Raw genomic sequence first — 282,003 nt, 5'->3', positions numbered from 1 at the left:
GCAATTCAACCTTGGTCTCCCAACCCAGGGACCTAGTCCTTGAGCCATCCCTGCTGCCTTCCGGGTTTGTATAGGCAGGAAGGCTGCATTCAGGAACCAGCGCCAGAGAGTGAACCAGGTGCCATGATGTGGCACAAAGACATCTCAGTTGCTATGTCAAACACTTGATTACTTTGAATCAAGGGACCTCCCAGAGCAGCAGGTGCTGGAAGAGGCTTTCCTCTGCGATTCCCCTTATCCCCTTCAAGTCCAATCCCCCAGGGAGGAAGACAGTGACCTCTAGAGCTTTCCCTGACCTTCTGTGAACTGGGGGGATTTTCTCCGCCATTGTCTTCATCTTCAGCACCATAGAGCATTATTTACAAATCCTTCTCTGGGCATTCTGCAAGCTAAACAGATTCTGCCCCAGGCCACTGCAGGTTCTCCACATCCGCATAAGTGCCCCTACAGGTGGTTCACTGTGCCCCTCAAAACTGTCTGTTTTCCTCATTCTCCTTTTGCACCTTAATAAATTTATGTGGCTTTTTCCAAATTTCATTTCCATCAGTTTCATCTGGGGAGTCTTCAGAGGGTGTGAGGGAAAGTCCCTTTGTCCTCCATCTACTGGCTTCTCTCATGCTTGCTTTATTCATTTATTAAATATTTATTTATTTTCAAGACAGAGTTACAGAAAGAAACACAAGGTTGGGGTCTCAGGACAGGGAGTCTCATGCCTGGATCCCAGACAACAGCCACCATGTGCATGTAGTGAGCTGTCCCTGGGTGGCCAGTGCACAATTTGGTGCCAGGCTCTGCCTGCTGGCCGCTCGGCTGGGGAGCTCTAGGGATTTGGTTCTTTGAATTGCTGCTTAGGTAGCTCCAGGTTGAACCTACTGTGCTTCTAGGATGTGAACCATTCATAAAGATTCCCAATGACAGTAACTCTTCCTTTGTTAAACTTGTAATCACTGAACAATGCTGACCACCAAATAGCAAAAGCTATGGCTTGGGACTTATCCAGCAGAATCATATCCTGTTACCTAACATGATGATGGATCAGGAGAAGGGTCACATCAAGCAGGCCATTACATTAACTAGCACTCGAGAACCATAACCGGGGGTAAATTCTGTGAGGGATGTGTGGGCCACATCCTGTGAAAATTCTAGCCCCACTGGTTATCTCAAGAGTTGGGGTGGTGATGGACGATTGTGCATCCTGATTAGGGTGTGGGGTGGGCCGGGCTGCAACATTCACCAGCTCATACAAGGCCAAATGGAAGGCCAGACTTCGCCAGAACCTGGCCTAAACCCAATGGCATATATGAAAACTGGGTCTGGGAGTGGATTAAGTGGAGGAACTTGGGAAACTCCCCTGGCGAGTCATAGCTCCTGCTGATGAACATGTGGTCCAGACCTGGGGGTCGGACAAGCTGGTCAAAGTAGCTCCAACAGCTGTTAAATGTGTCAATTGGTAATGGAACAGGGTAGATTAGGCAGGACTGAGCAATCCTTAGCCCACAAGCAAAACTAGAGACCAGGAGGGAGCACAGGTCATGCCAAGCTAGGCTCTTGCACCTACTGGTCTGCATGAGCCAGGAACGCTAAGCCACAATGTCAAAGGCAGAGGTCAGGACTGAGCTAAGCTGAGTCAGAGCAACCACTGGCATGCATGTGATCTATGGTTGGGAACAGGCCTGGTTAGGGAGCTAAGGAAACAACCCTAGTTGGGTTGAGGTTCCCACCAAGGGGCATGTAACCTGGAATGGGGTCTGCGTTCTGATCTGGAAACGGTTGTAGTCTCCCTTGGCACAAGTGTGGACTGGGATTGGATGCACCGAGCCAGGCCAGACCCCAACACACTCTGGTGTCCTGGAGGACCGGGATAGATGTGCGATGGACTAGGCAAGGTCTCAACCCCTACTGAGCCATGTGTGAGCCATATGTGGGTATGAACACGCCATGGCTGGGCTGAAACATCCAACAGCAAGAACCAATTTGGGTTGAAGGCCAGTCAGGAAAAGCCACAGTTCCTGCTAGGACAGGAGGTAAACTGAGTAGGGCTGGCTCATGGACCCACTGGTAAGCGTGAAACCTGGCACTGGGAGAGGTTCTGATGGAGGAGCCTGGGCAAATCCTCTGGCAGGACACAGACCCGGCAGGTAAGCGCAAGAAACATGATAGGAAACAGCCCAGAACAGGCCATGGAAAGTTACCCACTGGCATACAATTGGCAGGGGTTGGGGGAAGACCAGGTTGAATTTGTCCACGTCATCCGCTGGCAAATCCAAGCACCAGAACAGTGTGGGTCGAGCCAGGTTCGGTCGCAACAAAGTCTAGTGCACAATATGGAGTGCCAAGGTGAGGTTGCCTGTACTGGAAGTGACCGCAGCACCCAACCAGCACACATGAGAACCAGGAAGGGAGGGGGGCAGAGCCAGCAGGGGAATAAGGGGTGGTTCCTTTGCTGGACAGCTACTCCCACAGGAGAGCGTGGGCTGGGATGGGGACAGAATAGACTAAGCAGGGCTACAACACCTGTGCGCCTCTTGTGGACTAGATCAGGGAAAAGCCAGGCTGGGCTGATTATTCCTACTCCTACAGGTGCAAACAAAATTAGAGTGGGTGAGGGTTGTTTGGGCTTAGCCACAGCATCAGCTGGCAGAAGCTGGCACTGGGAGCTAATTTTGTCAAGTTAAACTGCAGAACCACCTGGAAAGTGCACAATCCGGGAGTGAGAGACCTGGGAGGGAAATAGTAGGCTCATCCCTCTTGGGTTACCACTCCCAAGGGAGGGCACGAAAACTAAGGCAGGGGCTGGGGTGGAATGGGGTGTGGGACAGATTGGACTACTGCTACACATACTGGCAAACTAGGGTAGGGGGCGGGCCTGGTAGGGGTTGTTGCGGGTCACTCCAACTAGGCTGCAGCTCCCACTGGTTTATGTGTGGGCCGAGTATGTGCTGGGCAGAACCAGGCTGGACTGCAACACCCATTGGTTCCAGTGGAAGTTGGGGCTGAAAACAGAACCAACCCAGGAATCGCACCCACCAGCTGATCAGGGCGATGGACTGTGCCGGGCCCTGTGCTTGCTAGTACATTCAAGAATCTGGTTTGAGAACACCTCAGACAAAGTTTCTTTGGAGATCTCCACAATTGAAATGCTGGACTCAGAACCCTAACCAAGAAAAGACAGAAGACAGAACAGGTCAACCAACCAACTCAGCTATATGTTGGCAGCGAAATACAGGGCAAATGGAGACTCTATGATGGACTGTGTCAATCAGTGGATTCTTCAAAGACCTCATAGTGCTTGGAGTGGCAAGACTGGCAGCGATTCATAACTGTTGAAATATCAAAACAACTGGAGGAAGAACCTCGGTGCATACCCTATATTTGGGACCTGGGGAGGGTGGGAAATTGGGTGAGCCTTCTCCCTTAATACCTGCCTTTAAACATGAAGGAAACAATATGGAAATAAAAAAAAAGAAACACAGAGTTTCCAAGTGATGGTTCCCTCCCCAAGTAGCCACACAACATTTGGCGGCTGGGCCAGGATGAAGCCAGAAAACCAAGAGCTCATCCAGGTCTCCTACATGGATGACAGTAGCCCAGATACTTAGGCCCTCTTCTGTTGCTTCTCACATGCACATTAGTAGTAAGCTGGGTGGAAATTTGCAATTGAGACTTGAACTGGCACCCATAAGGCAATGCTGGTGTTGCAGGCAATGGCTTAACTTGCTATGCCACAGTATCAGCCCCTCTCCTCTGCTTTAATCACCAGTGTTCTGAAGTCAAAGCGCACACTCTGTGCTCCTAGCCCTTTCATTAGGTGGGAAATAGAACACAGCCCATTAGTAAGTTTAACTTCTATTAGGCTCCCATTGCCAAGCCAGTCACCTTCACCAGACGGCCAGAATTCTCTCAGTGTTTCTTCACAAATGGGCAATATATTGGGATGGCCCAAGTGCAATCTTTGGGAAAAGAAAACTGGCTCAAATCTGGACCTTTCACTTACTCCTTAAAAGCAGAAATGGGAGGGCCCAGAGTGGAAGCCTGGCAGATTAAGTCTTCACCTTACACACGCCAGGATCCCATATGGGAGCTGGTTTGTGTCCCAGCACCCCCTCTTCCCAGCCAGTCTGTGGCCTGGGAGAGCAGTAGAGGATGGCCCAAAGCCTTGGGACCCTGCACCCGTGTGGGAGACCCGGAAGAGCTTCTGAGCTCCTGACTTTGGGTCAGCACAGCTCTGGCCGTTGTAGCCACCTGGGGAGTGAATCAGCAGACGGAAGATCTATCTTCCTCTCTGCCTCTCCTCCTCTCTGTATTTCTGACTTTGCAATAAATAAATAAATAAATCTTTTTTTTAAAGAAAAAAATTTTTAAAGAAGTGGGAATTCTCAAATATATCTCTAGGTGGCACTGTAAGTCTATTTGAGTTCAACTGTAGGACCCATGTACTTTTTAAATATAGCTGTAATTATCTATATGATTTTTTTGTGACTTTATTCCCCATTTCCTTTGTGTTATGCTGAGATTTATTTAGCATCAATATAAAACACTACATTCATATGTTATATTTCTCTTATCATATTGTTATTGTTAACACACTGCATGAATCTGAGTTTGCCAGCAATCTCACAGTTCCAGAAAATAGACTTGAGTGGTAGCTGCTTGGCCTGGCATGTAAGAGGCTCCCTGGGATGTCTGCCCCACACCCAGGTGCCTGGCTGGAGTCCTGGCTGAGCTCCTGATACCAGCTTCCACCTAAGGCACATAGTTAGCAGTGGGGTGGGGTGGTGGGCAGGGGCAGGCTCAATGGGTGGGTTCCATAGGAGACCTGGATTGAGTTCTTGGCTTCTGGGTTCAGGCTGACCCAGACCTGGATAAATTAGCAGATAGACACACCTTCTGTCACTGTATTTCTCAAATAAATAAATAAATATTTATTTTAAAAAAATAAAGAAAATGGGCTTGAACGTGAAGGAAAGGGGAAAAAAAAAGGTTTCAGAGGAATCCTAGAAATTATTTCCACTTAAACCAGGGTCCTTTGAGATGCATATATAAAACACTATTTAACTTAACTAATTAACCTATGTGAGGGAATGGAATTTTCTATGCATATGGAGGTTAGGTATACCTGCATAAAACAGACTGAAAATAACAATGCTATAACAAACTCCAGTTTATTTTACTCCAAGGTGAGCAGCCAAGAGCTTACCGGCATTTTTTTTTTTTCAGAGGCCCAAGTGCTTCCTTTTCTGGTCATTTGACAGCCCAGTGCTCATCCTCCAGGGTTCCTGACAGGAGAGTAATAGCTTGCCCAACTTTTCTCCCAGGAAGTAAAAGAAGGCATGAGACTACTGTCCCTGAAATCCTGTGCTACAGCAGCTGCAGATGTCAGAAAATGTAGGTTTTAGCTGAGAACATTACAATTCCAAATAAAATTGAATTTTTTATTGTCAAAGAAAGAGAAGGAAGGCAGGGGGAAATATTAGTGGCAATGGGCACTCACTCCACATCTTCCCAGCCAGCAATTTAAGAAAGTGTTTGGGGCCTGGTACAGTAATCTAGCGGCTAAAGTCCTCCCCTGTGGGCTCCGGTTCTAATCCCAGTGGCATCACTTCCCATCCAGCTCCCTGTTTGTGGTCCAGGAAAGCAGTCGAGGACAGCTCAAAACTTTGGAACCCTGCACCCACGTGGGAGACCCAGAAGAAGCTCCTGGCTCCTGGCTTCAGATTGGCACAGCTCCAGCCATTGTGGTCTCTTGAGAGGGAATGAATCAGTGGACGGAAGATCTTCTCTATGTCTCCTCCTCTCTGTATATCTGACTTTGCAATAAAAATAAATAAGTCTTCAAAAAAAAAGAAAAGGTGTTTGGTCTAAATACATGTGACAGGAAGGGTTAGCTCCATAGGAGTGCGGCCTGGTCAGCTGGGAGCATGGCACCCTTGTTCCAGCGCCCTTACCCATTTCCTGCTTGATTTAATGCTCCACTATGGCTGTGTTGAAAGTATTACTAATTTTATCCTTGAACCTGTCTTGTAAATGGTGTCTGACAGAACACTAGTACATGCATGTGAGCAGAGGAGACATGGTTTATCTGCTGGGAGAAGCTTGTTGGCAAGGCAGACTCTGGGATACAAGGAGTGATGGCTCAGCAACTGGATTTCAGCTACCCAGGTGGGAGACTCTGACTGAGTTCCCAGCATTAAGTTTTGGCCCAGTCCTGCTTGACCACTGTAGGCATTTGGGGAGTGAACCTTCTCCCTCTATGCTGTCCTACTCTCTCTTCTCTCTGTTTCTTAAAGTAAAGAAAGAAAAGACAGGGTAACCATAACTCTTTTGTTTTAGTTTACTATTAAACTGAAAGCAGAGAGTCTTGGTAGAATCAGGCTATCAAAAAGTGAAATAGGGACTGGGGGCAGCATGTGGCATAATGGGTAAAGCCACTGCCTGATACCAGCATCCCATATGTGCCCTGGGGTTTGGGTCCTTATGGCTCCACTTCTGTTCCAGCTCCCAGTGTATTGCCTGAAAGAGCAGCTGAGGATGGCTCTGATTGTTGGCAATCTGCATCCAAGTGGGAAATCTGGATGAAGTTCCTGGATCCTGGCAACAGCCTGGGCCAGTCCCAGCTCTTCTAACCATTTGGGGAGGGAACTAAAAGATAGAAGATCTGTGTGTGTGTGTGTGTGTGTGTGTGTGTGTGTGTGTCCATCTCTCTGACTGTAACTCTGCCTTTGAAATAAATAAATAAATAAATAAACAAATATTTTGAAAAATTGAAATAGGGACAGGTGCTTGGCCTAGTAGTCAAATGCTAACTAGTAAATGCATGTACTGTATGAAAGTGTCTGGATTTGATTTTCCGCTCCAGTTCCAACTTTAGTTTCCTGCTAGTGTAGATCAGAGAGGCAATTGTGATGGGTCGAATAATCGGGCTTCTGCTACCCACTCAAGAGACGTGACTTAAGTTCTCAGCTTCTGTATTTGGCCCAGCTCAGACCACTGTAGGCATTTTGAGAGTTAATCAATGAATGGGTACCATCTGTTGCTCTCTCTCTCTCTCCCCATACCTCTAAATTGAATAAATACATCTTTTAAAAAGGCTGGACATTTGATCTAGTGGCGGCAAAGACATCCACTAAGGTGCCTGTGCCATTCATCAGGGTACCTGGGTTGTACTCCCAGCTCTGATCCCGGCTAAGGCAGATCCTGAGAGGCCACAGTGACGCTCTCACCTTGGTTGCCACCCAAGTGGAAGACCTGGTTTCAGATTCCAACTCTTGGCTTCAGCCTGTTCCATCTTCAGCCATTCTGGCATTTAAGATAAAAAGCAGAGGGTAGAGTTTTCTCTGTGTCTTTGCCTCTTAAATTGGGGGCTGGGGTGGATGGAGGAGGTGGGGGAGGAACAAAGTGCTACATATTTAAGAGATGAAACAGTTGAGTGAGCTTTGTGGGCTGTTTCTTCCCACTGTTTTGATAACGAACTAGGAATGCACATAGGAGCTATTGAGTATGAGATGCATTTCAATGACACCATACATGAATGAAATACTGTTATACTTGCACTTAAAACACATGGAAAGGCTAATGTGCTGGTGCATAGGGATAAACTGCCAGAGTGCCAGTTCAAGTCCCAGCTGCTACACCTCCAATCCAGTTTCCTGCTAATGAACACGGGAAGGCAATCAAAGAAAGCTCAAGTACTTGGATCCCTGCCACCCTTGTAGGAGTAAAGTTCCTGACTCCTGGCTTTAGCTTGGCCAACATCTGGCTGTTGTGCTGTTATCGTTATAATCTCTGTGTGTGTGTGTGTGTTTCCTTGTCTCTCTGTCATTGCCATTCAAATAAATGCCCCTTTAAAAACAACAATAGCAACTGGTGGAGAGGAGGGAAATTAGCTTTCTACCCTTCATGACTTGGCTAGGATTTCCTGCAAAAAGAGGTTAATGAGAGACCAACAGAAGTCTAATAACTTATGCTTCCTGAAAACATGGGAAGTAGCCCATCAAACTGAGTAGATCTGAAACAGTTGTCTTAGACTGCAGGCTTCAATACTAGGCTTTCTGATTAAAAAAAAGTGAGGAACAGGGAAAGGCTTCCTTATGAAGGAAGATTTGCAATACAGAGTTAAGTAGATGGAGAGTCCCTGATGACGTAGTTGTCCCTCACATCTCGGTGCACAGGTAGTTCCACTCACAAATACACTCTTCCTTTCTAAGCTTCCTTTTTAAGCTTCCCTTACAAAAGGGCAACCCCTGGCCTTGATTTCACAGATATTCTGTGACTACAGTTTAGTTAGATAACCAATTCAAAATACTCCTTTTGTCAGAGAGCCCTATCTGGAACCATGGATTCAGTCCTCTGCTGTCCTGTGTTGGAGTGGTGCGCCTGAGCCCTATCAATGGCATTGCACAATGTAAAGATGGTGAAAGTTGTTGCAATCAAAATGTCAACCTTATCACGAAGTAAATAAATATGTAAAGTTGGGAGGTCACAAAGGAAGGGTTCTTACACATGGTTGCCTCATTGTACCTGCATTAAGAATCTGCTGAAATAGCAGAGAGGCTATCACAAACACATCCAGACAGAATTGCCTGGAATCATGGTGCCCTGCCTAATGTAGCCAAGAACTGTTGTTTTCAAATACCTGATGTACTCCTCCATTTTGTCTTCAAAAACTTCTCTTGCCTTTGAACATGTCCACAGTTGACTCGGACATATATTCCCATTGAAGTACTCTGCCATTCCTAAAGGAATATCAGTATTTGTGAGAGATTCTCTCTGATTGTTTTTGACAAGAGGAATAGTAAAATTCATAATAATTTTAAATTTAATTAGAGCAACATCAAGCAGCAAATAGAACACTATGACAAATTGATAAATTGCAGAAGAAAAGTAAAAACACTTTTGATTTCAGTATCTTTAAGTATACTTTCCCTCTGCTTTTGGAACTAGATACAAACATACTACTTTTCACAAAAAAGCCCAAGAATTTATAACTAAGTTAAACACATGGATTGCCTTGACTGCAATGAAACCTGGAAGACTGGCAGAGTCATTTGATGGATAGAAGCTCTTGTCATTGCCAGAGCCATGTGCTTGGAGGATCAGTTACGGTGCCAGTTTATGGAAACTCACAAGAGTTTAAACTTTAGGATTCACTTAAATTTACTCAAATGATCAACTGTCTGGACTTTAGGATGCTGTGAAAGGGACACTGGACCCCAGAAGTTATTGCAAAGCCTGAAGTTGAAACAAGACCTTACTGTCCCAATTTTATTAAAGTGAATTTTTTCTTGAAACTTATTTTTTTAGAGATTTATTTTTTATTTTTTTAAAAGATTTATTTATTTATTGGAAAGTCAGATATACAGAGAGGAGGAAAGAGAAGAAGATCTTCCGTCTGATGATTCACTCCCCAAGGGAGCACAACGGCCGATGCTATGCCGATCCGAAGCCAGGATCCAGGAACTTCTTCTGGGTATCCCACACGGGTGCAGGGTCCCAAGACTTTGGGCCATCCTCAACTGCTTTCCCAGGCCACAAGCAGGGAGCTGGATGGGAAGTGGACCTGCCAGGATTAGAACCGGCGCCCATATTGGATCCCAGCATGTTCAAGGCGAGGACTTTAGCTGCTAGACCATGCCACCAGGCCCCTATTTTTAATTTTTATTGGAAAGTCAGATATAAAGAGAGGAGGAGAGACAGAGAGGAAGGTCTTCTGTCTGCTGATTCATTCCCCAAATGACTGCAATGGCTGGAGCTGAGTTGATCCAAAGCCAGGAGCTAGGAGCCTCCATTGGGTCTCCCACACAGGTGCAGGGTCCCAAGGGTGTCCTCGACTGCTTTCCTAGGCCACAAGCAGGGAGCTGCATGGGAAGTGGTGCCACTGGGGTTAGAACTAACGCCCATATGGAATCCTGGTGCATGCAAGGTGAGGACCTTAGCTGTTAGGCCACTGTGCCAGGCCCTCTTGAAATTTATTTTAAAAAATAAAACACTGGGATGGTGTAAGATCTGGTCATAACATGGAGTCACTTTGGTTCAGGCTTGCATAAGTTTGCTAACCAGCGCTTTATGATTCTATACTGGATGCTTTGTCAGTTTCCTGCTTTTTGGGCCAGATCACACGGAGTAACATGTTCTCCCAGCAATCCTCTGTTCCAGGAATGTTGTACAATTTATTCGCTCACTGTTCCTATGGCTGCCTCCTGTGGCTGGTGGAGCCCACCCATTGTCCACTCATTGTTCCCACAGCAGCCTCCTGTGGCTGTCTATTTCACCTGGTTCCCATACCTGTGTAACTCACTCTTTCTATAAAAACCCATCTAACTCTCACCTCAGGGTCACTGTCTGAAGAAAAGGAGAGTTGACTCCAGCCAGTTGGGGTCAATAAACTGTTTAGCAGAGCTGTCTGGGCTGCACTATTTGGGGAGAAGCTCAAGATGGATGCAACAATGGGTATTTGGAATAGTGGTTAAGACACTGCTTGGGATCTCACACCCCATACTGGATGGCTTCAAGTGCCATCTCTGCTTTCTGCTAATGCACATTCTGGGACGCCACAGGGATGGCTCAAGTGTTTGGATCTCTACTACTTGTGTGAGATACCCAGACAGAGTTCCTGGCTATGCCCCAGGCCTAGCTATTGGTGGTATTTAGGGACTGAACCAGCAGATGGGAGATCTCTCTCCCTTCTCCTCTTTCCCTCCCTCCTTTCCTCTTTCTCTCTGCCTTTTAACCAAATGAAACAAACAACAAAAAACAACATGGGGTCAGAATGGATGTGTATCCCCATGGTTTAAGAACAAAACAGTCTTTCAAGCTTATTGCCTGTGTTGAATTTATGGGACACACACAGGAACCAGAGTTAGTATAAAGATCGATGACTCAGCAGACTCAGAGAGGCCTCAATGTTTTTTCCATTGTCTGACTAAAAGCAGATGATTCTCAGACTTGAGGACCACCATTGATTCCATCTACTGGGCAAGATCCCTCCTCTTAGAGACACCTGGGTTAAATCCACCAGGGACCTCCTCCCCAGGGGAGCTTTATCTCTGGGTATCAAGTAAACCTGACAATGATCAAAGACCGCTTACACTTGTAAAACAAACATCTCTTTGTTATCTGCGGTTTGTTCTGGAAATCATCCCATTTGTCTTTCCTAAAGAAATTCATTTGTTTTTCCCATCTGAACCTTTTCTCTTTTTCTCTCTTCCACTAGATTAGATAGTCTAATCTCTCTCCTCCACTAAAATAGACAGGTCTTTAAGTGAACCAGCTACTTGTGTTGAGTGCATACAATCACCCTATCACTCTTTTTTCTCCTGTTGAACTAACTTCCTTTTGCCAATTAAATTTTTAAGCCTTCTGGCACTGAGTCTGAGAAGGTACAAGAAAAATTGTTTTCTTCTTTTCAACTATAACCAAGTACAAAGTTATAGATACAAAATTGAGCTTACAACTATATTATTCTGTATAAAATAATATATTTCTAATGAAATATTTAACTAAAAAATTAGAAGCTGGTAATGGACACAAAGTAGGACAGATGTTTACATACCATAATTACCACTAACGGCATATTTAAATGACTCCCTCTGCCTTCATGTCTTCTGCTTCCTCCTTGTTACTGGCATTTCAACTGGATAAGTTATGTCGGAATTTGGTGGGTATTAGAAAACTGGGCACAAAATCCTAGTCAGAATTGTTTTTCTTGGATTTTTAAAATTTTATTTGTTGAGAGGCAGACAAATTAATTGCCTAAAATTGGGATAAACCCCCTAAATTGCCTGAAACAGCTTGGGCTGAGCTAAACTGAAGTGAGGATACTGGAACCCAATCCAGATCTCCCACGTAGCAGGGAGAGATCCAACTGCGTGAAGCATGACCTGCTATACTCCAGAGTGCACACTAGCAGGAAGCTGGGATCGGAGCTGAGGCTGGACTTCATCCCTGGTATTCTCCTGAGGAGTGGTTCAAATACCAGTCATGGGGACTGAGACCATCCCATCTTGGACCCAGCACTGCCTCCTGCTTCCCCTTTCCCACAGCTTGCGAAATTCATGCAAGTCCAGTTATCCACCCATCAGATGCAACCTGGCGCCTCACCTGAGAATTCCATTTTCCAATCTCTCCTGCTCCTCTCCCTAGTCTCCACCCACCTACCTGTGGCTCAGATAATCTCAGTCACCAGTCCCTGGGGCCAGCACACAGCCCACACAGCCCCTCCCTTTTCCTTCCCTCTCTTTTCCTTCCCTTCTTACTTGGCTCTTCCCTGTCCTCCTCCATCTTGTCCCCTCTCCTGCCCTGGCAGCCCTCATACTGCCACCATGGCAGGAGATGTGTCCCCGTGCACCTCTGCTCCCATTTCTACCTTGCTGGAATAAAGGATCTACTAAGCACCTTGCTGCATCTGGGATTTTGGCTTGCGGTAAACTAATCGTGAAAAGAGGACTTGGCGCAGTGGCCTAGTGGCTAAAGTCCTCACCTTGAATTTGTCGGGACCCCATATGGGGGTGCCAGTTCTAATCCCAGCAGCCCTGCTTCCCATCCAGCTCCCTGACTGGGGCCTGGGATAGCAGTCGAGGACAGCCCAAAGCCTTGGGACCCTGTACCCACGTGAGAGACCTGGAGGAAGTTCCTGGCTCCTGATGCAGATCAGCACAGCACCAGCCGTTGCAGTCACTTGGGGAGTGAATCATCAGATGGAAGATCTTCCTCTCCATCTCTCCTCCTCTCTGTATATCTGACTTTGCAATAAAAATAAATAACTCTTAAAAAAATACACAGACTTTTTTTAAAAAGAGGACTTGGCCGTGGAAATTAGCTGTGCACAACAAAGTAAGCACTTTAAGAGCTTTAAGTGCATTTAAAATCTAACAATTTTGATATGGAACATGGGCATCCTGCACAGTGTCTTAACTATGATGATTATTACCTGCCCCAGACAGCAATCTTTCCATGGTCAATGCACTTTTGTTTTATATTTTTCCTTTTTAAATCCTTCTCTGTCTACAAAACCAATGTCCTCAACTCATTGGAAGACTTACCCAATTCCATGGAATGATATATTATTTAATTCTAGAATAAAAACTTTAGTCAATTAAGAGCTTTAAATTCTTGTTATTTTTTTGTTTAACAGTTGTAAATGCAAAATACATACCAATTGCAGAGAAATTGAGGATTTGGAGAAGGACTGTTGATGAAATAAGCTTAGGCAGAGAAAAACAGGGACACAGCAGAACTCAGCAGTCAACAGAGTGTCACTGTCAAAGGCAGTAGAAGAGCATTGTCTGTGGAGTCAGAAAAAGGAGTATGAGCTTGCAGGGACGCTGCACTTTGGGTAAGTGGAGAAAAAGGGAGGAAGTTTCTAGAAGGATGAGTGACAAGATCTAAAGCAGGTGGTCAACAATGAGCCTGGTTTGTTAAGAGAACACTTGGGGAATCTCTCTGCTTCCACACATGGAGTGTGTGTCTGCTGGGGAAAGGGGAGAACAAGCTTCACTAGAGGCATGGGGCCTAAACATAAACAGGCTGCAAACTTGTCCTGGAAGTGACTCACTGGAGTCCTCACAACAGCCGGAGCAGCCACAGGTGGGATCTGGAAGTTCCCAGCCTACAGGCCTCCTGATTTTGTATAATCCTTGAGTAGCAGAATGGTTTTATGTCAATAAATGATGAGAGGGGAAAGGTCTTAAAGAAGTGTGTTATCTTCTGGCACCAGAAATGATATGAAAGTCATATTTCAGTTTATACAAAGTGTTGTTTTTTTTTTTTTTAAGCACAGCCACCCTTGCTTGTTTTCTATGGCAGCTCCCATGCCATGCAGGCAGAGTTGTGACAAAAGTTGTCTAAGACATTCACTCTCTGCTCTTTACCCAAACTGTTTATAGCACCCTGGTTTTGAACAATGAGACAGAAACAGGGAGGAGGCAGTGATAGAAGCTAGAAGAAGGTGATTGCGGGACATACCTTGTGTGTCAAGTTTAAAAAAAGAGAATAGCAACCCCTGAAACTAGTAATCAAATAATATTTTTCATATGGTATTTTTTAAAATCAAAATGAATGTAATAAAACAATATCCATGAACAAAGTGAGAACATTTAAACAGAAGCTCATGAGCAGCACTGCTCCACATCCTACGGGAGAACACAACAAAAGGAACATCCACGATTCTGGAAATCTCTTTGCTTCCTGCAATTCTGGTGAGAGGGAGAGTGTATCCCTTGCCTGACCGCACGTAGTGCCAGGCTGATCTGTCTGTGAGTTTCCACAAAGGTACACAGGAGGAATAGCAATCGTGGGGTGACAAGACTCGGCGGCAGAAGGAATGCAGACTTCGGAGTGGGTGTTACTTAGGTCTTAGATTGCAGCTATCTAAGGAAAAAATTCCACTCTCCTATCTTTTTTTTTTTAAGATTTTATTTATTTTTATTGGAAAGTCAGATATACAGAGAGGAGGAGAGATGGAGAGGAAGATCTTCCCTCTGATGATTCACTCTCCAAGCGGCTGCAACAGCTGGAGTTAAGCCAATCCAAAGCCAGGAACCAGGAGCTTCTTCCTGGTCTCCCACTTCCCAAGCCTTTGGGGCATCCTCGACTGCTTTCCCAGGCCAAAACAGGGAGCTGGATGAAAAGCAGGGCTGCTGGGATTAGAACTGGCACCCAAATGGGATCCGGGCGTGCAAGGAGAGGACCTTAACCACTAAGCTATCACACCAGGCCTCTACTCTCCTCTCATAGCTACTTTGGCCTCCAGCCACTAAACTCTGCGGCCCCATTCCCGAGTTTTATCTTCTTTCTTTTGTGTTTCCTGAGCAGCCTGGGCTCCTAAGATCCCTTCACAATGCCAGCCAGGCCTGCTTTGCCAGAACCCACTATCTTGCTGGGTTCCAGCAGTCCCAGTTGCGGCCTGCACCTGCTTGGACCTGGCCCACAAGTCTGCTTCTAGAGAGTCTGTTCGGCTCATCCCGTTTTAGACTATGCTCACCCTTATACCACCAGCACTTCCACCCATTGTTTCTCCTAGCTTTTGAACACTAGCATATTTATCATGGATGTAGTTTCTCTTTCCAAGTTTTGTCTCTTTTGCTACTGTGGGATGTGGCAGGCTTGGTGCATCCCAGGGCTCCATCAACACCTGACAGCAGACTGACTAGAAGTCACAAACCTTGTAGTGACAAAGCTACTAGGAGGGACTGTCTCAAGCCAAGGCCCTGTGAGGCTCAAAGTCTCTGTCTTGGTTAATTTCTGTTTTCTCCAACTAATTTTTCAGGTCTGTAGTTCAAGATGCAATTACAGCCCCTCTGGAGTGATCAAGACCCTGCTGTAAGGGTGGCACCCATGCAGATGGGCGTATTTGAAGGCACTCTTTGTTTCATTTCACTAAGTTCTTTTCCTTGGGAAGAGCTTAGGCCTTTCTGCCACAGCATAAAATGTAAGTTGCCACATATTCCTGAACTGCACATACATGAACCTGTACCCAGCCCTCCTTGCAACAAGAACCTCCCCCTCTTGCATGTTTAATTCTTGCTCTAATAAAAGATACTTCCTGGGTCCAGCACGGTAGCCTAGTGGCTAAGGTCCTTGCCTTGCACACACCGGGATCCCATATGGGTGTCAAGTCAAGTCCCAGTGGCCCTGCTTTCTGTCCAGCACCCTGCTTGTGGCCAGGGAAAGCAGCTGAGCATGGTCCAAGATCTTGGGACTCTGCACCTGCATGAGAGTCCTGGAGGAGGCTCCTGGCTCCTGGCTTTGAACTGGCTCAGTTCTGGCTGTTGCTATCACTTGGGGGGACTGAACCAACCAACACAAGAGCTTCCTCTGTATCTCTCTTCTTCTTGCATATCTGCCTTTCCAATAAAAATAAACCTTTAAAGATACTTCCCTTCTTTACAGAGTTGCAACTTTGGAAATGACTCCTCCTCATGCTCGCCTTGTCAGCTGCAAATAAGGGCCTCTGTGGAACAAGTTCTCAGAACTCAACAGGGCACATGCCTGCACTTCAGGGTGGGTGGCAAGATTCCTTCTGCTGACTGTGAGCAGATTAACCGTTCCCTGGAACAAAAAGTACAGAGAACAGAATGTTACGTCTCCCAGCTGCACCCTCAGACCCTTTGATGGATCTTCCTGTGCGCTCATTCTTTCTGCCTCGGAATTTCTACCTTCTAGTCCAACCCTATGTTAGCTTTCTTTCACTGTGCAAGGACAGCCTGAATCACAACATCAGCCCTATACACCTATCTACAGACGAGAAAAGTCAGTTGTGTTCAGCTTTAACATATATGGCATGCGGTTTTCCCCCACCCTGGTTTTTCCCTCCACTCCTTTATTATGAATGTATTTCTGATCAGGGCTGAGGTCATCCATCTGCAATTCTAATTCTTCTTGCTGGATTCTGCCAAGTATTAGTCATAAGCTCACTCGTGCTTTTTAACAGCTTCTTCTCACACTAAGCCTCCCAATTGTCCTGCTTATTTTAGCCTGGTGTTCGAAATAGCAGCTTGTTGCCTGGCTGTCTTGAGGCAGCAACTAGCACTGAGCGCAGGATGGAAGGAACCTAGGCTGAGTTAGATGCTGAGGTCCCTATCTCAGGCTTATCCTGTGGGAAACCAATGTCTTTTTTTCTGACCTCAACCTGTCCAAAGAACATACCTTTCCATCGCCCCACATATTATATCTATGCTGATGATAACTGAATCTGAATATCAAGGTTGTTTTTATGAGGTGGGAATAAACGTTGAATAAATGTGATTTTCTCAAACAGCCTTAAATATTTCCTAAATTTTTCAACTGTTGGTTTTATTTGTTTTAATTTCCACAACAACCTGACCTAGTGATTGCTCATCTGAAATGACAGTCTTATGAGACGGGGCTCTTCAACTGTAGGATTGGATGCCCTCATCAGGTAAATAGTGTCAGAACTGATTTGGTGTCCACCAGGGTGAGAAGAATCCCCCAACACATTCTGTCACAGAAATGTGCTGTGTTGAAAAATATTTTGTTTTCTTACCAGACATACACTAAAATTTGAGTTTCATGTACTTTTCTTGTGTTCCACCACCAATTTTTTCCTTTTTTGATTATTTTCAACCATTAAAAGAAAAGTAAAAATTCATTCTTAGCTCACAGGGCATGGAAACAAGAAGGGACCAGGCCAGCTTTGGCTAATGGACCATTGTCTCCCAACTGTGTAAGCAAGGAAGTTTGTTCTACAGAATCAAGGGCACCATGGTTAAGGGTGCTGGTATTAGAATGGAAACTATAGGGCTGGCATTGTGGCATAGCATGTAAAGGTTCTGTCTGCAATGGCAGCATCACATATGGTCAGTGGTTTGTGTCCCAAGTGCTTCATTTCACATTTAGCTCCCTGCCAATGGCCTGGAAAAAAGCAGCAGAACTTAGCCCAAGTGTTTGAGTCCCTGCCATTCATATGGGAGAAAGCTTCCAGTTCTTGCCTTCAGTCTGGCCCATCTGGGAAGTGAATCAGCAGGTAAAGATATCTCTCTCTCTCTCATTGTCTCTCTCTCCCAAGCTGACTTTTAAGTAAATAAATAAATCTTTTCAAAAAATGAAGGAAGAATGAATTAAATGGACACTGATAGTCTTGGAGAAATTTTCATGATCTGTTTAAATTCAAATTTATTTATCTGAAAGACAGAGAAGCACAATGAGAGAAAGAAGGAGAGGTAGACAGGGAGAGACTCTGTGTACTGGTTCACTCCTCCAAAAGCTTGAAACCACTGGGACCTGACCAGGTGGGAGTCAGAAGCTCAGGATTCAGGCTGGATTTCTCATACGGCTAAGCATCACTGGCTCGTCCCCAGGAACACACAAGCAGTAAGCTGGAGTTGGGCAGGAGTGGGGCTGGAGCTGGGACCCAGATTCTCTGGTATGGGATGTGGGCATCTCAAGGGCATTTTAATCACTACACCAAATGCCTGAGCCACCCATAATTTCTTTTTAAGTGAGAGGAGAGAATTAGGAATATGTATTATGCAATCTAATTATTGTAAGATAAGCAGTAAGTGTCTTATATATTTCCCTATGTCATAATCTTGGGGTGTTAGAGAGAGTAGAAAAGAGGAAAAGATAGAACATTTCATGTAGGTAAAATTATTGATGCCATCATACATGTGTGGTTGGATACAAAAGACATAAAATGGTGGCAATGAAAACATATATAGTGATCCTTCCTTGTTGATAGAATTTGGGATGATATATATTTCCTCTATTATAACACATAGTCCTTGATTTGTTTTTAATGCAAAGGTGCTATGGTTGAATATTTCTGTTCGCGTCCCACCAGATTCACCTATTTGAACCTGATAATGCATGGAACAATAATAAGAAAGAGGCCTTTATGCAATGATTAATTCATCAGAGCACAACCCTGAGGGAGACCAGCGCCCTCACAGGAGGTGCAGAGGAGCGTGTCCATCCCTGCCGCTTGTGAGCACAAGGCAGAAGTCACCATCCACGAGGAGCAAGCTCTCACTAAAGTGCTTGTGTTGACCTTGCTTTTCCCAGCCCTCAGAACTGTGATCAATAAATTTCTACTGCTTACAAATGACCCAGCCTAATGCATTTTGTTAAAGCAGCCCAATCAGACTGAGACGATAAGCATGTATTACATATGTGCTCCAAAAGAAACAATAAGGCTATTTTTATTTCAAAGTAAAGATTTAATTAAAAACAATTGGGAGCCCGCTGTGATAGCCTAGCAGCTAAAAGTCCTCACCTCGCATGCACCAGGATCCCATATGTGAGCCAGTTCTAATCTAGCTTCTTGCTTCTGGCCTGGGAAAGCTATCAAGGACAGCCCAAAGCACTGGGACCCTTGATTCATGTGGGAGACCTGGAAGAAGCTCCAGGCTCCTGGCTTCGGATTGGCTCAGCTCCAGTTATTGCGGCCACTTGGGGAGTGAATCAGTGAACTTAAAATCTTTCTGCCTCTCTCTCTCTGTATATCTGACTGTCCAATAAAAATAAATCTTTATGTTGGGGCTTTTGATTGATTGGGATGACACTCTGCCGGCTCTACCTTCAAACCAGAGATGGTCTCCACAAGAAGCCGTTGAACGTATCTGTACAATAAGATGCTGGATTCTATGCTTGGTATACGATTGCAATGAAAGAACCTCAACTTGAACTTGAACTGTGGCAATGCAGCAAGGTGGAGGAATCCACCATGAGGGGGGTTTAGGGAAGGGGTAGGGGGAATCCAGTGCCTAAAAAATGGTGTCACATAATGCAATGTAATAAAAAAAAATCTTAAAAAAAGATGTGTTTATTTTCAATTGAACGGCAGATTTACAGAGAAAAGAAGAGTCAGAGAGGGAGAGATCTCCCATCCACCGGTTCACTCTCCAAGTAACCCACATTGGCTGGAGCTGAGTTGACCTGAAGCCAGGAGACTCTTCCGGATCTCTAGTGCAGATGTAAGGTCCCAATGCCTTGAGCCATCCTTCACTGCTTTTCTAGGCCACAAGCAGTAAGCTGGTTCAGAAATGGAGCAGCTGAGACATAAACCAGTGCCCATATGGAAAAAACAGTGCTTGAAGATGGAGGATTAGCCTGCTGAGCAACAGCACTTCACTGAAGTGCTGTTTTCGATCATTAAAAAAAGAAAAAAAGGAAGCAATCTAAATAGCTAATCATAGAGACAACACTTTACCTATTTTGGTGCATTTATACAACAGAATACCAGTTGGCCTACAAAATCAGCATAATATTATTTATGTGGGAAGATCTTTTTTTCCATTAAGAATAAGTATACCAGTAGGCACGTGGCACAGTGGATTAAGCTGCTGCTTGAGATGCCCACATCCCATATTGGAATGACAAAACAAGTACCAGATATTCCACACTTCTGACCTAACAATCTGCTAACATACTTAGGAGGCAACACATAATGGTCCAGGTACTTGGGTGCTGGCCATTCATGTGGGACAATTGGATGGAGTTCCTGGCTCCTCGCTTTGGCCTTGTGCAGCTCTGGTTTTTGCAGGTATTTGGAGAGTAATCTAGCAAGTGGGAAGAGCTCTCTCTCTGTCTCTCTCTCTTCTCCCCTCTCTCTGTCACTCTTTGAATTAGCAAATAAATCTTTACAAAATAAATACGAAAACACATAAGGAATATCTTGCATTGACAATGGCAAAGACCAACATTGAATACATTTTAGCTGTTATTATCATCACCATCATTATTATTATTTTACACTTGTGTAGCACCATGAAGAAAGAGTCGATTAAAAGCCAGTAAACTAGATGTCTGGTGTCTCCTGATCAAGAAAGAAATTCCATGACTAAACTCTCCTGAGAAGATTCTTCAAATGTCTTGCATATTTAGGCATGATCTTATTTAAGGCTATGCCTTTAGAATCACATGTCCACTAGAAAATGGTCCTCCTAGGGATGATGTACACTTGGAGAGGAGGATGATCATTCACATCCAGGAGAAAACTTCAGGGGAGGTCACTGTCAGGTAGAGTGTGTTTAGGAAACCCCCATTCTCAGGTAAGCACTGCTGGGAGGCAGAGGAGAGGGACTGCTGCAGACAGCATGCAAAGGTGCCCCACTGCCTCCCAACAACTCTAAGCACACAATAAGATGCATTTCTTTCACACACCTCGTCATTGCCCAGCAAGATGGGATGAACCAAGGGTACAACTGTAGAGCAGAAAATCTGATGCAAACTGTTCTACCCCACTCCCTTGGACTTGAAGTCAAGTAGGAGAGGCAATAATATGATCACCCAAATAAACAAAAGCATGTAACTGTAATAAGTGCCAAAGAAAGGAATGTGGTGCTATGAAACAGAGCAATAGAAGGACTGGATCTGGACAGGAAGATCACAGGAGGCTTCCTGGAGGCAGAGATGTCAGTTTGTGATAAAATGAACTGATGTTCAACAGAGTAAACAGGATGCACGAAGGTCTTACAGTTGAAGGAAGAAAGACACCTTCAAGGAAGAAGAAAGACTGGAGAATGCTAAGCTAGTATTTGATGAGTACCTACCAAGGAAATTCTAAGCACTTGACATTGATCCTCATGACAATTAACTGGAGGATACTATCAAAACTCCCATTTTACAGATGAAGAAAGTAAAGTATAGAGAGCTTAAGTAACATACTCATGTAGCTAGTAAGTGCTAGGACTTAAATAAATATTAACTTGAAGAAATGTTAAAGGATCAGAACATTCAGGGATTCATAGGCTAGCTTAAACTATTTTTATGATAAAAGAAATAGACAATCACTGAAAAGTGATGAAAAAAAAAGAGGTGTGTGTCTGTGTGTGAACAAGAACACAGTTGCTCTTTAAAAGGATCCCTCCAGAAGTGGCAGGGAGGACCACTGGGACAGTTGGGAAGAGTGGACCCTGAGCAACAGGAGATGTGGGTGTGGTCTGGGAAAAGGTGCTAGTCATATGGGCCTGGGCATCTTGAGCATTAGTCCAGATTCTTTCCCCACAGAGAGAAGAATGCAAAGCAGAGTTACCTATCCACAGTGCACAAGTGAGCAGGATTTATCTAATTGAGAAACAGAGCACACATACATGTGTGAGTGTGGGCCACCCCACTCACAGAGATTCTCATCATGAGTGAACCTGAAGGCTGTCTGCGGTCAGAGAAAAGAAGTCCCAAACACTGTGAGAAACAAAAGGGACCGTCTCCTCCACTGTCACCCTCCTTTGTGAGGTAAGGTGATGTTTTCATTGAATAAACAAGTGGAGTAGAGTCTTAGCATGTGTGAAGTGTCCTGGGATTTTTATGGTGTTACCATGTGAAGTTGAACTTCCACATGGCCATCATGACTTCTCTTTCTGGTCCCAGTGAGACACTGGTGCATCCTAGCAAGGCAGGCATATCAGATTAGTAGGTGAAGGAATATAAGGTTATAATGCAGGATTCACAAAAGCTCCATTCCACTTAACTGCCCTTCTATTTTCTCCATACCGGTGGTAGCAAGACCAGCAAGTTAACCTTAGAGATGGACAGAGTAGTTGTGCCTCAGATATAGTTTGCAGGTAAAAATGGGTGTGGATAGAAGATAAGGAGCAGGCTATCTCCCCTAACATGTAGCAAGCCTACTGTTAACATCAGGATGGAGAAGAAAGCAGTTTATTTGCAGAACCAGGAGTTGAGCAGATATCAGTCAATTCTCAGGCTTCCCAAGGTATTAGAGAGCTGGGGATGAGGAATCTGTGATAAGCTCCTGGTCAGTGTTAGGAACCAGTATGCTTCTAAGTTAAGGCAACGTGGACTCTTTTCTGGATTCTAAGGGTAGACTGAGTATTATGCTATTTGATCAAGACCTGCCGGTTTCTGGGGAACTCTCAGAATACAGTTGTGCACTGAGATGCTAATTCTGGGGCGATCTGAGTCTCTGTGATTCAGGAGCTCATGGCTCTGGCCCCACCCATTTGCCACTCCCTTAATTCAGTGAGTTCTCAGAAGAATGAAGAACCGAAAATTATGGGTGAGATCTGAGTCTGCATCAAAGGCCTCAGGGATAGGCACTCAGTTTCAGGATGTGTTGGGATGGTCCTTGGGCTTCTTGCTTGTGACAGCACATGAATGGTGAATGTCAGTGATGTCACTCCTTATGCACAAAGGAATGGGGAACAAAACCAGGAACAAGAAGGAAGGTCATAAATCTAAAGTGTTTGGAGACATCTCCATTGGGAGACATCAAGAACACAGCTGTCTGCATCTGGAGCTCAGACAGGTCTGTGCTAGAGATTTAGATTTGGGAGTCATGTATGGTAAGTAGTAATTAGAGAAGTGGAAACTGATGAGATTGCTTAATGAAAACGAAGAGTGAGAAGATTGCCCAACATACAAAAGAAAGCACAAGCCTTCATGAGTCTTGATTCAGCCCTTCCATGGACAGTGGCCCTAGGGTATTTGATAGAGTCCCCAAGATAAAAGGAATATAAACTCCACCCAGAAATGGAAAGCTACTTGGGAAAACCTCTGGGAGCACAGACAACACTCAGAAAATTACACTTACAGGTATGCTTCTGGGAATGGAGCCCCTATTGCAATTGCTCCCTTGCAAGCGTTTGGCCACAATCACCCTGTTATAGATGTAACCCTCAGATCCCAGTCTGTGTTGTAGAAAGAGTCAGCACCTATTGAACTGCCTGCTTCATTGCAGTGCATTCAATAAATCTAGCTCTACACCATGTGCTCTGGTGAATTCCTTCATAACCTGTGATGCCAGCCTCAACTGGTGGCTTTCCATGCTTTTAAAAACAAACTAACTTACTGTTCCAGACTGGACTACTGCTATACATACTGGCAAACTAGGGTAGGGGGCGGGCCTGGTGGGGGTTATTGTGGGTCGCTCCAACTAGGCTGCAGCTCCCACTGGTTTATGTGTGGGCCGAGTATGTGCTGGGCAGAACCAGGCTGGACTGCAACACCCATTCGTTCCAGTGGAAGTTGGGAAGTGGGAAGAAAGAAGGAAGGGAAGAAAGGAAAACACAGAAAGAAAATGGGAGAAACCATTGCCTCAGGGAAAGACTATTCCAGCCCATCCTCTAAATATACTCACTCAAATAGCTTGACATTAAAAAAAAAATAAAATCTTACTGTTCCATACCACATCCTTTGCAAAAGCAAACCAAATTAAAGTAGAAGTTACAAGAAAAAAATATGTAAAAAACAACACAATGTGTTAACTCTGAGTGTTATGGGTAAATGTATCTGTCTTTATTCCAAGTTCCTGCTTCCACAGACATAAGAATTCAAAGCAGAAGCATACATATAGTACACAAGAGACAGCAGGATTTATTTGAGAGAAAGAAGAACATATTCACAGAAGAGTACATACAGCCCTACCTGGAGAGATCCCACCATGGGTGGACCAGAGAGTTACTTATGAGTAGAGAGCAGAGCAGAAGGCCAAAGAAGGTCACGCAGGCAAGGCTCAGAAACCAAGAATAAAAGAATGCTCCCACGTTTGCAGTCTCTTTTATGAGATGGTGGGTGGTGCAACATTGAACTCGTAAATGGGATTGAGCTTAGAGTAGGTGAGGCTTTCTGAGAATTTCATGGTGTCTCCATGTGCAGCTTAACTTCCACAAGCCCATCATGGTATCTCTCCTTCCTATCTCTCCTCCATCCATGATGAAACACAAGTACATCATGGGAAAGCAGGTACACTGGTTGACAGGTAAAGGGGTAGAGTTGGATGCAGTGCTACCAATATTATGAAAAAAATCATCCAGCTGAACTACTTCTACCTGATCTTCCATTCCATGAGGACTCCTTTAGTTTCCTTTTATCAAGTTTAAAGCACTCCTTATAAAATCATGCAATGAACATAGCAATTATGTTCTTTCTTAATATCTCCTTTGTACCCAAAAATTTCCCTAGAAAAGGACAACTTATACACCCTTAGAAAGTAACTTGCCAGGTAATGTTAACAAAGACTTGAAAGGATGACTTGGGAGTGTTTAAAAGTGATTATTTTCACATGAGATAACTGGAGCAATCAGGTTCATTATTTTTCCTAGTTTTAAAAATTAATCAATTAATTTGCAGGGCAGGGTGAAGATGGTGGAGGGGGGCACTTCCATCCTCTAGTTAACTCCCCAAACTGTATGCAGTGCAGTGGCTGGGGCGGGGCCAATGTGAAACCAGCAGCCCAGGACTTAGTCATGTCTCACATGTGTGCGGCTGGATCACAATCACTTGACTAGCCAGCGCTGCTTCCCAAGGTCTGCACTAGCAGGAAGCTGGAATCAGGAGCCCGAGCTGGTTTCAAACCCAGGAACTCTCATATGAGATGTGGAATCTTCACTGTCAAGGCTAAATGCCCTTCTCTATTATTTCTAAAGTTGTGACCACCAAAATTTTTAGTTCATGCTAGTTTGCTAAATGCTGAAGATCCATCAAGAAATAACATACATCTAGCTTCTGTGATATGTATTCTTGCTGCTACTTAAAAGGACATTTAGCTTAGTGGGTGCCCATTATGCTGGCTGCGTCTCACACAGAAGTGGCTGGGTTTGAACGTGGTTCCAACTCCTGCTGACACAGATCCCATGGGCAGCGCTGACTGAGCTCCTGCCATGCACATGGGAGCCCTGGACTGCATTTCCAGCTTCCAGTCTGGACCTTGGCCCAGCCACTGGTTGTTGTGGGTCTTTGAGGAATGAACTAGCACATAAGGGGTCTCACGCTCTTGTTTTTTCTGCCTCTGAAAAAAATTTTTTTCAATTTAAATTTATCCATCATAACAAAGAGCAAGATGCTAAAAGAAGCTTCATTTCTGTTTTGAAGAACAGTTAAGAAAATGATACCACCTTTTTCAGGGGCAAGACTAACAAGTAATTATGAAGCAGCAGGAAAATACATAGGATATTATGTTATATAAGAAGTAAGATTTGGGACCCAGTGTTGTAGCCTAGCGGCTAAAGTCTTTGCCTTGCACGCACCGGGGATCCCATATAGGCGCCATTTCTAATCCCTGTGGCCCCATTTCCAAACCAGCTCCCCGTTTGTGACTTGGGAAAGCAGTTGAAGACAGCCCAAAGCCTGGGACTCTGTTCCCACGTGGGAGACCAGGAAGAAGCTCCTGGCTCCTGGCTTCAGATTGGCTCAGCTCCAGCTGTTATGGCCACTTAGAGAGTGAATCAGTGAGTGGAAGATCTTCCTTTCTGTCTCTTCTCTCTGTATATCTGACTTTCCAACTTAAAAAATAAGTAAGAATAAATTTTAAAAATTTTAAAAAGATTTGAAATTTAAATATGCTTGCTTATGATTTTTAAAAATCACTTGGGAAAAGATGAATAATTCTTCCAAAAAAGTAATAAAATTTCCCTTGAATTTTCAAGATTTCTATAATGTAAAGGCAAATTCTATTTGAAGATTTTAATATACTAATTAAAATTTTCATTTATTTTAATTATACTTTGTCTATTAATAATGTTATATCATTTTAAAGTGCAATACAATCTTCCATCACATGGAAGACTGAAAATTTTCTAGACCTTAATATGAAGACTGCTGGATATATACATAATTAAAATTCATTAAACCATATACTTACAATTAATACAACTGTGTACTTATGTGCGTGTGTGTATGCACTCTTTCTATGCTTCTTTCAGACAGTGGTTTCAAGAATGGACCTTGTCTGCGTTCAAATTTCCAGGTTTTTGTGTTGCTTTTGAATTTGGGGTCATTACTGGAGAAAGCATGTCTTATTTCAGATTATGGGTAGCAGCAACATCCTCCAAAGTCCACAGGACTGGGGGTATTTCTTGTTGAACAAGTATGCCCTAATTAAAACCCAAGTACAACTGAGGTTTTATGACCTGGAACGGAGTACATAATGTGTTGAAGCTCGAGTGTCCCTCGATCAGAATCTCCTTGACATTCCTGAAACTCAGAAGCCTCCTACCCTGTTTGCCCAGCATTCTCCACTCTAGGCCTCCATAACAGGCTCCAGTCATAAAGGTCTGATGACACATTTTGAAACTCCTGTTTTCTTGAAAGGGCAGTTGTATGCTTAGTCACCCAGGTGCAGAGGAATCTGAGCACCTACAGAAGAAATCCTAATCTGCAAAACCAAAGACAATGAACAGAACTGAAGCCTAGAGGCCCCAGAGCCCTGTCAGCAGCTTGTTCAGGGGCAGCGGTGACGGCTTAAGCAGTTGGGTCCCTGTCTGCCATGGTGGAGGCCTGGAGGCATTCCAGGCTCCTGGCTTCAGCTTGACCCAGCCCTAATCATTTTGGACTTTCTGGGAGTGAGTCAGCGGATACCAAATCTCTCTGCTTCTGTTTCTTCTGAAATAAGGTAATACTTTTGAAAAATCAGTTGAACCAGGGCCTGGTGTGATAGCCTAGCAGCTAAAGTCCTTACTTTCATGCATCAGAATCCCATATGGCTGCCAGCTCATGTCCCAGCAACCCCGCTTCCCATTCAGCTCCCTGCTTGTGGCCTAGAAAAGCAGCTGAGCATGGCCCAAAGCCTTGGGATCCTGTACATGTGTGGGAGACCCGGAAGATGCTCTGGGCTCCTGGCTTTGGACTGGCTCAGCTCCAGCTGTTGTGGCCCCTTGGAGAGTGAATCAGCAGATGAAAGATATTCCTTTCTGTCTCTCCTCCTCTCTGTATATCTGACTGTCTAACAAAAAAAAAATTTTTTTTTCTTTTCTTTTTTTTGCTGTCAAAATGAACAAATGTAAAAGTTTATTCTCTCAAGTTTTTTTTTTATTGATTACATTGCATTATGTGACACAGTTTTATAGGCACTGGGATTCCCCCCACCCCTCCCTCCCAAACCCCTGCTCCAGTGGTGGATTCCTCCACCTTGTTGCATTACCACAGTTCAGATTCAGTTGAGATTCTTTCGTTGTAAGCATTTACCAAGCATAAAGTTCAGCATCTTATTAAAAAGTCCAGATAAGTTCAACGGTTTCTTGGAGAGACCATCTCTGGTCTGAAGGTAGAGTCGGCAGAGTATATTTTTAAAAAAGTCAGTTGAACCATTTTCTGACTAGTCTTTTTTTTTTTTTAATTATTACATTTTATTTATTTAAGAGGCACAGAGACAGAAGCAGAAATTCCGTCTACTAGTTGGCTCCTCAAATGCCCACACCACTTAGAGCCAGGAATGGGATTACAATCCAGATCCTGCACATGCATGGCAGGAACTCAAATACTGCTGCCTTACAGGGTCTGTATTGGCAGGAGGCTGGAGTCAGTAGCCAGTGCTGGGAATTGAATCTTAGTTTGTGGGTAGGTGGGGTCTAAAACTCCCTATTTGAAGATCTTACTCACTATTCCAAACTCCCAATTTCAACAAATTGAACAAGAGCACTCTAAGGTGAGACATGGGCATCTTAACTGGCATCAAGATAAACTCCTACCACTAAGGCCTTTGGAGCCTTGAAACCCGTACCCATGTGGGAGACCTGGAAGAAACTCATGGCTCCTGGCTTAGGATCTGCTCAGTTGTGACCATTTGGGGAATGAACCAGTGAATGGAAGATCTTTCTTTCTGTCTCTTCTCTTTACAGATCTGCCTTTCCAGGGGGAGAGGGATTTTTTTTTTTAAAGAAGCAGATTCCTGAGTATGATTCAAGAGTCAGATATAATAAATGCTGGTGGCACCAGGAAAATGTATTGTTAAAACATCCCAGGAGAGTCTGATGCTTGCTGTTTTTGAGCTATCTTTTTCCAAACTCAAAACTATTTGGCTTCATGTGAAAGTCCTCCATCATTAATTAACCAGCCATCACCTGCAGACAGCAAGTAATCATTATACACACACACATACACTCACTGAGCAAAGGTCACACTGATAAAATCCTAAGCATTGGTTTGAGTAGAAATCAGAACATAGGTCAGATAATTCAGGCTGCTGAGCTGTTTGAGGCAAACATAGGGCACTTTTTTGGGCTCCATAATGCTCCATCAGCAAAGCTCTGGACAGAGGTGGGTGGGACTCTTTATTTGCAGACATTTTATTAAACAAAGAGCAGAGGTATGGCAGGATAAAAATCATCTTAAAATAATCATTGATTTTAGAATGTCTTAAAGATTCTAGAAGCCTAAAGGTGTAAATTACAGCAAAGCTTACTCAAGCTCTCAAATCAGGACATTGTTTTCTAGCTCTGGGTTTCACCTTGGTCTTTGGGGGTTTCATTGTAAGACATACATATGCAGTGGCTTCAAGCTACAGAATTCCAGTTTAGCAACCCCAATGATGGATCCTGGGGCTTGAAGCAGGCCGAGACTACCTCCTTCCTTGCCAGCATGTTCACACTGTACAAAAATGGATGTAAGCTTGGTTGTAATAGTATTTGCCAACACACGTGGTTCAGGCTTTGAAAAAAAGCAAATTAGAAGAAATTCCAAAAACAACCACCTGTGATTTCACAATAGATAATGTATAACCACCACATTGGTCTTTGGAGATGATGTGTCAGACAAACACCCCTAGACTGAAAGACCTCTGTGGCTTGGTTTCTTTTTCACCGGTCCCTCCCTTTAAGAGGGGTCTTTTTGTTTCCTATAACAACAACAAAGCTTTATGTTTTCTCTTCTCATTATCCTGTCTCATCTCACATATTTTCCTCATCTCCAGGACACCAACCAACACCCATCTCCCCAGCTTTCCTGCAACACCAACTGTGCCAGGATTTCTTCCTCTGCCGCAGTGTGAATTGTGTGCACACGATGAATCAATTACCCTGGCCGCAAGTATTTGCTATTCTAGAGCAAGCCTGGATGGTATTCCTGCTCCACAAACCAAGGAGTAGATTTAACTCCACCTGAACTATATAGTAAAGGTCTGGAGGAGAGACTAGTACTAGAGCAAAGTAGGTTAAGCCCGCCACCTTGATACCAGTCTGCTATGAGCATGCCAGTTGGAGTCCTGGCTATTCCATAAAATCTAGCCCAGGTAACACAACTAGGAAAATAGCAGAAGATACCCTGAGTACTTGTTAGTCACCAGGAGGAAGTTCCTGTGCCCTCGTTTCAGTTGGGCCATTTGGGGAATGAACCAGAGATAGAATCTCTGTCTCTGTTTCTCTCTTTCTCTGAACACTTTTCATTTTAAATAAATAAATACATCTTAAAGGAAATGTTCACATAAATATGTACAAAAAAGATAAGAATGCAAGGCAGATGAAATCTGAGATTTACAGCAAGAATTTATAGCAAGTGGAGCTTAGTTTCAGCTGGAAAGTATTAAGGAAGATTTGGCCAACACTAAAAGGTAAATCAGTCTCTTAAGAACCATATGAAAGAGCAATGCATTCTAAGTTAAGGTACAGTGTCAAAGGATGCACAGACCCTGGGAGCTCTGGGAATACTCTGAGTAGGGTATGACTTGAATTCTTAGCAGAAGAAAAATAAATAAATAAATAAAAAGCAGCAGCTTTAAATTTAAATGCAAACTAACTCAACACCACTAAATCGTACTCTTCAAATGATGAAAGTGGCAAATCTCATGACATACATTTTACCACAATTTAAAAAAAAAAAACAGTAAATTAAGGCCAGTTTGGGAGGGATTCTGTTCTATTTTTAATACCTGGTTTATGGGAAGGGCACAATGTTTAGAACAATACTCTGGATGCCCGCATCCCATGGCAGACTGCTTTAGTCAAAGTCCTGGCTCTGCTCCCATTACCTCTTGCTGTATGTTAGCAGGGAGCTGGAGTGAAAGGATGGGGATGCTGGAATACAGGCATTGTGAGACAGGATGCAGATGTCCCAAGTGATACCTTAACCACTGCCCAGATGTCCACCCCTAGCAGCTAATTTTTTAAAAAATTATTTGAAAGAGAGGATATAGAGTCTTCTAAGGCTTTAAAAAATTTCTATTATTATTATCATTTTATGATATAGTTCCATAAACCTCGTGATTTCCCTTGCCCTCATCCCAAGTCCCTTCCCTTCTCTGCTGAGTACCCTTATGTTATTACTACAGTATAGTTCTTCATGGACAGTCATATCATTGCAGGCAATGTCAGGGAGTCCAACATCCTATTACCAAGATAGAGCTAACAGTTTCATTGGTAGTCCATCTTTGATCTGGAAGTAAAGATGCTAAGGCTTTATTCTTAAGGAAAGAGAAGAAAGAAGAGTCTAAGCCAATTAGTCTTTAGTTATTCAAGGAATGACTGCATTCCACTGGAACCGATGTCACCCTGGGTGTGAAATACTCCTCCAGCCGTGCTTCAACAACAATTCACAAGACATGACTATTGAAAACATTGCATAAAGAGAACTGAGTTCCTGTTTCTAATCCCTGTCTCTTTCCTAGTTTGCAGTTCTAGCTTCACTTTGATGATTCCAAGTTTGTGCTAACATTAACTCATTAAATTAAGGAAACCACACTAGGACCAGCCCCCTCCCTAAGAGCCCCCATCACAAATTTGGAATTCAGTTATTTCCTCTATAGTTAAGATCCCAATGTGAAACTCTATTTTGAGATGCCTCAGAGAAACACCAGACTTTGACCAAGCAAAGTTGACAGTCAACTTGTCCATACACCTCAGCTGAGCCAAAATCCACTCTACCCTCAAAGCAACTTCAGGAGAACTCGCCAGCCTCTAATTGTTGATTAATCAAAGGAGAGTCATGAATATGGTAGACCAACAAGAGACCCACACACAAGCTGATCATGCACTGTTCAACCCCCACTTTGATCTGTAAGAGTCTTTAGTCCTGTAAGGAGTTTGGAAATTGAAAGGTAGCTCTGACTCCTTACCCACACTGTTTAAACACTTATATTCTTTCATCATCCCAGCTACTCATGGTAAAAATAAATGCTGACTTTATTCCATGCTCCCAGCAATGACTGGCTTGCTGCATATTGGGCAGGTGGATCCAGGTTTTGTGGTTCTGTTTCTTGCTAACTATGGAGGAATTCTAGCCCCAGATAGATTTCTTGCCTGTGGCATAGTCACACTTAGGAGCTGCCTGAGCACTTGTTAGCTTCAGGAACAGCCTTGTAGTGGTAAACTGCTGACCAGGTATGATTGGTTTAAGGTGCTTTTCAGGTGGAAAAAACCAGGCTGGTGAGATGTCTTTACCAAGCAGTGAGCTTGCATGTGATTTGGTTCAAGTGCAGCTACATATTGGATCTTAAAGGGACTTTCCTATGTGAGAGCTGTAAGAAGCACTACCTTGAGAGGTTGCTCTATAACTTGAGAAACCTGTTTTGAAGCTGGATTTCTTTCCAGTTGGTCCTGCTGAGATTATCGTGCAACCAGAGCTCTATTTCTATGGCAGCCTTTTGGGCCAGAACTCAACATTTTTAGTTATGCATCAGTACAGAAAAGAAATGACGGCATTTTACTATAGAAAGGTCTGGTTTCAGTATTCCCTGAGATGTGGATGATGGTGACCAGTTAATGGATCCTTGGATTATGTTACTATTTTCCAGCTGTTCTATGAGAAAAAGAGAGGAAATTCCATATGTGTGGGTTTTTATGCTACTAAATCAGAGTAATGTGATACAGAGGGAATGAAATATGTCTAGAATAATGGTCCAGAAAGAAACATCCCCAATGAAAAATGAAAAGAGAACATGACCTGACTCATAGGAACCAAAAGATAAGATGTTACTACAACAGAGCAATTTCCCCCCACCCCTCTCCCACCACTACATTGGGGTCTGGGGAAAGAGGGGGCCAGGGAATTTGGCTAGCTGATGGTGAAACTGTAGCAGGCCTTACTTCAGTTGGCCTATCCTAAGATGGGAATGAGGTATCAGGGTAATGTCTTTCCTCACATCAGGCCCTACACTCTCTGTTTCACTTCCTAATTTGTACAACTGGAAGAAAAACATGTCCTCATATCTGGTCATTTCCAAATGATGGAGAGTTACTTTGCCATTTCTGCTGCTCACTATTATAATTGGGCAGATATCCAGAACTTGTGCAATCTACTGCCTGCCAAGAAGAGGTAGATGGCTACTGAAAAAGTCTAGGCAGAAACTCACCATGCATGTGAACAAACTCTACACAGTATAATTACAATATGAGGTAACACCAAGGTGCCTATTTCCCAGCTCAACTTCTCTGAGAAGGGTATGAATAGCCAAACATTCTGTACTTAGCATTCTAGAAATTGTGTTTTGGTAGGCTGAAGAAATGGGATGCCAAAAGCACAATTTTAACAAAGCATATAAGTTATAGCAAAAGTAAAAAAAAAAAAAAATTCCTCTGCGTTTTTGGAAAGAATATCCAAAGCTTATCAGCAAGACACAGATGTGGAACCAGATGACACACCCTGGAAATTTTAAACAGGTTAATCAGGCTTTTGCTGCCTAAAGCCCTTCTGATAGCCAGAGAGTTACATAAAATAGAAGCCCTCAGTCTCTCTATATCACATCTGTTGAAAGCCACTTTTAAGATTTCCAGTACTAGGGGAAATTTTTTGGAACAAAGAGGTAACAGGAAATTAGGGGATTAGGTCATTCTGCTTGTGGTAGCACTAACTGGACAAATTAGAAGGCAGATGGTAACAATTGGGTTTAGGGGGACGGTTGCCTAGGAATAAAATACAGGCTCTTGGAGAAGAATCCCAAGAACTAATGTGCAATGCTAGGCTTTAGGCATTGTGCCTGCTGTAAGCAGGAGGACCCTTGGAAGAAGCGATGGGGAAGGAAGTAGAGGAAGGAAATGTAATAATTATCCTTGGAATGACTGGAAGTGAGGATAGTACTCCATCACTATCTCCTAGCACAGTCCATTAGTGGGAAACAGAATGCTTTCTAGTCTGACACTGGAGCCACCTTTCCAGTTTTGAATGCTACAGTGACCAAAGACAACAGGACAATTACTGGAATTTCAGGGAAGCCACTGCAGAAGGACTTTCTGCAACCCTTGGACCGTCCACTGGGAGCCAACAACTTAAAGCACAGTTATTTGTACATGTCAGACTGTTCCATCCTCTTGTTGAAACATGTCCAACTTCTTAGCCAAATTAAAACCTAAAGTATTTTTTTTTTACTGGAAAATTGGACCTTGAAACATCATCCAAGTAAGCCTGTGTTCTCCATATTGCAATTATTGTAAGGACTTATTCCAATGTCCCACCCTGGACCCTGCGCCATTTCTTCTTCCTCACAGCTCACGTAATTCGCGCTGGTCCAGCCATCCACTAATCAGATGTAACCTGGCATTCCACCTGAGAATCCCACCCCCAATTTCCCAGCCCCTTCCCCAAACCCGCCTACTCACCAATCATCCCCAGGCATTCACCTGCAGGCACCAATCCCCTGGGGCCTTGACCTCAATCCCTCGAATCCCTGCCCCCCACACCTGGCAGACAAAAAGGCCCCCAGGTGCAGTTCTCTCTCTCTCCTCTTCTTGGTTCCTCTCTTCCTTGCTTTTCCCCTCTCTCTCCTTCTGGCCTCCCTTCCCCCCCACCCCCTTTCCCCTTCCCCTTCCCCTTCCCCTGTTCCTGCCCCACTAAGGCCTCCAGGTGTGGTTCTCTCTCTCTCCCTCTCTTCTTGGCCTCCTCTTCCTTGCTCTTCCCCTCCCTCTCTCCTTCTGGCCTTCCTCCCTCCCCCCCCTTCCCTTTCCCCTCCCCTTTTCCTGCCCCACTAAGGCCTCCAGGTTTGGCTCTCTTTTTGGCCTCCTCTTCCTTGCTCTTCCCCTCTCTCCTCCTTCTGGCCTCCCTTCCCCCCTACCCTTCCCCTTTCCCTTCCCCTGTTTCTGCCCCGCTGGAATAAACTTCCCAAGATATGTCGTTGCGTCTGGTATTTTCAGCTCACGGTAAAGAACCAGGTTGCGGGGATTAGCTGCGCGTAAAGTATCGTAATGTCCTATGACCTAGAACTAGAACTCTAACTCTTTTAAAATAACTAACAATTATAAACCATCACACCAAAGAAGGCATCTTGACATAGGTAAATCTGGGAGTACAAGTTAATGGGAGGGGAAGAAGATTAAAATTGCTGTTCTACTAGTGGTGAGACTAAGGCCTGAAGGAATATTCATCAAGGAAAAAAGTGAGGACGAGAATACAGTCCCTTACAGGTGTTTTCAGGAATCTTGACAGTAACTTTGCAACAGTTCCATCTTGCCTCTTACAGGGTTAAGGTGTGCTTGGGATCAAGTGTAGTGTTTCCTTCTGATTTCAATTTTCTGCCTATATATATCCTGGAAAGCAGTAAATGCTAGCTCATGTGTACTTGAGTCCCTGCCACTTACATGGGATATCTGGATAAAGTTCTTGGTTCCTGGCCGTAGCCTAGCCTAGCTCCAGCTGTTTCAGGAATTTGAGGAGTAAATCAGCAGATGGGAGAGCTCTTGCTCTATTTTCCAAATAATTTTTTAAAAATTAATATCCAACACATTTGAAATTACTATTTTATTCAAGAGTGCAAAGTTATAAGTCAAATATTCTGGACAATTTTACCCCTATTGTTTCAAACTCACCCACTCTATTAATGCCCATTTTGGGGGACATTCATTGCTTTATTGTGTGAGACCTAGAGAACACATTCTTTTGTGTGCCTCTAAGCTTTGAGTCACCATAGATATTTGTGTTTAAATGGGAGGACTGAGGTATTAAAACAAATAGCAATGTTGTTGGACAGTTTTGCCAAAGGGGTTAAACAATTCTCCCACTCTGTTTGGGGAGGTACTTGCTATAAACACAGAGAACTCCAGCCTCTAGAAGGGTTGTTGCAATATCTTGATGATATCTTCATAGCCCACATTCCCAAGATGATTCAGACAAAAATATAATGATCACTGTGAGTTTTGTAGTAGAAGGATATAAACAGTAGAGAAAAAAAGCTCAAATTTCCCATCCCTTGATAAAGTATCTGGGTTTTGTTTTGGATTTAGCCAAGATTAAAAGGAAAAAATCTGCTCCACAACAGATGGGAAGGAGTTGCCCCAGGAATCCTCCCTGCCACCAAAAGACAGCTACAGCATTCCTGGGGGAGGCTGCCTTTTGTTAGACTGGAAGTTCAGATTGATTGCAAAAAGTCTTTTACAGAGCCTTGAAAGAAGCCAATAGTGAAACTTTAGTGTGGAATATCACAGAGAGTCTTGAAAACATTGAGGCAAAGCTCTGATACACTTGCATTGGGGTTTCCAGACCTGAAGAAATTCTTTGACCTTTTCCGACATAAGAAGATAAAGGTTGGGACTAGGAATATTGACTCAAAATTTGGGGAAAATGAAACACCTGATGTTTCAAAAAGTGTACCTTTTGCAAACCTGGGCGTTGCCACTCAAGGGTGGCTGACATCTCTAAGAGCAGCAGCAGTTACCTGCAACCCTGCAGGAGGTAGGGACTTTCCCATGCAACAGCCCCCCCCCCCCGGTACCCCCCCACACACTCGCCCCACCATCACGGTAAACACAGCTCACTGTGCAATACATTAGTTGGAACTGGCTCACTTCCAATTCCAGCCCCTTGGGGAAATACCAAACCATAGCATTTGAACAACTCCTGTTACTCTAGAATTGGTATGTTTAAATTCAGCTACTTTTTTCTCAGACCTCTCTGGGGCATCATGACTGTTCTGCTTGCAGGTTATTGAGCAAGTGTATTGCATTACACCTGACCTGACTCAAGTCTCTTGAGAGGCTTTAGATCTGGCACTCTCCATGGATCAGGGAGATGGAAAGGCTGGATATGGAGTAGCAACTCTAGGAGATGTTGGATTCAGAAACATTGCTGTCAGACACCTTGGTCCAAAAGGTTCAATTCACCACAGCAAATCTTTACACCAGTTCAAAGGATATTGTGTTTATATTACAAACCCACAGGACTGTTTGCAAGGAAAGGGGAATGTGAAATTTAGGGACAAGAAAAGAGACAGAGAGAGAGAAACTCACAAGATTTGAAAATGGCTAGTGACAGTGCAGGAGTCAAATAGCAGTTGCATACGGTCCTAGACATGGAAAAAAAAAATCAGACAGGCTCCTTCCTTCCTTGAGGAAATTACTTGAGCTGACCACATAGTAAAGATAGCTGCAAAAAGTCTGACCTGCGTAGCAATGGTTCTTTTTCTCCAAATGCAGACTTGGCAAGTGTCTTAGAATAGTCCCAGCAATGGAGTTTTGATTCTAGGAACCTGAAACATGGTATCTGGCTAGAAAGCTGCTGAGGAATACTTTTGGCACTTCAGGTGGCAGTGGTGGGGTATCACTAGGTTTATACATCAGATCACTCACAGTGGATAGGGTGTAACCTTCAGTGGATTCAAAAGTACGTGACGGACCCAAACATGCCAAGGAGTGTACAGGGAGTAATATAAAACTACACGATTTATGCTTACAGCAATCCTAAGGAACTTCTGCTCCTTCCGCAGCTGGGAATAAAAGCCAGAGAGGGTCCCAGAAACAGAGAGAGCTGGCAAAGAAATGAAACCACGCATTATGCCAAAGACAAACAGAAAATTGAACTACATGTTGGTGATGGTGAATACTTCTACTGGAAGCATGGAGGCTCACCTTTGTCACTCAGAAAATATCTCAGCACAGATAAAATTCTGTTAAACATTAAATAGATCATGTAATCAATGTGCTTTAAAGGACAGTGCCAGGGATTGTCCTTATTAAGTATCAAAGTTTTTCTACTGAGGCAGTTGTTCCTCAATATCAAATGGCATTGGATGTTTTCACTGCATCCTAGGGGAGCGTATGCCCTCATCAAAACAAAATGTTGCATATCCATGGTTGTTCACTCTGGGAATATTTCCCTAGCTCTCCAGGATATGCAGGACCAGACTGAAGTTACATCTGATGCCACACTGAGCCTTAATTAATGGTTTTAGTCCTAGTGTAGGACTGGAAGTCTCTGGTGGCAGAAACTGCTAATCATTCTGGTTTGCATTATAAACATAGGAACATTCATATGTCGATATTTTTGTAGTTATTGTTTTGATATGACAATGCCACTTGCAAGGTAAGTTTAGGCAGAAGCCAGCTGGGCCAAACCTCATCATAATGCAAAAGATTTCCAAAGCTAACCTGGGTTTTGAGATTAAAAAAAAATTTTTTTAAAGAAATGCCTATAGCTTTCTTTATTTCAATCCTGAAAAATCCTACTCTATCCTTTACCAGCAACAAGTAGCAAGAACAGTTGCCACTTTGCCCCTCAGGACTGAGGACTTAGAAGATATGGGGAGGATGGAAAGGACTGAAACTGAGCTTTGGATTTACTTTCTCAGGTCTTTCTCCCTTTGCTTGTGGTTCCTTTGCCTTTGCTTTGATGCCTGTCAACTTAGCAGCTTGTTAGAGGTTACTTTACTAAATCAAGGGAACAGTGCCAGGGTCAGTCTGATCTAGAGAACTCATTGCAAGTGTCAGGACTCAGTGACCCAGCTGTAGCATTGCAATCCTGGTGCTGGATTTTGTTCTGAAATGCCTTACAGGAACTCCAGCCTGTAATCAAACAAAACAATAACCCATCTGTGTGTAGACCCCAGAAGGGCTGGGGTCTACTTTGCCATCATAGCATTTTTAGAAGCATGTGCTAGCCTCCTGTTGCTGAGCAATCAAAAGAGGGCTATGAACAGAAGCCTGCGTAGAAACTGGTCATTTACTGTTCAATACCCACTTTCATCTATAAAGCCTACACTCCAGTTCCTCAGGCATGAAGGATCAACCCAACTCTTGGTGAACTGGGAAAGTTCCTAGCTAAGAGTAGAAAAAACATCTTGGCTCTGCCCAGATCTGTTAGATCACAAGAAAACTCACCCTAGCTGCAAGGAGGCTACAGTTACTGAGTTCAGATTATTGTCTGTGATACATCAGTCACCCTCTGGCCGTCCTGCTTGCCCTGCTGCTGCCCTGTAGTATGTTCAAGAAATCAAACTCTGCTCATGCTGGTGAATTTTTTCACCACCTGCTAAGCCAGTCTCAAGCAGCCACTCCCTGTGACACTGAGGTGTTCAGGAATTCAGCGGTAACTGCCTGATTCCTTGTTCGGAGGCTGTAAAATAAATACGTACTTTCTTCCACCACCCAGTGTCAATAGTGGACTTGCTTTGCAGAGAGTGGGTGGCCTCAGGATTTAGAGTTCAACAAAGAGGCCAGACCTGGCACAATGGCTCAATGGCTCAATGGCTCAATCCATAAGCCTTACAAGAGCTGGGATCCCTTATGGATACTGGTGTGTGTCCTGATTGCTCCACTTTCAATCTATCTTCCTTCTTGTGGCCTGGGAAAGCAGCCTATGCACCCTGCACTCACATAGGAGACCTGGAGGAAGCTCCTGATTCCTGGCTTTGGATCAGCTCAGCTCTGGTTGTTGCAGCCAATTGGGGAGTGAATCAGCAGATGGGCGATCTCTCTCTCTGACTCTCCTCTCCATAAATCTGATCTGCCTTTCCAATAAAAGCAAATAAATCCTTTTTTGGGGGGGAGTGGGAAAAAGTCTGAAAAATCATTTAAAAAAAATACAAATTCACTTTAGAGGAAATATATTTAGATTGATACAGAATATGGACATGAAGAAAAGAAAGTTATCTCCCAAACTGATTCATTTTTGGAAAAACTTGTGGATTTATCTAAACTACTGAGGTCTTGGGGAATGGGACCAAAGAAATCTATGCTTTTAACAATATATATTAACTATATATTCTTTCAAGTTATGGATTTTATAAATATATTTGTTGAAAGGCAGAGTCACATGAAGAGAGGGAGAGACAGAGCCCTCTCGCTGCTTCACTGCCTAATTGGCTACCCATGACCTGGGGAGCTTCTTCTGGGTCTTCCATGTGATTGTAGGGGTCAAAGCATGTATTCACTGCTTTTCCCAGGCTGTCCGTAGGGAGCTGGATAGGCAGTGTGGGCAGATGGTACCTGAATCTACCCATATGGGATGTTAGTGTTGCACACAGTGGCTAAATCTATCATGCAGTGCACTACACCAGCTCTTTCCATGCAGTTTTTTTTTTTTTTACTGCAAGTTTTATTTTTAAAGTGAAAATGTATTATTTCATTAACTTTTTAAGCAATGATATTTTTAAAATATTAGCTTGTATATTATATGGAAGAAATAACTGAAATAGAGCACTGCCAATAACTGTAATTGTAAAATAAATGTAACCCAAAAGAAAGAGAACCAGAAAACAGAATCTGGAAGGGAATCCAGCTAAAAGCTTAATGGAGCATCTAAATGGTTGTAAAAAGACATTTTAAATTATTGGGATGTTTTGCTTTGTTCTCTATGGTCAAAATAGCAAAAAAAAAAAAAACAAAGAAATTTACATACACAGGCTCATGACATTTTTTGTATGCATGTTATGATACATGTTCAAAAATAAGTCTCTACACTTAGGTAAATCACAACTTTCACAAAGAATCCTATTTAAATCAAAGTTTCCCCACCTTGGTCAGTGGTGTCTGATTAGTATAGTTTCCTTTCCAAAGTTATTTAGAAAAAAAGAAATTTATCTGTTTACAAAGGCTGTTTTCCAAAGTGCTAGAATAACCAGGGAGACGCTGTTCAAGTGTTCCTTGGAGGTGTTTGAAACCAAACATTTGTCAAGTCATTTCAACAGAATTTCAAGCCTCCTCTGGCTTCCTCCCTGAGATTTCTCCTTTCATCTCCACTGGAACAACCCTGAGAAACCACAAACAAGACAACACCAAAACAAATCATATCCATGTGCCTTCATGTTCCCACACACCTGCTCTTTCTCACAGTTTCTCCATATGGAAAGCAAGGCGTGGTTTTCTCCAGAAAAAATAAATAAACAAAACAAAACCAAAAAACAACCAAAAAACAAACCTGGCTGCCCTGGAGGGGACCTCGTTTCTCCTAGTCGGATGCTAGGTTGGGAGAGTCATATTTATAGAGCTAAGTGGTACCCCTGAGACTGCCAGAGAGAAGGAAGAAGCTCTCCTTACAAGCAGTGTGGCAGCACAAGCACCATGATGGAGGGAGACACAGGTTAGCAGCCAGGGTGTGTTCACCCCGGGAAGCAAGGCAGGTTGAAAGGGGATTTCTAGGAAAGTTTTCCTGGAATGTGCTTCAAGCTCTAGCACTGGCCTCCATCTTTCCCGTCCAGGCTCCTAACAAGCAGTGCTGTGCCCATCCCTTACCCTCGTAGTCCCTCTCTGCAGTTGGTTTTCAGAGGTCAAACACGGACCAAAACCAGTACATGAGAAATTTCAGGAAGGACAATTCAGATATTTTATTTATTTGTTTGTGTTTTTAAAGATTTTTAAGATTTATTTTTTTAATTTTTTATTGGAAAGGTGGATACACAGAGAGGAGAGACAGAGAGGAAGATCTTCCGTCCGATGATTCACTCCCCAAGTGAGCGCAACGGCCCATGCTATGCTGATCCGAAGCCAGGAGCCTCTTCTGGGTCTCCCACGGGGGTGCAGGGTCCCAAAGCTTTGGGCTGTCCTCGACTGCTCTCCCGGGCCACAGGCAGGGAGCTGGAAGGGAAGTGGGGCCAGTGGGATAGAACCGGCGCCCATATGGGATCCTGGGCATGCAAGGCGAGGACCTTAATCACTGCACCATTGCGCCAGGCCCCTAAAGATTTTTTATTTTTATTGCAAAGGCAGATATACAGAGAAGAGGAGTGACAGAGAGGAAGATCATTTGTCTGCTGATTCTCTAACTGACTGCAACAGCTGGAGCTGATCCAATCTGAAGCCAGGAGCCAGAAGCTACTACTGGGTTTCCCACATGGATGCAGGGTCCCAAAGCTCTGTGCTGTCCTTGACTGATTTCCCAAGCCACAAGCAGAGAGCTGGATGAGAAGTGGGTTGCCAGGATTAGAACCAGTGCCCATATGGGATCCCAGCCCATTGAAGGCAGGGACTTTAACCGCTACGCTATCACGCTTGGCCCAATTCAGATATTTTAAACTGCAGCCTTTCTGAACAGGGCAGTGATATCCCTCCCACATGTGATGGAAATCAACACTTTGTGCAGTACCTACCAACTGTTCTAGAAGCCAAGCAAAAATTCCATGCTCCACCCTTTCAAGATTCCCCAGAATAAACTAAGGAAGAATAAATAGGAGAAAAGGCATGCAAATGAACAACGTGCAAAAAGGGAAAACCACAGCACAGCATCACAGGCATACTTCACCTTACTTAGAAACACAAGAGGACCCGAGTCTCCTCTAGCATCAGGAAGGAGAAGGCATCATGGTAAGCTGAGCTACACCTGGAGATGACATTAAACTTTCCCAGAAGACCTCACCTGTACTACAAACTGCTCCAACCTCTCCCCATGTGTATATCCAATTAGGATACCACTCTACCCCATACAGAGGGCCACTGGATGGGGGAGCCTCTCTGTTTTGGCTCTCCCACATCATCTCCTTACGAGCAGCTCTCTCTAGCTTCATCATATAGTTGTGGAGTTATTTGCACTCATGCCTGGATGCATACCCACACTCTCAATTTAAATAAATTCCGCTCTGATCATTTCACTTCACTTACATGTTGGTTTTGAATTATTTTAGGCAGGGAAAAACCTGGAATAAAATCTGGGAAAGCCATTCCTGTGACAGTATGAAGGTATTTGTTTGCAAGTACCTTTTACTTCACGATAGTCTCCCAGGACAAAGTGTCATGATGCTGGTAACTGTATTACAGTACATGCTTATAATTGTTCTGTTATCGTTAGTTATTGCTAATGCATTAGTTATCATTAAACTCTTATAAATCAAGCCTTATCATAGATATGTTTAAGAGGGAAAATTGAAAAAAATTTATGGAAAGATAAATTCAAAAGATTACTTTGGTACAAAAATTTTGAAAGCCATTCTCATGAAGGGGTCTTTAAAAGGTACATGGAAAATGTATATTTTGTAAAGATTTATTTTGAAAGGCACAATTACAGAGAATGGTCTTCCATTCACTGGCTCACTCCCTAAATGGCCACAACTGCGGGGGCTGGGCAAGGCCAAGCCCAGGGTCAGGAGCTTCATGTAGGTATCCCACATGGATACAGGACTAGAGGACATGGGTCATCTTACACTGCTTTCCCAGGCACATTACAGGGAGCTAGATCAGAAGTGGAGCAGCAACTAGGCTGCAGCTCCCATGGATTTGTGTGAGGACTGAGAATGAAGTGGGCAGGATCGGGCTGGATTGCAACAACCATCAGTTTGTGTGGAAGACAGGCAATTGCAACCACCAGTATATGCATAAGCTGATTGGGGTCAGGCCCGGTGCAATGGTGCAGTGGTTAAGGTCCTCACCTTGCACGCCCGGGACCCCTATGGGCGCCGGTTCTAATCCCACTGGCCCCGCTTCCCATCCAGCTCCCTGCCTGTGGCCCAGGAAAGCAGTTAAGGACAGCCCAAAGCTTTGGGACCCTGCACTCACTTGGGAGACCTGGAAGAGGCTCCTGACTTCGGATCAGCATAGCATGGGCCGTTGCGCTCACTTGGGGAGTGAATCATCGGATGGAAAATCTTCCTCTCTGTCTCTCCTGTCTGTATATTCGCCTTTTCAATAAAAATAAAACAAATCTTTAAAAGAAAAATAAGCTGATTGGGGTGACAGACGGTGCCGGACCCTCTTCTGGCAAGCACACACATGAATCAGGTCTGGGATCACCTCAGATAGTTTCTTTGGAGATTACCTTCAACTGAACTGCTGATCTCAGAACCCCAACCATTAAGAGACTATGTCAGCCAGTGGGTTCTAAATAGATTTCATTGCAATTGGAATGGTGATTTTTGCAGCAATTCAGAACTGTTGAACTATCAAAACCGCTTTGAGCAGAACCCTCAGAGCATGCCCCACATCCAGGACCTGGGATGGGTGGGAGGCTGGGTGGGACTTTTCCCTTTGTCTCTCCCCTCATCCCAGATACAGGGGAAAAAATATTAGTGTGGAAACAATGGTCTTACCCACTTTCCTGTAGCCCTTGACCCTTTGTACCCTAATCAACTAAGATTGTTAAATAAATAAATAAATAAATAAATGAAATGAAAAAGGAGCAGCTGGTACTTGAACCTGTGACTATATGGGATGCCATCACTGTAGGTGACAGCTTTACCCACTATACAACAATGGCCCTTGGAAAATGTGTATTATACAAAATCATATTTTTGCACCAAAAATGAATTTACCTGTGAATTTCATTTTCTACAACCTTTTTAAAAGTCCCTTTATAACTGGGATTCAGTGCTATTTATCATTTCTGGCATCACTAAGGTCTTGAAATTACTTGAAATATTAAGATAGACTGCTTGCAATTTGAAATCTGACTCTACCAGTTACTGACTATATAACCTTGGACAAGTCAACTTGCCTGTTTGAATGGATTTCCTCATCTGTAAAAATGGGAGTGTAGTCCCTCCTACTTTGTGGAAGTGTGAAGATCAGCTAAGCCAAAAGGTTCCATAGATGACACAGTGGCTGACTCTGCTGAAAGAGCTATGGAGTAATGCATGACTCAACTAGCATTTTTCTGGGACTTCAGAGTACAAATCAATATAATCTTGAAAGTACTTCGAGTAGATTCTGATTCAAAAGTTATCTTGAGATCATATTTCAGTAGTTGCCACTACTTTCCCCACAAACTCAAGTGGTCAGCTAGTTCTGAGGATTCATTCTCCTGAGTTTTCCTCTCCTCTCCAGTGCCCTGGACTCATTGCCTCTTGCTTAGATCTCTGCAGTAGCTAAGAACTTGTTCTTCCCTCAGATTCTGCTAGCCTTGGTGTCCTTTAAAACAGCACCACAGAGTCTCAAACAGTCAGAGCCATGTGTGTTACACCTCAACTGACAACCTGCACAATGTCCAACTTTCACTTCTCATCCTCAAGCCCTGCTATGTCCCACTCCTATATCAACACTGCCCAAACACACCTTGCACTGGCATGATCTGAGGTACTTAAATGTCTCCTACCCTTTCTCAGGGTAGACTTTATTATGACTCTTGGATTAATGAGTTGCTACCCAGCCTTTAAGATCCCAATAAAAAATGTTCTCTTCCCTGAAGTCTTTCTCAGCAACCCCAGGCAAAGTTAGTCATTCCCTCCTCTTTGTCTCCACTTCACCTGGTACATAGCCTTGCCTTTGAATACAGCAGGTTGTGCTACAATTACGTGTTTATGGGTCTGCCTTCTTCAATAGACATTCATCTCCTCAAGAACAGGGACTATGCCAATTTTTCTTATCTGCCCAAAGTCATGCCCACATGCTCAGTACATCAAAGATGTTTACCAACTACATGGCAAATGGGTGAATTAACAAATGAATGGATTGGTTTAATACCACAGGTGAAACCTACATTGGTAGGAGAGTAAATATGAGTATACTTAACACAGAGTCAAATAGTATGTAGGTACTACCACCATAACCAAGCAACTCTGGGACAATTCTCTGTGCCTCAGTGCTGAGGAATATACCTAGCACGGAGTAAACATACTATGTGTGTTAGTCTCTGTTGCTGTTTGTGAGGAGAGAATTACTGTAAATTCCATGAGAACTAAGGACTGTGTTCTGAATCAGCATTTAATTCCTAACATCTGTTACAGCATTTCATATACAATAGGCATTCAGTAAAGATTTGCTTAATATGAAAAGAACAAAGGAAAAGAAAACAAAAAAAATTAAATAAGCTGAAAAACCCTAAAAAGGATAAAAGGGGATCCATTTGACACAAAGAACAAAGATGCTGCTAAGATAGCACAATCAGGGCTTCACCCTGCAGTGGGCCAGATGCCCCCAGAATTTCTGGACATTTCATTTTTGCTGCTTAGAACTGACTCTACTGGCTTCAGTGTTCTCTCTCAGGGCAGCAAGGGGGAAAGAGACATTCACATAGAGTGATTTAATATGATGACATTAAGACCCAGGAAGACCTGGCTTCTCTTCCACAGTCCGAGAACTTATGACCCTGCATAAAACATCTTTGCTGGTCCTCAGCTTTATATGTTAAAAACAACCTTTAATGTGAGTATCTGCCAGGTGGCTAGAAGCTGTGCGGATGCCCCTGTCTCCTATTGAACTGCTTGGGTTTGTGTCCCAGCTTGCTTCTGATTCTAGCTCCTTGTTACTGGACACCCCGAGAGACAGCAGGTCATGGCTCAGGTTCTGGGCTTCCTCCATCTACATGGGAGACCTAGATTGAGTGCCTGTCTCCCAGCTTTATCAGCCTGACTGTATCAGCAGGAATTTGGAAAGTGAACCAGAGGGTGTGAATGTTGTCTTTTTTTCCTCCTCTTTCTGTACTTCTCCTTCTCCTCCTCTCTGTCTCTCAAATAAACAAATTAATAAATTTTTAAAAAACATAAACAATGATTAAGTACCTGCTTGTTTTCTTACTCCCAAGACACTAGGGATCATGACTTCAACAATCTTCTTAGCCACACATGGGGAAGACAGCTATGTAAGACAGGTAGGAAGATCTGTTTTTTTACTATCCAAAAGACCTGAGAAAGTAACAAAGAGGAAGGATTATTCTATTTTAACTCAAGGAGGAACCACAAACTCTAAAAATAAAGCAAAAAAGGTAAGTTGAACTTAAACATGGACACTTGGGAATGTATAGAAAATACTTTAAAAGCACAATGGACACATTTTGTTATTCCATTTAAAAAAACATTTATTTATTTTTATTGGAAAGGCAGATATACAGAGAGGAAAATCTTCCATCCATTGGCCTACTCCCCAAGTGGCCGCAATGGTCGGCACTGAACCAATCCGAAGCCAGGAGCCAGAAGCTTCTTTCAGGTCTCCCATGTGGGTGCAGAATCCCAAGGCCTTGGGCCATCCTCGATTGCTTTCCCAGGCCATAAGCAGGGAGTTGAATGGGAAGCAGGTTTGCTGGGACATGAACCGGTGCCTATATGGAATCCTGGCATGTGCAAGGCAAGGACTTTAGCTGCTAGACGACTGCACCAGACCCTATCATTCCATTTTAACATAAGCAAACAGAAACTCTGAGGATCAAAGTTAAATGAATTCACCAAGAACATTCAGCTGTAAGTGGTGAAGCTAAGACATGGGATCTGGCTTTGTCCCTATGAGCACAAGCAACAAGGACTATGAGGAGATTCCAGGTGCCACAAACAGAACAATGCAAACCCATGAGCTGTGGTGCTCAAGGGGCCATATTTGTCTGAAGAAAATCAGGTTATGGTACACAGCTGGACTAAAAGCAAAGTTTGAGGTGCATCTCAAGTGTCAGTCCCTCAGTCTCAGGTAAGCAAAAAGTCCATTATTTTCAAGGTTCAGGGAATCAAGATTCAAATTCTGATTTGTAGAAATCACCTCCATAAGAGTAAGGAAATGGTGGATCATCTCATGATATAATAATAAGCTTGTAACAGTTGTTACTTTATTGAGTTATTTTGTTTATCTAACTACAGGACATTTTGTGATCCTTTTTCTAGCTCTAAACATCCTGTGTTTCTATGACTTATAAGAAAGGCGTAACCGATTATCACTTTTATTTTAGCAGGCTATCTTTATATTTGAATATGTTATTGCAAAAATATTGTTTATGAGTTTATTTTGGTGGGAAAACTCCTTAAAGCCCATGTATAAGATTATATAAAAGTCATCCATGCCACTTTGGCCTACATCTGAACCAGTGCTGCTTACCAAGACATTAGACTTTGAGGTATGTGCCCTCCTCATTTTACTTGTCCACTCTCCAACCATGAGCAACTAAATAGCCTCTAGTTCTCTGTCCTCCCTTTAAGGTAATGCAGGGAACATCTTTGCACATGTTCCTACATAGACCCTTGGAAATTTTTCTTTGCAAAATATACCAGAAGAATGGCTCATAGAATATGTTTTCTTTGTTAACTTTACTTATTAGGCAGAGAATGAGTAAGTGAGAGATGGAGAAGGACCATCCATCAGTTGTCTACCCTAAGGCTTACAATGGCCAGGGCTGGCCCAGGGTCAGTGACAGGAACTCAATCCTGGTTTCCTCACATCAGTGGCAGGAGTCCAAGTACTTTCACCATAATCTTCTAACTCCCAGGGTCTGCATTAGCAGAAACCTAAAACCAGAGTTGGACCTGGGAGTGGATTCAGACAATCTGATGTGGGTTACACATCTCCTAACTAGTGTCTTAGCCACTATGCCAGAAATCTGTCCTGTGTATTTTTCATGAGATTAAGTCATGCTGATTTCTCTCTAGCTGCATTTGCTCATACACCCAGGAGCAGTCTTAACCCTTGGAATTATCCAAATTTCTGAAATTTGTTTGCTAGATGTAACATGATATCCTTATGGATATTTTAGTTTGCATTTTCCTGATTGCTAATAATTCACACATTAAATGACTAACCCATAGAAACACTGATGCATTAACAAAGGGCAGGTTGAGCCTGTTGTTTCAGGTTCCTCTTGCACACTTTGTTCTGCTCCCCGGGTTAGACCTATATCATTTTTTGACAACCTTTTGTTAAATATGATTCATATACCGTGTGGTTGACCCACTTAAAGTGGACAATTCAGTTATGAATCTGTTCACAGAGCTGTGCAACTATCATCATCAATTTTTGATTATTATTGTCACCATCCAAAAAATGCTATGCACATTAGCATTTACTTCCCTCCTCAAAGTCCCACACCTTCTAGCCCTAGATACCCAGAAATCAACTTTCTGTCCCTAGATTATCCAGTTGTGAGTATTTCATGTGAATGGAATCACACCCTTTGTGGCCTTTCTGGATTGGCTTCTTTGGCTTATTTAGAATGCTTTATTTCACTAATTTAAAATGTTTTCTTTCTTTTTCTCATTCTTTCATTCTTTACATTCATTTATTTATTTGAAAGTCAGACTTACAGGGAGAGGGGGAGAAAGATGGCAAGGGCACGAGAGGAGAGAGATCCTCCATGAAGTGGTTCACTTTCCAAATGGCTGGAAGAGTTATGGCTGGGCCCGGCCAAGGCCAGGAGCCAGGAATCTCTCCCATGTAGGTAGCAGCGACCCAAACACTGGGCTATTTTCTAATGCTCTTCTCAGGCCATTATCAGGGAGTTGGATCAGAAGTAGAGCAGCCAGGATGTGAACTAGTGTGCAAATAGGATGCTGCTGTTATAGGCAGCAGCTTTACTTATTACACCACAATGTCCACCCTGAGTTGAATGTTTTCAAAGTTCATTTATACCACCACACGTATCTGTGCCTTATTACTCTTACTTGCTAAGCAATAGTCCATTGTCTGGATGGGCCACCTTCCCAGTAACATGTGTTCAGTGTCCCGGAAGTTCTTTGAACCCCACTGTCATGGGTTTCAAGGTAATTCCATAGATAGGCATGGTTGATTACACCTATGGCCATTGATTATTGAACTCAATATTCAGTCTCTCTCCTCTTCAGCTGTTGGGGGTAGAGTGGGCAGGTAAAGCTGAAAGGTTTTTTGTTTTTCTTTTTATCTTCTCTTTGGGCTTAACATTTTAATTTTTAACTGCACAATTAGATCCTTTGGCAACCATCTCCCAACCTGAAGCTAACCATGATCACCAACAATTAGTCATGTCATCAACACACAGAAATACACTCATCACTCTTGAGCTTTCCAGGGTCTTGGAAGCTCTTCTGTCAGAGAGCAGGTACTGAGACCAAAAGTAACACAAGTTGGTCCCATTAACTTTATCACTCAAAAATTACAAGGTTTTTAGGTGCCTTGTGTTAGGAACTGGGGAAAAGACTAAATGTATCATTCTTATTTTATCACATAAGCCAATGAATGTTTGCGTGATTTGTTACACTGCAATAACTAACCAATTATATGTCAAGAAAAAAACAACATGGGGACCTGCATGGTGTCACAGTGGGTTCAGTTGTCCCCTTTGATGCCAGCATCTCATGTTAGAGAACTGGTTCAAGTCCTGACTGCTCCACCTCTGATTAAAAAAAAGAGTGGGGAAAAAAATAATGGTGTATGTTTAAGAATATAATTAGCACTTCTACAGAAAGTATTACTTCCAGGATCAAAATTATCATCACCACTGATGGCATTTATTCCTCAAATATTTATTGAGTGGCTAGTGGATATAAACACTTTTCTAGGAATTTGCCATCTACAATGATTTTTTTAAAAGTACATTGGCTATTATTTTCTCTAGCAACAGGTAACAGAAAAACCCAAACTTTTAGTGGGGTTTTCTTACGAAGATAGGCGATTACTTTCTGGTATTAAAAGATGTGCACACACAAAGGTGAATATCTCAGATCTTTGGTTGTTGCCTCACATTTACCTTCTACCTCATTGCTATGCCATCTTTACCATTTCACCTAATGATCCAAGTTGATATTTGAGTTCCAACTGGCATGTCTACATTTTAAGCAATGGCAAACAACAGAATTGTTTGCCTCCTTCCCTATTTCAGTGGTTCGTCAAGACAAAATGTTTATTATTTTTAAAAAAACTGTGCATGGATTTCAAAAGATTTTTATATCAAAGTAAGTTTTTTAGTTCCATTTCTCCACAAAATTGTGGAAGTATTCTTCTATTGTGACTTTCTGGATGTCTATATACTTCTACTTGCATTTTATTGGCTTATGTTCAGCAGCAAGTCCTACATTATAAAGTTATGAAATTAGCTTATATTTTGGTCAACAATGAGCTTGAGCTCATACAAAAATCAGTTTCTGTTACTAAGTATGAGGCGTAGAAAGGATATGCAGTTGGGCATTTAGCTGCCTCTGTCACCATACATAATGGATCTCACCTCGTGGAAGTATCTCTATGTTAAACTATGTGCTATGATGTGTTAAATAATAATTAAAGTCAGCTCTTGAGAGAGTCACCTTTCCTCATCTTCTTTCTTTTGGAAAATATATTATCAAAGAAATTCTAAATGCAAGTTCCAGTGCATTCTTTTCTCTCCTTTTTGAAGACTTATTTTATTATTATTATTTTTAATTGGAAAGTCAGATATACAGAGAGGGGGAGAGACAGAGAGCAACATCATCCATCTGCTGATTCACTCTGCAAGTGGCCACAATGGTTGGAGCTGAGCCAATCCGAAGCCAGGAGCCCGGAGCAGGAGCCAGGTGCCTCCTCTAGGTCTCCCCCATGGGTGCAGGGTCCCAAGGCTTTGGGCCATCCTCGACTGCCTTCCCAGACCACAAGCAGGGAACTGGATGGGGAGCAGGGCTGCCAGGAGATGATGGGTACCTATGTGGGATCCTGGTGCGTTCAAGGTGAGGACTTTAGCCGCTAGGCTACCACACCAGGCCCAAGTTCCAGTCTTTTCATTAACAGTCAGAGGATGGTAGGCCCAATATCTATCATATTGCTTGGCATAGAAACTATAACTAAAAATGGATGGATGGATCATTAACAATTTTTATTCTCATGTGTGAATTTACTTATGTATTTCTTATAAAGGTATATAGCTATTGTTGACATTTCAATTGACATCAGGCATTAAATATATCAACTTATATGATTCTAACTAAACTCTGTCTCTTGGGAATTGCCTCCATTGGAAATTGGGACTGCTCCAGCAAACATGTGGCTTGTAATATCCAGTACTGGATCTTCATATCCTTATCTCATTGGTCATCCTGTTGATGACCTGTCCACTGCTGAGAATGTAATAAATCGCCACTTTTTCTGAGCCTCTGGAGAGCACCCAGCCATACACTTAAGCCAAGAATGGATGCCACTATATAGTAGCTCTTTCTCTCAATTTTCCCCCATTATTTCATCAGATAGTTCCAAAATTCTTCCATTAGAACTTCATCCCTTTATGTGACAAAAACATGTCTTGTCTCCTATGAAACAGAGGAACCATTGGTGGTCCATTTGTTCCAGTTGGACTCTGAATCCTATCTCTTCCCATCTACTCAGGAACTTTGCTCCTATAATCAACTCTGTCTCTTACAAACCTGTGTTTCATTTTCTCCAGAACTCTCTGTGTCAGCTACACTCTTTACTAATGGTGAAATATCCCTTCACTGCTGCCTCATTCCTATCTGCCACCTGAAGTTGAAACCCCTAGGCTGTTTTCAGAGTTTTCCTTACTTCTCAGTGTGCCTCCATTGCACGCAAACTGCTCATCATTGACCACCATATGGGCAAACCCACTCCTCAATCCATAGACCTCACATTACTTACTTTCTATTTGATACAAATGCACAGTCTCCTTGAAATTTCTTAAAATTGTTTTTACCTCCCTTTTTATTGGTTTTCCTCCTGCATTAATGCTACTTCTCCTTTGTTTAAAGTTCTTCCTCTTTCCAAATGTTTAATTCTTTAAGATTTCATGGTTCTGACCTTTAGCCTCCTCTTTCCAACTATCCTCAGCCCACTGGTCACCTCACCCTGTGGCTTTATGACCACCTAGACACTGATGACTCCTGGGTTTGCGTTCCACACTTAGACTTCTCCTTGGAACAACAGAGGAATACACACAATCATCAGTGTCTAAATTGCATGCCTACTTGGTATCACCAACTTAACAACCCTAAGGTAAAACTCTTGATTCTCTGCCAACTCCACCAAGAGGCCTTTTTTTTAAAGATTTATTTCTTTTTATTGGAAAATCAGATACACAGAGAGGGGTAGAGACAGAGAGGAAGATCTTCTACCTGCTAATTCACTCCCCAAGTGGCTGCAATGGCCAGAGATGATCTGATCTGAAGCTAGGAGCCAGGAGGCTCCTCTAGGTCTCCCAAGCAGGTGCAGGGTCCCAAAGCCTTAGGCCGTCCTTGACTGTTTCCCCAGTTCACAAGCAGGGAGCTGGATGGGAAGTGGGGCCATTGGGACACAAACTGGCACCTATATGGGATCTGGGTCATGCAAGGCAAGGAGTTTAGCCACTAGGCTACTGAGCCAGGCCCTGACTAAGAGGATTTTTTTTAAAGATTTATTTTTATTATTTTTTTATTGGAAAGGCGGATATACAGAGAGGAGAGACAGAGAGGAAGATCTTCCATCCGATGATTCACTCCCCAAGTGAGCGCAACGGCTGATACTATGCCAATCCGAAGCCAGGAGCCTCTTCCGGGTCTCCCACGGGGGTGCAGGGTCCCAAAGCTTTGGGCTGTCCTCGACTGCTTTCCCAGGCCACAGGCAGGGAGCTGGAAGGGAAGTGGGGCTGCCGGGATAGAACTGGTGCCCATATTGGATCCCGGGCGTGCAAGGCAAGGACCTTAGCCACTTGTGCCACAGCGCCGGGCCCCTAAGAGGATTTTAAACCCTCTGCCTCTGGTTGTTACTCCTATTCCCTGCAGCTTATTTTCTGCTCAGCAACTTGAGGGACCACTTTAACTCACAATTATTTTTAAATGATTTATTTGAAAGTAGAGATACACAGAGAAAAGGAAAGACACACACACACATACAGAGAGAGAGAGAGGGAGAGAGAGAGAGTGCTTCAGTTTACTGGTTCACTCCCTAAATGGCCACAATGACTGGAGATGGGCAGGTCGGAAGCCATGAGTCAGGATCCTGTTCCAGGTCTCCCAAGTGGGTACAACAGCCTTAGGATTTTGGACCACCTTTGCTGCCTTTCAAGGAAGCTGGATTGGAAATGGAGATGCTGAGACTCGAACCAGCACCCATATGGGATGCTGGTGCTACAGGTGGTGGCTTAGCCTGTTATGCCACAGTGCTAGCCCCAGCACAAGTCAATTCTCAACTTTGTTTAGCTTTCACTTTCTCTCCCTTAAGATCTTAACAGAATAGAATTCAAATTGCTTTTCTTGGCCTGTAAGATCCTATCGGACCTGTCTTCTATCCAACATCTTTCCTACTTAATTTCAGTCATTCATACTGGCTTCCTTGTCCTACTCCTGCCAAGGCCTTTGAACTTGCCCTTTTCTCTGCCCGAAATACTTGGCCTGCTTTCATGTTGGCCTTAGTCTCTGAAAGCCCCAAACTCAGAGGGACTTTCCTACCTTCTTCCCTAACTCAGCCCACATTCCCTTCCTTAACCCATTGTCACTGTGACTGTTCCACACGCTCTTAATGGTTTTAGAGACCAAAGAATACATTTATCTGTGTATTTTTTTTATTCTTACAGTGTATAATCTATGAAATCAATGATTTTATCTGTTTTATTTATTATTGTATCTTTATCCCCTAGAATAGTTCCTGGCACCTAGGAAGATGCATTTCATAAACATGATTTCAGTGGATAAGTAGTTACTGAATAAATGAGGTGGTATATTTTAACAAGAGACATTCTGTAAGAAGACAACATCAGAGACAAGCTTAGCCTAGAGTAAGTAGGGTGTCCTGAACAATACAGAAACAAACAAACAAACAAAGCAGTTATACACAGTTTAGCATAGCTGGCAAAGCTGCTGTTTACAACATGGGCATCTCATCTTGGCACTAGCTTGAATTTTGGCTACTCTACTTCTGATCCAGGTCCCTTATAATACACCTGGGAATGCAACAGAAGATGGTTCCCATAGCTCAAGTTCTTGGGGTCCTATACCCATGAGGCAAACTCAGAAGAAGCTCCTGGCTCCTGCCTGGCACAGCTCTGGCTATTGTAGCCATTTGGGGATTCAATCAGTGGATGGAAGCTATCTCTCTCTCTCTCTGCTTCTCCCTCTCTCCATCCCTGCCTTTTAATTCAATAAAATAAATCTTTTTAAAAATAAAAACAAAACCTTAAATTTACCAGATTCCCTAGAGCCAAGGATGATGGCAGATCCTTTAAATAGATCAGCTCTTAGAAAGCATGACTTGGGAATTACTATCTTCTCCATTTTATCTGAGGACACTGAGCATGGCCTCAATCACACTGTTGTAAATGGTGGAGTTAAGATTTAGCAGGCTGGTGCCCTCAAGGTCACTTCCTCAATCACTACACTACACAGCCTTTGGGAAAAGGCAAGTGTGAGGCCATCCAAACTTTTCATAACCCTCAAATATTGCCCACAGTTAGTCCTTTTCACATGTTTTATAGGAGAAATAGATCCAATTTTGCAAAAATGTTTCTACTAAGTGGGGCATTTCTTAAATAGATTCCTTATCTTGTTCCCTGTTCTGCTTATACAAGTTATACTTGCCTGCAGATGAAAAGGTGGAAGCAGCATGTGCCTGGAATACCAGATGTTTGCTCTACAATCCCCTTGACAGCAGTGTCTTGGGCAAACCTCCTCACCTCTCAGCGTTTGCACTGAATTTTCTACAGAAGAGAAGTAGAGGAAATGAGTCTCAAGTTACCTCCCAGGTCTCAAATTCTTTGATCATATTGTTTTCTGGATAAGCCAAAGGATTTATCTGTGGCACCTGTCCTGAGCTGTGAGGTCTCATCAGAGTTCAGAAGCAAGAAGTGAAAGTGATCATGAGTACAAGCACAGCTTTATCATGATCCTTATCCACAGCCTGATAGTGTGTTCTACCTTCTAACAGCCTCATCAGGAAACCAGCATCCTTGCAGAATAAAGCTTTCTACTGCAGGCTCCTAAAAACAGACGGAGAATAAATCCCCTGAACTGAAATACAATGAGCCCACTTCATAAAAGGAGTGACTTTCCTGTTTTCAGTTTCCTTTCACGTGGAAAGCTCTTGCCAGAGGCAAGCCCAAATCAAAATCACCCTTTAGGCTCAATTTATATGGTGGAATGAACCTACCTGCCCATCTCCCCTATGTCAGCACTTCAGGGGAGCAATGTTCTCTCCCTCCGTCTAAACAGCAATCTCCAACACACAACATGATCGAACGTCTACTTGGCAAGGCGGGAAATACTTTTCTTCATTTCTTCCTTCTTCTGTTTCTCTTCCTTTCATAGACACAAAAGGATTTCAAGAAGTCAATGGAAAGTGGAATTTAAAAAATAGGTTTGTTTTTCATGTGATAAATTTGAAATCATGCATTAATTTTCACAAAATACATTTTTAAAAATATTTATTTACTTATTTATTTGAAAGACAGAGAGGTCTTTTATTTGCTGGTTCACTCCCTGAATGACCACAAGCTCAGGGCTGAGTCAAGCTGAAGCCATGAGCCTACGACTGTGGGCGGGCCTCTCCTGGTGACAGGGCCAAAACACCTGGGCCATCTTTCTCTGCTTTTCCTGGGTATTAGCAGGGACTTAGATCAAAAGCAGAGTAGCTGGGATTTGAACCAGTGCCCATAGTGTATGCTGGCATCATAGCAGCAGCTTAATTCTGTGTCATAATGCTGCCTCAACCCCCTCCCAGTCCTGTAAATTAATTTTCCAAAGACTTTTTGAAGATTTCGCTCTGTATATGTTTCTCTCAAGGATCCTGACAAGGTTATCAGTTATTATCTCTGCTTGCAGCATGAATTGATACCTTTTATCCTAGTGTTTTGATTCAACCACAGGCAACTGCTAATCATATCATGACCTTTCACTTTGATCCTGACAAGATAAGAGAAAGCTAAGAAGAGAAAATGGAAATTTGCCTTTGAAAGACCCAAAGAGGCAAGAATGTTCATGGTAGGCTTAGGAAATGAAAAACCTGAGTAGAGTAAGTGCCCCTTTACAGAAGTAGTGGGACCTCAGTTTGGTGACGAATAGGAGTGACCGATGGAAAGGTTGAAATCCGGCTTCCGATGTGAGAGATTTTAAATCTCCTATTAGGGAGGGGGACCTAGTGAAGCTTTGTGAAACGATGTTATGAGATGACAAAATATCAGCAGGGGATAGGGCTGGTCAGCAGGAGGAAAAGGCCAGGGAAAGAGATATCAGGTGGGAAGCAATATACCAGCTGGCATTGCACAGCTAGGCATGAGCACAATTCATGGCCAGCAGGGCAGGGCAGGATCTCACAAAGTCTATAAGAGGTCACATTTGAGGCAACAGAGCTGTCCCTCACATGGGCAGGTTGACGTCTCTCTCAATCACTTTTCCTTTTGTTCTCTACTGTGACTTTGCCCTCTTCCCAGGATCTAGCTTTCTATGGCTTGTGCAAAGGTGGAAAGGGGGTCAGGGAACATAATTTATATTGTCCTTTTGGACCTGAGTAAAATCTCCAGGTTTTACCATAAGAGGATGACTTTTTTTTAAATAAAAGTATTTTTTCTTATTTTTAATATGTTTTATCTCTTGAGTACTTATATCATGAATACTATGTGCTATTAGTTTATTTGAATTTAAAATATTTTCTAGATAAGTTTTTCATACAAAAATCTAAATAATCCAAAGTCAAAATAGCTTACAAAGTCATCTCTGAAAAAAAACAAAGCTAACTCTGATTTTAAAGTCTATATTTAACACTGCCAGGGAAAGAAACACAGTTGGTTACTTTCCCAGAATATGCTAATTACCTAGAAAAATAATACTTTCTTATCTACCATTGGAGGAGAAGCTGACCAATAGAAAAGCAGCTCAGAACCTACACCCACTCCTTGTACAAAATAAGGTATGTTTGTACGCTCCAGTTAAGGCAAGCATTTGGTTGCTTGACAACCAGTAACAAATGTGCCTTTCATCATCTCTCACAATGTTACCTTGAGATTTCCAACTCTAATCTGAATGAGATTCTTAAGACAGAAGCCAGTTTAGAAAACTAGATGTCAACTCCAACAGGTTATAAGTATTTGTATACACTTCCAGCACAGGAGATATCAGAAACCATGGCAGTTTTCTTAATACCTCATACATTTTTTTCTGCTGTTTTCTACTTGCAAACAAACAAGACAAAACAAAACAAAAATCTCAAACTAGCTATTCATGTGTTTGATTCCACTGACAAAAAAAAAGTATACATGGCATATTCTTCATGAGGATGATAAGGGGATTCCAGGCCTGTTTCAGCCACATTTGAACAGCAGTGCATTTATAGGCATTTCTTGGTAATAAATGTTAAAGAACCTTGAAGGTACCATTTTCACTAAGTCATTTGGCACCATTTCCCACAGCTATAAGGGTACAATCTTAGTTTAAATGTGTCTGTAGTGTTTTATAACATTTCCAGTGATGTCATTTTTTAAATTTCATATTCATAATATCCTCCAATGCATTGTAAAATCTTCAAAGAATAACAACACTGCCTATTTTTATGGAACATTTGTGTTCTCTGCCTAATTGAATCCTTGTAGTAGTTCTATAAGTCAGGTAGAACAAGTTATCTTTAGAGCTGTTTATAGCTCATTAAAGAGGCATAGTTGCTTGCCTGAGGCCCTACATTGGTCAAAAGCAATGTTGGAGCCCTGGAAGGCTCTGAATTCAAATTCTGTAAAAAGATACATTTTCTTAGCAAGAGATAGAAGTGGGGTAGGCATTGTGGTGCAGTAGTTTAAGCTGCTGATAGGGACACTCACATTTCATATCAAGTCTTACTTATGCCTCCAATTCCAAATCCTGCCACCATGTGAGGGACTCAAATGCAGTTTCAGGGTCCTGTCCCATCCTTGGCTATTGTGGGCATCCTGGGAGGGAATCAGCAAATGGCAGAGCTCAGCATTAATTTAAACGTATCTATAGTAATTTATACTATTTCCTGTACTGTCATTATTTTTCAAGTTCATATTCATGAGCTCCTCCAATGAATTGTAAAATCTTCAAATAATAACACTGCCTCTCTTGTTCTATCAATCTTTCAAATACACAAATACATCTCTCTTAAAAGATACAGAGATGTAAGAAAATAGCAAGAATAAAGTATATGAAGAGGGGAAAAGCTTGCTTTTTCTTTCTCCATTCGTTTTTGATAGCCTTGCATACGATTCAACAGCTGGATAACAACACTACACTTTTTGAATTGTACTATTCACCTCTCTTAGGCACATGTCTACTGTCTCCTTGTGTTCCCTCAGTTTTCATAACAGCAGAAAGCATGCTCATATCATTCATTCATAGTTACAAACCCAGAGACTAACATAGCACCTGAGAGATGGCAGAAATTTCATAGCTATTTCTTGAAGTAACTTATGACAATGTCTCCTAGGTTAAAATTGCCTCAAAGGAAATTCAAACAGAAGATTTTAAGTTAGAACTAACATGTTTCAATTGAGACCAAGAATGTGATATGAGGTTAAAAGTTTTGAGGCAACAAAGTTTGTTTCGTCCTTAGGCTCCAAAGCCAGTATGGATTGTCAATGGGACTCTTTCCATAAGGGAGTGGCCTTATCTGGAACACAATTGGCTGAAACAGCAGAACAAAATGAGACTTGGAGGGTCTTGCAAGGGAACATTAGATACAGCAACTCAGAAATGACTCTGCCACTTCCACTCAAAATTTATTGACCAGAGCTGCTCATAGGCACCCTGTCACCTTCTGGCACAACCCACAAAGATCCTGGCACTGCCTTGGTGGGAGACAGAAGGAAATAATTGGTCAAGTGCTAGCAATGCCTATCATATCACCTTTTTTGATTTTGAGCTTTTGTGATTTAAATTAAAAAGACAATTTTGTTCCTAACCTTGCAGCTATTGTTCAGGCATGGTGTGTGTCCCCCAAAGGGTCATGTGCATAAAGCTTGGCCCTTAGTATGGTAGCCTGGAGGTGACACAAACCTTCAAGGAAGTGGGGCCTAGTGGAAAGCCCTTAGGTCAAGAACTGCAGAGCCCAGCATCTCTCTGGATTTCTGTTTCAAGAGGAGATCTGTTCCTCCCATATGTACTTCTGCCTTGATATGGCACAGCCCATAATGCCTTCACTGTAGTTGAGCCAAGGCCATTGCTATAACCTTGAACTTCCAAAACTGTGACCTAAATAGGCCTCTGGATAAAGTTAGCAGGCTTCAGATGCTTCATTATGGTATCAAAATCAGACTGATAAACTTAAAAAAATATACTGCCTGCACAGTGGCTCTAATGAGAAAGTGATGTTTAGTAAAATAAAATACTTGAGTAAGATCAGATTGACTAATAAATAAAAGTAGAAATGAATAGATTATCTAAATGTACATATCACTAGCACTGGATAAAATTTATTTAGTTTACATTTGTGAAAGTAAATTACTAGGGGATACAAAATAATAATATTCTAGAATAAAAATATTGCCATAAATATAATTGAATTTCTATGGACAAGATTTAGCAATCCTGGCTTTTGGCAATTATTTTGGTGCCACAGAGAAGGGACAGCTGGGCTAGTAATTCAGGACAGAACAGCCTGAAGAGTAGACAAATATATCCTAGAGTCCCAGGCCCATGTTTTAGGCATGAGGCCAAGATTAGCAAATGATACTTACCTGGAAAATTGTGGATTCTGAGTATAAAAAAATTCCCAATTTAAAGCAATAAATAAACTGTTCACTAATGAACACTAATAAAATTATCAGTTCATTGTTGCACAACCATATACATAGGTGGAATTCCAGTGGCTCATTCACCTACATCCCTCACAGAACTACTCCAGACTCATAGATCTTTACTTTTGATATGTCCCCACATTCAAATATGTCCCCTATTCAAAGCCCTGTGACATACTTTGGGCATAATTTCCCAATAGTTGTTAGTTTTCTATAAAACATTAGCTAAAAGTAGAATGTATACAATGAAGGCATGTAGTGCTGAATTCACTTGATTCTTTTGGGACATGAAGCAGTGACTGCTGAGTCAGCTCTTGTGAATTTTTTTTTGGAGTATATTTGGTTGTGCTTCTGAGATTCAAAAGCCAGAGCATCTAATTCAAAAGAAGTAAACTGCTGTCTTAGTTGTGATAGGATATTGAATGGTTTGATTTTAAAATGTAATTTCAAAGACTGTATTACTATCAAATATATTCTTCAGGACAGCCTAACTGCTTTTGCTTCCCACATGATTGTGGGCTACTGTCTATTAAAATAAAGTGATACAGCAAAGTCACTATGTCCTCCAATGTTGGGCATGCGGTTTATAAGTGCTTAAAAATGAGGTCAAAGCTCCAAGGAGAATTTAAAACACTTTCTATTTCCAAGCTCAAAAATTTCCCACGTTAGCAATTCCTTGTTGCCAAAAAATGTTCACATTTCTGAGAATAAAGTCCTTTCCTATTTGCTTCAAACTGTAGTCTAAATAGTTATTTCAATATATGTTACTTATTGATGAGGACATAAAAATACTTATAACTCAGCTACTAAAATGCTCCATCAAAAGAAAAAGCCATTGGCCAAAGACAGGTACTATGTTCATCATAGCACTGTCTATAATAGCTCCAACTGGAAACCACTTTAATCTCCACCATAATTAATTTAATTTCCACTTTAATTTCCATAGTATTTTCATATATACATATATATTATATAATATGTTCATGGTGTGGAATTAATCAGCCTACAACTGCACATGGAAAAATCTCAAAATAATGCTGAACTAAAGAAGTCAAATATAGAAGACTGAATACTTTATGATTTTATATCAAATAGCAAGTCAGGTACAACTAATCTACATTGTGAAAGTCAACATAGAATCTGCCCTTGGGATGAGCCAATGACAGGAAGAAGGCCTTCTGATGGGGTTCTCAGGTGTTAGAAACATTGACTTCTGATTTGGTGCTGGATAAAGCTGTATTCAGACTGCGAAGATTGGACAGTATTTACCAGGATATATATATATATATATATATATATATATATATATATGCTTTTTCTGCATGTGTACCATAAACAAAAAGCTAAACAGAAACCCAAGAAGTCCATGAAAATTAAATGCCAATCCAACACAGTAATCCTGAAGGTCATTCCCTGAATTTGTGTGTTGAATGTGAGAATCACCTCCCAGGCAGCTAATTAAGTGCTCTGTTTTCACTAATATGTCAAAATAAACTAACCTTTTAGTTTCAAAATCTCTCATCTCTGCTTTGCCCTACTCCCACGGATAGCTGTACACTTTAAGCCGTGTCATTTCTCACCTTCAGTCTCCTCAGCCATCCTGTCCTACCCAGCCTCCCTGCAGCCGGTTCCCTCTGTTCTCCACACATTAACTTAAGGGATTCGAGGTCCATCGGAGAGCCTTCCACGCCCTCGCTGCCGCCCCTCTGCTGCCTCACCGAGCCGGGGCCACACTGACCTCCTATCTGTCTTCCCCAAGGACGAGTCGTCCCACCTCGCGACCATCTCTCCGCCGCCCCTGCCGCCCCCAACAACCCCACCAGTTCCGCGGCTCCACTGACGACCCGCCCCCTCTGAGAAGCAGCCTACACGCCTTCTTACAAAGCTGCCCCATAAGCTACCCTACCCCAAGTCAACCCCTCCATCCTCTCCATCCACGCCGCCTTGTCTGTCACTTCTTGACCCGGTTCGATTTTGTTTGTTTTTTTCCCACACGTGCCACCTTTTTGTCCTCCTCACTAGACCGCGGACTCCGAGGAGACGGCTAAGCGACTCGGAGCCCCCTCGGGTGCTGGTTCAGCTGCCGCGAATATTACCCTGCGAATTTTCTCAAAGAAGCGAAAGCAAAATCCTATGCCTTTCCAGCTGCGTAACCATTGAAGAATTGGCATTCAGGGCTCGGTGTCCTAGCGGGCACAACCACGGCTCCCGGGCCCCCCAAGAGGCACGTCTCGTTCCTCCACCCGCGGGCCCCTCACCCACCGCCCGGGTGCGCCTCTGCTCCGGGCCGAGCGCCCACCGCGGGGGGGCGGGACACCGCCGCGAGCCGCTATTGGCTGGAGCGGACGTCACTCCGCCGCGCGCGCCCGCACGTAGGCGGAGTCCGAGCACGGCGGCGGGAGGCTCGCTCTCAGCGGGGTTTGTGATTGGCTGCGCTCCAGGCCAGGCTCTCCTCTTCGCCGAGCGCGATTGGCCGTAGATGCCCGTCCGTCAGCGGGCAAAGACTTTCCCCTTCCCTGGCTTGGCCCACAGCTGGCGAATATTTTTCGAGAATTTCTATGAGACGAAGCAGTGGCGCTTTCGGCTGCTCGCTCTGGAGATCGGAAGACAACGGAGAGGGCAGTGACACTAGCCCACTACGGCAGCCCTGACGCCCTGCCCTGTCTTTGCTAATTAAAGCGCTTCAGGTGACATAGCCAAACGCGAGGTGAGAACCTGGCGGGTGCAATTCATTTATTTCTACCCACCGTTCGCATAGATAATTATATTTATTGGCGGCCCCGGGCGTGGAGAGTCAATGGAGGACGGCTTCCCTGCGGGGAAAGAGGGGAAGAAGATGGAGCTGAGGATGGTGGAGGAGGTTTCCCGTTTCCCAGCCGCCGAGCCCCTATGGTCGGTATCTGGGCGCTCCGGGCGCGGTTTGCTTCTCTTTCGAGGTCAAGAGCAGTTTCTCAGGGCGGGGCACACCCTGGCAAGTGCCGCTGGCAGCCGGCAGCCGGCAAACGTTTCCTTTTCCTGACCACACTCGGCCTTGAACTTGGCCGCGAGCGAGGGGGCCAGGTGAGGAGGGCCTCCGGGCCTCTGTCCGAGCCTGGCCCCGGGGGATGCCTGCTGAGGGGGTTCGCAGCCACGGGCGAGGGAGACGTGGCGACCCCGAGGCTGTGCGTCCTGCTGGCGGTCCCACGGGGATCCAGTCCAGAATCTCGAACCTCTGGAGCCGGGGCGGGCATGGTTGGAGGAGGAAGTCGGTGCAGAGAGGAAGATGCCGAGCGGTGCTTGGTTTTGATGACAAGACTTGGGGTTGTAGCTTTTGCTAAGGCGCTGTTGCCGTCCTGAGGCCTTGCAGCTGGTGATGCCCCTCTCCCCCCTTTTTAAGTTGTAAATTACAGCATTCTTAGGAGGCTGCAGGTGGAACTGAAAGGGCATTCGGGGATTGCCAAGAGGTCTTTGTGGCCACGCTAGGCTTGGGGAACTTCGGGCCGGAAATGTGCAGCGGGGTCTCTAAGGTGCTCCACATCCTTCGCCCACGAGTGTGCAGAAAAGAGGCAGGTTTTCGGGTGGCCTCAGGCTAAAGCGTGAAAGGATGCCTCGGCCTTGGAAAACCTGCGGAGGATTTTTGGTGGCTGCTGTGGCCAAAGAACCAGGCGCTGGGGTGCCTTTTGCTGGCTGTGGAATTTGGACACGGATGGCCATTGTGATAAGAAAATGCTTGTGCTCTTGTCCTAGAGCTGTGGGTTTTCGCCCCTGTTGCTGTCTCGCAGCCAGACAGTTGCTTTCTCTTGACCGCGGCCAGAATATACACACAGAGGCACTAGCCTTGCCTGGAATCTTGGAGGAGAGCCGGGCAGGTGGTGATGCAGATCGGAGTGAATGTAGGGGACAGTTCTTCTGAAACGAGCCTGAAATTACAGGCTTGAAACACGATCTGTGGCTTGGGTCCACATGAACTCGGATGTTTCCAAAGAGAGCTGTGGAATTAGGATGGGTTTTGTGGTTCTGTGTACTTTTCACCCTATTTGCAATTGGAAACATGAACGCCTGGCGCTTCTTAGGGGAGGCTTAGTGGCCTTTGTGCCTATCACTAGCCCTTCAGTCGCCTGATACATCATCTTTCCCTTCCTCCTAGCATTCTGAGGAGGTTGCTTTTTAAGAGATGTTAAGAGAGACATTGGTTAAAGAATACTAACAATTACCTTGGGTGATTTTTCTATTGTGGAAGTCACTGATAAAGAACCACTCTGTAATAATGGATGGGTGTGAATGGTTTTTGAAATTTCTTTTCTAGAAGGATACCATCTACGCAGGTTTTAGTAGCGCCAATCCTTGGAATTCTTGCTTCGTTTTGTCACGTTCTTGGGGTGATAGAAATGAGCTGTCCTTTTGACCTGCTTCTGGCATTCAAGAATAGTTAAAACAGATTCTAATCCCTGTACATCCTCCTGCCTGAGAGACATGCTCATGTTTCCAGAAATACATTTGGACAGCTCTAGATGTTTTAACCATCAAGGGAGTATAAAGCAGGAACAAGATGAAAACGTAAAACTGGCCTAGCAAACTTGGGAGCTCTAGATAGATTTTTTCTTCCCTGTTTCCTCTTTTAAATCAGGAGCAGAATTCAAACGTTTGCCACAAACTAAGTGCTTTTTTGTTTTCTTCTTCCTACTCTGGAGATGAGGTCCGTTGCTGGGGCTCTCATCTAAAATCTCTGTGCAAGCCCTCACAGTCTCACAGTGAACGTCCAGCTAACTTCTCTGCTGATATCCCTGTCTGTCCAAACTGTGTCCCCTAGTCACAGTTCTGGGTCAGAGTGTCAACGAATGGAGGAGGAAGGAGGAAGACAGGAAAGGTGTGGTTACATTAGTCAGTATGGACGGGTGAAAAGAGAAACTAGTTTCTTTTCCCAAAGATTTATATATTTATTTATTTGGAGGGCAGAGCAATGTGCGTACACACACAGAGAAAGAGAGAGAGAGAATGCCTGTATTCACTGGTTCATTCCCTGAATGGTCACAGTAGCTGAGGTTGGGCCAGGCTGTAATCAGGAACACCATTTGGGTGGTGCATTTGGGTGACAAGGTCCCAAGTGCTTGGGTTATCCTCTGCTTTCACAGATGCACAAGTGGGAGTTCATTGGAAGTGGAACAGCCGGGAATTGCCTTGTGCCCACTTTGCATGACTCAACTTGCTGAACTACCACATTGGCCCCAGAGAAAGTATTATGAGATTATTTATCAACAGTATCTAGAATGCATAGGTATTTTTGTGCATGCATGTACATGGATGTGTATATCCATGATTCCTGTAAACTCATGTGGACAAATTATGACACCAAAATTTAAAAAAATGTATTATATGTATTTTTTTTTGAGAGGCAGAGGAAAAGAGAGACGAAGATTTTCCCTGTATTGGTTTGTTCTCCACATGCCTAAAATTCCATCTGAGTATCTCAGGTGGTTTGCAGAGACCCAAATACTTGGCCATCATTGCTACCTCCCAGGATGTACATGAGCAGGAAGCTGGAATGCTAAGAGGAACAAGGACTTATATCAAAAGTGCTATAGATAGAAATGTTGAATTTAAAAAAAGTCTTAGCTGTGCACCAAACACACATATCCACATTTTAATTTTGATTAGGAACTAGAAAGATCTGATGGACAGTTTTTAGGTTGAAGCTTGTTCATATACTATTCGCTTTTGTTGTGTATCTCTCAGTATATTTCAGATTGATTACGTCATCAGTGGTGAATCTCTGGACAAAACTTTCTGAATGTTTAGGGTTAATTCCAAGTTGTTCCATAACTTGGAAACATAGATACATAGATTCTCTTTTAATGTTTTTTTCTTGAACACAGAGTAGATCTGTATATATCCGTTATACTGAACATGGAAAAGGAGATGAAACCACTTTTTTTTTTGTGGTTGTTGTTTTGCTTCCTCCCTCTTCAGGCTCCCTGCCTAACACCCCAATCCTGCCCCATCTTCCTCCAAACTGCTTCTTAAACAAAGTCTCCTTTGTGCCTAAGTGACTGACCTTGTCATGTGGTATTGATAAACTACCAGTGTATCTGGCTCACCCTTCATCTCTGCCAGTCCTATTCCTTAGAGTCGATGTTTGTCTCTATTCTATTGCTGACTTTATGAGATGACTATAAATTGCAGGATCGAAGCCAAGCCGATGATGCATTCCAGGCAATGCAAGTCTAAAGAAAATGCTCAACTTGCATTTTCTCTCATTCTTAAAAAATGTTTCCAGCAGATAACTTATCTCCACTGAGAATACATTTTATTTTATTGCTTTCAAAATGATCAAGGAGGAGAGAAAGAAAAAAGGGGGGACAATGTATTCTAGAAGAGATATAGAGCATTTGTAATTTGTATTTGTAATTCTAAAACTCTTATTTAAAGAAGGTACACAACTGCAGATTGGCCCAAGCCTGGCTATGGCATGCACTTTTTGGGCCAAAACCAAGATAATAGTGTTTTACTGTAATCTCTGGTACATTCCTTAAATATGATTATGCTTTATAACAAACACTTACTTAAAAGCTTTGGTTCTTTCTTTATGGTATAAAACTGCTTTGTAGTTGTCTCCATCAAGAATTAGTACCTCTCTGGTAGCTTTTATGGCACAGCCGGTGAAGCTGCCACTTGGGACACCCAAATGCTCTATCTGTAGGAAACGAACAAATGTCTCTTTTTTGGTCATTCAGTGTGTTACTTCTCTAACTCCTTCACTTCTTCACACGTGTTACTTGTCTCCTTCACTCCAATATTGTCATATGAAGAAGTTAATATCAGTATTTTATGCATGATGATACCCAAACAGCCATGACAAGATGGCTTACATAATTCATTGTTTTGGTGGCCATCTTTTTTCTAACCTCTGTGATGCCAGTTTGTTATTGCTTAAATATCTAAGGATGTTCTTTGGAACCTCTTTTCTCTTTAATGTTTTCTCCCACTGAAAGCAGTTATGACCTTCCTATACCTGTCTAGACTTATTTCCAAAAATTCACTTACAAGCAACTGTTTGAAATCTGTAACGCATTTTTGCACAGATGCGCTCAAGCTGGACTGTGTATATGTGTGTTTGTACCTCTTCAGGAAATAACCCTCTTATTTTTAAGTTTCTTTATGATTTTGAAAAACCCAAACCTAATATTGAAAATAATACATCACCTGCATTTCCTCTACCAGCATTATCAAATCTTAATGTTATGCCATTTTGTCAGGTTGCTTCTTAATTCATAAATGATGAAACAAAGTGCGATAGAGATCACTTTCTGCTTAGAAGCTAATTTGTATGGAATTGCTAGAAAGATAGCTCAGAAATTGTCCCTAATAACACCCTGTAATGGCAAGAGAGGCCTTAGGATTGAGTTTAGGAGTAGAGAGCAAAAACAGACGTGCCAGGTAATAGTTTTAAAGAAATGTAGTTTCTGGTGTGGCTGTGCTGCTGGGATCTGGGAAGAGGGATTGCAGGTACAGTGAATTGCATAGTTCACTTATTCATACATCAAGGCTGCTTGCTTGTCCCAAACGCAGTGAAACCTATTTCCACCCATCCTCTCCATGAGTTTCTTCCATAAGGGGCAGCATCAGAACCAGCTTATCCTTGTGCCTATGGGGAGGTTAGGGTTGGGGGCAGGGGGTGTTTGCACAAACCATTTTACGTTAGCCATGGGCATAGAGTAGGAAGTATGTTGAGAAATCGTCAAACAAAACTCTGATTCTAGATTGTGCCTTTGTGAAAACTTGGCGGCCAGTCTTTTGGTACAAACCATTGTAAATAATCTATGAACCAGTTACTTTTTCTTTTCTTTCTAGCACTCATAAAGGACTTTGTTGCTATTTGTTTTTGTCGCTACCTTTTTTCAGCTCAGTGAAGTTAATGAAAGGAAGAATGTTTATTTCTTCTGTACTGCATATTCTGAAAGTGGGGCCTGCAGATCAGCAGTTTCTAACACCGGAATCTCAGGCCTGAAACAGCATTTGCATTTTCAAAAGCTCATCTAGTGATGGCAGGTTGAAGTTTGACAAACAGGTTCTATCTGAAGTGCTCTGTGCAGGGTTTTCATTATATTTAAATACTGTGAGTGAGGAAGATAAAAGCAACCATTTTTCATCTACGATTAAGAGAAGTAAGTTGGTGGGGACCTACCCAAATATAACTGATAGGTGTTTCCTGGCAGACCTTGTTGACTCTTGTTTTTCAGTGATATCAGATAATGTGTCTTATGTTTGCAGTTGCTAACTGAGACCCTTCTTCTATCTCTACCTCCCACCTTCTGCCCAGGTATCATTTTCCTGAAGCCGTCCCATCATTGATCCACAGACCATTGCATCCTCACTGGGTCCTTTGCAGCCGAGTTATGTCAACAGCTGCCTTAATCACTTTGGTTCGCAGTGGCGGGAACCAAGTGAGAAGGAGAGCACTGCTGACCTCCCGCCTGCTTCAGGACGAGCGCCGCCTAACGGCCACCTGTCACAGCTCCACTTCACAGCCCCGGTGTTCTCGGTTCGACCCAGATGGCAGTGGGCGGCCGGCCACCTGGGACAGTTTTGGGATCTGGGACAACCGCATCGACGAACCAATTCTCCTGCCCCCCAGCATTAAGTATGGCAAGCCGATTCCCAAAATCAGCTTGGACAATGTGGGTTGTGCCTCACATATTGGCAAACGGAAAGAGAATGAAGATCGATTGGACTTTGCCCAGCTGACGGAGGAGGTCCTCTACTTTGCGGTGTATGATGGACATGGCGGACCTGCAGCTGCTGATTTCTGCCACACCCACATGGAGAAATGTATTCTGTAGGTACCGTGACTGTCACTCTTGGCTGTGCTGTGCAATAGGCTTCACGTTTAAACTTTGACCTTTTGGCTGAGACTTCCTCTTAACACAGCCACAATAGTGGTTTCCTACTGCATTTCATGAAGAAGCAGTAATTTCAGCATGCTACTCATAACTGATGAGCTTTACTACCTTAAAATGTGTGCCTGGGGCGGGTGGTGGAGCCCAGTGGGTTAAGCCCCATTGTGGCTACTCTGCTTCAGATCCAGCTTCCTACTTATGAGCCTGGGAAGGCAGCAGGATGACAACCTCCTGGGCCCCTGTGACCTACATGAAATGGAATTCTGGGCTCCTAGCTTTGGCCTGGCCCAACCTTGCCAATTACAGGGACTGAACCACCAGAAGTACACACTCTCTCTTCCTGTGTGCTTTTTAAGTAGGTGAAATTAGACATATACATACACACACTGAGATGTCTTTAAAATACATAGCTTAACTCCTCTGGTGAAGGTGGTATCTGGTGTCTAGCATTTCAAGTGAATGGATCTGAATTCCAGGAGTCTCCAAAATGTTTACAGAAAATGCCTGTTATGACAATGTGCATAGATTTCCAGCATTTTTTTTTTGCACTGAAATAAACTTATCTTTTACTTCCATTTATCCATGAGTGTGCTGAAATGCTCTGGTTATGAACTTAACCCACAAGAAGCAGTTATTCCTATTCATGACAAGCTCATAATAAGTGCTTCACAACTGCTCCTGGCTCGTTTAAGTTCCTGGACAAGCTCTGGGTCCAGGACTTTGCTGAAAGTAACTTTGGATGGTTGGTGGGAATGAGGAAATGCATTCAATGCTGACACTTTAAATCATTTGTTTTCCCCAATTAGTATTGTTGAGGTTCACACAATTGTTGGAGTTCAAAAATGGAGGGACATGTGACAGAACAGAATTTTGACCATGTGTAATTTTTCATCTTCCTGTATACTGGAAGGCACTGGGGTCCAATGAGGGAAAAATGGTGGTAGACACAGCGACTGTGACCAGAGAAACCTGTTGTAAAATGATTGTTTTGGGGCTCTCTTTTCCTCCCCACAAAGGGATTTGCTTCCTAAGGAGAAGAACTTGGAAACTGTGTTGACCTTGGCTTTTCTAGAAATAGATAAAGCCTTTGCCAGTCATGCCCACCTGTCTGCTGATGGTATGTAAAACAATCACATTCCTCCAGGTTTCGGGGAGTGGGGGAGGCCACAGAGGAGTTCACTGAAGCCCTTTGGGGGTGGGAATTGTAATGTGTACTTATTTGTCAGGAAGCTTATGTAGAAATTATCTTATGTAAACATTGGAAATGCTGTGTGGACTCCAAACTAATGTCAGTACTGCACTATGAGTTTTACGGAAAGAGAGGCAAGCATACAGCTCAGTTCTTGAATTTTAATCTTATAAAGATTTTAAAATGTTTTCATGTGTCTAATTACTGATTTTATGCACAAGAAGTCACTCTAGGAGGATCAGGGCTGTGTCTTTGGATGCATCTCTCGAGCAGATGCCGTAATACTCTGCAGGATGATCATATCTAGCTGGGACGGTAATTGTAAAGGCAAGAAGAAAAGTGCTGCAAGATCTTGAATAAGCACGAGTGTGTATAATTAGAAAGAAGCTATTTTGTCCCCACTTCTTAAAAAAGTCCTATCTTAAGAGCGTTTCTGTGGTGACTAGTGATATTTTGGTTAATCACAAGACGTGCCAGTTGAACTTTAAAATGTATGCACTGTATCCTCTTAGATTTGGAATGCAAAATGTTTCTGCTTTTGACTAAACTCACCAAGACCATTTGAGGTAATATGGTAGCTAATATTTTCTACTTAGCTTGCCCTCATATCTTTGCCCTCAAAGTTAACTTTGAAAACTTCTGCATTGAATGTATGCACCTGGGCCTGAAATTGATTTGAAAATGAACCAGGATTCATCTTATCTTTATTGAGCTTATCATTAAAAAATGAAATACGTTTTCACAGTTTGGCATTGGACTGTGCAAGAAAAGAAATTCTCCCCATTTCACAGATAAGAAATATAAGCTCAAGGAGAGTCAAAAGTCAGTTTAGACCTCAGGCTGGCATTTTCCTGATACCCAGTGTGGTTTCTGTCATGTGGTGGTTTAATGATGAGGAGAAGGGAGGATAATTATATTTACTAAATTTTTAAATGAAACTATTTTAAAGGTCTTAATTTCATTTTTCCATGATTTCTTTTTTGAGAGACAGCAGTGAGAACTGTCACACTGCCCCAGTGCCCACAGCAGTCCCATCTGAACTAGGGCTAAAGTGGGATGCTGGGAACTGAATTCAGGTTTCCAGTGTGGATAGCAGGAGCCCAATTATTTGAGCCATCACAGTTGCCTTCTAGGATCTGCACTGAAGGACACTGCAATGCAAGAACGCAAGTTTGCAGCTTATGCCAGCCAGATAATAAATACAGAATCACCCGCCAGGGACTTTTACATTACATTTCATAAGATCAATATATCCTGCCAGCACCCTAGTCTCTGAATTTCCTTGCCTCCAGGGAGCAAGACTTACCAAGGTTTAAATGCCCAGGAAAAGCTGGTCCAGTCCCCACCCACTCCTCCTTTTTCTTGGAATTCCCCCACCCCTAGAAGCACCCCCAAGATCCCTACAAAAAGCATAGCTTACTGGAGGTCTGCTTCTCTGCCAGGCAAACTGCCACCTCTTTGGATTTTTCTCCAATAAATTCAATTTGACTGTGAGTCCACTCTGGTTTCTTGTCTGTTTCTGTACCTCTTTCCTTACTTTGGGAGTCCCTGCTTTCTGTGCCACTTTGCTAACATGCAGTATCAGGAAGCTGCAGTCAGGGGCTGGGAATGCATTCCCAGGACTCTGTTCTAGGCTGTGGCATCTTAATGTCTAGGCCGAGCGTCTGCCTCTGTTTACTGTTTGAGAAGTTTGCCTGCTCTTTTTTTCTCCGAAAACATTATACTCCACTCTCCCTTTGTCCAGGGATTCATTCTCTAGTTTGGAGGTGAGTTAAGCCCAAGTTTCTTTTCTTCATTCTGTTGGATTACTCCCCACCCCTTCTTCTCTGGTCCCTCACCTTTAAGAAGATAGAAGTTAAACAAAAATGAATTGCATGCACAAGATTTAGCTTTTGTTTTTAATGAGTAAAAACCAGGAAAGAGCAAACCAAAAAGCTTCTGATAATTTATTTTTTGTGAATTTGAATTCTGATGTGTTCTTGTCTCCTCCCTAACCACATTAGCTATGAGTGGTGCTGTAGCTCCCACCTGTTTGCTGTGGTGCAGGTGCTATGCCCCAGCTGTTCTGTAAACAGCTGAAGCTGAGTGCAGAGCTTTTCAGAAGAGAATGTTCAGAAATATCAGGATGTGGCCAGCAGTCAAACATTAACCCTTCATGGGTTCAGCCAAAAGATACTTAAAACAATTGGTGGAAAACTTGGTGTAGGATATGAGAGGGAATTTTGAACTACAGGATTTATTTAACTTCCGTATCTTAAAACTTTCTAAATGTGGCTTTGTCACATAAATAATCAAGCAGTTGTGTAAATAACATAAAAATGTCATTTCTAATCATGAAATTAAAGCATTTTTTCCTCTGTTATATGTTTACAGGTAATGACCCCACAACTTTTATAAGATACTTTACATTTTATTTCTCATTTAATGACCATTGTGTAAAAGTATAGTGAAGCAAGACAGACTATTTAGTATGTTAGCAAAAACCTATTATTATAATAGTGTCATTAGATAGTATTTTGTATTTGTTTTAATAAGTCACTTAGTCTGCATTTTTAAGTTAATTGTTCTGAGAATATTTAAAAATTTATTAAGTTATCAAAGTTTTCAATGATGCCAAAAAATTGCCTTTATCTACCTGGGGTCTATTTTGTGAAATATATTTTAAAAATTATTGAAGATAGAATGTTGTATGCTGTTTAACTCTTCAACTGTGGATTTCCAAAATTGTACATTTCAGAATTATTTTAAAAAGTGTTTTTAAATGTAAAGATTTTAGTAAGAACTGAAGCAGTATCAGTATTATAAGTGACAGTAGAACCAGTGCTAGCTAATATAAGTGTGTGGCTCCAACATTAGCCTCTCCACTCCTTTTTACCTTTTCATTTGGCATTACTTCCTTTTCTCCTCTTGAACCCTTCTGTGAGATCAGGCTCTATGGCTTTTTTGTTTTTGAATTTCCAGACTTGAGCACTCTGTATAACATCTGGAAGCTTCTCAGTCACTCATTATTTGGACTGACATCATCTCTACAACCTGTTCTTTCTCACTGGTTATTATTATTATTCTGCAGCTCGCATAACCAGGTTGATAATAAAGTGTGTTCTAATGAGCTGTCACTCATGGGCAAATTTGAAAAATAAGAAGCAGAAATCTGAATGGGGATGCTTACACCATAGCAGAGTCTCTGATGCTGAAATTTTAGGCATAAGTGGTTAGGATGCCCCCTCATCATTTCATGTTAGCTTTCTTTAAAAAAAGAAAAAAAGTGATAATAAAGCATCTCTTTTAGACTTCAGTGCCACAGCTGTCACCTGTAACTACACAGTTTCAAGCTGTCTTATTAGCATTTAATATGTTTACTGTTCCAGTTTTAACTGGGGGTGAAGAGAACAAAACCAGAATACCATTGATCACGAAACAGCTAGAATAAAACGCCTTCGCCCTTAAGAAATTGCTAGCTGCTTTTATGGATCTGTTGTCAATGCATGTTGAAGTTGCCTTTTTTCCCCCCAGATAGTTAATGTTAGCAACCTCTTTGAGTTGTTCATATTCAATGTGTACCAGCAATGTGTAATTTTCCGATTAAAGAAACTTGTCAGTGAATTCGAGTGATACCTCTTCAGGTCTATGGTTTGTAGTTAGTTTAATAGATCAGGTGGTAAGAGATTTAGATTATAATCCTATATATCCTGTAAACTCTTCAAAGTATTTCTAGATTGCTTAAGCTTTGAAAGCAGCAAAGCTGCCCAGGGGACAAACGGATCAAAAAGAGAAGACTCGTTGCTCTGACGTTCAGAGTGGAGGCATTGATGGACAGCATTGTGAGTCTCATGGGAAACTCTCACATTCTTTCCCTTATGTGACTTCTTTATGGAAAAAATTACAGCACAAAATAACCCCTGGGGGTCTCAGTGCAGCCTCTTTAAGTTCCCCTTTCATACTGGCTGGGAGTAGCAGCCAGAAGCACCCTGGGGACAGCTTGGAGGAGACAGTCTTATTGTGCTGTTACTGCTTCAGCTCCTTACTCTGATGTTGGCATTGATGAGTCACCTGAGTTGGATACCCGTTTTGAATAAGCATTGAAACTGGATTGACTGATGCGTATCATTTACACAGTCGAATAATTACCGGGGGAGGAGGGGTTGTAACACTGAACAGAACTGCTTGTACTGTTTATGTTGGCATTCAGTTTTGATCAATTTTCTTTAATTGTGTCGACCTGCAACACTGGGGAAAAGAGAGAGCTGCAGAAAAATACCTGTTGTGTGAATTCCATAAAATGACAAGCACACCTGAGAGTGTAGGAGCAATGGGTTTAAAGTAATCATTCTACACTAAAAAAAAAAAAATGCCTCCTTGATCCTGAATTCCTGTGTACAGCACCATAAACATTCCTGTGTTACTCCTTGCATCTGCTCTTGAGGTGCTTTGATTGTTTACTATTCTATATTTAAGTTCTAATAATTTGGTGGTATGTTGTAGTTAGTATCCTTCCCCAACTGGGTAGTGCTTTCCAGATACAAATTACTCAGCGCTACAACCAATGAATTGACCTACTCTGATAATGCAGCAAAGTTACAGTGCATGTTTTTTGCAATGAAGTTCCAGTATTGATTGGTTGTGTTTAAGTGTACATGAGAGGATGAGAACATGGGGGTCTGTGTGGGAGTGTGACAATGTATCTGTGTCACCACTGGTGTATTTTGGTCCACATGCATTTGCATCTCATTTCTTTTCCTCCCTTGAACACCACACAGAGTGGGTAAGCAGTGTTACTCTGCATTGATAAAATAAATTCAACTACAAAATACCATCAACTTGAGCACATGGAGTTTTGAGATGGTCAATTTGGCATCTCCTGGAATATTTATGTAAATTTGCTAGTGACATCTTCACCGAAGTAAAAAGCCTTCCCCTTATTTTGCAGCTCTCTCTGTGTCCTCCCCTGTGTTGCAGGTTTGTAATGTTTGAGCACAATTCCTGGGTGAATTTCCTATTTGCCTCTGTACGTGTTATTTGTGGCAGAGAACTGTGCCTGGTCAGCAGCTCTAGACCTGGAGCCCGTGGACACTTATGCTGGGCTTCAGTGGAAAGAGAGATCTGCTTAATTTTGTCCCAGGTGAAGGAGTCCAGCGGTTCCTAGCCTGGACTACTGGAAGGCTGCCACATCCTCTTTGTCCCATTAGTTGAACTGACTTGCAGTAGAAATTGTCCAGTGAGTGTTAAGAACTTATTGAAAGATGTCTTAGTTTTATACTTTTGTTGTTAGGACAAACAGTGAAAACTTTTACTTCCATGTTAAATGTTAAATGAAATTAAATGCTGATTTAATATTTAAACTCTTAGATGCTTAGCAAAGCAGAATCAATCATTAGTTTTAAAACCTTCCCCATAAATCCTGGGATTTTGGAACTGTCACATTGGGGTTGGTAAGGACTGAAACTCTCCTGAAATGGCAGAGCCATGAATTACAAGCCTGAACAATGCAACTTTCATTTATGGAATTTTACCTCTTTGTGTGTGTGGTGGATTAAAATCCACTTTAAAAAAAGCTGTTGCTAACAGTGAAAGGAAGGGGCAAGGATTTGAAATTCCCTTGGTGGAAAGCCCCCCCAGAAAAACGCCTGTATTCTCTTGTCTGGCTCTCTGAAGCGTTTGAAAAGATTATGGTAGGTTAAACTGCAAAGCCTCCTTTGCTGCAATGTTTTCTTTGTTGTTATGTCATCCGGATACTGGAAAGATCTGATAATCACTGATGTTTGGCTAAAACATTTATGTGATCCAATCACAAACTTATAATCTATTTTACCATGGTAGAGATTACTACTTTGGTAAAACAGTTCCAAAATCAAGAGATAAGTGGGAGGGTAGTGCAGTATAAATGATAATTCTCAATCGTGTAAATTCAGCATGACTATAAAAGATTAAATAGAATTTATACATGCTTTATTTTATTTTTCTGATTAAAGCAGGCATTTTAATATACTGATTGGCAAATCTATTTGTATATAAATTATCTTCCAAAATACATCATTGATGAAGTTTTTGAAATTTTCTTAAAAAAAAGAAAACAAATTATGAAAAATTGAGTTTAATCAATCAAATCAATAGCATTTCAGTTTCTCTACATCAACTTTTAAAGCCAAAATCATCTTTGGATAATTGCCTACATATTTCATTTAGATATTCGAAAGAATTAACAATGTACTGACATCATACCTGCTTTAAAAAGGTCATCTTTTGTAATTTCTTCCACTTTGCCTTTAGCCCATACATTCACTGTAGTCCTAACTTTCAGCAAGGCTCAATGCACCTTAAAAGTTTCTAAAATGGGGTAAAGAACTTAAACCGTCAGAGTGAGTCAAAGACAAGTGCAAAAAACTGTAGTCTGACTTTGGTTGAAGAAAGAGTGAAAGCTTGATCCCAGCAACCTTGAATTCTCTTTGTTATTAGAGGTAACTAATTTTCTTGGAATGCTCTGGGGCCAGGCTGAACTACAGGAAGTGACATTGGCAGTGGCTATCTTACACTTGGAGACAAACTGTTTGTATTAGATCCTACTGGAACTAGGGGAGGTAAAACTAGAGTGAATTTCATTCTACAACCCATATATTTTCTGCCAATATGACAATGGCTGTAACTTTGTTTCATGTTGTGGGTGGACAAACAGAAAAGAATATGAGCTTTTTGGATATAATAGGGCTTTTTGATGAGCATTTGAAGATTTAAAAAAACAACTTTTTTTTTAAACACTACAACTTCTAGCATGTGAGGAACAAATGGTATGCCCATGGCATATCTCTCTTAGCTTTTTAACTGCTAATGCTGTCATAGGACAGGAATCTGAAATGAAAGAGAAACCTTTCCAGACCCATAGATCATACAAAGGTTAGCTTGCTTGGATGGGTTCAGTAGATCATAGCCATCCTCTCATCGTAACCGATCTCATTAAATTAAATCTTTTACATGCAGAATTGTCATTCAATTGTAAGCTTAAGTCAGGTCTACTTTCTATGAATAAAGACCATTTGGAAGCAGGGATGCATTGCTGACCAATTAGAGTAAAAGCCTTTTCTGTTTGCATGGAGCCTTGTTTCTGAATCAGATACTTATTTCTCTGCATGCTGGTAGTTACTTAGTTCATTTGCATTTTATTTGCATAGCTGTACTTCATTAAATTAAAATGGTACATCTCAGCACTAGTTGATCATGCTTGCATTTTGTTTTGTAATAAAAGTTCTATATCCAGTCCTTGGACTATCACTAACTTTATTCTTTTTCATAATATTTGTAGCAAGCCTTCTGACCTCTGGGACTACTGCCACAGTAGCCCTATTGCGAGATGGTATCGAACTGGTTGTAGCCAGTGTTGGGGACAGCCGGGCTATTTTGTGTAGAAAAGGAAAACCCATGAAGCTGACCATTGATCATACTCCAGAAAGAAAAGATGAAAAAGAAAGGTACCACTACCCATGTTTGCTCATTACGTGGGGATGATGTTTCTAGTTCAAGAGGTGGACATTTGCATCTCTAAATTAATGTCTTGATTAAGTGACAGTGATATGACTTCCTGCAAATCACATCTCTAGTCTTTGTTTCTCCTTGTCCAGGATCAAGAAATGTGGTGGTTTTGTAGCTTGGAATAGCTTGGGACAACCTCATGTAAATGGCAGACTGGCCATGACCCGAAGCATTGGAGACTTAGATCTCAAAGCCAGTGGTGTAACAGCGGAACCAGAAACAAAGAGGATCAAGGTAAGGATGGAGTTGCAAGCACTTGTTGAACAGGCAAAGGATGGATACAGGATTGTCTCCATCTGCAGACGCTCTTACCAGCTTAACTGCAGCCAAAATGATTTTTCCAGAGTACTAATTTATGGGAGGATATGCACTTTACAGATAAAGTACAACTTGCCTGGCCTAAGAAAATAGTCTTCAGCTGTTGTTTCTTCTTGTGTGGAATTCTGACAGAATGGTTCTGCTACCCTTTGCCACTTGCATCCCATTGTTATTGTCATTCAACCTGGAAACTGACCTTGACTTCCTCTTCCTCCAGCTAAATCACAGCCTTCCTCTGTTTCCATGGTATCTTTGCATGTTGCAAAAGGGTACTCCATTATCCTAAACAGCTCCCCAACACATTCTCAATCCAAGAGCTAGCATGTCCTTGTTTAAACCTCCCAGAAAGAAAGCTACAGATCCGGAGATGGCACAGCACAGGCTTCCAAGGATTGCAGCCACAGTCTGTCCATTAATGGCAGAAAGGGTTTCATATCTTACAGATATCCCACTTCCAATCATTTTATTGTATAAATACCTATGTGTGGGTCATGGTATGATGGGCTCTGTTCAAAACAGGTACTGTAGCCCCCCACTAGGCAAACCTAAAGTATAAGAGATCAACTTGCCTCTTCCAACCAGGCATTCTCTAATACAGAGGTCAAACCAGGCAGTCCTGCTAGGGAGATGACATCTAACCACCTCCCAGCATTCGGCTATCTGGCTACCTTCACTGTGGCACTACTAAACAGGTTTATTTTTGATGTTTGCTGCTGTTATTACTTTGCTGTCCTTACCAGCTGACCTTCCATTTTCCCCATTTACCTACAGCAAATCAGATAAAACTTCGTGAATGACCCAGATTATCCTAAGGTAGAGCCTGTTTTCTAATCGTATGCATTTGGCCTTGACTGCAGCTCCACCATGCTGATGACAGCTTTCTTGTCCTCACCACGGATGGCATCAACTTTATGGTGAACAGCCAAGAGATCTGTGACTTTGTCAATCAGTGCCATGATCCCAACGAAGCTGCCCATGCAGTGATTGAACAGGTGATGTGACAGAGCCTCTGCTAGCAAAGGGCAAGAAGGGGTAGGCACAGGAAGGACAACCTCAGCTGCATGGTCCCCGTGCAGCCAGGAGTGGCCACCATGAGCTCAAGGTTTCTTTGTTTTAGCTTAAGTGTGACACAGTGAATAATATGATTCCATATGTCCTAAATCATGTAAGATTTCCACAAATAAAATTGATGTGAAGGAAATGTGCCAGACACTCTCCTATCATAGAGATTAATTTATGTCATGACAAAATCTTAAAGAGACGGGAGCTGTTGTCCTTTGTCACTGATGAGGAAAACTGAGATACAGAAGCCCATGGCAGAACTGGGCTTCAAATTTAGTCAGGTTCTTAAGTCCCAGCACTTAGCCAGTAAACTGGTTGGAGCCAAGTCAATACCCATTTTAAGGAAAATATTAGTATAGGCAACTTCTGATTATTAACATTAGGAGTGTGTGTTTGGTGTGGCACTCAAGATGCTAAGTCCATGGTGCTCCCTGTCCCAGTGCCAGGGTTTGATGCCTATCTCTGGCTCCTGACTCCAGCTTCCTGCCACTGCAGACCCTGAGAGGCAGCAGGTGATGCTCAATTCATTGAGTTCCTGCCACCCACGTGGGAGACCTGGATTGAGTTCCCAGTTCCCAGCTTCCGCCTTGGCCCAGTGCTGGTCATTGCAGGCATTTGGGTAGTAAACTAGCAGATGGGAATTCTTCTCTTCCTCTCTCTCTCTCTCTCAATGTTCTGCCTCTCAAATAATAATAATAATAATAATAATAATTAATGGGTGTGTGTAAAAGACTGTTATGCTAATTACTTTACTCATATCTTCTTCTGGAGCTGTATGTCATTGTATCTTAGTCCACAGAAGTCCCTGTTGCCATAGTGGCTACAGTGCAATGGAGTTAATAGTGGTTTTTGAGGCCACTGGTTATTCCAAGTGCAGATCCATAAACCTTGTGGGCATTGATCCAGCTGGAGAGAATCCCCAGGTGCTGTGACATAGTTGGACTGTAACTGCAGGAACGCCACTATGGCTTTCCGGAGGAACTGCTGATGCTTTCTCTTCACAGTCTCTGATTTCCAATGTTTTTCTCTCCTCCCTGCCAAACCTTGCAGGCAATCCAGTATGGCACCGAGGATAACAGTACTGCTGTCGTAGTGCCTTTCGGGGCCTGGGGGAAGTACAAGAACTCAGAAGTCAACTTCTCCTTCAGCAGAAGCTTTGCCTCCAGTGGCCGCTGGGCCTGAATGCTGGCCAGGACCCCGAGTTTCTGAGCCACACTTTTCACTGAGCATGTCAACAGCCCGATCAAGTCACAAATGTCATCTGTACTAGTGACCCGACCCACTAGATGAGTACACAGCATAAATGTAATGACTATTTGCATGGTGATCTTTTTCATGAATAATCATATTTATGTTCAGCTGTACATACCTAGTCTACATATATGTATAATTAAGCTGGCAAAGTTTCTAAGCAAGCAAATGAAAAGTGGTCTCAATACTCATGGTGAGTGTTGGGTTCCTAATTATTAAGACTCTTAGGCAGCTATTGGTTTCTTTTCAATATTTTTGCTCTTTAGTTATTTGAACAGGTTCTTCAAATTCTTCAGCACTAATCAGTTTGAATTTTGATACTATTCAATATATTATCTGTAGGCGTTTACTTTTCATAACTTTGCCAATGGGTAAATGTGAAAACTGAGTTCTCTACTACCATATTTTGTATTCTAGACCACTTTCAGTAAATCTAATTGTGCAGGAGAAATGAATTCAGACAATATGATATTGCTAAATTATATGCATATTTATAAACAGCATACTTGTATATTTCAGCTGTGCCACCTGTGTCTTCCCTCTCATTCAGCCCTGTTTTCTGTACTTGTAGATGTTACATAGATGGGACTCTACCTTTCTATCAGAAAAGAAGGCACCAGCTAAGGGTCTTATGGCCCAAACAATACAGAATTAAATACTAAGGTATCAGGTATTTTGTACAGCTTCCAATTGTCTCTACATTTTGTGTTTTATATATATAGTATGTATGTATCACCCTTTTATAGAGTAAGTAAGTTGGCTAATTTGTTAGTAAAAATAATACCACATTGATTTGCAGTACTATAGACAGAGCTTGAGGTTTAGGTCTCATCTTTGTTCATTTCTAAGACTTGCAAGGAATGATACATCTAAAACAAACATGAAAACATTCTGTATTTCAGCTTGTGAATAGTTTAGATGTGTGAAATTGTAATTTCTACTTGCATATAGATTTGCTATTAAAATGTGAATCTGTACATGTATGATTGGAATGGTTATCTATGGCTTATTTCTATAGACTGTAAATTTGTCCCATATGTGGATGTGTGTACATATGTATATTTTGGAGTAATATAAAATTAAAGGGAACAATCTTGTGTAGCTCCTTCACCATTTAACCAGCTTTAAATTATTGTGTATTTAACCCTATAGACTCTTGATAAACTGAAGTGGTTCTTGTATAGTGGAGAGCCAATGGTTAGCAGCCAATGAGGAAGTAGATGTAAAATGATTGTAGAAGGTATTTCATGGCAGGTAATTTATCTGGAAAATGTAGGAATAGGGCCAGGATGTTGATGTGGTTATTTGCATGCAAAATAATGCATGAAGAAAATACTGAGTCCTCATGGAATTTTGTGGTAGAACAAAAGGAAAAGAAAACTAAAGGACAACATTAACAGATAGAGGGTATACTTTCAGCTCTTCCAGGGCTGACTTTTCCTTTCCTTAAGCTTTATTCAAAGGTTTATTGGAAGAAAGAGAACCCAATATAAATGCTCACATCTTCTTGCCTTTGTGAGAACAGGAGAAAATAAATCTTCAGCTTTCCTGCCATGTTAGAAGGGAAATGTTTGAAAAATACTAAATAAATCTTCCAAATTTTTTTTCAAGAAAGTGAAAGGAGAAAAAACAATAGGGGCATGAAGATGTTCATGGTCTGCAAGAAGAATTCAGGTACAGCTGGGAGTCCTTCTTGCTTTTTGCAAGGCAGGTCTTAGGACTTTGGAGGGTTTCCAATTTAACAGGCAATGGAAAATGCTATTGCCCAAACAGGACATTCTAAAGGCACAGGTTTTGTTTTTGCTTGGATTCTTTACATTACACCTCCCCACCATACACACATTAAAAACTAGTCACAAGTGTCATCACATTCAAAGGCCTGAGGGCCATGGGTGACTGAGACAATGGCCAGCTTTGACAGAAGGGAGTTTGAAGGTTGATGGCCTGCGGTGGATCTGACTGCACCTGGAGTAGTGAGTTGAGCTGGACTGAGCAGAAAGCAAGCTGTGCTTACAGCTCTGCAAGCCATCTTGTTAAAGAGTCCAATTTAAGATGTAGGTGATTATAGTCCATAGAGGTAAGCATGTGTGTCTTAGGCTTTCAAGGCTCTTTCTGGAAATCATGTAAATCATAATAAAAAGAAAGGACTGTTCTACATATAGCTTTTTGTAACTGTGAATACTGTGAATTTGCTATGTAGATGTGAGCACGGTATACATTATATTAATGTAATAAAAACATTGATTGTATTTCTGTTTGCTTTCCATGTATACATATTGTATAAATCATCTTTCAGGATGTGTTGCCAACATTTTTCGAAATACTCTTAAGCTTGCTGTCATATTTTACAAGTGTAAATTAAGTAGCTTGTACATATAAAAGTAAATGGAGTTCTGCTCTCATCAACTATTTATCTGTTGGGTATCTTTGTTTCTTAAGTGGTTCAAGGTCATGCATTTTTCTATGAAAGAATTTATTTTGGAGAGATCAGTTTTTAATCTTTCTATCTTATGATGTGAGTCTTCCTAATGTTCCTATTAGTTTTTAAAAATTACTTCAAAGAGCTATCTCCATGTAATCTAAATTACAGAAATTATTTTTTAGGTCAAACTTAATTTGGAAAAGGGATTTAGGCAGAAAATGTGTATGCCTATACTAATTATTTATTACCAGACAGGACATTTGTCTCCTTTCTAAGAATGGGCATAGATTTAACTTCATGATGATATGATAGTAAGGAAATCTTTCAGACAGGGGAAGTGAAGGCCTAAGTTATATACAGTTAAATGCAAGCATGTGTTTATACTTTCTGTACTGAGGTGGTAGTTGGATTATGTTTTATGTGTTCCTTAGGTTCCCTTATACAGATTATCTAAGTGGAAATCAAAAGTCACATCTTTACAAATGAACAAACACAACTTCAGTGCCCTACCTGTTGCCTTTGGCATCCAGATGGAGACCAGTTGACTCTCTGGCAGCTCCCTTGGCTATTAGATGGTCCATTTATGGTCATGCTGAGTGTTCACGGATGGGATATCATGGAGCTTTCCATTTCCAAGAATGACTCATCTGCCTTGGATTCCAGCATGGAATTTAGCAGCTCAGTGCATCCCAGTTTTCTTCCTGAAGTGCTTTTGTGTGTATTTGTGTATTCCTTGGGTGTCCTGTGCCTTCTATTGTGAGCTGATGTAATTGCTTTTGTGATCATCGTTTTGTATGAATGTATTAGAGTAATTGTGAACAAACTAAGATCATATTTCTCAGTGTTCAAAATACCCTTCTACTAAAATGCATAATAAAATACAGAGTACAACTGTGTTTATTTGGCATCCAAACTGTCCAGCATTTATTATTGATGTGATCCTTGTGAACAATACAAAAGAATGAGATCAAAGAATGATAAATAGTTGAGCATTTCTTCCAGTAGCCAAATTCTGCCCATTTACAAAATGAATGTGAAGAACCTTTGGGGTAAAAAAGAAGAAGAGATATATTCTTACCAATTAAAATATTTTTGCTTCCTCTAAAGCAAATCTCATATTTTCTTCTTCTGAAATATCTACTGGCACATCAAAGGAAAACAGGTCATGATGATCTCTACATTGATTTGCCTGTGGTTTCAGAAATTTTGCAGTATATTTCACTGATACATCTGCAATAGTAAAAATTAGAAACAGGTGTTTGGCAGTGATACTGTAGAACTCCCATTATGTGTCTTTTATGCGAGCAATTTTTCACATCTTGCTGGTTGAGTAAGATGGTTCCTATTCCATAGGCACTGGGACCCCTTGTAAGAGTGTATCCCTGCAGCAGAGTCCTGCTCTGGGTTATTCAGACGCCTTTTCTAGCACCTTCCATGAATTTTTCAATAAGGCACAATCAGGAATGTTTATTAAGTGAGTAGCTTAATGCATTGAATGTATTCTCATTAAATCTCTCTTACTGGGGAAATAGGTGCTAGGTGCTTTTAATAACTAAGTCAAGAGAAGTAGTTAATGCTGTGAAGGAGGCCATCTCATCTCTTTTGGTAGCTCCTTATATGATAATTAGTTATGCCTTTGTAAAATACAAGTTGGGACAAAGATGACTCACAATCTGGTTCCGAGACTTATTTGAAGAAAACCAAAACCTAAAAGCAGTGAGGTGTGAACGGGTCTAACTTGTTGCCTGAGAAGGCAGAGAGGGTAGATGAATGGATCTCTCACCAGCAATGCTCCTCTGCATGTTTTGTCTCACTACCCACAGCAAAGATGGGCAGCCTTTGTAAATCTTTTTATAGAGGAGCCAGAGCCTTGGAGGAGCTAACAGTGGCAAAGATAGAATCCAACCCAGACCTCTTTCATTAGCGGAAGCTAAATCATTACAGTGCTAACATTATCTAGTAGTATCCACCTGCAAAATGCTCTCTGAGGGATGTGAAAAACAAGGTGTGACCCAGAGGTTCTTGTTCAGTGGTTGTATCAGCAAGTTAGAGGAGGTGACTGAGTGTAAGGTACGCATGGTAAGGGTAATTTATGCCCATGCCAAGTGAATAAAATGGGGACATATGTGAATGAATGGGCAGAGTTGTTGTTAATTTTCTTATTTTTATTTGAAAGGTAGAGTTAGAGAGAGACCTTCCATCCACTGGTTCACTCCCCAAATAACTACATCAGCCAGAGTTGAGCTCATTCAAATCCAGGAGCCAGGAGCTTCCTCCAGGTATTCCACATGTGCACAAGGGCCCAAGAACTTGAGCCATCCTCTGCTGCTTTTCCAAGTCATAAGCAAGGAACTGGTTTGTAAGTGGAGCAGCTGGGACATGAACCTAGACCCATATGGAACACTGGCACCACAGGTGAAGGCTTGGTCTGATATACCACATTGTTAGTCCAAGAATTATTACCTTAAACATCACAGTATTTATTTGAAAGGCAGAGCGACAGAGAAACAGAGACATACATATGAAGATCCCCCATCCAATCTACACCTGCAAATGCCAGGTCTCCCTGGTGGGTAGCAGGAACCCAGGTCCTTGGGGCATTGTCCTCTGCCTCCAAGGGGCATTTGTGGGTTGCTGGCTTGGCAGCATTGAAGGCACTAGATTCCAGGCACTCAGCTAATGGACGCAGGTGGCCCAAGGGGCAGCTTAGCCCAGCTGTGCACAAGGGACACCCCAGCAGAATAGGATTCAAAGGTGACTGTATACTGGCATTCAGTGGGTCAGTCTATCAACAATAATCATTGGGAACCCATTGTCCATTCCTGTAAAACACCACGGTGGATGCAGTAGAGTTTGGAAGAAATGTTTGTGTGTGTGTGTCTTTAGAGAAGCTTCATCAAGAAAATAAAAGATGAAACCAATTTCTACCTGAAAGAGGCATGTTCGGCTGTGTAAGTGACTTGACTGTTTTCAGGGAAGCTGGAGAGATCAGCCCAGCAACAAAGCCTCTGGTGTCACCAGCAGGACAAATCCAAGAGACTCCGTCATCTCTTAGGAGACAGGCAACCAGAGGCAAGACCAGTGACATTTGCTTCAGACAGCCTACTGCAAAGGTGACAAATCAGGATCCTCATAACAAAATGATTCGGAACTTCAAGAGTGCAAGTGCCGAGTACTAACCCAAGCATGGGCTCTCTGCTGTTTATGCCAGGACTTGCACAGCTACACCTGTCATATTTGACGAAGCTGACCCTAGTCACACAGAGCATATCCTCTGAGGGCACATCCTGCAAGTTAATGCAGAGCGCGGGAGGGGGGGGAGCAAAATAGAAACAAGCTAAGGACAGTGTTCTAGAGAAGTGTGAAGATGCTGAGAGAGTGCACACCCCATAGAAGTAACACTAAGGGCAGTAAGCCTCAATAAAGAGTGTAAAGAGTATAATGCAATAGTCCCTGGGCATCTTTACTTGTGATCTCATTTATCCCTTTCTAAAATATTGTAAGCTGAGAATTAGCACTCCCAGGTTAGGATATTGTTTCAGGTTAGGGTTTCCGGGAAGCAGAATTTGAGGTAGAGATGACAGCGCCAGGGTGGAAGATAGCTCAAGGCCTCGGGACCCTGCACTTACATGTGAAACCTAGAGGAAGCTTGGATCAACCCAGCTCTGGCCATTGCAGCCACCTGGGGAATAAACCCAGGGATGGAAGAGCTCTTTCTCCATCTCTGCTATTCTCTGTAACTCTGCCTTTCAAATAAAAATAAGTCGTTGAAAAGAAAGCAAAACATAAACCAAGAGTTGACAGGCTCTTTAGCTGCATAATAGGAACAACCGGGAGTGAAATGTTGCACTAAACTGGCCTGGCTGTCTCTGAAAGGCATGTGCAACAGCAAGTAGAAATGAGAGAAGAGACTTCCGAGAGAGGGCCAAGAGAAGTGCATGTGAGAGCCACCTCGGTCCCAGCAGAGCCTGAGTAAAAGGGCCAGTATGGTAGCATAGCACGCCAATCCTTCATGTGGAGCACCAACATCCCATATGGGCACCAGTTCATGTCCCGGCTGCTCCGCTTCCCACCCAGCTCCCTGGTTTATAGCCTGGGAAATAGCCAGTATATGAACTTGTGCCCATATGGAATCCCAGAGCTTGCGAGCAGAGGATTAGCCAATTGAGCCATCACACCAGCTCCTCAACGTCTTCACATGAAAAATGGGATTTCTACCCAAGTTTCTTTCCCCTCATTTTGTCTAATAAAGGGCAATGCCTCCCGTTCAGACCACCAAAGCAAAACCCTGTGAATCAACTTTCTTCTGCCTCTTCTGTTGTATCCTCATGACAACACTGTGATTTCCCAAACGATGGTCCCACCATCAGCTTCCTCCCTCTGCATTCTTCACTCGCTAATCAAAGCAAGCTTATGGATACATTCTGGTTGCATCTTTTAGATAAAACTCAAAAATCCAGAGCATTGCCCCTGCAGGGCCTGTCCCTGCCACCTCTCACGGTGTATCTCCTTCCACATCCAACCTCCTCAAGCCTGCCACAGTCAGTGAGCCATTTTTCTGTAACAGCCGCCCCCTACATTGAAGTTCAAAGTTCTTTCACTGTTCAGATGCTCTTTCCTCTGAGATGTTTGCTCTGAGACTCACAATCTAAGTCTCCCTTCTCAGGGGGGCAATTCCCCCAAATTCCTGGGAAGTAGAAGTCAAAATTTATTTGGGTACAAAACATTTTGACATCTAGGGATAGGAGAAATCTAAAAAATGTTCATGGAAATTGATATCGTGAAAACCTGTGTGGCTTTCAATTTTTTTTTTTTTTGCAAGAAAACACCTTTCCATTCCATCTTCGTGAACTTTGCAAAGGAATCTCATGGTTATTCCTGCCGTTCCTGATGCTTCCATCCCAACTCATTGGCCTACGTTTCCTTCTCTACCTTGACCTTTGGGCTTGGAATTTCAGGAATGGATTTTTTTTTTTTTTAAATAGAATCCTAACAGTGAGCACAGGATGGAGCACATAGTGGACATTCTTAAAAATGCATGGATGGACTGAAGAAGCCACATTGTTTAAAGTGGACAGGAACTCTATCTCATTCCTGGGCCTTCAAATAAAACCTTGAGAATTCACTCTTTCATAAAAGTTAATAATAAAAATATTAAAATCTTTATGTTACTTAAAGGATGATGCACCCAGATTTCTCCAGTTACAACCAAATCACGTGCATGGGCCAAATATCATTCTTTGGGATTTTACTCAGTTGTTTTTAGCAGGTTATGCTAGCATAGCTGAGAACACAGGACAACAGTGCTTGAAATAAGAAATAATGATAATATTGTGGGATGATTAAAATTTGACAGTCTTCTCAGGCCCTGCCAAATCTTCATACAGTGATATATCCGTGATAACAAACCTGTTCTTAAACTGAAGCATTCCCTTTTCAAACAAGTAGAAGGTTAAGCTATCTGTACTGTCAGCATCCTATATGAGCACTGGTTTGTGTCCCAGTTGCTCCATTTCTGATCCAGCTCCCTGCTAATGGCTTGGGAAGAGCAGCAGAAAATGGTTCAAATCACATGGGCCCACCTCCCACGTGGGAGATCCAGACGAAGCTCCTTTCTCCTGGTTTTTGCAAAGCCTAGCTCTGGACATTGTCACCATTTGGGAAGTGAACCCTCTCTCTCTTTCTCTCCCTCTAACTCTGCCTTTCAAACAAATAACTAAATCTTTGAAAAAAAAAGTCTTGATGATAGATATATAGAATAGAGAATGTAACTCTTAGTAAACAACTGTTAAAACTTTCAATTTTATTCTAGGATCTAGGCCTTGAAAAAAATTTGGAACCATTATTCCATATAATGAATTTGTAAAAATAGATGATCACAAATTTGTATGGGTTAATTCTAGAAACTTCCTAAGACTCCTTTAAAATTGATACTGAGTAGATAACAGATCAAATTGAGACACTATGGAAGACCCTCCAATAAATTTCAAGGGAATAATTTTTTTTAAATTGCCTGTTATTGATTCTTAGAGCATTGAAGAACAATCCAGACAGGAGTTTAGAGGTGTTCTGCCCTACCTTCCAGGTTGTTCAGCTGGAACTGGCTTCATTCCCACTCCTTTTCGCTTCTCCCCTTTTTCCCCCTTGTCACGGATTCTGACCAAAGCTTTGAAGGAGTCAAGGAAGCTGGCTAGCATTTTCCTTCTTCCTTGTCCCCAGGTTACACATTTACTCAAATAGGACTCAGGATGAAATTCCATCTACACTCTTGGGTTCACACATTTTCTTTGGATTAGGAAAAAGGAAGCATCCAGGAGTTCTTAAGCATGATTTTTCTTTTTGCCACGAAACTTCACTTTACACTGTGTCTCTTGTGAGAGACAAGGGTTCTTCATTGGCCTAGATGAAGAAATAGCTGGGGATTTGACCCAGGTTTCTAGGAATGATCAATCTCCTTTTAACTGTAAAAGAAATGTTCCAAAGTGAGCTGGATGCACAGGTGGTGAGTGGGCCTACGTGTATGTGAGCTCTGTCTAATTTAGCTTTGGGTAGGAGCGTTCCCACAGAAGCCTGCAAGAGTTTCTCAGTACTTGTTTGCAACATTTTGTTTGTGTGATGGGTGGTGATGTTTGATTTACAGACATTGACTTTTGGGAATATGCAAACAATACTAGAATATACTTTGGTGAAGACTTATGACTAGACTATGAAGTTCATCAAGAACTAGTTTACCTGGCACAATTCTAGGAACAGAGGATAAATCAAGGAACAAAGTCAATAAAGTTTCATGACCTTAAGAACATACACTCTAGGGGAAGAAGAAAAGTAGACAAAGCAAATACCAAAATTATGTGAGAAGGTAAGTAATACTGCTACCAAGCACACGGGGAGGTAGATCAGGAGTGCTAGTGAATAGAATTGCAACTGTAAGCTGCGGAGGAAGGAAGAATGGAGAAGTTTCTATTTGAAGCTTGAAAGAAAGAGAAAAAGAACAGAAAAAATGAGTAAAGGGAAAAAGAAAGAAAGAAAGAGGTGGAGAAATAAGTGGCATTGATGTATGAGGGAAGAGCACCCAAGCTGGGGAACAGCCAGTGTGGAGGTGTCATATGGGTTAATGTGCATGTGTTTCAGGCACAGCAAGACAGATCTCACTGGACTGCAATTCGGTGAGGGAGAAATAGCAGAGAAGTGCTTGACTTGTACTCTAAGAGAAACAGAGAAACTCCTGAATGTGTGCTCAGAAGTCTAAGCCAGGGCTGGCCAGTGGCACAGCGGTGGAGATGGGATAGGGCTAAGTCATCTCTTCTAATGCTGGCTTCTCACATGTGCTGCTCTGTTTCCAACCCAACTCCCTGTTAGTGCACCTGGGAAAGCTGTGGAAGACAACCCAAGTGCTTGAGCCCTACCACTCACGTGGTAGATGAAATTTCAAGCTACTGTCTTCAGCTTGGCCCAGGCCCAGCTGTTACAGCCGTCCGAGAGTGACCAGTAGATGGAAACTCTGTTTCTCTGTCTTTCCCACTTTCTCTCTTGCCATGTGTAATTTTGCCTTCTAAACAAATAAAATAAATCTTAAGAAAGAACATCTTCTGGCATAGGAGATGTTTATTTGCATTCCTAGTTCTGAAAGGCATATTATTTCCCATTAGTTGCTGCCATTTGGGGATGTGTCTTTGCCAAGATTTTTCCTGGTGACTGTGTACTTAAACAAATACAAGCAGAAACACAATTTTGTGTCGTGATGGTGTATGTATGTCTTTTGGCATGCCTACCTTGACATAAATGAGTTTTATATGCTGTATTAATGAGCAACTTGCTTTTTATAATAACTCTGTCCAGAGATTTTTTTTCCTGGTCAATACAGCACAGATATTTCTATCTCATTCTCCTTAACTGTTGCATAATATTTATTGGGTACATTCTTTCTACTTTACTTAACCACATGTGGTATCACCATATGTGTGTTTTGGTTTCCATCCACAGCTCCTGACTCATATCTCCCACTGACCTTATTATTTCCTGAGAACAATGAAGTACAGGTGTTTGGCCTTTTGTCCTGGGTCCCTCAAGCAGTTTTGGAACAGATTTAGAGTGATAAAGGTATAAGATGGCCTTTTACTATAATACCAGGACATCTGAGGTGCCAAAAACAGATCTCAGAAAGCTCTCATTTTCCTTGTTCCTTTCCCCCTCCATCCAGCACCACCCCAAGACAGGCCATGGAAACTATTACTCTTCCATAAGGTAGGTTATGGAAACTTAAAATATCTCCTACTGTTTAGCCAGCTCTCCTGTCTTGGAGTTGGCCTGTAAAGCAATTCCCTGACCTATTCTGTTTTAGCATGGCATTGCTCCCTGCCCTACCCCACACCTGGGAGAAAGGAATGATGTCCAGAGTGGCCAAGAAGTTTCTGAACAGAGAGTGACAGAGTGGCTGCTCCACTCAGTCTATCAATCAGTGCTAGATGATGCTCTTTCAAAAAAAAAAGGTAATTGGTGACACAGTGGCTTAAACCACTGCCTTCAATGTCAGTATTCCATGTGGGCACCAGTTAGAATTCCAGCTGCTTTACTTCTCCTCCAGCTTCCTGCTGTTGCCCCTGGGAAAGCAGCAGCAGATGATTCAAGTGCTTGGACCCCTAGCACTAACTTGGGGAACCCTGGTGGAGGAGCAGATTCCTGGCTTTGATCTGGCCCAGCTCTGGGCGTTGCATTTGGGGTGTGAAGTAGTGATGGAAGGTTTCTCTCTCTCTCTCTCTCTCTCTCTCTGTAACTCTGATTTTAAAATAAGTAAATATTAAAATTTTAATTAATTTATTTGAAGGGTAAAGCAACAGGGAGAGATGGGGAGTGGGAAGACAGAGAGAATGATCTTCCATCCCACCTATTCACCCAGGCCTAAGCTCAGAACTCTATCCACATGTGGCAGTGACTGACATGCTTGGATTGTTGCCTGCTGCCTCCCAGTGTGTACAGTAACAGGAAGCTGGATCATCAGCAGAGCAGGGATTTGAACCCAGGCACTCTGAGATGGAATGCAAGCTTCCTAACTGTTGAGCCAAACTTCTGCCCTAGATTTTGTCCTTCTAATTCAAGCACATTCCTATTCAGTTGTCCAAGCTTCAATCATAACTATGAAGTGCAGTGTCTATAAAACCCCAAAAACAAAGGGTGCAGAGGGCTTCCCTATGTCAGACACATGGGGATCCCCAGGAAATGGCTCCCAGGCAGCTCCACAGCCCTTCCTCAAATCTCACCCCACACACTGCTTCATTTGTATTCATGCCAAAGTTTTCGAAACCAACTGGTATACTCAAGTGTTTCCCTGCATTCCGTGAGCCTCATGAGCAAATTCATCAAACCTGAACAAGGAGGTATGGGAATGCCAATTTCCAGCCAGTCATTGAGAAGCACAGGACAGACACATTGTGGGGCTCCTGACTGGCATCTAAAGGTGCGCAGTCAGAATCGGAAACTAAGCCCTCCACCTGTGAGATCTGATGCTAGTGCTGGGTATCTGATCTGATACAGCAGATGTGGCTGCATCATGAATTACTTGCCGGGTTCGTAGACAGGATCTGTATTGTGAACATGGAGTGGGAAAAAGTGAGTCTGTGTTTGGATCATTTTCCCCCTCTTTGGTCCATCTTCAGATATGCCCTTATTAGTAAACATATTGGTTCTACTTTATTTCCTCCCTTTATTTCCCTCTACTTTAATTCTTTAGCAGTGGATACTGCTAAAGAAAGAACTTACCCAGCATTTATTGTTCTGGAATCAATGGAATCATGAGAACTTGAGCCCAGTGACTCTGAGCTTGGCATTATGCATTAGTCTACAACCATAACCCATAAGGCTCCATGGGGCTGGCATTGTAGTGTAACAAGTTAAGCTACCACCTGAAACACCAGCCTCTCATATGGCACCCATTAGAGTCCCTGTTGTTCCACTTCCAATTCAGCTCCCTGTTGATATGCCTGGGAGAATAGCAGAGGATAGCCCAAGTCCTTAGGCCACTGCACTCATATAGGAGACCAGAAGAAGCTTTGGATAAACCCAGCATCAGCTATGGTGGCCATTTGGGAAATGACTGAGCAGATGGAAGATCTCTATCTCTCCTTTCTCTGTAACATTGCCTTTTAAATAAAAATAAGGTCTTTTTGAATATGTATATATAAAACTGTGATATCCATGTTTTATTTGATAGAGCAAACATCTTAAAATTTCTGGGGAGTGGCATTGTTGCATAGCAAGTTCAGTTGCTGCTGGTGATGCCAGCATCCCATATTAGAGCATCTGTATGAGTGCCAACTGCTCTGCTTTCAATCTTGCTTCTGGCTAATGAGCCTGGGAAAGCAATGAATGATGACTCAACTACTTGGAACTCTGTCACCCGCATGCAAGACCTGGATAGAGTTCTAGGTTCCTAACTTTAGAGAGCAAATCAGTAGGTGTAAGTTCTCTCTCTCTAACTTTCTTCCAAGCAAGTACAAAATTTTAAAAGAAGTTCAAATATACAGATGCAGAAATATTATTTCAAAGTTTATTCTGAACTTTTTTTAACTGATAGAATGAATAAGAATATTTCAAAGGGCAAATATTTGCCTGGTAAGATTAAGGTATACGTGTATTTGAAAGACTTTCTTGAAGTGTTCTTAACATTATGTATTTTCTCTGCAAGGATATTTAAAGTATAGCTACTACCAGGGGAGGTGAAGTGTCCCCTCACATTTAAAAATAATCCCCACATTTAAATTAGATCTGAAGGAGTCATTGTACAAGTGGTGACTTGATATCTGTTGATGAAATAATTTTAGAAAGAGCGGCACAAATTTATGAATGTAATTAATACCCCTTAGAATGGTTAAAGTGGCAATACAACAAACACCTACAAACACCTGAATGGAGTTTTTGACAGTCTCAATATTTCTGAACTTTTCAATAACTATTTCTTGACTACCCAGCTTGTCCTAGGAGCTGCCCAACAGAAGGGAAAATCAGGATGAAGACTTATAGAGTTTATGGTATGACAAATGCAGTAATCATTTCACGTGTCTTGCAATATCATGCAACAAACAGCTCGGCGAGAAATGGATTGTTGTTACTCTTTGATAGTGGGGGAAGGTGTGGATTTCACAACCTGTCAGATCATGTAAAAGTGGATTCAGAAGCCTCCAATAGCTGTTCTTTTTTCCATCCAACATCTATCAGGTTTTCAGAATATTAAGTGCCTCTTTAACACAGTCTTCACTTCCTATCATATTTGTGGCTTTGGAAAGAATCACACTAGACAGGCAGCACGTTCAAGTTCAGCTTTGCTCTCCCCCTTCACTCTTGGATGGGCCTCTGCAGTGAAACCTAACTCTGTTTTTACTTTGGTTTCATTCACTTCCTTTACAAAGCTGGGTCATCTTCCTGCCTTTTTTTTTTTTTTTCTGCTAGAACACAGGGCCTGTGAAAGTCGACCCCTGCACTCCCGGGCTGGTAAGAGACAGGAAGTTTACACAGAGTAAAACCGTTTGCTAGAATTCATTCAGAGCCGTCTGTTTCTAAAATAGTGGAGATGCTGCCGTCAGGCTCCTATCACACAAAGAGCGAGCAAGATTTACAAAAATCTCTTACACAAGTTTCTCCTTTTTGTTTTTCAGCCCCTGGCCATCGACACTTGAGACACTTGAAAAGGATCCTGAGCTGTTTAGAGGCGTTAGGACATCAGTGTGAATTCCAGGGATCCTGGAAGGCATGTGAGCAAGGACCAGCAGAGGACAAAGGAACTGTACAGCATCTGAGAGCTGATCATTTCCTTTTGGACATTTCCTGCTTGTTCTGAAAAGCCTTGACTGTCTCAGCGGCTGCAGGATCTACTCTGGGGGCTGGCGAGTTTCTTCCGGGAGCCAGAATCAAGCAACACTCCTGGAAGGTTTTTGTCTCCTTGAACAGGCATGGATCTTGGCTGAAGGTACTCCAGAACCCCTGAGGGTACAGACATCTGCGGGGAGGGCACTGCCCGAGCATCATATGCCTCAACGGAGGTGAGCTGGTCTGGTTTTGTATTTAGAAAGCTTCATACTGAGCAGAAAACCCCAATTCCTTTTTGATAGGTGCTTTCCCAAACGTGTCCCACATATGGTCCTTCAGCAGGCATGTTTGCCACACAGGGAGACCAGGTTGCAAAATGGGCCTTACATAACTCAGGATGCTCTGGGGTAGGCCTGAAATCTGTGCTCCTAGCAGTTCCTCTGGGAATTTCTCTTGCTGTGGTCTGTGGTCCATTTCTTGACTCATGAGAGCTTACACTCTGCAGCTTTTGGCTTTTCAAGGCAAGTTTGGGGATTGTCAATGGCATGGCAAATGGAGAAATGGAGAATGGGGATATCTAACTGAGCACCTGGTTTATGCTGGGTAGCTAAGAAGAAACTCCATGTCCCCAAGTGATGGAGTCTTCAAGTTTTGTGGTCCTAACTAGAAAGGCTAGGTTGTTCCAAGTAACAGAGGATGTGGGGGTGGGGGAGAGGGTGGATTTCCTTAGGTTAAATGGCTATTTTAAATAGAGCCAGACATCTCCTTGTAAGTTTAGTATTAGCTGCATAGATCATGCCTCAACTTGTGTGATCGCAGCTCATTTGAACTTTTTAGCTTCAACTGAAAAAATATAATGTTTGCTAGAAAAATAGCTGGTCTTGTCCTCTCAACCATTCTGCATCAAAGTCTCTGAGGCCTTTGGTTCTGTTAAGGTTTTAAACATCAGTCTGAGCAAGCAATACCATCAATACACAGGCGGGGTCTGAGAAGGTCTAAATGGAATGTGTTCCCCTATCCTCAATAAGACATGTGTGTCTGAAATTGTCACTGACCCAGGAGAGATGACTACAAGGGGGACATGTGCTCCTATTCTGTCTGTTACTGATGGGAACAGAAAGGAAAAGGGGAGTGCAGACCAGGAATGGATGAAAGACCCAGGTCAACAGACATAAAATATGCTGGCCTTGACATAGGAACTGCAAAGCTCATACATGGGCATTCCCGCAGGGCAGGGAGCTGGTATCTTCCTCAGTGGGGAAAATGGGAGAGGAGCTAAAGGGCTCCTTGTGTTATTCTACTCAACACATGGCATGTGAAGCCCACGATGAGCTGATCAACTCTTCCCAGACAGATGGGGTCCCAGAGTTCATGCAACATCCCCTTCTACAACGGGGTATGACCAGAGCAGTTTTGTAAAACAACTAATACACTCAACAAGCCAAATGCAAGCTATCTAGCTGTAAAAGCCTGTCCCAGAGCAGGCTACCTCAGGTTTCAATGTTTAGGGGCAGAAATTGGAAACAACAGATGAATCAAGAGATGTGCTCATTTCTTACTACCAATCTGCCAACTTGCTGACCCACTGTCAGGTTAGATGATCCCTTTCTTTCAAGCCCAGAACAAGTCTTCACTCTAGCTGCATAGCTTCCACAATCTACACAAAACAGAGTTCTCCTAAGTCACAAAATCCTGTTGACTGAGGAAACATAGGTGTGTATTCTACAGTTATGTTTTAAAGTGCAAAATGAAATTTGGTCAGCAGGCTGTCCTAGCCACTGTATGAAAGCATTGCCTCATAGGTACTCCTACTTGGTTTTCCACAACCATTCTGGCAATGGGTCGAGGAGATTGTTAGTTTAACCTTTTGATGAAGAAACCAAGGCTCCAGCAGTCTGCCAAGTGGCAAAGCAGGTTAGTGGCTGTGCCAGATGCCAACTCAGGCTTGTTTGCTTTGAGCACAGGTGGATCCTGTTCTCCTGCGGCAGCATCTTTGCAATATGGATGTGGCCCTGTATTGTTTTTGTTTTTTCTTTCAGAATTTAAAACCCTTGTATGAAAGCATCATACTGGCATTTCTTTTCTCAAAATTATTCCTGTGTCTGTCCTAAGTTTCCCCTCTATTAAGGCCATTACTCTCCAGAACAGATTATTTTAAAGTAATATGTCTCAAACATTCTCATCCTCAAAACTTGCTAAAATGCAGCTCCCGGAGCCCCAACTCCACGGAACCTGATTCAGTAGGTCAGTCCTGGGCCTGGAGATAGGCATTTCTAGTTCTAACCTAAGGGACCAGGATGCTATTACTCCAGAGCTACACTTAACAAGAGAGAGGACACAGCTTTAATCCTATTTTAAGAGAACACATAGAGTGATGGTTTTGTAAGAGGACATAGTGTACTTAATAATATGGATTTTGGAGCCAGAATTTGTGAGTTACAATAATGCCCCATTATGTGCATAAGCTGTGGGATTCTAGAAAAGCTATTGCACTGGGGACTCAGTTGCCTAATATGTAAAATGGAATAATGATGTCACCTACCTCTTAGGGTAACTGTGAGGATTAAATAAACTAACATCACTGGGGACTAAGTATCTCTGGATTACTTTGTTGTAATTATTACTTTATGAAGTCATGTCTAACATGTAATTATACTTTACCCTAGAAATAGTGCAAACAGGAAATCACACAGATAGAAAATGTTCTTCTTTGATGTAGGTATTATATCAGGTTTAACCAGAACATATTATTCATGTGTGTGTGTGAGAGAGAGAGAGAGACAGAGACAGAGAGAGGGATAAATAGAGGAGGGGGGAGAGGGAGAGAGAGAGAGAAAGATAGAAAGAGTGAGTGTATGAGTGCTGGGATATTGGCAATAAATTGTCCTCAGAGCTTAGACTTGACTTTGTCAGAGATTAAAGGCCATCAACATGGTTTTCAATCTCTGTGTGTTTTAGAAACATGTTTTTCTGCTAAGAGGAAGCTAGTCTGGAAGAAGCTGAATCAGAAACCTGTTTGAAAGGGTTTCTGAGATAGTCCTAAAGAGGGGTAATACAGTCTTGAACTAGGGCAGTATGACAAAGCACCAAGCAGGGAGCCCACAGTTTAGTTTTCTGTTAAACATTCCCAGCTTATGCCTTGACTCAGTCAACTGTTTATTACTAAAAGGAAATGCCTGAGAGAAGCTAACATTATAAGGATCAAAGGGTTATCTTGGTTCACAATTCTGGAGGGCCATAGTCTGCAAACCAGTGGTCTCAGTGCTTGGCACCTGGTGATGAAGTTCTTGCTGGCAGAGTCCTGAACAGGCAAGAGAGAGCACATGTGGCTAGGTGTTTACCACAAGTCACAGGCTTCCCTGATAGCTGATTCCAGCCTGATCACGTCCCTAAACCCACACCTCCATACAGTGTAACTGGATGAAGTTTCTACTCTCTTAGTACTACTAGCATAACACCCGGGTGGGAGTCCCAGTGGATTGTAAGCCCCATGCTGCCACCCTCTTCAGAGTAGGGAGAGGCATGCAGAGGAAGAATGGGCTAGTGGAATAGCATAGTGGTAGACCAACAGGGGTCTTAGTCCTGATGTCTATCTGATGGGACCTCAGTATCCTAATGTTTAATCCAGGGTCTTGTTTCCCATAGTGATAAGAATTCTAAGTGGAGGCATAATAAGGTGACAGCCAGGTTTATTCAAAAGTGAGAGAGTGAGCATATATTTCAGGCATTAATATGGGCAATCCCACATGGGTGGGCAAAAGTGCCACCTCCAGGAGGGAGACAGAGAGGGGAGAAGTGCCTTTGACTGTATGCAGAGGTACTGCCCATTCTCAGCCTCTTCTGTGATAAAAAGGGTAGTGCCTTGGCTGAGTGGGGTCTTAGCATGTGTGGGACCTTCTGGGATTTCTATGGCACCTCCATGTGAAATCTAATTTTCATGTAGTCATTATAACACAGGAGACACAGGTGTATCCTGGGAAGGTGGGTGTTTCTGTATTTACAGATAAAGGAATTGCAGGGCTGCTGGCAAAATTTTTAACTTACCCAGCCCATTTACCTCCCTGCCAATCTTCACCATGTCATTTCAACTTCAATTGGCAGTAGATGGCCACCTGCTCTAGTGAGCACATGTTAAGATCTGAGATAAAAGTGAAAAGCAGGGATTGGCATTGCCCTGCAGTTGGAAGCCACATAGTGGGTCTGTTTGATGTGTAATTTGGACCCATCTTGAATTTGGTCAGATTTTAGTTTCATGTTCTTTTGACCAAAGAGCTCCAAAAGAAAGAATTGGAAAGCCAAATGTGAGGACAGAGTTGATGGGTTAGTAAGGCAACTCTAATGGGCAGCAAAATAAGCATTACCAATGTGAAGCTGGCTGCTATGCATATGGGTCTAACGTTAGCAATCTGTTCAGCAGGCTGTATAGTACTGATGTATGAGGCATGGGATGTCAAGGAATCTCAGCCAGGAGTGCCTGTGGCATGCTGGGGCAAGTAAGCTCAGCTGCAGTTGTATTTCTTGGAACCCCTCAAGTTCTCATGATCATTCTCCCATGACAGCTACAGGAAGTGATGACAGTAGTCCAAACACAATGGCCAAGGTTCAGATTCCTGAATATTCTGAAAACACCAGCAAGTATGCAACAATGGAAACTCTTCTAACGGTCACTGATCCTGTATGTGAAATTGCATTGATTGCAAACTTGGGAAGATCTTTCCATATTCTAGTTTGGGCAGTCAACAACATGAGAATTGTTAGACTAATGCCTGTAAGGGAAAAAACCTCCTCTGGTGAGCCCCTCCTCCCACCCCAAATCTGAAACCCATACAATGACTCAGTTGGATGATCACAGTTCTCAGGTGAGTGAGTTGGATTATACCAGAAACTGTTGCTAGCACCCTCAGGAGATGATGGCTGGCTGTGTGACACTGTGGGAAGCTGTATGGACAATTGAGATGTATTGGTATTTGGGAAAGCAATGGGAGCCCAGCCAATAGGAGTTGTCAGGGGAGAAATGTAAAACCCCTCCCTGAATTAAAGTATTCCAAATCTTCACAGCTCATTAAGTTCATCTTCTGCTGCCAGAAAGCACAGCTGGGTACAAGCTAGTTGGAATGGCTTTGTTGTTTGTTGTATGCACACAGGGATAGACCATGACTCTTCTTCCATTGCCGAGTGCTATCTGACCCCTCTATGCTACACCAGCAGCCTGCTTACACACAGTCCATAAGGCCTTTAGAAAGACAATGGAGAGAGCCCAGCCTAGTAGCTAAATTCTTACCTTGCAGGCCCAGAATCTTATACTGCCACCAGTTCATATTCCAGCTGCTCCACTTCCCATCCAGCTCCCTGCTCGTGGCAGTGGGAAAAACAGTGGAGAATGGCCCAGTGCTTTGAGATACTGCACCTGCATGGGAGTCCCGGAAAATGATCCTGAATCCTGGCTTTGGATAAGCTTAGCTCCAGGTGTTGTGGTGGCCTGGGGAGTGAACCAGCGGATGGAAGATCTTTCTGCATCTCTTTCTCTCTGTAGATCTGACTTTCCAATAAAAATAAAATGAAGCAGGTAAAGCTACTGTCTGCACTGCCTGGGTTTATAAATGGCCGTTCCACTTCATATCTAGCTCCCTGATAATGGCGTGGCAAAAACAACGCAAAACTGCCCAAGGCTCTGGGTCTCTGCCACCTGTGAAGAAACATATATTAAGCTCTTGGCTTTAAAATCTGCCCCAGACCTGGCTGTTGCAACCATTTGGGAAGTGAGCCAGTGGATGGAAAAACTCTCTGTCTCTCTTCTTCCAAGTAAATAAATAAATTTCTAAAAATTAAAACAACACAATGGGTATCCATTTTTGCAGTGGTCAGTTGACACTATCTGAAATTCTTGAGAAATGAATGGAGAGGCTTTCTGCTGAGAAACTATCATCAAAACAATTTTTTAAAATGTTCCTGAAATTAATTTGAGCTTAGATACAGGAGACGTCATCAATAGCCATCTAAGAACTGTGAGGAGGGAAAATATGTTTCTCCTTTAGCTGAATATAGATTTCTTTTGTTTCCTGACACAGTAAAAATGAATTATTATTTTAAAAGATTCATCTATTTTTATTGAAAAGGCAAATTTATAGAGAGAAGGAGACAGAGAGAAAAATGTTCTATCTGCTGGTTCAAGCCCCAAGTGACTGCAACAGCCAGAGCTGAGCTGATCTGAAGTTAGGAGCCAGGAGCTTCCTCCGGGTCTCCCACATGGGTGCAGGGTCCAAGGTTTTGGGCCATCCTCTACTGCAGTTGCAACGTGAGGATTTAGCCAGCAGGCTATCGCACAGAACCCAAATTTTAATCATCTTAAATTGAAGGTTGAATAAATATCCTTCCTTGAAAACAACACTTTTGGGAGTCTAGCCTTTAACACATGGACCTTTTGAGGGTCACCCAAACTAATATCCAAAACACAACAGAAACTCGGAGAGCCCAGGAGCTGACTCCCATGTGGATCCAGCCACAGCGCCTGGCAGGTCCTGATAGACCCTTGGTGAAGGGCTGGGTAAAGGAGAGAATGTCACAAGCCCCTATGGTCTCTAAGACTCTGTGTGACCTGCCTCTCATACCTTATTGCCCTCTGCTCTCACTATCCTGGACTTCCTTCAAGCCTTAGGTTAAAAAAAAAAATGTGGCTTCCAGTGCAGGCAAGGGCTAAAATGATTGTGTTTTAGGCTGTCCCCCAACAATTTTCTTTTCTTTTTTTTTTAAAGATTTATTTATTTTTATTGGAAAGTTAGATATACAGAGAAGGAGAGACAGAGAGGAAGATCTTCCATCTACTGATTCCCCCCCACCCGCAAATGGTTGCAACAGCCACACAATCCGAAGTCAGGAGCCAGGAGCCAGGAGCCAGGAGCTTCTTCCAGGTCTCCCATGTGGATGCAGGGTCCTAAGGCTTGGGATTATCCTCTATTGTCTTCCCAGACCACAAGCAGGGAGCTGGATGGGAAGTGGGGACTCAGGATATGAACCGGTGCCCATATGGGGTCCCGGCTCCTGCAAGGCAACAGTTTTATGAATAAAGATTTTTAGGACATGGCCACATGCATTTGGAAACAGGGAGCCAGCTCGTTGAGCCATCATTTGCTGCTTCCCAAGGTCTTCCTGCATTAGCAGAAAACTAAAACTGGAAGTAGAGCCAGGAATCAACCCACACACTCTGATATGTACATGGGCATCTTTTTAAAAAATTACTTATTGTATTTGAAAGGCAGAACAGAGAGAGAGGGAGAGATGCAGAGAGCTGTATCTTCCACCCACTAGTTCACTCACCAAATGGCTGCAACATTCAGAGCCAGGCCAGGCTAAAGATATGAGCCAGGAACCCTGTAGGGTATCCTATATGAGTGCTTTCCCAGGCACTTTAGCAGAGAGCTGGATTGGAAGAAGAGTTAGAATTCGAACCTGCATTCCAATAAGGGCTGTAGGTAGTCCAAATGGCAACTTAACCTGCTATGTCACACAGGCTGTTCTGATGCAGGCATCTTAACCAGCATTCCATCCACTAGGCAAATGCCTGCCCTACACTTGCATTACTCATAGAAGTCAAGAGTAGAAACATCTCAAGCATTTACCAACAGATTAATGGATAAACAAAATAGGGTTTTATACATAGGATGGGATATTAGTAGACCTTAAAAAGGAAAAGGATTACAACTGGGGTAGGTCTTAAAAATATCATGCTAAGTAAAATAAACCAATAATAAGGACAATTATTATATGAGCTTATGTGAGCTTTCTATAGTAGTATCTACAAGAGTCAAGTTCATAGAACTGGGGCATCAGTTATATCCCACCTGCTCTGCTTTTTTTAGTTTTTAATTTTATTATTATTTTAAAAATTTTGTGTTACAGTTGCATAGGGTCTCAGATTTCCCTACACTCTCCCCAAATTCCCAACCCCAAGTGATTTTCCCCATATTATTACAATAGTATAGCCCTTCACAAATAGTCATATGTTCATCATTCTGTTATTTAAGTGTGTCCTGACATTGCTGGCATAGATAATGCCAGAGAGTCCAGCATCCTATTGTCAAGATATAGCCAACAGTTTCATTGGGAGTCCATCATTGAGTTGGAAGTAGAGATGCATATTGCATTGTATCTTCACATTTGGATATGATAGTCTCCATTATGCTGTCACTATGCTTTCCTTCAAATGAGAAACCATGAAACGAATTCAACAACACGAATGAAATTAAAAGAAAAAATTTACAGCACCATGGAGTCAAACAACGTGCTATTGAATAACCAACATATTGATGAAGAAAAGAAAAAGAAAACACAAAAGCCTCTTTGGGTAAAATGATGCTACTGTGTGATCTACGAGTCAGTGAAGAATTTGACAAAATAAACTATTTGGAAGAAATGAAAATAAAAACAAAAATATCAAAATACTTGGGTTGCAGCAAAAAGAGTATGGAAAGGGTTATTGATCTTTCAATTTGCATGAAGGCTGCCTTATATCAGAGAGAACATATGGTATTTGTCCTTTTGGGATTGACTTATTTCACTGAGCATAATGGTCTCTAGTTGGGACCATCCATTTGCAAATGGTAGAAATTCATTCTTTTTAATGGCTGTGTGCTGCTCTACCTTGACTCAGCACCTGCTAACCATCCAAGTATTGAGTCCCTACCATCTATGTGGGGGAGCTCCCAGCTCCTGGTTTTAGCATGGTTAAAAAATGAGTAGATGGGGACAGGCATAGTGGCATAATGGGTTAAGCTGCTGTTTGGGCATTTGCATCCACAATGAAGTACCTGAGATTGAGTCCTGCCTCCACTTCTGGTCCAGCCTCTAGCCAGTGTGCCTGGGAGGCAGCAACAATGACTCAAATACTTGGGTTCTTACCACACATGTGGGAGACTTGGATGGAATTACAGGCTCCAGGCTCCAGCCTGACTCAACCACAGCTGTTCTGGGCATTTGGGGAGTGGATCAGTAGATGAAAGATCTCTCTCATTGTATCTTCCAAATTTATATCTATTAGAATGGTACATTTTATGTTACACATATTTTGCATGACAGAAAAAATAGAATAATTCTACTCCGAGGCATTTTCATGGCTGGCTCTTACTTATTCTTTAGTTCACTGTTCGAATACAGTCTCCTCATGGAAGCTTTCCCACTACTATATGTAATTTCCTGTAGGACATATTGTTATCTGAAATCATTCATACATTTAATATTTACTATCTGTCTTCTTTATCCATTAGGATATAAAGTTCCAGGGAGAGGTCCTTTGCCTAATTCGAACCTGTGCCCTAACACTTTATTGTCTTCACAAGTAAATGTTTAACAAATAGCCAGCTTACTATTGGGAAAAGTGTTTGGAACAGTAAGATGCTGCTTGGGATGCCTGCATCCCATATCCAGGTTTCTACATTTGAGTTCTGGCTCTGTTTCCAATTCAACTTCTGCTAAGATGCTGCCTGTGATGGAATAAATGCTGGTTCAAGTACTTGAGCCCCTACCACTTATGTGGAGACCGGGATGGAGTTCCCAGCCCCTGGCTTTGGCTCAGCAGTTACATGTATTTGAGGAGTGGACTAGATGGGAGATCTCTTGCTCTTGCTCTTTTTCTCTCTCAAGTAAATAAATACATAAGTATAAAAATATGAACTTATGCAAAAAAGAAAGGGCTCCATCTGGAGGTCATAATTGTAAATACACTCTGGGTGCATTTGCGCAATATTCAAAAATCAGTTTGACGAAAACCTAACTTCAGCAGCACTGACTGTGAGAGTGAAGAGAAGAGGATGCGCAGAAAAATAAATCAAGCATATTTGTGAAAAATATTTCCCCTTGCCAACTTCATCAACTCCAACACAGGCTCCCAAACCTCAGGATTTCAACATCCCATTCCCTGTCTATGCATTACCCAGCCACCACTTCACTGCCTCTGTGTGGATGCTCTCATGCTACAAGAGGAGGCTGGAGTGGCTGTGACCGAGATTCCATGGTCCACAAACCTTTATTTACTTATTTAATAGCATTTATTTGAAAGAGAGAGAGATCACCTATCTACTAGCTTACTCACCAATGACTGCAAAAGCTAAGGCTGGGCCAGGTGAAACCCACAAGTGAGGAACTCCACCTGGGTCTCCCAAGCGGGTGGCAGAGCTCAACCCAGGAACCACCATCTGCTCTCTCCCAGGGTGCACATGAAGAGGAGGCTGGAATTGGATGTAGAGCCAAGACTGAAACTCTGGCAGTCTGACTTTCATGTGATGTAGGCATCACAGGGGGAAGTTTAACTGTGAGGCCAGGGCCTCTCCTTGAAGTATTCACTCTCTGGCCTTCCATGGAAAATGTTTTCCAAATAGCTCTTGTTGTAGGTAAGGGAGGCAGATTAAGGATGCCTGTGCATCCTTCTCCAAGAACTTTCACGATATTCACCCAAGTCAATTAAGAAATATTCACTGGGACCTGGTGCGGTTGCCTAGTGGTTAAACTCCTCGTCTTGCATGCGCTGGGATTCCATACTGGCAGCAGTTTGTATCCGGCTGCTCTAATTTCCATTCAGTTCCCTGTTTGAGGTCTTGGAAGGCAGAGGAAGATGGCCCAAAGCCTTGAGACCCTGTGCCCACATGGGAGACACGGAAGAAGCTCCTGGCTCCTGGCTTCGGATCAATTGCAGCCAATTGGGGAGTGAAGCAGTAGATGGTAGATCTTTCTCTCTGTCTTTCCTTCTCTCTGTAAATCTGCCTTTCCAATAAAAATAAACAGATCTTTTGAAAAAAAAAATAAATATTGACTGATCCCATGCTGTGTTTCAGGTGCCATCTTAGGTGGCAGAGATAAAATGGTGGATGAAATAGTAAATTGTTTCTCTTACGAAGCTCACCACTTAGAGAGGGGGTGCGGAGACAGGTAACACATAGTATAAAAAGTTAAAGGTTTAACATGAAATTAATTTACATTTCAGTGTGTATCTTCTACACATATAATACCTTCTATTATACAATATTTTTAGAATATCTGTAGTTTTAGTACATTGCATCCCATGTAGTCAGGTATGGAATTTTCTACTTGTGGCATCATAGCAATGCTTAAAAGTTTTGGAGTTTTGAGCATTTGGGATTTTAAATGTTTGTATTAGGGATGTATAGCTTGTATTAACTGTGGGTTCTTGGTAGAAAAAAAGGCAGTTTGGAAGATTCCATTTGCTGCTTCCCAACCATAACAGCTGGTACTCCACATGAGGGACCATTGTCACCTGTCACACCAAGCCTCCATCTGTCTGCTCACTTCCACAACTTGCCACTCTGAATCTGGTAACACACAATGTGTTAATTAACTTTCAAGATAAATGTGTACTTTTAAAAATGAAAATATGTAAACATATCAAATGATACATATTTATGGTTTATGACATGATTTTTTGATTCATGAATACAACAAATAATTTGTGGCATAAATATGTTCCACCCAATAATTTGAACTCTAAATCCCAAATTAATAAGTACTTTTAGTTGCTAAATATGGTTACCCTATTTGAGAAAACCTTCAGTTGTCACAACTAACAAATAGAGATGCTTCTGGGATTCAGTGTGTTGAGACCAGATATGTTGCTAAGTCTTCCAAAATATGCAGGAGGACCCCCCACAGCAAAGAAATGTCAGTCCACCATGTCACTAGTGCCTAGGTCCAAAAGCATTGGCCTAGAGGAAGACCCGTGGTATGCATCAGTGGCCATATTTCAGGAACTTTTCCCATTGGCACCTAGGAGCTCCCAGACCTGAAACTGGCTCAGGTTATGGGTATTAAGTCCAAGGCCCATTGGGAATCGGGATTAGAGTTCTGCCCTAACAGATCTAGATAATTTTTCCTACTTCCATATGTCAAGCAGTATCTCAGGAAGAGGTCAGTTTCTGATTTCTTGGCACCTCCTGGCCACAGGGCACAGCAAGTCAGAGCAGTCCAATTATAGCTGCATCTCTGTGACTTGGGAGAGTTGACTCCATTGTCTGTGACACTGACACAGTCCCACCTGGCCTTGAACATGCTTGACTTCCCTTTTCACGCCTGGGCCACACTCACACATTTCTGTCATTGCCTTGTCCACCACTGTCTGATCTACAGAGCTCTTGAATGAGGTTGACACCTGCCTGCCTAAGGCGTTCCCTGTTGCCTCTGTGAATGGCCTCCCCAGGAAGTTAGTGGGTGGCCAAGGAGGGAGGACATAATGGACCAGTTTCCTTTCTCTCAACCCCATGTTAAAGGATTTCTGGCATTGCAGTCTCATTAACTCTAGACTATTAGTGAATCCACAAACTTTCATTAGCTAATTTTTCAAATAGCACATCTCCAATATTCTCACCAACATAACAAATTTCAAATTCTGAGAGTGTACCTATCTGATACACTCTGGTACCTACTGGACTAAATAGAGTTTACACCTCAACTCCTGGTGATGTATGGAGGGAAAACAGCACAACTTTCTTAGGATACAGGTTCACTTCCTCCTAGAGAAGGCTTACGTTGCTCTCTCTTGGTGCTTTGCCAAACTAAAACCAGGAAACTAAAACCACAATTCACTAGTCTGGCTCTCATTCTGCCTGGAGCAAATTTGAGGGAGAATGGAGAAGGCTTGGAGAAGTAGGTACAAAAAAGTTTTGTCAAAAATTGAACAGAGCAACACAACACTAATCAGAAGGAAATGTGGGAGCAAGAGCAATGTGGTTACTGAGAATCAATAAACTGCAGCTGGCTGGTCCTGGACCAGATGGCTTTACTGCTGAATTCTACCAAACGTGTCTAGAGGAAACTCCACAAGCTTTTCCAAACAATAGAAAGGGAGGCAATCTTTCCAAACCCTTTCTATGAAGCCAATATCAGCTTAATACCAAAGCCAGACAGAGACACAACAGGAAAAGAGAACTGAAGATCGATGTCCTTCATGAACACAGATGCAAAGATCCTCAACAAAATACAAGCCAATAGGCTCCAACGGCGCATCAGGCAGATCATTTCCCAAACCAGAGAGGATTCATCCTGAGCACACAGAGATGGCTCAGCATCCACAAATCAATAAATATGACACAACACATCAACACATTGAAAAATAAAAATCATATGATCATCTCAATAGATGCAGAGAAGGCATTTAATAAAATACATCACTTTATGCTGAAAACCCCAAGTAAGATAGGCATAGCAGGAACATTCTACAACACAGTCAAAGAAATTTATGAAAAACCGAATGCCAGTGTCATGCCAAATGGGGAAAAATTGAAAGCCTTTTCACTAAAATCTGTAACTAGACAGGGATATCCACTGTCACTACTACTCTTCAATATAGTATTGGAAGTCCTTGTCAGGCAAGAAAAAGGGAATTAAAAGAATTCAAATTGTAAATGAGGAACTGAAATTATCTCTATTTGCAGATGACATGATTCTCTACAATAGGAGAACCAAAAGACTCGGTCAAGAGACTACTGGAACTCATAAGAGACTTTGGCAGTGTCGCAGGGCACAAATTAATGAACACAAATCAATGGCACTAGTACATACAAATAATTCATGGTTGAGAAAGAAATTTTAAATACAGTCCCCTTTAAAATAGTGGAGAGGAATCTTAAATACCTAGAAATTAAGCTAACTAAATATGTGGAAGACTTCTATTATAAAAACTACAAAACATTAAAAAAGGAAATAGAAGAAGACATTGAAAAATGGAGAAACTTACCATGTTCCTGGATTGGCAGGATCAACATCAAAATGACCATATCACCAAAAGTAACTATAGCATGGTGCAGCTGTAAATAATGACCTGCGTGAGGATGAAGAAGACAAAGAGAGAACGGGCTGTCACTTGAGTTGTGAAAGAAAGAAAGAATGGGGCTGAATGCTAAGTAGAGACAAGGCATGCAGAGTTCCTCCAGGTTGGAGAGGCAGAGAGCTCTGGGAGCTGCACAGGCATGATGATGCAGACCTAGAACTTTCCTTTTGCTTGCTCCAGCTCAATAAAGCAGGACATATGATTAACGCATGATAATGACTACAGGAGAGAAAGTAGAAAAGGTGATGTGACTTAGTGGGAAAAAGGAAGCTGACTGTACCAGGGATCTTCAGGAAGAGTTGCTGGGCACCCGCAGGGCCCTGGCACTGGGAGTCTTCATCATGAATTTGAAACCAAACTCCCAATAGCAGAAGAGCAGAACCCAGCCTCCTCTTGGTCTCCTTTAGCACACAGTGTGCTCATCTGACCTTTATCAGAAGGAAATCACTGACTCAAAGGTGTTATCCATCTGACCTTACAGGCTTCTAATCACCAGACTCAAGAATCCTTTTGCTTCTTCAATAGGTAAGAACCTCAATGGCCAGAACTGTCCTTCAGGTAGAGGAATTCCAGGTCTGGGCAGAATGTAACTCTTACCTTCATATAATGCCAGACCAAGTGGAACCCACTGGCCATCATAAATTCCTTACAGAGTTTGGCATCATTGGCTATTCAAAGGACGGTCATGAGCTCCACTGACCAACCAGGAACTTGGATATGAGCCGATCACATCCCTCTCAGCCCCAGTTCCAATGTGTAAGATAACCTTCACCTCTAACTTCCTTGAAAAGCCCTTGGAATGAAGCAGCAAGCTCCCTGGTTCCTTGCTCTGTACTTTGTAATAAATACCTATTTTCTTCAACCACCTCAATATAGTGACTGGCTTTCTGCACATCATGCAAGCAGATCCAGTTTGGGGTCTCCATAACAGTGCTTCCAACTCAGTTGGGGGTGTTCAACAACAAATTAAAAATCAGACTGACTTTTCCTGGGTGTTTCTCTCTGCCTACATGCAGCCCCAGGGATGTAGGCAGATTGGCAGTGACATGAATGTAGCTGGAGGAGAGAGTAGACTTGAGGGCGTTTGTTAGGGTCGGGTGGGAATGAATGCCCATGAAGTTCAAGCAGAAGACAGTGAAGATGAAGCCCAGTAAAATATGGACTTACTAATGAGATGCAGGACAGAGGAAGGTGAGTGGGAAGAAGAAATATGATGGTCAGCGAGTGAAGTAAGCCAAACAAGATTGGTAATAATGTCCATGGAATGCCTGGGAGTGCACAGTGAAGGCGTGGGGCAAAATAAGCTCATAGGAGAAGAGGTCAAAGTAGCTGGCAGCCAACATCCAGGGAGGATTTTCTATGTGCATGCCCAAGTCATCAAGAATAAAAACAGAAGGAATGTGAGAGTGCTGATGGTGTACCAGGAGCCAAAACTACTGATAAATGGGGAAGGGTCTGGAGACAGCCCAAAGATCTGAAGAAGACCCCACGAGGGGTCGTCAGCAATAGATTCTAATTACGTGCAAGTCAAAACCGAGATGTCTGAGGAGTAGTAGTGACCCACTTTGGTATTCTCATGTTGTGGTGTCTTCCACAGTATCAGGATGTGAAATGTTCCAAATGCACTCAAGGCACTCGTTTCTGATTCTCATCAATAGAGGGCGCCAGAGACCAACAAAGAATTATTTTTCTTCTAGGCTAGGAGAGCTGGAGCAACTGTATTTACTTCAGAGAAGAGAAAAGGCACAATTCATAATTACGTTGGGTCAATACTTGTAAACTGCGAATGTTCATGCAAACTAGGCCCTTTATGAACACTGCTCTATGCAGTATGAGCATGGACAATTCAATAATGAGCTAGTTCTGCACAAACATTCCAATTCTAGTAAATCTCTAAGAATATGTTGACATCCAGATGTTAAGCAAGAGACAAATGTCAAGAAAGAGACAAACTTGCTTCTTTCTCAAAGAGATGTGCCAGACTGTCTCTTCCACTCCACATACGTAGCTATATATGTGGTTAATGCCATTTTCTCCTTCAGTTCAATCCTGGTTTGATTATATAGTCATAAATTCAAGTAAAAGAAAAGCTCTACTTCCCAAAGTATTTTAGTCCTTTGGAAGTTGTCTGAAGTGTTCTTTGAAATCCTATATGTGAAATCCTATATATATCCTATATATCTTATGTGAAATCCTATAAGATTCTTTGAAATCTTTTTGTATGTGTACCTCTCTAATATCCTAAACAATATAGCAATTATTTCTGCATTTATTTTTTGTTTTGGACATGGCTTAGCACATTGAAGACACTTAAAAAGATAGCATTGGAGCCAGCATTACAGTATATCAGGTTAAGCTGGGGCCTGCTATACCAACATTCCAAATGAGCACTGTTCTGAGTCCCGGCTGCTCCACTTTCAGTCCAGCTCTCTGCTAATGCACGTGGGAAAGCAGCAGAGGATGGTCCAGTGGTCCAGGTCCCCCAGGAGACCTGGATGAAGCTCCTGGTTTTGGTCTGGCCCAGCCTGTTGTTGCAGTCATTTGGGGAGTGAACCAGGAGATGGAAGATCTCTCTCTTCTTCACTCCCTGAAATTTTGCCTTTCAAGATAATCATCATCATCATCATCAATCTTAAAATAATAGCATTGAAAATGGCTTTTCTTGAGTCTTTTCATGCATTGTTTCATTTCTTAACTAGCCAAAAGCTTCCAAATTTCTCACAAGTGCAAATAAAATTAACTCATGCTTATATTAGAAATTAATGTGTTTATAGAGAGATGGCTAACGGCACATTCTGAAGCACATGGGTCCTATTGTCACTTCTCTTTGGCTTTGGAGCAACACACTACATCATCACTGAATAGGAGCTGATACAAACAGTGGCTACAGAAAAAAGTGGGAGGGTGAGAAGGCTGCGAAGGAGAGCGTTTCAGGATAAGCTACAAATGGGTATCACCACTTATTTTTGCCCCTTTCACTTAAACACATCTAACTCAAAGATTTTCAATTGCCAATTCAGATGTGACTTAGCATTCTAAAGAACATTGTAGCACTTCTACACAAGGCCCCTAGATTTTTTTTTAAGCTGTATACAAAGAAGGATTTACTACTAGGATACAAACATAACAATCTTAATTCTTTTATAACCGGGTCAAAATATCACTGTCATGGGGAAAGTGGTAAAACTCAGAAGAGACTTACTTGTTTTGTTTTTAGGTTGTTTGAGTAAGATGTATATTGCCAACACCATGTCTTCTTGACTCTGAAATTTATCATTTAGTTATTTTATATGCCACCACTAACAACATAATTGCCACCAATTAAACTGAAAAAAACCTTTACTTTGCACTTAAAAGTTTTATTTTTTATATGAAAGAGCTATGACCTTTGATAAGAGATTTTTTAAAATGTATATACATACCTAAAAAATAGTATAAAAATAAACTAAGTTATTCTTGAAAGTTATTCTTCAGAAACTGACTCTTCTGATTGACCTTTTTCATTTAAAAAAAGACAGTATTTATTTAGTCAGTTACCTAGCTGCTTATTCAAAAGTGAGAAGACATACCTCATCTCCTCGAATGCCTGCGGTGGCCACAGCTGGGCCGGACAGAAGCCAGGAGCCTGGAGTTCACTAGGCAAAATGCTCACCCAGAATCACCTTTGATTCCAGCCCTGATGTCATTGATTTCCACACAGTATTGGCTTCTATAACCTCAAGCCTACTTCTTGCATAGTCCATAGAGAACTCAAAGCTGCTTTGCAGTTATGTGGAGCAGGTCTACACTGAACGCCCATGACTGTTGCTGGATGTACTGCATTGCCCCCATTCTAAGAACTGTTACATTCCCAGGGCAGAGTGTGGTCCCCCCTGTTAATTCAGCAATTTTCACCCAAGTCAGTGACACCCATGCTGCAAGTTCTGACGCTGAAGCTTTTGATGTTGGGCTCAGTCTTGGCAATTGTGAGAATGAGCACACAGATGCCTCCTGGTCAGCGGTGATTGTCATGGGATACTGACAGACTCGACCTGATTTCAGTGAGGGTTAGATGGGAGGAAAGTGAGCATCTTAGAGTCAGTGACGTATGGTATTTGCTTTTTTTTTTTAAATAAATACAATCCAAATTTCTTCTACCTTCCCCCCAGGAAGCACAGACATTTCCAAATCATCTGAAGTAGAACAAGTGGAAGCCGAGGTAGGCAAGGCTGGAGTGAGAGAACACTAAATGGAAAATACTCATGATCTGCAAACCTAAACATTGTGACCCTGAGCAACCTTAACTCCCATCTCTGCTTCAGTGGACAGAGTGGGAGTGTGGCTTTTAAGCTCTGCTACTTCCCAGCTGTTCAGCCCAGGAAGACTGATTAAGCATCTTTATAAATTAAAATACATACATATATATATATATATTTTTTTTTTTCAGGAAACAGAGAATTTCCATAAGCTGGTTCATTGCCAATGCTCTCAACGGCTTGGGCTGGGCCTGAGCCAAGAGGCAGGATCTCAATCCCAGCCTCTCCCTGGTCTGGGCAGGAACCCAATCACTTAAGCTGTCACCACTGCCTTCCAGGAAACTAGAGTCAGGAGCCAGAGTATTGAATCAAGGTACTCTGATACAGAACACAATTTCTTAAATTAATGAATTAATACAATGCAGCTAACTATAATAACTGTTCTTGTGTGAGATATGAGGTATGAAATGGTTTTTGTATCTTACTGCAGAACCGCTCTGTATCCAGACCTTCTGGAAGACTCAGTTTCAGGAGGCAGAGTCCCAGCACTGATTCCAGCTCCATGCATCTCAGTCTGTGCTCCGCTTGCCCTAATCAGAACATGGTTCTCATAGGCTCAGGTAGCATATCCTCTGATACATCAGCACTGTTGAAACTACACCTCCTTCCTGACCCCGCTGCCCTCAAACCACATGGGCTGTGTGGTTTCCCAAAATATCGATTGTTGTGACTATCTGTTAGTTCAATGTTGTACTCTGTCCAGTCTGATAAGCTTCTTGTCTACCTGCCATCAGTTGCCTGGCTGCTGCCTCTTCTGGTCCTGTTTATTGGACTAAAAATTTCTTAGTAACCTAAAAAGACAGAGGAGAACCAAAAACTGAAGATGTCCAGGTGTCTTGGGATAGCAGGTGAACCTGAGCAGGATTCAGACTGACGTGAAGTAATCGGTAGCTTGGTGTGGAGGACAGGAGGAAATGGTGTCTGAGCTTCAGCAGAACTCCATGGAGTAGGCTGGAACTCTGAAGACTTCCAAGTGGAAGGTGACAGGCTGATTTCAGGAACGGGCTGTCAAGAGTTGAGGTGTGAGACAGTAACAAATATAACACACACACACACACACACGTTAGTGCAGCCAGTATGGAGGGATGTATGGAGGAACCTCAGAAAAACTAAAACGAGAACTTCCTCAGAGGAAACTGTTATGTAAACATTACAAGAGGTTTATTCTTTTGATCTAAACTCCTGCTCTAGACTCCAAAAGTCTAGGGTACAAATAAAAATTGTGTCACTGCAGCTAAAGTTTAGCTCACCAAATTGAAAGTAAACTGGTTTATCTGACCTCCCAAGGGGCCAGAACTAGGTTACTGCCAAATTTCCCAAGCAGGCCAGTTTGTAAATATATCTGTTTGTGAGACATAAACAGATCATTGAATGATCTGTTGACCTCTGGCTTACCCCTTAAATGCTTACAACGGGCAAGAGTGTAATATATGTATATATGCACACAATATTTAGTAAATAGTTAACCTTAGGCTAAATGCCATCCTTGAATTAGCATTAGAAGAATTATATAATGTACATTGTTGGTAAAGGTTGTCTTAACAACACAACGTGAAGTTAGTCACAAGCCATTGCAGGGACGATGCCACAAAGTGTTTAGTTTCTAGGGTCACTGCCTCGACCAGTTTCTAAGACACCTGCCCAAAGTGATTCTGGTGATGTCAGTTTCCTTAGTGAGGAAATGCTTAAGATATCAAACCCTTATTAATACTTTTCTATTAAATAATGTTTACCTCCTTGCTATTTCTATAGTGATATTACTCAGCAGACTTTGGCCTGGCAGAAAGTGAGACCATTTTTGTCCATCAAATCTCAAAGATAGACATAAATAATCAATTTAGGCATGTGACATAAAGTTGAAATTTTACAGGTTTAGAAAAAACAACGAGCCATTTAAAAGGAACCAAATTGGCCATATTTGTTTCAGTTTGTTTGTTTTGTTATTGATTTTATTATTTGGGCATTTGGGGATAAGCACTTTTTACATTAAAAGTTGTGACTGTTTCAGTATGTTGAAAAAAGTTAACAAAGCAAATCTCTCTGAGACTGCTGTCCTTGCAAAGGCCAGGCCTGCTTCCAAGGCTGGCTTCTGCAGAGCCTGCAGCAGCGGGTTCTCAGTGCCCCCACCGTCCTTTAACCAGTGTATGGCTTAAGCCGAACCTCTACTTCCCTTCTGGGTGGCTGGACTTTTGGTAGGCAGGACCTGCCCACACGGCTAATTCCCAGTTAAAAGCCTTGGGCTTTAGGTCTCTGGTGGGCTTTCCTGGACCAAAGCACTGCACATATTTGGCTGCATTTTCATTGCTTGAAAGAGTGAACTAGCATGTGCAGCTAAAAGCTAAGATTATAGAGTAGGTCCAACACTGTCTAAGTATTCACATAGAACGTGAATGCTAAACCGGAAAGAGCAGTAACACGTGGCCACTGAATTTGCAGGCTTGTATAAAACTACACACTTAAGTTTTATAATTTATTTTGCTAAATTTAAAAAAACATATTTATTTGAAAGGCAGCATGACAGAGAGAGGGAGAGGCCAAGACAGAGGGCTGCAATGACCAGGCTGAAGCAAGAAGCCAAGAATCACATCTGGGAGTCCCACGGGGTGGCACGGACCCAGCCACCAGTCATCCTCTTCTGTCTTGCTGGTGTGTTTGTAGGGGGATAGATGAAACACAGGGCAGCCGGGGCTTGAACTGTCCCTCTGATATGGATTGCAGGTGTCTCAAGAGGCAGCTAAACCTGCTCTATCAAGGCTCTGACTTCTTAACTTTGTAATTTTAATTATCAAATATTAATTTCTGAAGTCCATGTAAACATTGGAATAATATTTTCAGTTCCACCAAAAATATGTTTTGGAGATAATTAAAAGGTTCAACTGTAGTCTGTCTCCTTAGCCCATAGCAGATACCTTACTTGCCTAGCCTATGGAAGGATGTTTCTCCAGATAAACCATTGTTTCATGTCTCTGAGATTTCATTTAAGAAGATTCCAGCAGTGTATATATCACTAAGAGTTAACCACTTGACACTGTCTGATAGTCTGATAGAGTCTGCCTCTGACAGTGTCCACCTGAATTCATGCAGTAGCTGGCAACTCCATAGTGTTAAAGGACTGGTGGTATAAGCCAGTCTTTTGGGGTATTTAATATCCCTTGTGGCTTCTCTATTACACAATGGAGTTTCATATGGGTCAAAGGTAAAGCAGTCACATATACATCTCCTTGTTTTGCAGCCAAAAAAATATTGCTTTGAGAACTGCACCTTAAGGAGAAAGCAGACTTTCAGTTCATCACCTGTAGCCGGCATTTAGTAAATTCAGGAGAATCTTGTTGACAGAATGAAAGAGATCGTGACCTAGCTGAGAAACGACGTAAACATCTCTAACACTGAGTGTAATAGAGACCATGGGTTTGTAGATATGAAAGAGGCAATGAGCAATGATGCTGATAAGTGAATGGAAGTGAGAAAAAGGAAGAGCTCAAAGTGAGTGAGACTTCATGGACCAGAGGGTGGAGGAAGGCTTCATGGGAAAGGCTGACCTGGATCCAGGTCTTAAGCAATGCCATTTGAAAGTACAACAATGGGGAAAGGCATGGGAGGCACAAGTGCAAACACAGCAATGCAGGCGAGAGAACCAGAAGCCTCACTAGGAGAGGCCTGTTGACCCTTTGCCCTGCACTCTAGCTGTCTTACAAAAGAGGTGGAAAAGGCTTCTGAGACTCCGAACATAGTGGCTTGGCTTTTTAGGCTCAGGCATTTAGACTTAATTCTTTTAGTAGTGGGAACAAATGAGTGGCTTTTCAGCAGGTAGAAAGAGTTTGGTAATTCTAGAATTAAAATTGTAATGGGGGCACTGGCTTTGTGGCATAGTGGCTGAATTCAGGTCTTAATTGCTAAACTCTGGTCCACCTCCCTGTTATTGGCCTGGGAAATGCAGCAGAAGGTGGCCCAACCATTGGACCTTTGCACCCACATGGGAGATCTGAATGAAACGCCCAGCTGGCAATGGTGTAGCCCAGTCCTACTGCAGCCATCTGGGGAGTGAGCCAACAGATTGAAGAGATTTCTCTTTTCTCTCTTTTTCTCTTTTTCATGCCTATTCACATCTCTCTCTATCTCTTTCAAGTAAACAGATAAGTCTTTAAAAAACTTATACTGAGGCAAGTGTAGGGCAGTTTAGTTTGGAGAGAAAAGAATGCTGTTGCCAGAGACTTAGAAAATAGATGGGGAATCATAAAAGACTAAGAAATGCATGGTCAGAAGTTAGAAAGCAACAGAATCTCTGCATATTGTAAAAGAAATTATGGGGCTAATGAATTGACAAGAGTATTTTTAAAAATATTTCCTTATTATTATTGGAAAGGCAGATATACAAAGAGAAAGAAATACAGAGAGAAATATCTTCCATCTGCTGCCCACGTGGCCACAGTGGCTGGAGTTGAGCTCATCCAAAGCCAGGAGCTTCTTCTGGGTCTCCTACACAGGTGCAGGGTTCCAAGGCTTTGGGACATCGTCTACTGCTTTCCCAGGCCACAAACAGGGAGCTGGAAGGGAAATGGAGCAGCAGGGACATGAACCAGCACTCATATGGGATTCCGGCCCATGTAAGATGAGGACTTTAGCCACTAGGCTACTGTGCCAGGCCCAACAAGCATGTTTATGAAAGTGGAGGAGGGCAAGTTTTCAGAATGAAGGATGTCTCTGTGAGTCAGTCATTCATACTTTTATTTTCTCTTTTTAACATCAAGTACATTGGAATAATTTTATCTATAGAAATGAAGTACAAAAAGTTCAGACCCTTGGTTTTTAAGAGAAAAAAAAAGCTTTACAACTCAAAGTAAATAGGACTGCATACTCTAAGGGTTTTGTGTGTAAGCATTTTAAGATTTAAATCTTGCCTTTCCAAATGAACCTGCAGAGTTCGCTTGGAACTCTGTTCAAGTGAGGCAGCATGCTGCTGATGAAGCGATGGGCTGCAACCTGCTAGGCTTCAGAAGGCTCTCCAGTGCTTTCCCAAAGAGGATCCCAAGTACAAACATTTTTGTTGATTGTACTTCAGAGGAGAGAACAAGCTGTTGTGGTCTCTGCCAGTGGCTCTTGAAGGAAACAGAGCGACAGGAATTCTGTGGGCATTTCCTAACATGTCCCTGTGGGTCGATGTGCTACAGGAAAAGGCCAGAAACTCCTGGCCAAGGAGGAAGCAGCTTGAAGAAAGCAAAGCCAAGACTAAGAATTGGCCATAGTCTTCAGGGATTAAGCAACATTGTTCAATCCTGCCGGATCTTCCTGTTTTATAGGACAGGCAAACATGTTTTGTATCCCACTGGCAGATATGGATTCACGGCTATTAATATTGAGAATCTACCCACTCTGAATATGAAATTCAAACACCACTACTGAAATAAGTGTTTTTTTGAATAGTCATGTATTTATTTTACTTATTTGAAAGCTGGAGGTAGGGGAGAGGCAGTGAGAGAGATCTTCCATTCACCAGTTCACTCCCCAAATACCTGCAACATTCAGAATTGCACTACTCTGAAGTTAGGAGCAAGAAACTAGAACAGAACCCGGGGTCTCTCATGCGGGAGCCAGGGCCCAAGACTGAGACATCATCTGCTACTCTCAGAGTGCACATTAGCAGGACTCTACCATTGGAAGTCGAACCAGGACTCAAACCCAGATGCTCCAGGATAAGATGTGGGCATCCCAAGCAGCACCTGAAGCACTAAGCCAAACACCTGCCCTTGAAACAGATATGAATACAAATACAGTATCTAAAATTTGTTGAGAGACTGTGTTAGGGGATATTGTTTCTTACCTGTAACGTATGTGGGGAAGCCCACAGAATACAAGGAGACTTCTAAAAGGTCATGGAACATGGAATTAAAAGATTCATTAAAAGTTTATATAGTATAAAACATTTTTTTTAAATCCATGTATGTTCATACTATAGCTGGCAACATTCTTTGAGCTCAGCCAAAATTTTAAATGGCCTGTGGAATTTTTAAAAATCCCCAAATCCAGCCCAGTGTGGTAGCCTAGTGACTAAAATCCTCACCTTGCATGCACCAGGATCCCATATGGGTGCCAGTTCGTGTCCAGGCAGCCCCACTTCCTATCCAACTCCCTGCTTGTGGCCTGGGAAAACAGTTGAGGATGGCCCAAAGCTTTGGGACCCTGCACGCACATCGGAAACCTGGAAGAAGTTCCTGGCTCCTGGCTTTGTATCAGCTCAACTCCAACCTTTGTGGCTGCTTGGAGAAAGAATCAAAGGATGGAAGATCTTTCTCTCTGTATATCTGACTTTCCAAAAAAAAAAAAAATCCCCCAATCCAGATCCCACCCATCCCCATTAAATTGGAATCTCTCTCCCAAGAGATTCCAGATGCTGACAGCAGGAAGATAGGGTCATGTCAATGCTCACTGTGCAGATGAGTCACCTGACTGTGGATCCTGGGAGCCGACCTCCGGATTCTGAGCACAAGATGCCACATTTCTATCCAGCTCCCAGGTGAAGCTGTGGTGATCTGTTCCAGTCCTGCAGTAGCAAGGGAGGAACCAGATGAATGGTCTACACCAAACCTGGGTCCCTACCATAATCACCCGGAGAATCTGGGGGAAAACAGAAAGGCCAAGATTCCATCCTGCCAACACCCTGGGTGATTCTGATCTACTCCAAGAAACTAGAACAGCTGGTCTAAGCACTCCCAGCTCTCTGCTTTCTAATCCCTCTGCCCTGTCTATTACTATTGTGTTCTTGTCTTTCCTGTCTTCTTTCTGGCATTTTCTGAAAGCTAAGATACAAACACCAGAATAAAATGAAAAATCATGATGATAATTATCATGTTGGAGGGACACAAATGCATCACTCAAAGTTTTTTAAAAAAACAACCATTCATGTGACAAACATGTTGTGCCTAGCAGTCCAGCTAAGGTTCTCTGCTGGCATGAGGATGTGTGTATTTCATGTGCATATCTCACTGTGACTCTTGTTGGGCATCAGTCTTTACCTTCCTCAGTTTTCATAGTCTTGCTTCAATTTAAACCTCATACTTACACAGAGTGTTTCGGCACATTTTAAAAATGAGTTTACTTAAAATTATAGCAGTTTCGCTGAATGGACTTATTTAAGTATATCCAAACCATCTAGTCTACAGAAAAAATTTTATCACAGTGTGCTATTGGCCATATTTTCTGGCTCATTCTTGTGATAGGTTGAGATGACCCACGTTTCCCACAATAGATATGCCATCTCCTGGCATGGTGGCTTTTATAAAATGTTGTATTAATGTTTTGACCTTTGAATGTGAATAGTAACAGCTCACACTGTATATTTGTAACTGCTGGAAAAAATTGCTGACTTAACTCATTTGATTTCCTCCCAAAACCTGTTTTGGTTTGTCTTTAAGATTTACTTATTCACTTGAAATTCAGAGACACAAAGAAAGAGGAAAGACAGAGAGACAGATCTTCCATCTACTCTTTGACTCTTCAAATGGCCACAAAAGCAAGGGTTAGGCCAGGTGTCCCACATGAGTGCAGGGCCCAGGCATTTGGGCCACCTTTCCAAAGTGAGCTGGATCAGGAGCAGAACAACTGAGACATGAACCAGCACCTACATGAGACATTGGTGTTGCAGGCAGTGACTTAACTGGCTAAGCCGCATTTTTTTTAAATGGAAAAGAAAAAAAAGATGGCTAAGTTGATGCATCTGGGATACAGGAGAACTGGAATCCAAAACCTTGCAGTTTAACTATGTAATTTCTCTGTTTCACTGCTTTATGTGTTAACCCCAACCCACTTACTTTATTACATGCTTCTACTTCCTCCTTTGTAAATAGAATATATACTTTTTAGTGTGGTTCACTGCAAAATGACACTTCCCATTGGCCGCCTGCCCCCAGTGTCTCACAGAACCTCTCCACTGTCAGCAACCCCTACCGCAGTGTTTCCATGGATGAACCCACTTGGACACATCTCCCCGAAATGACACTTTAGGGCTCATTCTGGGTATTGTGCCTTCTTTGAGTTAGGACACGTGTGTAATGGAGGTGGACAAAGAATGTTAAGTTGTGGTCATTCACAGAACTAGAAGCAATACCAATAATAAAAGCAGTAAAAATTAAAATGGAGATGGTATCGTGCACCTTTAGGAGCACAGTTTATTTGGCTGTGAGAGAATCAATGTGCATCCATGTGTGTACGTGGCTTCACACTGAGACGCACCTGATGCGAGTGGGCCAAAGGATTACCTCTCAGCAAGAGAAAAGCTTGGGCATGGGAGCTTTGTTCTTCTGCCTCATTGCCTCTCAAACTTTTAAAAGTCATTTTTAATAAACTACATCTATCCTGAACATGCACAGATATTTTTTTTCATTATTCCCTCAAAGAGTACAGTGTAGTCACTATTTACATGGCATTTACCCTGCAGTAGGCATCACAACTCGTACAGAGATGATTTCAAGTGTACGAGAGCATGTGCATGGCTTCCATACAAATGCTACACACATTTGTGTAGCAAGGTGCTGGAGCATCTATGGATTTAGGGGTCCAAAAGAGACTTGGAATGAATTCCCCAAAAGCACCCAAGAACAGCTGTGCAGCCAATTCATGGTCTCAGGAACTCGCATTACTTGTAGTTTGTCACACTGCCAAGTGTAGCTTCCACTTTCAAACCATTTCACAATCCACAATGGCCATAGGAAGTCAGTCCATTGGTCATGTCTGGATTCCCGCCAGCACAAAGAGGAAGGGCCAGGAGTACTCCTGGCTTCCATGTCATTTTGGGTGAAGGAGGAAACAGAACATCTCACATTTAAAAAGTGTTTTCTGTGGTCCAGCTTCTGCTGGCTGAAGTGAAATCCCACTGTCTTCCTTCTGGCCGCCTCAGAGGACATCATCAAGGCTTTGTTCAACTGTACTTTTTGCAACCAACCTACAAGCCAAGATGGAGTAATGTTTGATCTTTTGAACAACCTGTGTCCCAGGAGAATTCAGATATTTTTGTTTCACCAACTAAAACTTTTCTAAAGTTAAAGGTAATGGTCCCTCTCTAATATGCAAAAGAGAATGAGGAACAGATTTATTGATAGAAGCACTTTACATGTTAAAATTTATAACATTTTCTTATTAGGCAGTTAGTCAATAGAAACAGTGAATTTTGTTAAATAGATGTGGAAATGAAAAAAAAGGTTTTATGTGGTTGTAGTAAGTCCGTGAAATAAATTTCTTTCAGCATTTATTTCGGCTGCAGACTTAAGAGAAATCTAGTTCATGGATTAGTGTTCAAAAGTAGTTTTCAGTTTTTCTTTTGTTCATCTGATAATTTTGTGATTTTTCTAATTAAATGGAGTTAACAGAGAAAAGTTATTCTGAGATGCAATTAAAAGATAGTACAAATGAACATATAAGTTCCCAATATGTTAAACTTTAATATGTATAAGAGATCATGGAAATCTGTCTGTAGATGATTTCTTAAAGGTTTTAATTGCAGCATCTTAATTTACAAGGTTTTTTTTAATTTACCTATTTAAGAGCTTGGCACAGTAGCCTGGTGACTAAAGTCCTAACCTTGCATGCACCAGGATCCCATATGGGCACTGGTTCTAATCCCGGCAGCCCCATTTTCCATCTAGCTCCCTGTTTGTGGCCTGGAACAGCAGTTGAAGATGGGCCAAAGCCTTGGGACCCTGCAATTGTGTGGGAGACCTGGAGGAAGCTCTTTGTTCCTGGCTTTGGCTGGGCTCAGCTCTGGTCATTGAGGCCACTCGGGAGTGAACCAGCAGACAGATCTTCCTCTTTGTCTACTCCTCTCTATATATCTGGCTTTATAATAAAAATAAGTATAAATTTAAAAAAATTACGTATTTGAAAAACAGGGAGATAGACAGGGACAGAGATAGAAAAAGGATAGGGTCAAGGTTCCTCATGAGTATTTGTAGTCCCTGTGCTGTGCAAGCCCCCAGAGAATTTTAAGTATCAGGCTTCCTAGGCATTTCGTGAGATGCAATCTTGCAGTCTTTGGTCTGTCTTTTTTCATGGAACGTACTTTCAAGGCTCATCTGTATTTGATCACAAATCAATAAATTGTTCATTTTTATTGCTGAACAAGTTTGCACAATTTTGACCATGATTGTTTACTCACGGGTCCGCTGGTCAGCATTCACATTATTTCCAGTTCTTGTTTACGATGGTGGATAAGCATTTGCCTACAGGTCTCAATGTAAATATATGTTGTAATTCCTCTAAGATTCCTAGAAATGAACTTAGTGTTGTGCTCAATTTATGTTGAACTTTTTATGAAAGTGCAAAACTGTTCCAAAGTGACTTCACAGTTTACATTCCCTGCAACAATGTATGAGAGTTCCAGTTTCTTTATGTCCTCTCAGACAGAGGGAGTAAACTCCCATTCCCTGGTTCACACCCTGAATGCTCTCAGTGGCCTGCACTTGGCCAAGGCTAAGGCTAGAAGCTGAGAACACACCTAAGTCTCCCCATCGATGGTAGAAACCAAGCTACCTAGGCCATCATTGATGTTTCTCATGGTCTGCATTAACCAGAAGCTAGAGTCAGAACCAGGAACCAGAAGTTCAATCCAAGTTCTTGGATGTGGGATGCAGGCATCTGAACTGCAGTGCTAACACCTGTCCCTGCCATTTTGATTATAGTCATTTCAGTAGCTACAAAGAGATTGTTCCTTGTGGAACAAGATTGTTCCTTGTTCCTTTTCATGCACTTATTGACTAAATGTATATCTTGGATGAAATGTCTATTTAGGTCTTGGCTGATTTTAAAACTGAGCTATTTATCTTCTTGGTCTTGAGTTGTGAGGGTTCTTAATATATTATCTACACAAATTGTTCTTTTATCCAGTACATTAAGAGGCATGTACTGAGCCAGCAACAAGGCACACTGGGCTAAGCCACTTATGACCTAGCTGTTTGGGAGTGAACCAATGGATGAAAAAGCCCTTTCTTTGGGTTTCCCACTTTTACTCTGTACCTCTGCCTTTTAAAATAAGCAAACAAATAACATAAAAAGATGTGCAACAGTTTATTCTTTAATTTACTTTTCAGAATGGAACCAAAAGGTATTTCTGTTAAATAAGAAAATAAGTGAAATAAAGAAGGAAATATACATATATGTGTACTTTTTTTATGTGAGCAGAAAAACGTGCAGTTATCAGATTTTTTATTTGTAAATGTTTTCTCTGAGTCTATAACTTATTGTTCTATTTTTATAATGCTTAAAATACACTTAAAATATGATATTTATCTGAAAGGTTTGTGAATTCCTTTTAGTATCCATTTAGTACCCTGATAATTGTTCTGCCACGGTGTGAAATATACCACAAGTGAGTATCTCCCTAGCATTTAAACTCAGCAAGCTAAATAACAGCTTTCAGCAGAATCATGGGCTGATGGAGACGTAAGGGATCTTGCAATTAACCTGATCCTCTTCTGATTTTACAAGTGGGCTTCAAAAAGCCCATGGAAAAGGAATTTAAAGATAAGTTCAGTGTAAAAAAATTTTTAATCCATGCATATAAGAGGTATTCAAAAAGTTCATGAGAAATGTATTATGAAAAATTATGCATTTTAATTTTAAAATATTTTCGCACCTAAATAAACTTACCTTTTCATTATATCACAAGCTTCTGGGGGTGATCTTCTGTGGATACACTCATGTTTGATTGACTCGCATTCCCGCTGTGGTTGTATCAGACATGGCTTGGGTTACTGGAGGATCACCAAAAGCATCAGGACAGATGAGTTCAGGTAGTGCAGGAGTGCCAGTTGAGAAACTCAGTGTTTCTTGATGGGGCTGTGGATTTGTTTTCTGGCTGGAGATAAAAAGGTCAGGCATCAAAGAGAAGGAAGGGAGAACTCTGAACACGGTAAAAATGAGGCTTCAGAAATAGACACCACTGCAAACACTGTTATTTCAAACAGGAAAAGCAATGAACAAAAACTCATGATCAAGGGAACTGTACTGTGATATATAAGATTGACCTTGAATATCTACCTTAAGTCACCCCATGACTTCTTTGGACTTACTATTTACATAAATTTCTTTAAAAAAAAAAAAAACTTCTCTAGCCTTATAACTCATTTAATTATGAATTCATTTAACAATGAATTTATTCAATACTTACTATTACTGTGCTAATAAATTTATATTCTCATAATGAAAGATATATTTTCCTAAGGAAAATTATGAAATTACATGCTTATATAAAAAACAGTAAATCTAATATGATTCTCCAAAAATATGGTAGACCAGGTGTTCTAACATTTTATCATCAGGCATATTTATAAGCATAAACATACTAACTTGAAACTAAAAGTTGTTTCTTTGAGAATTGCAAGAGAATTAACAAACCTTTTGCTGAATTAACTAAGGAAAATGAAGACTTGGATTAGTAGAGTAAGAAATTAAAATTGAAGTATTGCTACTGATTTTACAAGAAGTGAAAAGAATTGAAGAATACTGGGAACAACTTCTCATCAGCAATTTAGATAACACAGATAAAATGGACCAATTCCTAGAAATATGAAATCTACCAAACTGATTCAGGAGGAAATGGAAACGTAGATTGACCAATAGCTGGCAAGGGGTTTGAGCTGGCAACCATTTACCTCTCAACAAAGAAAAGCAAAAGGCCAAATGAGTTCACATTTGAATTCAGCCAAATATGTAAAGACATAGGAACAATCTTTCTGTCCCTACAAAGTAGCAGCTTGTCTTTACTCGCAGTGACAAGACCCAGGAGAGGTACAAGCTTAGGCTAGGTTGAGTGAAAGGAAACCCACTATGCAGAGGTAGGCCAAAAGAAAAGAGGGGGTTATGAATGGAAGTTTTAGAAAGGAAATAGAGGGGGTGGCGGGAGAGAGAAACAGAGAGGGAGAGCAAGAGAGAAGGAGAGAGCATGAGAGAAAGAAAAAGAAGGAGGAAGAGGGAAAAAGAGCCTGCCCTGAGAACTTGAAGCCCCTGGGCAGGTCTTAAGTGGTGTGGGATCCAAATCAACATTCTTTGCATGATCCATAACCGAAAAATCTATAATTTAAGAGCCATCAGAATGAGTCCATTGTCTGAGTTTGGCAAATACAGTCACTTCTGGGTGAGTAACCTCTCTTAACTGTCGGTGAATTCCTACTTTTAAGCAATCAACCAAAAAATTTGTAATGAAAAAGGTTGAAGGAGATCAAGCAGGCTGTGGATAATAAGACCATAGATCTTCAGATGCTAAAGTTAAAATAAGGAGCAATTCTGTTAGGAAGCTTTTAAAATGTAGGGGGAAATGTGTACTGAAAATTTGAGAAAGAATAGGAGATGACCAAATGATTTGGACAATTTAAAAAAATAGTCAAATTTTACTTTTACACTAAGACCCTCGATAATGGGTGAGCACTTGGCCTAGCAGTTCAAATTTCCAGTTCATGTACCACATCAGAGTGAAATCCCTGCTCTGGGTTTGGAGCCCAAGTGCCTGCTAATGCTGACCTTGGGAGGCATAGCAATGGCTCAAGTAATAGGGCTCAACTTCTTGGCTCCAGGCTGCAAGCTGTAGGTTCCAGGCTCCAGGCTCCAACACACTTGGGAAGTTGAACCAGTGAATGCGAGCTTTCTGTTTCTGTCTCTCAAACTTTGAAAATTAAAAAAGATAAAAGAACCTTTCCTAATCCCAGATATAGACTCGTCTAATACTCTTTTTTTTTTATAAAGGCCCGATATTTGAAGTTAAAAATTCAAAGCAATGGATGTTTGAATAGAAGATTAAATAACTATATAGGTAACTAATGATCTGGAAGATGTATCCAAGGAAATTATTCAGTATCCGGGCACAGAGAGATGAAGATGTAGAAAATACATAAGGATTAAGAAACAAGGAGAGAGGCCAGCACAATGGCTGAATAAGCTAATCCTCCACCTTCAAACACTGGCTTCTCACACGGGTACTGGTTTGTGCCCCAGCATCCCCACTTCCCATTCAGCTCCCTGGGAAAGCAGCAGAGGATGACCCAAAGCCTTTTCAAGCTGCACCCACATGGGAGACCCAGGAGAAGCTCCTGGCTTCTGCCTTCAGATTGGTTCAGTTGCAACCATTTGGGGAGTGAACCAGCAAATGGAAGATCTTTCTCTATCTCGCCTCTATGTAAGTTTGCCTTCCAATATAAATAAATAAATTTTTTTAAATTAAAAAATGGAGACAAGGAGAATTTGTAAGATGGCCCATTGGACAGTGCAGAATTCTCAAAAAATTATATTTGCACTAAGATCAGCTTACCATTAAATTCCTTTTTCCCACCTACTGTTTGAAGTACTATTGTATGGAGGATTAAACTGATTAAGTATGTTATTGAGGAACCTCAGCATCAAAATCCCAACCATTTATTCATGGCTCATTGCCACTAAGAAACTGTGAGCTTGAAGGCCAAACAGCCTATGTGACCTTTAGCATCGATGGGCTCCAATTCTCATGAATCAAAGCCCAAGTCTTATTATCTCACAGAGGTGGCTCATGCATAATTAAGTAATTAAGTCTGGTTATCTCATAGTAATTACCTTAATTGCTGGACCACAGAAGAGCCAGTCATGGGCTGTTCAGCCCCTTTTCAATCTAATGCGGACTGCCCCTGTAAAAACCCTGTGAATGTGCTGTTCCAGGCTGCACTCCGGTAAGGGATGTTGGTCCCGGCTGGCTAGTCAGTCAGCTGGTAGGTCATCAGTTGCCTGCTCTCAACCAAGAACTCTTGTGTCAGTGACAGTTGGAAGCCCTAGCTCAAGCTTGAATAAACCACCCTTGTGCACTTGCATGAACTTCAGATTCCTGGTGATTTCTGGGGATCTCAAAATCTGGGCATAACCTTATCAGTTCTACAAATTGCTGAGGCTGAGTGAGGCCAGGATAGGAACTTGAATCTCACACACTTGCATTCACTCAAAACATGATCCGGGAGGTCTGTTCCAAAGCAGAGGGCAGCAGCAGGGCTCCAGGGACTCCATCATGCATGGCACAGTTAAAAGTCCCCTCCCCAGGGACAACAGAAGAGATATAACTGAATGACCAGGGTTCCACTTCCTTCCCAGAGAGACACAGTGGCTGGACTGGGTGGGGAGCAACCCTGTAGCCTCCCCCTGGCCTCAAGTATGTGCTACAACTCTGGCCTCACTATCCCCATCCATACAATAGAGCCACACATCCCTGAGCAGAGTACAGCAGTGTTCTCTTCCCCCATCTCCATCCCTTCTATAGAAGGCAGTGCCCTGCCAGCCCTGGGCTTCCAGCAGCGAGTCTGGGGCCCAGTTTGCTACAGTTGGAGCTTGCTTCACTGAGCCACACTCCCTCCCACCTAACTGCAGAGCCAAGGCCCTCACCTCGCCAGTGTCTGTAATTCCTACCCCCGGGGTTTCTGTCATAGAGGGTACTTATCTTGGATTTGAAACTACCTGTGCTGCTTTGTTTCTCTTCTTTAATCTTGATCCTTTGTTGAAGAAGACTTAGACTGGTGAATGAATTTACTTTGTCTTTCCAAGTTTTTTTTTTTTTTTAATGGATGGCATTATTCTTGGCATTGGGCAACACTGAGATTAACATGTGTTTCCCAAATGCACATTGTTTTATTTTATTTGTACTTAAGACTGTGGCATCGGTATTAACACCCCAAAATCTGAAATCAGAGAGGTATCCAGGGGTGAGGAGGGAAATGGCAGAGGTGGGATAAAGCCTGTCTTTACCTAAGTTGACTTTTTTATACATAGAATCATGGATGTCTATTTCTTGGGATAATTTAGTGAAGCCATCGGGAGACTCTAGGGTTCTGGGTGGGGCCATAAGCTTTAGCTCTGTTGACATCATCTGTTACGATATTCAGCACTCTCTCCAGACATGAACAATTATCAGACATTCCATAGTGAATCATGAGTTCCATTTAACGCCCATTGCACTTTAATTTTAGTTGGCCCCCGAATAAATTCTTATCTCCACAGGCAATAAATAGTTCCCAGCCATCAGAACAGTGTTATACAGGAAAGGCAAGTCTTCCAAGATATTCTCATGTAGTTTTACAGTCTCAGATCCAGATGAAGGTAGATAAGGCCCTGAATGATATAGGGTATACTCTCTTTTATTATTAAATCAATAAACACGTATCAACTAATTGTTGTGTTACAGGCACTGAGCAAGGCAACATACAGGAAATATTTTAATTTTGTAATTTTCATTTTCGATACCATAAAGTTTTCAGATCTTTATCTTCTTTGTCATTGACCTTCAATATTCCAATAGTCTTGGGAGTCTTAAGAATTTTTTCCTTGGGCCCGGCGCGGTGGCGCAAGTGGTTAAGGTCCTCACCTAGCACGCCCGGGATCCCATATGGGCGCCGGTTCTAATCCCGGCAGCCCCGCTTCCCTTCCAGCTCCCTGCCTGTGGCCTGGGAAAGCAGTCGAGGACGGCCCAAAGCTTTGGGACCCTGCACCCGCGTGGGAGACCCGGAAGAGGCTCCTGGCTTCGGATCGGCATAGTATCGGCCCATTGCGCTCACTTGGGGAGTGAATCATTGGATGGAAGATCTTCCTCTCTGTCTCTCCTCCTCTCTGTATATCTGCCTTTCCAATAAAAACATAATAAAAATAAATCTTTAAAAAAAAAAAGAATTTTTTCCTTATGTAATTCCTTTCACAGCTCTTTACACTAACACTCTAGTTTGATGTTTACCACTTTTTTTCCAGACTGATCTCTGCCTTCAGCCTTTCTAAAACACTACTACTTTCTACACTGCACTAAATGCTCAATAGGATTCAATAATATCTCATGTTCAAAGAAGTCTAAACTCTTTGACTTGGCATTCAAGGTCTTCACAGTTTCCTTTCTTGTTTCCATTAGCATGTTATAGAGAATGCAATCTTGGAGTTGCTTCCCAGGGTACAGGCCCCTTGATCCAATGCTGTATGCATGTTTTGCAACGTAGAGACCTACCTACTTCACCTTGATCTTGGTTTGGGCTGGGGATTATTTTTCAGATTTGTTTTACTTATTTGAAAGGTAGAGTGGCAGAGAGGGAGGAACAAAGACAGAAAGATCTTCCATGAGTTGGTTCACTCTGCTAAGAGCCACAACAGCCAGAGATGGCCAGGCTGAAGTCAGGAGCTTGAAATTCCATTCTGTTCTCTCACACAGGTAGAAAGAGACCCAAGAACTTGGTTCAATTTGATGTTATCCCAAGCACATTAACAACGATGTAAATCAGAAACAGACTAGCAGGGACTTGAACCAGCGCTCACAATATAGGATACTGGCATTGTTGCTGGCAGTGCCCTCACCTCCTTTTTTTTTTAATTGCAAAGTGAGAAGGAGAGACAGAGAGGAAGATCTTCCGTCCGATGATTCACTCTCCAAGTTGCCGCAATGGCCAGAGCTGCGCCAATCCGAAACTAGGAGCCAGGAACTTCCTCCAGGTCTCCCACGTGGGTGCAGGGTCCCAAGACTTTGAACCTTCTTCAACTGCTTTCCCAGGCCACAAGTAGCGAGCTGGATGGGAAGAGGGGCTGCTGGGATTAGAACAGGCAGGCGCCCATATGGGATCCTGGCACATTCAAGGCTAGGTACTTTAGCTGCTACTGTGCCAGGCCCATTCTTCATCTCTTTTTAACCTGCTGTTTTTCCATGTTCCTTTTCCTCATAACACCCTATCTCAGTTTAGAAGACAGAAAACTTTTTGTTTTACTTGTTTGGTCATTACATATTATTGACCACCTATTAAGATGACAGGCACAGATTCATAAATGACTACCACGCAAAGGAAAAGGTTGAAAGTGTTACATAAGGGCATTTTAAAAGAACCAGACAGCCTGTACGCAAAAGCAGTGAAGGATGGTCCAAGCATTGGTGTCCCTGTCACCCATGTGGGAGACCCTGAAGAAGTTCCTGCTTCCTGGCTTTGGCCTGGCCCAGCTCTGGGGAGTGAATCTTTTGATGGAAGATCTCTCTTTCTGTCTGTATTTTTGACTTTAAAATAAGTAAATAAATCTTAATGAAAAATTAACATAAGTTATTTACAAAAAGAGTGGCCTAGAAAATAAATTTATTATAGTAAAACATACCTAAAATTTATCATTTCAATCCTTTGTAGCCAACCCAGTAGCATGAAACACATCCACCATGTTGGGTACCATGAAATACAATCTGCATCTGCCACCCACAATTGTTCAAAGATTTTCAAACAACTCTGCATACTGCGCTTGAGGTTCCCTGCAGACTGCTGTAGTATTTGATCTCCGCCCCAGGAAAATTTGTCCACGCCATCCATAGACCCTTGATGGTGCTTTTCATAACGCTTGCATTGTGATTATTGATTACTGAAACCTCTGTCCCTGGTTTCCTGTGTGTTGTTTCTCTTGCTCCACACCAAATACAGGATCTAACACTGCAGAGCTTTCAGGACAATGTCCTGTAGCTGGGGTAGGGGATACAGAGGCTAGAATAACACCTGCTAGAGTAGAGGGAGACCATGGCTTACTTTTGTGTTCCTTTCTATAACACCAATCTTATACGCTGCTTTGGTTATTTTAAGCATGATCGGGGAGAGGATCATTTTACATTTTGTGCTTCCATTTGTGCCATTCTAATGACTGATGTGGTTAGTTGACCATTAGTACTCTTCCCCAATCAAACAATTTAGGGGGTATCTCAAATTGGAAACTGCCCAAAGGCCATCAATGGCAGATGGGTACATGGTAATGGAGTTATACACCGGAATCCCAGACAGAGATGATAATGAGTAAGTTCTGGCAATATGTCAGACATGTAGATGAGTCTCATGTAAGTAATGCTGTACAAATCGAGCCAGGCACAAAGCAGTATCTACTTCATGATATACTCAGCTTACAAATAAATCAAGCAGGTGTGTAGTATTTACCTTCAGAAGAGATAATGATGTGCTGGAACTTGAAGGGACTCATTTTAATATTCTCTCTTTAAAAAAGAAGATCTGGTGGCTATGTTGAGGACCTGCAGTGGAGGATAGCTGCCTTCTGTCAGCTGGGGCAGTGGGCATGAGACTTGCCAGGGGCATATAGGTGTCAGAAGGAATTGCATGTAAGTCTCAGCTCCTTTGAGTTTGCATAGCTTTGTGATTGATATTCAATAAAAATGAAACTCCAGAGACCAGTGTTGTGGCACAGTATATTAAATAACTGCCTGTATCCCATCTGAGTTTGAGTCCTGGTTACCCTACTTCTTATCCAGGTGCCTACTGATGTTCCTGGGAGAGCAGGGGAGGATGGGTCAAGTGGTTGGACACCTGCCACCCATGTGGGAGACATGGATTTCTAGGTTCCTGGCTTTGGCCTGATCCAGCCCTGGCTCTTACAACCTTTTTGGGGAGTGAATCAGTAGGTAAACTCCTCTCTGTCTCCTTTCCCCATCCTCTGCTTATGTAATTCTACCTCTCAAATAAATAAACAAGTATTTTATGAAAATGAAATCAGAGCCCAGCGTGGTAGCCTGGTGGCTAAATCCTCGCCTTACATGCACTGGGATCCCATATGGGTGCCAATTTGCATCCCAGTTACTCCACTTCCTGTCCAGCTCCTTGCTTGTGGCCTGGGAAAGCAGTCGAGGACGGCCCAAAGCCTTGGGGCCCTACTGCCATGTGGGATACTCATAGGAAGCTCATGGCTCCTGGCTTCGGATTGGCTCAGCTCTAGCCATTATGGTACTTGAGGAAGTAAGCCAGCAGACAGAGGATCTTTTTCTCTGTCTCTCCCTTTCTCTGTAAGTCTGCCTCTCCAATCAAAATTAATAAATGTTTTAAAAAGTCAAACTCTAGAAAAAAATATGGGTGGCATATATTCAGATGGGTTCACTTTGTAAACTTGCATCAAGCTGAGATTGTGTGATGGCTTATACAAAACACCCTTATGGATTATTGAAATTTAGTTTGGTGAACTCTCAATAAAAAAAAAAAAACCTTTCAGCCTATTTTTCAGGGACAAATGTGTAAGTCTTGTCCTGACTCTGCAGGTTAATTATCAATACCTAATCAGATAGATCTGTTTTTATAGAGCTTGGCTTCTTCTGTGAACTTTATAGCCAAATAAATTCTTTCTTAATTGTCCTCTTGCCAGTTGTAGAGAGAAATCTTTATGAACCAAGGCTGTCTGTCTCCAGTATCTAAGTTCTGATACCCCTACCCCAGCATGTACTCATGTGCACATCACACACACACACACACACACGCACAGTCTTTCACTGGCTTAATCATTTTTTGTTTCTTTTTTATATTTTCTTTTTTAAAAGACTGATTTGCTTTGAAAAACAGGAAGACAAAGAGAGACAAAGAGTGAGTGAATAAGAGAGAGATGGAGACAGAGAATAAGAGATCTTTCATCTTCTGGCTCATCCCCAAAAGGGCTGGCTCAGGACAAAGCCAGGTACTGGAACTTTGTCTGGGTCTCCTACCTGGATGGTAGGCCCAAGCAGTTGGGCCATTTTCTGCTCCCTTCCCAGTCACTAGCAGGGAGCTAGACTGCAAGTGGAACAGTTGGGATGATAAGATATAGGATATGGCAGCTTAATCTACCACACCACAAGCCTGACCCCTCCTTTCCATTTCCAAAGTTTTGATTCCTGATTTTTGGTATTTATTTTCTCTCCAAGAACATTCATGTCTTGGCAACTTCTGTGCTGATCATTACAATCTATTAGCCCGCCTTCTGTGCTCTTTGTTATTCTCAGTTTCTTCTCCAAGCTAGATAGAATTCTAAACATCTTCCTCACCCCCAGGCCCTAAAATTCCAGTTCATCTTGTGACTGTTTCATCACATGTAAACAAATCTAGGTTCTGATCTAAAATTGTAACCAAAGTCCCAAGTCAATCAACTGTAAAATGTGAGCTTGTCAAGGCTGGCCTGATTGAGTCACACACACCCTTTTAAGTAGCAGAAATGAGAGCCGGAGGGATCTGAAATATGAGCAGGAGTTGCTGGGCTTTTGAAGGGCCTGCAAGGGATCACCTAGGAAGAGATGCAGGCAGGTTGGAGGAGCTGGGAGCAACTCCTGTGGACAGTGGGCAGGGACACAGACACGTCAGTCCCCAAACCGAAAATCAATCCCAGGGTCTGCCAGGAAGCAGATCGTTCAGATCAAAGTCTCCAGTTAAGATTACAGATGGTCAACACCTGGATATGACCTCAGGATACTGTGACCTCTGCAACTGGGCGATAATAATGGCACTCATTTGAAAGCACTAACTTGATTGCATTTTGTGACTCAGTAATAAAAAGAAAATTGAATGTGCTGCTTTTTCAGGTGCTTGACCTCAGTCTCCTAGTGCCATTCCAGGGACTGGGTAGAACCTGGACTGTTCGTGCCAAATGCTAAGAGCTCAGTTTTTGACCTCAGCCTCCTGCTTCAGCTCCTGCAGCCTCCAAACCACAATCCAGATGCTCCTTTCTGATGTCCCTCATTCCAGCTTCACTGCCCCATGATGATGTCACTTCCCTCAGTCCGCTCCCACCATCTGACACTCTTTGCCTTACCCACCCAGCCAAGCCTCATCCTAGAATTCCTTCAACCCTCTGCCTTCCTCTCTGTGTGAATGAGGAAGCCATACCTTGTCTGTAACGTTCCTATCACAGTGCTTAGAGAGCCCAATTCTTGAGGCCCGTGGCATTGCTCTCCAATCTCTATGTCCCTTATTAGCACTGGGAGGAAAACTTTACCCGTTCTGATTTTGGTCAAGCAGTTGTGGCCCTGTAGGAGAACAGACAAGGCTTATTTGTGAATGTGACATTAGGATTTGGATGCTTTCTGGACAGCTAGCAGTGGGAATTTACATGCCAATTTAGTAGAGACCAGGGTCAGAAGTGGGGAAAGGGCTGTTATGGGGAAACAAAAAGGACTTTTCCATAAACAATAGAAGATGAACTTGCAAGGTTTGCTCATGCAACCTCTTGCACAGTTACCGTCTTTCCTGGTGGCTTAGCCCTGGAAGACTCTGCCTTTTATCAAACAAAGGAAGCTACTGAATGGCTTTGATCTGCAGCTGATGTATTACACTGATCTCCAGTTTAACACAATCTTCACACCATTTATGTGTCCTGGGAAGCCTCTTTTATTTTCTTAGTGTTTATGGTAGAAGGAATAATGACCTCTTCAAAGCGTTCCCTGTCCTAATTGCCAGAATGCTTGTCAGTTTCCATAGCAGAAGAGAATTAACATTTCAGATGAAATGGGGGCTCTAACTCGATAACTTTACTCAAGGGAGATCATTCTGGTTTATCCATGGGGCTCAATGCAGATGAAGAAGGCAGAAGGAGAAAGCTAGAGAAAGATTTGTGATGAGAGTAGCAGGATCTGAGAGATGATAGGATGAAGATGCTGGCTAGGAAGATGGAAGAATGGAGCCACAAGCCAAGGATCCCTCTACATACTCACAAGATTGCAGGCAGGAACAGAGCCCACTGACATTTTGACTCTAGTCTAGGAGACCCACAATGGACTGTCCATCTACAGAAACATAGACCAAAAATTACACTGTTTTCAACTATGATGTTTACAATAATTTACAACTTTCTCAGTAAGAGAAAAATGAGTATGGATCAATTCTAATGTTTACTATTGCCTCCAATTCCCATCAAAGAGAAAGTGTAGTTACAGATTATTTATTCCAAGTTTTCTCCTCTAGTTAAAATGTTTTCCAATGACCTTCAAAAAGTTCATCAGAAATGTATATTGTAAAAAAAATTACACAGGATATTTTTGCACCAGAAAAAAAAAACCCAGAACTGTTTAATAAAACATTTGAATGTAATCCAGTTTGAGGCAATAAGGATAAGGCATCAGTTCGAAGAGTTCCTATTAGGGCCAATATCTGCTAAAACTATGGGAGAAAAACAACCAATACATGCTGAAGTTTGGTAGAATGATAAAATCACTGATGAATTATGATAAGTTTATGGGATAATATTTCATAGAAATCAGCACCTGACTGTGACCCTGTGCCTGTGTGGGAGACCCAGAAGTAACTCTTGGCTGCTGGCTTTTATTGGCTCAGCTCTGGCCATTGTGACAATTTGGGGAGTGAACCAGTGAATGGAAGATCTTTCTCTCTCTGACTCTTCTTCTCTATTAAATCTGATTCTCCAATATAAATAAATAAATCTTAAAAAACATTAGAAAGGAGGGAGAACGGGAGAAGCCAGTGCTGAAGATGAAGTCCACAGGGGCAAGGCATCCATATCAATTTGTGAGGAAAGGTTAGTTTTGTTCATGCCCTAATTGAAGAGCAAAAAGGTAAAGCAGAGGATACTGTCCACTTCAGATGTGCTAGCACTCTTGTACCACTCTCAGCTGCAGAGCTTGCCAGGAAAATTTTCAGCAACTTGCATCAAGATCCCAAAGCAGTTCTTGGGCAACCCAAGAGATGGAACCTGACTTGGGCAGTGTAATGCTGAAAACAAAGCACAGGCAAAGTAATGGCTACCAAGAGGGAGAAATGGTCCAGCTACAGCAGAAATGGACCTAGAAAGAGCAAAGCTGGCAGCAACAATGTGTGGAATGCCCCAAGCATCCTACTTATGGACGTCCTGGAGATCAAACTATGATAATATCTGCTTCTTGTAAGAGCGTTTAGTGGGAAAATGCCTGGGAATGTTTCACCAAAGAGTTCTTCACAGGAATGCTCCTGCTCATTCCTCCCATCAAACAGCCATTTTGTGAGTTTCGGTGGCAAATCAGTAACTATCTAGACACATTTTGTTCTGATTTGACTCCTCACAACGATTTCTCAAACTTTTAAAAATACAAAAAAATACAAAAAATACAAAACTCTAGGGGCAGGAGTTTAAAGATACAGCTTGGAATACCCACATCCCGTACTGAAGCCCCTGGGTTAGGCTTTGGCTCTGCTTTCATTTTCACTTTTCTGTTAATGTGCACCTCGGAAGGCACCAGATGATGTTTCAATTTTGTGTGTCCCCACTACTCACATAGGAAACCTTGACTGAATTCTGGGTTGCTAGCTTTGCCCTGGCCCAATACAGACTGTTGGGGACATTTGGAGAGAGTCGGCAGAGATCTGATCATAAATAAATGAACACACTTTGAAGGACAGCCGTGTTTTAGACTGTCACACACATCGCTACTGTTGGCCCAATACCTGTTCTTTTTTCAGTTATTATAAGGAAAGCCACTTTCATAAGGCTAAGTTCCCAGGACATTTAGTGCTTTAGGGATGGCATCATCACTTACAAAATGATCTGGGTCTTGATGTTCACATTGAGAAATCAAGTTATATCTTTATATTTTAATTTGACATTAATTTTTTCAATCCTGTCATTTCTCTGAGAGTATTTTCTGACTCCTTCCTGCTCTGTCAAATTTTGTTTCTTAAAAGGTGTTTGTTTTCAAATTCCTCTGGATTCCATTTCTTTCCTGCTCTCTAAGGTATGTGACGCCATTAGTAACCTCATTGCTTTCTTCTTTACGACTTGCTTCCTTGGGATGCACGCAGGTCCTGACCCAGCTAGTTCAAACCAAGTAAGAAGTCTTCCTGAACCCTGTTGTACTTTTTTAGTCACCTGCCTTTTAGAGTGGAATTTTTGGGGAGAATTCAAACTGTCCTCCGTTCCTTCATTTATTTGGGACTGTTTGAGCCATGATGCAGAACTTGTTTTCACCAAGTTCCTCAGAGGCCCCCAGGAGTTGTGAGCAGAGCTAAGAGGGGACCACCACACATACAACCTCTCTTTCAGTGTCTTTCAATTTGAAGGGAGAGTTAACACAAACACAGCTGTGCCCAACCTACGTTTTACACGCTAGCCCAACTGCTCTAGGCCCCAAGATGATCCAATGATCCCCCTTTAGAAGTTCGCTGCTGGAATGAGCTGTGAGGAAGGGATGGAATCCTTCCAGGATCCCAGGACTGGGCTCTGTAAATAATGGGCAGTCATTCTCTGCAGATAAACTAAAGAGCAGCCATGGGCTAGTGGGCAAAGGGCAATGGTCCGGGAGGCTGCGAGTCACCTAACATGAACTCGTGCACACTGGGTTCCCATGAAGGGATGACTCATCTATAAATGGGGGTGAGGAGGGGAAAAGTCCTCATGAGGTTCCTTCCTCCCTAAGGTTCAGTAAGCGAAAATGTTCCAACATGGAGAATAAAATCAAGGCAATGGAAAACAATTGACTCCCAAAGAAAACACTGCCTTACAGATTAAAATGACTTATTTCTTTGCAGTGAAAGAGAACCACAGAAAGCTGGCTTTAACCTCAGTTTGTCAACATTTTATGGTATTTATGATGAGCTTTGTAAAGTACCAGGGCAGGCCTGTGCAATGGCCCAATGGATAAATCCTTGCCTTGCATGCGCTGGCATCCTATATAAATGCCAGTTTGTGCACTGGCTGCTCCACTTTCCTTCCAGCTCCCTGCTTGTGGCCTGGGAAAGCAGTAGAGGATGGCTCAAAGCCTTGGGATCCAGATACAGGAAGGGAAAAAAAAGAGAATGTGAAAATGGTGATCTCACCCACCTTGCTGCAGCCCTTGACCCTTATCATCCTAATCAACTATGTTAAGATCATCAAAAAAAAAAGCAATTAAAAAAATTCTCTTTCCAATTCCTATTGCTATTTTAATAAGCACTACATCCAGTAAATACAGGTATGGCATTAACAAAAAAAAAAAAGCCTTGGAATCTTGTACCAACATGGGAGACTTGGGAGAAGCTTTTGGCTCCTGGCTTTGGTTGGCTCAGCTCCGGCTGTTAGGGCCACTTGGGGAGTCAACCAATGGATGGCAGAACTGTAAATCTGCCTTTCCAAGAAAAATAAATAAAACTAAAAAAAAATAAATGAAGTATCATGGTAATAAACTTTACTTTATTGAGCATATAAAAGGTCATTAAAAATTCACAGAAAATCCATTCTTTGAAGAATGTATGTATGCATAGATTTCAATTTTTTTTTTTGCAGGAAAATATTCTCCCAAACCCTCATAAATAGACCAACCAATATAAAAATCACAAACCAAAAACTGTCTATAAATTAAGTTTTTTGTTTTGTTTTTTTTTGTTTTAGAGATGTTAGCCTCATTTGGGATATGACGATGACTGCCTTTCCTCCCCACCCCCTATTTTTTGTACAAATTTTTTGAATTTAAGGCAGGTATACAACTTTTATAATGAATTTTGTTTAAATGTAAAATAAATTAATAAAATGTACATATAAAGAGACATTTCAGGTAGCTACTTTGTGGCATACAGGGTCAATCTCCTGCCTGTTATGTTGGCTCCCCTTATCCATGCCAGTTTATGGCTCATGTCCTAGCTCCTCCATTTTTGATCCAGCTTCCTGGTCATGGCTTGGGGAAGTAGCAGAAGATGATATAAAGGTCTGGGCCCCTGCCAATCAAAAGGGAGTTCTGAATGAGGCTCCTGGCTCCAAGGTTTGGCCTGGCCCAGCGCTGGCCATTGAGAACATCTGGGAAGTGAACCAACAGATAGAAGATCTCTCTCCTCTTCTGTAACTGTTTTGAACAAATAAGTAAAAAGACACATGATAATACTCACTGAAATCGACAATATCTCTGTTACTCCTCAGAACAAACTAACATTTCCTTGTATCTCTGTCCAGTTATTTTCTATGTATAGGTTTTCGGTGCAGGTTTCAGTTTGTATTATATACCTACAATGCCAGTTGCATGTGTATTTTCTCTTTTTACAAGTTTGAACTGCCTTTAGAGCTGTTAGTATCATTAAAATGTTATTTTTCGGAGCGTGTTTCTCAATTTTTTGCAGTCACTAAAAGCCAGATATGAGAAATTATCCCAATTTTACCTTAAAATGAAGTACGGCTATAATGAGTTTCTGTATGGGTCTTTAAGTATCTTTAAACTGGCAGAAATTAATCCAAAAATAATTTCAGACAAATGTTAGGGTATATTGTGGATATACACTTAAAATTCCTTTACAAAAATTAGCATTTTTGCTATTTCTTTTTAAAAATGTATTAATATATAGAGAATGGATTTTCTGCATTCCATAGAAATCCACAGGAAGATGCCCATGCCTCCTCCATTCCCCTGCTTAATTCTCTTGCCCCTATCAGTTTTTGTAAAGATATAGTTTTTCTTAAGATTTATTTATTTTTATTGGAAATGCAGATTTACAGAGAGAAGGGGAGACAGAGAGAAAGCTCTTTCATCCACTGATTCACTCTTTAAATAGCTGCAATGGCCAGAGTTGAGCTGATCCAAAGTCAGGATCCAGGAGTTTCCTCAGGATCTCCCATGGGATGCAGGGTCCCAAGGCTTTGGGCTGTCCTCCACTACTTTCCTAGGCCATAAACAGGGAGCTGCAAGGGAAGTGGAGCCACTAGGACATGAACCAGCCCCCACATGGGATGACGGCACATGCGAAGTGAGGACTTTTGTCACTAGGCTTCTGCACTGGGTCCATATAGATTTAATCCACTCTATTTCATAGTCTTAATTTACTACTAATCACAATATTCAACAAGTAAAAATAGGCAGATCATGGTTCCCCTAGAATATAAACACATGCTAAAAATGACAATCATATCCCAAAGAGAGCATTTTATTCCTACATATTTGTGTGTTCTCCATTAGCTACTGCATATCAGGGAAAACAGTCTTTTTGAGACTGGCCTTTTTCACTAAGTATAATGTCTTTCAGTTGCATCCATTTTATTGCAAGACAGAATTTTATTCCTTTTTTATATCTATTTTATCTTATGTGCCTAGCATCTATATATTTTTTTATTTAGTCACCAGCCAATGGACATCTGGTCTGATTTTCTAGCTTAGCTATTGTGACTTGAGCTGGGACAAACATAGTGGTACAAATAACTCTCACATGCAATTTCATTCCAGGTAAATTCCCAGGAGTAGGATGGCTGGGTCTCATGGGAGATCTATTCTCAAAGTTCCTAAGTATCTCCATACTGTGTTCCGTACTAGTTATACTAGTTTGCATCTCCACTGACAGTGGATTATGGAATTCTCCCCCAATATCTGGCCATAATTTATTATTTCTTATATTTTTGGATGATAGTCATTCTGACTGGGGTGAGGTGAAACCTCATTGTGGCTTTTATTTGTGTTTCCTGATGGCTAGTGATCCTGACATTTTTTTCATGAGTTTCTTGGCCATTTGTATTTCATCCTTTGAAAACAGCCTGTTCCACGTCCTTTGCCTATTTGTTAACTGGATTGTTTGTTTTGTTGTTGAGTTTCTTGAGTTCTTTATAGATCCTGGATGTCAATCCTCTGTTAGTTACATATTTTGTGATCTTCTTTTCTCCCACTCTGTTCCTTGCTTCTGTACTTTCTTGAGGGTTTTCTTTGCAGTACAGAAGCTTCTTAGCTTGATATAACTCCATTGACCTATCATGGCTTTCATTGCCTGTGATTCTGTGGTTATTTGATTTCTTTTAAAGACTTATTTATCTGTGGGCCCGGCACAGTGGCCTAGTGGCTAAAGTCCTCACCTTACACGCACTGGGATCCCATTTGGGTACCGGTTCTAATCGTGGCAGCCTCACTTCCCATCCAGCTCCCTGCCTGTGGCCTGGGAAAGCAGTTGAGGATGACCCAAAGCCTTGGGACCCTTCATCTACGTGGGAGACCTATAACAAATTCCAGGCTGCTGACTTCGAATTGACTCAGTTCTAGTCATTGTGGCCACTTCGGGGGTGAATCAACAGATGAAAGATCTTCCTTTCTCTCTCCTCCTCTCTGTATATCTGACTTTCTAATAAAAATTTATTTATGTGAGAGAGCTTTCATCCACTGGTTCACTCCCCAAATGACCATAACAGCCAGGCCTGGGCCAGGACAAAGCTGATAGCTTGGGCTGTCTACTGCTTTCTCAGACACATCAATATGGAACAGGATCATATATGGAGCAGCTGGGACCCCAATCCATGCAAAGATGTGGTGCTGGCAACAGCATGGCAGACAAGGGCTTAGTTAACCTTGCTGATTCACAGTGCCAGCCTCTATTACTTGAAGACATTATGTAGGCTTCCTGGCTAAAAGTGTATTATTTATTTTACCTGTATTCTTATTATTTTTATTTTCAACATTGTTTACATAGTTAAGAAGGGTGCATACCCATGTGGGTCTCCGACTAGGGTGAGGACATCAGTCGAAGTAAGAAGGAAGGGGGGTGGGACAAATGTTTCAATTTTTTTTTTCTTCTGTGTCCACAGTAAGGGATAGAGAAAGGGCCACTCCTTGTTGTCAAACTACATTAACAAGGAGTGTTCTGAGGGTGTTGAATGGTTTTCATAGTTCTGAGGTGTCATCATCAGCTTTGTTGCACCAGGGTTGAGAAAACCTCTTTCCAAGGTCTGTGGGCTGACCAAGTTGACGCTGGTGCATTTATAGAACCAGTAACATGTTGCAAAGCTTGGCCAGGAGAGTGGTACAACCTGTCCTGCATTCCAGATGAGCTGGCTCTCACGTCCCCTACATGCATTTGGGTATCCTGACCACTACACAAGCATCAGCAACTAAGGAGGCCCAGTCCTAACACCTGCAGTCCAAGGTTGAATTGCATGTATTGCCACTTTTCCTGTGGTTGGGGTTTGAGTCCTGCAGTCTAATTGAGGAGTCCCCCCAAAAATCTCCCTAGGGGTGACCTCTGACCTCAGATTTGACTCTTGTGTGTGTCAGCCAGTGCAGGGTCACATTTGGTCAGTTGCCTGCACTAGCTAACAAATGAACTGGTGGGTGTAGTTGCCTTATCAGTTCTGCCACCAGCCCCATCTGGACCAGTCTTCATGCACATCAGCCTGTGCTGTGGCCTAGTTGGGGTGATTTCAATAACCCCCACTCGATCTGTCCTCAGCTCCAGCATCTGCTGTGGCTTAGTCCAGTCTGTGCCCATCCAATCTAGCTCTCATCCACACCCATGGGTACTGCAGTTCAGCTCAACCCCACTTGCCCTCAAACCCAGACCCCTTGTATACAAGTGGGTGCTGCTGCCTTGTCCAGCCTGGCTTGACTCCAGTTCTGGCTCTAGTATTCACCAGTGGGAGCTGCAGCCTAGCAGGGAAGTTCTCAAAGTTCTCCAACCAACCCCTCTTCCAGCCCCAAATCTTGTATTTGCTGGCGGGTTCTTCAACCCAGCCAGTCGTGTGCCACCCACAGTCTCAGCTCTCGCTGGTGTATATTGCAGTTTAGCCCGACTAGACATGCCCCACACCCTGTCCTGGCTTTCATGTGTGCCAGTGTTCTGACACCAGACCTGGCCCACACAAATACTGAGGAGTGCTGCAGCCCTGCCCGGCCTGCTCACTGAGCCAGCCATTGTGATCCCCAGTGGGAGCTGTGGCCTAACAAGTTCCCACATGAGGCTCCAGATCTCACATGTGTCAGTGGGTGCAGTGGCTCTGCTTGGCATGGTGTGCCTTCAGTACCGGTCTTTGTACATGCTGGTTGGTGCTCCTCACACCCCCCGCTCTCATGTCACAGGGGTTCTTACAGGTGACTTCCATAGTCCAGTCTGGTGCAGCCTGTCAATACCTTTAGTTCTCAACACAAACCAGTGAGTGCTACGGTTCCACAGAAGAGAGATTGTCTAGGAGAATCTCCCAGAGAAGCTGTCCCATATCAGGTTGTCTCCCACTCTGGTGGGTGCTGCAGCCTAGCCTGATGTGGCCCACCACTTTCTTTGACACTTGAGGGAAGGTACTATGGCCCAGCCCAGCCACGCATGATCCCTCAGCCCCAGCTTTTGCATGTACCAGTGGTGGGGGTACATGCCCAGCCCAGGCCTCCTATACTGGCAGGTGCCTTGGCCTGACTCAGACATGCCTTCTGGTTTCCTCCCTCTAAATCACTCCATCTCAACTTCCTCACCTGCTTGTGAGTGCAGGTCTATGGAAGCCCTCCAGACATCATTCCTTCCCTGTCAAACAAGCCCTCAGCTGTTCCCACTCCAATAAGTTCCCAGACCTGCTTCCCCAGGCAATCTGCGACCCCCTGCCTGGGAGCCAGGGTGGCATGTCTGGACCCAGCTTCCCTATGTTTAAAACAAAACAGGACAGAGAAGGCAACTATGCTGGCAGACTGGTACAGTTAACACACACTTGGCGTTGACCAAGCCCAGAATACCTGCAAGCTTTGGCTGTTTTTCCCTCAGCAGTGTAACACTTGCCTACAGCTTGAGTAAAGATTTGTTTACTTGAAAGACTTTACAGAGTGAGAAATGTCTTCCACCTGCTGGTTCACTCCAGAAATGGCTGCAACAACCAGGGCTGAGCAAGGCTGAAGCCAGAAACCAGAAACTTCTTCCAGGTCTCCCACTTGGGTGGTAGGGGACCAAGCACTTTAGTAGTCCTCTACCTCTTTCACAGGCTATTAGCAGGGAGCTGGGTTGAATTGTAGGGACTGAGTCTGGGTGCCCATATAGGATACCCACTGGCTTAATCCATTACACCAAAAACGCTGATCTCTCAACATTTCTTGCATTGCGTGAAGAAGCAACAATAGTTCTGTGTTGCCTTAAATAGCTGATAATTTGTTTTTGTGAGTATGAAGGCAAATCGGAAAATACCACCATCCTAATTGTTTCCAAGGGCAGTCATGGCAAGTGAGGCTGGGGTTGTCCACACCCACTCATAGGCCTGAACCTTTTCTTAAGCTCACCGTAGCTTCCCAGCTTCTGCACGCCAAAGGAACATTAAGGCAAGTTCTAATTAAAGGAAAGTGAAAAATTACAGCACAAAAATCCTCCCCAGTCATAATGTCAGGCAAAAGATGCTTCCTCCCCCCCCCCCCCCGCCTCGAGATTCAGTTTTTAATTTTCTCAGCCCTGGGGCGCCAAGCATTTAATTTCTCCGAAGTTCATTCCTACTGGCGCCAGGGGTGCTCCGTTTGCATGGCCCAAGAATCCTTCCCCGTCAGAGTCCGCGCGCTGCTAGGGCCCCGTGAGCGGTGGCGACCAAACGCAGCCACGCCACAAGTAGCGGTAATGGGTGAACCCGCCGAGCTAATCCTACCCTGTCCTTTCAGTCCTGTTCCGGAGGCCGGAGTCTGCCTAGCCCGGGGAGAGTCAGCTCCGAGACCTGCGCTCCTGCGGGGACCACAGAGGTCACAGTGCCGCGGGCGGCTCAGCCTCCCTCCTCGGCCCGGGGAGCTTATCGGGGGCCGGGCAGGCGGCGCCACGCCTTCCGCCCGCTCGCCCGCCTTGACCCGGGAGGCTCGCCGGGGTTGTGAGGGAGGGGCCGCCTCCGTGTGCCGGGGCGGTCCGCAACTCTGAGGGTGTGCTGTGGCGGTCGGCGTCCGCCGGGCTGGCACTCGTCTCCGCGCCTCGGCCCGCAGCTGCTGCCGCCCGTTACCGGCCCGCGCCCCGGCAGGCAGGCCGGCCGACCTCCGCGCTGGTGAGTGCCGAGCGGAGCGGGACGCGCGGGCGCCTCGTTCGGCCCAGGGGCGCCACGCGTCCCGCGCTGACTGAGCGTGGAAAGGGGAGTCCCCGGCGCTCGTCCGGCTGAGGGACACGCCGCTGAAAAGGCGTTTTAGAAAGAACAGCGCGAATGCGTGTCGGCTTCCTTCGGGAGTGCGTGTACTTGCGCGTGGTGGGAGCGACCGGCTCATCCCAGCCGCGTCCCAGCAAGGGTTCCCTCTGTGCGCGGGCGCACTCGGCCTCGCGCGCGAGCGCCGCGCCTGCTCGCCCCGGCTGCGGGGCGCTCCGTCCTCTCAGAGGAGATTGTGGTCTTTGCCTTTGTTGGGAAGTGGAAAACGGCTGTAGTGAAGTGGTTTAGTTTCGGGCCTCCGTGAGCCGCAAAATGAAGATTGCGAGTTTTTTTTTTTCTTAAGAAAATGATGCATTGTTGCGACTGGTTGCAGGTGTGAAGGGTTGGTTTAATAGTGAAACTTTTTAAAGTTTTCTCCAAATGTAGGAAACTAACTCTAATATTGGATGGAAGTTACTACAGATGTGGGAGACATTGAATACCAGCGTTTTGCAGGAATTGAGTTTATTCTCAAGACAGAAAATTTGGCCCTAACATTGAATGGATCGCTAATGAGAGATTGAGTTCCTTTTTTCCCTCCTGATTGCTATCTTGGTAATTGAATTTTAATAATTCCAGCTAATTACAATGCCTATTAAAAAGTTTATTTAATATACTTAGCTAATTACAATGCTTATTAAAGAGATTTGAGTAAGTTTGGACAATTCAGAAAAATATGAGTCTCAGACCAAAAAAAAAAAAAAAAAAACCAACTAGATTATAAGTCCAGCAAGTGGTTTAAAAAGTTTTATGTGGTGTATTTTCTTGCTGAATATTAGGCATATCAACACTCTTCTCTTAGGGGGGAAAAAAAACCAGATTGGCAGGAGCAAATGTTTTTTGGCATCTTTGTTCCAGTCTCTGGGTGGGAATTTCCTGGAAACATGTCCTTTCCCATCGAGAGGGCATTGAAATGCATGCAAAATCTGTTTTTGCATTTATTGTAAAGCACACAAGACACTTTGAAGGGAACCCAACTGAAGTACACCTACCGCCAGACCCTAAAGGAGTTCCTAGCCGTTGTGGGCTTTTGAACAGTGATGGAAGACCTGTGTCTCTCTGTTGGTGCCTCTCCCATGTCCCTTTCAATTCCATCGAGAGGATGCACGTGAGGACAGAATTGGGTAGATGAAGGATCCTTGGTGACGAGTCAGGTGGTATTTTGGAAGTTATCACTAAGCAGCCCCCATAGCTCAGCGCAGGGGAGGAGGGAAACTCAGCAGCCTTGAGAGCTGCTTTTGCTGGGTTTACTGTGCCCCACGGGAGTGCTGAGGAATGTGGTGGTGCGGGAGCATCCCTGAGGCTGTCCCCTAATGCACGCAGTGGTGCACAGCCTGTGGGCTTCCTGAGCCGGCTGGGTACAGCTTTTCCGGATTCCATGTTAGGGGAAACACTTGCTGCCAAGACCCTGTGGTCCCACATACTGCTGTGTGATGGCTGGGGCGTCTTGGGGCACACACCAGGAATTTGTAGAGATATTGGAAGTCTTCCTGTTCAGATGCTCCAGGTATTTCTCTCCATCCGTGGTGTCTGGTACTACTAGCTGGCATCTAGTAGAAAGGTTTCCTCTGTGCTGCTTACATAAGTTAGGGTTGGGATGTTTTAGTGAAAATCGAAGAGCTCAATTGTTTATTCTTTCTATATCCATCCAAGAGCTGGATGATCTCTCTCTCTCTGGGTCTTCCAAATTAAGAGATCATTAGATAACTTGGAATCCTAAAAGGAAGTGGCCATGGTGTGTCCTGGAGGGCTGACTGTGTGCAAGTGTTTTATGCAGCCTTATGCTCACTATGTTGGTATTTGCTCCTGTGTGTATGGATTGCAAGCTTATCACATTGGTCACAGCTGAGACAAAGCCTTGCAGGTAGGGAGGTTTTAGGAAGCGGAGAGTTCAGAGGGCACAAAAGACAAAAGGCCATTGTTACTGCTCCCCAAGCCTGCTCTCCGTCTCCCTTTTGCCTGCCTGCCAGCATCCAGCCCACCTGGGTTTTTGGTGTATTTTCTACATATTGCTAGAGCCACTCATTGTATAGGCAGGAAGAGGACCATGTTTACATGGATTGGCAGTGGGAGATCCAGGAATAGCCTTAGGAATAGTGTCTTCCTGTCACCTTCTGGCTCTGGTTAGGCACTCCAGGTCTGGTGGACAGGGTCTTCTTGGGACCGGTGTATGTAGGGGTTGATCCTTGGCTTTCTCTGTATGATTATTTAAGCAAGAGATGAATTTGCTGAAGGTGCCAGAATAGTAGGATAGTGCTAAGGGTGCTGAGAATGTGTAGAATTCTCTATGAAAGGATTTTATTTTTGGGGCCAGTGCTGTGGTATCGTAGGTTAAGTGCTGGCGTTCGGTATGGCCTTCAGGTCAATTCCTGACTGTTCCACTCTGATCCAGCTCTCTGCTTGTGGACTGGGAAGGTGGCAAAGGATGGTTCAAGTCCTTGGGCCCCTGTACCCACGTGGGACACAGAGAGGAGGCTCATGGCTCCTGATTAGCTCAGCTTGGCCTGTTGTGGCCATTTGGGAAGCGAACCACGAATGAAAGATCTTTCTCTCTCTTCTCTGTAACGCTGCCTTTCAAATACAAGTCAATAAAGAGTTAAGGCGAGAGAGCGAGTGAGGAGGCAGGCAGAGAGAGACTCAGAGATATCTCCCCATCTGCTGCTTGACTTCCCAAATGGCTGCAGTGGCTGGGCTGTATCTGGCTGAAGCCTGAAGGCAGAAGCTCCCCTTGGCTTCCCCACATAGGTGCTGGGACCTAAGCATTTGGATGATCCTCTGCTGCCATCTTCTTAAAAGTGCATCAGTCAGGACTGGGACTGGAACTGGCGTATGGGATGTGGTGCTACAGGCAGATGCTTAGCGCACTCCACCACCACACAGACCCAGAATGTCCGGTGTTTTTCTTGGACTCATCCTGGGAATGCCCAGTGCCGTGCTGTCTCCCCATTCTGTTGTATCACTCAAGGGTTCAGCCAGTGGGGTCTCCTGCACAGCTCAGCTCACTCTGATTGGGAGGATCAGATGGCACAGTCAAGTATGGTATGCATCAGTCTCTTTCTAGAAATGTACTCTGAAAACTTTTTGTGGAACTGAAATGATAAGTTTTGGCACAAAAATTATGAAATCTGGGCATAGTTTTTTTTTGAATAATACATATTTTTCCTTGAACTTTTTGAAGACTCCTAAACTACGTGTGCACAAACAAAATATTAAAATATTATCATTTTTTGTGCATAATCCTCTGTATGTAATTTTTCAAAATCTGATGTGTGTGTTGTTCGTATGGTGTGTTTCAGCTCATAGTGAGCGCATTTCAAGTTGCCAGTAGCTGCCATCCTGGGTAGCACAGGTCTATGGGCATTAAACTGACAGAGATAGAAGTTGATTTGGGGCGATGTCTTTTTATCCCAAAGGTGATGTTTGTGTGCCTTTTGTTTTTAGTCATTAATAACTTTCTTCTAATACCTAACTGTTCTTTTTCTTTAAGTCTTTTATGTTTTATCCTTTTTAAAGGTTTTCATTTATTTATTTGAAAGTCAGTGTTAGAGATGGGGGAGATAGAGACTCCACATGCTGTTTCAATACCCAAGTGGTTCCAATAGGCAGGATTGGACCAACCTAAAGCCAGGCGCTTAGGTTGTAACACCACCCACATGGGTGTTACATACCAAAACACTTGATCATACTCTGCCACCTTTTGCAGGCCATTGGCAGGGAGCTGGATTGGGAGTTCAGCGTCTGGGACACAAAGTGTCCATAATGGAATGCAGGCAGTGACTTTACCCACTGTACTACACATTGGCATCTGCCTAATTGTTCTTAATAAATATGTAAGAAATACAGTTGCAAGAAGTGTAGGACTCTAGGAAATTCGGTTTGCCCGTGACTTTGGGGCCATTCCCTGCTGTGATCAGGGAAGTGTTACACACCTGACCCTGACTTTTGCCTGTCTGCCCTCTGACCTGGTTTTGCAGTCTTTCTAATCCTTGTCTCCTGTTTCATAACAAGAGGGTGATGTTACGGCTGTATAATGTTAATTATATTCGTACTTTGTCCCTATTCCTGTCACAAGGCTCCTGGCCACCTCACCACCCCTCAATTTCTTGAGTAACAACTGTCTTATTCATAATGAGCCCTTTTGACCACATTTTATAAAAGAAAATTTATGATGCAATTCCATAGGCTTTGGGGATTCCCCTTCCCTCCCAAATTCTCTCTCCCTCACTGATTTCTCCTATTTTATTACTATAGAATAGTCCCTCATAATCAGTCATAAGTCCATCATTCTGCTATTTAAGTGTATCCTGACATTGCAGGTATGGACAATGGTGGAGAGTCCTGCATCCTATTGTCAAGACATATTTTACAGTTTTATTGGGAGGCCATTTTTTTATTTGAAAATAGAGATGAATACTGCATTGTGTCTTCACAGAAAATGATAGTCTCTATTACACAGTTACTATATATTCCTTTAAATGAAAAGCCATGAAACTAAATCAACAGGAATGAAGTTTAAAAATTTGCAACATCATGAAGTTAAATAGATGTTTCTGAATGACCAATGTGCCTCAAAGAGATGAAAAAGAAAATAAAATGATTCTACTCTATGACCTATGAGTCAGTGAAGAATTTAAGAATAGAACTATTTTGAAGAAATGAAATAGAATAAAAAACATCAAAACTTGTGAGTTGCAGCAAAAAACAGTACTGAAAGAGATATTGATCTTATATTTGGCATGAAGGTTGCCTTATATTGAGAGAACATGTGATATTTGTCCTTTTGGGACCAACTTGTTTCGCTGAGCATAACGGTCTCTAGTTGGGACCATTTGGTTGCAAATGGTAGAATTTCATTCTTGTTAATGGCTGAGTAGTATTCCATGGAGTAGATGTACCACAGTTTCTTTATCCACTCCTCTTTGGAAGAGCATCTGGGCTGTTTTCATGTCTTTGCTGTTGTAGATTGTGCTGATGTAAATATGCAATTACAGATTACAAAGAAATAAAGATTTATTTATTTGAAAGAGAAGGAGGAGGAGAGAGATCTTCTATCCTCTAGTTCTTGCTGCCAGCTGCTGCAATAGCTTGGGCTTAACCAGAGGACAGCCGGGAGCCTGGGACTTCTTCTAGTCTCTGATGTACGTGGCAGGGAACCAAGCACTCAGGCAATTTTCCTCTGATGTGTGTGTGTGTGTGTGTGTGTGTGTGTGTGTGTGTGTGTGTGTGTGTGTGTGTGCATTAGCAGGGAGCTTGGTTGGGCTTTTTTCTTGCTTTCCCGGGCACATTAGGAACAGGATGGGGAAGCCCAGCAGCCAGTGTCTCAAGCAGTGGATTAACCTGTTGCACCACAACACTGGTGCCTTGTAGGAAACCTCTGTTATGTACTGAATTTGATGAGCGTGTGCATCAGTGACTGCATCCCCACCCCATGGGGAGAGAAACTCCTGCCCTGGGCCCTCTCTCTGACTTTGTCCTGTGTACATTCTTCTGGTCCTTGCTGGAAGATGCCCATCATCCTGTGCTGCTAAGCCCAGATACCATGAGCATCAGTTCTGGAAGCCTTTACAGCAGAGGAGAACATCCCTGGGAACCCTGAGTTGACGTCCCAATAGGAGGCATCTTGGGGGACTGATCCCTTACCTTGTGGGTTTATTCTTGCCACACAGCTTCTTTTCTACTCATTGGGCCATAATTTCCTGTGGAGATACAGGTTTCTATCCCCCTGAGAAGGTATATTTGGCTCACAGAATGCTACTCCAGCCTATTATATGTAGGAGTTCTATAGTTATAGCAAGGGGTGTTACAGGCCTAGCAATCTGACAGGCACATTCCAAGTGGTACATTCAGATGGGTTAAATTTTCCATCCAAGGGCAGTTTGCCATGCTTCCCCTTAATTTCTATATAACAGAGAAGAGGTCTAAGTCTTTGGATAGTTTCTCACACCTCTTGTTTCTCTTCCCCTCTCTGCTAAAGATGTTCCCTCAAGGGATTTAGAAGGACCTCAAAGCCATCCAGTTATTTGAATTCTGGTGAATCATAAATGTAGCAGCATACCAAGGAACTTGTGTTTTTTTAAACTTTTTTTTTAAACGTTGCTTCCCAGAATACAACTTTAATTGGATCGTGTAGATTCTTTTAATTTATTTTTATTGGAAAGGGAGATTTGCAAAAGAAGATGAGCTAAAGAGAGATCTTGATCCACTGGTTCACACTGCAAATGGCCGTGAGGGCCTAAGCTGAGCTGGTCTGAAGCCTGCCCAGGAGCTTCTTTATGTCCCACATGGGTACAGGGTCATAAGGACTTGCATCATCCTCTGCTGCTTTCCCAGGTCATAAGCAGGGAGCTGGGTGGGAAGCAGAGCAGCTGAGAGATTAATCAGAGCCCACATGGGATGCCGGTCCCACAGGATGGAAGATTAGTGTCCTGTGCCACTGTACCAATCCTCGGTTGTGTAGGTTTGGATGAAGAAAATTTAAAGAACAAAGATACATTAAGTCTAACATTATGCCTCCACTACCAACTTTTGAATTGTTTTCTTAACATTGGTATAATGCTATAATACTGTTGATTGAATTGCAGATATTGTTGCTGTTTCACTCATCTTTCCATTTTCCTTTTTCTGTCCAGGATCAAATCTAGGTTCTCACATTGCAGTCAGCTGCTAAATGTATAATTGCTTTCATCTGTCCAATCTCTATCAGTTCCTCAGTCTTGTTTTTTCTAATGACCTTGACATTAGCAAAGAGCACTGCCCAGAGTCAGTGAAGATGTAAGATGTGCCTGCATTTGCAACTATTTGATGAAATTGCATGATTAGGTTGTCTACCTTCTGGGGGAAAAACGCAACTCAAAAAATGTCTCATTGCATCTTATGGGGGCTTGCAGCATTATCTGCCTTACACTGCTGATGTTAACCTTGGTAAAGGTGAAACCAAGCTGTTACACAGCATCTTTAATGCAATGCTGGGTACTATAAGATCCTGGTCTCCTAGCCTCCCACCTTCAGCTAAAATTTTCTTTCCTGAATCTTACTTAAGAGAGTGGTGTTGTCAGCCCTACAGTATTACTGAGCACACAAGGTCATTGTCCCCTCCATACATAACCTCTAAACCCCAGGCCCCCAAGCAGAGAAGTAACAACCACTTTCCTGTGGACCCTAGACTGACTTGAGCCCAATTGTCATCAAAGTTCCCGCAAGAACACGCTATCACTGAGCACCGCAGTGGTGAGCACATCTCGATCCCAAGCTCATTCTGTAAGAATCTCTATCTCTAACCCTTCAAGGAGCCCAGGAATTGGCTGTCAGGCTTCCTGCTCTGCACTGTGTCATGAATATCTGCTTTTTAAAAAATATTTATTTATTTGTATTGGGAAGTCAGATATACAGAGAGGAGGAGAGACAGAGAGGAAAATCTGTCCACTGATTCACTCCCCAAGTGGCTGCAACAGCCAGAGCTGAGTTGATCTGAAGCTAGGAGCCAGGAGTTTCTTCTGGGTCTGCCATATGGATGCAAGGTGCCAAGGCTTTGGGCCATCCTTGATTGCTTTCCCAGGCCACAGTCAGGATGCTTGATGGGAAGCAGGGCCACCTGGACACAAACTGGCAACCAAATAGGATCCTGGCATGTGCCAGGTAAAGACTTTAGCATCTAGACTACTGGCCTGGGCCCAAATATCTACTTTTTAAATTTATTCTTATTGGAAAGGCAGATTTATAGACAAGGAGAGACAGAGAGGAAGAGATCTTCCATCCTGTGCTTCACACCCCCAAATGGACGAAACGGGTGGAGCTGAGTTGATCCAAAGCCAGGAGCTTCTTTTGGATCTCCCACTTGGCTACAGGGGCCTGAGGACTTGAGTCCCTTCTTTCCCAGGTATATTATTAGGAGAGAGCTAGATGGGAAATGCATCAGGTGGGGCATAAACCAGTGATCATTTGGGAATCTGGTGCTTGAAGGTGGAGGGTTAGTTTGTTGAGCAACAGTGTCTACCTATGAATACTTTCTTCCACAACCCTGGTGTCCGTGGTGGGCTCGCAGTGCACTGATAGACGTGGACCCTGTTAGGGGCTTCTGTAGCAGCTCCTCCAGGTTCCCCATGTACAGTTATCATTTTCTTCTTTCTAATTCAGAGATGTTTTGGGTGAGAAACTTGAACTATACAAATATTCTGTTCTTTATTTTTAAAGATTGAGAGGGAGGAGAGAGAGTGCATGCTCAGCCCAGCTCTCCTCTGGATGTTGAAAATTGATCACCTGAGCCAGCACTGCTGCCTGTTAGCATCAGTAGAAAGCCTTAGAGCACAGCTGGGAAATCAGAACGCAGTCACTTTTGAAGTGGGAGGTGGCACCTTTAAGTGGTGTCTTAAGTGGAAGGGCACACACCTACCTCTTCTTAAATTTTCATTTATTAGTTCATTGGTCAAATATGTACATTGCATTATGTAATTCTGATAGTGGCTCTCACATTTCTTCCCTTTCATTCCTTTTACATTTTTGTCTCTTCTTTCTGCTTGTTGATTTCACTAATTATGTGTTAAAATTGGCCTGTATAAAAGACACACAGAGAGGGACAAATACAGATCTTCCATCTGCTGGTTCATTCCCCAAATTCCCCTAGTGTAGCCCATGTCTTCCACATGTATGGTGAGAACCTGAATACCTAAGCTGTATGTCACCTGCTGTCACCCAGGTGTGCTTATAAGCAGGAAGCTGCCCTTGGGAACCGATCTGGGCCTTGAATCCAGACACTGCAATACGGGGCACAGGAGTCCCAGGCTGCTTCTTAACCCTCATGCAAAATGCTTGTGCCTTCTGCAGTGATTTGGGCCAGTACTTATGGATGTGTGTGTGTTATTACATAGGTGACAGTCTGATATTAGCTCTGTATAACACTGCTCAGATTGTTCTAGCTACTGTTTTGGGGCCATTTTGACCTTTTGCCATTGTTTTTCAAAAAACAAAACAGTCAGCAAAACATTTCCTTACTTTCTGGTATCCGGTAAAAAAGTTCCAGGTTCAGTTTGCATTTTTCATGTTTCAACTTCTCCTTTCTTCTCCTATCTTTTCCCTCCCCCCCCCCCCGTTCCTCTGCTCTGTTTCTTACAAGTGATGACCGGTGAGTGCCTACAAACTGCCCCTGTGAGCTACTATTTATTAGGTGATAAGAACCCTGGGATGTCTTATTAGCTTCATAACTTAGTTAAGCTGCATCCTAATTGCTGAGTGTATCTGAAAGGATGGAATGCAAATATCTTAAGATTCACACTTTCCTTTTGTCTTATTTTGGGCAGATCAAGTCTTTGGGCTCTTTCACTGTTAAAGGGTTTAGACAGAATCTTTGTTTCCAATGTATTAAAAAAAAATCAGAAACTTGGGGCTTGACTGAATTGATAGTGATAAAAGATTTCCATTAAGTTTTGAACCCCTGTTTACTTTGGCCATGCTAGCAGTGACGTAGTACCTCGTGTACAGTGAGGCACTGCATAGGGCCAGGTGATGCCTATGCTCACAGCAGTCCCTGGCAATAAAGCTGGACCCCTGGAGGATCTTGCGGAAGGTACACACACACACACACACACACACACACACACACACACATTTGTTTGCCCACTTGCTGTTCTATTCATCATTATGCGTGTCATTGAGCGGATGATTATTGAATTCAAAGCAGGGAGGGAACTGACCTGTTGACCTTACTGTAGCAGGTGGACTCTTGGGGAAGAACAGTGGAGTTAATGACCCCGTGCTCTCCAGCTTCCCTTGGACTTTAACCAGACTTGGCTTGACTCTTGCTTCTTCCTCTGTTTTCCTTTTGATCTTTAAGAGTCTTTGATTGCCCCTCTTATAATGCTAGTAAGTAAAGAATTGGATTTACAGAGGAGGAACAAGTGTGGAGAAGCTGAGTCCTTCTCCCAAGGTCATGTGGCTGGTATTTTCCAAGGCAGAATGATTCAAGCCCCACCTGTGCTAGAATGAATTAGGGAGCATTTTCTAGACAGCCTTAGGAATGGGACATTGACATCTCAGTAGGAAACTGCTGACCAAGTTGTAGATAAGAGCAGCTGGGATGTATCACACATGTCGATTATACTTAATCTGAATCATTTTATTTACTATTGACTAGGATTTTTTAAAAGAATTATTTTTCTTATTAGAAAGGCAGATATATGGAGAGAAGGAGATACAGAGAGAAGGATCTTCCACCTGTTGGGTCACTCCCCAAGTGGCTGCAACTGCCAGGCCTGAGCCAATCTGAAGCCAGGAACCAGGAGTTTCTTCTGGGTCTCCCATACGGGTACAGGATCTCAAGGCTGTAAGCCATCTTCAACTGCTGTCCCAGGCCACAAGCAGGGAGCTGGAAGGGAAGTGGAGCAAAAAGGACATGAACCAGGACCCAAATGGGATCCTGGCATATGCAAGGCAAGGATTTAGCCACTGAGCCATTACACTGGGCCCATGACAAGGTGTTTTCTAGACCAACATGTCCCATTTCTGTCACAGTTGAAAACAATCTGGATGACTTTCTCACATGTTTTGTTGGAATGTAAAATGGAAAAAAAAAGTCACATGGAGATGCCTGTACTTGTGTGTATTTAAAGAGAGGATTCTGGTTATATTGAGAGATGAAAGGGACGGGAAACAGAGACCGCTATTTAGGGACGATGGCAGCAATCCTTCTCAGTTGTGGTGGTTCCCTGACTGCATACATTTTCACAAGTCTGAATGTTGCTGCACCAACAGAGGGAGAATTACTGTTTCTAACAACCTTTCCTGTTAACACTGGTCCAGTAAATGTGACCTGAAAACAGTGAGGATCAGTCTGAACAGTGCATGGCACTGACCTAGGGTACCCTGTACAAACAGGCTTTTTTTTTTTTTTTTTTTTTTTTTTTGGTATGAAGCCATGGATTTCCCATAGCTGCCTTGCTGGCTTTGTCGGTGGTGGAGAGATCAGTGACTAGGATGTGTACTGAGCTAGTGCGGAAGGTGCAGTGCCCCCAGGCTCCTAGCCCAGGCACTGCCATCTTTTAATGGCTTTTGTTGATCTCTGTAGCCTTATCCTTTTCTCCCTCTACCCCACCAATTACAGCTCCTTTATTTGAAAGGCAGGATTACAAATACACAGACATATTTTGTCTGATGGTTCACTCCCCAAATGCTTGTAAACAGCCAGGGCTGAGCCAAGCTGAAGTCAGGAAGCTGGGACTCCAGCTGGGTCTCCAGTGCGGGTGGCAGGGAACATCTTCTGCTTTCCCAGGAGATTTAGCAGAGACCTGGACTGAAAACTGAGATGCTGGGAGATGCAGATATCCCAAGCAGTGTGTTAGCTGCCACCCGTCAGTGCCTGACCTGAGCCTCATTTTCTTGCTGCCTCTCTCTGAGAGGTAGAATGCAGAGTAACAAACTGCATTTCCCAACACCTCTTCTAGTGTAAGGGCTCCTCATATCCTGCTGGAACTGGTGCTTCTCTTTTTGCTTCTTAGCTACTTTGTCAGACTAGGCACTCCCTGCCTCCAGGCTCTTACTCTTTCAGTTGTTAGGTGTTGTGAGCTTACCAAGATTAATGTAGGGAATGTCCTTTCCCAAAGATTTATTTATTTTTATTGGAAAGTCGGATTTACAGAGAGGGGAGACAGAGAGAAAGATCTTGCATCTGCTGGTTCACTCCCCAGATGGCTACGAAAGTCAAAGCTGAGTTGATTTGAAACCAGGAGCTTCTTCTGGTCTCGCACACAGGTGCAAGGTTCCAAGGCTTTGGGCCATCCTCTACTGCTTTCCCAGGCCACAAACAGGGAATGGATATGGAGTGGAGCAGCTGGGACATGAACTAGCACCTGTATGGGGTGCTGTGCTTCGAGGTGGAGGATTAACTAGTTGAACCAACTCATTGGTCCCAACAATTCTAATTTCTTTGAACTTTAGCACATTGGGTTCTTAGGAGGCATTATTTAGGGTTTATTCTTACCTTTAAAAATTGGAAGCTAAATATCTGGGACACACACACTGTCACTCCATGTGTGTGTGTTTGTCTGTGTCCCTTTATTCACCCTTCTTCCTCACCCTTTGTTTCTTGCTTCTCTGAAGGGCAGAGACGGTGTGAGTGCCTGTTGTGAGTGCTGGTTTTCACCCCACGTGCCCTCAACTGTCCAGAGATGACACCAGGAGCTGGGAACTCTGTCTAAGTTGATCATGTGGGTTACAGAGACCCAGTTACTGGCAGTATCACCCTTCTAGGGTCAATGTAGGCTGGAAGTTGGAGTCAGGAATGGAACTCAGTAGTGTCCTAACCACAAGGCTAAACACCTGCCCTTTGTCTTTTTAAATTTTATGTAGTAATCCTGCCTGAGTCTCAGTTTTCATGAGGAGTCCAGAGAATCTACCCCTTAATTTGGTTGCTAGTGAATTTATCTTATTTGTGTTTATTATGTCTTTAAGTCACTCTGCATCAGGGAGAAGAGGATCTAAGATCTGAAGGGTACCAAACAGCGGGGCTTGTGTCCCTGCTGTTGCAGGAGTTCACATCAGTAGGCAAGAAACTTGTGAATGCAAACATGTCTGGGAAATTGGACGTTTACAGAGCAGTGTGAATGAGATGGTTCAGTAAATGTGCGCTTATTAGAGTATGGATGGTGCTGGGCTTGGCGTGATAGCTTAGAGGCTAAATCCTCACCTTGTGTCTGCGACAATCCCCATATGGGCATCCCTGGCAGCTCTACTTCCTATCCAGCTTGCTGCTTGTGGTCTGGGAAAGCAGTAGAGGATAGCTCAAATAGTTGGGACCCTGCACCAATTTGGTAGATCTGGAAGAAGCCCGTGGCTCCTGGCTTTGGATTGGCTCAGCTCCAGCCATTGCAGCCACTTGGGGAGTGAACTAGCAGATGGAAGATCTTCCTCTCTGCATCTCTTTCTGTATATTTGACTTCCTATAAGGAGAATAAAGAAGAAAAACAAATATGGGAGGTGCTGAGGACAAGGGGCAGAACAGCAAAAGTTCCTGCCCTGTGACCAACTGGTAAGGTGTGCTTGAAAGAGCAGATACTAAAGGTGTGAACTTGGGACATAAGACATTGATGGGGATCTTTGGGACTTTTATAGGAAGACCCTGGCAGGTAAATTGTTACTGTTATTTTATTGACTTCTCATTGGTATTTGTAGTTGTGAACAAAATGGTGTAACATTCTGGGAATAATAGATTTTGGTCCATAGAATTTTGGTTTTTAACTATGCCATCTGTTTAGAAATAGAGATGAGGTTTAATTCTTTGGAACTCAACAGTTTTCCTTGAGAAATAGAATTGGGTTTAGTTTAACAACTGTTTAAAAGGGAGTTCTAAAAAAACCAGCCTTTTGTTTTCAGCAACTAGCACATTTGCTCATTTGCTCATTCCTAGATACCCTGAAGTGTCCAGCAGTTTTGCTTTTTTCAAAAGCACTTTCCTGTTTTTTTTTAAAGAAATAAAATACTACCATCATTTTATACTGTTTTTGAAACTCAGGAAAGAATTTGTTTTGATGCAAGAATAGCTGATCTATGTATCTTTTATGTGACTGTAAAGTTGCTTTGTTTATAAGTAACCAAGCAACAAGTACTATACCTTACAGTCAACAACTGTGCCTGTAACAGTTACTGGAGCATGACCAAACATCAATATTGTAACAATCAAGCAGATTATCATTTGCAAATGGTTCATAATTTTCTTTTAAAAAGGTCAACCGTCAGGACCTGTACTGTCCCATGTAGTAGCTACCAGTCATATGGGACTACTTGAACTTAAATGAATTGAAATGAAATAATGTTAAAAAAAAATTCAGGTGGCAATCTCATATGTCTGATGGAGAGTATCCCATTCTCCCTTGCATGTCATCAAAGGAAGTAGAAATAGATTTGAATCCTTTTTGGTCTGAGTCTATACAGTGGCCCTAAGTACTTAAAGGGGGTCACTTGTTTGGGTCCTGCTTATAGGCTGCTTGCCCAACGAGCACCAGAGTGTTTTCTGCAAGTGTAGTGGTTTATAGTTTGTGGGAATGAAGGAACTCACTATCCTTTCTCAAGTTGTATACTTTGCTGGTGTCTGCTGCTCTCTGACTTTTGAACATAGCCTCACAGCTTAGTTTTGGACTTCTCTGTAGTAGATTTTTACTGCTTGGGGATCGTGAAGATTAAAGTGACTGAAGAGATGAGCTGGAAGAGACAGATTTAATCACAGGTTCAGAGGGGGAAAATGGACTCTAAGGGTTATAACATTTGGCCTTGGATATTATTTTGACAGAGATAGGAGGCATTTCTAGGAGAAATGTGACTTTCAGGAAGGATGAATGGATGGGCATCTGGGGAGAGTTTTATAACCCTGGTCTGTGAGGAGAGCTAATCTTTCCTGGCTGTTCCTGCTCAGGGCATTCATGCAACTAGAGGCCCAGCTTTTAGACAGATAAGAAGTTACAGGAATTCAGATGCCTTAAGCTGGGAATAATCACCACTTGCCTGCTTGCCTGCTCATGCCGCTGTGGGCTGCTCCAGGCTCTGTCCTGTGGACTCTAGACTGGCAGGTCACCTGCTTTGTGTGTGGGTGTGTCCCGAGCCACCTGCTAGGAGCATCTGTCACCAGGAGGATGGGAGGGAGAGGAGGCTGCCTGTATTTGTGTCTGTGTTGTGGAGAATGCTTGACCAAGGCAGCAACCTGGACAAGATTATTTGAAAAGGTCAAAGGCAGGGGGATGTGGGCAGGCTGAAGACAAAGGTCTACACTGAGTTTGACATTCATTGGAGCTGCCAAGAGATGGCTGTGTCAGACTGCACAAGGCAGAGCATGCCTCCTGAGGCTGCATTGCAAGCAGCTTGCTCAGTGTGATTCCAGGGGGTGGTGGTTAGTGCCAGGAAAATACTGCTTCTAACCAGACGACTTTGGATTATTTCTAGAAGTCACTTGACAACCTATGGGTACTACAGAGTTCTTTACCTTCTGCTAAGCACCTGCATGGGATACCTGTATACCCTTCTGTAATGGAAATCAGCATGTGGGGGCCAGCGCTATTGGTAAGCCTCTGCTTGCCTAGCAGCCATCTCACATCAGCAGCTGCTCTGCTTCTGCTCTGGTTCCCCAGTAATGAGCCTGGGAAGCAGGGGGTGATGCCCCAAGCACTTGGGTCCCTGGCATTCATGATGGGAGACTGGTGTCACAGACTTTGCTACTGGCTTTGGCCTTGCCCAGACCTAGCTATTGAATCTGTGGGTGGAAGATCTTTCAAATAAATAGATTTCTTTTTTAAAAAGTAAACATATTTATAAAGGAATTTTCTATGTTCAGGGGTGTCTTTTCACCAGAGATTTAGTTGCATGGCAAAGCAACCTTTGCTTAATGGTTCCTTCCCTCTCCTTGCCACTAGAAGTTCCCTCCCCATCCTTTCCCTTTAGTTCAAGGTGATAGACAATTCCGTCATCTGGATGCTTCTGAAACCTCATGTCTTTGTGAAGCTCACTTGTGTACTTAAACTTTTTTTTCCCTCTTGTTCATTGGTTGCCAGTTTCATTCCCAGGGCCTGGGAGGGAGAACCCAAAGGGGAGAGGGAAGGAGAGTTTTCTTTCTTTAAGAAAACTTTGGGACAATGTATTTTTGCATGATGAAGAACCCAGAGAATGGAGAGGTTTCACTCCCCTGACAGTCTGTCTGTAGCTCTTTTTTTTTGTTTTTTTTAAACAGACGTTCACCCCTTTCTAAGCTAGAATAGAACTTTCTGTTCCCTCTGCCCTGCTGTCTGCCTTGCCAAACAAGTATTCTGCAGTAACCTCATAACATTGGCTTTTCCTTGCCCTTGCTTCTCTGTACAGCAATAGGAATACTATTTTTTTTTTTTAAGATTTAGTTTACTTGAAAGCCAGAGTTGCTTAGGTGAGTGGGCAGAAAGAAAGGAAGGAAATTTGTTCTTTCATATGTTGGTTCCAAATGGCCATAGTAGCTAGGGCTAAGCCAGGAACCAGGAGTTCCATCCAGTTCTCTCTAGCTCTTGGACCATCTGCTGTTGCCTTTCCAGGCTCATTTACAGGGAGTTGGATTGGAAGTGGAACAGCTGGGACTCCAGCTGGTGCTGGCTTTGCAGTCAGTGGCTTCACTCACCTTGTGATGATACTGGCCCCCACAGAGTGTGTTTTAAAAAGGTAATTGAGTTCCCCAATCACAGTGTCCTTACACCTTACACCTGTTCTGAGATGCTGTAGACTATTCACAGCCAGGCTGCATGGGGCATCCACATATGGTCCAGGTTATTGCCCGTGGGACCACGGTAAACCAGATAAGCACAAGAGAAACAGATGCAATCAAAATACATGGCAAGCTCCAGATTTAGGATGTTACTGCTGGGGTAACCTGGCATATTGTTTCACAGTAGACTTTTTAAATAGAGGGAGTACACTCTAGAATGTCAACAGTGTAGTATACTAATCACATTAACCAGTAAGAGAGTTGTTTCTTTTTTCATCAGGCATGATGTGTTTAATTGCATGTGCTGTCCTTTTTTTTTTTTTTAAGAGTTATTTATTTATTGGAAAGTCAGATATACAGAGAGGAGGAGAGACAGAGAGGAAGATCTTCCGTCCGATGATTCACTTCCCAAGTGAGCGCAACGGCCGACGCTATGCCGATCCAGAGCCAGGAGCCAGGAACTTCTTCTGGGTCTCCCACACGGGTGCAGGGTCCCAAAGCTTTGGGCCATCCTCGACTGCTTTCCCAGGCTACAAGCAGGGAGCTGGATGGGAAGTGGAGCTGCCGGGATTAGAACCAGCGCCGATATGGGATCCTGGCGCATTCAAGGCGAGGACTTTAGCTGCTAGGCCACGCTGCCGGGCCCGCATATGCTGTCCTTTCAGGCAGCTAGCTGGCTGCACAGCTGGTGTGTTCACACCAGCAACAGTGCAAACATGTGGGTAATGCGTTGGGCTACATCATGGTAGTGATGAGACTGTGTCAGTTCATTACACTCTTAGCTCCCCAATTATGTGCTGTGTTGTTTACTGAAGCCTCTCATGTGCCACCATATGCCAGATGAAAAGGCTTCCATGTCCCTTTCTCTCCCACCATGTAGACCCTCCCCTGATGAAGTCTGGTCCTGTCTGTGCCAAATTGTGCCGTGTGCCCCAGATTGCTCTGCTGTAATGACGTGGGGCCTAAGTGGGACAGGCAGCTCATATTTCCTCCCAAACTGCATTACTGAGCAGCTTTCAAACCTGAATACATCATCAGCTGTGCACATGGCAGGCAAGGTCTGTGACACCCTGAAAACCTGCTCATGGAGAATAGACAGATAAAATGCAAGATAGTGCCCAGGGTGATGGCTCAGTGGCTAAAGCCTTGCCTTGCCTGTACTGGCATCCCATGTGAGTGCTGGCTAGTGCCTCTCACCCAGCTCCCTGCTTGTGGCCTGAGAAAACAGTAAAGGATGGCCTTCAGCCTTTGGACACTGCATTCGTATGGGAGACTTGGCAGAAGCTCATGGCTCCTGGCTTCAGGTTGGCTCATCTCCTTCCATTGTGGCCTTTTGGGGAGTGAACCAATGCTTGAAAAATCTTTCTGTTTGTCTCTCCTCTCTGTAAATGTGTCTTTCCAATAAATTTTTTAAAGAATGTGTTATTTTAAAATGCAGATTGTGTGTGTATGTTTTAAAGATTTAATTGAAGGGCAGAGTGACAGAGAGAGGTAGAGCGATTGATTGATCTTTCATGTTGGATCTCCAGCCTGACCCAGCATCTTCAGGATCCAGGATCCAGAATCCACCTGGATCTCTTGTGTCAGTGGCAGGAACCCCAGCACTTGGGCCATCAGGTGCTACTTCTCAGGTGCAGTAGTGGAAGCTGGATTGGAAGTGCAGAGTGCCTGGGAATTGGTCAGATATCTTAATGGGAAATGCAGGCATCCGAAACAGCTGCTAAAGCCGCTGCACCCAATGCCTGTCCTCAGGTGATCATCTTTATTATACATCTGCCAGCGTGTATTGAAGGAAAGTGCTCAAACTTTTTTTTTTCCTTTTCCCAAAAGTAAAATTGTGGCTGTGCTGGTGATATATCAGCAAGAAGAGAGAGAGAGAGGAGACGTGATGACACAGCGGATTGGCTGAACAGGGACAGCTGGAGGGGGAGAAGGATTTTTGTTGGGAAGCCCCTTGATTTTGTTTGGTGGCATTTTCAAGTTGGCTTAGGCTGAGGCCACATGATCTGAGGGGCTGGGTTCAGGGCATATGTGAACCCCTTGCTCCACTCTTGCCTGAGAGCTAACTAAGGTCTTTGAAGTGGGTCTGAGTCTCAGAGAATGATATTCAGGGGGGAAAAAAAGAAGATAAAAGATTCTCAACCCCCGAAGATTAGCAGGTCCTCTGGAAGCCCTGGCACTGCAGCAAGGTGGCAGGAGGCAGGCTTCTTTTTCTTTTGTAAATATTTATCTATTTGAAAGGCAGACAGAGGAAGAGACAAAGAGAATCTTCTATCTGCTGTTTCATTCCCCAAATGGCAGCAACAGCCAGGGCTGAACCAGACTGAATCCAGGAGGCTGGAACACCATCTAGGTCTCCAATGTGGATACAGGGGCCCAAGTACTTGGGCCAACATCATCTGCTTCCCCAGGTGTATTAGCAGGGAGTTGGATTGGAAGTGGAGCAGCTGTGACTTGAACCAGTGCTGGCATTGCAGGCACTGGCTCAACTGGCTGCACCACTACAGCAGTTCAAGGGAATCAGTTTTTCAGAGTGAGACATCCATTTGTGGTTTTGGCATTCTTCTTTACATGAAAGAGTGATGATTAATCCAGCGAGAGCTAATGCAATGAGAACAAAGACCTATGACCCGAAGTCTGTTGCCTTGGGGAGTATTTGAGTTGAAGGTATTTCATAACTTTTGTGAGTTATGTAGTACCATCCTGATGAGATATTGGCACTTTGAAGTTAGTATGCTGCTGAGGTTTCATATCTTTACTTTTAATTTTTAAAGTATATATATATTCTATATATATATGATTTATTTTTCTTTGTTTTTATTGGAAAGTTAGATATAAAGAGAGGAGAGACAGAGAGGAATATCTTCTATCTGATGATTCACTCCCTGAGTGGCCACAATGGCCGGAGCTGTGCTGATCCAAAGCCAGCAGCCAGGAGCTTTTTCCAGGTCTCCCATGCTGGTGCAGGGTTCCAAGGTTTTGGGCTGTCCTTGACTGCTTTCCCAGGCCACAAGCATGGAGCTGGATGGGTAGTGGGGCTGCTAGGATTAGAACCGGTTCCCATATGGGATCCTGGCATGTGCAAGGCAAGGACTTTAGCCATAAGGCCATTGCGCCGGACCCATATCTTTAATTTTAAAATCCCATTTTCCTGATAACACAGGTTTCAGCTGGCTAACATGCTCTTGGTTTATGCTTGAGTCACTCCCTGGGTTTGTGACTCAAGGGTTACTAAGGCCTTTCAGCTACTATAGGAGAAGGTGAACTTTCTTTCGCAAGCGCGCGCACACACACACACAAACACACACACACACACTTCCAAAATTGTTTCAGTATCTATCAGACTTTGCCCTGAGTCTTGTGTCGGCCTGTATGATGATGTTTTATTGGTGCGAAGCCTCAGGAATATCTGTTGCAAGCCTCCCTGTGTAGCCGATGGCTTCCGTTCCAGCAGGGTGCCATGTGGTTGTCATCGCAAGGCTTGGGAGAAGGCTAGCAGGTGTTCCCAGTGGCTGAGCATCAGGTGGGATCTGCAGCAGGAGATGGGGTTGCTGCTGCTCCATTCGGCCTCTCTGGGTTTCTGAAGACTGAAGGAAATGGCTTTACCCAGTTTCTGACGTCACGGTGTAAAGTTCACACATTCCTTTCATTGCTTCCAGAGGATAGGATGCTGGCTAATTATTACAGGCTGTGTGTTCATTAAGTAAAATGCAATGATTTGTCTCTCATTTCCCAGGTGTCAGTCTTTATGTGGTTTCTGACTTCCCCAGCTTGCAAAGCAGAGTGTTGTAAATGGTAAGTTTTGGGGTGTAGGAACAATTTTTTTGGCCACTCCTGTGGGTTTTGGCAGTTGAACTCTGAGAGGCATAGGTGTGGTTTTGTGTTTATCCTGCTGTGTGTTCCTGGAGCCACTTCAGTCTGTTGCCTGATAGCCTGACAGCTTCTGCTTTGTTTTTCTCCCCTGTGGTTACACATGAGACAAACCTGTTTGATCATAATCCCTTATGTTTCCTTAGCTCTCTCTCTTTTTTTAAAGATTTATTTATTTTTATTGAAAAGGCAAATATACAGAGAAAAGAGACAGAGAGGAAGATCTTCCGTCCGATGGTTCACTCCCCAAGCAGCCGCAACAGCTGGAGCTCCAAAGCCGGGAGCTTCTTCTAGGTCTCCCATATGGATGCAGGGTCCCAAGGCCTTAGGTTGTCCTCAACTGCTTTTCCAGGCCACAAGCAGGAAGCTGGATGGGAAGTGGGGCTGTAGGGATTAGAACCAGTACCCACATGGGATCCCAGTGTGTTCAAGGCGAGGACTTTAACTGCTATTCTGCTACTCTATTGCGCCGGGCCCTTGTTCTTTTATATAGTTGTTCTTTTTCATATGGAGAGCTTAGCATTTTTTATTTTCACCATTCATGGTTTTCATCAGTGGTACTGATTCTGAGTTCATAAATTAATTTTTTTCTTAATCTGTGTTTAAATTGCTTTAAATTCATCTGGATTTAATTGTTTTTCATTATTTTGATTTTTTGGGAATTTTAAATTTTGGGGTTTTTTTTAGTAGATTTTAGTAACATCATGCCTTTTTCATTTATTTTCATGGATATATTAATTATTTGTTTAAATACTTATTTAGTTGTTTGAAAGAATTATACAGAGAGAGACAATAAGAGAGTTTTTGTCCACTGGTTCACTACCCAACTGGCTGCAGTGGCTGAGGCTGGGCCAGGCTGAAGCCAGGAGCTGGGAGCTCCTTTTGGGTAGACATGTGGGCTTTCTTTCTGCTCTTTTTCCCAGACACCTTAGCAGGGAACTGGATCAGAAGTGGAGCAGCAGAGACAAAACCAGTGCAGGCAGTGACTTTACCCACCATGCCACAATGCCGGTCTCTAAGTCAGTTGTTCTAATGTGAATGTCTGAGCTACCTGTGGATCCTACTACTTTGACCTCATTTCTGGAGCATTGGGCTCCGTTTTCCTGGGTAATTCCTGATTCAGGATGTGGACGAGACTCTCTTTGACAGCAGATGCCACTTCCTTCTAGCACACGTGTCTGATTGACTAGAGGCTGCTGTTCCCCCCCCCCACACACATCTTTTGTTTTGGTTCCCATATATACATTCAGAAGCATGAGGGTTCTAGGGCCTCTCCTCCTTGCTAGCACAAATCCAGGTGTTGTCTGCTAAGCACAGTGTTACCCAGAATCACTAGAGGTGAAGAAAGTGGCCTCTAGCAGTTTGTTTTTGCTTGACTGTTCTCGTGTGTGTGTGTGTGTGTGTGTGTGTGTGTGTGTCTGTGTGTGTCTGTGTGTAGTGTGTGCAGGTGGCTCGAATGGCACCTTGGCACCTTTGCTGCCCCTCCTTTCTGGAGTTTTGATTCTGTGAATCCTGGCTGGTTTGTTCTCATTGATGAGAACTCTTCCAACAGTTACTGCACAGCTTTGTTTTTATTGTTGCTCTTGAGATAACCATGTGTCTGCAATAGCTTAGGCAGAGGGGAAGTGCTTTAGCTTTTAAAAATCAAAACTGCGTTGCAAAGCAGTGGGTTAAGTGACCACTTGAGATGCTAGCATCCCTACTGTGTGCCAGTCACCCGCTACTTCACTTCCTAGCTTTCTGTGAATGTTCCTGGGAAAACAGTGATGGCCCAAGTTCTTGGGCCCAGCCACCCTCGTGGGAGGCCTGAATGCAGTTCCTGGCTCCTGGCTTCTACCTGGCTTGGTCCAGGTCATTGTGCCCGTATGGGGATTGAGCCAGTGGATGGAAGATCTCTTTTCTCTATATATATCTCCCTTGCTCTCGCTGCATTTATAGTTTTCAAAGTTTTAATTCCTGGCCCAAACCAGGAGCCAGGGATTTCATTCCAGTCTGCTACATGGATGAAGGGGACCAAGTCACTGGTCCATGTTCCACTACTTCCCCAGGAAGCTGAGTAGGAAGAAAAGTAGCTGGGACACAAACTGGCACCTCTGTGGGTTTTGGCATCACAGGTGGTGGCTTTACTCACTATACAATGCCTGCCCCCTGTAGTTAAATCTTCTTAGCGGCTCTTTTGTAGCTTGTTTGGTGAAGTGTAATATATTCAGTTTTTGTTTTAAAATCCTGAGGTTTTTGATTGTTGCTTTGATTTCCTTAATAATTTTCACAGTTTTTTAAAAAAATTATTTATATTAATTGGAAAGGAGGATTTACAGATAGAGATCCAGAGAGAAAGATCTTCCCTCCACTGGTTCATTCCCTAAGTCACTTTAAGGGCCAGAGCTAAGAAGCCAGGAGCTTCTTCCAGGTCTCCCATGCAGACGCAGGGTCCCAAGGCTTTGGGCCATCCTCTGCTGCCTTCCCAAGCCACAGGCAGGGAGCTGGATAGGAGTAGAGCAGCTGGGATGTGAATTGGCATCCATATGGGATCCTGGTGCATACAAAGTAAGAATCTAGCCACTAGGCCATCTCACTGAGCCCCATAGTTACTATTAAGTCATCCCCAAATCTAAGTATATTTGTCCATTAAGAAAATGATGATGTCACTGCAAATGATTTGGGGGATTGCTTTAGCTAACTGAAGGTGCCTGACAATCTTAGCCACAGGATCTGGAACTCTAATTCAGAGAAACCACTTCTGCTTTGCCTACTTGACTGACCATGACAATGATGCTATAAGCTTCAAAGGTAAAAAAAAAAAATCTATCTATCTATCTATCTGCAGTGTCCAACAGGAGTGATCATATAGTCTGTATCTGAGCTTGAGTTGTATTCCAATATTCTCTGCAAGCCCAACAGTCTAAACTTCCCAACCTATTTTCCTGCTTTATGAGTTTTGAGTCATTTCTATATCCTTCCTAGTTACTTTCAAGGGTCCATCTGCTTAATAGAAATTTCTTGTAAGGCTGCTCTTTTTCCAGTGAAGTGGGCCGCTCATTGGAAGTGAAGCTAGGTCTGGCAGCCCAGTTTCAAATGGATTCAGTGTCTGCGTGTTGTTACCTGGTGTTTGTAGTCTTATGTATTTGGACTAGCAGCTTAGGCTTGTTTTCCCCATTGCCTCTCCCACAGATGTCTTCCAGCGATGTCCAGATTTCTGTGCCCATGTCAGAAAGAAACAGCAATGGCCTCCCTGGGACGACCTCCAACGACATGAAGACTGCGACTGAAGGATCTGTGTTAAGTTTTCACAACATCTGCTATAGAGTCAAAGTGAAGAGTGGCTTCTGTGGTCGAAAAACATTTGAGAAAGTGGTGCTGTCAGACATCAGGTATGTGCCTCAACTTTTTATTAGGTGCTTTATTGATTTAAAATGAACTTTGTAGTTGTGCCTCTGAACAGTAAAGCTGCTGTGGGCTTTCATGTGCAGGTCTTTGTATACACACCCACCCACCCACACACACTTTCATTTCTTTAGAGTGGGAGTACAATGATTGGGTTATGGGTGAGATTTATGTTTTAATTCAGAGGATCTGCCAAATTATTTTTAAAAACTGATTGTACCATGTACATTATCTTGTGCTTGGGAGACTGAATAATTGATGCGTCATTTGCCTTTTCCTAGATGAATTTGGTGTTTTGGTTTATTTATTTGAGAGGCAGAAAGACAGAGGCAGAAGATGCTCTCACTTACTGGTTTACTTCCTAAGTAGCCACAATGACTGAGTCCTGCCCAGGGACCCAGTTTCTTGAGCGGTCACCACCACTTTCCATGGTGTGGCATTGTCTGGAAGTTGGAGACAGGAGCCAGCGACAGAAACCATACCCAGCTACTCTGATTGGAATGTGGGCATCTCAGCCACTAGGTTCAACATCTGTTCTGTGGAAATGGTTTCTTTGTTTGAGCTTTTGTTTTCTAATTTGTTAAAAGGAACACTTTCTAATATATGTTCTACGTCAGGCACTTGGACACTTTATAATGTTCTTTATGTCCTAGGAACAAGGAAGTAAACACTTCCTTGGAATACTTATCAAGTACTTTGATTTTTAAATAGGCCTGTTTTAAGTGAATAGTCTGTTACTCTTAGCAGTGAACTTGCCTTAGTACTTCCTCTGTTGTACAGATAGGCAGATGTATTTGCATCTAAGATAACTGTAGTTCAGTTTAACTTATATTGTGGAAGTCTGAATTAATGGGAGTTTAGAATCCAAATGAATGTAGTTAATTATATTTTAATGATTTTTTGTATGTTTGAAAGGCAAAGAGACAAAAACTATGACAGAGATCTTCTGTTTGCTTGTTCACTCTCTAAATGCCTTCAGCAGCCATGTCTAGGTCACACCAAAGCTTGGAGCCCAGTACTCCATCCAGGCCACCTGTGTGGGAGCAAGGAACCCCACGTTATGGAGTTATCACTGTTAACCTGCCAGGGTGTGGATTAGCAGGGAGCTGGAATCAGAAATAGCAGAGCTGAGGTTTGAACCCAGGTACTCCGTTCAGAGGGTGAAGACAGGACAAGATGGGGTATACTGTTTGGAGGTGCAGGTGAGAGAGAAACATTGGATAACTTTTTCCAGCAAGTAACACCCACCATCGTGCCTCCTTTTCCGTTGCCTCAGAGAGCCACAGGAGAAATGTGGGATTGGGTGCAAGGCTTTATCTTCTGCTGGATGTCTAGGTGAGCTGACTCCTGGACAAGCTTTTTCTGAGATGGGCTGACCAAGAAATGGATTTTGTGCCCACAGAGGAGGAAGGTATCTTAATTTGGGTATGTACAAGCTAATATGTAAGATACATGTGGAGACAGGATACGTTTGTCTTTTTTTTTTTTTTGAGGATTTATTTTATTTTTATTCTTGTTTTATTGGAAAGTCAGATATACAGAGAGGAGGAAAGACAGAGGAAGAGCTTCCGTATGTTGATTCACTCCCCAAGTGGCCACAATTGCTGGAGCTGTGCCGATCTGAAGTCAGGAGCCCAGAGCCTCTTCCAGGTCTCCCACGAGGGTGCAGGTCCCAAGGCTTTGGGCCGTCCTCAATTGCTTTCCCAGGCCACAAGCAGGGCCACTGGGATTAGAAACTGTGCCCATATGGGATCCCAGTGCATGCAAGGTGAGGACTTTAACCACTAGGCTACTGCGCTGGGCTCTTTTTTTGTCTTTTGAAGTTAGTAAATTAGTAACTCTTGCTCCAGGCTTCACAGGGTTATTTTTAAAAATGCATTTCAGCATAGGATAAGTTCTTCTTATAGGGTCACGCAAGCCATCAGATCTTGCCAATCTTCCAGCTTTTTGCAATTGTAAGGACATGATGACTGATCATCTTTCTTACCGATATATCTGACTTAGGTACCTAGGAGAGAGGTTGTTCTTTTTCCGGCTGTAATGATCCTATCTGCTGTCTTTGGCTTAGTTTCTGAAGTGGAGCGGGTGAGGGGGAGGGGTTGCTCTCATTCATCTATCAGAGACAGAGGCAGGTGGAGAGCTCTTCAGGCCACCCACTGGTTCACTCCTCAGGTGCTGATAATGACCTGTTCTGTACCAGGTATGAGCCTGGAAGCTCACCTTGGGTCTCCCATTTGTGGCAGAGTTCCAGGTGCTTGAGCTGTCACCTGCTACTCCCCTTGGTGCACATTAGCAGGAAGCTGGAACTGAAAGAAACAGAGCCAGCACTTGAACTCTTGTTGCTCCAACAATGACTGTGGATTTCCCAAATGATAACTTAGATGCTGTGGCAAAGAATTACCCCTCATTTGTCTTATTTTTGATTTATGTTTGACAGCGCTATCACCATCTAGAGATAAAAAAAAAAAAGCTGACCAGAGTCCTTTTCAAAGATTTTTTGAGAGCCGGTGTTGTGGTGTTATGGGTTAAGCTGCCACCTGTAATGCTAACATCCCATTGGGTACTGGTTCAAGTACTTGCTGCTCCACTTACAATCCAGCTCCCTGCTAATGTGCTTGGGAAAGCAGCAGAGGGTGGTCCAAGGGCTTGGATGGCTGAACACAGATAATGTGACTAGAAAGAAACTCCTGGCTCTTGTCTCGAGCCTGGCCTAGCTGCTCCCACTGCTTTCATCTGGAGAGTGAACCTATTCTCTCTTTCTCTCTCTCTGTGATTCTGCCTTTCCAATAAATAAGTCTTTTTTTAATTGAGTATTTTTTTATGAAAAGCCATAAAAATTCAGCAAGATAAATATGAGTCCTGCTATGAAGAGCTTTCTATTCATTGCTTTGTTTTCAAGGTACACGAGACTGTGATTCTGTGCCATTTCCCCTTCTTTAAACACCGCAGGATTTCTGGATTGGTATTCACTGCCCTTAAGCCTCTCATTTATGATTCAACTTCCTTTTCAAATCATTGTTTAGAACATGTGTGCTTTTTTCTGGTCCTCCAAGAGGAAGGGTTTCCTCCTAGTTGGATGCTATTGCAGAAGAGTCTTTCAGAATGCCATCATAGAAGCACATAGCACCCTTCACTCAGGTTCCCATGTCTGGGCTCTCCCCTTGTCTTGTTACCCATTGTCTTCGGTGTTCTCCCTGGACCCTTTGCTAGTAGGCTGACCATGTGGTGCTGCATGATCCCTGAAACCAGAACCCTCTTCTATGAGGTCACTTAATAGTCTGGGAGCAGCAGTTTTCGAGGGATCAACAGTCACTGTGCCCCTTCTGCAGTTGAATGACCACCGTATCTATAAATCTTCATCTAGTCTTGTATTTTCCTGTCTCATCTTACTCTGAGTAATATTAAAACTCCATCCCCTAGTGATGTTGGTGTCTGACATACTTCTTCACAATGTTCCCATTTCCCTCTTTGTCCTTGGTTAGTGTTAGGAGGGGAGATGCTCAGGCATTGTTTCAGAATCTGCCTGCTCAGTGGATCTCAGCTCTCCCTGAAGCAGATGCTGGAGTGCAACAGTCTAAGCCACTGCCTGGGACACCATATGTCTTAGGGGATGCCTGGTTCCAATTCCAGCTACTCTGCTTCTGATCCAGCTCCGTGCTAATGTGCTTGGGAAGGCAGATGATGATGACCCAGGTACCTGGGTTCCTGCCCCTACCCCCCATGTAGTAGTTTGGATCAAGTTCCCACTCCTGGCTTCAGCCTGACCCAGCTCAGGTTGTTATGGACATCTGGGGAACAAATCAATGGACTAAATATCTCTCTTTCTGTGTGTGTCCTTCCTTCTCTGTCACTCTGCCTTTCAAGTATGTGACAAAAAATGCTTATAAAAATAAATAGATCCACCTTATCAGCTTCAGCCACCATTGAGGACTGCTGCCTGAATTAGCCACCATTATGATTACTGATAAGGGTGATTTTCTGTTTTCATTGTCTCTTAGTTTGCATTCTGCATTATTTCGTTTGTGACATTTATATCAGTGCAAATGTATAGATTTGTATTTTCTTAATAACAGTCAGTAGATGTGCAGTTGTGTCATTTCTGTTGATACTGCTGTGTTCTTGATTTGGCCAGAAGGAGAGCTTTGAAGGTGGGTTTCCGCCTCCATTCTTTGGACACATCTCCACATTCTTTGACTCTGTGTACTTGCCCTGCCTTAGTTCTGGAATCAGCTGGTGTTTATTTTCACAAAGGGTGACGTAGATTGAATGTTTCTTCTCTGAAATGCCTTGGGTTGGGAGTATTTTAGATTTTGAAATATTTGTTTTTATATAAGTGAGATATATTTTGAGCTTGGGACCCAAAGCACAAATTTCACTGATGTTTCCTATACACCTTATGTGCATAGCTGGAGGATGAATTTGTGCGATATTTTTAGTATACTTGTGTTTTGAGCTGTTAATTTGAATGTGTAGAATTTAAAAAATCATAGCATCATATTGATACTCAGAAATTTTTGGATTTTGGACATTTTTGGTTTCAGATTTTCAGAGTATGGATGCTTAACCTGTTTTTATTAACCCAGATCTTGGTATGTTAGAAAGTCCATTGCTATTGGTAGAGTTGTGGTTTCTAGGCCTTTTCAGTGGACAAATCTTGAGCATGTGTGTGTGCATATAAGCATAACATTTAGCCACACACACTTACAGAGTGACAGAGAAAGTGAGACAGGGAGAAATCTTCCATTCACTGCCTGCAACAACTAGGACTGGGCCCAGCCAAAGCCAGGAAGGAGCCCAGAACTCCATCAGGATCTACCACATGAGTAATGGGGCCCAAGCCCTTGCATCATCATTGCTGTCTCCCAGGAAGCTGGGTGGGACACAAATCAACTGGGACTCACACCAGGCATTCTGATATGAAATGTGGGTATTCCAGGCAGTAGTTTAATCCGGTATGCTACATACAGCATCTACATCCCCATTTATAACTTTTATTTTTCTTTTTTAAGCCTGGGATCTGAGATCAGGTACACACAGTTCCAGCAATAATGGTGAGGAATAGGTCCTGCAGGTCCCTGGGAGTCTCCCGTCTGTGTCCTTCTGCAGCTGTCTGTGTAGATAGAATCCATGACTCCATGTCAATAAGCTATGATTGTACTCTGAGGCTTCAGGATTCCTTCCATGTATCCATGTTTGTTAAACCTTTGCAAAAACTGGAAAGCTAGGTGGACGCTTGGCAGATCAGAGGCTGCTCAGGACACTTGCATCTCATTGACCTGCTTCAGCTTCCTGCTGTTGCAGACCCTAAGAGGCCAAGACAATGGCCTAAGTACTTGGGTTCCTGCCAACCATGTGAGCCACTGGCTTCAGGCCAGCCTAGCCTTGCTTATCATGGGCATTGGGTAGTGAACCTGTGCATTAAAAACTTGTTTCTCTTCTTGTTTCCTTACCATTCCTTCCCATCTCTCTGCCTTTCAAATAATAATGATTTTTTTAAAGATTTATTTTTATTATTTTTTTATTGGAAAGGCGGATATACAGAAAGGAGAGAGACAGAGAGGAAGATCTGTCCGATGATTCACTCCCCAAGTGAGCGCAACGGCCGATACTATGCCGATCCGAAGCCAGGAGCCTCTTCCGGGTCTCCCAAGCGGGTGCAGGTCCCAAAGCTTTGGGCTGTCCTCGACTGCCTTCCCAGGCCATGGGCAGGGAGCTGGAAGGGAAGTGGGGCTGCCGGGATTAGAACCGGCGCCCATATGGGACCCCGGACGTGCAAGGCGAGGACCTTTAACCACTTGCGCCACTGCGCCGGGCCCAGTAATGATTTTTTAAAGTGAAAGATCTGGCTGTCACTGCTAGTATAATTAATGATTTGCCCAGTTTTTTTTTTCTTTTTGAAAAATTTCTTATCTTTATTTGAAAGGCAGATTTATAGAAAGAAGAAGAGACAGAGATCTCCCATCCTCTGTTGAACTCCCCAAGTGGCTGTCATGGCTAGAGCTGAACCAACCTGAAGCCAGGAATCAGGGGCTTGCTCCCGGTATTCTTAAATGCAGGGGCCTAAGGACTTGCACAGTCCTGTGCTGTAGGGAGCTAGATTAGAACTGAAGCAGCTGAGACACCAACAGGTGCCCAGTGGGATGCCAACACTTTAGGTAATTAGTTTACTAAGCTGTGGTACCACCCCCACTAGGCAGGTTTCTAAAAGTTTTATTCATTGGCATCTGTGCCATGGCTCAGCAGGCTAACCTTTAGTTGCCAGCATCTCGTATGGGCACTGGTATATGTCCCAGCTGCTCTACTTTTAATCCAGCTTCCTGCTTATAGCCTGGGAAAGCAGCGGAGGATAGCCCAACTCCTTGTGATTCTGTACCAGCATGGGAGACCTGGGAGAGGCTCCTGGCTTCGGATTGGCTCAGTAGTGACTGTTGCAGCCATTTGGAGAATGTACCAGCAGGTGGAAGATCTTTCTCTCTTTCCTTCAGTTTGCAAATCTGCAGATTTATTTATTTTAAAGGATGAGTAACACATAGAATGAGAGATAGAAAGTGAGAGAGAGAAAGAGAGAGAGAGAGAGAGAGAAGAGTTGGGGGCTATTTGTGAGAAGGAGAGGGGAAGTGTCTTAAGTCTTCTCTCATCTGCTTGTTTAGTCCCTAGATAACTACCATAGCCAGTGCTGGGCTCTCTGGAAGCCAGGAGGCAGGAACATCATCCTAGTCTCCCACACAGGTGGCAGAGGCCCAAGCACTTAGTCTCTCAGTTCCTTTGCTTTCCCATGAGTATTATCAGGGAGCTGGGTTGGAAGTGGATTGGCTGGGACTCAAGGTGGCGTTCATATGGGATGCCAGCATTGTACTTCACAGCTCAGCACATTGTCCATGGCTAGCCCCAAGCAGTCAGTCCTGTTATTACCGAACAGAAGCCGTGTTTGCACCTTCTGGCTGTCTCCCTTCTTCCCCCAATCTCTTTGTAGCTGGCATTACTACATTCTGGCAGTTATACACCTCTCCCCAGATTGTCCATCATCTTCCCCTAAGAAACAGAGAAGGGGAAGGTAATAGAAATCACTGACACATGGCCAGCATTGTGGCACAGTGGGTTAAGCCACTGCCTTGATACCATTATCCCATATCAGAGTGTCAGTTCAGTGCTGGCTCTTCCACGTCTGATCCAGCTTCCTGCTAATGTTCTTGGGAAAGCAGTGGACAATGACCCAAGTATCTGGGAACCACCCACCTGTGTAGGATATCTGAATGCCTCCTGGTTTCAGCCTTGCCCAACCCCAGCAAGTATGCCCATTTGGGGAGTGAAGCAAGGCAAGTAGGACCTGTTTTGGCCTTTCAAAGACGTAAGAGAAATAACTGGCATATAATTGGAACATGATCTCACAAATGTAAACCGTTTTCTTTGTAGTCAGAATAGACATTAAAAATTTTTATTCACTTTTATTTGAAAGGGAGAACAGAGATAGACAAAGAGATCTTCCATCCACTGGTTCACTCCCCAGATGGTTGTGGTAGAGCTGGGCCAATTCAAAGCTGGGACCCAGGCACGAGGAGCCTCTTCTGTATGCAGGGGCCTGAGGATTTGGGCCATCTTTTGCTGCTTTCTCAAGCAGATTAGCAGGGAGCTGGATCAGAAGTGGAGCAGCTGGGTTTCAAACCAGTGCCTACATGGGATATTGATACCACACTGGGCCTGCTAGTTGTTTCACCTTGCACATTATGCAAGGGACTCAGACATGTCCTGGGTCCTTAGAGACTTTAACGGTGAATGGATGAGTGGGTAAACTAGAACACCTCTTCCATTGTGAGAAAGGAATTAAAAGACCCAGTTTGATCCTTGACTATAAACTGCAGGGTTAGGGTATGGTGATGGAGAAAGGATGTGTGCATCCTCACTTTATCTCCTCACTCCCGTGTATGTGTGTGTGTAGGTGATTGCACTCCATGCAGTGGGACAAAGTGAGACCACAGGATTGTCTGCTGTACATTGAAGTGTAGTAAGTGCAACAGGAACCTTTTGGCTATGTTCTGTTTCATGTATTCAGTGTTCCATATGAGGCCAGAGTCCGGAGGGGAAGTGCCAACATGGCTGTGTTCTTGCTGCTGGCCTGCATGTTTTATGGTGTAATGAGAGAGAACCATCACAAACAGTGCTATAAAACAGTACCATCGTAGGATGGGTTTTGTGTGCTCACAAAGCAGGGTGGGGAGCCCAGCGAAGTAAGAACTGGAGACGGGTCAGTGAACCTCTCCTGTCCATGGTCAGAGAATGCATCTTTATAGTTTTATGGGCCATACCTCTGTGTGCTCACCCTGTCCTCAAGCATGAATGCAGCTATACATAAGTCAGTGAGCATGACTCTGTGCCCCTACCACTGTTGATGAATCTGGAGCAGGTGACCAGCCATGGTGTGCAGCCTTGGTCAGATCCATAGAGGCTAGGACCTTAGAGTTTGATATATTGGCTTGTTAAACTGTCTGCTCTATCTAGTATCCTATAAGAGTGTCTCAAATCCATGTCAGACAGTTAGAGATTGTGTTCAGTGAATGGAGTTGAAATAGTCACAGCTCCAATTGGAGCTCTTGCCCTTGCCACTGTCCGTTATTGTTTTCCTGTTATGTATGCCTTTAACACCAAATCAACCAGACTGGAGGAGCTGTGGAATTTTTTCTCTTAGAACATTCATACTTAGTTTCTAGTGAATCATTCAGGTTTGTTTGTTCTTCCAAACCTAGAAGGATTTCCTGGCAACAAAAATTACTGAATAACAGATCTAATTCCAGTTATTAAAGAAGCAGTTACCAACTAGGCAGCTATCACTAAAGAAGTATTATCAAGAGCTGTAGATAAATGCACCTTGACAGTTTGCGCAGTCATTGGCTGGCCTTTATACTACAGAATTGCAGGGGAAGGTCACCGAACGAGTAAGATTTGTATGCATCCCAGCTTGTTCCTGTTGACTGACCTCTTGTTGGCATTTGCGTGTTTCAACGTGAGGCACCTCCATTAATGAGCAAAGCAGAGGTACGCTTCACCTTAGCACACACCAGTCATTGTATAATGGTGATAGTTAAACAGGCAATAAATGTTGAGGTTTTCACTGCAGTGTGGTTGTGTGTGAACTTTACTGTTCGTGACAGTTGTGTAATCTCAGGATTGACCTCTGGTAATCACTGGGAATGAGGGAGCCTTCAGCTTTGACCTTCCATTGGGGATACACCCTCCTCTCCCTCTGAAGCACATTTGCTTGACATAACAGTTCTGCAGAAAGACTGGGCAAGGACAGTGATGTCAAGAGGACCAAGTGAACCTCTATGTCATTGTGCTGTGCGCGTGCAGTGGTGATGTCCATCCATCTCTGTTGGCCAGTTCTTTCTTCTTAACCAGTCTGCCCACTGCCTTTCAGATAAAATATAGTCTATTTGCTGGCTTCTGGAATCCCTGCACAGTCAGCATTACTGTAGAGTTTTGTGCTTCGATGCTCTATCCAAATAGTCACCATCTTCAGACTCCACTAGTGGATTCACTGTCCTCTAATGAAATGATGCCTACCAGTTTTGACTGTATCTGCACAGCTTAGCAAGAAAGACAAGGATATATTTTGAGGATGTATGTTTTGCTTTTTCATTGGACTAAGACCTTTTCTCCCCCAACCCCTTTTAGTTGAGAATTAAGTACTCTTGATATTTTCTTTGGTCCTCTGAAGTGCTTTGTTCTCACCTTTGGGTTTCTATTTAACATGTACTCTTTTTTTTTTTAATGATTGTTAGACTTTAGTGGTGCAAGCACTGCTACCAATACTCTATAAATCAGTGATAAATTAGTTACAGAACTTAACTAAGCCGCAAGTGAAGTGACCTGAAGCTCTTGATTGTGACGTATTGCTCAGAAGCTGTGATGTCCTTGACCGTATATCAGGAGGGATAAATGCAACAGAGAGGCCTCATAAGATTGTTACTTTTTCATAGAATAACTGCAAGGTGTTTGGAGAGACCAGAGCCAATTTTCTTGCTGTGACTGACAAATTTTGTATACTAGACTTCTATTAAACAACATTTATTTTTCTTTAAGAGTTGGTTGTGTTTTTTTCCTGTGATCTCATCTGCCATTGAATGTATTCAGTCCTGACACTAAATTCACAGAATACAGCTGAAAGTGGAAGAGTAAATTAGTGTTTTCTTGTGTTTGCAGTGGGATCATGAAACCTGGCCTCAATGCCATCCTGGGACCCACAGGTGGAGGCAAATCTTCGTGAGTATAACGGAGTACTAACAAGTGTCTACTGTGCACCTGGGGTGTGCTTTCTGAACTCATTTTTTCAGGTGGAGGGGTTTGTTGACCATTTTCTGGGTATTCTCAGGTGTGAGGTGCTGTGTACACCATGCATGTGGTTCTGTCCCAAGGAATGGAAGAAGTCTTCCTAAAACAACCTTACTAATGGGACATGATAAGTTGATTGGTATAGAGTGGTTGACCATATTAAGAGCTCATAAGATGGGAGAGAAAGACCAAGGAGTGAGGAGGGATACTATTAATAGTGGGAAGATGGAGCAGAAGGCATGACTGAAGGCATGCACCTCAGATAAAGGAATGCATTACCTTTGTAGGGACCAACAAGGCCAGACAGCTGGGTGGGAGTGGAGGTGGCCGTTGGGGAGTTCTGTGTTGGATCAGTTGGTGGTATCTTATTTTTGTGTTTTAGGCCATTATTTTAACATATCATGAAAAAAAGAAAGCTGATAGTTTAAATATATGAGTAGAGTTGACTGAACAGTTTAGGGGTTGGAGGTGCCAACAACCTCTATGCAGTTGAAACACTATGTATAACTTTTAACTCTGTAGTAGCAACAAGAAGTAGCAGTGAATCAATCATGGTAGTTTTTTTCTAACTTGAGCAGAATTTGGATTCAGGGTTTGGGATGTGACCTGCTTTGTAGAGGAAAAGTCCCCTAATATCTGTATCATTTTATAGGTTGTTAGATGTCTTGGCCGCCAGGAAAGATCCCCATGGATTGACTGGAGATGTTTTGATAAACGGAGCCCCTCAGCCTGCCAATTTCAAGTGTAATTCAGGTTATGTGGTGCAAGTAAGTGTTCCTGGTTTTGCATTGCTCTATGGACAAGCATCTTGGCTGCCAGTTAAGTATGCATCCGGTTGATTGTAAGCGTGCTCAGATACACCAGTTTTTCATAATCTTCTGTAAGCTGAAAGGGGGTATTCCATGAAGAGGTCCTGGGATGTGTAACCCTTGGCAGGGCAGGGATGTTAGTGCTAGTCGTCAGGCACTTCCTGCAGGGTAACACAGTTGTCCTCTTTGGCCCTTCCCTCCACCCTTTCTCTTCCTCCAGGTTAGGAAGAACTTCTGTCAGTGCCTTACACAGGACAGCCTGGAGATGTCTCCTGCGATCATGGTGCTAACCTGTGGTCAGGCATAGAGGCAATTTCCTCAGGATCTGTCACTGTCTATGCCATTATCACTGCATTTTGGGACAGGAAAAGGACTTGACCTTTGGGCTGTTAATTTAGTGGGTTAGTCACATTAGCAAAGGGTGCTGATCTCAGAAAAAACTCAATATGTCTCTTTCAAATGCCATTTTCTCTGAAGGATGATGTTGTGATGGGCACTTTGACAGTGAGAGAAAACTTACAGTTCTCGGCAGCGCTTCGGCTTCCAATGACCATGCCGAATCATGAGAAGAATGAACGGATCAACAAGGTCATTCGAGAGTTAGGTCTGGAAAAAGTGGCAGATTCCAAGGTAATGTGAAGAATTGCAAGGTGATGTGAAGAATTACTTGTTGTTGTTGCCAGCATGTTGGATCTCCCTCTGTGTGGCAACAAGACTCTGATTTAAGGGTTCCTGCAGTATGTGCGGTCAAGAGTGGCTCAACAGTGGCTAGTTCAGTATTGGGGAGGTGGGCATGACCCAGACAGAAATCATATGGGAGTGGAGCATGGCCCATTTTGGGAAGTGTTTCTGCACATGGCCTGTGGTGTGTGCCGTCTGCCCTCCGTGGGGAAGTCGGGCTGCTGGGAGCTTTGCATTGACTCTCCTCCCTCTATGTTCCCCTCTATGTTCCTCTCCCTGCCTCCAGCTGTTCTCTCCCCTTCTTCCTCCGGGAACTAAGTTCCATGGCTTTTTGAAAGTATCCTTCTGGAATTGATCCTTGGCAGGAATCTTGGGATTCTTGCTCTGAATATTTTAATGTGGTTGTAGTTGGCTTCCAAAATAAAATTTGGTCAAATCAGGATTTACATCTCATCTTCGTTAACATTCAAGTTATTTTAATTTTTTCCTCAATTTTAATGTTTTCTTCTCCAAATTATCCCCTCCTTCGTTTGCTTTCTTCTTATAATGTGTATTTTAGGGACTGTTATATACTGAATTGTCTTTTAGATCCAAGACTCATAGTTATGGGCAAGATTTTGAGTGAGTTTTGCAGGATTAAGAAGAAAAAACAAGTTGAATCTGTGACCTATATATTTGATTAGTAGGTATGGAATTGTTACTGAAAATTCATTTGAAACTGGGTGAAAATGAGATTTTTAATTGATTTTGCTTTTTCTAAAATTTAAGAGCAGAGACAGGTGTTGTTAGTGGTAGATTAATATATTGGTTGGTAGATGATAGATAAATAGATAGATGGATAAACAGGCAGATAAAACAAAGAAATAGAAAAGTAGTTTCCATTCACTAGTGCTGAGTCAGGCTGAAGCCAGTAACTTAAGTTAAGTTACAGGAACCATCACCTGTGCCTACCAGGGCCTGCCTTAGAAAGATGGCATCAGGAACCAGAGGTGGGAATCTCATCCAGGCAGGCAGTTTGATGTGGGATGTCGGCATCCTCACTGCTAGACTGAGTACCTGCTCCATTAAAATAATCCCATTTGATTTCAGTTGGGAAAGGGAGTATGGAGAACAAGAGATGTGAGGTTTTGGAGGGATGTGACTGTCGCCTAATCCCTGTGGGTTCCCGTGTTTAACAACAGTGAAGCACAGGATGCTTGACTGGCCACTGCTTCTTCTGACACTGGCCATCTGTTTTGCTGGGTTGTGTCTGGAAGAATAGCCAAGAGAGGCCACCATATCTGACTTATTTTTGTTTTCTGATTTATTCATTTGAATTTTATTTGGAAGGAGGGGAGACAGAGAGAAAGGAGCTTCTTCCCTCTGATTCAACCCCTGAATGCCTGCAATGCTTAGGGCTGAGCCAAGCCCAGGTCAGGAGCCTGAGTCAGTTCAGGTCTCTCACATAGGTTGCAGGGACCCAAGTACTTAAACTGTCACCTGCTGCTTCCCAGGATGCGGAGGAACCAAGCCTTGAACCAGCCACTCTACTATGGGATGTGGACTTCTAAGTCGTAGCTTAACTGTGATACCAGATGGCTCTCCCTGTCTCTGGAGACTCTTTTTTTTTTTAAGATTTATTTTTATTATTTTTTCATTGGAAAGGCGGATATACACAGAGGAGAGACAGAGAGGAAGATCTTCCGTCCAATGATTAACTCCCCAAGTGAGCACAACGGCCGATGCTATGCCAATCCAGAGCCAGGAGCCTCTTCTGGGTCTCCCAAGCGGGTGCAGGGTCCCAAAGCTTTGGCCCATCCTTGACTGCTTTCCCAGGCCACAGGCAGGGAGCTGGATGGGAAGCGGGGCTGCTGGGATAGAACTGGCGCCCATATGGGATCCCAGGCGTGCAAGGCGAGGACCTTAACCACTTGCGCCACCGCGCCGGGCCCTCTGGAGACTCTTAATATGAACATTTTTTTTGCTTCTTGCCTCTCCAAAGTCTTCCTCTGCTCTTCACCCCATAGTGACATCATCTGGATGAAACCCTGGAAACCATTGCCCTATAGGCTATCCTGCCTTCTGGATTTGCTGAAGTAGTGAACCAGGGAGGAAAAGCATGGACAGGGTCAGCTGGGAAGCCATGGCGTACAGAGTGGGCTCCCCTGGCTGCTGATCTACTCTCCCATGCTTTATCCATTTGGTAACTGTTAATGGCAAGGGGTGACTGTTAGAAGACTAATGTGTTCTTCTAGCAGCTTTCTTCTTTCCCATCTCCTATCCCTGTCTCTTCTTGTAGACTACAATTCCACTGTTAGTACCCCATGTTAGCATTCTACCTTCCTGGTTTTAATCGAGTGAACTTGACAAGGAACATCACAAACTGTCGAAGGTGGACTTTATCAGCGGCCCTGACCTAGGCCTTGGTGTATATACAAGAGATACCTGCTTATCTCAGGTGTCATGGTTTGCTGATCCTGTTGATTGAGGACAGTGCAATAAAGCACCTCTGAAGGGGTGGCAGCATTAGGAGGTCCCCATGATGGTGACTTTGGTGGTTTTGGTTGATGATTGCAATAAATTTGTGTTTTAGGTCGGAACTCAGTTTATCCGTGGTGTATCTGGAGGGGAAAGGAAAAGGACCAGCATAGGAATGGAGCTCATTACGGATCCTTCCATCTTGTTCCTGGATGAGCCCACCACGGGCTTAGACTCGAGCACAGCAAATGCTGTCCTCTTACTCCTGAAAAGGTAAATGCTGTGACAACACTGCTCTTTTTTTAGTGGTAAAATTTATTTTATTCATTTGAGAAGTAGTGTGAAAGAGAGAAACAGAGAGAGCTCTTCCATGTCTTTTGGTTCACTCCACAAATGGCCATAGCAGAGCTGGCAGGCCAAAGCCAGGAACCTGGAATTGCATCTAGATCTTCCATGCTAATGCATGGTCCTGAACACAAGGGCTGTGTTCTGCTGCTCTCCCAGGAGCATTAGCAGGGAGCTGGATGGGAAGTGGAGCAGCTGGACCTTGAACTGGTGCCCATATAAGATGCCAGTGTTGTGGGTGGTGGCTTTACTTGTTACACCAGAACTCTGGACTCAGAAGTTAACTTTTCTCCAGCTTTGGAGGCCAGAAGTCTGAGCTCAAGGAGTTGGCAGGATAGTGTAAGCTGAGGTCTCTCCTTTTTTCATACATGGCTGTCTTCTTGTGTCGTCATCGCCTCTTTCCTTTGTGTTTCTGTGATCTGGTCTGTTCTTAAAAAGACACCTGTCACAATAGATGAGAACCTGTCCAGTGACCTTGCCGTACTGTAATTCTCTGTACTGTCTCCAGATACAGTCACATTCTGAAATAGTAGAGGTTAGGAGTTTGACATAAATTTTAAGGTTTATTTTATTTTATTTGGAAGAATTATGGAGATAGGGAGAGAAAGAAAAAAAAAGAGAGAGAGAGAGAGAGAGATTTTTCATCCACTGGTTTATTCTCCAGATGACCATCATGGCCATTGCTGGGCCAGGTCTAAGCCAGGAGCCGAGAAGCTTGCTTTATCCATGTCTTCTATTTGGGTGGCAGGGATGAAAACACATGGGCCATCTTCTTCTGTGTTTTCCAGGCCATTAACTGGGATCTGAAGTAGAGTAGCTGGGACACAAACAGGCACTCATGTGGGATGCTGGCATTGCAGATGGAAACTCGACCCACCATGCCACAACACCAGCCCCTTAACTTCAGTTTGGGGGAGGAAAATCTTCAACCTCTTACAGTTGGAGCAGGGTGATGTGTGTTACCAGAAATGCCCAGTGGGTTCTTTCCTCAGCTTAGTATAGAAATAAAAAGCCGGGAATCTGTTGCAAACAGAAAAGTTTATTTGCGAAGGGACCAGGGAGCAGGGAAGGGAAGGGAAGGAAAGGGAAGCACCTCCGGAAGAGAAGCCGGGAGGTGGGGTGCTCTCGAAAGAGGAGGGAGAGAGAGACACCAAAGGTTTGAGGAAGGGTCTAGGGGTTTTAAGCCTTCCTTGACCCCTCCTTGTTGGGCGGGGAACCTATAGGTGAGATGTTCCCCATTGGTGATCTCTTGATTAATTAGGAAATGGGTGGACAATGCTGGTGCCACCCACCTGAAGGTGTGGCCAAGACCTCAGAGGACCTGGATGGTCTCAATGTGAAATGAATTTGAAATGGTGATAGATTGTAGAGGCCTCAGAACCACTGTGAGAACTGTGGTTTTTACTGAATCAATGATGGGGAGTGATAGCTGCAGAGAGAAAACGGTGCCACTGAGTAACAGGACCAGTCAGGAGAATGGTAGTAGTGAAGTGGAGACAGATGGGTGGATCCTGGATCTGCTCAAAGGTGGAACCAGCAGGATTAGCTCATGATTAGACTAGGGGTGTGGTTATTAAGAGAAAGAATCCTGTGATTTGGGGCCTGTGATGGGTGATGTGGCACAGTTTGCACTTGGAATGCTGTTCAAGTCCTGGTTAGCCTGCTCATGTGTCTGGAAAGGCAGTAGAAGATGGCTCAAGTGCTTGCCGCTGCCATCCACATGCGAGACCCAGATGGATCTCTTGGCTCTTGGCTCGGGCCTGGCTCATCTCCAGCTGTTGTGGCCATCTGGGAGTGAACCAGTGGGAAGAAGGCTCTGTTTCTCTCTTAAAAAAAAGATCTCAAAGAAAATTTTGGACCTGAAAAAGTACATGAAGTTAAAAAAAAAAAGTGGCATTTCTTTTGTCAAAGAAGAGTGTGGGAGGGACATGTCAACAAAAGAAATTTCATAAATTTTGGACATTTTCTTTAAACTAATATATATTTTACAATATATCTCTATCTCTATCTCTATCTCTATCTCTAGCTCTATCTCTATCTCTAGCTCTAGCTCTAGCTCTAGCTCTAGCTCTATAAGCCACAGAGAGAGAGAGAGATCTTCTAATTGCTAGTTCACCTCCCCCAAATGGTTGCACCAGCTGGGACAGGGCCAGGCTGAAACCTGGCTTCATCTAGGTCTCCCATATGTGTGCAGGGGCCGAAACACTTGGCCCATCCTCCGCTGCTCTCCCATTACACTAGCAGGAAGCTGGAACAAAAGTACAGCAGCCAGGACTGAAATTGGCATTCATATGGGATACTGACGCTGCCTAACCTAAAGTATCAGAGCACCAGTTCCTACAATTAATAAATAATTTCAGTTTTGTGTGGAAAAACTATTAATAGTTCAAGCAAAATCCCGTGTCTCTTTATTCCCTTCTGTTCATGTGACTACATATGCTCCTGTAACTCCCTTCACGTCATTTTTCCTAACGTCATGACCTTGTTGCCCCCTGAATGTTCCACTGTGTAGCTCCCAAAGATCAAGGATTCACCACCCACAGACCTTGTGACCACAAGGGAGCCCTGCCAGCTTCACCTCCATCTGGTCTGGCTGCTGTCCTCCCACTTCCTGTCTTGCTTTTGTGCCCTGGGAACCCTACCAGAACCACATCTTTTATACTTTTTTATTTCTTCTTTTAAACTTTAAAAAAAAAATTATTTGAGAGAGAGAGAATAAATGAGTCTCAGTCTCCCTCCACTCCTCCAGTGCCCATATTGACTCCTCTCGGCTGGGACTGAAGCAGGAATCAGAAATTCCATCCAGGTCTCCCACAGGAGTGGCAGGAACCTGAGGACTTGATCCACTTTGTAACTGGTGATTGTTTTGTGGGGAGATAATTGGCTGTCACATCCTGATTCTATTCTAAATGAAATCTTTGCCTGTCGGCTTTTAGCCCACACTCTAACACCTGCCTGTGTCAATTGCTATTGTGATGGTCACCCAACATGGTCAGAGTTTAGGGGTAGGTTTCTCTCCCTCCCTACTTATCTGCTCAGGTTTCTGTGTAAATCAAGCAATTCTAACCCTTACATTCTTAACCATGTTGATGGTCACATTAACCCTAATTTGGCTGATGGAAGTCCCTTCAGTGTGGCTATTGTGTCCTTTTTACATGTTCCTAGTTATTCTTGAAGACTTTCTTTACTTTGTAATCAGTGTGTTATGGCCCAGGCTCCTCTTGCATTTGTCTTGTGTCCACTGTTTCTTCTAGGATTCCCAGATAAGGTGGTTGGGTGGGTTCCTTACAACTGACATGTCCCTGCTTTCAAATCCTTTGACCAGACAGATTTAGGAAATAGATTTGTGTGTGTGTGTGTGTGTGTGTGTGTGTGTGTAAACTATATTTTTATATTTTATTTGGAAATACATATTGAATGTAAGTGTCATATGTTTATAACCATATTTGTGAATAGAAAGATATATAAACATAACATCCATAATTATTGCTGAGTCTGTTGGCACATATACATTAAAAAGCTCACAAACTCAATAATGTTTCTAATTTTGGTCTAATACTTGAGTGTTATTTTCAGCCTTTACCCTTTCCATGTGTGTCAGTGACTTCTCAGACAGTGGGAAACTTGGTTGCCGTCATCTCAATATATTTACCCACTTGCATAGGCAGCTTACTTCATTGTTCAGTGTAACCTCTGTCGCTACTTTTGCAACCTATTGTGTCATTTTTAAAGCGGTCAGAGGGATGGGTGTTCACCTTTTGATTGAAGATGCCCACATCCCATATTCTGAGGGACTAAGTTTAAATTATGGGTCTGCGGTGGCTTTTGGATGGCGGCTTCCTTTTCATGGACATCCTGGAATGTGACAGTGTGGGCTGAAGTAGTTGGGTCCCTGCCACTCATACTCTCATGGGAGACCTGACTGGAATTCCTGGCTCCTGGCTTTATCCTGGCTCAGCCTTGGCTGTAGCTAGCATTTAGAGGAATGAACCAGTGAGAGTTCTGTCTGACACTGTTCCTTCCTCACTGCTCGATATGCAGTCTTCCTGTGACTTCCCCTCCTTGTGCTCGCTTCTTATAGTTGCATGTCAGTTGCACACAGCATTGAGGATGCAGAACATTGGGTCTGGAGTTCAGGTTTAGGTGGAGAATATGTGCATGCTATCTTTGTTGTCTGTGATGGTGGTGACTGTTAGGGGAGAGTTGATTCGGACAACTTTACCTAGCCTCTGTGTGTTTGGGGCTCAGCACACACCCATCCAAAAAAACAAAAACAAACAAAAACAAACAAACAAATGCTGCAGGGCTCTGGTTCAGCCCTCAGCCACTGGTGTGCTCCTAATGTCAGGAGTGTCTGGGGCTTGGTAAAACATGGCTTCTTCATTGTGTCTGGAACTGTATCATAAAGTTAAAAAAAAATAAAACAGCTTCTGTTTCTCTAGGCCTGAGGTCAGAGATTCTAACAGTTGCTGCTGGACACATGCTGTTGGTCCTGAGGACACAGTTTGGGTAGCAGGGCTGTCCCGCAGTTCCCCTGGCTGGCGTTCTGTCCTTCCACAGCCTCTACTTGTGTTTGAATGAAGGCTTTCATTGTGGACTTTTTGTCACAATATTTTTGATTGACTTCTTTACCCACCATGAGCATACCCCCCCCCGACACCAACACAAATACACATACACATATTCATACAGAAATATACTCATAACTCACATGATTCTATACACACATGGATGTACCCATACACATAAGCCCAACCATTCCCCAACATATACACATAGACACAAATATACACAAAACACTCCTGCTCACATACACATGTTCACACCCATGCACACGCATGCCCCTGGCTCTGCCACACTGAGCTTCCGCCAGTTGGCTGAATCAGCCTTTCTGTTTCACACTGTGCTCCCTTGTTCCTCCACTTTTAGTGCATTTTTTCTTCTCTGCTCACTCCTGCTAGGCCTCTGGTTACTCTACTGAGACCGTCCTCAGCCTGGTCCTAAGTTCTCTTCTTGCTGACCTGGCATAGTCCACACTGTAGTCCACATGGAGTTGAAACGCTTGGTATCCTGGGCTGATCCTCTTGGAGGCAGGATACATGTGGGCACCCTGATAGCCTATGGTAGATGATTCAGACTATTCTTCTTGAAGAGATTCTTCCATAAAACACTGTAATGCTTATAAACAGTGGTTTTGGCCTTTGTCTCTTGCGAGTGACAACTGTGCTGAAAAAGTAGCTCAGCACTGCTGCTTGCACCGAAATGGATCTAGTCTTGTGTCTCGCTAACTGAAACTCCTTGTCCTGTTGTTTGACCCTGTAAATCTGATCTGTGGGGCCGATGATGGGTATAGCAGGGAGAACTGCCACCTACAATGCTGGCATTCCATATGGGCAACAGTTCATGTCATAGCTGCTCCACTTGTATCAAGCTTCTTATTAATGACCTAGGAAAAGCAATGGATAGTAGCCTGGGTGTTTGGACCCCTCCTGCCCACATAGGAGACCTAGAAGAAGCTCTTGTCTCCTAGCTTTGGCCTGGTCCAGCCATGGCACTTGGGGCCGTCTGGGGAGTGAGCCAGCAGATGGGATCTTTCTCTCTCTTTTCCTTTCTCTTTCTCTCCCTCCCTTTCTTTTCTCTCCAAGTCTCATTTTTAAAGTAAATAAGTAAATATTTAAAAAGAAGTCTTACTGCCCCCCTTCATCTTTCTGAATAATAACATTGAAGTTAGGCTTCCCACCCATCAGGTGTGTAAGAGAAGTTAGGAAAAATTCAAAAGGAACTAGTCAGATATTCTCAAGGCAGGACTAAATGATGTTACCACAAAGTGCAAGGTTCAGCTATTGAAGGACTTGTTCTTCTCTTTTCACTTAGGATGTCTAAGCAGGGGCGCACCATCATCTTCTCTATCCATCAGCCTCGGTATTCCATCTTCAAGTTGTTTGATAGCCTCACCTTATTGGCCTCAGGAAAGCTGATGTTCCATGGACCAGCTCAGGAGGCCTTGGAGTACTTCTCATCTGCTGGTATGATTGATACTGCCATGCGGGAAGCTCCTGCATTCCCGCGATCCTGAAGGAGAACAAGCAGGGTTGCGAGGAGTGCTGTTTGGGCTGGGGTAGATGGAGCACGAGGTCCAGTTCGCCTGGCCATCTTTGGTCAGTTTGTGCTCACTAGACTCATTCTTTGTTGCTCAGGTTGCCTCTTTTCCAAGATCATCTTCATGTTCTGGGATTGCCTTCTTCTGTAGGTTACCAGTGTGAGCCCTATAACAATCCTGCTGACTTCTTCTTGGATGTGATTAATGGAGACTCCACTGCTGTGGTGTTAAATAGAGAGGAAGAGGGCAGGGAAGGTAAGTGAAGTTAACAGATTTTTACCTTGAATTGACTGAACTTGAAAGCAATGAATATGCTAAGATGAATACCACTATTATGCAGCCTGGAGGAACCAGCATTAGCCTAGTGGTTATTAGGGCTGGGTTTGCTGTCTGCCTCCAGCCTCCAATCCCAGTGTCCCATGAATGCAGATGCTGGGAGACATCGGGGATGGCACAAGTCACTGGGTCCTTCCCACCAGGTGCGAGACCTGGACTGGATTTCTGGCTTTGGTCCAGCTCTGGTTCTTGTGATCATTTGAGAAGTAGACTGGTGGATGGGAACCTGCTCTCTCTTGCTCCCTCTCAAGAAAAAAAAAAAAGATTAAAATGTCAGTTTATGTTAATGAAATATCCTGATGCCAGTTAACACATAAGTTAACTTATTTTAACTTACATTTTTTGATTTAATTTTTTAGGGTTATTTTTGTTTGTTTTTTAATAAATTTTATTTTTGAAATGATTACATGGCTGATCAGGGTGGGAATGCTCGAGATTTAGGGAAAATTGGGTTAATTCATTGCTTCCAAATTTGCTGTTTCTTCTTGTTCCTGGGGGAAGGGGAGAAGCAAAGGGTGAAACCACTCCTGACTTTCCACACGTCCCAGTACCCAGTGATGAGGAATCACCACCTCATATCAACCCAGAGTCTCAATGTGTACCTATTCCGAGGGTTCTGTCCAGGTGGTTTGGATAGTTCTGAAATGCTCCAATTTCACCGATCTGAGGATGATGTCACCCTCCCAATGTCCATTGGGTCCATTCATTGAAATTTTTTGCTGCCATCATTTGTTTGGGGTCGTTGCCCATTTAGTTCTGTCTCTTCTGCTACAACACCAAATGTACTGCCACATTCTTATTTTTGTTTGTTTGAAAGGCAGAGTTTCAGAGAGAAGGAGAGACTGAGAGGGAGAGAGATCTTACATCTGCTGATTCCGCAAATGGCTATAGCCATCAGAGCTGGGCCATTCTGTAGCTAGGAATCACAAACTTCCTCTGGGTCTCCCAGCGGGTGCAGGGGCCCAAGAATTTGGACTGTTCTCTGCTGCTTTCCCAGGTAATAAGCAGGAGCAGGATCAGAAATGGAACAGTCAGCACACATCTGGAGCCCAAATGGGATGCTGATGCTGCAAGCTGAGGCTTAGTTTTACAACGCCACAATGCCAGCTACGAGTTTAATTATCACATGAACATTAATATTAGGTCAGTTCTAAGGGGAGAGGCAGTTAGGAATCCTCACTGTTATACGGTGTGTAAAAAAAAGAAATTTGGCACTTGATGGATTTGTACATAGTAGACAGGGAGGACTAGATGTTTATATTAAGAATTACATCTCTGGGGTAAGCTTTTGGCATTGGGGTTAAGAAGCTTCCTGAGATACCTCAACCCTTATGGGAGCATGTGTGCTCAACTCCCAGCTCTGCTTGCATTTCCAGCTTCCTGGTTATGCACACCCCCGGAGGGAGCAGGTGATGGTTCCTGTAGCTAGGCCCCTGCTGCCTAGGTGGTAATCTTGTGTCAATTTCTGGACTCTTTAGCTGCTGCTTAGCTCAGTCCTGACTGTTGAGGTGGAAAAGAAGCAGCTGGGAGATCTTGCTCCCTCATTCTGCCTTTCAGATAAGTGAAAGTGAATTTTAAACAATTAGACCAAGAATTGTATTTCTGTATGGTAAGCCATCTGTTTTAAAAGAATGCAGTTCCAAAAATTGAAGTTAAGTTGGCTATATGCAAAAGATTGTGGCATTAGGTGAAGTAATTTGTGTTTCACTAACATGTAAAACGACAGAGCCAGGAATGTTTTCTACTCAAGCTTTAGGATTCCAGTGTTGTGAGAATCCAGGATAGGGGCCAGAGGGAAATGGGCTTCATCAGTTGTTATTTTGTTAATTATGATTCCTGTCTTTGTTTACTTTTATTCTAAAGCCAAGAAGATTGAAGAGCCTTCCAAGAGAGAGAGGCCACTCATAGATACGTTAGCCGAGTTTTACACCAACTCCTCTTTCTACAGACAAACAAAAGCGGAATTAGATCAGTTCTCATGCACTCAGAAAAAGAAGAAGAACGCCGCCTTCACAGACATCGCTTATGTCACCTCCTTCTGTCATCAGCTCAGATGGATTGCCCGGCGTTCATTCAAAAATCTGCTGGGTAATCCCCAGGCCTCCATAGCTCAGGTAACTGGATGGGCTCTTCCAGTTGTGCTGTGTGAGATACTCACATGGGGAGAGCTTGGTTTTGATAATAATCTACTTCAGACCATGTGCATGTTCTACCCATACTTTTGTTTGTTATTCTCGTACCCTTTTGGATATAGGAACGGTCCATAGAACAAGGAAAACACTTAAGTTACTTATGGCAAATTCTTTTTTTTTTAAGATTAATTATATATTAGAAAGTCAGAATTACAGAGAGATAGAGGGACATCTTCCATCTGCTGATTCATTTCCCAAATATCCAGAAGCCAGAGCTTTATCTGGTTCTTCTATAAGGATAACAGGGTCTCAGTCACATGGGCCATCATTTGCTGCTTTTCCAAGGCACGTTAGTAGGAAGCTGGATCAGAAATGGGATTTGAAGCTCTACCAAGATGGGATGCCAACATCTCAGGCAGTAGTTTCACCCAGTAGGGCACAATGCCAGGCCTGGGAAGTGGTTTTTTTGTTTTTTTAATGGTTCCTTAAACTCTAATTTAGTATTTTGGTTTCTTAGACAAGCTCTAATGGACTCTTAGTAGAAATCCCCTGCCACTCAAATGTAAAGAACTGCAGGTCACATTTGGGTTTTCTAGTAACTCTCCACTTTCATTCCCTGGATTATCCATCAAGTCCAACTCAGGTCATGTGTTAAAGTTGGATGACTGCTACAATGGTGAACAAAATGGGCAACAACTAGCATCTGCTTTTGTGGAGCTAAAGTTTTGCTGGCTCACTGAATGCACTTGCAGGTGGGATGGGCTGTCCACTGGCTGGGGATGAGCCTGCGTATAAACCACTCTTCCTTTTAGCTGACTCCCCTGACCCTGTTTTAGGGATTCTAATCTTCACCAAGTGGGAAGCAAACTTAAGTGACACAAAATCAGGCTGTTCTTTGTCAGATGAACTTTCTGGTAACTGCAGGGAGATAGTGTTCTTTCTCTCTTTTGGTTCCATGGTTCTTGTTGAGCGTTAGCCTTTGTGGTTTTACTCTTGTCCTTCATTCTGTCCCAACACTGTCTATACTCCCAGGCTCTGAGTGTGCTACTTTTCAGGAAATCAGTTAACTTGTGTGCTTTGGGTTATTTATATGATCAGTCGTTAAGTCTTTTGTTGAGTGCCATGTTGTGGGCTCTAAGGAAACATTACTGACTTCTTTAATGTGAACCATGAATTTTCTGATTTTCATGTTTAAGTATTGTCTCCTTCGACTTGGTAGCCTGTGTTCTTATTTGAGTCAGTCGACTCCTTGCCTCAGGTGTTTCTGGCACATGATTTGGCATTTTTGTCAGAATGTGTCACTTTTATCATTCAAAACCTGTCTTGTTCTTTGGGATTTGTTTTTATGTCACTTGGCAATAAGTCTGTTGAGAGAGATCCATCTGTGTTACCCCATTGATCAACAGTGAGATGATGGAATGGGTCAATTCTTTAGCAATTTAGGCATTACAGTTTTCTTACATGGAAGGAAACTTGCTCTCCTCTTAACATGGCATATGTATTTATTTGAAAAGCAGAGTACCAGAGCTAGAGCTAGGGGTCATGTGTCTACTAGTTCACTCCCCTAATGCTTGCAGCAGCCAGGGCTGGGACAGCTCTTGTTCAGATATGTAAATGTTGGAGTGTTAGCTGAGGAATGGGACAGGTTTTCAGTTTCATGGGCAGTGTGGTGTCTGATAGTCAACACTGCCACATTAGCTTGTAAACAACAGAGCTAATACTTAAATGAATAAATATGTTGTGTTCCAGCACAACCTTATTCTCAGACACCGAAATTCATCTAAATTTTGTGTTGTGAGGAATAGAATTCGTGACTTACTCCCCAAATCCATTAAAAAACAAATGAACACCATCCTCAGCTCGTGGAGGCCAGCCCTACTTGACTTAAGGCTGATTGTTTCTAATCTTGTAGGCTTTTTACTTCTCCCAAGTTTTTGAACATAGTATTGTTGAAATGTTCAGTGGCTCCCTGCTGAGAAGTATTGTGTGTATTGTTTATAGCTGTACTCTCTTTGGGATTATTTATTTACATGGTTTAGACCTGGCCTCCAACTAAATGTTGTTGTGAGGAAGATCTCGGAATGGTGGACTATCTGTTTAAGATGATTTTTAAAAATTCATTACAAAATGTTGAATTTTATTTGAAAGGCAGAGAGTGAGAGAGAGAGGCAGAGAAAGAGAGAGAGAGAGAGGGAGGAAGGGAGGGAGAGAGGGAGAGAGAGAGAGAAAGGAAGGAAGGAAGGAAAGAAAGAAGGAAGGAAGGAAGGAAGGAAGGAAGGAAGGAAAGAAAGAAAGAAAGAAAGAAAGAAAGAAAGAAAAAAAGAAAGAAAGAAAGAAAGAAAGAAAGAAAGAAAGAAAGAGAAAAAAGAAAGAAAGAGAAAAAAGAAAGAGAGAGAGAAATATATCTGCTAGTCCCAAATGCAGCAGTTAGGGCTGGACCCTAGGAGTCTGGAACTCAGTCTGAGTTCCCTGAGTAGGTGCCAGGGACCCAAGTACTTGAACCTTATGCCTCCTAGGATGGGAATTAGTAGGACGCTAGGTTGGGGAAAGAGAGCCAGGACTTGACCTCTGGGATATGGGAATCAGGTGGCCAAAGTCGTATTTTGACCACTGTACCAAATGCCTGCCCTTGTATAAAAAGAATTAATGTTTACTTCACACTTGGAGGGTTTCCTGGTCAAATCCATGGAACCCATCAACATTAATCTCTTGCAGACACATTGTTTCTTGGAGTATATTAAGTATTTGACTATGGATCATTATTACTTTTTAAGTGACAGTCATAAACATCCTCAGAACATACCTTCAGAAATGTTGGCTAAATACATGTAAATATTTGTACCTTCTATTTAAATGGTAAGCCAGAGGGAGTGAGGGAAGTAAGGTTGTTCTCTTGGAACTGTACAAAATCTGTAAAAAAAAAAAAAATTTTTTTTTTTCAAAAACAACAGAAGCCAGAGAGCAGATGTATGGGAGTCATAGAGGGGTCATCTGCTCCATTGTGCAATTGTTAGTTTGCCTGTTTATTTTTCTTCATGTAAGAAAGAATAACACAGGCACACATTATATATATGTGGCACAATTATGATATTGTTTTTGCCAATCTATTTGAAAACTGAGTTTAACAATACTTTTAGAACTTTAAAACTGTTAGAGAAAACTTCCCAATGATAATATTCACAGTGTTAATCTAAGATCTGCAGTTTTGAGTGCAAAAGAAGCAAAGTTATGCGAGTGACAAGTTTGAAAAGGCTGGGTAATCTTACACATTGTTCTTAAGATGTCATTTAGGATGATCATATCCTATATTGCAGTGCCTGGGTTCATGACACAGCTCTGCTCTCCATTCCAGCATCCTGCTGACGGGCACCCTGGAAGGAAGCAAGTGATGGCTCAAATACTGGGGTTGCTGGCATTGTAAGAGATGGGCTTCACGGTCTAGGTTCTGAGCTTTGGCTTGGACCAACCCTGGCTATTGCGACCATTTAGGGGAGTGAACAATGAGTGAATGGCTGATAGCTCTCTTTCCCTATTTCTTTGCCTTTCAAATAATAAAATACAAGGTTGTACTGTGTGACAGTAAAGACTCTTGTATACCTGGATATGCCTGTCTGTTAATAGGGTCATCGATGTTTATTTGGGAAGCTTAAACTACTGAAAAGAAGAGGAGTGTATTCTGAAGATAATGAACGTGTGGCAGGCAATGGAGTTCTAGATACCTGTCTTATTAGCGAAGGAGTTTTTAAGGGCATCTCCATAAGGGAGGCATTTAAATGGATTTTTTTGTTTTTGCAGACTGTGATCCTCACAGTTCCCAAGCCACAGTGCTCTTTGTTTTCCCAGTTGGGTTTGCTCCACACCAGCCATGTCTCTGATTGATTATACTATATATGAAAGTGGCCTTATAAAAGACTCTTAATCCTAAAAGCAGAAGTCATGTTTGTTCAGTCTCCTTAAAACTGTCCACACAGATTGGGCAGGTGAAGGTGGGTCAGGATGCCCAAGGTTTGACAGCCTCGGTGTGTAGCATGGCCTGTTGGTCTTGTGGGATGAGGTCAGTGGAGCAGAGTGCCAGGGAGTGGCCGTGGAAAGTCCTGTGTGTCCCTGGAGAAAGCTGGCTGGTGCTGCGGTGATGATGACCGTGCACTTCTCCAGGGCGGGCCCGTCACCCCCCAACTCCCAGCTAGCATGGGCAGACTTCAGCGCACGCCTACTTCTCTGTGATGTAAAAGCCATTGTTAGAGTTTGAGGATTGTGTGTTTGGAAACTTGTATTTATTTTCAGTGTTAAGAATAAGAACATCCTGTTTTCCCCTGAGCTTCCAGAATTATAAAACAGGGCATGTTCCCCAGCTGAAAGGTTGAGAGTTCATTTTGGGTCATGGTACCCCGGACTATGTTTCAGCCCCTGAAAGTAGAACCTTGGGAGGGTCTTTGCTTCTCTGCTTTGTCATCCTGTATGTTCCCCAAACCAGACAATGCATTTAATTTAGGGAGAAGTTTCATGTTCCCTGGGTTACATCCTGCTAAGGACTAGGGCCCACATCACAGAGTTTGACTTGTTGCAGGGATATGAGTATGTAGTTGTATATATGCTAGAATAATGGATGATTTATGTACATTTTTACCTTTAACTGAAACTTTTTATTTTCATTTTTCTTTTTGAAAAGATAATTGTCACAATAATACTGGCATTGATTATAGGCGCCATTTACTTTCGGCTACCCAGTGATAATGCTGGAATCCAGAACAGGTAAGTCAGTTTGGAACCTGGATTTTTAGAATATGCTGTTACTTTGTGTAAGCTTATGAAAGTGCATTAAGAATTTGAATTGAAGAGAAGTGCAGATAGATGTCACTTAAAAAAATGAGAGTAAGGTGAGTCACTGGATTTTGCTTTGCCAGATACACATGTATATATATAATGAGTGATGAAATATACAATACCTGAACCTGAATTTGACACTTTCAGCCAGATCTAAATGTACAGTTCAGAGCCAATAAATACATTTATCTTGTTATGCAACCACCATTGCCACTTGCTTCCAGGAATTTCTTTCATCTGTCAAAGTGGAAATCCCATACCTATCAAGCAACAGCTCCCATATGTACCTCTCTCCACCTCTAACAACCAGCGTCCTACTTTGTGCCTCTGAGTTTGACAACTCGAGGAGCCACACATATGTGGAATCCCATGATGACCGGATTACTTCCCTTGATATAATGTCTCCAGAGTTTATCTAAGTTTTTCAGAGTTGGGTAATACTCCTTCATATGTGCAAATCACAGACTCACTACCTATTCAGTCGTTGATGGACACTTGGGTTGTTTCCACCTTTTGGCTTTGTGAATAATGCTACCAAGAGTATATCCATAACTGTTTGATTTCCTGATTTTAGTTCTTTGGGTGAATATCTAGAATTAGACTTGCTGGAACATGGAGGTACTCTAGGAAGTGCTAGAGGAACTTCCATCCTACATACCATTTTCTGTTGTTTTTTTTTTTTTTAATTTTCTTAAAAGATTTACTTACTTATTTGACATACAGAATGACACACACACACACAGACAGAGATCTTCCATCTGCTAGTTCACTCCCCAAATGGCTATGATGGCTGGGGCTTTGCTAGGCCAAAGCCAGGAGCTTGAGATTATATCTGTGTCTTCCACATGAATGGCAGTAGCTCATGCAATTGGATCATTTTTCCTTGCTTTCCCAGGAGTATCATTAGGTAGCTGGATTAAAAGTGGAGCAGCCTGGGCTTAAACTGATGCCCGCATGAGATGCCAGTGTTGCAAGTAGTAGTTAAACTGCTAAGCTCAGTTGGCCAGATCAAAGCCAGGAGCTGAGAACCCAGTTGTGGGTGAATGTGCTTGAGCCATCACCTGTTATCTCTCAGGTGTACCTTTGTGAAAGCTGGGCTCAGCAGTGCGGCTGCGAACAGAACACAGGTACTCCTGATATGGTTTCCAGGTGTCTCCATCTGACATCCTAACCACTGCCATTTTTTAAAAAGATTTTGTTTATTTTTATTGCAAAGTCAGATATACAGAGAGGAGGGCAGACAGAGAGGAAGATCTTCCATCTGATGATTCACCCCCTAAGTGACTACAATGGCCAGTGCTGTGCCGATCTGAAGCCAGGAGCCAGGAATGTCCTTCAGGTCTCCCACACAGGTGCAGGGTCCCAAAGCTTTGGGCCATCCTCAACTGCTTTCCCAGGCCACAAGCAGGGAGCTGGATGGGGAGTGGAGCTGCCGGGATTAGAACCGGCCCCCATATGGGATCCTGGCGTATTCAAGGCGAGGACTTTAGCCGCTAGGCCACTGCACTGGGCTCCCCACTGCCATTTTAAAATAAGAATTTGGACTGTGAAAGAGGCCTGTGTGTATTTTTCTGTAATCACTTCTGGAGTGATTAGTGATTAATTCTTTTCATTAGAAAAAACATGTTTCAGGGTCATGTCTGAACCCAGGTTCTCAAGGTTTTGTTTAGGGTTGAAGATCGGTATTTTGTCACTCACAGTGGCTCAAAATTGGGGACGAGTTAGTCCAGAGAGATTAACACTCCCGCTGCTCTTTAACCAGAGAAACTGGGTTTTAATCATATATAAACTATGTATATGCTTCTCTGATCTCATGGTCCCTCCAGATTTGTGGTGCTGGAGAAATAGATTAGCTTATGTTAAAGGAAGAGATATTTTTCAAAGAATATTCTTTGTGTCCGATAATCTCTGAGCATTTACTCTAATGATGTGCAGTCATTTTGCCCAAGAGTCATCTGCACTCCCATATTCACTGTGGCAATGTTCACAAAAGGTAAGCTACGGAAGCAGCCTACTTGTTAACAGACGGATGGATAAAGAGAATGTGGTACATAAAAACATCCACATGTTGAATTCAGCCATAACTTGTAATTATTGTAATTTGGGATAGCCCGCATTGAGTCGGAGAACATTATGCTTAGTGGAATTAAGTGGAATCAAGGGAGGCATGAAAAGACAAATATTGCTAGTGGAGCCTCTAGAACAGTCAGTCTCAGGACGGTAGTGCGGTGATTGCAGGAGTCCGGGGTGGAGGGATGAGGGCGTTGATGGCCAGTGAACAGAGCCTCGGGGACTGCACAGGTGTGAGCTTCAGTAAAGAGTAATGTACAATCCAGAGGTGAGATCAATAAGCAAGTGTGGCACTGGTGGATTGCCATCTTGACAAGAATTAAAATGCATTGCATTCTATACCCAAAAGCCCCACCTAGTGTAAGCTCATCTTGTGCTTCAGAAGGAACTTCAATCTCTGCTTTTTCAAAACTATGAGCATGAATGTCCCTGATAGATAAATGACAACAACTTTGCTGTGTCCCATGCTTTTGAAATGAGATTTTAACTTGATATTACTAGGTTCATTTTTGTGTGGGAAGTTATTTGTTTGTCTACTGGGCCTGGCTGTTTTCCATTCCTTCAGTAGGTGTATAAACATTTACTTTTAAAACATCCTCCACTATTATTCTTTAAGTATTAAAAAATATTTATTCAGCCTATGAGCTATTTTCCTTTTCTTCTTAACCTTTCTTTCCTTCATGTCTTTCCTATTTGAAAGAAAGACAGACACACAGGTTTATCCTCACAAGCCAGGCCAGGCCAAAACCAGGCAGCTGGAACTCAGTCCAGACCTCCAGTACGTGGGTGCCAGGGACTCAACTACTGGAGGCATCCTCTGTTACCTGTCAGAGTGCACACTGGTGGGAGTTAGAGGACTCAAACCCAGGGCTCTGATGGGAGATGTGGGTGTCCCACGCAGCATCTTCCCTGCCGAACCAAATACCCACCCTCTCCTCTTTCTTATAGCCAGGGCAGTTTAGAGCTGTAAGGTGGCACTTACTGAGCAGGGTGTGTGGGTGGGCTGCCCTGTGGGTGTGGAGTTGACTGTTCTGTGTATGTTTCCTTCTTATGGCAGAGCTGGAGTGCTCTTCTTCCTCACCACCAACCAGTGTTTCAGCAGCGTGTCGGCCGTGGAGCTCTTTGTGGTAGAAAAGAAGCTCTTCATGTGAGTAGAGCTGTCATGTGGGTTGGGGTACCCGTGGTGGCCATCAGGCTAGCTGGTCACCTCTGGAATGGGGCTGAGGATGGGATCCTGGGGATTAACCAGTGTTTTCCTTTGTTGTTCTGTTCTTGATTTTTAAAATTCAGAAGTAAGCAGAAAGTTGTCAGGAAGAGTCAAGGTTAAGATATTTAAAAAAAAAAGATTTATTTATTTTTATTGGAAAGGCAGGCCCATGCAGAGAAGGAGAGACAAAGATTTTCCTTCTGCTGGCTACTCCCAAATGGCCGCAATGGCTGAAGCTGAGTCAGTCTGAAGTCAGGAGCCAAGAGCCTCCTCTGGGTCTCCTACATGGGTACAGGGTCCCAAGGCTTTGGGGCATCCACTGCTGCTTTTCCAGGCCATGGGCAGGGAGCTGGATAGGAAGTGGAGCAGCTGGGGTATGAACCGGTATCCATATGGGATCCCGGCACATGTAAGGTGAGAATTGGCCAAGTGAGCCATTGTGCTGGTCCCAAAGATTAGGATTTGATAATGGACAGGGATATATGGTTGAAAGGCATGCTCAATTAAGTTAGAAGCTTTGGCTGCTGTTGTTTTTAAGAGATTTATGTGAAAGGCAGAATAGAGAAGAAGCAAAAGAGAGGGAGGGGCAGAGAAGGAACTTGTATATGTTATTTCAGTCTCCAAATGGTCACAACTGAGTAGTCTGGACAGGCTGAAGCCAGGAGACAGGAACTCCATCCTGGCATCCCACCTCGGTGACAGGGAGCCAAGTACTTGGTCCATGGGCTGCTGCTTTCCCAAGCGCATCAGCAGGGAGCTGGATCAGAAATGGGGCCCCAGGGATAGGAACTGGCATTCCTGTGCAGGATGATGGTATTGCAAACAGTGCCATCCCCAAGTGACACAGTCTCATTGCCCTGTGCCCCGTCCAATCTTGGCTGCACCCTCTCTTTCTCTTCCATAGGCATGAATACATTAGTGGGTACTACCGAGTATCTGCTTATTTCTTTGGAAAGCTGTTTTCTGATTTGCTACCCATGCGGATGTTGCCCAGTATTTTATTTACCTGTATAACATACTTCATGCTAGGTAAGTAACGAGCAAGAGGGGTGAGTCTTCACATCTTGAGTGGGCAGGGCAGCCAGTTTCACTGTGCAAGTGGGTTTTAGTTCTCGGAATTACCAGACTGTGCCCTGGGATGGGGAAGTGTCAGCCTGTGTAATACACACTCTAAAACAGCCTTTGGCCTTTGACATTTTCTGTCAAGGCTTTCTCCTCCACCCAGCGTGTAGAGCTGTTTTTAAAGCCGCGTTTCCGTGAGGTCGGCTACGTGTCAGACCCAGGTGTGGAAGGACTTGTAAATGCATGTGAGAGAGAGACTGCTGGAGGAGCTTAACAGTGTCCTGTTAGGTACATGGGGGGAAACTTCATCTGTGCATTCTGCCCAGTTCTGTGCATCAGAATGTCCATGGATTGATTTCTCTCTCTCTCTGTCTCACACACACACACACACACACACACACACACACACACACACACACACACACACACACACACACACACACACACACAGTTTTTTGGCATGATAGCACAGAATGAGAACCCCTAGTTAAATTTAAACCTTCCATTGTACCATGATAGGTCTAGTATAAAGAATTAGGCATAAGATCTTGACACCTGGATTCCTGATTGATATTTTTACAGCTATTCTGAATTTCCCAGACTGTCTGACTTGCAGTATTGGCTTAATATAGTTTATATACACACACAAACACATTTATATATATCTCTACATACATGTATATATATATATGTGTATACATGTGTATATATATACATACACATACATATGTATGTATTTTTTTACTTGAAAGCCAGAGTTACTGAAAAAGAGAGGGAGCAGGTGATCTTCTGTCTCCTAGTTCTTTCTGCAAGTGGCTACAATGACCACAGCTGAGCTGATCCAAAACCAGGAGCCAGGATCTTCTGGGTCTCCCACATGGGTTCAAGTACCCAAGATCCTGGGCCATCCTTTGTTGTTTCCATGGCATTAGCAGGGAGCTAGGTTGGAAGTGGAGTAGTCTGGCTTGAACCAGCACCCATGTGGGATACTGGTGCCACAGGTAGAGGATTAGCCTCCTGTGAAATACATTTTATGTAACTTGATGTAGCGTCATTTGTTTTCAATTCCAGTGTTACATGGTGATTTGTCTAGGGGCTATTAGGCAGAAAAAGCAATGAGAGTTCATGCAGCCCTGATTGTCACAATTTGTTCACTCATGTAGTTGCAGCAGCAATGAGCCTTGTGGTAATTTCTGAATAAATGAATATGATTATTTGTGAGTTTCATACAAGAAAAGAAAGCAGAAGAATTATGGACAGTTGTGTTATCTGAGGCTCCTCAGGTCAGAAATTCAGAAACTAAATACAAAAGCATACATAATGTAAGACAAATGTGCTGATGTAGTTAAGGATAAAAAAATAAAACTGTATGGTGACTATGCAGTTAGTTATAAGGAGAGAAGCAATGAAAGTGGTGACCCAAGATAGTTGGATAGTAGATGGCTATTTCCTGTTTTCTGAAAATATTATGTCATTATTTACACAATAAGCAAACCCAAATTCATGGTGCCTGGGAAGTTGGGTTGACCTCTTGTTTTCTCTCTGAACAAGGGTTGAAACCGACGGCGGCAGCTTTCTTCATCATGATGTTTACCCTTATGATGGTGGCCTATACGGCCAGCTCTATGGCACTGGCCATAGCAGCGGGCCAGAGTGTGGTGTCCGTGGCCACGCTGCTCATGACCATCTCGTTCGTGTTCATGATGGTAAGTGTGTGTGACCTGGGCTTCTCCCTGCCCATCCACCAGCTGTGTGAACCTGCCAGAGGGGATTTTGTAAATGGGGCTGTGAGGCTTGAAGAGAATGCATCTGATTTCCTCCTCTTCCGAATCTTCTCCATCCTCATTTGCCACTGTTTCCACACAGTCACTAATGAGCTTTTAAAAGACACTTTCTTGGTTACCTATTATGGAACTTTGGTAAGTTAGAACTCTGAAAATGAGGAGTTAGACTGGACAGGCTACTTGCCTGACATGCAGCTTGTGTTAGAGAGCTGCTGACTGGCCAATGGAGGCGAAGTTTGGATTGCGAGGATAGTAAGTCCCATGAGGAGTTTCCTCTTCTAATCTAAAAAGTGAAGATCTTCCTCTCTGTCTCTCCTCCTCTATGTATATCTGACTTTGTAATCAAAACATAAATAAATAAATAAATAAAAAGTGATCTTTCCAAAATACTGGAAATTCCAAAGTCTACAGTACTAGGTTGCCTCCTTTCTGGATGGCTAAAAATCTTTCATATCAGTATATCAATATATCAGCATATTCAGCTTATCTTCTCTTTTTCATGGTGAAGTAGTCCTAATTTTACATGCCCCTCAATTTTGCAGTCATGTAGGTAATATGCATCTTTTATTAACTTTTTTAGAAATCCCCTCTGGTACATACATTTCAAAAATGTTTGTACCAAAATGAATGTCTTTTATTTTTTTTTTAAATTAAAAACAAATTTTAGTTGAGAGACTGCGTGAGATCTCATCCACTGGTCCTCTGTGGGGCTAGGCCAAGCTGAGACCAGATCTGGGAGCTTACCCACGGCTCCTATGTGAGTGGTAGGGACCTGCCCACTTAACCTGAGCATCACCTTTTGTCTCTGCGGGTACACTAGCAGGCGGCTGGATTCAGGAGCAGAGCTGGATCTGGGACCCAGGTGCTCTCATGTGTCTCAACTCCACTTCCTGTAAGGTTTTTGAAATAACCCTTTATATTGCCTTATTATCCTTCTTTGGCATAAGGACAAGTTTACCTGTTTACGTGGACTCCATAACTTTCTTTTCTGCATACTTCATGGCTTTTTGGTGGCTTTAGGTGAAGCTGTTGACCATTTTGTGCTGCATTTCAAATCACATCTAGGCTTTGTGTTATTTTGAGCATGCATTCTGGACCCCAGGTGATTCCTAAAGTCACGTGGTACCCGATGGCAGACCCTTGTGGATATCATCTTTCTCTGGTGTGGAAGTAGCTACAGAGGGACATACAGTGCTCAGGACTGTTCTGGGCGGGGGGTGGGGGGGTCTGTGCTTAAATGGCCAGGTTTGTGGCAGGACACACAGCAGCAGATCTGTCATGAGGATTATCAGTGTAGTTGGTGTTCCATGTGCAGGGGTGTAACCAACTGTGGATTGAAAACATTTAGGGAAGATGTTGCTTGTTTAACTAAATATGGAGGCATTTATATAATTGGATTGTGTTAAGCATTGCAAGAATTCTAGAAACCATTTAAAATATTTAACATGTATGTGCATAAAGTACAATGGGTTGATTTGGATGGTATGTAAAGAGTAGACTATTGTAATTAAGGAACTTGAGCATCTATGGATTCTGACATCTGTGTGAAAGTGAGGGTAGGACATGTCCTAAAACCAGCCCCCTTTGTGGATACTGAAGGGAAGCGGTCCTTCTTGACCTGTTGTGAGCAATTACCAAAAAAAGGTTCAAACAGTCTGGGCAGTTAAAGATCTTCAAAGCAAATAGGATATAGGATATATGCTATAGATTACAGGTGTATTGTCCTTGGTTGAAAGCCATAAACAACTTCAGAAACATAGAAGTATGCAAATGTAATGGAAATTTAGTAAGTGTTTAGAAAATGGAAAGATTTTCTATCAGGATGAGTTGGGATTAGCAGAAATACTTAGAATGTGGAAGGTGACTTGAAGACTTCTAGAATTCTTCATGAAATCACCTGACCAGTTTTAACTCTTGGTGTTTTCTTTCTGCAGCTTTTCTCAGGCCTGTTGGTAAATCTCAAAACCATTGCAGCCTGGCTGTCTTGGCTTCAGTACTTCAGCATCCCTCGATACGGCTATACCGTAAGTTACCCTTGGCTGACATGGTGATTGGGCGCCCAAGCCAGGGACAACCAAAATATAGCCATGAGCTGTGAAAGTCTCCCATCTGGGAGTTTCATTTTAGGAGCAATGAAAGGGAATTTTGTGACAGCTGTCTTTAGCGCATAACCAGGGTGTCATTAGAGGTTTTCTCCAGTCATCTTGGTATTTGGGAGAGATAAGGGTGGGAAGATACCTCCCCTTAAAGAGGGTAGAGTAATTGATGAAAAACATACTGTTGTAGTTCAGTGCAGTAAGCCAATAAATAGGAAGGTGGTAGACTACAATAGGTAGTTCATATTAAAAGAGAAAGAATATATCAGCCTCATAAAAGCTTTAGCTAAAGAAAATTATTCTCTTAATGTAGTATAACTGAGTTTCTGACTCCCAAGGATTCCTACTGGATTTGATAAAAACAGGCAAGAATAGCAAATTAATAAATGAATAAAATAATATAAAATTATAAATTTGAGAGGAGAATGCTGTCAGGCAGTACAGCCAGAGTTCCCTACTCTTAGCCAAATATTTGCATCCTTGTATTGGAGAAAACCAAAAAAAGCCCACCCTGTACTTCTTCATGGCCAGAGAAAATAACTGCTTTAGTGTTAGAAACACCATGAATGTGAGACTGGGTATGTTTGTAGAAATAGTAATAAAGATTAAATTAAGAATACACGTTGTGATGATTCTTTGGAAACTTTTTAAAATTTAGAACTACTGGCCTTACCCTGTTCTACCTTGTGTTACAGGCTTTGCAGTATAATGAATTCTTGGGACAGACCTTCTGTGGAGGAAATAATACGTAAGTTTGCATTCAGTGTCACAATGAGCTGGCTTCGTACTGTGGTGTAAGATAGAGCAACTTAAAGCTGAACCTGAGTTTCTCCTCCATGAAGTGAGTTGTGCACTAGCGCACTTGAACATGGTATACCTCTCCTCAGTATTCTACCTGAGCCAAAATGTGTTTAATATGCGGAAATGTTTCCTACATGTAGCTTGTTTGCTTCAGCCCTTTTAAAGGCTCCTGTTGACAATCTGTTTGAAAGGTAGAGTTACAAAGAGAGGGAGACATACAGAGAGGAAGATCTTCATCTCTTGGTTTATTCTCCAAATGGCTGCTATAGCTGTGGTTGGGCCAGACAAGAGCTAGGAACTTCTTCCCATTTGGGATCCAAATAGTTGGGCCACCATTTGCTGCTTTTCCAGGCCATTATCAAGGAGCTTGAGTGGAAGTGGAGCCAATGCTGGCACTGTAGGTAGCAGGTTCATTTGCTATGCCACAACATTGGGCCCTGAGTTCTTACCCTTGAGAACGTTTGAGATTGAGAAGAGCTGCTTTGGTATTTTGATAAAGGCCCCCTGCTGAGATGAAGGAGGACACTGTTCTTAGAGTAGAGATAGGCTGCAGTTGTTTTGGGGGCTGCTGGATTCCAAGAGATGCCCCAGCCTGTGGTACCAGACAGTGATGGTGCCAATGGCAGGTGGTTTTAGTACTAGGCAGTCACAGGGTCTCTCCACCATAGTCTACTACCAGCTGCTACACATCAGGCTTAAACGTGGTGACTGCACATGCTGTAAAGTCTTGAAGCTGAAATGTACACTGTCCAATGCTGGCTTACAAAAGATTTTTGCATCGAAAGTTATCTTTTAAAGCCATTTGCCATAAGCTTTTTTTTTTTCCTTTGAGTTTTTATTTGAGACAGAAATATTTTCTGTCCTACTCCTCAGATGACTCCAACATTGAGGTCAGGCCAAGGTCAAAGCCTGAGACCCTGACTTGGGGCTCTGATGTGGGCAGCAGAGAGCCACACACTCGGGGCCATCCCCTGCTGCCTGCCAGGGCGTGCGTTAACAGGAAGATGGAGGGAAAGTGGAGGTACCAGGACTTGAACTGGGCACTCTGATGGGATGTGGGAATTGTAAAAGACAGCTTAACCATCTACATCATTGTGCCTGCCCCTTTTGGAAATACTTTTGTGTGGAGGGATAACTATTAAAGACTTGGCTTCCTTTTTTCACTATGGAATGTGAATGGATGATTGACTTCACCAGATGCTAGGCATGGACTTAACCCTGTCATTCTCTTGACTTGGCAGGTGCACCACTGGTGAACAGCATCTGGCACAGCAGGGCATTGGCATCTCACCTTGGAATTTGTGGCAGAATCATGTGGCTTTGGCTTGCATGATGGTTATCTTCCTCACAATTGCCTACATAAAATTGTTACTTCTTAAAAAATATTCATAAATCCCCCTGGAACTTTCCATGTGTCATCTTTTCATTTAACTATTTGCTGTATTTTAATTATTCAGTGAAATTTACTGGTGGGGGTGGGGGGGCAGTCATCTACTGAGTTGCCATTATTCTTTGGGGGTCAGCAGCAATTATTTTCAACAGAAAACATTCCTGGAAAAAATTGCATGTGAAAAGAACCCGAATAAAAACTGATGTTGCTACTCATTGTCTACCAGTTTATCTTGCAGACTGTGGCTTTGGGAAAGGTAGTCTCATTTATTGACTTAAGAAAACAAGGATTCAGTTCTAGAGGTGTAGACAAGTTACTAAGGTTTCTCATAACAGCTTCCTCATTTTAAAAGGTCAATAGGTTCAATTATAGCCCTCCAGTTTTACTATGTACTGAATCTCTCCTCTGCTAGTACAGGTTGAATATCCCTGAGAAAAAATGCTTGGGGCTGGAAGTATTTCAGATTTTAGAATTTTTGAATGTGCGTGCTATAAATAATGGTGTATTTTTAGACAAGGGATCCAAATCTAAAATAAAATTCACTTATGTTTTCTTTACACCTACAGACCTAGACCTGAAGGTAATTTTCTAGAGTATTCTAATTGTGCCTATGTTTTGACTACAACTCAATCATGAGGTCTGGTGTGGAATTTGCATTTGGGCATCATATTGGTGCACAGAAAGCTTTGCATGGGGGAGCATTTTTGGGTTTATTTCTTTCATTCTTTCATTCACTCTTTGACTTGGGATGCTCAGTTTATAACTAATAAATAACAAATATATTAGTGTTGTAGTGAAAGTTTGAAATCTGAAACATGTTGGAAAAACCAGTGCCTTTTCTAGGACAGAGGAGCAGTTACAATAGAAAGCAGATGTCTGGTACATGTGTTAAGGTTAGACCTTACTGCTGTTTTACTGTAATAACATAATGGTAGATCAAGAGTCTTGGCTAGGGGTTTTGGACTATTTGGTGGAATTAGGAGACTAGAATTCTAACTCTTGTGCCATTCCTGCGACATGCTGGTTCTGGGAAGTTGCTTGACCTCCCTGGATGGTATATCATCTGTCTACATTAGAGTCATCTGGTATGCTTTGTTGAAAGTACAAGTATGGGCCCTGTGTTGTTCTACATCTCAGTCTGTTGGCCCACCCCTCTAAAGATGTCAGCTACTCCTGGGTTATCATTTCCAGCCTGAAATCTTCAGACATAGACGTTAATGATTGTTCTGGCTGTCCCTACATTGATGTTTTCGTCCCTGCTTATATACCTGATTTTATTTCTCTATTTTACCTTCATCCTAATTTTCCGCAGGAGTGGGAATATGTTTATCACTAATAGGAAGTATTTTCAAAGCCTTCCATGTAATGGTAACAGACTGAGAATAATGAACACACATGTGCAGCTGTCTAGCCTGGTCATGAAGTGGACCAGAAGTGCACAGGAGACCCCAGGCCTCTCTCTGTTGTTTCTCTTCCTGGGCCTAGGGTCATTTGGAATCAAAGTGATACCTGGATTTTCCTCTGGTGTTACCAGAACTTCACTGCAGCTCATTATGTCTCCTTTTGTGTACAGAAATATACTTAAGTCTCCTCATCAACTCTTATTTTTTAAATACTTTTAGATTTACAAAAAAGCTACAAAGATAGTGTGATACGTTTCTATGTCTAGTCTCCACTGTCATAATTTTATATAGCAGGGTACATTGTCAAGGCTAAGAAATTAACATCAGTGCATGACTTAATTAAACCACACCCTCTATTCATATTTTACTGCTTTCCTATTAACATTTATCTATTTGTAAGGGGGACAGACAGAGCTCCCATCCACTGGGTCACCTCTAAAGTGCCTGAAACGGCCAAGACTGGGCTGTGCTGATACAGTCTCGGATGGGGCCAGGAACCCAACCACTTAAGCCAACATTATTGCCTCCCTGGTTTGCACTAGGAGGAAGCTGGAATTGGGAGCCAGGAGTCAAATCCAGCACTCCAGTAAGAGATGCAAACATCACAGCCTGTGTCTTAATCATTGTGCTGAATGCCTACTCCTCTACTCATATTCTTTTATTTTTCTAGAATTTAGTTCAGGAGATAATGCTTCTTACTTCCCTTTTAAAATAAATACTGTGCAGTAGTCTCACTGCAATTAAGTGAGCTGTTGAATGACTAGGATGTAGCCTGCCTGTGTGGAGTGCAGAACCCCTGTGATTGCGGTTTCCTGAGAATAGCATTTAACTTACCAAGTGGTGCTTTGTCATAGTCTTGCAACATCAGTCCCTGGACACAGCATTCTTTCTTTATCTTTGATCCTTCAGGAGCACTTTTGGCCTTTTCATGACATTTGGTTACTGTGTGATCTTATATTATCACATTTCCTGATGATTATGTGACCATTAAATTCAATCTGTTATTCCTGTTCTTAGTACAATTCTTGCTTTTTATTTAGCTATGGCTTGTTCATAATGACTTGTCTACACATTTTTCTCATTACATAGAGAATATATACCTGTACTTTATACACAGAATAAATGTATGGAGATACCATTTTTAATAAATCCACATTTTAAAAAAATGTTTATTTGAAAGGCAGAGTAACACAGAAGGAGACACACATACACAGAGAGAGTGAGAGAAATAGAGTGTGAGTGTACTTCCATCTGCTGGTTCACTCCCCAAAGGGCTGCAACAGTCAAGTCTGTGCCAGGAGGCAGCCAGAAGCTAGGAACTTCTTCCTGGTTTCTGGCATGAGTGGCGGGGGTATCCTCTGCTGCCTTATCAGGCACTTTAGCAGGGGACTGGATTCAAAGTGGAGCAGCCAGTGCTCTAACATAGGATGCTAGTGTCTCAAGCAGTGGGTTAACTTGCTGCCTGCAGTGCTGGACCCAAGTTTGGCATCAGAGTTGTGGTGCATCAGGTTAAGCCACTGCCTATGACTCTGAAATCCCATGTACGCAGTGGTTGGAGTCTTGGCTGCCTCACTCCGATCCAGCTCCCTGCTAATGTATTTGGGAAAGCAATGGAAGATGGCTAAGTATTTGGGTCCCTGTCACCCATGAGGGAGACCCAGATGGAGTTCCTGGCTTTTCTGGCTTTAGTCACTGTGGCCTTTCTGGAATGAACACCAAAGGAAAGATCTGCCTCTCCTTTCACTGCAATTACAAGTAAATAAATCAATCTTTTCCAAAAAAGTATTAAATATATCCCGATATGTAAAATATTGTATTATAGCCTTTTGGAAATCTTTTGGTGGTAAAGAGATTTATCACTTTAAACATTTCCTTTCACCCTTTCTTCCTATCATAAACATCTTGGATAATCACTGATTCTAACTTGCCAGGCAAGCTTGGAAATCTCAGCCTGGCTGATGGCTGAGAAATTAAGGAACATTTTTAAGTGTGAGTTGATTTTCCTGTGAAGTGGAAAATCTTATTTTCTAGAAAGTTAGGGCTATCTATGTATTTTTGACATTTAATTTTCTTGAATGTCTTAACTAACAGACAATGGAGGGGAAATGTTTCTTTACATGTGTAACCATGTATTCACTTGATTCCAATGTTCACATTTGTTTAGTAACTGAGACACTGACCAGGGTAAATAATGAAGCTTATTTTGACAGCAGTAACATAACCATGGCCATTAAGTATGTCTAGGGTTGAAGTTCCTAGGCATTTTTATTTGGATTTTTCTGAGAACACTGGCTGCCTTCAGTACATTTCAATGCATTTCTCAAAGATGTTTTGTTTTTCAACCTATTTGATAGCTTTTAACGATTGCTTGTTCATAGAATATATTTTATAGTTTTCAAGATACTGCTTACAGGACCAAATATTCTCAGTATTTACTCCGTTTAATAGGTTCATACTGAAAAGTTGGTATATTCAATGCTTTAATCTGCACGCCAGTTCAGTAAGATGCCCTGGCCTTCACTACTTATATTCTATGATAATAAGCCATGCATCATTTTAATTACATCATTGAGTCAGTAATTTCCCTATAGTGTTAAATATTCCCTTTAATTGATAGAAGAACCAGCAGTTCAGGAGGAAAAAATACAGATTGATTCATAATGAAAAAAAAAAAAACCTTTAAAGGATTATAAAATTGATGCTGATTTTATGAGGATACTCCAGAGTTTATATTTTTTGATATAAAGTTTTGAAATCCAGCCATAGCTTTCTTACATGAATATTTTCCTAAACGTTTTGAATATCTCTTGTACTCACTGAATTGGCAAGTTGGTCATTTTTACTGAAGGTTTTGTTTTTCCTTTAATTTTTTTTTTAAATATTGTTTACATAGTTAAGAGGGATACAAGCTTTTTTCTTTCACTGGGTAGTGGTGGTCTGTGATATTTCTGAGTGTTGGCTATATTTGATTGTATTGAAACTTAAACTTATATCCACCTAACACATCTCCATCTTAAAGTTCTGAATGTATTTTTAAGTCTACAAGTCCTTGTAAAAATCTTCCTCCCCTGTGAGGCAATTTCTGAGGATTAGAGGTTCTGTGGTATGTTCGTTTGCATACACAGTTTTCTTTTTAAATTCATGTAGAAATGAATAATTTTGTAAAAAGTGCTGGAAGGTGGGCAGATGGGCACTCAGCATTCTAATTTTTCTTGGCTTGTTACAGTGTTTGGGAGAACTGTCTAGCAGTTTCCGTCAAGGTTGTATGTTCATACTGACCAACCTAATGATTTCATTTCCAGATGTTGAGCATGGGGCAGGCTTTTGGCTTGGTGGTTAAAGCTGATTAGGGTGTGTTCAGTATCTGTTTCGGACTCACTTAAGCTACTTGTTGATGCTGATCCTGGGAAGTAGAGATCATGATTCAAGTACTGCATTCCTGCTGCCCGAATGGGAGACTGAGATGGAGTTCTGGTTCCTGGCTTGGCCCCAGTGGGCCAGGGGGCAGAGTGGTGCTTTGTGCATTGAAGAGTGAATCAGCAGATGGCAGCTCTAACAACACATTCTCCCCAGATAAGTGAGAAAAACAGGTATGTCTAAGTCTTAGTCATAGCATTATAGATAACAGTGTCACACTGGAGTAGTCTAAATGTCCAGTGCCAGGGAAGAGGTTAGCATATTTTAGTTAATTCACATGAATTACAAATTTCTAAATTATGAATTCATAGACATATATAAAAATATGCATTAATTTGTATTATTTTACTCTGTAGCCATCCATAAAATCAAGATTTCCTGCTATGTTTATGATGTGAAGGGAAAAAGCCATGCACAAATCTGAATGTATTTATTTGAAAAAGAAATAGAAAGTTAGGGAGAGAGATTATCTTCACTCTGCTGGTTCACTCCACAGGCCAAAACCAGGAACCAGAAAAGTCTCATGGCACAACTCCCAAGGGCACCATCTCCATTGTATGCTAAGGGGACAGAATTCCCTGGAAATGGACTTCATATGATTCTGTAGAGCTGCTGTGGGCACCTTGCCCAGAGCCTGTGTGCTACAGTGCTTCGTGCATTTCTGCCTATCTGCAGCTCTGGCCAGTGGGCCTGTTCAGAGGCCAGTGAGGGCTGTTCTGATCTATTGCAAGTGCCTGGAAATTACAACCATCCTCCCATGCTAACCTTCCCATCCAAGCCCCGCCCTTCAAGTGCAGAAGTCTGAACTGCACGTTGTATGGTTTTTCAGTTTCACAGATACCAAGCTTGGTAGCCTATAGCATTAGCCAGCTTGGTAACACCTCCCCTTCTCCGTCTTCCCAGACTCCTACACTTTCTGAATAAACTCTGCCCTGGCTTCCTTGTCTCAGGCTCTAATGAAGGAACTAAATCATAAGACATGCAGGAGATCCCTGTTTTAAATCAGGGGTGGGAACTTTTTTCTGCCAAGGGCCTTTTTTTAATAACCTCATTTGTGAACCACACAAAGTTTTCAACTTAAAAGTTAGCTAACTATAGATTTACTGAGTTGAATCTGATCTGCAGTTGTCTTGGCAGGGCCAGACCAAATGATTTTGCAGGCTTTATATGGCCCATGGGCTAGATACTCCCAATCCTTGTAGATTGTTTAAAATGAATATTTGGTGTGATAAATATAGAAATATGTCCATTTCTGTTTCGGGCAATGCAAAAATGGGAGATGTGGAAGAACCTCCTGGCTCCTGGTTTCGGACTGGCTCAGCTCCGGCCTTTGTGGCTAATTGGGGAGTGAACCAGCAGATCAAAGATCTTTCTCTCTGTATCTCTTTTTCTCTGTAAATCTGCCTTTCCAATAAAAATAAGCAAATCTTTAATTAAAAAAAAAGCGGTTTTTCCAACGTCGACACCTTTACTACTAGTCCCGTGACAAGAGGCCCATGACTCAACAGTTTACCCTTAGGAAACGGACATCTCTTTTATCTAAGTTTCATCAAGTGTTTATTGCAAAGTAAAGTGCGTAGTATTACATGTTTATGAAATTCTGGATTGCTGATAAAGTTGCTTGCATGTGTAACATCTTCATAATTATGTCAACATTAAAGGGGAGCTGATAGGAAAGGGATGAGGAGGAAATTCTTCATGACTAAAGGAAAATTTATGTAACTTACAGGTAAAAATAAAGAATTCTACAAATGTTTACATACATGTGAAATAAAAAATTGTCTAATAATAAGTGTCAAGAAAGACTTTCTGGTGACCAAAATTGGCATATGGCACCTGGTTGATACACATGGATACCATATATAGCTGCACTTCAAGTTGAAGTTTGTTTACATGTAACAACAGGGGGCACACACATAAATACATACACTCAGTTATCCCTGGAATGCAAACCAAAGTACTTAATAAAGAACCTGTGTAGTATATTTAAAAGAAAGAAAGAGATGAACTCATGAAGGAAATGCAACAGAGTTCACTTTTATAGAAGCTAAATTAAAAGCGGCCATTTATTCGTATTTCCACTGGAAATTTAACATTTTACCAATCAAGTGGACCATGTGCAAATGTAAAATATATCATTAAACAAAGGATTCTCTTCCCTGGGCTCTCGAGGTGAGGATCACTCATGGCCACTGTGTTCTGTCCTACCCGTCCCATTAGCACTCAGATGGTCATGTCACTTTAACACTGAAAAACAAGGTTTTTCTCCTCTACTTCCTCATGAATCTGGCAAAACCCTCTCTTTGTGAAAACAACTGCTGCTACCTGACATTAGGCCAAGACCTCCGATTAGAAATGAATCAGCAGCATCAAAATCTCTTTTAATAACTTATGAGAATTAACTTATAATGTCAGTCTTACGATGATTTATGAATTTTGGAAAAAAGGGTAACATTTTGCTTATAATACACACATCTGCTGAGTTAAAGCTTGAGGTGCCTATTCAGAAAGCTGGCAAGTTTGTTTTGCAGATCAATTATAACATCAAGCTTAGTTGCAGAGAGCTGAGCCACATGGGAAAGGCAATCTATAGGATATATCTTGATAAGAAAATTATTTTTTACAAAATCAAACCCAGTGACAATCCAGTGCTCCTTCCAGTCATCCTAAAGTTAGGATTCACTTTATCTTATAATTGGTCTTTGGTGCTTTCCCTCAGCTCATTTCAAAGGAGAGGCAAAATGACGTAAAAGCAAGTGATGCAGTTCATGGACATTAGATCTAATAGAACAATAAAGAAATGTAGGACTCCATGTGTTTCTCCACCATTCACACCAATGCCAGCATCATGACCACACACCCATTCTGCAGTTCAGTTCTCTTCCAGATCAGCTTTTGCAAAAGCTCACTCCGGGAAGGTCGTTGGAATGACAGACTCCTTTTCTAGGAAGGAAGCTTGGTCTGGAGCTTGTGAGCTGCTCCTGAGTGAGAAGGAATGCCCCCCTTCCCTTCCCGCCCTGGGTAAAACCCACAACACTGCTGTTGTGGCTGGCAAGGACTCTTAGAAGCCCCTCTGCCTGCTCTTCGGTAGCTTTACGGCTACTTCACTGTCAACTAAGGAGGCCCAGTCATGGCAGCAACTGGGAATACCATTCAACATACTTTACAGAGAATTTTGTTTGTCCTATACTCAATATTTACACCTCAATTTCTCCCACAAGAGAAACAAAAATCTTCTTTGATCCTTTGGTAAAGTTTACATAAAATAAATTAAAGTGCAGGTTTAAGAATCGGTCGCCAAGACCAGCATCAATGGTGTTCAGGGCCTATAAATAGGAATGGCACTTCAGGACAGCCGCCTTCTCCTGGGAGGGACACACCCAGATCCTATGGCACGTATCACATGTGGATGTTGGAGTTCCCATTTGGATCAGCACCTTCCACACCTTCTGTAGACTGGGAGGAAGAAGGGCGAGAGGTTCTGGGGCGAGGTTGACCGCTAAGTCCCACTGGTGTGCCTAAACCGTGGCTGACCTGGGAAGCTCCATCATCAGATTCCCAGCGTTCCAACTCCTCCCGAACTAGCCGCTCCATCTGTTCCCTGTGGACGTCAGTGTTTCGACCCAGTCTTTCATTCTACAAGGGATTAAAACAAAACCAAAATACTAGGATGTTACAGGCATGGTCACGTGTACTCTTGTATGCATACTCCCACATCTAGAAACTTCCTGAGGAAATCTAGGGCCTAAGTAATTTATCAGCAGTTAGAGATTTGCAGCACATGATAGCAATTCTCAGAATCCCAATGAGTAGTGTTCCATTGGTGCGTGAGCGTGTGGAATGTAAGAGTCACTACTCCCTGGGTCAGGGCTGGACATACACGATTACTTGATCTACAGCATTCAAGGGTTTCAGAAAAACAAAATGTGACAGTGATCCTACATGGAGTCAGCACTGTGAATAACTACTAGCTGTTAATATTTTAGAAAAGACTATCAACATATAGTTTTGTCAATGATGCACATGGGCCCCACCTCTCACCTCAATCAATCATCTCAACCACCCTGTGGTCTCACTTGTGACCTCTCATCTCGACCACCCCGTGGTCTCATCCCATGGTCTCACCCATGACCTCTCACCTCGACCACCCCTTCCAGCAGCCTGCCCAGCACCTCCCTTCTCTTGAGTTTGGCCCGCTCCATGGTCTCCAGCTTCACAATCACCGCATCGATCTTGGACACGATGCTGCCGATTGAATGCTCCATCCGGTCCACGCGCCTCACCAGCCTGGGAGAGCCAAAGTGAGCGGGAAGTCAGTGCTTACAATGCTGGTACCCCATACTGAATTGCTAGTTTGAATCTGCTGTTCTGCTTCCTATTCAGCTCTCTGTGGATGCTCCTGGGAAGGCAAGAGAACATGGCCCAAGTACTTGGACCCCTGCTACTCACTCGAGAGACCATGATAGAGTTCATGGCTCCTGGCTTTATCTTGACCTAGGCCCAGCTGTCAGGGGGCAGTTTGGAGCATGAACAAGCCAATGGAAGATTCTACTTCTCTTGCTCACTCTTTCCTCTCTCCTTCCCTCTTTTGCTCTACCTTTCAAATAAACAGATAAACCTCTTCTGCGTTTTTGAAAAGGAAGAGATCCTTTAGTCAGCTGCTGAATGATGAGGCTTTGGTTAACAGTGTGGCTATATATAGGACAGTGGTCTCTTAAGATTATAATGGAATTAAAAATTTCTACTCACAAGTATTTTTACTGAGCCTTTTTTTAACATTTAAATATGTACAGATACAAACATCTCAGTGTGTTATAACTTCCTACATTATTCAGTGCAGTAAGAAGCTGTATGGGCTCATAATCAAGGATCCATAGGCTATAATGTATAGACTATGCAAAGAGTAGGTGATACAAATTAGTTATTACACTCTATTAAGTTTGTATAATGATAAAATTGCCTAATGTATTTCACAGAGCCTATCCTTGTTACTAAGCAACACGTAACTACATATGTACCTAAAAACAGAGTTCCACAATACAGTAAGTAAACTCTTATAAAATTGAAGGGAGAAATAACAATATTAGAGACTGAAGTCTGCCACTTTGAAAAATAGATAGTGCTAGGCAGAAGAGCAACATGGAAACAGGAGACTTGAGTAACACTATAAATCAACCCCACCCAACAAATATCACCAGAATTCTCAACAGCAGAATATACATACCTCCCAAGAGCACATGTGACGTTCTTCAGGATAGAGCTCATGTCAGGACATAAAATCACTGATACATACATGCACACAGAAACTAAAATATTAATAGCTATTTTGGGTTGGTAGGAATAGGGAACACGTTAGCGCTTTCCTTATTTACAAATTTTCCTATCATGAAGACAATCTCTTAAAAAAAAAAAAGTAGGGTTTTTTTTAAAAAAAGAATTGATGACCAGTGGTGGAAAAGGAGTGAATTAAGAGAGACAGAGGAAAGTGCTGCGTCTCACTTGGACTCTTGTCAACTCAAATGCTGCCAGGTCACCCACACTTACACTTGAAACTCTTCATAGGAAACCCCACTGGAGATGCTGCCCCTCCTTCTGGAGCTGTGTCCACTGTCTTCGTCATCGTCCTCCTCAGAGTCGTCAAAACTTCTCGGGAAACTTCGGCTACTCATGGGACGTGGTAACGAGCTGTGATCCAAGTCCAGGTCCTCCTGAAGAACAGAGTCAGTAAGCCAGGAGTGGGAATCTCAAGACTCTGAGGGAGTTCTGCCATGGATCGGGGCACGCATGAAATGGGTGTCTGCCAGGTACCTAGGACTTCTTAATGGTTAACATCTCACTGGGTCTCCCAGAATTCTAAATTTCACAGACTGACAAATTTCCAAAACAGATCCTAAGAAGCAGCAAGAAGTTGCCAACTTCTCATTTGGACAAGAAAGAATATTGCAAACACAACAATGCAAAGAAAAAAAGTCAATAAAAGGCTACATTCTCACCTTCTTTTCATAAAAGATAACATTTAAGAGCTCCAAAGTCAGGAGATAGAATAATCTTAATATAAAAATTGTGACCAAACACAGCCTTGTGAAGCACTTGTATGTGTATATGTGTTTGTGTGTATGTGTGTTTGCATTTCACTGTGATGGGTCTGGTCTGTACCCACTGACCCTGCTCTCTGGAACAGCATTTAGAAGCCATTGTTATAGGCTTCCCATAAGGAAGTGGCCACCTGCACTCGCTCTAGTCTCACACAGTACTGTTTCCTTGAAGAAATATGTAGGGTGCTGAATCAACCAGAGAGGCAGAGACGCACATACACAGAGGACTCTGAGCAGCCCACCAGTGAGAGCATCTGGCACTCGGTGGGGGCCGAGTCAGTCAGACTCTACTAAACCATACCCACCCTCTCCTTCTCCAAGTCATCTCTCATCTGCTGGTGTTCATGCTCAGTCAGTTCTTGGTCTCCGTCCTGGTCATACTTGGTGAATATGGCCTCAATCTCTGCATCAGTGTGGCCTTTCCTGAAAGGATGGAGAGGACCCAGATGGACTTGTTTCTGTACATGACCCAACCCAAACATAGACACATCAAAATGAAGGTGGAAAGGAGAAATCCCAGAATGGGGCCAACATGCCTCCTATGCAACGTTCCAGCAACACACCTGCCTCTGAAAATGGCAGTGTCTTTCTGGGAGTACTTGGGTCAGAAATTCCTTTTTCTCCAAGAATGGATGCTTAGCAGGAGGACTCTTTCAGGGCTTCAGGAAACAGATTCTTACCCTTTGAGGTCTTGTCGAAGTTCGTCAAAGTTTAACTTGCCTCCCCCTTGCCGCAGACTCTCTGAAATGTCATCCACTGTGTTCTTTTTCAGTTTCAGTTTGACCAAGGCTTTATGGTAGCCCTGTCAGAAGAAAACAAATACACACAAAGCATAGTTTCCCTTTTGATTTGCTTTACCTTACCTTTATAACAGTAACTATTGGTATAAATTGGCCTGACTACAAGGATGTGCTGAATGAGTGAATAATGCATGTACCCTCAAGTTTCCATAAAACTCTTGCAGAAGAATTACATGGAAAGAGTCAGGGTCTCTCCATAAAGCAAGAACTAAGGTGTTTTATTCATATGTGTTCAGGCGACAGAAATGATAGTTACTACATATTCCACAGCGTCTGCTCCAGAGCATACAGGGACATCCAACCACTCTCAAGAACACCAAGAAGCATGTGTTAATCATGTATTATTGTACTGTGTTATAGTCAGTAATGTCTCCATGTGTTTGAGGATGTTGAAAAACTCCTAGTGACACGTGGATAAGGAAGTTTTACTGGCAAACCATAGCGGCATGGGACTGTCAAAGGGAGTGTCAGGCTGGCCTTGTGCAAGGTACTCTGACCAATGGGGAGAAGGGTGATTATTCTGGGACCTTGAACGTGGACTAACTCCTCTGTCAGTAACACATTTACAGAGGAATTCAGAAAGGAAAGCCAATGTTCAGCAGACTGACATCTATAACATTGGAAGGGAAATTGCTATATTTCTTTGTAAAAATAGCAGTCAGGTTGAGTAGCACTTGCTCTCCTCTGACCGGGCTGCGCTGCCCAGCCTCCCAGAGGGCCTGCATGATTTTCCTGTGCAGTCATTCTCAGACTCCCCTACATGGGGTCAGCTTCCAACCTACACTTTCACATTTGTAACGTCATGCAATAGCTCAAGTAAGACCTCCTGTCCTGGTGGGCGGCACTTCCTCCCAGACGTCTACACCCCGCCTTCCTCGGTTCCGTCGGTAACTGCGCTTTCACCCAGCCTCGCTGCCTTCCAGCTGGCATCTGTTGAATGGCAGCAGTGTTACCACATGCAGCTGTCTCTTCTGTTCATCTATGCTACTTCCAGTGTCACAATTTTTTTTTTAGTCTTTCATCTTGATCGGTAAATACATGTTTTATATATATATTTAATTATGTTATTTTGTGAACTATCACAAGACTTTATTACTGGGAGTCAAGGAAGCAACAGCACACGCCTGGCATGTCCATGAACCTGAGGGCAGATGTTCAGTGACCAATCAGCAGCAGACTAAAGTGGTGCCATGGTTGGTCACGGAGTCTCCTGTGCATTGGTTACTGAGATAACCATCTATGGCTCAAAGCGCTGGCTGTGCAGCTGGGACTTTGTACTCACAACCAGCATACTCTGATAAACGAAACGTATTTAGATAAACGAAAATGTATTTTGATAAAATCATTTAACACAAACACGGTTAAGAACTGCACAAAGTGAGAAGGGCTTTCACACACTGTGGGGATTGGCTACCCAATTCTCTTAGGTAGAATTCAGGACAACAGGGCCCTTGCTTTGAAAAGCTGAGGTTTTCTGTTACACATAATTCACAGACAACAGGGCTTGAGCTGAAGATAAACATGACAGTTAAAGGTTCACAAAGTCTTAGCCAAGCAATGTTAAGGAAGAAGCTGTGAATGTTCAATGTAGCTATGTGCTGCAGAATAGGATTTATCCAGAGCAAAGAAAAGTCACCCTGAGAACAAGCCTGCCCAACATTCCCGGGCCTGACTTTCCATCTCACAATGAACCAAGTCCTGAGAAGGTGCCCACGGAAAGTTCTCAGTCCTCGGGCTACAGCCAGGATCCAGGCACCTTTTTCTTTTAGTATTTTAAAAACTTCCCTAGAAGACCAAGGTGCGGTGTCAGTGACCACACATTTCTGCTGAAGTTGTTCTTTATTTTTTTTTAGAGGAGGTGGGAATGTCTATGGGATCTTCCTTTTTCAGTTTCTTTTGAATTCTACATCTCTGCTACAGGAGGTATCAAGACAAGCCAAGGAGATAAAATCAACAGCTCAGCTTCCAGCAGTCAAAAAGGTCCCTGAGAGCTTAATTACAAGATATGTAACAATTCCTAGAATCGAAGACCAAGCTAGTAGTATATTCACGTTTCCAAGATAGAAAACATTTAAATTATACCTGAAACAAAGTGTTCTCCTCTTTAGTACAAACAATTTTAGCAGATCTGTGGAAATGCTGCTCTTAACATACTGAAATAATGGTTGTGTCATATAGGAAAAAGTTCTAAAAGTTGGGGTTTGTCTTACCTTTTTGATAAGATCAGCGAGTTCCATTTCAGGTTTCTGCTGAGCTAAATCAGACTTCACTTCAGAGTAAGCATCATTGATGATGGCCAAAAACATATTCTGTTTGTGAGTCAAAGGAAGTTAGAGATTAAAGAAAGAAAGCAAACTATATTTTGCCAGCATAAACACATACCTTTTGATTTACCTTTTCTTTCTCCCATCTGATTGCTTTACAAAATCATTTATTAATAATTTTGCTACCATGTTTCTTGAAAAGCTATTTTCCCATGAAAATATGAAAAAAATGAAGTCATACCAGGTAGAAAACATAATATATCTTGACTTACAAAACCATGTGTTATATCTTGCAAAATCAGACAAGAATGAAATATGACAAAATATCAATGTATTTACCTGTGGAATAGGATTGTTATTTTTGCTTATCTGTGTTACACACAACTAAAAATTTTCACATACACTGCAAGTATAAAGTCTAAAAAATTCTTCAAATTTCACTGTCAACACAGACAAGCAAGTCTATGCTTATCCACATCTTGTTATATAATCATATTTAAGAGGTACAGAGCATATATATATATATATATATGCAAGCAGCAATATATTAGGCTAAGCTGGATGATATGTAAATAGAAACCTTGTGGAAAATATGTAGACTTTGGACTTAGGCTAAATTGGGTTCCAGTTCTGCAACTGCCAAGACTATCCTTTTTAATTTTCCTAAGCTTTATTTGGAACATTGATTTATGTGCTTGTTTTGCATTTGTAAAATGGCAAACACAGCAGCAGTTCCCTTACAGATCTGCTGTGAAGATCGACGGACAAACATATGGGGATTGCTGAGAAGCCCTAATGCAAGGCAAGGGCTGCCTAACTTACTCTTGCTATTCAGGAAAGGTTAACACCTTTTTTCCACTCTCCCCTCACTCAGTGGTAAGGGCTTGTGTTTCCAGCAGATTTTCTCCAGTGGATCATTAGGCCCCTCTTTTATGCGTACATCCTTTATTTTTATTTTACTTTTCTTTTTTAGCAATGTAACTGTGGCTTGTGATTACAGAGTAGTGTATTTATTATGTCTATCTTCCTAACAAGTCCAGGGAATCTTCAGCAGGGCAAGGTCTCTGCTTTTGTGACCATGGTTCCTTTAGGCTTAATACACTGCCCCATATCATGTAATCAAATGAATGCTAGTGTATGTTACACACAATGCAAGGAAGGCTTTCAATGTAATGAAATGGTAAGTTTATTTGGGACAAGTATATTTTAGAATCCATGTAGAGGAAGGACTTCCCACAAGTTCATGGGACATGCTTATTATTAGAAAACTATGGATCTCAATATTTTTTACATCAAAACAAACATCTATCATTTTTCTTTTGCCTTGAGCTTTTAAAAGTACCGCCTTTTATATAATCTATACTGAAATCCAGTGGCTCAGCAAAGATTCCATAAATGATGAGTTAACAAACAAGGGCTCTTAATTTTAATATGCTACTAAATCTTCACCAGTAAAAGAAGAATATTGTATAGGAATCTATTAAACAAATGAGACTAGCGTACAGAACATATTTAAGTTCCTGGCTAAAAATTCAATTCTGGGGGTATGTCTTTATCAGGATAAGGCGGAGAAACATTTTCCACTTCCTTCCAACTGAGGCATCTCTGCGTTTTGTTTCCAAATGACTATGAGCCAACACCTGTGAACTGTCTTTTTTGAAATGGATTAAGGCCTTCCTTGCTTGGTCGCTGAGGAGACTGCAAAACAGAACCTGGCTAAGAAAGGTTCTTGAGGAGGTGCACCCCTCTCTGCACTCTGCCTCTCGCCCAGGGTCATTGCAGAGGGAGGTGTCTCCCTATGTGTGAAGGGTGGGAGGAACCACTCCACCCCAGAGGCTTCTTGCTGAACAGGGCAATGAATTAACACTAGGAGTTATCTCAGAAAGGCCACCAACCCTACACTGGACTTGTCATTTCTTACAAGACAGGTTTGTGTCAATAATAGCCTTCTATTTGCCTGTCCCTTCCCTGAGGTGGTGGGAGTGGGTGGTGGGTAGGGGTATGCAAGGAGAGAAATACCCTTTTGAGCTGTGATATAAAAAACAATTTTAGGGGCCAGAATTGTGGCATAGCCGGTAAAGCTGCCACCTGCAATGTTGGCATCCTATATGGGTACTGGTTCAAGTCCTGGTTGTGGCACTTCCTATCTGGCTTCCTGCTAACAGCCTGGGAAAAGCAGCAGATGGCCTAAGTACTTGGTCTCTTGCCACCCACACAGGAAACCCAGTGAAGCTCCTGGCTTCTGGGTTTGGTTCTGGTTGTTGTAGTCTTCTTGGGAATGAACCAGCATATGGGAGATCTCTCCCTGCCCCTCTCTCTCTGAGTTGCAAATAAATAAATAAAAGAAAAACTTTCAAGATAAACACAAAAACTCAAGAGAATCTTTTCAAGTTCTGCAGAGTGATCACATGAAATAACCGAACAGGGACCAGCACTGTGGCACAGTGGTTTAAGCTGTCGCTGCAACATTAGCATCTCATATCCAAGCACTGGTTTGAGTCCCAGCTGCTGGGCTTCCGATCCAGCTCCCTGTAAGGTGCCCGAAAAGGCAGCAGAAGATGGCCCAAGTGTTCAGTTCTGTCACTCATGTCAGAGACCAGAATGGACTTCCTGGTTCCTGGTTTCAGCCTGGGCCACACTCGGTCATTAAGACCATCGGGCCAGGGGATAGGGACAGGAGAAGAGGGATGTGAACTGATGTCTATAAAAATCTCTGTCTCTCTGTATTCCAAGTAAATAAATCTTCAAAAAAAAAAAATTCAAAAATGAACTAACTTAGGGGCCAGTTCCATGGCTTAATAGGCTAATCCTCTATTTTGAAGCACTGACACCCTGTATGGGCACTGGTTTGTCCCGGCTGTTCCACTTTTGATCCAGTTTTCTGCTTATGGCCTGAAAAGATAGTGGAGGATAGCTCAAGGCCTTGGGATCCTATACCCATGTGGGAGACCTAGAAGAAGTTGCTGGCTTCTGGCTTTGGGTCAGCTCAGCTCTGGGCATTAAGGCCATTTGAGGAATCAGCCAGAGGATGGAAGATCTTTCTACTCTGTCTCCTTGTCTTTGCATATCTGCCTTTCCAATAAAAATAACTAAATCTCCAAAACCAAGCAAATGAACAAACAAAAAACTAAACCTCTAATTTAGAAGGTGTTGCCTGCTACGAGATAGGATTTAAATAAGCTCACGTTTTAGTATTTCAAATAGCCCAAGTTACAACCCTGCATTGAAAGACCGATGCACTAAGCAGACTAGGTTCTGGGGCCAGCCGTGGTTTGGCTGTACAATGTTTGTTTCCTAGTTTCCTGTTTCTGTTCTGTTGCTGCTTGGGAATCCAGAAGGTTGCCAGTGGCAGTGAGCATCCAAAGCCTGCTTTTAGGGCTTTTTTTCCTTTTTAATAGTAAGAGGCATAAGTGTAAGAAACAGCCATGTGCACAGCAAGACTCCAATATATTCGTGTGAAATTCCTGACCCATTCAGTTTTGTTAAAGGCCATGTCATAATCAATATGTAGCAGATGCTAGGCAAAAATACCTGGACTTTTTTTGGCAATAGAAAGGACACTGAGTTACTGAAATGTGAGTTAACTTTTTACAAAGGCTCTTTAGAGAGTTTGTTGAAAGTGAAAACAAAAATAAATTTTGTTATTTTCTTTAGATGACAGTTCATATCAAGTAAGTTGTAAATATGAGTGTACAGGTGAAAACCCCTGCCTAAATTAGAGCTAACTTAATATCCTAGTGGACAAATGAATGCATAAAAAAAAATCACTTAACTAAGAGCTTAAGATTTAAAAATATGCACTTTTACCAAATTGAGAATAAATTTTTTCTAAAAAAAATGTAAAAGCAATTTCAGTTCATTATTATGTTGTTTTTAAGCTTAATTTTTGACTAGTCTTTGTAGGTAGTCTCTAGACTTGTAAACTGAGAGAAAGTTTGAATACCTTAATTTAGACATGTAAAGCTGTCACTTAATACCCTCACTGGTTTTGTTAGTTCCTATTTTCTAAAAAGAAAAGAAGAAGCAGAGAAATGAAGAGTCATGCTAGCAACTATGAAAATGCTGACAACTGTGTTTAAAAAGCATGTAAGCACATTTGACTTTTGAGAAAAGCACTATTTTAAGTAACTGTTCATTTGCATTGGCTTTTGTTGTTGTTTTTGCATCACACAGACATACATGGTGAAGAAAAAGCCTGTTGAAAAGATACCTGGCTAAGCTTTGATTTTGTTTATCAATAACATATAAAATCAATTTTCTCACATCCCCATATTTTTTCTACTTCTTGGGTTTTAAATAATGTACAAAGTAAGGTGTGAAAGAAAACTAGAGAGGATGATTTGTGAATATAAAAAAAGGTTAAACCACCTCACTATAAAAAAAAATGTACATACCAAAAGAATGAAGAACATAAAGAACACAAAGGTAGTGAAATAAAGTGGTCCCAAAATGCGATTAGCTTCCTCAATCTCTGCAAAGTTGATATCGCCCAAAATGATACGGAACTGAGTGAAGCTATAAAACAAAACAAAAACCAAATAATGTCCTCTAGATGATGCAGCTTTTCTGAAAGACGATTTCACATGTTTTGGAACATTTTAGCATCTTGAAGGCAGCCAAATAAAACTCAATCCTTTTAGAAAGCTCTTGTGACACACATCAATTGAAGCCTTCTAGAAGAATATGCTCTCCTATTATGTGTGTTATTGTGTTATTTTCATTTAGTTGAAAATGCAATGATTACTAAATGACATAAAAAGCAATTGGCTCTAAAGCTTCCTAGTCTTGGTAAGAGATGATACCCTGAAATCTTCACAACTGTTTTAAGTTAAAATTTCATAAAGAAAAAGAAAATTCTGGAGGGAGATCCCATACCCCTTGTGTTCAGACATCCAACATTCTCACATTTACTTGCAGTAGATTTGAGTGGCAGAATGCTGCCAGTGCTGGGCCTCTCCTGATAAGGCACTTCCACCTGCTCTATGTTAAACAGCAGTATTAATCAGGGATCCTTGTGCCTAAGTTCTCTCAATTTCCATTTCCAAGATATTCTTCTTTCCCGACTCCTTTCTCAACTGATGGAAATCTGAGACTGGCTATTTTTCTATCCTATTTTGAGTTTTTTATTTAGGAACTTTGAAAAAGAATGAAAATTCCAGTAGTGGTTTTAAGTTACTCCTGGAATTACAAATACTTTTTTTTCCCCTAAGAAATAACTTGAAGTTCAAAAAGTATGGCATAATATTCAAGAGGAATAGAAGTACAAGCAAGTGGCTTTTGGAATGCTCCTATCTGCATCTGGCAGCAAGACTACCTTGGACTCTGTAATGCTACTGGTTGGCGATGGCTGATCGGCAACTTCTGACTCCAGGGCTGCTAGGTTAAGCATTGGCATTTCAAAATGTCTGTTTTTGGATTGGTGGGTCAGTGTTTCTGGAAAAGGTAATTCATTCCCACTTTCTAAAACTGTTTTAAAATTCTAGATTGTCAAATAATACTCATGAAGATTCCTTTGCCCTTAAGTAGGCCTTCTTTACCCTTAAGAACTGCCATCAAGTTTTTCTTCTTACTTCCACAGGTACTTACATGCACTCTTGGAAAGTGCTGAAGTCATCCACCTGAGTGCCAAAGACAAGGTACGCCAACTGAGCATATGCCAAGAAAATAATGAAGAACATAAGAGCAAAGCCGAAGAGGTCTTTGGCACACCGAGACATGGTTGTGGAGAGCTGGCTCATGGTCCTGTTAAAACTGATAAACTTGAAGAGCTGTGAAAGAGAGGAAGGACACCAACAGGTATAATCTACACACACAATGAATTTTCTCTAGCTTGGGAAAGGAATGGAAGTCTGACTTGGTGACTTGGTGGCAGAGGCATCTGAGGGATATTAAAAGTCAAGTTACACTCCTTAACTCAAACAACCTAACAAAAGTTTCTAGGGACAAGATATTTCCAAGTAAAACATTAAGCACAACAGCTTAGGGCACATGTTAGATTTCTATAATTTCACTTAATCGAAAGCTTCAAAATTTTTTTTTAGAAGATTTATCTACTTATTTGAAAGGTAGAGCTAGAGAGAAAGAGATCTGTTGGCTCACTCTTCAAGTGGCTGCAGCATCCAAGGCTGGGCCAGGCCAAATCCAGGATCTCTAATTGGGCCTCCTACATTGACGCATGGTCCCAAGTGTTTGGATCATCCTTTGCTGCCGTCCCAGGAGCATTAACAGGAAGCTGATCAAAAGGGGAGCAGCCAGGATTTTACCAGGCAGTCACACGGGGTGCCAGCATCACAGGTGTGCTTACCTTGCTATGCTACAACACCAACCCCACATTGAATCTTTTCTTGTAAATTGTTTCTGGTGACAATTTACAGGAAAAAAAAAAATGGGGGATGTTGTAATTACATGGCTTAAACTAATTCATTCCTATTCATTTGAGATTTTTATCATTACTATTAGATGATGAAGGCTTGTTGTGTTAATAATTCTTAAATAAGCAACTAGTTGGAGAGACAGCATGAGAAACACAGAACGGGGTCCAAGCCCTCTGAGACAGCTCAGGCCTCACAGGTGCAAACACTAAGTCAGAAAAAGTCACAGCTGTTTCTACGTACTTTCTAGAACCATGGTGCTCAGGAGAACTTTCTGTGGTGATGGGTATGCTCTATCATTCCATTGCTTAGGATATCAGTCACTAGCTACTCAGACCCTGAGCCCTGGGACTGGGCGGTGAAGTTCTGATTGAAGGTAATCTTAAATCTTTTCGGTTTCATGTGGTCAGCAGCTACTGCCTGAATGGCACCATTGCAGAACAGGAGCTGGTGAGCTAGCGGCTGCCTTGGCATTACTGCAGTGTCCTGTATCCCCAGAATTGAGGCCTGTGCTATGAAATGCCCTGGCCTTTCACACACATGGGAATACACACCAGGCCCTGGGAGAAGGAAGGAAATGAGAAAGGAACTACTCAGAAAAGTGTCTGTCCTGACCTGCCCCACGGCCTGCATCCGGAAAGCGGCAATCTTTGTTCAGCAGGCGTGGCTTCTCTTCCTCCCTGCCACATGATCCTTATCCCCCTCTCTGTAGTTCCCTTTCCTTCACCTAGGTACCACCTACCAAGCATCACTGGGATCTGCCTGCTTAACAGTGGCCTCACTGCAGGTTCAGCCAACACACTGAGAAGGCCTCTGATCTCATTCATTCAATGAAACTCCCACAGGCTGATCTGATAACAGTTCAGGAAGCAGCAGTAACATCATTCCCAGTGACAGGACTGATCATGTGGGTACCCTGGTTTACCCTATGCTCTGGCCGCTTGAATTTGGCAACAATGATAAATTCAACTCCTCCAACATTTGTGAGATGCATGTTAATGCAAAGGTAAAAAATACCAAAAATCCAGAATATGAAATATGTTACCTTAATCCAGACACAAAACACTATGACAGCAGCCATGTTGTTGAACTGTATTTGCCAGTATGCAAGATGCTCAAAGTTGGGGAAAGTATTTTGATCTTCCAGAGACTGTAGCAGCACCTCCACGTTAGATGTTCTGTATATGTTGATTCCTATAGCTACCACTGATAGCTGGAAAATAAAAGATCCTCAGTTTCATTACAGTGCTTTGGCAAAATATACTTTACTTTCAAATGATTATTTTGTTCACCAATCTATGAATTTTAGGACTCACACAACGACATTCATAAAGGCCACACCCCCACATCCACATTCACAAGTGGTGATGCTGCAATAAATTCAACTTCAAATGGTTTTTCTCTGCCACTCAAATTTAAATCACTGCCTGCTCTTGCTTTCTTGATCTCAACTTGTTTCCTTCGTTTATGCTTTTTAAAATTAAAAACATTTTTTCTAATTTCTCATCATTCTTCTGGCCATTTATATTTTCTTTTGCTCAACAATACTGCACAATGAGGAAGAGGGATAAACAGAAGTGAGCTGGACAAACCCTGATTGCAAGAATCTTACACTCTGGTGCAAGGTCAGATAAACACACCAAGTTAAGTAACGTAAGAAAAACAAATGAAGACAGGCTGTAGCATTAAAAAGAGGAGAGGATGAGCTCGGGTTTGAAAAATGCTGGAAATGATGGGTGGAGGGTTCAAGAATGCTTGTAATACAAAAGGTGAGTTGAGGGTTTCCCTGATGCTTAATTCATGCCACACACCTCTTCACATGTCTTTGATTCTGGGCTAACTAGCCAGATCCGAGGGCTCATTGGTGCTTTTGGCTCACCACCATTGATATGCATGTGTGGACAGTCCAGAGGTTAACAATAACCTTGCTCTCATGTGAGACATGAACCTGCAGGAGATGGCAGGTGGCAAGTGTGATGATCTTTGCTGCCTAGTGTCTCTTCCTAGGTGTGATGGCAAAGATTGCAGACCAGACTTTCACTCCTGGTTATGGCCATAGAAATGACCTGCCTTGCTGAGAGTTACCTTACCATCTTTCTTCTCTATGAAGAGTTTCCAGAGGCAAATCTTGTATATTTACACTGGTGGTAGGGATAATTTCTGTGACTCTCTAGGCTCTACCAAAATGTTTTTCTATGTGGCTTTGGTTGAGCGGCATGAAGAAGCCAGGCTGATGGACTCCAATAACAACCCAACTCTCAATAGCTACAATTTGTTATCCAGTTGCTTTCACTCTTGCATAGGACAAATGTTCATAAAAATATGGAACATAGCATCATATATACAACATTAATGTAAATACAATACATTTTCCTGTAAACAGAAAATGAGAGAACAGATGAGGGAAGAGATGGTGTGAGGCTGTTTAGTCCTGCTTTTTCTTTGGGATTCTCATCCTGTCTACAAGGGAGCTTTCTCTCTGTACCCAATATTAGGTTTGGAAAGGCAAGGGCTTTGGTTTCTTTACACATTCGTATATCCCCAGTGCCTAGGGCACAGCCAGGTTTGCAGTAGGTGCTCAGGAAGCATTTGCTGAGTAAATGGATGAGTACTTTTCATCTCATGAAAGTTAGCAATCAACATGATTTGAGTTGAGATGTGCTGACAGGCTTCTGCTTCTAGTAATTCTGAGTTTCGAAAGACCAAGGCTGTGGGCAAACAGCTGACTGACAGAACCCTGTGGACTTCAGAGATGTAGAAGCAATCATGATTTCAAATGATTTCAACAAGAAATATTTACATTCAGAAAGCAACTTCTGTTTGAGTTTCAGGTGATGGAAGCCTACGTGGGACAGATAAATGCTTTGGCCTCGTCATAGGTGTCCATTGGGATACAGGGCGAACTTGTGGGGTAAGCAGAAGGCTTGCCTTTCACAGGAGGAGTGGGATTCCAGCAGCTGTCACACAATCACACAACCTGGGTCCTGTTAGCTCTTTTCAATCACTTTGTGTTCTTCCACTCACACCTAAACACCTTCTTTTCTATATTTTCTCTAAATCTTAGGAGGAAATGATTGGATGATGATATGAAGTCAGCAGTTGACAAAGCACAAACTAACTGGTAGGGGACAGGGAAAGAGTATTTTTTCATGAATAAGACTAATGGAAACAAAATACTAACAGAGCAAGGCACTTTTGAGAATTCTGAAAGGTCATGTCCGTGATAGGACAGTGGGCAGGATTCACAGAGTAACACAAGATCCTTCAGTGTCTAGGCACATGGCACTGATGCATGCTACTACAGACTTCATGCGCAGCAGGACTTAGCAAAAGGTGATCTGGCACTGCTGAAGACAGAAAAGTGTACCAATTCATTTCTACGCTGAGGTCACCAGAAATTAATGACAGGATGCTTAATTAATTTCTGACTAAGATGAGGGGAAAGCATCTTGAGCAGCAGTTAGGGCACGTGCAGTGTCCACACGGCGCCATGGTCCTGACTGTCCTCTAAATCTGCCTGCTGAGTTGTGGTACCTCACACTGAAAACTTTGGTGGACTTAACTCCAGCGTTGCTCTCTCATTCACAGAAAATTTGAAGCTGTAGGAAGCTTTTTTTGTTTCTTTTTTCTGCTACTCAAAATATTAGTTTCGGATGTTTCTTCTTGCAACAACTTTGTATTCAAGCACAGAAAAATGTAAATTAATCTGTCCTCGTAGTTGAAGGGAAAAATACCAAAGCAAAAAATCAAAACAAATGAGGTGAAACACTGTTTTCACCCCTATATCTCACACAACCTGCCAAAACCAAACATAGATTACTGAGTTATGCTCAATATTAATGTGGTTGAGAACTTATAGGACATACTGCTCCACTTTCATGTCAGAAATATTACTTAGGCAAAATGGAAAATAATCAGTAACAAAAAATAACTGATGGGAAGTCTGAGACTGTCTTTGGGGAATATTAAGATGCACAGGCTGAAGCAATCAGAGACTCACAAGCATTGAGTCCAGAGATGGGAATTTTGTATTGCTTTTCAACTTACCACAATGATCACAACATCCAGACAATTCCAGAAACTCTTGAAATAGCGTAGCTTGTGAATGCGAATCTCCAGTGTCTCTTCCACCACATAGTAAAGGATAAAGAAACAAAAGATGATCTCGCAGGCTGCCAGGAAGAAATCAAAAGTGGTGACATAGCGGATCAGTTTTACAGGCTGAAATTGCCAAGATGGGACCACACCGCCTGTTGCTGGGAATTCAACCAATAACCTGCATGGCAATAAGAACAATTAAAACAATAACAGCAAGAACAACACATGGGGACAGCTAGGAGAAGACGTTCTTCTATTCTGCCCTGCACTATCAAGTAGTGAAGCTCTTCCTACCAGCCACTCCCTACTAGTGGCAAACCATTTTTATCACAGTTGGTAACTCCATGCCTGTAGAATTTGGGGTCACAAAAGGAATAAGGCTTTCCAAGGTCTCTTACTCCAAAAGGATTATTTCTTCTGAAATTTTCCCAAGACTTGTCTGCTATGCGTATTGCTCAAAATGCTATATAGGTTTTTACACATACAAGTTCATCAACAAAGAAGCCTGTCAACAACTGCTATTCAGTGTAGGTCATTCTACTAGATAGTACAAAGAATATGAAGAAATTGAAGTAATGCGCACAGAATGTGACCTGGCTGATTATGTAGTTTGTACATGAATACAGATAGGACTGAGTCTTTTAACACCTGGCTTTCTAAGATACCTTCTTCTTCTCAGAGCCTTTATCCTAACAGATTAAAGTAAAGCAAAGTAAGGTACTTTATCCTAATTATCAGGATAAAGTATCCTAACTATCTGACTCATTCTGGTGGCACTGGTAGCTGGTATTGCATTATTACTGGACTGAAGATTTGGGTGCGTGGGGGGTGGGCAATTTCCCATTCTGTAGAAGTTACACAATGACAGTGATTCACTGAATAGTGCAGTCTTCCAACTGAACTAGAAGTAGGATTCCCGGGTCTGTCGTTTTAAGACTTGGAAAAGCCCTTTTGTCACCTACTAGACATCCATGGCAATACCCAAAGGAAGGGGCTAGAACCAAGAAAAGGCCTTCTTCTTCCTTCTCTCTTTTCTACTGGATGAGCTGGCGAGGAAGTGTGAGAATCACATGGGCACAGGAAGACAATACTGAAGTGCAGGGGCCCCTGACAGCTTCCCTGTGAGCTCCAAAGGGAAGAAAGTGGACTGTGACTGCCCAGCCCTTTCCCTCTTGCCTCACTGGCTCTGCACTGCCACTATGCCAGGAATTTGGAAAACAGGTAGAGAAATGGAGCAATTGCCTTGATGATGTCCATCCTTGCAGCATGGGGAAGATGGGAAAGAAACACTCAAGGCCTTGGTGCCAATCTACCCTGTTCTGGCATAATCGCAATCATTAGGAAAAGCTCAATAGTAACTATGATAAACTCTCATTCATCTCTAGTCATAACTTGAGTTAATGTGATATTATTATCTACAGCCATTTTTAAGCTGGGAAAAATTTAACTGGCCATTACAACAGCCGAACCTAAAAATAGTGACACAATAAGGATATTATGAAACTATATCCTTCTTATTTGCATGTAAATTTAAGCACAGACAATCCATATTGTATTGTTTGGGAGTTGCTGACATATTCATCAGGTCATTAGAGAAGGTGAGCTCCGCATGCTGTCTGCTTTGCCTACTGCATCCTTCTCTCTTTAAGTAGCGTGTTAACTTATCTTTCTCTTAAAAAGAAAAAAGGCAGTTACAGAGAAAGAGTGAGAGAGGTATCTTTGATTTGTTGGTCCATTCCCAAATGGTTGCAACAGCCAAGGCTGGGCCAAGCTGAAGTCAAAAGCCAGGAACTCCCTCGGGCTCGCCCATGGAGGTGGCAGAGGCCCAAGCCCTTGGGCCACCCCTTGGTGCTTTTCTAGACAGAGTAGCAGTGAGCTAGATTGAAGTAGAGCAGCTTGAACTGGGTTCATATGGAAGGCCAGGATTACAAGTACCGGCTTAGCATGCTGTGCCACAGTGTGGATCCCAGAATTTATTTACCTTCTAACACATTATACAATTTCTTTGTCTTGCTTATAATCCATTACATACATCCTCCTTGCTGAGCAGAAGCTCTCCAAGGACAGGGATCTTTGTTTTATTCATTGTTTTGTCCTGACACGAGGACAGTATTTGGCATACATGAAGCATACAGTAAATGAGGAATGAAGAAATGAATGGATGAACATGAGTCCCCAGAGAAACCACAGGAACCTCTGTCAGTTTCTCTATCTCTCCCAATGCAGTCATGACAGCAACACTGCAGACTCTAGTGGAGGAACATCCTGGGCCTTTGATGAGTGTCGAGCCGAGCAGGTACCCGGGCATCCTGCTGAACACTGGGCTCCATCCCGACAACATCACTGCACGGGCACCATCTGACAGCCGGACACTCAGAGAAATGGGGCAAGATTGACAGCTGGGTGGCTTGAGGGATGGGGTACATTTATCATGGCTTAGGATAGATAGCAAAACATAATGCTTTTTTTTTTCTTTCTAGAAATGTTCCACTATGGGGATGAACATGAACCAGATTTGAGGTTCTTTCCAACTCAGAATCTCCTAGGATCCTCACTCCTTTCCCCAAGCATCCGGAACTCAGTAAACCTTCAGTGTCCACCTCACCCATGGGATGGGTCTGCAGCTCAGGAATGTTCATTGAAGACAGGTGCAGACAAGGGTTTCCTGATCTAGTTCCAGAACAGATCACACACACCTGACACAGGACTGGGAGGCCGCTGCTGTCGGTACTCACCTGACCACACAGAACAGGTTAATGTTGGCATTGTACACCGAAAAGTCAATAAAAGTTGCCCTGGTTCCTCGGTCCAGCCAGCTGTTTTTCTTGAGGCCTGCCAGCTGGGCAGCTGTTTCCTCCCTGGTCCTTGACAGATCCAAGTAATAACCAGCTCCACTGTATGTGGCAATCACTCCCCAGTGGCTGCTCCCATTTAAATCCTTTTCACTGGTGTAGGTCCAGCTAATGGGAAAATAAAGACCAAAACCAAGAACCCAACAGGGAAAAATCAGTGGCACAATTGCGGCAACCATAAAGACAGTCGGCTCCTGGTAAGGTTAAGAAAGCAGTAAATGCATGTTATCAAAGTGGACTGATAGGCTCGACAAGGAATCTGTTAGGTGTTTTCTTACTCAATTCTCACACACTGAATAGCCTTGATTTGGGAATGAGGGTTCTGAGGCTGGGGGGATGGGGGCGGGGGGCGGTGGTCAACCGACATCTGGCACATCTGTTTCCAGAACCCTTGCAGGAAATGGCTGTCTCCCCTGGTGACTCAGGAACTGGCTGGTTTGAGGCCCCCTGAAGCTATGGTCCAAGAGGGACAAGCTCATCAGGTGCCTGACTTCTGGACTTTAGTCCCTCATACAAAATGGAGAGGACACCTGTCTTACAGCGTAGTTTCGTTCACGATGCACCTGACAGAAAGCACCTCTATGTAGTGTCTGGCACGAAAGGAGCAGTGGCGGGGCCACCCTCTCTCTGTAAGCAATGTGAGGTGAAGCAAAGTACTGGATGAGGTGGCACAGATGAAGGGCCCTCTTAGACTTTGTGGGAACTAGAAAGGAAGCAGGAGAAAGTGCCCTTACCATCACAACTTGGACAATGTCTTTCTTTTTTTTTTTTTTTTAAAGATTTATTTATTTATTGGAAAGTCAGATATACAGAGAAGATGAGAAACAGAGAGGAAGATCTTCTATCTGATGATTCACTCCCCAAGTGACCGCAATGGCCGATGCTATGGAGCCAGAAACTTCTTCCGGGTATCCCACACGGACGCAGGGTCCCAAGGCTTTGGGCCGTCCTCGACTGCTTTCCCAGGCCACAAGCAGGGAGCTGGATGGGAAGTGGAGCTGCTGGGATTAGAACCGGCACCCATATGGGATCCCAGCACATTCAAGGCGAGGATTTTAGCTGCTAGGCCACGCCGCCGGGCCCTGGACAAAGTCTTTCAAGAAAATCAGGCCCTCTGTGCTAAGTCTCCTGATTTGCATTGGATTTGTTTCTTTTGGATCCAAAGAGAGAATTATATGGGAGACAAACACTCTAGTCAACGCAGGTGTCTCTGCCCTATTTTTTTTTTTTGCAACAACCTGGACTCTGGCTTGCCTTGGTTCCCAAGAAAGGGATCTAGGTGAGCTAACAGAACTGGCTTAGGAAGGCCACTCTAAGGCAGCCTCCAAGAACTTCCCACTTCTTTTTGAAGATTTAGCTTATTTATTTGAAAGGCAGAGAGAGAGAGAGGAAAACAGACAAAATTCTTCCATACTACTGGCTCACAACCCAATTGGCTGCAAAAGGCCAGGGCTGGGCAGGCTGAAGGTCGCCATCTGGGTCTCCTTTGTGGGTGCCAGGGACGCCCATCCTTGGACCATCTGCTGCTGCTTTCCCAGGTGCATTAGCATGCAGCTGGACTGGAAGTGGAGCACCCAGGACTCGAACTGGTGCTCAAATGTGATGCAGTCACTGCTAGTGAATTAACCCACTGTGCCACACCAGCCTTAATTCTCCTAATTTTTTTTACCTAACTACAATACTTCTAAAATAATACGTACTCTCCTTTAAAATTCAAGGTATGAAGGACAACTATCAACATACAAACCCTTGCATGTAATTGCAGGTACAAGGACATACTATAATTAAAAATCATAAACACATTGGAGAAGAGTGGGCTGGGATCCAGATAGAAAACTGCCTCTCATGCTTACTGAAATAATGACAATCTGAAAAAAAAAAAACACCCATTTATAAGAACTAATAAAGAAATTTCTAGACCAGAAAGCTTTCTGGTAATAATAAAAAAAATCTAATGGATGATGTCACTGGACCTATGGAAACAAGGCCCCAGCGACTTACACCAAACCTCTGAAATCTCAGATACTTTCTTTTTGGTGAGTTGTGTGGTCAGCAACTTAGGCTTTGGAAAAACAAGCACAGAGACACTGAACAGGGGTTAAGCAAGAGGGAAAAGAAAGAAGTCAAAGTTCAGCTGGGCATGGCACAAGGACAGGTACTGAAGTGGCCCTGTAGGCAACCTTCCCTGAGTGACACTGTTGGAGAATGAGTAAGTGACTTCAGGAGAGAGCTGGGAGTGAATGAATGAGTGATTGTCACCAAGTGGCCAGGACACAGGGACACTTACGCGGTTCCATTCCGTGGTCCAAACGGAGCCCTGTCTTCGCTACTGATGGAGTAGACATCGTAGCACTCTTTGATCTCATCTCTCAAGTCCTGGGGGATGGAGCAGGATCCATTTCGGACTTTGAGTTGCCGGATACGCGGCACCCCCAACAGCAGGTTCTCATAGAAGATGAAGCTGCGGTTGTCAGCTTCAGTCTGATTGCTGGGTTGCATCTTCCAGTACAGCCCATCCAACAAGGAGCCTTCTGTAAACTGCAAGCAAAGGCATCGTTTTTCAAAAGTCCCAAGCTGGTGCTCCTGGGTTCTAACTAGATGTTCACATGACCAAGTCTGGAATCTCTAAGAACATGGTTCAGTGACATGAGTGGGTTTTGTTAGCCCTCAGACTGGGGCTTGGCTCTGGCCCCTGCACATGCTAGTGTTGAAGTCCGGAGCTTCATAGTATTCTCTGAACCAGGGGTTTTGCCTCTGGAAAACTTGCTCTTTTCCTCATCACTCCATCTGGCACCGAGTCAGCAGGTATGTGCCTGACAAATGGGAACCCTGTTTTCTGTTCTAGGGCTAAAGGTGAGGAATGGTGTGTACATCTATAACCATGACCCACTACTCCTTCCCTTGCGAAAAAGCAACCCACACGGGTCCTGACTCTATACTTGTTTAGACAAAGGTTATAGTCTGCTCTCTGGTGGACCTTTCATTTGTCTGGACTCCCCCCACCCCGCCCTTTTTTGGTTTTATTAATATTCTTTCTATACTAATTTCTATTTGAATAGAGAAAACATGGTTATTTTTCATTTTGGAGCAAACTTTTCCCCCTTAGCATAGTAATCTTCAGGCCCATCTATTTTGTTGCAAATGTTTGTTCCACTTTTTTTTTTATTAATTACATTGCATTATGTGACACAGTTTTATAGGTACTGGGATTCCCTCCACCCCTCCTCAAACCCTCCCCTCATAGTGGATTCCTCCACCTTCCTGCATTGCCACAGTTCAAGTTTAGTTGAGATTCTTTCATTGCAAGCATATACCAAGCATAGAGTCCAGTATCTTATTGTCCAGATAAGTTCAACGGTTTCTTGGGGAGATCATCTCTGGTCTGAAGGTAGAGCCAGCAGAGTATCATTATGACCGAGTAATAGTCTACTGTATACGTATACAGCACGTGGTCTTCCTCCAGTCACTGGCGCATGGACATCTAGGCTGATCCCCTATCTCTACTCTCATGAACTGGGCTGCTGCAAACATGGAAGTGCTCTTGCTGTAAAACTGAACTCTACAACTACCTACCCTTCTGAGTTGGCAGTTAGTGATATGAGAAGCTGCATAAATAAGAGAAGGTTCTTGTTTGCATACCTAAGGATGCCTGTAGGGAAGTCAGTTCCAGTCCTTTCTCAGTGTATTATCTTATCAGACAGTCAATAGAGGTAAGATGACTGGCCTTACCGGGATGATAAAAAAACAGTCATATCATATCAGTGTGGTTTCTGAACTCTCACCCATGAAGTAGCTCCTTTGACCCCAGCACCAGGCCATGAGGTCAGATCACAGTACCCATCACTTATGCTTTGCTCCTCTTCTGGCATCCGCGACAACCAGGGACGAGGCAGAGTGGACGTTTACATCAACAGGCCTTTGAAAGGACATGGTCAGCCCAAATCAGGCACTGTGCTGAGCTCAATCAATATGTATGAGATTGAGAATGACACAATTAATTACAAACCAGGATGAAGAAGTGGTTGTCAGCCTGGAAAAACATCCACTCTTATTCCCTATCTGTATGGCCATCATTGACGAGTATCAGTATCCTTTTCCTCATTTAGAAACTGAGTGGTGATTATTCGCATTTACTGTCAATGATGACAATGGAGATGAAACAAGGTATGAGCTAGCCTGGTGCCAGGCCCAGGCATGGTTCCCAGTAAGTGTTACTTGATTCTTCTTTGAGGCTAGGAATGGTAACATCTACCAACTCACTGTAACTTACACTATCTCACAGAAATTCATGTGTGTGGACAGATGTTCATGTAATGAACTTAGGAAGCCAAATGAACAATTTTCAGTGATGAAGACATACTTTCAAAGTGATTTGCAAATACCTTCCAGAAGTCTTCCACTGAAGTCAGAGTTTTAAAGTTTGTTTTCTCTGATTTGGACACGGGGGTATCCAGGAAGAGCTGTGACATCACCCGGGTGTAGTAGTACACGTTGGCACTCATCATGCCATAGGTCACTGGAAAAGAGAGAGCCTGGTTAACTCTACAAGGACGCTGCAGGTACGGTTGTTCCCCAAGCCAGAAGCTTCCACGAAGAGACTGCTTCTGGTGAGGGCCACTTTGGATGGACGTTCTGCCATGATGGTCATCTCTCACCCTTGCCTCCTCTCTTCCGTCTCCTATCTCATTGGCTTAGGAACAAAATGCAGGTAGTGGCTCATGTGAAACAGCACTGACTGACTATTGAGAATCAGGTGAAGAGCAGGTGCCTTCACTTGGTACAAGGTAATTCCAACAGGCAGGATTGCTCAGTTTTATCTTCTGCTGTTTCTGGGCCCTGCACTCGTGTAAGGAAGAGCTCCACAAGCCCCAACAGAAGCTGCCCTGAGTTTGCTCATGCTATGGCTGTGCGCACACTGTCTTCTCTCTTGCAAGTCACATGGAAGGCCGTCCTTGGCTTCCTCCAGACCAGCGCTTCCCCTGTTCTGCTCTGCTCTAACCTTGAGGCTGGTGTCTAAGTCCTGGACCACCACAGAGCGCCTTCTCTTTGGGAGTGAGATGCAGAGTGAGAGAAAGAATGAGCGGGGAGGGAAAGAGACAGGGAGAGAGAGAGAGAGTGAGAGAGTTGGGTTTGTTCCCTCCACTCCTCCCTGGGTGCAGCTAGCAGCAGATCCTCTAACCCTGAGCACTGCTGGCTGCTGGCGGACTCACTTTTCCCGTTACATGGGTTCATGTCATGCCAGCCATGCCATTCTCTCCCCATGTCTCCTGCTCCTGTAGTCTGGTGAGGTGACCTTTCCCAAGTGCCTCCTCTCCTCTTGCTGGTCACCTTAACCCTGCTTTCCCCTCTGTAAGCAGTCCCTTCATGCAAAGTCCTTTAATTCCCACCCTGAGTTTACCATCTTTTCCAGAACACTGACCAATACAGATTCAACTGTGTTCCACTTAACAACCAAGTCCCGCATGGAATGCTGACTCAAGCGACCTCCTGCCATACACACTTAGGATTTAGGAGACTCGAACACCACTTGGCAGCTTGGCAAGTCCTGGGAAACCTGAGCTGGACTCCTGCCATGTTTCTCACTAGCTGTGTGACCTGAGTCAGCTGTTTACATTGTCTTATGTTTCCATAAGAAGGCAGTATGTGGCTATCTAAGAGAGTGTTTTAGGTTCTTAAATAGCTCAAGTTTACCTATGCAGTAGCTAACACAGAACCCACATCTAATAATGGAGGCCTGTCTTTACCTGAGTTTCCCTTCATGCTGGACTCCAATGATTACAGGTCTTATGTGCTATAAAAGCTACAATTAGCAATGAGCAGCTTCAAGGAAGAGGAACATATCTCATACCTCTTTTGACAACAGTCCTGAACACCAAGCAGGTGATTAGCAAAGATCTACTTCTGTAAATCTTTAGGCATCATGAAATGCACATTTAACTAATATTAAACTATTTTTAAAAATAAATTAAATGCTCCCTAGTAAAACTTCCTCCTATGGCGCTTTCAAGCATCACTGAAAATTAAGATTAAGGAAGAGAGTAAATATAATTCAACCATGAGTCAGTTCGGGAGTTCATGTCAAGTCACCATTAAAGCAGTGAGTATGTGTAATTCACCCAGCTTGCACTCTGTAAGACTCCCTCTCCTGTCAGTCAAGGGCCCGATGTGGAACTAGGACAAACTGCACGGGGCCAGAACTGAGAGATCTAACCCATTCCCATTTGTGGAACAAGGTATCAGACACACAGAAGAGCAGGATGTCACCTTCTTTCAAAAGGAGCTCGTAGTATCCCCAGGGCGGGTACCACCTCCCGGCTCCATCTGTTGCCAGAGGGCCGGATGCAGGTACAAGGCCCCCACAAAGGCCATCTGTCCTTCAAGAGGGCAGAGCTGAGAGGGACGAGTATGCAGCAGTACCTTCTTACCCCGCCACCACCTCAAAGCCAACTAAGCAATCAACTGCTTTTAGTTAACCTGAAATTAGAATGGACTCTGGGCTCACTGGTTTATATTCTGGAGTTTTTAACCTGCGGGTTTATCGTTTAAAAGGGAATTTGACCCATTATGTAAGTTTTTATTTACTATTCGGTACCATTAAATAAAAGTATGTAAACAGAAAAATTTTAGCCACTGAGTTGAAAATCTGTCTCAAAAACCAACACTGAGTTTTGCTTTTCAAAGTCTGGGGGTCAGTATTGGCTTTCCAAGCTCTATAGGGAAGCAATAAAGTTTCTTGGCTATGTAGCACCCCCTGCTGGACAGCCAGAGAAATGCCTTTCAGCCTTGAAGGGATGATTATGGAAATCCAATGTGAGCTTAGTCTCCCCCTTGTGTCAGGTCTCAGACTGGTCCAGGTGATCCCTCAGTGACATCGCTATACACTCTAGGTGTTAGATAAATCATAAGCCTCTGTAGGTGGCAGCTAAAAGATCCCTGGATAGAGAGTCAAAGTGAGTTGGATCTTAGTTTCAGCTTTGCTTGGCCTCCACTGACTGCCTGCGTTCACGATGGTGGGTCCTGTTGCTGTGGGATCCTGGGCAGCTAGTGAACTCCTCTGAGTTGGATGCTATGATCTAGACAAGGAGGCTGGTGGTATCTACAGCGCTTGCAGGGCTCAACTGGAGAAATGCATGTGATAATATCTGCACACGGCGGACGCAGTGGAAACAAAGAGCTATCACATCATCTCCCCCTTTGGTGCCTGATGGAGGGAGCCCACTCGGGGGGTGGCATTCACTGCCTCTGCATGAAATGACACGTGAAGGAACCACTGAAGCAAATAGACCATTTCATTGAAAGGAGAATAGAATATTTTTTTAAAAGCAGGGAAAAAACAGAATATATTAAAATAGCATCTCCAAACTGCCAGCATTTAAACTAACAAAAGCCGCCTTCAAAACAGTCCATCACTTCAAAATAATTCCTCGTTATTACTGTATTCTTGATCTTATTGAAAAAAAAAACATAGATTCAAATATTACAACAGGCCAAGAGAATGGAAGAAGCGCATCTATTGTATAAATTCCAAATCACTTGAATAAAAAACTAAAGGAAAAAAGTATAACCTACCAAAAAAATGGAAAACACAAAAAAGGGAAGCAAAATGACAGAAATCTGACAGAACTTGAAATGTGAAGGGATTAAATTGCTACTAGGTTATAAAGTTTTAAATTACTGGTTAAAAAATTGTAAGATGCATCTCTGGAACTTTTAAAAGATCCTCAGTCAAAGTAAGAGTGAGAAAATGTATCAGGAACCAACAGCTTTTATCAAGTATTAGATCATGTTGTAATCATCTAAGGAGAGAATAAGCCGAGTATTGAGTTTGACAAAAAAGGCCATTTTACATTGATAGATGAGGCCACACACTGTGACTTCACATGACAGTTTCTTTCATGTACTGCATAATAGGACATCAAATGCTTGCTAACAGAAAAATTTCCCAAAATAACAATTGCAGTTGGGAACCGAAACCTTTTCACTTCTCCATGGCTCAGACCAAGGCAAGAAAACTTAGGTGGAATATTAAGGGTTTAAATTGAATCTGTGCATCAAACTTCAAAAGAGATTATTCTAATTCCTATTCAAATACCTGCGGGACACTTGCAAAAATTGGCAATCTGCTGGCCCACAAAGGGCATGTCAGTGAGTCCCTAAAGGTCAGCTGCAAGCAAGCAAGCTTTGGAGAAGACACCCATGTCAAGGCCGATGAGTGGGTCACGCAGCTGCACCCCAAGGCACAAGGCCTGCTGAGGAGCCCAGGAGCGCAAGGCAGAAGCCAGGAGGGGTACCCTGCAGGTTGCAGGCGGGCATGGCCTGTCAGCGCCTTGGCTTGGGGCTTCATGCCTCCATGGCTGTGAGACACAACATTTCTGTTCTTTGATGCCAAAGAGACACAGCAAGCAAACCTCCAAAACCACATCAAAAAGTCAAGCAGGCACCATTTTTTTTTACCAAGAAATTCTGAAAATGAACACAGGGTAAGTATACCCATATAAAATGAAGTCACTGAAATATAAACTCCTCTTTTTCTCTCTCCCTGAATAACTTTCAGGCCAAAGAGGAAATCAAAACTGCCACAAAAAACAGAGCAAACCCCCCTGAGAAGGCAGAGTTAAGATGCACTGGTTCCCAACCCCCCCGCTATCTGTCATGAAGCCACCACTGTCCACAGGAAACCTATCTTTGAAGTGGAGGGACTATGCAAACTGCAAGTGGACAGACAATTCCAGGCTGGAATGGGTTAGCAGGTGCTGGTGGTGGGAAGGCGTTCTGTGCACTAGGGAATGAGCAGCTTCAGTGGCCAAGAGCGAGCATGGGAGTGGCCACTGCTGTGGAACCTCAATGAGATGCTCCAGTGCCTGCCCAGCGAACTGTCCAACAGTATCTTATACTGCCTCACTGGGAGGGAGATGGACACAAGGCCTTCCCTGGCCATCCCAGAGACGCGTGTGCATTCCTAACACAGCATTATGTGCAGCAAGGGGCTGGCTCAGTCAGGCGCCAGCGAAGACTTGCCCTGGACCTGGCTCCTGAGCTGACTTGAAGGAGGAGTGGTGAAGACTGTTGTCTAGGCTAAATGGTAGCCAGGCCCTGAACCATCCCCAAAGCCCCTTCTAGAAGTATGCTATGTGGCAAGCAGGTTGGGACCGGTGGGATGATGAGTCTAAGTGTCAGAATGGCAGGGGGGAGGCAAAATGAGACATCCTATTGGAGATGCCCCACAGAAGTTGGCTCAGGCACTGTGCCCACCAGAGAGGTGCAGAGTTAGTGGGAGGGGCTGGGAGTCACAAGCATACATACACTGGTTGAAGTTTGTGAAAAAGCTCATCCCAACAGAAAATCCAAGACCCACTCACAGACTAAGAAGTGAACAGAGCAATGAGGGACAGGAAGGTTATAGAAGCCAGAGAAGTTTCTAGCAAGTTCCATGGACACAAATTTTAATATCAAACAGGCTGATGACAGCCCACAGAAGCTGGCAATGGAAAGACGACCCCACCCTGCAGAAACCTTAGTGAGCGCTTTTTAGGAGGTCAAAGTGAGAATACAGAATTAACAGTGAGCACATGACATAAAGAGAAACTCCAAATAGTTGAATCCAGTTTTGGTTATAGCTTTTAAAAAATTGTTAAGTAACAAGTTATGGTAGAAGTTGTGTGGATTTGGGAATGCTGGCACTGGGCTACTACTTTTTGTGTTTTAAAATAAGAGAAATAGATATTTAATATTGATGTACATATTAGCAAAGACAAGCCGTTTTACAAGTAATGGTCATGTTTAAAGCCATAGCCAAATATCTGCCATTTGTCATCTCTGTAAAATTGAACTTAAAAATCTTACTTCTACTTGTTTGAAATTCAGAGAGAGAGAGAGACATAGCGAGACAGGCATACAGACAGGAGTCTCTCCACTAGTTCACTTCCTAAGGCCCCTAACAGCTGGTATAGGTCACGCCAAAGCCAGGTGTCTAGCACTGCATCGCGGTATCCCACATGAGTCACAGGTGAGCCATCATTTGTTGTTTCCCAGAGTGCAAATTAGCTGAAAGTTGAAACTGATCACGGGCAGGAGTTGAACCCAAGCACTCCATCTTATAGGAGCTGCACATGTACCTGCTTTTCAAATACCTGCGGGACACTTGCAAAAACTGGCAATCTGCTGAGTGTTTGTCTTGGGCCATTTCATTTATCAGAAAAAAACAGGGCGATTTCCAGCCACAGTCAGACTTCAGTGGTTCTTTCCATGCCCTGGGACTTTGCCCAGGCTCTGAGACTGAAGCTGTCTGCTGTGGGAAGTTCTATGGGCGCTGGCAGGATGCGTATCATCAGGAATGGAATTGGTTCCTGCTGGTTGACGATGAACTCCCCTTGGAGACTCTGTGGACCACGTTACCGACAGCTCCATGTGCAGGAACTTTCCTCAGAGCAGTGGAACTATGCGTAGACTAGCATCCTGATGAGGCTTCCCCAGGGAAAAGGTCTCCTTGCTTTTTTTTTTTTAACAGAACAAGTCAAAGTATCCTTGCAAAGGTAAAGAATGGGAGACACAGATTTCTTCTTCAAAAGGCTCTTCCTGCCCCACGACATACCACATTAGGTTACAGTTTTGTTGCTCTAGTCTCCATTCTCATGACTTCTTTGCCAGCCAGGGAGTGTAAAGACTTCTGCACACTAACAGATCACCTTCTCTATTCTGTAACACACTGCTCTTCTCAGCGCCTCCTGAGTTCCAACTGTGTCAAAGCATCATCCTCTGTGACAGCGCTCATACCCTCTGCCACTCTATCTTTTCGGTTCTGCCTAATTCTCTGACACACAGAAATCACGCTGCCATGATGCTGACTCAGGTTCCTTTTGTGATTTATAGTTCTGTCACTTCTCGGTCTTTTGGCTAAAATGCAGTGTGATTATATCACTGAGTTTGAGAGATCAGGAAAAAAAAATCCATGCAGTGACAGCACAGAAAAAGACAAAGCCTTTTTTTTTTTAAATCAAAGACTCACCAAATACTTTTCTTTGCTTTTGTCAAAGATCTTCTAAAATACTTTCTTCTTTGTTTCAACTCCATCATCTGACACACACAACAGAAATACTCTTGCTCCTTAGAACAGAGCTTATATCTATGCATCTATCTACACATACTTGGAAGGTGAATGTATAGCAATTTAGATTTCAAGTAAGAATAAATCTTGAATTATACAAAGTGGGATTATCTAATTCCCATTTCATTTCTATCCCTCTGGTTAAGCAGATTAATTTTCAAAGTAAAGGCTGGCATTGTAGCACAGTGGATAAAGCCACTGCCTCCAGTGCTAGCCATATGGGCAAGTGGCTGCATTGCTTCTGCTCCAGCTCCCTGACACTGGCCTGGGAAAAGCAGTGGAAGCTGGCCTAAGTGCCTGGGTTCCTGCTAAGCATGTGGGAAACACTGGAAGAAGCTGTTGGCCTCTGGCTTTGGCCTGGCCCAGTCCCAGCCTGGGGAATGAACCAACAGACGGAACAGCTCTCTGTATAACTCTTTAAAAAAATTAAATAAAACTTTAAAAAAAAAAATGGAGGAAGGGAACTAACACTGCAAAGATGCAAAAATAAGCTCTGCATGGACGCTTGGTTGCTCTAAGGAACCAGAGTTTAGGGATCAGAGCCTTTGGTTCTGAGAATCTGCTGATGGGCCTATTCAGCCAGTGGAAGACTCCCTTCTGACTAGGGTGGGTGGTATCACAGCAGCCCCCCAAGGGTCTTTCCATGGATTGTTTTTCATCTTTACAACTATTAAAAGTAAGTATTTTACCAATGAGAAAATAGACTTGGAAGGTTAAAAAACTTGCCCAGGCTTACCTATTTTGTAGGTACAACTGGGATTTGAACTTAGAATTGTGTGATGCAAAACAAACAAACAAAATCAAAAAAACAAACGAAAAAGCCAAAAAAACAAAGCCCATATTTCTACTATGTCAAGCTGCCTCCCAGAGTGCCAACTACTTGTTATGAAAAGCATTCATCTTATAAAGGCATAAGGTTCAGTGGATTCTAGCATGTGTACATGGACTTAGTGCATTTGCTCTTCTTGATCATTTGGTAGTGATTTTGCTGGTAAGAGTTCTGAAGTGGTAATTAGATGGTTTCTGAACTGTGGGGGAAAGCTCAATCATAGGAGCCAGTCCGGCTGAGCTGGAGCGGCTTTTCCCTGCTCTGGCCGACAGCTGACAGAACAGAGCCCCGGTGGAACTGTGCAGACAGGCACTTGACAAAAAAAAAAAAGTCTTTCCTATGGCACCGCTTCAGGAATGCTCTGAGCTGGATGCAAACAGATTGAAGCCGACCCCACCCGAGGAGATTAATGGGCTGATACTCTCCCGGCTGTTTCCATTTATTAGCTTACAGAGATAAGGACATGCTGATAACTGCTGATGCTCCGAAGCACGGAGGAATGGCTGATGTGTGAGCTGGGTCTCGATCCAAGGTCATTTCAACAGATTGGAATGATGAGCACATCCTACCGGGAGAAGATTTAACGTGGCTCAGAGGGAAGGCCTTTCCCACCATCCAGGGTGCTCAAACCCGAGCAGGGCCACGCAGGGCGCCACCACCTCCGGGGAGGACTCAGAGGAACCGGCTGTTCATGTGCTGAGGGGGCTCAGGGGTCTGACCACGCTAGCATGCAGGTCTGGGTGAGGAAGCTCCTGGTTCTTTCCTCCTGGGAGCTATTCCTGCTCCTCGGGGATGGGGACAACAGAAAGTGTGCCAGAGGGAGCTTCTGGTCGCGTGACAGTTACCGAGACTCTGGTCTCCAATCACGAGATCCCTAGCTGAGGAAACTGGAAAGGTTAAACCTGATGACTGTCTCTCCACTTGGCAACAGCTGATGTGGAAAAGGCACTTGGTATAGCAGAGGCTGGTGGGGACAACTAGGAGAGGTCCCAGGGGACTGATGTCAGCTGCGAGAATGGAAGAACTTCCTAACGAGCCACAGGAACGGGAAAGGAGCTCGTTGCGTTCTCAATCTCGCTACTCCCTCTCAGAGACTGTGGGACAGTGGGGGGATTCTAACATTCAGTGGTCATGTGCCGCATGGCTTCCAAGAACCAGAGATTGCATAATATTCTGAAAGTAAACTTTTATTTACGTAAAGTGTGGAGCTATGGTTAAAAAAAAATGTGGTGAGTGTGAACAGGAACAAAAAGCACCCACGTTATAAAGTCAGCACTCATGTGTTTGGTGACTTCAGGCATGTTTCCTAAAACTGAGGTCTTGGGTTCACTTATCTGGCCTGATTCTCAGGTTATCAGAGCATCAGGAAATTCAGTTCTTTGGCTCACATTTTAGAGCCTATGACTTTGCGGGTCTGGGCAAACTGCAATTAAACAAAGTAAGTCTCTTGTTGCTTCAGATGCACAGGCAGTTCTGGGAGCCACTGAAACTGTATAGACATATGGGTACACTACACTTTATGAGACACACCTGTGTATGGAATGGTTGCAAAAAAACCTCGGTAACTGCAACCAGCCTGTTAATATGTAAGGCCACCTCAGTTTAATGTTTAAGCACCTTTTCTATGAAGCAGCAAACTTGACCTCATCATGCCAGGATGTAAGAGCTGAGCACATAAAAATTAAAAATACCATATCTCTTGTTTTATAACTATAATCGTGTGAATAGTTTTTCCATCTTTCTGTCTTGGCTAACATGTTTAAAATTAATGTCATATCGCTTTTAGGGGGGGGTTTGAAATAGAGGAGAAATAAACAGACTTAAGAATAAATGTTGAGATTTTACTTGTTTTAGGCGAGCAAATGAACTGAGCAGCCTCAGTCTGGATGTTTAGAGTAACTACTGAACAGCAAATCCGGAAACATCTTTCCTGCTATCTTCATCCCGCTGGACGAGTGCAGGGCGCCAGCTAAGGGCACACGTGAAAGGGACGTTTGCATGGATCCTTGTCAGATAGGTTCCAGGCTGGAAAACTTAGAGGAGCACAGACAGTAGCATGGCAGCTGGTGGGTGGGGAGCCAGCAAGGCGGGAGTAAGAAGATACAAAAACCAGGTAGCTTCGCCCCCAGGAAGGACGAAGCGGAGGCAGCCAGCTGAATGCTAAGGGAGAAACATCTAAGCAGAGGCCGACTCTGTCAAACGCAGCTAACCAAGTTACGTTTCAGGACTCCTTAATATTTTCCTCACTCTCCACCTGGGTAGGCAAAGTCTCAGAAATGTATGAACGTGACCTGCTCTGCTAAGGTTAATTAAGAGCTGACTACTAGTATTAAAGACCAGGGTTGGGGGATTAAATACAGCAATACTGATTTCATTATGATGACACATAGAAACATAAATGTTTCCTTAATCTTTCATGTTCAACTTGAGAAGCTTTATATTTTTATGAAGCTAGTAAATAAAAAAAATCTTCAAAAAACTTTTAATACTTGGCTAATCAAATCAAGACTAACTGGTTGATTGATTAAGCCAAGAGGGTTGAGTATAATGTGACAGGAATGGCATTAGGAAAGTATTGATTAAAGTCTGATTCATTCCCTATATAAAAACAAAGATTTTTTTAAAGATTGGCATTCATTTCAGAAGGTGTGGTACAAGAAGGAGCTTTCTTCTCAGAGGCATTTGGTAAGAGGGCCTAAGGGCAGGGCACAGCTGGTTAAACTGCTGCCTGGTACACCAGCATCCTATATGAGCGCAGGTTCAAGTTTAGTCACTAACACAGGAGACCAGGATGGAGCTCCAAGCTTCAGGCTTCGACCTGGTCCGTACACATCACTACAGTGATTCGGAGAGTGAACCAGGGAATGAAAGATTTCTCTCTCTTCCTCTCTGTAATTCTGCCTTTCAAATAAACAAATAAATGAATAAATAAATAAATAAATAAGAATGTCTTAGGGATCATAAATATGCTTCACATCTGCTCTACAAGGTTTTGGTTGCAGCATGGACAAAACCTACCATCCAAAGCACTCTCCTACAGCAGAAGACAAACCCACTGTCTATGGATTTCCAAGCTTGGATGCATATGGTTTCTATAGCCAGCTTTTAGCCAAAATGTTCCTCCGCTACACCGACAGAGAATGTAGGAGTAAATTGAAAAAGAGAAGACAGACATAAGTGTGACTGTTTCCAGCAGAGCAAGAACCAAGCAGTTGCTTTAGAGCTGAAAGAAATATTCAGTTAGGTTAAAGGCTCTGATATGGCATATCCAAATCCCCAAGCAGGGGACTTTCAAGCATCCACTCTCTCCACCTTAACTCACACAACTTCCACTGCCTGGGATGTGCATTTCCTCCAAATATGTGTCAATAAAAACAATGCTGGGGGGCATGGTGGGCAATGCTACCACTTGCAATGCCAGTATCCCATAACCAGCTGCTGCACCTCCAATCCTGCTCCCTGCTACGGTGCCTGAGAAAGCAAGACAGGATGGTTCAAGTACCAGGGCCCCTATCACCATTAGGAGACCAGCAGGAAGTTCCTGGTTTCTGGCTCCTGCAGTCCTGGCCATTTCAGCCAGTTGGGGAGGGAAGCAACAGATGTGCAACCTCTGTTTGAGCGTGTTTCTCTCTCTGCCACTCTGTAACTCTGTCTTCCAAATAAATAAAATAAATCTTAAAAAAAATCTTAGGTGATTTTATTTGCAATCCTCACAGTTAAAATATCTTAGGCAGATCTTATGTTTACTTATCTAATAGTGCAACTCGACAGTTATGACATCTGATGTAAAAATCCATTAACCCTGGTTTCTTTGTGTCTGGCAGAGGGCCACATGCATTTAACAACGAAAACGATCACAGCTGACAATGAACCTCACAACCAAATAGAGCAGGTATTGAAGGAATGCTTGTCAGAGAACAGAGAGAACTTGCCCAAATTCTAAAAAGGAATTGGAAGCAAGTAAAAAGACAACTTCTAATGTACAAGTCTTTTGGTGCACCCACAGGTCCTCTAACTTTAAATATGATTTTGTTTTCAGGTCAAACACTTTCGACCTGTGCAATGTTTCAGAAGGAAGCAGTTTACTTACAGACGCACAACACTATGAGAAACAGGAGGTACGTGACCAGTTCCCGCAGAACACTTTTAAGGTATTTTTCTCGATTAGTGCTGTTTTCCTCCATGAGTCTTGTTCCCCAGAGACCTTTAAAATAATGAGAAAAGCCATTCAATTTAAGAAATATCATAAATGTTAAAACGGGGAAAAAATAAACAGTATAATCTGTATGGGAGATTCTCTCCTATGTACATTTAGCACACTGGATGTAACTGGGAATACAGCACAGCAAGAACACTCATTGCTTCACCATCTTCCCCCCAGGATGTGCAATGATCTGATTCTTCTCTCAATTCCCAGGACCACTGGTAGATATTTGAGTACAATTTTTCAAAACAGAACAGGAAATGACTTAAACTAAGATTGAACAGCTGTGCAATGTGCACAGTTCTTCCTGTTTGGCTCTAGAGGGCCCCTCCTGGGATCCTCCCGCTAAACCCATCAGAGTCATTGCACATCACTATCTTTTACATCATCCTAGATTCAAGGAAGCTTTGGCTGGATCAACTCCACAGGAAAGCAGTTCCTCGAGCATCTAACTCCTGGTTCTCTGCTTGTCTTTGTCCTTTAACACACTCTATAGTGACCGACCACACTGCACATGCTTAGTTGAGCAAATTCTTTTCAAACGCCAATTAACATGTTGACATTAGGAGCAACAACTCAACCAGCATCTCCCTCCCTCTCTGGAGAAAGACTAAAATCTGCAACCATGTTCTCTATTTTAGCAGATGGAAAAAGAGTTGGGCTGGCTCAGTGTGGATGACATAACACTCGGCAAGCTGGCTGCAGCATGCCTGCAGTTTTGGATAGCGCTGGCAGACAGACATGGTGGCTGTCCAAACCCATTAATGAATAGTGTGGTCAAGTCACATTGCGGCTTGCTTGGAAGAACCTAAGCCTTTTCCAAAAAAAGACAAACTTCTCAGTGCTCTCAGATTAGGTCGACTGCTAACGGAACCCAACCTGGCCCCCTGCACTATGTCTGGCACTGCTATCCCACACATCTTAACTCCTTCAATCACGGAAACTCAGCACTTAAGCCACAAGCAAACCACACTGAGAAGAGGGAAAAATAGCAGTTGGCCTTTCCTATCAGAGAAATGACTTCATACTACTGCTTGTGTATTTTTTTTAACTTTTATAATAATATATTAGTTCTACCCCTCCTAAATTTCAGGTTTTTCATTTCCTTTTCTTCCCAAAGTTCCTTTGGGAAAATCTGTATCTGAATTCAAAGACACTGGATTACGCATCCTAAATTTCAGCACACGGAAAAGTGGAGGCTAACTTATGACCAGGTTTGCATCTGCCAAGATCTGGTAGTTGTCAGGGAAATTACTCACTCAGAAGAAATGCAGCAAGCAGAATGTGTGTTCGTTAAGACTCTATCATATTAAGGAATTATTACAAATGTAGATGACATGGAAAATTACAACTCAGAAGGTCGCAGAGGCAGCCAAGTGTTAGGCTCAGTAGCCCTGGAACAGCCTCCCTACCGATTCTTAGGGTAGATTTCTTTTGGAATCAGGCCTAAAATAGACATGGAAATACAGAAGGCTAGACTCTGGCATCCCCAAAGACGGCTGCCCTGCCCCATTTGGTCAGTGACTTCATTCTTTCCCATAGTTTACAGACAGCTATGCACTAAAGAAATAGCATGGCTCTTAATATTTACAAATGGACTCGTGGGCCAGTGCATAGAAAAAAAAAAAAAAACTCCAATCAAGTTTTATTCAAGTGAAATTTGCAGTAATAGTTTAGTAGTGCAATATTATCCCAGGTTTTGAGATAAAATAAAGAAACAAGACCCCTTGCTTATATTCTTGTGTGAGATACTTTCATGTGTTTTAAACTTAAATATTGACCGCTTTCATTTTCATCCCATTTTCCCACTGGCTGTGTATGTCTTAGGATATGGGACCTGTTTACTTTCAGATGAGTGAGAAATGGCTACATCTACAAACAGGAGAAAGTTACTTCCTGGTTGGGATGAGCTGACAGGACAGAGTTGATAGTTAAAAGGTGGCGTTTATGTTCAAAAGGCTGGCATTCCTGGCATTTTTCCCGATGGTAACCCTGACTGCTAAGTACCTTCCCTGCATTCAGTGCACAGTTTGCCTCCAGGTGTCAGGGAGACAGTAGAAGCACAGGGAAACTGAACAATTTTTCCAACTAGTTTCAAGAGGGTGCTTTGCTAATGCCCTCTGACCAGCCAGAGCACATCACCTCCACGGCTGTGATCCTGTGCATAATATTACATCTGCATGCAAGCACAGGGGCCCTGCAACATGGACTGCAAAACACTAAAGATGTGCCAAACACACAGGTGACTTTGGAAAAAAGAAAAACAAAGGTTACCTCGCCAACAATTTTTTCCTAATTTTTTCAAAACCTTTTTTTTTTTACTTTGGAAAAACATCCAAGAGACAGATATAACACATTCTTATTATTTATTATTTAGCCCAACAATGATCAGCTTAGCACAGTGATTCATCTAAACCCACACACGTAATCCCTCAATCATTTGGAAAGCAATCCCAGCTGCAGTGTTATTTAATCCGTCAATAGTCCACTTCCACGGTCGAAAGGTGTTCGGCATGGGGTGTCTGTCTCGCACTAACCCTGTCTTGTCCGGAACAAACCAAGCGCTGGTGACTTACGACTCATGACGCAGTGCAGGAGCCAAACTGGGTTCAACTGAGGGCTCAGCCTCCTCCGAGCTCTGAGCCTTGCCCAAGGGCACAACCCCAGTTTGAAAGTGGAGCAAGAGTGCCTCTCTGTGGAACTGCCTGGGAATTAGCAATGGAACGTGTCAAACATTTCAGGGTTCTTGGAAGAGGTCTGTCTGCAACTTCGGAAACAAATACCAATCGGTAAAATGTCAGACTTATGACCCCTGGCTGGTCCAGACTTCGGAATGGTGTAAAGACCCATATCCGAATGGACTTTGAGTTCATGGTGAAGAGTGCGACCAAATGCTCAGGGTCTTAGCTGACGACACAAATCTCTGAGACACTGGACTTCGTTTGTTTGTTTTTAGAAAGAATAGGGTTCCTTGTCAAAATGCATCAGAATTAGAGAAGCGACGTGAATTGGTCCGTCTTCAGTAGTATAATTAGCTGCTACCTTCTGTTACTGACTTCCAAGTCCTGAATTTTTAGCCCTCTCTTGAGTTCCAAACGCGCATGGAAGGGGCCTTCAAAAAGTTAATGGAAAAAGCGAGTTAAAAGGTGACTTTGATGCCTGATGATATTTGAACTTCTCCTGTATTGAGCCACAGTAACACCCCTTGTGTACACGACAGCTAACAGGGCATACTCCACTGACTGCTCACACTCACCAGCTCCCAAAGAACATTCATTCTTCTCTTTCTTTCTTTTTTAAGGTTTATTTTTTAAAATTTTTTTATTGGAAAGTCAAGTTTACATAGAGGAGGAGAGACAGAGAGGAAGATTTTCCACCTGTTGATTTACTCCCCAAGCGGCTACAACAACCAGAGCTGTGTCTATAGAGCCTCTTCTGGGTCCCCCACGTGAGTGCAGGATCCCAAACAAAGCTTTGGGCCGTCCTCCACTGCTTTCCCAGGCCACAAGCAGGGAGCTGGATGGCAAGTGGAGCTGCCGGGATTAGAATGGCACCCATATGGAATCCCAGTTGAGGACTTTAGCTGCTGGGCTATTGCATAGGGCCCACATTCTTCCTTTTCTTTCTCAAGAAACCTTTCTCCCTGTTTGGGTCAATGCTATCAAATCGGAAATGTGGACTGCAGTTAGGGCAGAGCCCTTCTCTTTTCCTGCAGATGGACTTGGTTCACAATTCTTCTAGTTCCCCGCCAGTTGTCACACACCTGGACATAGTCCTTGTCATCCACCCATGCTCAGCCTGCAGTCACAGACAGCAGATCCTTTCAGCCCCCCGCCCGAGGCCACCTCTGCCTCCAAACACCCATGTCAGCACTGACCACGTGCCAACTGCCTGGTCTTGTTGCTTCTTCCTTTTTGAATTTCCACTTATTCTTGAAGATACAGTGTGAGTTTCACTCCCACCACAAGACTTCTCCGATCTCCCCAGGTAAAGCTGACCTGTCTCCTTTGCTCCCTGGCCAGTCATTTGCATGCAGTTACTAAGGTCTCTGCTACCCAAGGTAAACTGTTAGCTCCTGGGATGTGCAAAGCTTATGCTATTCTCTTGTGTACCCGTGAAGCCTCAGGGCACCACACACGGGGACTGTCACAACGTGCCCCCCGCCTGCATTAACTCTATCACTAGCCTCACCCTCTCAAACACTCCGGGGGCAGAAAAATGCCTCAAAAAATTCCTGCCGTCATGAACATATTTAATCTTCTTTGCTCAAAATTACAGTGCAAATTTACAGAAAAGAAAAGGATGAAGGGATGGGTAAAGTTTAGGTGAAACATACAGGCAAAGGTCAAAGAAGCGGGGCAACCTCCAAGTACCCCACAACAAGTGAATGGAAAACTGGAACATGACGCATCCATTTGTGTACATACAGCTGAACATACTTGCATCAGATAAAGGAATGCAGGCATTCAGATGCACGCTACAACCTGGATGTGCCTCATGCTATTCAGGATGAACCCCAAACACATTTGGATTTGGATCCATACATTATTCTGAAGTTTGAGCTGAGGGTCCAGACTACCAGGTTAATTGTGTGACTTCACTTACATCAGGTATGCGGGGCTGGAGGGAGAGCAGCTGTCCCGTGCCTGGCAAGACACTTTTCAGCAGCACCTTTAATCTAATTCAGGGATGACGGCGGTCAGTCACACCCCTTCCCCTGCCACCAGCTGGGAAAATAAAATCTGTCACCAGTATTTACCTGTTCATTACTGTGGCAGTTCTCCTGGGGGAGAACTTCCCCTTGCTCCAGTCTACCAAATGTTTCAAGGTGCAAACCTGTCCTCCATCCCACTGAAAACCTGTGGTTTGGAAAGATGCTCTGCTGAGGATAAAACGGGACTGCATTCTGAGGCTCACACAGGTTCATCAGGCACCACATAGGCGCTGCAACTCAAGAGCGGTGAATTGGACGTTGGCAGTTGCTGAGCGGTGCCCTCACCTACCACCAAGTTCAGCTGTTCATCTGAGTCTCAACAACCCTTCCAAGAACCAAATATGCTCCCCTTCACACAGCCAAAAGCAGGACACTGTGGCAAAATGAGCAGTGGCTAAGCGTGGGTTCAAGGCCACTCACAAGCACACCCATTTCAACGTCAAAGTTTGATTCTTTCAGGAGAAACAAGAGGAGACCTCCTATGTCATGAGGGCCCTGGCACCAATGAGACAATTCCTAACTCTTTACCAACATCAAGTTCTCCCCTCTAGGACTTGTGCCTGCCTTCTAGTCCCAAGCTGACCCTGAAGATCCCCGTGGTCCGATTAAGAGCTTTGCCAACAGAACCTGAGTGCAGGAGATGGTGGGTAGATCCAAGAAGAGGGCTTTGGATCAACAGCAGTGGGGAGCCTTCCGTGCTGCCTTGGCCATGTGGATCACACCAGCATTCCTGGGAGACCCACAAGAGGGAAGGAGTGTTGGTGTTGGAATAATCACATGGAGGAGAGCCTCCAATTTGGAGCAGCCATCTCGGAATGATGCATGAGCAGGGGCACTGAACGGGAAGCAAGGCGGCTGTGGCAGCAGCTTAGTCTACCCTGACCAGTGAAGCTAATCACATTGTGATTTCTCCAGAACAAAAAAGCAAAGTCACAAAAAGGCTAAGAATATACTCATATATCTAAAGGAACAAATAGGAACTGACTTCAGCAAGCTGATACATCAGAAAAGCCGCTAACTCTAGTAGAAGCCTGCATTTCATCTTCACCTAAAATGCACTTGTTAAGAGTGAATATGATTGCTGGAACCACCTGGAAGCCATCCTTGCTTCCCCTGGTCCAGGCATTCATCATTCTTTCCTTGGCTGTCTCCCACCTGGTCTTCTGCCTCATGCACTCCTCTGCAAATTGTCCCACACACCAACCACACTGCTCACTCGCAGCTTCGTTCAGCACACTCTGAACCTTCTCCAAAGCTTTCTTAATGCTCTGGTTAGAGATGAAGCATCTCACAGATGGGCATTTTTCTTTCTTTACTATCTCCCTTTTGCTAAGCATACACATGATCTATTGTCGAAGTGGCAAAAACTGCTGTTTGTCATCCATCTTGGATTCACATCATCAAACCATTGTTTGGCACAGCAGTTACGCTGCCAGTCAGCACTCCTGAATCTCATATTAAAGGACCTGTAGACCAGTCCTAGCTGGGCTTCCGATTCCAGCTCCATGCTAGTGTAAGCTCCAGGAGGAAGCAGGTGATGGCTCAAGTACTTTCCTGCCACCCTGTGCCAGAGTGTGACCGAGTTCCTGGTTCTTGGCTTCAGCCTGGATCAGCCTCGGCTGTTTGCTGGCACTTGGGGTTGGGGAGGAATGAAGCAGCAGACAGATCTCTTTTTCAAAGGAAATAAGTCAATTCAAATTTAAACAACCACCTATGGATAAGAAAACCAGAAAGCACCTAGAGCTGAGGTTCTACTTCTCTGCTTTGGAGTAAACTGTAGGAAGCCACAAAGGCAGGAGATCTCTGGAAAAATTCCAGCTCACTTCCTCTTCTCTTCCCCCTTTAGTTTACAAACGTGACTGACCCAAAGGCACAACTTTCCTGGTGCATGTAAGATTTTTGCCATTGGCATCCCAAGAGGTGAAAAACAAAACAAAACAAAACAAAATAAAACAAAACAAAAAAAACACCTCAGCTTGTTCTCAGTTACTCATTTTACCTCCTGGTTTTGGCTGCAGGAAAATGGTGACATGCTTTCATTTCTTATTGCAGCTGCTAGTCCTGTTCAATCTGTAATAAATATAGCTTATCTGGCAAGTGTCAAGAACATGAGCTGCACCTTCTCTTAAAGCAGTTTAAAGTTTCTTAAAATCCAAAATGTCTCTAGTCTGCTTCTCTTCCAATTACAGACCACTGATATACAGTATGACTAGAGGTTTTAAGACTGAGCTCATCCAATATACCTCTTCTGATCTTTTTTTTTTAAATTTTAATTATATATTTGAAAGACTCGGGCTCTCTACCACTGCTTTCCCAGGTGCATTAGCAGGGAGCTGCATGGGAAGTAGAGCAGCTGGGTCTGGAGCCAGCACCCTTTTAGGATGCTCTGGTGTTACAGGTGGTGGGTTAGCCCTCTGCACCACAAGGTCAGCCTCCCTTGGTATATTTTTTTAAAAGAAATAAGCATGTAGACACATTAATTTCATCGTATTCTATCGAGTCTATCCAAACTAGGCTCAGCGAATTATCAAATGTTTAAACCGAGCTAAAAGGATCATATGACTTACCATTATTTATTAACTCGTAAGAAACTTCTTTGCCTCGTTGAGTATTTTTCAAGAGCAGATTTTAAGTAGTATAGAATCATACAGAAACGTGCTTTAGTACATTTTAAACTTTGAGAAGTGTTAGTGTTTTATGAACATATCCCCACAGGTTATCCAGAAAGGAGTTTCTGGTTCAAATTAACCAGTGTATATTATTCAGCAGTAACTAAATGTACACTTCCTCAGGCTATGGTCTCAACAGTCTTACCTAGAGTAATTCTCCAGTAAGCCCCAAATGTATTAGGATTCTTTTCTTTTTTAATACGTACACAAGGTGAGAACCATGGAGGTCATGTCGCTTGCTCAAGGTCACAGAGTCAGTGGTGGCACAAGGGGGATCTGGTCTTAATGGCAGCGCTGCTGGAGCACCACCTGGACAGTTTCCACTGAGACTGAAAACCCACGGCAAGCCAAGGGCAGAGAAAAGTTCGAAAGAACGGGGAGGCGGGAAGCTCTAAATTAAACAACTGAGATTTCAATAACCAGGAGGGTCAGAGCCAATGCAAGGCTTGTTTTTTTTTTTTCCTCTTCTTTTTTCCAAGGATGCCTCTGACAAAACTGTAAGAACAAGATCCCATCTGCTATTGGAAAATTCAAGTCCTCTTACTCAACACCAGCAAATTTGAAAATGCTTTCCCTGCCATCAGCGGTGGAGCCGGGCCCTGAGTTCTGACACTGGCATCAGCTGGTGTGTAGTGACCTCACCATTCCGATGGCATTTCAAAGACGGTGAATTTAGTTGCTTAGAAGTATACTTCCAAAATGTAACCTTATGCCACTTCAGACAAAAAGTAATTTGTACAGTATTAGAAATCTTTTAAAAGAACTTTTTATTTTATCCTTGGAAGTCTCAACGACCCCTTATTCTCTCCCGACCCTCCCCTCCCCCCGCCCCAAATCTTAACACAGCATCAGAGCCAAACCAAAGGGATTGCCCAGCCCACTAACGGCTTAACACTGCACTGTTAACCTTTTGACGCTAGAATGGGGATGAGGGGCAGTGGAGCCAGGGGCAGAGGACCAGGGGCAGGGCATGGGTGTGGGTCCAGATTTCTCTTTCGTTTTTGCCATAGAAGCAAATATGTGGTTGCAATCACCATCTCATATATATATGTATGTGTATATATATATATTTAACTCATGCATAGGGGAAGCCCATATGTACCCTTCGGCTATAACTGGGCCTTCACTTATTTTTAGCAGTAAAACAGAAAATGCTGACAGCTCCCCCAAGAGAGCGGATCATCAGAGAAGCCCACACCAAGCAGGGCGCACAGGACTCCCCAGACCGGGCACCGGAAACAGCAGAACTAGCCAAGTCGGGGAAGGTGCGGCCAAGGGAGGCGGGGACGCGGCACGGGATGCAAGCGGGAACCCCGACGGCTGCCCGCCTGCCCGCCTGCCCGCCTGCCCGCCTGCCCGCCGCTGCGGGTCGCGCTCTTACCTCGCAGCCCGCGAACCAGCCTTTCGGCCCAGGCCACTCGGGGCGGCTGCCCGTCCAGGGGGTGGTGGCGATGCAGCGGGTCCCCGCCGCCGGCCGGGCTGGGGCACGGCGGGCCCTGGTCTTCTCGCCGGTGCCGCCTGCCGCTCGGGGGTCCCGCGCCGTGGTAGCCCCCTAGTCCCCGGCTGCGGGCTCCCGCCGAGCTCACGGCCGAGGAAGCGGCCGACCTCCGGCTGCCCGGGCGCCACTCCACGTCCATCTCCACCACCATGCCCCCTTCCTCCCCTTCCACCTCGTCCTCGTCCTCGTCCTCCTCAGCCTCGAAGCCCGGGTTATCGCGGCTCCACGCCTGCCTGGAACACGACGAGAGCGGAGGAGAAGGAGAAGCCGAGGCTCCGGCCGGGGGGTCCCGCGCGGCCGCCTGCCGGATGCGCTCCATCTCGATCTCCAGGCCCCTCTGCTCGCGGAGGCCGCCCGGGGCAGCGAGGCCGGCGGTCACGGCCGCGCCGCCCGCCGCCAGCCGCCCGGGGCCCTGCGCTCGCGGGGCCGGAGGCCGCTTGGCGTCCCCGGGCAGCTGCGGCTGCACGCGGCTCGAGTGGACCATGGCGGTCACTGGCGGCCGGCGCGCGGGTGCGCGGCGCGGCGCTCAGCGCTGCCCACCGCCGGAGCCATGTTCTTTTCTCCCCGGGCCCGCCGCCGCCTGCTCCCCGCCCCCGGCCTCCCCGCAGCCCGCGGCCCCCGCCCGTCCGCCCGCTTGCCCGCCCCCTCGGCCGCCTCCCCGCCCCTCGCCGCGCCCCGCGCGCTCGCCCCCGGTGCGCGTTCCAAGTGCAGCCGGAGCCCGGGCGGGCGCCCGCATTCCATTCGGCTGGAAAGTTCGGGAAGGGAGGGAGTCGCAGCCGACCCGCCCGCTCGTCCTGGCTGCCTTCGGGAGTTGTGGCCTGCACGACCTCGGCAGGATGCTTGCGTCCCTGTTAGCCGCCGGACACTTCTGCCTTGGTTTCCCCAAGTGCTGGAGGCGAGGAGCGAGAGAAACCCAGTTGAGGAACGGTGCAGACCGTCTTGGCCAAGTCAGCTAGGGGCTCATGTCTCCAGCCGGCTGCAAAAAGTCTTTTCCCTTTGCCAAGGTTGTGAGAACAACGGCAAACGCTGGCTTGCTTTGACAGGGGGCCTCTGTGCCCCGACTTGGTGTCGTTTTGGAGGTGATTTCTTCCATCTTTGTGAACTGTCTCCCTATATACCTTGGGGGGGATCTCGCCAATTTGTCCTGGGACTGTGGGATCCTTGGTGTCCCCTTCCTGCCCCTGTCACCCAGGGGCCAGTGGTGACCCCTGAGGGGCACAGATTGACCTCAGGCCCTTGGTCCAGAGCTTCCGTTCCACGAGATGCATCTGGCTCTACTACAGCGAAGTCCGAAGACCGTTTTTAACATCTTTGGAGAGTTACCTGTAAAGTTACTCATCTAAAGTTAGCTCTTTAGAGAGTACTGTCATGAACATCTGTTATTGGGGTTAGGACTTCATTAGGAACATTTCTGACAGGACAGTTTGGCTGTTAACAGCTCCTGATCTATGTTTCTAGCCTGGTCTCTCACACAGAGTATTTGCTGGAGCAATAGTTGCTTGATGGCGCCCTGTGTGTTGCTACTATCTGCTCCTGTTTATGGCCATTGGGCACCGTGTCGCGTGAACTTGCAACTGTATTACTTAGATGTGGGTGTCTGGAAAGGCAAGGCATGTGGGTCCAAAGCCAGGGTTCATGCTCTTTAGCAGCTCATCCAGAATATGCTTCCTGTGTGCTGCATGAGGAAGTAGGTGCCCGTGGCAAAGCCCTTCACCCCAAGCAGACTGATAAACAGGCAAGGGTTTTGCCCTGAGCATGGGCTGCAGTGGCGGCCATGCAATGGTCTGCAGACATGAAATGTTCTGAACTGCACCATGTCCATGGCGGGCCATCGAGAACCAGGCCCAAGGAGGGAGGACAGAGAAAGAACCCACGGATACTTCTGGAGGAAAGGTCTACTGCAATCTAAGTGTTTCTCTTTATTAAAAACGAAGCTGAGCGATTCTTTTTGAGCGCATACTCCCACCCTTAAAAGAACTCAGCTTGACAGAAAATGTGTTTACATATATGTAATTCAGAGTTGGTTGTGCGTTTACCTGAAATGTTGTTTACAAATCATCACAAGAAATAAGTCTGGAAAATGCCCTGCCAGGTTTTGTAATGTTACCTGCACAGTGTTTGATCCATTGCCTCTTAAACCTTACATTCTAGAAGCTTTACTCTATTGATGTCAGGGTGAAGGCTTCCCCATGCCAACACAAGCTTTCTAATGTGCTTCCTACTTGCATAGCCATGCAGCCTGTCTGGTTTCCCAGTGTTCCGTTTTCTGTTTGATTCTGAACTTGCTTTTCCCCCTCAGAGAGCCTCTTCTGTGCTCCAGCATGCCCGAGGCTGTAACTTCTCTCCCTTCCCACACAATTCCTTCTTTTAATACCCATCTCAAAGCCGTGACTCTCCCAAGATTTTCTTTATTACAGAAAGTTGATTCATCTGCTTGCCACCTCCTATTTCTTTTAAATTATTGACTTATTTTTAATCGGGGTAAAGACAGAGGGAAGTCCATCTCCCATCCTCTGGCTCACTCTCCAGTAGCCCACCACAGCCAGGGGTGGGCTAAGCTGAACCCAGGAGCCAGGAATTCAACCCAGGCCTCCCAGGTGGTGGGCAGGACCTAGGTGGGAGACTTCTCATTGCTGCTTCCAGGGGTGGACAGGAAGCTGGAATTGGGAGTTGAGCCAAGACTCAAACCCAAGCACTCCAGTGTGGGAGTAGGCCTCCTAAGTGCCATTGCAACAGGTATGGCCAATTGCCTGAGTCTCAGATGACAAATGACAAATTTCAAGAATGTATAGTGTATTTAATAATGAGTAGCCTTGATCGTCCTGTCTAGACACTGGTTTCATTGGATCTGTGTGGTAGTCTTTTCTAGGGACATGTTGTAGAGATGCTACGTTTTAATCTTAGTGCCATGGTAGCCACTCAAGGAAGCCATTTTAAAAGGCAACCTTTAAAAAGAGTTGTTTTTATTATGCAGTAGTCTCCACATCTCTAGCTTTGCAATTATTAGGTTTGTCTGCATGTTTGGTTTTTATTTTCCAGTGTGAACTGATGGAGCAGGCACAAACTGATGGATCCCTTGGTCTCGCAGTCTCCACCTTCAAAAGGAAATCCAAAAGAAGTTTCTGGCTGTGTGGCGTTGCTTAGCAATTCACCCAAACAAACATGTTTCCCCCTCATTTTTTTTCCCCTGGCCTTATTTATTCAAGAACACTGCAAAATACATTTTTTTAACCACTTGACATCTGAAATCATTAGAAGAAAATTTGGTGTTTAGGGCTTGGTAAGAACTTCTAAGCCCTGCAAAACTTTTACTTTATTTGAATTTGCATTTTGCTGCTTTTGACTAAAGCAAGACTTCTTCCTGTCTGGATTTTGGTTTGGATTGGCCTGCATGTGTTCCCATCTCTGCAAGAGTTGTGTTGGCACGAACTCTGGCTGGTGGCGCAATCCTGTGGAACTAAGCTCACGGTCTCAGTTTCCCTTTCTGAATCACGAAGCTAGCCTTCCGAATGCCCCGTGGGATTGTCGTGGAAGCTCAGGGAGGGAGTATTGATGAGTTCATGGAACGTGTGTTCAATATCCACTCAGCACCGGTACCATCCTGGCTTCTGTGGAAGCCAAGAAAAGATGCGGGTCTCAGTTCGCTTTATGCGGCTTGAATGTAGCACAGGAACACAGTGTGGGTCAGGTATCACGGGTCCACAGTCCTAGAGGTGCTAGGTCAAGGCACCATCGGGTGAAGCTCTGACTGGCAGAGACCTGAGGTTGTGGGGGTACAGCCCATGGCAAAAAAAAAAAAGTTGCATCCTTTAAAGGTATCTTATGGTCATGTTCTTCATACACCTACCAAAGATCCCACCTCTACACATCACAGTCAAATTGTTTCTACCCTCTCAAGCCTCACAATGTATATCTGACTCCAGCATAGAGGTGGGGGGCACAAGCTACATGGAAGCCACACACATGACCCCCACCTACCAGGGGGATTAAGTCGTCGAACTAGACCCCTGGAAATATCCTCGCGTGTTTCCCACTTTCGACTTCACAGCACGTAGACTTGACAGTGCTTCAGTAACCGATTCTTCTGGGCGCTCATAGCCGCAGTTGCAGAACCCAGCGTGACCCTACTTGCCCTCCTACAACCTGTCTCCCAACATTCGCCATCTGACACTGAGGGTTTTTGTGTAGTTGTCTTGCACCCTCTCTGGCAGCCATCACCTCCTCCGGTTCAATATGGCACTGCCACCAGTTCCCGCGTGCAGAGCATCAGGCTTGGTCAGTTAGCGCACTGGGTCCTCTTGGCCCTTCTGGCAGGTGTTTCACAGCGAGTGAGTATGTGGTTCTGCTTGATGAAAATTAGGCTAGTATTTTCCCTCAGTCACTGGAAGAAGAAAGGCTGTTTTTCCCAGAAGATTTGGAGTTGTAAGGATGTAAGTCCAGAGAAGCTGGCAGTCAAGATGTTAGCACTTCAGAGGGAAAGTGGAGCTGATAATGTATGTGTGAGAAAGAAGATACACATAACATGGAAGAATGGAAGACTATGAGAACTGAACGAATGTTTGGGTGACCATGCTATTCATGAACATTATGAAATGCATTTTTTTTATCATGAAACACCTCAGTTTTATCAGATGTAGAAATGATCTTTATCATCTATTTCTTTCTCCAAGTTGAAAGGAATGTTGAACAAAGGCTAACAACAGAGCACTTTGAAATACAACGTGAGATTGTTTCCCTCACAACTCAAGTTTATTCACTAATACCCTTGGGGTGTAATTATTTTGAGACAGTTTAAATTCATCGCTACTTACATTAGCACAGATTTCTCCAAAAGCTGAGTGGAACTTTCCCTAGTGCCTTTTGATGCTACGTCTCTCGGACTGCACAGTGCTCCTGCCCTCTAGCACAGTCCCAGGTACGATTAGGGTACGCCAGAAGTTGTTCTCTGCAAGACACTTGTGGTTAGCTTGCTAACCAAAGACAAATCATCTTGGCAATAAGAAGTTTGTGACATTCCTTTGGGAAGGTTTTTCTGTTTGATATGAAAATGCAGGATGCATTTTAAGTACAGATTCTATAGTCTAACTTTGAGGGGTTCTGACTCATCAGAACTTAGGTCCTAGGAATCTGTATTTTAAGAGAGCATGGCAAAGACATGGAGAAAGAGCCTATTTTGGTGACATCATTTGAGTCCCTCAGTAATGAATGAAATGATGTCCGTCTCCTTGTGAGTCAAAACATTTCCTCTTACGTTAATTTATTTAAGTGTTTCTCTTATTTGCAGCTGGAATCGCACCAAGAGATTTGTTACAGACCAGTAGGTCTCGTGCTGGCTTTATGCACAGAGGACATTACTGAGCCCTTGTCTGAGTAAGAATTAGGAAGTTAGGGACCTTGAGAAGCATCAGCTCTGCTTTCTGTCCTCAACATCATTTAATCACAACATCGAATCCTTCACTGAAGACGATGTCTCAAAGGCCCTTCTGAAAGTACCTTTACATCCACTTACTAGTATTCATTGGAAGCTTGTAATTTTGGTAAAGTTCAACTTACGCATTTTTTCCCTCTGTGGTCATATGTAATAAACCTTTGCTTAATCCAACGCAGTAAATATTTTCCCCACTGTTTTCTTCTAGAATTTGCATAATTTTAGGTTTTTACAGGTGGGTATGTCTATGATCCATTTTGGGTTTTATATATGGTGTGAGGTATGGATGGAGGTTTTTGGTTTTGTGGCTTTTTTTTTTTTTTGCTTGTCATTCAGCAAGTGAGCATCAGATTGTTCTAGCCTTAACAATGGAAAATACTAGCATTTTCTCAGTTGAGTCATCCTTGTTTCAATGTTGAAATTATTTGTGAAGACATAATTTTTCGGTCATTGCTAAATAAATTTACAAAACCCTCTCAATTGCTGGATCCTATGGCAAGAGAATACTTAGTTCCCATTGCTTGCTGTGCCTCCTTGCTAATGTTGGTACTGTTCGTATTTTGGGACATTTTTTTCCTTACAGATGTGTGGTAGTATCTCATTGTGGCCTTAACTTGAAATTCCTTAATGTCCTATACTGAGGAACATCTTTGCCAGGCTTGTTTGCTATCTCTCTGCCAACGTTAGTTGGATGTCTGCTTCAGATCCTTTACCCATTTTTAAAATCAGGTTGCTTATTTTTCTTATTGATGAGTTTTCAAAGCCAGGAGCTAGGATTTTTTTGTGCTTTCCCAGGTCTTAGTCAGGGAGCAGGATTGGAAGTGGAGTAGCTGTGGCATGAATTGGCACCCAAATGGGCACTTGCAGGCATAGGATTAGCTGGCTATACTACCACACCAACCCTTGAAATTAGCTTTTTAATTTGTCGTTTTAGTAATGTTTTCCTCATCTTTTTAAAAATAAAAACATTAGCAAATGTATATTTTCTTCAAGCATGTAGATTTAAAAATGAATAACTCACATTGCTAGCTGAAGTCTCCATTGTTTTTGTGGTTGTAAAACAATGACTACAATTAAGTGAAATCATTGCTCACTGCCAGCGCTTTTAAAGTGTGGATTCCATTGTTTTGAATTTTTTCCTGACTCAATCCTTTTCTTAAGGTAGTTTTAATTTTGTTTTATCTAAAAAAAAAAAAAAAGTAATTGGTGTCTCAAATTTTCTCAGAATCTGTACAAAGTTAAGAATACTTTTGTGTTGTCATAAACATAAGTTGTTTGGAACTAATATTATTGGCTCAATTTTCTTCCTTTTAAAATAATTCTGTAAATGTTTTTCCTTCTTCATTAAATGTTGCTGTGGGAAAGTAGGACAGATTAAAATACTGTTTTTTCCCTTGGCCTAAAAGACAACATTTTTTTTTTTTTTTTGCCCAGAAGTTACTTGTCTAGTGAATTTTAAACTAGTTTTTATTATTTTGCTTCAAAATATTATTTTTCTTAAAAATTAATTATAAGGATAATTAACGTGGGAATTGTGCAGGTTTAGAAGTTGTCTGACAGCATGCAGGAGACCATAGGGAAGGAGGGTGGGGGTGAGGAGAGAGAGAGAAAGAGACAGAGAATCCCCTGTACAATGTTTCTGTCCCAAATGCCCATGGCTGAGCCAGGTCAAAGCCAGGAGCTAGGAATTCAGTTTAGGTCTTCCAAGTAGAAAGCAGGGACTAGGTTACTTAAGCCAGCACCTGCTACCTCCCAGGTCAGGTGAGCAGGAAGTTGGGGTTAGGTGTGGAGCCAGGGCTGGAATGTAAGCACGCTGTGTGGGATGCAGGCATCGCAACGAAGGGCTCAAGGTCCACACCAAGTGCCACTTGTAGCACACGGCTCTAACCAACACCTCAGACGTTCCTTCGCTTCAACAGAGCTTTTTCTTTTATAATTTTAGATGGTTCTCTGTTGCCTTTGTTTTGCTTTCTAAATCCAGATTTCTGAGCTACTGTTCGGTTCCTATATTAACTTTTCTCTAATTTTTTTTTTTGAGGGGGAGTGTTTTTTCCTATTTTTTCTAAAGGGATTTTTATAGATCTTGTCCTCTACCTTACTGTACCTTTTTTGTTTATGATATGAAGTTTGAAAGTTTTAAATGTGGCTTTTCTTTTTTACAACTTGTTTAAGTCTTTTTTATTCGCTTTGTAAATTCTGCCAACTCATCATGGTCATTTTATTTTATTCCTTTTTATTTTAAAGTTAAAAGTATTTTAAAAGGATATCTTGTCTGCTTCGAATAGAAAAACATAGTTTTGCTCTTATATATGAAGCAGATTACAAATCAGGCAAAACTTGGGAAGATTGGCTTGCCAATGGAAGCTGAGGGGTGGTGTACAATAGTAACACCCTTCCAGAAGGTACACAAAGAAAGTGAGTCTGAAGGTTTCCAGCTACTTTTCTAGAGAGGGGATCCAGTTGAGAAGACAGGAGATCCTTGAAATCTTGGGGGGAGCGTGGGGGTCAAGAATATCAAAGAGGAGAGAATGGCACGGAGGAAGAGCCCCGAGAGCTGGCTTTGAGTGTGTAGCTGAGGCTTATCCTTAACATCAAGGAATCCTTATTTTAAATTCAGATGAGTTTCTTTTGTGTTCATTTGCTTTCCGTATATGAGACAGAACACATGGTTTTTATCTTTCTGATTGGATTATTTCACTGAACTTGATGTCCTCCAGTTCTGTCTATTGTGCTGCAAATGACAGGATATTATTCTTTTTATGGCTGAATATCACTTTGTGAATAGATGCCGCATTCTCTCTCCATTTGTCTGTTCATGATTGTCTAGATGAATTCCATGTGTTAGCACGGATAGTGCAGCCATTGGAGGGTAGTGTAGGTATCACTTTTATAAGCTAATTTGACTTCTTGTGAACATATTCCCTGAAGTGGGATAGCTAGATCATATAGCAGACTTAGTTTTAGTTTTATGAGGAAACTGCACTTGTTTGTCTACAATGGTTGTACTAATTTGTACTCCCACCAACAGTATGTAGGAATTCCCTTTTGTCCGTGTACTCACCAGCATGGTATTTTTGTAGCCATTGTAATTGGGCTAGGACAATCTCGCTGCAGTTTTGGTTTACACTGCCATGGTAGCTCATAATATTGATCATGTTTTTTCATAAATTTGTTGAACATATGAAGTTCTTTTTGATGGAGATTGATCATATTTGTCAATTTTAATTAGATATTTTTGCTATTTTAAAAATTATTACATATTCTAGACATTTGTCCATTGTTAGATGAATAGTTTACAAAAGCTCTCTCCCGTTCTAGTTTTTGTTTATTGATTTACATTTTGTTTGAGAGAGAGAGAGACAAAGACAGGAGATCTTCCATCTGCTGGTTCACTCCTCAAAGGCCCACAACAGGTAGGGCAGGACTAACTCAGAGCCAATGACATTTGGATATGCCATAGAGGCGGCAGGAGCTGAGGCACTTAAGCCATCACCGCCACTTACATATTAGCAGAAAGATGGAATCAGAAGCAGAACTGGGACTTGAACCCACACCTCTGATATGGGATACAAGCATCCCAAGGGTCGTGTTAACAACAATAAATTGTCTCTGATTGTTTCTGAATGCTTTTTCTGGACCTACTGAAATCATTGCCCTATTCTTATCCCTCATCGTGTTGATGTGATGTGATACCTTTATTGATTTGTGTATTTTGAGTTGTCCTGGCATTGCTGGGATAAATGCTTTATAATGGCAGATGATCTTAATTGTTTTTTTTTTAAAAGATTATTTTGTTTATTGGAAAGGTAGAGTTACAGAGAAGGGGGAGAGAAAGAGAGATATCTTCTATACACTAGTAGATTCTTCAAATTACTGTAAGAGTTGGGTTAGGTTGAAATCAGAAGCTAGGAACTTCATCTAAGTCTCCCAAAAGGGTGGGAGGCCCCTAAATACTTGAGCCATCTTCTGCCTCTTTCTCAGACACATCAGCAGGAAGCTTGATTGGAAGTGGACACCAGAACTTGAGCCAGTGCCCATATGGGATGCCAGTGTTGCAGGTGGCAGCCTCATACCCTGTGCCACAATGCCGCTCTTGGTGGATGATCTTTTGATGGGATGTTGGATTTGATTTGGTAGTATTTTTTAGTGATTTTTTATATTATATCTATTAGAAAAATTGACCTGGAGTTATCTTTTCTTGTGTCTCTTACTGGTTTTGGTAACAGAAAAATCATGGCCCTATCGAGTGCTTTTAGAAGATGTCTCTCCATTTCAATTGACTGCAGTAGTTTAAGAAAAATTGATATTAGCTTATCCTTAAAAATTTAGTGGAATTCATTAGTAAAGTCATCTGAGCTTTTCTTTTTTTGGCGGGGGGGTGGTGGTTAAATTTTCCAATTCAATCTCATTATTTGTATATGCTCAGATTTCTGTATCTTCGTTATATGCACTCATATAAATGTTGCTTTTCTTTTAGGTTTGTCAGTTTGTTAGTGTACAGTCATTCCTAGTAACTCCTGATGATCCTTCCTAGTTCTGTAGTATCAGTGTTCATATCTTCTTTTTCATCTCTGATTTCATGTTTTGACATTTTGACATGATTTTGACATTTTCATGTCTTTCAAGCATGAACTTTTCATAGATTTAAAACACTTATATCTTTAGCTTTTATTTCATTCATTTCTGCTTTTTGTCATTTTTTTCCTTCTATTAAATATGGATTCAGTTTCTTGTTTCCTAGTTCCTTGAAATCCATCAATAGGTTGTCTACTTGAGTTATATTATTTTTCAGTGTAGGACATATTGTTGTATTCCATAAGTATTTGTATGTTGTGTTTGTGTTTTGGTTTGCTCCTGGCTGTGGGTCCAGGGTCCCCGTTGTCACTGGGGTTTATGCTCTCTGTTGTCAGCTTAGGTCTCTGTGTCCTGCAGGGTTCCTGAGCTTCCTTGCTGAAGTCTGATATTCTCCCCTGGATTGCCACCTTAAGATGAATTTTTTTTTCCTTGCTTTTTTTGATTCTTCTTTGTGGAGGAGGAGAGTAATGTTAGACAACTATAAGGCCATTTTTTAATGGTGGTTTGATTCTATCTAATGTTTTTACAAAAACATTTAGTAGATATAATTGTATATTTCTTGTTACATCACTTTTGGAGGAACATATATTATAACCCCACTAGGGAACCTGAGTTTGAATATTGAATGAATATGGTGACTATCAAATCTCTTTAATAAAATCACCATTTCCCTGTTATAATTAGAAATAAATTGTGGGGTAATGTTGTGAGACCAGGTGAATCTCTGCTCCCAACCGCTATCAATATCAATACCTCACAATTAACTATTAATAGCTCCATGAATAAATTATTACAATATGTTTTAATAAATGAAGAGTCTTATTTTATGCCTTCTCTCATTCTCTTTTAATGTCAGCTACACTAGTGGACTTTCAAAAATTCAATTTATTATGACCCATTACTGTCATTATCCTCTTTATTAGTCAAATCACTCTTGTTTTGGTCAGTGGGAACCTTCTCTCTTTGGTCCCTTTGGATATGACTTTGTTTCTGAGTGCTTAGTTTCATTCGATCATAAAAGCACATTCCGGGTTCATTCTGTGCAGAGATTAGCATTTCCCCACTAATGAATGTGTCCAGGCTTTCAGGTCACTGCCTGTTTGCTCCAAACTCATTGTCTCTGACCCACTTTATGATGCTGGAATTGGATGCTGTCAACGTGTCAGTGCCAGCTGGTACTTGGCAAGATTTGCCAGTAGAGGGCGCAGGAGAAACACTGTGGGAAACAGCTGGGAAGGCTGTTAACGGGTGTCCTACCTCTACAGCTAGTAAGGATTTGCGACCTGGTTGCCTGGCTATAAGCTGTTAGGCACACAAAACATTCTGTGGAACTCACTGTAGCTCATTTCTTGCACAGTGGGTCCTTTCTTGCCATCCTCCCTCTGCCGGCATCCCTGTGGGGAGTATCCTGTTTACTAACTTCAGCCCACCAGCTGTGGGACCAGCATTGACCCAAGATAACGCAACTGCAGGTGCAAACTTAGCAAAAAAGTTTGAATCTCAGCTTTGAGGCAAGAAAGCCATGCTTTGACAGCTGCTCCTTATTTGGACTGTTTCTTACACCGTAAGTCCTCTTTATCTTCTATAGTTAATCTTCTGTTACTAGTACATAACATTTTTTTAAAAAAAAATTCTGCCCCCCGGCCCCCCCCCCCCCCCGAGGGTTCAGGAGTCCAGACACTTGGGCCATCCTCTGCTGCTATCCCAGTCCATTTTCACAGAGAGGGATCAGAAGTGGAGCAGTCAGACACAAACCAGATAGAATGCTAACTCAACCTGCTACGCCATCAATGCCAGCCACCAGTTCATAAAACTGTTCATACTCAAATTTCCCTGCTCAAATTGCCGATGTGTTTCCTGTCTTGTGAAGGAACCCTGACTGATAGGTAGTTCAGGGAATGGTCTTTGAATGGGACTATTACTCACAAATGCAATTTTAGAATTAATGTGGTCATGCCCTTGGATTTGAGCACCATGTCGAGCCACCTGCCTCAGCATGAGATGCTTGTACTCTACGGCATATGGAGACTATGAGTTGATCAGACTGTCACCTGTGGTGATCACGATGAAGTGCCATGCAGGTACCTGGGGATGTTAATGAGGACTGTTTTACAGTTAGAAGAGCTTTTTACAGATTGTAAAGTAACTGACTCATGCATTTGGCTAATACATTTCAGTTTCCTTTTACACTTTACAATCCTGACCTCGTTGGAGATTATCAAATCAGACAAAATAGTCTTCAATAAAAAACTATTAAAAAGATGAAAACAATAACAATATAATGATGAAAGGATTAAGCTAATGCTTATAATATATAACTGCTTAATGTGGGAGCGTACTTTTTAAAGACTAGATTTACAGTGAGAAGTGATCTCCATTGGAATGAACAAATTCAAATGATTGAATCATCAAGATTAAAGTCTAATAGGTCAAACAGATGCAACAAACATTCACAAAATGTTTATGCAATAGCTGCAGAATAAATATTTTCAAAAAGAATATTCTCTGGGATAGATTTTTATAAGACTGAAAAACAGATTTTGACAAATTAAAAAATAAAAATCAGAATTTCCTGTAAAATATTTTAGAAATGGCTTTTTTTATAGTTATTCATTTTTTTGGTTGAATCATTTTTATTTATTAGTTTTTGCTATTTTCTTATCTTACTTCATTGCTTTTACTTGTATGTTGTTTCATTCATTTCACTTAGTTTTTTATTTTAAAAATATGTGCTCAATTTATTGTTTTCAATATTTTTTGTTCTTGCAAGAATTTAAGGCTATAGATTTTCATGTTATCATTGGTATCACTAATTGCTATCAATTTGTTTTCAATGTTCCCTTTTTAGAAATTTCACAATTTTGATTGCTTTCCTTTTATCCCAAGAGGCCAGTCTTTAAAAAAAAAAAACTTTCATATGCAACATCTAGTTTTAAAAAGAGCAGATGAACAGTCATAGAATTAAGGGAGTTAAATTGAGATTTTGAATTATTGCTTGACCCGGGATTTAAACATTTTTCTGGGAACTGGCCTTCTGGGGCAGCAGGCTAAGCCTTGGCCTGTGATGCTAACACCTCGTATGTGTGTTGGTTTAAGTCCTGCCTTCTCCACTTCTCATCCAACCTCCCTGGTAATGCACCTAGGAAAGTGATGGAAGAGGTTCAAGTGTTTGGGCCCCTGCTACTCGTACGGGTGACTTGGATGGAGTTCCGAGCTCCTGGCTTCAACCTAGCTCACTCTAGCTGGTGTGGTCATTTGGGGAGTGAATTGGTGGTTGGAAGATTTCTCTCTATGCCTATCTCTGTAATTCCACCTTTCAAATAAATGAATACATACACACATACATAATTTAGTAAATCTTAAAAAGAAAAAGAAATTTAGGTGCTGGCATCATGGCTCTTGAGGCTAATCCTCTAACTCTAAGAGCCTGCATCCATCTGGGCTCCGGTTTGCGTCCCGGATGCTCCACTTCCCATCCAGCTCCCCACTTATGGCCTGGGAAAGCAGTGGAGGATGGCCCTAGTCCTTGGGACCCTGAGCCCATGTGAGAGACTCAGAGGAAGCTTTGGATCAGCTCAGCTTTGCCCTTTGCGGCCATTTGGGGAGTGAACCAGGGAGAGGAAAATCTGCCTCTCCTTTCCTCTGTAAATCTGCCTTTCCAATAGAAATGAAATAAACCTTTTTTTTTTTTTAAAGAAATTTAAACATTTTCTTGTTATAAAGGGCTGTGAATATATTAAATTATCTGAGAGTGAACAGGTAGTTATGGTATTTACACAGACTCATCAAGTACAAGAAAGCAATACTTACTGAGCACATTAATGAGAAACAAAATTGATTTCTGATTGAGTGTAGGCTATCATTAACTTTTCTACTAGTTTGCCAAGACTAGAAAAATGCGCTTCTTCTGGGTGTGTGTCAGATGGCCTCCAGAGCCCTGTGTGTCCAGAGGAATTCTAACTGAACATCAAATCCCACATGATCTCTGCCTATAGCTCGTCAGTAACTGCACGGCTCATCTCGGAGGACTTAGGCTGTTAGACTGATTAATTCACAACTGGGAGAAACTGACCAAGAAAAGCATTTGGAATCAGCAAAGCCTCATTCTACTCAAGGTAAAAGATTTATTCACAGCAATACAATAATCACAACAAAATATACACTAATTAGGAAAACAAAAGACCATAGTGACACAAAGTGTTATATCTTAAGTATGTAAAAGTATGTCTGCTTCTCCCTAAGTTTCTTTCTCTAAACTGGAAACCAACATTCAAAGGCGGGGAGAGTTTACATTTCTTCTGTGGGGAGAACACAGGCAAAATGCTGAAGCTCCTAGTTCATGGGTGTTAACACAAAACCACAAGCTACACTACTGATTAAAGACATCCTCTATTCCAGATTGACTGGCGTGTACATTCATCACATTTCAAATAGGCTGGCATCTTGCTATCGTGCTTTTTTTTTTCCCATTTTACTATAAGCAAGGTGAGAAATTCTATCTTCCTTCTCTTTTTTAATTGATCTCAGAGGAGGCACTATCTAACTCATGAGACATGCTGGATTTCCCGGGTTTATCTTCCTCCGTACTCTTTGGCTCGATGGCCAGCATGTCTTCGCGGCTGTGGGATTCCTGGCTGACTTTGGAGCTTTCCCGGCTGTCAAGGCTGTAGGAGTGCTGCTCCATGCTGTCATCCTTGATGTCTCGCTTGTACTGTTTGACCCGCTCATGGCTTTGGGATTCCATGCCATGGTCATCCATCTTGCTGTCGTCATGGCTGTCCCAGTCAGAAGGCGCATTCAGGTGCTGAGCCACGAGGACGGCCTTGCGGGCATCAACCATGTCCTGGCTGTCCACATGTGAACTGAGGTCGTCCTCGGCAGCATCAAGAAACTGAATCACAGCACAAACAGAAGGAGAATTAGTTGGATTGCCAGGGATGGAACCATACAATTTAATTTTTTTTTTTACTCCCTTTAACTTCTGGACCAAATTAAACTAAAAACTGTCTAAGTTTGGTGGCTGTAAAAAACAATACTAGTCTGTTATTTGATAGGTTACTCAGCCTTTTTATATCAGTCATATCCTTAATTTAATATTAAATTTATTATTAAAATTGATTATTGAAATTAAATATTCAAATTAATTAACTGAATGTGTAATAAAATCTAATTATACACATATGTGTTTCTATCTATGTATTTATATCTACCTAGCTATATATCCAGATATAGATATATAGATATATAGATATATCTAGATACAGGTCTCATATATAAAGTAGATCTCACTACGTGTTTTATACAAAGTAAAGGGAATTAAAAGTTCAAAAGTGAATAGTAAATGGCAAGTTATGTCAAATTCAGAAATTTTGATAACAGATTCAGTGCAATTTGGAGTGCTACAATGCCTCCATGGCCATGAACCTCAGAACATAGCCATTAATATATTGAAAACAATTATAATTTCCCAACATTGTTTTTGATCCAAGAAAAGTGAGCACAGTGATTAAGAGCCAGTATTTAAAAATTGAATTGTGTTGGAGAGACAAAGAGAACTTTTCATGAATGTGAACAGAAGCCACCAAATGGAAGAAGGTGTTCTATCTACAGTCAAGATGGGTTGCTAATAAATGCTTGCAAATTGAATGAAAGAATGGCTGTGTGTGTGGACTCTGGTTTCCTAGGATTGAGCTCTAGCCATCATCTTGTTAAAGGATTTACCTGGGCTGTAGAGATGCGCAACATCTTCGACTTTGACTTCAGTCTGTAAGCCACACTGTCACCTCGGCCGTCATAGGTTTCTATTGTAGGAACAACTTCGGTGAAAGCTGTTGTGGCCGGACTCTCCGTGAGAAGGTCAGTGACCACTTCATCAGACTCATCAGAGTGGTGGGACTCATCGGAGTGATGGGAGTCATCAGCCTGGTTGTCATCATCATCGTCATCGTCAGTGTCGTTGGAGTCGATGAAGCTGTGGCTGTCGTTGTGGTCCTCATCCTCGTCGATATCATCCATGTGGTCATGACTTTCCTGCAACTTACTTGGGAGGGTCTAAAAATAAGATGGGTGCAAAAATTAGTCTAGGGGCTTTTAGTTTTCCTTAGCCTTGAGCTGCATCAGTATTCTGCTGTCTTTGCTTTCTTTAGTTTCAGAATCTTTACAAATATGCTAAGGTTTCTAGGGGAAAAAGTAATCATCTCTTTTAATCAAGAAGAAATAAAAATAATATTCTCAGGTATTTTTCTTGCTTTTCAGTGGAAATTATTTTCATGGACTTTTTGTTATAAATATGAGCATAGCATTCATATTGATATGTTTTTTCTTGTACATATTAAACATTGGTTCATTGAACTCAACAATGCAGTACATACTGATATGTAGTTAGGAGGATTCCCAGGAATTTGGAGCATTCATACTTCAATGTATGTCCTGAAACTGATAGCCAACTTCTTTTAGTGGGACTAATCAGGAGGTGATATTAAGCAAGTTTGTTTAAGCTGCAACTCAGTATGAGCCACTGAACCATTACATTTCAAATCAGAAAATATAGTGAGTCATTTGTCTAACTTTGCTAAGTTGCTTATCAGCATAGTCAAATACAACTATGGAAAATAATTAAAAATCTAATTTATTCATTTATTTATTTAAGAGAGAGAGAGAAAGAGAGAGAGCTTTCATCTGCTGATTCACACTTCTCGAATGCCTTCCATGGCCAGGCTGTACTGAACCAAATCTGGGATCCAGGTCTCTCATGTGGGTGGCAGGACCCCATTTACTTGAGCCACTGTTGCTGCCTCCCATGTTCTACATTGATAGGAAACTGGCATCAGAAACTAGAGCCTGGTGTTGAGCCTAGACACTCCAGTGTGGGAAAAGGGCATCTTAGCCAGCATCTCAGCCACTCAGCTAAACGCAAACTCAGACTTCAATGGCCTCTCTCATCTCTAAAGGGTGTGATGGTCCTTGAACCGAAAATGAGAACTGACCTGTTGCTTGAAGTCACTCTTTTCTTCAGAGGATGCATCATCCTGAAGAAGAAAAGGCATGCATTAGTATTTACTGTGGTACCCACAGCGTTTCATTCAAAAGTTTGCTTTGCAATCCAAAGCAAGCCTTAATTTTCAGCCACATTGCTGGTGGCTTACCACACAAAGAAATCAACATGACAGGTCAGCTGCTGTCCTAAGCATGCACATATCAAGAGCAAGGGATAATCAATTTATCTAGTCCCATTGATCTGCTTTGAAGCTGTCTGTTGTTTAGTTTCCAGAAAACCGAAAAATACCTGTACTGATAGGAGATTCTGCTTCTGAGATGGGTCAGAGCTTAGCCATGCAGCCAGATCATCTGGGCTCTTCTGGTAAAGCAGTAAAAAAAAAAGGTTGCATATTTGTCACTCTCAACAAAGGAAACATAGAGGTCTATAACAGATCATCTGAAAAAGCCACAAGGCTTCAGTAGGCTTCCTGATGCATACACATAGTACACACTCATACAATGAACTGGAGGCTTAAAAGCCCTTTTCAAATTTTATTTTTCTTGCAAATTTGTTTACTTAACTCTCAATAGTATTGACGGGCCAAATATTCTTTCGACATGCTTTACAAATATTAATTCATTGAATCTTCTCAACTCCCATGATGAGATAGGCCTTGTTATTGTCTGCATCCCACAAACCAGGACACTCAACCAGGTTGGGCTAAGTAATAGCGCCCTTTTTCTATGCATGCTTGCCACTTTTTATTCTGCTTAAAAGGCATTGATTCTTTCCTCCAACAGTATGGCTTCTTACTTGTTTTGAAATGCTTTTTTTTTTTTTTCTTGGTTTGTTATCGTGAGTACTCCTGTGTTCTCAAATCAATGCACTTACACACACGCATTGCCACACACACATGCTGTTCACTTCTCTTCATGTCTTCATTGAGCAATCTAATGGCCGTGACCCCAAGCCACTCTACATGGGCCCTTATTCTATTCGTCTGGAATGGAGCTCTGTGTGCCTTTCTGTCCAAGCGCCTCAGAACAAAGCCCATTTGTTGTGAGGCTGGCATGGCCTCCTCTATTGTGAAGGGGCAGGTACATCCATGGTGTCAGTCAAATAATTACACTAGTTGGGTTTGGTTTTGTGCTTGGTTAGAAAAATGTGATCTGAAGTCAGCTGATGAGTACAATAGAAACAGAAAGCACAAACAGACTTTCTGTTCACAATGGGCTTCTTACAAGCATCTTAGGCGATACTGCGAGGATTATGGTCATACGAACAGTCCTGACCAACATCTGAGGGGACTATCAAAAGCAGCCTCTCCCTAAGAGAAGCTAAGAATGGCATTTCCTTTTAGGTGGCATTTTCTAGAATAGTAGGTTGACTCATGGAAAGAAAATCACACCACTTCATGGAATTCATTTCACATGTGATAATGACCCAGCTACCTATTTTATCTGTGGAAATGAACCTAGCTTGCTTTTAAGAACATTTATTTATTTAAATCTATAGTGGGCTTTGGATTGATTTAGATTCCTAAACTAGGTAAGTTAGGGTTGTAAATGTGCAGAATTGACTATGAACAGTAAGTCCAATTACACACAAAAAAGTTGTTTGTATACCCCTTGTAATGAATGCATTGCTCATTTCATTGGATAGTGAAAGATGCTTACCTGCTTTTCTTCAGAGCTGCCAGAATCAGAGTGTTTAATCTTTAAAACAGAAAAAATGAGGAAAGGTTACCGGGAGTGGGGGGGGGGGGTGGTGTTCTCGCACAACCAAGCACCCAAACCATTATTGCCACGGATAAGCTCTACTCACCGGCAGGGCATAGGCCATGCCCAAGAGGCAAAAGGAAATCATGGCAAGTCTCATGGTGGCGATTTTTCCTGCAGAAATATTTCGTCAAGACAGCTGCATAGGTTAAAATGTACAAAATCTGCCCTATTACGAACTAACCACAAACAAAACCTGCCCTGTGAAACATATTCTACTTGTTCAAGGCATTTGTCTCTTGCTAACATGGTCTTTAGAATTTGTGTTTGTCATCTTCCACTTTCTATTTCACTATTAGGAAAAGGAGAACAGGATTTTACAAGTCTACCTTTCATTCAGCTTTTTAGAGTTTCAGAGACTAAATCACCACCACCCAATAGCTAAATCTGAATTTAATTAAAACAATAAGCTAGTGTGGGAATATTTAATTTTCAAAATGCAGAGAAAGAAAATTATGAGAGAAATGTGTTGTTTCCATTTCTCCAGTATGCACTTCTTAAATCCAAACTAAGAAGCTACTACTTAGTTGAATTAAAAAGTTACTTCTCAACTTAGTTATTTAAGTAAGTTATTCTTAAAGTAGGAACTAAAAAAGAAAACATACTGAAAACATACAGATACCTTGTTGAAACTTTTTACAGATACATTCAGAAGTAAAACATGTAGAAAGGAATTTTTCCCTTGAAAATGAGCTCAAATACTAATTTTTAAAAATTGGCAGTATCATTGGCTTATATTTGGACAAAAGATCCTTCTGCATTTAATGCCTCCACAATCATGCAGCCACTTAAGATGTCCTTATCATCATTCTGAGGGGACATAGAACTTTATTGTTTTCTGATTGGAAACAGCTGCTTCAAGTCTTTGGCAGATCCAGTAAACTGCACTGAGCTAACTTTGAAAATACCTGAACACCTTGTTTCCAGCTTTGTCATGTATCTTCCTTGCTTCTTAGTAACAAGGCAACAGCTGCAGTTCAACAGCATCACAGCTTAAAATATATTCCTAACAGCTCAAGCTTGCCCCAGAAATTCAGCTGAAAGCGGTGTGAAAGGAGCCGGGTGCAGGCTTACCTGGGTCGGCGTGTGGCTGGCGAGGCTGCAGCGGCTTGGAGAGGAGTGCACTGCTGGAGGATGCTCTGTGCCCTGTGCTTCCTCTCTCTCCTGCTCACTGCCTGCGCAGCCCGGAATTTAAATGCTCCTCCAGCATCCTCCACCACCTCTGGGAGGCGGGGAGATGTGTCATGAGGCTGTTTGCCACAGCCCAGCCCACCTGCTCCCACACTTCCCCCGCTGGTTTTGTGGTTAAAAACAAAAAACAAAAGAAACCTCAAATGATACACACACAGTTCAAACATCACTTATGTACAATGTTAACTGGATTTTTTTTTCTTTTACTGGATCAGCAGTCAGAATCCTGGAAGAGCCCTTGGGAGCCCTGTATAAAGGAAATATTTTATTTATATTTTGCTGATAGTTGCTGGGTTAGTAGCAAAAAAAAAAAGAGTATATATTAATGTAAATCAACTTGAGACACAATAGAATGGACTTTGGTTTCCCTATATTAATCAATGGAGGTAATATTCACAATCAATTATCTTTATGGTCATGCTTCCTGTAGAACAAGAAGGCCATGAGGAGCCTGGGGAATTGTTCAGAGAACATCCCCTATGGCCTTTAACTCAGGCGTCCTTTTGTGATATCAAGTTGGAGCAGCTTGTCATGTAGACAAATGATGCTCGTGACAATGGAATCCCTATTCATGCCTGGGAAATTGGACTCACAGTGACCTTTGAGGAGACAGAGTTTAATTGCACTGTCCGCACAGTTCGGAAGTGATAGATTCGATCAATACATTAAAAACTATCCTGAACAGGACTGGGGATTCTGCAGCAGACTGCAGTGTCTGCCCTGGAGCAGGGTGACTGCCTGAGATGGCTGCTTCAGCAGCTACCCTGTGGTCTTCAACCCCACTCTCCTTAGTAACTGCGTGGCCATGAATGACCCACTAGCCTTATTTGTGCAAGGCAGACTCTGCTACCCAGTTCAGGAGACTTTTAAGAGTTTTACATGAGTCAGTAGCTGTACATCAAATCATGTTTAGTTTAGTATGCATTCGATGTAAAAACCCAGCATACTTTTTTTTCAATTAAAAATATTTTAAAATTTATTTGAGAGGAAGAGAGAGAGAACAAATGCCAACAATGGTCAAGGCTGGGCTAAGACCACGCCAAGAACCAGGAAAACCACCCGCACTCCACACGGGCGGCAGGAACCCAGATGCTTGGAGCATCCTTGATGCCATCAGGGTTGGCACTGGTGGGAAGCAGGAGCCAGCAGGCAGAGCTCAGAGTCTGGCCATTTCCAGAGGGACCTGAGAGTGCTAACAGCGAGGCTGTGCGCTGGCTCCCATGCTAAGCCTATCCTAAGGAATAGATTAGATCTCTGAATTAGGTTCTTTCCCAACTCTCCTTTCTGAATATATAGATTTAACTATTTAATAAGAAAAAACATTTTTAATGTTGTATGTTAAAAAAATTTGCCTGGCCATTTAAAAGGTATTTGAGAGAGAAGGAAAAGTGCAGATAAGTTTTGAATACCGGGGTGGATAGATGGTTAGCAGAGGGCTGGATCCACGTACGACACTTTATGTCATCCCTGCAATGCTAGTTGTCTTTTAGAGCTACTTAGCTGTGAAATGAGGATGGAAGTGTTCATTTCCTGTACACCTCTGCTGCAACCATCATGTGGGAGTTGACATGGTGCCATTCATTGTCAGTTCTAAGGTGTCAGTCCTATTTGCAAATATCTTTAAAAATATAAATCGGTTAATGTTCCTGCAGTGTTATTACTGTAACTCATTCATAGGTTTTATGAACATATGGTTAAGATGGGGATATATCTCTTGATTGCATTCCAGATGAATTGATGTTGTTAACTTACAGGTTGTAAACACACACTTAAATAATTAACTTAGCACTTAGCTCTGCAATATGTAGAATGCACGAGTTTTAGAGTTAAAAATAGATGTCTTATTTCTGGTTTTCAACACATTTTGTTTTTTCCCTTTAAACATATTACCCACATATGCTGGTCATGTTGTCATTTTAGTGGAGGGAAGTTCACAAATTGTAAAAACAACAAGATTTCCACAGGATTTGCTGTAGTTTACCCTGCGCCCACGGAGATGATTCAATTTGAATTAGGAGAGTTGTAGGAATAGAGTTCCTTGGCACCTAGCCATCTGGGAGGAAACTTGTGACCCTCTGCAGAACTTTCGTGCTCATAGCTCCAAAAGGCCACAAGATGGCAGCATTTGTGAAAAGGAGTCCAGATCTCAGTCTGGCTCTGACAAACTCCTTCCAGCAGGGTAGACCATGTTACATTAGATGACGAGGGTTGCAATACAGAGGCGAGACCTCCGTTTCTTGGAATGCTTGGCGAGGAAATAATAACAGCATCTCGTTGTGTAGTCAGCATTTGCTGCTGGCTAGCCTAGTCTCTGTGACAGTTTATTGCCTCACCTGTTTATCTCTTTACACTAAAAAGTGAACTTCTTGCAAACAAGACTGGAGCTTATGCACGTTAGGGTCCAGATTCCTGCTAGGTTGTCAATATTTGGTGGGAGAAATGATCAAAGGAGATTTGCTTTAATGTTTAGTCCTATGGAAGCTACATGTAATATTTACATTTAGTTTCTTTTTTTTTAATTGTTAATAACATTGTATTATGTGATACAGTATTATAGGTGCTTGGATTTCCCCCGCTCCTCCCACAACCCTCCCCCCATGGTGCATAACCACAGTTTACATTTAGTTTCAACCCCAAAGAGTTGGAACTTCTGCAGGTTTCCAAGGATAATTTAAAAAACGACATTGTGGAATTTGAAGAAACTAAATTTTCTCCCTCTCCCTTTCCCTGTTCTCTGGAGTTCTGGAAAAATCTCCTGTTACTTAATAGAATTAACTTGGATTGTTTCCAAAATCAGCTTCAGCTCTAAAATCCTGTGACTTTTGATGTTTCTGCTTTAAATTCACGAGGAATTTAAAGATATGGACATTAAACAGGAAGAACTAGGTTATGGAAGTAGAGGTGTCATAGAGAATGTGAGAGCTCAAACTAAAACCAGCAAGGGAAAATTTTGACACAATCTTTAATAGACCAATAAATGGGGGAAGGTGAAGAGGCATCATGTGTTTAAACAAAAGCTCATGCATGTTCACTGTGTTTGAAAATCTAGATAAAAATTAATAAATGTTTTCTTAGTAAAAATAAAACTCTTTTTGAGTGGAGGAAAATCACTCCCCAAATCCAACTTTACAAAGTCCATCTTTCATGTTCTGGTGATTTGTCATTCTTCCTTCCCAC

At 42.9% G+C, this 282,003-nt stretch overlaps 4 protein-coding genes, 2 long non-coding RNA genes and 1 pseudogene across 7 annotated transcripts; 4 read left to right on the top strand and 3 right to left on the bottom strand.

Annotated features, from left to right (window-relative positions):
• Positions 1 to 54,409: 54,409 nt before the first annotated feature.
• On the bottom strand, positions 54,410 to 55,140 carry LOC121147421. Its single transcript, XR_005882381.1, has 3 exons — positions 54,996 to 55,140; positions 54,764 to 54,825; positions 54,410 to 54,546 (listed from the first exon to the last, which is right to left on the bottom strand). It is a non-coding gene; the product is annotated as an uncharacterized LOC121147421 (long non-coding RNA).
• Positions 55,141 to 62,154: 7,014 nt separating this feature from the next.
• On the top strand, positions 62,155 to 83,101 carry PPM1K (protein phosphatase, Mg2+/Mn2+ dependent 1K). Of its 2 annotated transcripts, none has more exons than XM_040967296.1 (7): positions 62,155 to 62,293; positions 67,883 to 68,398; positions 69,476 to 69,576; positions 76,943 to 77,108; positions 77,259 to 77,403; positions 78,345 to 78,479; positions 79,600 to 83,101. In XM_040967296.1, exons 2-7 carry the CDS (start codon positions 67,959 to 67,961, stop codon positions 79,729 to 79,731), a joined length of 1,119 nt encoding a protein of 372 aa, XP_040823230.1. In that variant the 5' UTR covers positions 62,155 to 62,293; positions 67,883 to 67,958; the 3' UTR covers positions 79,732 to 83,101. The 2 variants fall into 2 exon arrangements, with proteins under 2 accessions (XP_040823230.1, XP_040823231.1); XM_040967297.1 differs by lacking the exon at positions 62,155 to 62,293 and adding an exon at positions 63,300 to 63,316.
• A 10,528-nt stretch (positions 83,102 to 93,629) lies between these two features.
• Positions 93,630 to 206,762, top strand: ABCG2 (ATP binding cassette subfamily G member 2 (Junior blood group)). Its single transcript, XM_040967295.1, has 19 exons — positions 93,630 to 93,706; positions 93,871 to 94,181; positions 164,620 to 164,678; positions 167,925 to 168,124; positions 178,335 to 178,394; positions 179,116 to 179,230; positions 179,750 to 179,902; positions 182,526 to 182,683; positions 188,630 to 188,781; positions 189,006 to 189,110; positions 191,055 to 191,305; positions 195,993 to 196,075; positions 199,275 to 199,364; positions 200,329 to 200,453; positions 202,038 to 202,192; positions 204,205 to 204,294; positions 205,062 to 205,114; positions 205,624 to 205,626; positions 206,409 to 206,762. Exons 3-19 carry the CDS (start codon positions 164,676 to 164,678, stop codon positions 206,557 to 206,559), a joined length of 1,947 nt encoding a protein of 648 aa, XP_040823229.1. The 5' UTR covers positions 93,630 to 93,706; positions 93,871 to 94,181; positions 164,620 to 164,675; the 3' UTR covers positions 206,560 to 206,762.
• On the top strand, positions 96,814 to 99,353 carry LOC121147441 (annotated as a pseudogene).
• A 7,852-nt stretch (positions 206,763 to 214,614) lies between the features above and the next one.
• On the bottom strand, positions 214,615 to 259,443 carry PKD2 (polycystin 2, transient receptor potential cation channel). Its single transcript, XM_040966844.1, has 15 exons — positions 258,759 to 259,443; positions 249,881 to 249,994; positions 238,240 to 238,373; positions 236,145 to 236,395; positions 233,741 to 233,965; positions 230,955 to 231,183; positions 227,953 to 228,120; positions 226,123 to 226,304; positions 224,931 to 225,051; positions 220,483 to 220,581; positions 218,153 to 218,274; positions 217,778 to 217,895; positions 216,922 to 217,085; positions 215,517 to 215,664; positions 214,615 to 215,013 (listed from the first exon to the last, which is right to left on the bottom strand). Exons 1-15 carry the CDS (start codon positions 259,357 to 259,359, stop codon positions 214,777 to 214,779), a joined length of 2,913 nt encoding a protein of 970 aa, XP_040822778.1. The 5' UTR covers positions 259,360 to 259,443; the 3' UTR covers positions 214,615 to 214,776.
• On the top strand, positions 228,592 to 233,687 carry LOC121147113. The gene is made up of 3 exons (XR_005882340.1): positions 228,592 to 228,676; positions 229,739 to 229,818; positions 233,486 to 233,687. It is a non-coding gene; the product is annotated as an uncharacterized LOC121147113 (long non-coding RNA).
• Positions 259,444 to 272,985: 13,542 nt separating the features above from the next.
• On the bottom strand, positions 272,986 to 278,792 carry SPP1 (secreted phosphoprotein 1). The gene is made up of 7 exons (XM_040967273.1): positions 278,710 to 278,792; positions 277,682 to 277,749; positions 277,534 to 277,572; positions 276,164 to 276,235; positions 275,865 to 275,906; positions 274,600 to 274,929; positions 272,986 to 273,769 (listed from the first exon to the last, which is right to left on the bottom strand). The coding sequence occupies exons 2-7, from the start codon at positions 277,733 to 277,735 to the stop codon at positions 273,392 to 273,394; spliced, it is 915 nt and encodes a 304-aa protein (XP_040823207.1). The 5' UTR covers positions 277,736 to 277,749; positions 278,710 to 278,792; the 3' UTR covers positions 272,986 to 273,391.
• Positions 278,793 to 282,003: the final 3,211 nt, after the last annotated feature.

The sequence above is a fragment of the Ochotona curzoniae genome, unplaced genomic scaffold, assembly GCF_017591425.1.
Source record: "Ochotona curzoniae isolate NIBS_2020 unplaced genomic scaffold, NIBS_Ocur_1.0 scaffold_4506, whole genome shotgun sequence".
NCBI classification, from domain to species: domain Eukaryota; kingdom Metazoa; phylum Chordata; class Mammalia; order Lagomorpha; family Ochotonidae; genus Ochotona; species Ochotona curzoniae.
This window is presented reverse-complemented; position numbering and strand designations above follow the sequence as displayed.

Coding starts and splice junctions, on each gene's coding strand:
- SPP1 (XM_040967273.1), bottom strand. CDS start 277,735: ATGAGACTTGCCATGATTTCCTTTTGCCTCTTGGGCATGGCCTATGCC. Junction 275,907..276,163: donor AGAATCTCCTATCAGTACAG/GTATTTTTCGGT, acceptor TTTCTTCTTCAG/GATGATGCATCCTCTGAAGA. Junction 273,770..274,599: donor TGCGCATCTCTACAGCCCAG/GTAAATCCTTTA, acceptor GCTGTGATTCAG/TTTCTTGATGCTGCCGAGGA.
- PKD2 (XM_040966844.1), bottom strand. CDS start 259,359: ATGGTCCACTCGAGCCGCGTGCAGCCGCAGCTGCCCGGGGACGCCAAG. Junction 228,121..230,954: donor TGGATGTTGTGATCATTGTG/GTAAGTTGAAAA, acceptor TTTATTTTCCAG/CTATCAGTGGTAGCTATAGG. Junction 225,052..226,122: donor AGCACTTTCCAAGAGTGCAT/GTAAGTACCTGT, acceptor TTTGTTTTATAG/CTTCACTCAGTTCCGTATCA.
- PPM1K (XM_040967296.1), top strand. CDS start 67,959: ATGTCAACAGCTGCCTTAATCACTTTGGTTCGCAGTGGCGGGAACCAA. Junction 68,399..69,475: donor CACATGGAGAAATGTATTCT/GTAGGTACCGTG, acceptor CTCCCCACAAAG/GGATTTGCTTCCTAAGGAGA. Junction 69,577..76,942: donor TGCCCACCTGTCTGCTGATG/GTATGTAAAACA, acceptor TAATATTTGTAG/CAAGCCTTCTGACCTCTGGG.
- ABCG2 (XM_040967295.1), top strand. Junction 179,231..179,749: donor ATTCAGGTTATGTGGTGCAA/GTAAGTGTTCCT, acceptor TTTTCTCTGAAG/GATGATGTTGTGATGGGCAC. Junction 182,684..188,629: donor GTCCTCTTACTCCTGAAAAG/GTAAATGCTGTG, acceptor CTTTTCACTTAG/GATGTCTAAGCAGGGGCGCA.